Source organism: Rana temporaria, chromosome 1 (assembly GCF_905171775.1).
Source record: "Rana temporaria chromosome 1, aRanTem1.1, whole genome shotgun sequence".
Taxonomy (NCBI): domain Eukaryota; kingdom Metazoa; phylum Chordata; class Amphibia; order Anura; family Ranidae; genus Rana; species Rana temporaria.
This window is the reverse complement of record NC_053489.1, coordinates 91,342,872-91,631,229: the sequence shown is the minus strand read 5'-3', so window position 1 is coordinate 91,631,229 and position 288,358 is coordinate 91,342,872. Positions and strand designations below refer to the sequence as shown.

The 288,358-nt window shown below is 44.1% G+C and overlaps 1 protein-coding gene across 3 annotated transcripts; it reads left to right on the top strand.

The window, feature by feature from the left end:
• Positions 1-141,271: 141,271 nt before the first annotated feature.
• Positions 141,272-271,501, top strand: RNF180 (ring finger protein 180). 3 transcript variants are annotated; one of them, XR_005747343.1, is made up of 8 exons: positions 141,272-141,366; positions 145,415-145,532; positions 172,555-172,650; positions 181,114-182,010; positions 253,636-253,864; positions 256,594-256,719; positions 269,496-269,615; positions 271,227-271,311. XR_005747343.1 is itself a non-coding variant. In XM_040340341.1 (7 exons), the coding sequence occupies exons 2-7, from the start codon at positions 145,428-145,430 to the stop codon at positions 271,418-271,420; spliced, it is 1,647 nt and encodes a 548-aa protein (XP_040196275.1). In that variant the 5' UTR covers positions 141,273-141,366; positions 145,415-145,427; the 3' UTR covers positions 271,421-271,501. The 3 variants fall into 3 exon arrangements, 2 of the variants coding, with proteins under 2 accessions (XP_040196275.1, XP_040196286.1); XM_040340341.1 differs by lacking the exon at positions 269,496-269,615 and having other exon boundaries at positions 141,273-141,366; positions 271,227-271,501; XM_040340352.1 differs by lacking the exon at positions 269,496-269,615 and having other exon boundaries at positions 141,273-141,366; positions 271,234-271,351.
• The last annotated feature ends 16,857 nt before the right edge of the window (positions 271,502-288,358 follow it).

Here is a 288,358-nt window from a genome sequence, read left to right as displayed (position 1 = left end):
ATAGGACAGGTTAAAGTGGTATAGGGCATGTTGGGGTGATATATGGTAGTTTGGGATGGTATAAGACAAGTTAGTGTTGCATAGGGCAGATTGGGGTGGTATAGGGCAAGTTAGGGTGGCACAGGGCAAGTTGGGGTGGTATAGTGCAAGTTAGGGTGGCATAGGGCAAGTTGGGATGGCATGGGAAAGGTTGGGGTGGTACAGGGCAAGTTAAGGTGGCATTGGGCAGGTTGGGGCCAGTATAGGGCAAGTTATGGTGGCATAGGGCAGATTGGGGTGGTACAGGGCAAGTTAGGGTGGCACAGGGCAAGTTGAGGTGGCATGGGAAAGTTTGGGGTGGTACAGGGCAGGCTGGGGTGGTACAGGGCAGGCTGTGGTGGCACAGGGCAGGCTGGGTGGTGCAGGGTAGGCTGGAGTGGTACAGGGCAGGCTGGGATTGCACAGGGCAGGCTGGGTGGTACAGAGTAGGCTGGCATTGCACAAGGAAGGCTGGGTGGTACAGGGCAGGCTAGGGTGGTACAGGGCAGGCTGGGATTGCACAGGGCAGGCTGGGTGGTACAGGGTAGGCTGGGGTGGTACAGGGCAGGCTGGGTGGTACAAGGTAGGCTGTGGTGGCACAGTGCATCTTGGAACTATATGTAGTGACACTGCAGAGTAACTTAGTTACATAGGATGAATGCAGATGAAGACCCGGGCTTGTGGGCGGGGCTGCTGTGTCCTCACCTCTAGCTGCTTGAGCTGCAGCATCATCGATGGTGAAGGAGTCTGTGTGAGGAGAAGAGGAGGCAGCCACACCCACAGCTCCGCCCACCAACTCCGGCTCACACAGGAATAGCCTGACTGAGGAATGTTACAGGCAGCCTCCCCGCACGGCTAGATGCCCTGCTCACACCGCTCCAATCAATACAATATGGTGTTTAGCGGCGCGGCGGCCCCGGTGTCACCCCTCTGGTGGGTGTCACCTGCTGGGCATGTCAGCTAAAAAAAAACAGGATGGTGTCACCCCTCTAGCGGGTGTCACCCGGGTGCGGACCGCACCCCCCGAGCAACGCCTCTGGGAATATGACTCAGATTCAGATATACAAACTTCACAAATTACATCTTTTACAAACCATGCTCATTCTTCTGTTCGGAGGCAATTTGAAAAAATGCTTCACAAAGCCCTTAAAGCGGAGCTCCACCCTACTTTACAACTTTGCTTAAATATTATAATTTTTTTTTCAATTCTTTATTTCAATATTTTTTCCCTTTTCACAGAGATAATCATAATACATCTTTACAGATATACCATCTTATGCATGCATTCTACTTATTGCACTCTTCCACAATGTTAATTACTCCTCTCCCAGGTTCCTACTTAATCTTTAAGCTTATATTGTTTTAAATATTATGTGCTTAAATATTATTGCTGCAATGTGTTAATTACTAAACCGCATTTAAGCAATTTTTTTCTAAATCCTTACTTTTCTGCTGGTCTATTATTTATTTATTTATTTATTTATTTATTACTGATAGCAGCGAGTTGTTTGGTATATTTCTTAAAATTTTTTATATATATATATATATATATATATATATATATATATATATATATATATATATATATATATATATATATATATATATATATATATATATATATATATATATATATATATTTTATTTTTTTAATGCTTTCTGTGATGTTTTTTGTTACTTGTATACACCTTACCCAATCCCTTCCATCCCTCTTCATATGCTTTCCCATGACACATTGATGGGTATGGAACTTTTTGGGACAATGGGAAAATGATATAATTTCTATTTATGTATTACTTTTTATTGTTGGCAGTGTTCCCTTTGGTGGTGTTCTTGCACCTTCAGTTTGATACCCTCGGATCCTCATTATTATGTGGGCTTCTGAGTGAGTGAGTGAGTGAGTGAGTGAGTAACTTGTATAGCGCTGACAAATGCGAACTAAATTGCCCCAAGGCGCTTGTATCCGGAGTCGTCCTTGTCCTATAGAAGAGGTGGGTCTTCATTTTTTTCCTGAAGGCGCGATGGTTATCTTCCATGCGGATGATCGTTGGTAGCGCGTTCCACAGCCGTGGCGCTGGGACTGCAAATTCTAGTTCTCCTTTCGATTTGTAGCCGGTCTTGGGGATGCAGAGCAGGCTTTGATTGGTTGACCGTAGGGCCCGCCCAGGGTTGTAGTGTCGTATTTTCTTGCATACTGTAGGTATTGCGTGGCTTTTCCTTGTGTGCATTTGTGAGTGAGGCAGAGTGTCTTGAATGCCACCCGGTCCTTTATGGTTAGCCAATGGAGGGACTTCAGGGACGGGTTGATGGAATCCTAAGGCTTTTTTCCCATTATCAGTCTGGCGGCTGTATTCTGGATGACTTGTAGACGCGAGATCTGGTATTTGGGTAGTCCTAGGTAGAGGGAGTTAGCGTAATCCAGTTGAGCATTGATGATTGTTCTGACTACTACTGCTGTGTCCTTATCCAGGATGAAGGGGATGCTTCTGATGGTAGTTTTTGGCCACTGGTGGACCGCTTGTCGCTCCCCAGTATGCCGTTTTGTTGAGCTATTAGCTTTCTTTATTATTTTACAAATCTTAGTAATATCTAATGGACGAGAGCTACCGTAATTCCTTTCCTTTTCTTCCAGTCTTTTCTTTTTCCTACCCCCTATACTGAATTGTATGCAATCCTACTGTCAGAATATTCTATTATGCAACTTCTTATATTACCAATATGGCCACCTTAAACATTTTGACCCTAAATGTCTAAGGTCTTAATATATCACAAAAATGCACTAAAGCATACAGTTCATTTGCCGCAGTTAAAATCCACATTCTATGCCTATAGGAGATCCATTTTACTAAACAATCTACTCCTACATTTTTCAGCTCCTCTTATCCACAGTTATATAAAGCCTCGGCAGCTACTAAACAACAAAGTGTTCTTATAGCTATTCACCGTACAACCCGATTTGTACTTTCATCTGAAATAAAAAATCCTAGTTTTCTAGGATTGATCATATCTTCCTAAGTGTTGGCAGGGCCCCAGAGATCCTATCATCAGTTATTACGCCCTTTACTTGACCCGATCATAGTGCAGTTTGTACTACCATCTCCTCCCCTATCCCAAGATCCAAGGATTCGTCTTGGTGCATTAATGATTCCATTCTAACTCACCCGTCCCATTGTCTAGATATTAAACATGCTTTCAACGACAATCTCATTAATAACACTTCTGTAGATATTTCCCCTCTCACTGTTTGGGAAGCCCATAAACCTGTAATTTGAGGTACGCTTATCCGGCAAGCTTCATATCTCAAACACGAGCGTAAGCTTTTTTACCAAAAATTAGTAAATGACTTTAATCTGTGTCACGATGCATTCCAAAATTCTCCCTCCCCTTCTACTAAAGCTAAGCTTGATAGAGCCCGCTTAGAATTCGACCTATTTCTCACTGACTCAGATCAATTAATATGTAAATCACAACACCTTTATTACCTCAAAGCAAACAAACCAGATACCTTATTAGCTCAAACCTTACGCTTACTTCAAAAACCTACGACATCTGTGCGACTCAAACTAAACCGTGATTCATACACAAGTAACTGTCAAAATTTTACACACATTCTGCTCAAATTTAGCTAAATTATATTTGTCCAACCATAATTTTGACCATGCTGCTGCTGATTTACTTTTTTCACAAATGACCCTTCCAACACTCTCACAAACCCACCGTGAACGACTTGAGTCCCATCTTTGCAACAGAAGTCATCGCTGCTATTAAGGTTTTAAAATGTAACAAATGTCCTGGCCCAGATGGATTTTCTGCTTCCCACTACAAGAAATTGTCTGATATATTATCTCTTATCCTAACTGAGGCCTTCAATACATTGTTGAGGGGACACTTTTTTGTTCAGAATCCTTAATGGCCATAATTTCAATGCTTCCCAAATCTAAATCTGACACAACCTCTTTAACAAATTACCATCCTATTTAGCTTCTTAATATTGGCAATAAACGTTTAGCTAAAATACTTGCATCCCGCTTGAATCAAGTAATAGGTGAACTTGTTCATCGAGATCAAGTTGGGTTTATCCCCTCGCACCAAACAAGTGATAATATTCCTGTCAAAAATAAGTTGCGCTAGTGATTAAACATTAAACAAAAAGTCCATCCAATAAAGTGACAACAGTGTGGCATGTATAACAGTACACCAAAGGAAACATGATGTGTAAAGGGATAACTTCCACCTCTAATTTCACTGCCGCGGTGCGGGCCAATTGGAAACCGGAAGTGACGTCTCGTGGATTAGGAACCGAAAATGACGTCAATGCATTTTGCCCTCCCACAGGGCATCTTCAAAAGACCTCGAAGACGCCCTGTGGGAGGGCAAAATTTCAATGACGTAATTTCCGGTTCCTAATCCACGAGATGTCACTTCCGATTTTCGATTGGAATGCACGCCGGCGGCGCTTGCTCGCTGTTTTAAACTGTTGCTGAATCCATGCCTATTTTTAACCTTCAGTTTGTAAGTACTTGTCTACTTGCGCATAAAATTCTTTGTTTAACAGTATTTCACTATGGTGCCTTTTCTTTCATTATTTTGGGAATCATGATCCACATTTGATGGTTATAAATACTGGAGATCTTCTTGGTACACTGATGTGACTCAGCCATAAGTGGTCAACATCTCAAAGCCTGAACTACCCCCAGACTGAAAAGCTAGGGGTCCATTCCATCCGGTGAGTGGGGACACAGGATGGAGCACAGGTTTTGGAGCATGACTGCACTTTAATATTGGAGCACATCCTTCATTACCATTTTTTGTGACTTTCACTAATTGTTTATGAATTGTTTCATTTAATGTCTGCATTTTATTTACTTATTTGCAAGCGCTGTAATTATTTGTTATCAAGATGGCTATATTGCCCAAGTTTTTATATTGTTTTAAAGTCTTGCCTTACCCAGTTCCATCTTTTTTTTACGGCTTATACAGCGCAGAATTATCTCCTTTATCTGGGGTAAAATGAATCCTCAAATCTCTAAATACTCTCTCTGTCTCCCACAATTCTGCAGGGGGTTAGGTCGCCCAAATATTTCTGCTTACTATCATGCTTTGATGATTTACCACAATACCATGCAATCCAAAAAAATTCCCTTATAGGTAGAAATTGAGTCTATTGACTGTGACCCTATTTCAGTATCTAACATGTTATGGTTAAGACCAACTGATCGTACTTTTATTCGCAATCCTATCACAAAACATTCTTTATCTATCTGGGACAGATTGAAAACTTATCTTGGCCTTCAATCTCCTCATTTACTGCTACTTTCTTTTATTAAAAATCCAGCTTTTTACCCTGCCTGGATCGCTCCTTATTCTTTCAAAGCATGGAATACAGCTAATTTATCCTGTCTTTATAATTTGGTATCTGCCTCCTCCATACAGTGTTTTCCAACTTTGTGTGATACATTTGGACTTCCTCAAATGGAACTGTTCCGATATTTGCAAATCCAAAATTTTTGTTCCAACATGGCTCAATTCCATCTCCCAACTATCACAGATGTTGCGTTTTGAACGCATATGTATTTCTGACCCTCATGCTAGAGGACTTTTTTTGGTTTTTTTTGGTCCCCCTTCATATGTCTCCAAATGGGAACTAGACCTTAATCGCTCATTTAATGCTACTGAATTGTCTAGCATACCGTCTGCCACTAAGTCTGCTTCTTCTAATGTTGTTGCTGTGGAAACTACCTTTAAGGTGCTAACCTGTTAGTATTTGTTCCCCACTAGAATATCAAAATATGCTTCTGATTACCCTGTAGCTTGTTTTCGTGGCTGTTCAGAGTCTGGCACTCAACTTCATGTTTGGTAGGATTGCCCAAAAATTCTGGTAGCCTGTTTTTGACATCCAAAATCTTTGATACACCTATACAACCCAATCCTGCTATAACCTTATTAAACCTAATGGTATCACACAGAATCAATTTTGCCTTCTTTTACAGCTCCTAACAGCTGCAAAACAAACCATTGCCAAGGCATGGAAAACTCAATATTTATTTCTAGCTGAAACCATACACAGGACTAATAAAGCTCTTATTCATGCTAAAATGGTCAGTCTGGGATCCCATCTCCACTCGCAACACACACACCTCATTCTCCTTCCCCATTTTTTCTACCCTCTTCTCTCTATCTACTCCTATTTTTTGTTTTCTACCTTTCTTTTAATATTGTGTGGCACTTATAAACAGATTATCTCTTTTGTTTTCAATATATAGCTATTAGATTTCTCTCCCTTTTACTGCTCATGCAAAATGAACCAATAGTCACTAGCTTATTTTTTTCCTTCTGATTGAATTTTATAATGCTTTCGATGTAATAATTTATTGATTTATTTGTTGTTCTACTCGTTAAATGTTTGCATTGTTATGTACTCATCCTTTTTCATAAAGCAATATATTTAGCTTTATTGCTATTTGAATATTGTACCACCATCCTTGTATGTTCTCAATTTGTCAATCTTTGTTTTATTTAAAAAATAATAAACAAGTTTGACAAGAAAATAACAGGTAGCTGCAACCATCTATTGTGTTCCCACAATTGATAGCCTAAATGAATAAAAATATTGATGGTGCGCTCCCCCTACCCTCCATGTAAACAAAATAAATATTTGTAAGCGCAAGTACTTAATAGGTTGCATGAATAAACCAAAAAGTGTAATAAAGCAAAACCAAAATGTTGCAAATAAACATTTAAACATATAAATATCTCTGTGTGAGTTTCTTTTATCACAGGAACTTCTTATTTAAATAATTAGTAGACCAAGGGCCAGATCCACAAAGACGTTACTCTGGCGTATCTATTGATACGCCGCATAACTTCTAGGATGCTCCGGCGTATCTTTTTTCTGTATTCAGAAAACAAGATACGCCGGAATTTAGCTAAGATCCGACTGGCGTAAACCTCTTACGCCGTCGTATCTTAGTTGCATATTTACGCTGGCCACTAGGTGCCGCTTCCGTAGATTTACGCGAGGAATATGCAAATTAGGTAGATACGCCGATTCACAAACGTATGTACGCCCGGCGCATCTTTTTACGTAGTTTACGTAAGGTTTTTTCCGGCGTAAAGTTACCCCTGCTATATGAGGCGTACGCAATGTTAAGTATGGACGTCAGGCCACCGTCAAATTTTTTACGTTTTACGTCGTTTGCGAATAGGGCTGTGCTTAAGTTACGTTCACGTCTAAAGCATTGACGATTTGCGGCGTAATTTGGAGCATGCACACTGGGATTCTTTCACGGATGGCGCATGCGCCGTTCGTAAAAAACGTCAAATATGTGGGGTCACGAATAGTTAGCATAGAACAGGCCCCCAACCATCCTCTTTTGAATTAGGTGGGCTTACGCCACCGTAACTAAAGGCGTAACTTCTTTGTGAATACAGTACTCGCCTTTCTAAGTTACGGTGGCGTAGCGTTTCTGAGATACGATACGCCCGCCTAAAGATAGGCGCATGTACGTGGATCTGGCCCTAAGTGTCCATATACTTCATGTGCTTCCCAATTAACAGTTCATGCATCCATATTTCCTCCACTGTGAATTTGAGAGAGTCCCACCACCTTTCATATCATGCTTTCACCTTCAACTGTGGACCTGCATAAATATCATATAGCTTTTCCTTTAAGAGGTCTATCATATTCCACAATGGTAATGATAAAACAGGTAGGGGCAGATCCTCAAAGAAATTACGCCGGCGTATCTGTTGATACGCCGCGTAATTTCAAATTTTGCGCGTCGCACCTTTGTTTTGGTATCCACCAAACAAGATACAACGGCATCTGTGTTAGATCCGACAGGCGTACGCCTTAGTACGCCGTCGGATCTAAGATGCAATTTTCCGGTGGCCGCTGGGTGGCGTTCACGTCGTAATCCGCGTCGAGTATGCAAGTTAGCTTTTTCCGACGATCCACGAACGTACGAGCGGCCGTCACATTCTTTTACGTCGTTTTCGTTCGGCTTTTTCCGGCGTATAGTTAAAGCTGCTATCTGGTGGCGTACTTAATGTTAAGTATGGCCGTCGTTCCCGCGTATAATTTTGAAAATTTTACGTCGTTTGCGTAAGTCGTCTGTGAATGGGGCTGGACGCCATTTACGTTCACGACGAAAACAATGACGTCCTTGCGACGTCATTTGGAGCAATGCACCCTGGGAGTTTTGACGGACGGGGCATGCACAGTTCGTTCGGCGCGGGGACGCGCTTCATTTAAATGAAACACGCCCCCTACTCGCTGCATTTGAATTCTGCGCCCTTACGCCGTGAGAGAGTCTTAACTTACGGCGCAAATTCTTTCAGGATTCAAAGATTTGCAAAGTAAGTTACAGCGGCGTAGCATATCTCACATACGCTGCGCCCACGCAAATGTATGTGGATCTGCCCCGTAGTCTTCACTTAGATGCACCCTAAGGAAGCTGGTACCTGGTGGTCTGTAATTTCAATGTATGTAGCCATTTAAGGCATCAAATCTTCCCTTCCTTTTTCCTCTGCAATGAAGCTCAAACAGTGAGGGAACTTTGCATAGTGCATCCCTCAGAGGACCATGACAATGCGTGTAGAACGGAGCCAGGTGACGTAGTTTCCGAAACTGGAAGTGAGGTGGTAGTCGCAGTCTTGATGTCTGGATGACAGTTTTACATAGTATTTTTGCTTGCTTTTCCTGCAAATATTGTAAGTGCTATCATTTTAATAAAATAATACATTTTAAACTTACTGAACTATGAGTCACCTCACTGTTTGAACTTCATTGCAGAGGAGAGGTCTAAATGTTTATTTGCTAAATGTTTGTAGTGTGTTAATACACTTTTTGGTTTAGTCAATTAAGTATTAAGCACATACAAATTTTTTTTTGGTTTGCACTTATGTATTGGATTGCAGCGGCAGTGCACTATCAATATTTTTATTAGTTTAGCAGCGTAATAAAGATTCCAGATGCAATGATTAGCACATCACAGGTATTGAAAAATGTATATGTTTTATGATCATATTAAAACTATTGCCATAGCTATTAAACACTAGAATTTTAACCCTTCTGGTTCTTTGTCAGACTATTCTGTCTCCTATTATGGAGAATTTTCTTTACTTAACCACTTAACCCCCGGACCAATATGCTGCTAAATGCCCAAAGGCGTTTTTACAATTCGGCACTGCGTCGCTTTAACAGACAATTTCGCGCTCGTGCGAAGTGGCTCCCAAACAAAATTGGCGTCCTTTTTTCCCCACAAATAGAGCTTTCTTTTGGTGGTATTTGATCACCTCTGCGGTTTTTATTTTTTGCGCTATAAACAAAAATAGAGCGACAATTTTGAAAAAAATTCAATATTTTTAACTTTTTGCTGTAATAAATATCCCCCAAAAACATATATAATTTTTTTTCCCCTCAGTTTAGGCCGATACGTATTCTTCTACCTATTTTTGGTAAAAAAAATCGCAATAAGCGTTTATCGATTGGTTTGCGCAAAATTTATAGCATTTACAAAATAGGGGATATTTTTATTGCATTTTTATAAATTTTTTTTTTTTTACTACTAATGGCGGCGATCAGTGATTTTTTTCGTGACTGCGACATTATGGCGGACACTTCGAACAATTTTGACACATTTTTGGGACCATTGTCATTTTCACAGCAAAAAATGCATTTAAATTGCATTCTTTATTGTGAAAATGACAGTTGCAGTTTGGGAGTAAACCACAGGGGGCGCTGAACGTTTTAGGCTTCACCTAGTGTGTGTTTACAACAGTAGGGGGGTGTGGCTGTAGGTCTGACGTCATCGATTGTGTCTCCCCTATAAAGGGGATGACACGATCGATGCGCCGCCACAGTGAAGCACGGGGAAGCCGTGTTTACATACGGCTCTCCCCGTTCTTCAGCTCCGGGGAGCGACCGCGACAGAGTGGCTATAAACGAATAGCCGCGCCGTCGTCCCGGATCGCTCCCAGAGGGAATCCGCCCGCCGCACGCAGCGGGGGGGTCCCGATCGGACCCCCCACCCGCTAGAAGGCAAGGACGAATATATACGCCCTTCTGCCTGTCCGTGCAATTTTGCGGACGTAAATAGTCGTGCGGCGGGCGTTAAGTGGTTAAAGCGGAGGTTCACCCAAATAACATCTATATCAGACTAAATTCATTATACTTCTAACATGTGCGTATTACGTAGTTGCATCACGAGTGTCATGGAGTTTCCAAAAGAACCCGAACATGCAGAGCTGCGAGTCAGCTCTACACGGTGCCTGCGCACCGACTAGGAGCCGTGTAGAGCTGACTGCGCAGGCGCCATATAGAGCTGACACGCAGCTCTGCATGTTCGGGTTCTTTCGGAAACTCTGTGACACTCGTGACGCAACTACGCAATACGGGGGGCGGGGCCTTATCTGCCAGGGGGAACATTTTCTGATAGACATCAATCATCTGGGAGGACTCCCAGATTACATTGCGGCTCAGCTTGGAAACGCCTACTCCCGCGGGAGAAGTACCCGGAAGCCGGATTGCAAATTGCAACTATGGGGGTAGATCCTCGTACAACGGCGCATTAGTGCGCCGGGCGTAGCGTATCTAAGATACACTACGTCGCTGTAACTTACTTGTTTTTGTTTTGAATCCTCAACGAATTTGCGCCGTAAGTTACGGCGGCGTAGTGCATCTCTTGCGGCGTAAGGGCGCGGAATTCAAATAGATGTAATGGGGGCGTGTTTTATGTAAATACGTTGTGACCCGACGTAAACTACGTTTTTTTTAACTGCGCATGCGCCGTCCCTGTGGGTATCCCAGTGCGCATGCTCAAAATTTAACCGGAACAAGCCAATGCTTAAGACGGTGACGTCATTCGACGTAAATTCCTATTCGCGAACGACTTACGCAAACAACGTAAAAAATTCAAAATTGTACGCAGGAACGACGGCCATACTTAACATTGAGTACGCCACCATATAGCAGCTTTAACTATACGCCGGAAAAAGCCGAACGCAAACAACGGAAAAAAATGCGCCGGGCCGACGTACGTTCGTGGATCGCCGTGAATAGCTAATTTGCATACTCGACGCGGATTTCGACGGAAAAATTGCAGCTTAGATCCGACGGCGTACTAAGACGTATGCCTGTCGGATCGAGCCCAGATGCCGTTGTATCTTGTTTTGTGGATACAAAACAAAGATATGACACGGTAAATTTAAAATTACGCCGGCGTATCAGTAGATACGCTGGCGTAATCCTTTTGTGGATCTGCCCCATAGATTATAAGGTATGTGCAGCCTAAAAAAAAAAAAAATGCCAATTGTACATGTTAGAAGTATAAAGAATTTAGTCTGATATAGATGTTATTTGGGTGAACCTCCGCTTTATATAGCCTTATCACAACAGGAAATCTCTCCTAGGTGAGGAAATTCCTCTCAGAAAATTTTGCCCGAACAAGATAAACCATGGAAAAATATTCCCTTACTATTGTTGTTTTCGAGTAAACCGAGCGTGTGTAAGAGGCATTCAGGTTTCTCGTCTGGAAATCTGGCCAAGATCGCGACAAGAAAAATAGAGATCCTACTCTCTATTTTCTCGTCGAGATTCTTGTCGGCCTGTTTCCCGACGAGAAACCCGAGAGTGTGTTTACTTATCTGTCGCCGTGGAAACCCACGCATGCTCGAAATGACTTTGACGCATGCGCAGTAGCTTTTACGGCATAGGTAGGGTGAAGCAAGATGGCGGCGACGGCATTGAATGTGAAGACAATTCAAACAATACACATATCGTGACAACCTATCAGATCACCGAAATTGCAGTCCCCAAATGGGGAATCCAGGCGACTGTTGGGGTCACGGTACGAGGAGTCTCTCTACTAGTTTCACACAGGGCCGGATTAACAATGGGGCTGATGGAGCTGCAGCTCCAGGCCCCTTTCTCAAGATAGGCCCATTTGCCCAAAAAAAAAAAAAATTTTTTTTTTTTCAAGAATTTTTTTTTTTATAAGATCGAATTTGGGGGGTTGTAGCTCGATGACCAGAGGTCACAGAAACCCCACATTTGGGGGTAGGCATGGGAAGAGCTACCCCACAACTTCTTAAAATATGGGACGGCTATCATTTATGGTTCCGGAGATACGGGCCTGCTTGCACAGCCTGTCAGAAGCTACATTCAGAGCGGCCAATATAAATACAAGCTGACGCACTGCAGCAGACTGATAGGATCACAGTGCTTATAGTAATTATTTGTATATTACTCATGGTAATTAACCCCTTGCCACCCAGGCCAATTCTGACACTTCACTACTACATGTAAAAATCATCATTTGTTTTTTGCTAGAAAATTACTCTATGGTGGTCTTTGCACTTTTTATGTTGCACGGTACAGAGCTGCACGATTCTGGCTAAAATGAGAATTGCAATTTTTTTGCTTAGAAGATAGATCACGATTCTCTCACGATTGTTGCGGCGTAACATCATCTTTCACATTAAAACAAAAAAAAATGGGCTAACTTCACTGTTTTGTTTTTATGGTTTTTATTATTCATTGAAGTGGGAAAATGCAGTGTGAAATAACATATTGCAGCAATAGCCATTCCCTAGAGTCTCTGCTAAAACATATATAATGTTTGGCGGTTCCAAGTAATTTTCTAGCAAATAATATTGCTTTCTAACTTAAGAAACAAGTGTTGGACTTTAAGTGGTTAAATTTAGTTACAATGTTAGTTAGTTACAATGTTTCATTTTGTTTACAAACTTCGCAGACTGCCCAGATTTGTTCTTTACACACAGAAGTGAATCCCTTTGATCTAAGAAGGAAGTGTCAGTTACAATGTTTCCTGTTAAAAACTTGGCAGACTGCCCAGATATTTTCTTTTGACAGCTGAAAGTCTCTCCACTTGTCCACTTGATCGTCAGGGGGGTTGAATCGAGATCACAATTTTTTTAACGATTAATTGTGCAGCTCTAGAACGGTATTTGCGCAGCAATTTTTCAAACATGTTTTTTTGGAAAAAAATGTTTCATTCATTAAAAAAACAGTTAATTAGTTAATTTAGCACAATTTTTTTTGGTATCCTAAGCGATGCTTTACATTTTTTTAGGTTACATGTTTAGAGTTACAGAGGAGGTCTAGTACTAGAATTATTGTTCTCGCTCTAACGATCGTGGCGTATGTAACCTGTGTGTATCTGGCTCTGATACTACCAATGCCTACCCAGCCACTGACTATTATCTCTCCCCAGCCTGTCCCCACACACCCTCTCACCTGCTGACCTGTGGATTGGGGAATCACTCCTGCAGTGTTATTGTGTTCTGCCAGTGCGTACAATGATCAGTGTTGCTAACTATAGCTGGCAGCACTGATTGTTTTGGGAAAAACAGGCTGGTTGTACTCAAGTTGATTAATAGATTGACTTGTGTAAAACCAGCTAGCCCATACATAGATTGACTATGGCTGGTCTCTGCATAATTGGCGTAATTTCAATCCATGTATGACCCGCTTAACCACTACTCAGTCCCTAAATATCCTTCCACTCCTGTACATAGTGCTCACTGTCATACTCTCCACCCTCCTCTCCTGTACATAGTGCCCACTGTCATACTCTCCACACTTCTCTCCTATACATAGTACCCACTGTCATACCCTACACACTCCTCTCCTGTACATAGTGCCCACTGTCATACTCTCCACACTTCTCTCCTATACATAGTACCCACTGTCATACCCTACACACTCCTCTCCTGTACATAGTGCCCACTGTCATACCCTCCACACTCCTCTCCTATACATAGCGCCCACTGTCATACCCTTCACACTCCTCTCCTGTACATAGTGCCTGCTGTCATACACTTCTCTCCTGTACTTAGTGCCCACTGTCGCACCCTCCACACTCCTCTCCTGTACATACTGCTCACTGTCATACCCTCCACACTCCTCTCCTATACATAGTGCCCACTGTCATACCCTCCACACTCCTCTCCTATACATAGTGTTCACTGTCATACCCTCCACACTCCTCTCCTATACATAGAGCCCACTATCATACCGTCTACATTCCTCTCCTGTACATACTGCCCACTGTCATACCCTCCACACTCCTCTCCTGTACATACTGCCCCATCATACCCTCCACACTTCTCTCTGGTACGTACTACCCTCTGTCATACCCCCTCACTCTTCCTGTACATACTGCCCATTGTCATACCCTTCACACTCCTCTCCTGTACATAGTGCTTTTTTCCGTACCCTTTGTACTCCTCTCCTTTGCATAGTGCCCACTGTTAGACCCTCCACATTCCTCTCCCTCACCTGCACATACTTCCCACTTATATACCGTCCATACTCCTCCCCTATGTCGCTTACCCACAAAAACAGTTCTTTAAAATTATACTGAATATCCTCAATGTTACCAGCTCTAGAATGGACACACTTTTGTTAGTTCAACTAAAGGAAATATCAGTTCTCATATTTGTTCTGCCCCATTATTAGTACTCATTTAATTTTGTGATTACTACTATGATGTATAGAGAAACATCGGGGATCTCAGCTACTCTAAATATAGCACTTATATAAAAAAGTGGCCCTGAAAATATTTTTTAAATGTTGGCAACTGTGCACTTAGGCACTGCCCAAGGTCCACCGTCCACCGGGTCAGTAGGGGGCCCCATGAGAGGCTCCTGGGATCCTGTGATAATAAAGCAGTAGTAAACTTTCCTGACATTACTACTTTTTAGAGGCCCTGGGGTAGGTTATGCCACAACGTACAAGTATGCACAGCATATTAGCACATTAGTGTACACTTACATTTTCAGACTGAGCCCTCCAGTGCTGCGATGAATCAGGCGGGGCCTGGACACTTCCATCTTCACCCGGTCTTCCTTCTGGGTTCTGTGCCTTTGGTCACTTGCCTTGGCTGGGCTGCGTTCATGTCATTCCCACGCATTTATTTATTATTTATTACACCCCATTCACACCTCCGCGACAAAACGCCCGACGCCGGCCGCTCGTGCCGCTGGAGGGGAGAATTCCCATTGCTGTCTATGAGATGGTTCACATACCATAGACGCCGTACACCTGCGGCATTAAAAAAAGTCCCGCACCCTTTTTTTCAGGCGGCATTGGCGTTCGGCCATACAAAGCAATAGGAAGGATTTGTAAAAAAAAAGTTACACTATTCGTGGCAAAATACACCGCGTACGCGGCGTTACTTGTCGCGGAGGTGTGAATGCAGCCTAAAAGGCCCCACCAAAATCCTCAGCACCAGGCCCATGATGTTCTTAATCTGGCCCTGGTTTCACAACATTGCATCGCTTTGTCTGGAGAAGTTCTGAAAGTTGATATACAAACACAAGACATAAACAGGTTGAAACACATATAGTTGAGTTCAAGTAGGTCAACCTACCAACAGGAACAGGCATATACAATGATACATATTGGGGACTAGGAACTGTGACCGCGATCTTACCTTTCAAATGAACCGCGGTTCTTTTGAAAGGACTGTGTGTACACTAGGGCGGCATGACGTTTTTTTCCTGATGAGATTCTGGCCCGTGTGTACGAGGCCTCAGTTGCAAGCACAAGCATGAAACAAACAAAACAAACAAAAAAAATAAAAAACTGTTGTTACATTTAAAAACAATACCTATTGCACCCCTCTGCCCCCCGCACCCCCCCCCCCCCCAACTCAGAACTGGCCTCAGCTCATAAATTATTGTTATATGTTAAGGCATTCACATATACATTCATATAGCACATAAAGTAATGTTATTTACAGCCTGCCAAACACACGATCAGACTTTTTGACAACAACGGTTCGACGGACATGTTTGATCGGACAATCTGACCGTGTGTATGCTCCATCGGACAATTGTTTTTGGTTTTTCATTGGACAAATGTTCCCTGTGAATGCTCTCAAACTTTCCGGCAACAAATGTCCGATGGAGGATAATCTGATCGTGTGTACACAAGTCCATTGGACTAAAGTCCAAAGTAAAAACACGCATGCTAAGAACTAATGCAAAAGTTCAGCCAACAATAGCAGAAGTTGCCAAAAGGGTGGGGTAAAAAGGTGAAAAACCATGTGATTTGGTGAAAGTGTTGTGCCGTGTGTATGCAGAAAAAGTTCACGGCCAACACCAATTCGGACCAAAATCCACGGCAAAGTCCGATGGAAGTCCGATCGTGTGAGGCTTTAGAGTTCAGCAAAGAGCATAGGGACATGGCTTTGGGTGTGGGTAAGCAGTGTGCTGTCATTGTAATAAACCCTGGCTGGAGTTGAATGTCCTTGGTATGCAGCCTGTAATTTGGATGGTGGATTGCAGTTGAGAAAGAGTGGACTCCAAGGTATTAATACTGATTGCAGGGAATGGAGGAGGATACAGGCTGGCCTGTGAGTTGGATGAGACATAAAGAGCATGAAATAAAAAAATCAACAAGTGACATATATTTTTACCACTAAAGTGCTAATTCAAAAAAATAATGTACCTCAATACTCTGATTTTGGTAGTCTTCTAATCTAAAACAATTTCAATATTTGGCAATATTTCAATTGGATGACAACCATTTAATCCCACCTGTGGTCTGTCATCCATTATTCTTCAAGCGTTGTTAACTGAGACAAATGAACAGACTGTGTGAAGTATTATCTGTAACACAGGTCAGAAGTGTGTGTAAAATGAATGATGTAGGCACAAGGCTGTAGCCATTTTCCCCAACATTTTGTACATTTATTTGGTCATGCTGGTATACAAGGTTTTCTCTCTGGATAAGCACAATAACGAATTGTTTCCAATAAATATTGAGTAGGGGAGGATGGCAATAGACACTTTTGAGTTTTTGTGCACTAAATATTTGGATTATGGATGTACATACATCTGGAGTGACTAATTCTTCATCCACCAACCGTAGAATACATATTTTGGGTTCTAAGGCTTGCCTGAAATATAGTGTGAATATCTACAGTGTTAATCGCTCTGGTGACTGGCCATATGTGGACAATGCAGCCACTGGATAAATGATCATACAGTTAATTGCTATACAAAGATGCAACTAGTTCTTTTGCCAACTTTCATGTCTGTGACTTTGGAGAAAAGACGTGGGAGTTGCTGCTTTTGGTATGTAAATATAGCCCCAAATGGTGTTCATGGTTAGGCTCCATTCACACCTAGGCGTTTGTACGCCTGAAGCGCGACGCTACAATACGCCGGAGGGTCGAAATTGCATTGTTCTCTATGGAGACTGTTCACATCTCCTAACGCAGAACGCCGTACGTCGATATAACGCCGAACGACGACTTTCAAACAAGTCCCGTACCCTTTTTTGATGCGCATATCGGGCGGCTTCGGCGTTCGGCATAGCCGACAATGACTGTGAAAAAAAATGCGGTTAAATACGACTGGTTTTGTCGCCGCAAATCGCGGGACAAAACGCCTATTTTTTGTCGCCGCAAATACGTCGAAAAACGCCTACGCAAAGGTGTGAATGCAGCCTTAGTGTTTACATCTACTGTTGTGTGTAAAGGCAGCAGTACATGTGTGCAGTAATGTATACAGTGAGTAGGCTCAGGTTCTGTTTAGCTGTCCATTAAAGTGTACCGTATATCAGGGAAAAAAATCATATGTAGTACATCTCTGCAATACATACACATTTCTCAAGTTTTATCTCTTTAAAGACCCTGCAATGAGAAAAATATCTGGTGATTCTGGAAGAAATGCATTCAGCTCCTAAGATGACAACACACTGGGGTTTAATTTAAACTGGAGAGTGCAAAATCTGGTGTAGATCTGCATAGAAACCAATCAGCTTTAGCCCCCATTCACCTCGATGCGATTTGACATGCATGTCATATCAGAGCCTGTTTCAGGCAATAGGAGCGTCCCAATCGGTGCGACGCTGACTTTGCAGTGCCGCACCAATTTCCAAAAGTAGTTCCTGCACTACTTTTGCTGACTTTGGGGTAGGGTGACCACATTTCCAAACTGCCATTCAGGGACACCCCCCCCCCCCCCCATTTTTTTGCAGATTTTTGGGGCAGGGGCGTATGAAATCAGCGGGCCCATGTGCGAGATCAAAAGTGGGCCCTAGGCATCAAGAAAAACAACTGAGTGGTCGGGGCACAGAGTAGTCAGAGGGGCAGTGGGATGGATAGAGGCACACCTCCCAACTTTCTGAGATGGAAATGAAGGACACCTATTAGCAAAAATATGTAGGAGAATTATAAACAAAGAAAAACTGGTTAAACCCACAGGTGCTTTTTTACCACTACTATTCTTTTATATTGGCTCCTTGAGGGACACACAAGGAGGAAAGAGGAACAGAGGGGCAGAGGGACAATGCTCTAAATGAGGGACAGTTCCTCCAAATCAGGAACAGCACAGGAGGGGGGATGAAGAACAGCACAGGTGGGACCAGAGGACAGCACAGGAGGGGGGGACTGATGAACTGCAGGGGGTGGGGGACTGGAGAACAGCACAGGTGGGGGACTGGAGAACAGCACAGGTGGGGGACTGGAGAACAGCACAGGTGGGGGACTGGAGAACAGCACAGGTGGGGGACTGGAGAACAGCACAGGTGGGGGACTGGAGAACAGCACAGGTGGGGGACCAGAGGACTGCACAGGTGGGACCAGAGGACTGCACAGGAGGGGGGCTGAAGAACAGCACAGGAGGGGGGACTGAAGAACAGCACAGGAGGGGGGACTGAAGAACAGCACAGGAGGGGGGACTGAAGAACAGCACAGGAGGGGGGGGGGACTGAAGAACAGCACAGGTGGGACCAGAGGACAGCACAGGAGGGGGGACTGAAGAACAGCACAGGGTGGGACCAGAGGACAGCAGGGGGTTGGCGAATGGGGGGTGAGGTGGGAGAGAGCAGAGAAGTTACTGGGGAAGATCAGCCAGGAGAGTGTTGAGGAACCTGTGGGCAGCAGAAGGAAACTGGATAGGAGGGGTGGCATATAGAGGAACTGATGCCCCCCATGTTCTTCTTGCAGCCACTGAATGCCCGCTTTTCCTCCTTTACCTCCTGCAGGCATTCAGTGGCTGCAAGAAGAACATGGGGGGCATCAGTTCCTCTATATGCCGCCTCTCCTATCCAGGTTTAGAGGGAAGCTGCATGGACCCCCTGGAGTATGAGGCTGGGTTGCAATGGCGCCCCCTGTAGTTACACCGCTGCAGTGGAGTAACTAAAACATTTCTGGCAGTTTGAAGGAGCAATGAATGGAATGCTGGCAGGATTCTGAGGTTGTGATAGTCTCTGATGAGCCACTACTGAGAGGATTGCTTGATATACAGAGGGGGTAACAAGACTAGAAGGTGAAAAGGTGGCAGAACATGAAAGGCTGAGGGTGAAGGAGGAGGGGGGAGGGGGCTGCAGTGAGAGGCAAACAAGTAGTGGGAGAGAAGAGACATTGAGCAGCTGGACAGGACTGGCTGTGAGGAGATATCATGTGTGCAGGAAACATCTTCAGCTCTGAGGGGTTCATGCTGGCACCTGTAGTTCTTCACTTTTGGGGGGGGGGGGTCACATCCCCAAAAGTGAAGGATTACAAGTCCCAGCATGAACCCTGCCCTGATATCTAAGGATGTTTCCTCCTTCCATCCAGGGTGTCATGTGTCAGTGTCCTCTCCTGCCGACCCTTATCTGCCTTATCTTACTCAGCCTGGAGCAAGCCTCTGCGTGTCCTGTGCAGACACTCCAGCTTCTTACAAGTGCTGAACTCTGACTGCTGAGGGAGAGCCGACAGGATTATAACACGGATGGATCTGCTGGTCAGTGCTTTGCAATGTTACTTGCCTTAGTTTGTACCATCTCTCATCTGTACCCTGCAGTCTGTCTCACAGTCCGATGTTTCTTCTGGCTGCCGGCTGGACTCCAGAACATACAGGAGGAGGTGGGTGGAGCTGAACAGAAGGCGCGGAGGAGGAAGTTAAACTCTCCTCCGCTGTGATAGGTCTCTGCCTCTCTTCTGCTCTGACGTCACTGGTTGCTACACGCCAAGCGGGAGGCAGCCAGGTAGCAACCAGTTTGGGCACTGAGCCAGGGGCGGTGAATAAAGAAAAAGGGGTCTCACTCTCTGTCAGCTAGGGGTCCACCATAGGCTGAGACAGAGATGATGTATACAAAGGCTATTTTAGGGGGCATTAGATCTGCCCAGGCCAATTCCGGGACTCTGTATTGTCCCGTAATGAGTGTGTCCGGGACACGGGACACAAGCATTAATTAAGGGACAGTCCCGGGCAATCCGGGACACGTGGTCACCCTACTTTGGGGGCGATTTCAATAGACATCTGTGCATGAACCTGCACAGATGTCTTTTAAGTCACCCCCAAAGTCGGACTGAAATGCGGCTTTGAAATGTTGCGGTTTCAAAGCCATGTTCAGTGTGTCAAAGCTTAATTGAACAAGCTAAAGTTAGAAGCTAATTGGCTACCATGCACAGCTTCACCAGATTTTGCACTCAGTTTTAGTAAATCAAGTCCACTGTCTTAGATGCATTGCGATCACAAAGAATGGGTTCAGCCCTGCTCCACTCTACTTGTCTCCACAACATGGGGGGAAAGTTTGTAGCCCCAAGAAAACACTGGCACGGCTGAATAAACTCTCTGAGATAACACAGGCAAGAATAAAAAAAATGTAAAGAATGTGGTATATTGACAATAAAAAAATAAAAAAAGAATAATAATGCAGTAACAGCATCACTATACATAAAAGTAATAACCCTCTACTAATAATATCAAACTGCAGGGATGCAGGTAGTCATATTGTTCTGGTAAGCGCATCCATTTTCTTCAGCACATTTTTGGGTGTAAGAAGATTCAAGTGTGGTGGTGGCATTTTTCACTTTAATCAAGATAACAGCAGCTAAGAAGGGGACAATTGTGTGAAAAAAACTGTCAAAACATCCGCAAGCTACGAGCTCAACCATCCGCTTGGCCAAACTCTCTATAGAAATCTAAATAGGGGAAGAGAAGGGCGCTAGACCCAGTGGCGTTGTAAACTATGGGGCAGATCCACAAAAGAATTATGCCGGCATATCTATTGATACGCCGGCGTAATTTTAAATTTCCTGCGTTGTATCTTTGTTTTGTATCCTCAAAACATGATACGACGGCATCTCGGGTCGATCCGACAGGCGTACATGTTAGTACGCTGTCGGATCTAAGATGCAATTTTTCGGCGGCTGATAGGTGGCGTTTCCGTCTAATTCCGCGTTGAGTATGCAAATTAGCTAGTTACAGCGATCCACGAACGTACGTCCGGCCGGCGCATTTTTTTACGTCGTTTGCGTTCGGCTTTTTCCGGCATATAGTTAAAGCTACTGTTATGAGGCATACTCAATGTTAAGTATGGCCGTCGTTTGAAATGGCCGTCGTTTGAAATTTTTACGTTGTTTGCGTAAGTCGTTCGCGAATAGGGATTTGCGTAGAATGACGTCACCGTCAGTCACTGGGATACCCCCACGGACGGCGCATGCGCAGTTTAAAAAAAAACGTTGTTTACGTCTGGTCACAACGTATTGGCATAAAACACTCTCCCATCACAGAGATTTGAATGCCGCACCATTACGCCGCCAAAGATACACTTCTGCGCCGTAACTTACGGCGCAAATTCTTTGAGGATTCGAAAAAACAAAAGGTAAGTTACGGCGGCGTAGTGTATCTTAGATACGCTACGCCCGGCGCAATAATGCGCCGCTGTACGTGGATCTACCCCTATGTGTGGACTATAGGAAAGGCATCTTTCTGCGGTAGTGAAGCACAAGTAAAGGCCTGACAGGATAGTTCTGTTGGTGCCACTTTTTCCGATGTACAGTAAGAGAAAGAGGAAAATATGAAGAAGAGTGAAAAAAGAGGAGGGAAAAGATGAGAAAATATGGAAGGGTCAGCCTAGCTCATCCCAACAGCCAAGGTTGAGCACCTATCACCTTAGGAAAGGTAAAAGTTTGAGGGAAACCACAAGTCCCACAAGTCATTGGCTGAGGCCAGTAACTCCTCCATTCTCATAATGTAGTTTAGTTCAGTAACTCATTCTTGAATGGTGGGTATCGTGGAGGACTTTATATGTCTTGGAATCATGAGGAGGAATCTAAAAAGACCTTTTTGATGCTTTTGTTAGAGCCAGGTATCATAGAGAGGAGGGCTACTTCCAGAGTCTCTGGCCATATTCTACCCATATAAGGCAACTTGAAATATTGTAACCAGCATGGTTTCATTTTTAAACCTGGTCACCATGTATAGAGATGTGTACCACCTGGCTCTTCATATCTCTAACACTGGTGGGGTATTGCCAGAATAATCTGTAGTGTAGACAGACAACAATAGCATCTGGTCAGGATCTTATAGTTTCTTTCCTGTGCCTGTGAAGCTATCATTATTTTAAAAGGTGAGACTAAAGGCTTTATCTCAGTCTTCCGGGGATGGATTGCTTCCCAGTTTCCTCTCCCAGTCTTGGATCTAAAAGGGACAACACATAGGTTTTTAGTTAATAAGCAGATATAACAAAATGTTTTCAATGGTATATTTAACAGAACGGAAAGAGACCAAAGAAGAGAAGTTTAATTCTAGGGTTCACTTTAAAGCTACTCCCATGTAAATGTGAGCAATGTGGCGGTGTACACCATTCAGGCCTTGTACACACGATCAGTCCAAACTGATGAAAACGGACTTAGGTTCAGTTTCATCAGTCCAAACCGTGTGTATGGCCCATCAGACATTTGTCCTTCAGTCCAAAGTTTTAGAACTTGCTTTAAAATCGGACTAATGGACTGATGACCGATCGGTCAAAACCGATGGTTAGTACGCAAAAGCATCGGTTCATAACCCGCACATGCTCAGAATCAAGTCGACGCATGCTTGGAAGCATTGAACTTCGTTTTTTTCAGCACGTCATTGTGTTTTACGTCACCGCGTTGGATTCGATCGGATTTGGAACTGATGATGTGTAGGCACATCAGACCATCAGACCATCACACTTCAGCCTTCAGTCCGTTTTCATCAGATGGACTGATCATGTGTACAGGGCCTCACAGTAGAGCTTTACTCTCTTCAATGTGTGAAAGGGTGCTCCAGGTCTTATGCCCCGTACACACGATCGGAATTTTCGATGGAAAAAGTCAGATGGATTTTCCAATCGTGTGTAGCCCCATCTGATTTTTTTCATTGGAAATTCTGATGAATTCCATCGGATTTTAGATATAGAACACGCTCTATTCTTTTTACGGTGGAATTCCGTCGGAAATTCCGATGTGATTTGGCCGGGCAAAAGCCTGATCGTGTGTACGCGGCATTACAGTCCAAGCAACACCCCTGTGCCTGTGCTTAAGAAAGTCCAATTCCTTGGAATAATAGCCAGATCTCTTTTATTTACTGAAAAAGAAAATAAAAGCTTTTCAGAAATCTTAAGGAACAAAAGATATGATGCATATTCTTTTGTACATTAAATCTTAAGAAAACATGCCATATGGCTTGAAGTAAACAGCCAGCATTAAATTATTTGAAAGTAAACTTGCTGTTCATTAAAATTCAGAAAGCACATGGCACAGATATGTCTTTGTGTGCAGGATATAGACTTTAGTACTTGTGTGGAAAATACAAGGAACACTTTCATTATAAATCTGATAAATGTGGATATTGCAAGGAATCTAAAAGACACAGGACATCCACTGACACACTTACCATCAGTAAATATGCAATGTATGCTTCACATGTCAGAATCGCACAAATGTCACATAAAAAATGAAAACATATAATAATAATAAAGCATTATTAAAGAAACTCTATTGTGGAAAACTCAACTTGCCAGTATCTGGCCCCGTACACACGACCAGTTTCCTCGGCAGAATTCAGCTTCCGACCGAGTTTCTGGCTGAATTCTGCCGAGAAACCCGGCCGTGTGTACACTTTCGGCCGAGGAAGCCGACGAGGACCTCGGCGAGGAAATAGAGAACATGTTCTCTATTTCCTCGTTGTTCTATGGGAGCTCTCGGCCCGCCGAGGTCCTCGGCGGCTTCAGGGCTGAACTGGCCGAGGAACTCGATGTGTTTGGCACGTCGAGTTCCTCGGCCGTGTGTACGGGGCCTAAGTGTTTTCTGTAACAAAGTAAGAAAATATTTAAATATAAATTCCATTTTATTTAAGAAAAATCCCTGGCTGAGGATTCCTTATGCCGCTTACACACGGACGTTTTTCGGCATGAAAAAAATGAAGTTTTTAAAAACGTCATTTAAAATCATCGTGTGTGGGCTTCACATCGTTTTTCCGGCTTCTGAAAAATCGAACATGCTGCATTTTTTTAACGTAGTTTTTAAAAATGTTGTTTTTCGGGTTGTAAAAAATGATCGTGTGTGGGCTAAAACAACGTTTTAAACCCGCGGAGGCCCAGAAACGAGTTATGAGACGGGAGCGCTCGTTCTGGTAAAACTACCATTCATAATGGAGTAAGCACATTCATCACGCTGTAATAGACAAAAAAGCGTGAATCATCTTTTACTAACAAGGAATCAGCTAAAAGCAGCCCAAAGGCGAATAGAACTTCCCCTTCAGAGTTCCGTTGTACGTGTTGTACGTCACCGCGCTTTGTTCATCATTTTTTAAAAACTATGGTGTGTGGGCAACATCGTTTTTAATGATGAAGTTGGAAAAACGTTGTTTTTTGGACATGCTGAAAAACAACGTTTTTTTTCATGCCGAAAAACGACCGTGTGTACGCGGCATAAGAAATCGTCACTTTCATGAGTGTTGATTTCCTGGTCCCCCGCAACACTGAGTTGTTCCTGAGTTGTTCCTTCTGCCACCCCTAATGTCACTGCTGTGTTTTATAGCAATGTTGGGGTCAGCGGGAGGAACCAGCGAGTGCAGAAGGGGACCAGAAGATCAACATTACTAAAAGTGTTATTTGCTGAAGAAACTTCAGTTGATGATTTCTTATTAAAGTGGTAGTAAACTCAGTTCTACCATTTGTACCTACAGGCAAGTCCATATCCTTGTGAGGACAGATGAGCACAGCGGTGGATTTTAAATCATTTTTTTCAAATGAACTGTTTTTTATATCATCTATTGAAGTGTATACACATGATGAATATAATTTTTAAGTATATATGGACTGGTTAAGAATTCACAACTAAATTATTTGCACATATATGAATACATTGTAAGAGGTGTTTTATTTATTATTTGTTTTATAATTTGAACAGCGCTGCACCATAAGACCCGGTTCACACTGGGGCGACGCGTCAGGCGGCTGAGCCGCCTGACGAGTCGCGTCCCATTGAATGTATTGGAACCGTTCTAATAGGAGCGACGCAAGTCGCTCCGACTTAGACAAAGGTTCCTGTATGACTTCGGGGGCGGCTCGGGGCGACCTGCATTGACTTCTATACAGAATTCATTTTGCAAATCGCCTCTGAAGTCGTCCTCAGGACGACTTGCAGAGTCGCCCCCAAAGTCGTGCCGCTGCAGTGTGAACCGGCTCTAAGAGATTTATTTGTATATTTTGTTGTGGTGAATCACTGAGAGTATCACAGCAGCTGTGAATATTTAGTATTATTTAAGAACATTGCACTTTAGTAAGTGATTTTTGGCGCTGATTGTTATTTACACATTAAGCCCATAGTAATGCTTACCTGCAGGTACTGTGAATATCTCCTACACTTTCACAGTTTAGGAGATATTCAGAGTGCATGCAGCCGGTGACGTTACTGGCGCAGCGCTCTGAAGGTCCAGCATAAGGTGCCTTACCTTCCGAGCCCATGCCGTAAACGGCGGCTCCCACACTCATGCGTGGAATTGACATCATCACTCCCTGGCCGCTTGTCTAGCTGGAGAACGCAAAACCGGAAGGAAGACTGGGGAAGATGTCAGCCCTCTCATCGGTGACAGTGTGGCGCTGGAGGGCTTTGTTCCAAGGTAAGTCTTGCATAATTGACTAGTATGCCATGCATACTAGCATATTATGACATTGCCTCGCAGTGATTTCTTTAATTTTTTTCCAACAGCTGCAGTTTACTACCACTTTAACTCTGTGACATTCAAGATCATTGGTGGAAGAAGCAGTAAGTATTGGCTATCTTTTCTACATGGAAAACATTTTTCTGGCAAGTTTGGTGTTGGAATCAGTTTAATGAGTATTCCCACATAAAGCCTGATGCATCAAGCTCAAGTGTCTTATAATGCATACTAAAGGGTCATTTTAAGATTTTTTTATTTTTATTTAAATCTTTTCCTTATTTCAAAAAGAAAAAGAAAAAGGAAGGAACAAAAATTGTCTCTGGACAGCGCACTCTGAACAAATTGTAGCCTTTATTAAAAGAAGGACAGCACTACTTTAACTCTGTGACATTCAAGATCATTGGTGGAAGAAGCAGTAAGTATTGGCTATCTTTTCTACAAGGAAAACATTTTTCTGGCAAGTTTGGTGTTGAAATCAGTTTAATGAGTATTCCCACATAAAGCCTGATGCATCAAGCTCAAGTGTCTTATAATGCATACTAAAGGGTCATTTTAAGATTTTTTTATTTTTATTTAAATCTTTTCCTTATTTCAAAAAGAAAAAGAAAAAGGAAGGAACAAAAATTGTCTCTGGACAGCCGCACTCTGAACAAATTGTAGCCTTTATTAAAAGAAGGACAGCACTACAAGTCACAGCAAAATAAAATAAAACCCGACTGCTGATGTGTTTTGCACTGAAACTAGTGCTTAGTCCAGGATCCGTCTGTGTGTGGTGGATCTTGAGGCACTGACTCCAGCCTCAGTCCACTCCTTATGAAAGTCCCCAACACTTTTAAATGGCCTTTTCCTGACAATCCTCTCCAGGATGCAGTCATCCCTGCTGCTTGTGCACCTTTTTCTTCCACACTTTTCCCTTCCACATAACTTTCTATTAATGTGCTTTGATACAGCACTTTGGGAACATTCAACTTCTTTTGCAATTACCTTTTGAGGCCTTCTCTCCTTATGGAGGGTGTCAATGATGGTTTTCTGCACAGCTGTCAGGTCAGCAGTCTTTCCCATGATAGTGATTCCTACTGAACCAGACTGAGAGACCGTTTACAGGCTCAGTAACCCTTTAGTTGATTAGAGTGGGACACTTTGAGCCTAGAATATTGCACCTTTTCACAATATTCTAATTTTCTGAGATTGTGGATTTGGGCTTTTCATGAGCTGTAAGCCATAATCATCACAATTATGACAAATTACGGCTTGAACTATCTGAAATAAATGAACTTTTGCACGATATTCAAATTTTTCGAGTATCACTTGTATATGATTGCATTTATTACATTAACTGGTAGACATGTATTTCAGAGAGAGAAACACACGTCTGCAACACCATTAAACAGCAAGCATTACCTGCATAAGCAATAAACAAATATGGCTTCATCCATGTAAAAAGTGTATATATAATTACAAACTATTTAAAAGGTTTTGTTTTAAATATTTACACACGCACTAAGGCAGTGGCGTAACCAGAGTTATGGGCGCCCGGGGCGGAATTTTTTTTTTCGCCCCCCCCTTATATAACATCCATATATGTGCATAAACGTGGGGGACTTAAATATTTTGGAGCTTTTTTTAAAACACTGACACTGACCCCTACACTGACACCTACACTGACACCTACACTGACACTGACCCCTACACTGACACCTACACTGACACTGACCCCTACACTGACACCTACACTGACACTGACCCCTACACTGACCCCTACACTGACCCCTACACTGACCCCTACACTGACACCTACACTGACCCCTACACTGACACCTACACTGACACCTACACTGACCCCTACACTGACCCCTACACTGACCCCTACACTGACCCCTACACTGACACTGACCCCTACACTGACACCTACACTGACCCCTACACTGACACTGACCCCTACACTGACCCCTACACTGACCCCTACACTGACACCTACACTGACCCCTACACTGACACCTACACTGACACTGACCCCTACACTGACACCTACACTGACACTGACCCCTACACTGACCCCTACACTGACCCCTACACTGACACCTACACTGACCCCTACACTGACACCTACACTGACACCTACACTGACCCCTACACTGACCCCTACACTGACCCCTACACTGACCCCTACACTGACACTGACACCTACACTGACCCCTACACTGACACTGACCTCTACACTGACCCCTACACTGACCCCTACACTGACCCCTACACTGACACCTACACTGACCCCTACACTGACACCTACACTGACACTGACCCCTACACTGACACCTACACTGACCCCTACACTGACCCCTACACTGACACCTACACTGACCCTGACCCCTACACTGACACTGACCCCTGCACTGACACTGACCCCTGCACTGACACTGACCCCTGCACTGACACTGACCCCTGCACTGACCCACCTAACTCCTACAGTAGAAGTCCATCCTCTGAGTCCTCCTTACCTGTGTCTGCTCTTCTCCAGAGACTCCTCCAGGACGGACAGGACCCCAGTACTGGATGTGCAGAACTGCTTCGGACGGAGTTCCGACTGTCTTCCCCGCCGGCCGCCAGCACCATCCACCCGCAGCCCGCTCCATGCTGCAACTCCCCTCCACACAGTGGCAGCGCCGTACCGCAGAGCACCAGAGCGGAGGGGAAGACGGCGGCTCACACTTTCAGTGCCTGACGTCTCCCGCCGACCGCCGCCATTTTCAGACTTTCCCGGCGCTTTGCGATTGGACGTATGGCGGTCATGTGCGGAGGCGGGACTTCCAGCCCCACTCCTCACATGACCCCCATATGCCCAATCACAGGGCGCTGGACAATACACATGGTGGCCGCTGGCCACTCGGGACATCCGTGTCGCGGTGACACGGGAAATTACAATTAGGAGGAGGCACGGAAAGTCGCCCCCCTAAATGGTTCGCCCGGGGCAACAGCACCCCCTGCCCCCCCCCCTTCCTACGCCAGTGCACTAAGGTGGTTTTCATGAATAGTTTCTCAAGTAGGAAAATATATGAAGCAGGGGACAACAGAAACAACATGCACAAATGAAAGTCAGAGGTATGTACAAAATCCTGATGTCTATCTCCAGGTCAAACAAGTACTGAACCAAAGCTTTAGCAGGGATTCCTTCAAAGCAACATGACATTGGAGGTCCTCCAGGATGATAAAAATATATTTTATTTAATCTATTAAAAGCATACAGTAACCATACAGACAGATGTGTTTCTCTATAAGCTTTGGTCCATGACTGTATAGTTACTATATGCTTTTAATGGATTAAAATAAAATAAATAAAATTTAGAGCTGTTTAGTGTTATTGAGACAAAAGCAACAGCATAACAGCCAGGCAACTCATATTTGTAAGAGAGGAGATCAGCAATGGCAGACTATAGATCATTTTTAAAGACAGAGCTCCTTAAACGTGGAACTGAATTCAAACAGTGAAGATTTGCTAAGTTATAGGGGAGATTTGAAAATAATGATTGTATCTAAGCAATACCTTGAAAATTTTAGCTTTTGTCTGGAATTCCTCCTGAAAAAATTAAAGGGGTTGTAAAACTTCATGTTTTTCACCTTAAAGCATCCTATGCGTTAAGGTGAAAAAACACCTTGCACTCACCGAACCCCCAGCCCCCCTGCTTTACTTACCTGAGCCCCGAATCTCCATGGGCGCAATCCCGCGATGCTTTCCCCCAGCTTGAGGTGGCTCTTCATTGGATGATTGATAGCAGTGCAGCCATTGGCTCCCGCTGCTGTCAATCAAATCAATGACGCGCGCAGGGGGGCGGGGACGAGTGATACACTCGGCAGCTATGGACACCGACTGTATCACATGGGAGCGTGCCCACAAGCTAACCCCCTTGGGAGAGTGCTTCCCAGAGGGGAGTTAGCTCTTTTGGGGAGGAGCCAAGACAGCCACCATGGGACCCCAGAACAGGAGGATCGGGGACACTCAGTGGAAAACGAACTGTGCAGTGGAGGTAAGTATAACATGTTTGTTATTTAAAAAAAAAAAAAAACTAACCCATACAACACCTTTAATTAGTAGTGCACTTGGTGTAACGGCACTCCTCTGCCTACAACTTCATTGCTGTATATCTTCAGTTATCTACACTGAAAATCAGTGCCCTGAATATCAATTAAGCTCCACCTAGGGCCCATCAGTGATGCCTGTCAGTGCACATCAGCGCCGCCTGTCAGTGCCCAGTCATGATTAAATACCGCCAAAAGAAAGCTCTATCTGTCTCAAAAAAAATTATAAAAATATGGTTTGAGTAGAGAGTTGTATGAGTGCCCAATTGCCACTCAAAATGCAACAGCACTGAAAGCTGAAAATTGGCATGGGCAGGAAGGGGGTGAAAGTGCCCAGTAGTCAAGTGGTTAACTGAGTATAGTTGTTTGTCATGTGAATCCTTTTAGGGTCAAAGTCCACCTATTTTCCAAAGAATACTACAACAAATACTTCAATGTACTCTAATGTCCTGTAGAGCTGCACGATTAATCGTCAAAAATCTTTATCGCAATTTTTTTCCCGTTGTGATCTTGACAAAGTATTTCAAGAGTTCTCTCTGCTCTGCTGAAGCCGACAGCCATCAAGAGAAAGGTAAAAAAAATCTGGGCAGTCTGCCAAGTATCAGAACATTCTATAGCAGTGGAACTAAGTCTAAACATTGTAACAATTTGTCCTTTAGATCAAAGAAATAGACTTTGATGTGTAAATGAGGAAAGTTTAACCACTTAAACACTGTGGGGCAGATCCTCGTACCATTGCGCCGGGCACAGCGTATCTAAGATACACTACGCCGCCGTAACTTATCTTTTTTTTTAATCCACAAAGAATTTGCGCCGTAAGTTACGGCAGCGTAGTGTATCTCTTGCGGCGTAATGGCGCGGAATTCAAATGGATGTGATGGGGGGGGGGTGTTTTATGTAAATTGTGACCCGACGTAAACAACGTTTTTTTTTTAACTGCGCATGCGCCGTCCGTGGGGGTATCCCAGTGCGCATGCTCGAAATTAAACCGAAACCAGCCAATGCTTACGACAGTGACGTCATTCTACGCAAATTCCTATTCGTGAACGACTTACGCAAACGGCGTAAACAATTCAAAATTGTACGCGGGAACGACGGCCATACTTAACATTGAGTACGCCTCAGAACAGCAGCTTTAACTATACGCCGGAAAAAGCCGAACGCAAACTACGTAAAAAAATGCGCCGGCCGGACGTACGTTCGTGGATCGCCGTAACTAGCTAACTTACTCGACGCGGAATTCGACTGGAACGCCACCTAGCGGCCGCCGAAAAATTGCAGCTTAGATCCGACGGCGTACTAAGACGTATGCCTGTCGGATCTAGCCGAGATGCCGTCGTATCTTGTTTTGTGGATACCAAAATAAAGATACGACACGCACAATTTTAAATTACGCGGCGTATCAAGAGATACGCTGGCGTAATTTCTTTGAGGATCTGCCCCTAAACCTTTTTCTGACATTTGTTGGTTTCGAATTAAAATAATAATCTTTATTTTTTAATAGAAAATTATTTGGAACCCCCAAACATTATATATATTTATTTTAGTAGAGACCCTAGAGAATAAAATGGTGGTTGTTGCAATATTTTGTCACACTGTATTTGCGGTCTTTCAAATGCAATTTTTTGGGAAAAAATTACTTTAATGAATTTAAAAAAAATAACCAGTAAAGTTAGCCCAAATTTTTTTGTATAACGTGAAAGATTTTACGTGGCGAGAATCGTGATCTTTATTGTAAGCTATTCTGAATCCAACAGAAAGTCTGGGACGAAATGGAACACAACATTTCTTTCATAAATGTGCAGACATTTATGCAGTTAAAAGAACTACATTTCGCAATAGAATAAGCATAGAACTTTTCCAGCACCTTGTTGAATTAATATCACGAAGAACTAATCTAAAGGCAAAAGAGGGTCCTATATTGTGTTATATAGATGTACTAAAAGAAGTTGTTAGTTTGATATAGACTATTGAATGAAGGTGGACTTTTCAGGTACCAAATCACAGCATTACTATTGTTCAGATCATTCAGTTTTATTGATATCACTCATGAACAAGTGTAACATACAGGACTACAGATCATTCACTGTTATTGATATCATATTCAAAGTTAAAATATATAAAAAATACATTGCTCACATTATTATTTCCTATGTTAGAATGTCTCAATAATTGTGTCTGCCCCTAGCTCCCACCTATCTACATTCAATATATGTATTCAACTTGTAAGCATTCGTCATAGGAAATGGCATGCCTGTATGTTTATAGTGTGCTAGACAAGTGACAAGGAGGAGTATCTTCTCAACATGTTTCTCAGAACAAAATTCCTTTTCTTTAGGGGGAGTATTGAAAGTCATTTATTATATATATATATATTCTGTACTGGAGCACTCACATTAAAAGATCAATTAGAGTGACTAAAGCCTCGTACACATGATCAGTCCATCCGATGAGAACGGTCTGAAGGACCGTTGTCATCGGTTAACCGATGAAGCTGACTGATGGTCCGTCGTGTCCACACACTATCGGTTAAATAACCGATCGTGTCAGAACGCGGTGACGTAAAACACAACGGCGTGCTGAAAAAAATGAAGTTCAATGCTTCCAAGCATGCGTCGACTTGATTCTGAGCATGCGTGGATTTTTAACCGATGGTCGTGCCTACTAACAATCGGTTTTGACCTATCGGTTAAATTTAAAGCAAGTTGGCTTTTTTTAACCGATGGTTAAATAACCTATGGGGCCCACACACGATCGGTTTTGACCCGATGGAAACGGTCCATCAGACCATTGTCCTCTGTTTAACCTATCGTGTGTACGAGGCCTCAAGCCGCGTACACATGATCAGTCCTTACGATGAGAACGGTCTGAAGGACCGTTGTCATCGGTTAACCGATGAAGCTGACTGATGGTCCGTCGCGCCCACACACCATCGGTTAAATAACCGATCGTGTCAGAACGCGGTGACGTAAAACACAACGACGTGCTGAAAAAAATTAAGTTCAATGCTTCCAAGCATGCGTCGACTTGATTCTGAGCATGCGTGGATTTTTAACCGATGGTCGTGCCTACTAACGATCGGTTTTGACCTATCGGTTAGGAATCCATCAGTTAAAATTTAAAACAAGTTGGCTTTTTTTTAACCGATGGTTAAATAACCTATGGGGCCCACACACGATCGGTTTTGACCAATGAAAACGGTCCATCAGACTGTTGTCCTCTGTTTAACCTATCGTGTGTACGAGGCCTTAGAGAATACTTGCGCTCTGCTATGTGTGAAAATTAGTAATAAGTGAATCGAACAGCTGCTACAATTAATTAGTAACCTCCCTCACTAGCAACTAAAATTGGATAAAAAAATATAAATGGTGCGCTTGTTCAGATAAACATTCATTTTCAATGTATGATCAATCAAACATATATAATCCTCAAACTGCAAATGTATAACATTGTGACTAATTGTAAAAGTCCTCCACTAGTGCAAAATAAATAAATAAAGTTCATATTGTGATATCCAACGTAACCAGTGAATAAAAAATATAATTCCAAGGTATATCCAGTGATTAGAAAGGAGTATTGTATCCACCACCACCAATAGATGAAATGGCCGCTCACCTCAAGGGCTGACCGTAAAGGTCAAACAAAGCGAAATGGCCGCTCACCTCAAGGGCTGACCGTAAAGGTCAAACAAAGCGAAATGGCCGCTCACCTCAAGGGCTGACCGTAAAGGTCAAACAAAGCTTTTATTCCCTAGTCCATGACTGACAGATCGCAGGTACTCAGAGAGAGCATAAAAAACACCATAGTGTAATAAAGCTAATAACAAATAGTACATTTACTAATATTTGCTTACTTTACAGTAAAAAACCTTCTGCGTTGACATGAGAAAAGGACCAATGTCAAGTCAATGCAGAAGGTTTATTACTGTAATGTAAGTAGATATTATTAAATTTACTAATTAATATTAGCTTTATAACGCTATGTTTTTTTTTATGCTCTCTCTGAGTACCTGCAATCTGTCAATCGTAGACTAGGAATGCCATAACCCAATATCATGGAGCTGTTTGTGTGGTGTCCAGCAGTCATTTATTTGGAGAATTAAAGCTTTGTTTGACCTCTACGGTCAGTCATTTCATCTATTGGTGGCGGTGGATGCAATACACCTTTCTAATCACTGGATACACCTTGTAATTATATTTTCACTGGTTACGTTGGATATCACAATATGCATTTATTTCATTATTTGTTTTGCACTAGTGGAGGACTTTTACAATTAGTCACATTTTTTTAATGTTATTTATTTGCATTTTGAGGATTATATATGTTTGATTGATCACTGCGCATACATTGACACTGGGGGGCAGATCCTCAAAGAAATTAGGCGGCGTATCTCTTGATACGCCGCGCAATTTCGAATTTTGCGCGTCGTATCTTTGTTTTGTTATCCACAAAACAAGATACGACGGCATTTGTGTTAGATCCGACAGGCGTACGTCTTCGTACGCCGTCGGATCTTAGATGCAATTTTTCGGCGTCCGCTAGGTGGCGTCCACGTCGTAATCCGAGTCGAGTATGCAAATTAGCTATTTCCGACGATCCCCGAACGTACGACCGGCCGTCGCATTTTTTTACGTTGTTTCTGTTCGGCTTTTTTCGGCGTATAATTAAAGCTGCTATATGGTGGCGTACTCAATGTTAAGTATGGCCGTCGTTCCCGCGTCTAATTTTAAAAATTTTACATAGTTTGTGTAAGTCGTCCGTGAATGGGGCTGGACGCCATTTACGCTCACGTTGAAAACAATGACGTCCTTGCGACGTCATTTGGAGCAATGCACCCTGGGAGTTTTTACGGACGGCACATGCGCAGTTCGTTCGGTGCGGGGACGCGATTCATTTAAATGAAACACGCCCCCTACCCGCCCAATTTGAATTCCGCCGCAAGAGATACACTACGCCGCCGTAACTTACGGCGCAAATTCGTTGAGGATTCAAACCAAAGCCAGGTAAGTGACAGCGGCGTAGTGTATTTTACATCTGCGCCGGGCGCAGTGTATGTATGTAGATCTGCCCCTGAATGTTTATCTGAACAAGCGCACAGTTTATATTCTTTTATCCACATTAAAAGGTCACCTCCCTGGGGCGAGTGTAGGGGAATCTAGGAGGGCAAAAGGATCTTTATAAGAGACAGTGCCATGCTGGTATGGAAATGCAAAGAATCTTAAAGGCTTTTGCTGTTACAAGCATAGTTAAAAAGGGCGATGATCGCCAAATGATCTTAGGGAGAAAACATCTACATCAACTTGGGTTGTCATGTATATATTAAGTTCCCCACCATCTCTTCCATCATTAATGTAAAAACTTTATTATTCTACATCTTATGCCGCGTACACACGACCGTTTTACGGGTTATAAAAAAATTACGTTTTTTTCAACCCGATTATTAAAACGGCCTTGCCTACACACTTCACGATTGTGAAAAAAAAATGCTCTAGCAAAGCGTGGTGACGTACAACACGTATGACTGCAGTATAAAGGGGAAGTTCCATTCGGATGGCGCCACCCTTGGGGCTGCTTTTGCTGATTTCGTGTTAGTAAAAGACGATTCACGCTTTTCAGTCTGTTACAGCGTGATGAATGTGCTTACTCCATTATGAATGCTAGTTTTACCAGAACGAGCGCTCCCGTCTCAAAAACGTCGCGAAAAATTAAAGCATGTTCGAAATTTTTAATGCCCATTTTTTACATCGTGAAACACGCTCTGGAGCCCACACACAATAGTTTTTAATGACATAAAAAAACGTCATTTTTTACAACCCGAAAAACGGTCATGTGTATGGGGCATCAGACCCCTTTCACACTGAGCCGCCCATATTGTCGGTGGTAAAATGCTGCTATTTTTACCACCAATGCTATGGGCGGATTTGCCACACATTTTGACCACTAGTGGGGCGCTTTTAACCCCCGCTAGTGCCCGAGAAACGGTTAAAACCACTGAAACAGCGCATTGCGGGTGGTATAGCTGTGCTGTCCCATTGATTTCAATGGGCAGGAGTGGTAAACACACTTCACCGCTCCAAAGATGTAGCTAGCAGAACTTTTTTTACCGTCCTGCTAGCGCAACGCTCCAGTGTGAAAGCCTTTGGGGTTTCATACTCGAGACAATTGAGCAGCTGTTTGAGGGCGGGTTGCAGGCGCTATTTTTAACTCTATAGCGCCTGCAATACTCCCCTAGTGTGAAAGGAGTCTTAAAGTGTAGGATTATAAGCGATAGTAAACCCCACTTGGTCATTTTTACCTACAGGTACTGTAAGCCTATAATAAAGCTTACATGTAGGTAAAATGAATATCTTCTAAACGTGCACTGTTTAGGAGATATTCACCCTGGATGCAACTAGTTAGGTCACCTACGCATGTTCTCTAAAGGTCCGACATACGTTGCCCGATCTTTATACCTTTGTGTCAGAACCGAGGGCTCCCGCGCACATGCACAGGAATGACTACATCAGCTTCAGCCAATCACATAGCCCGAGCGCACAAACCTGGAGGAAAGACCGGGACGAAATGTCAGCCCTCTCAGCGGTGACAGCACAGTGTTGGAGGGCTTAGTTCCAAGGTGAGAATTTTAAAAAGTGCTAGTATGCAATGCATACTAGCCTATTATGCCATTGCCTTGCAGGTGTTTGTTTTTATACAACAGCCACTGTTTACTACCGCATGGAGGATGCCGATAGGTCAGTCACTTTTCAGATTTGTTCCCTCAGTGGAAACAGAATCAGTCTCTAATCACACAACATTAGCTGTGTTTATAACATATTTTAACATTGAATATGATATCAATGATAAACTGAATAATCTTAACAATATAATTTAATGTGATTTGGTACCGTACAATTTCGCCTCCGTTCAGTCATTTTATCTAAACTATCATTAAATGGATGGGGTACCCTAATTAAACAGCCCATTTTGTCTTTGTAAAAAATAATAAAGGTAATAATAATAATAATAATAATAATAATAATAATATTTCTTATTATTAGTGTGTGTGTGTGTGTTATGTGTTAATATAGTTAATATAGTGCATTTTAATGTTCAGGAAAACCCTCACTTTAAAGCGAACCTTCACCTCTCACCCCTGCCTTTAATACTTTCGATTTTTTTTCTTTATAGGGAGTGGGTAGCTTTTTTGACAGGTACCTGCTCCCAATTTCAATTTTTTTTTGTTGCCTAGGTGGGAATGACGTGCCCAGGCCCAGGACATGTCACATGTCCCAGGAAGCTACAGGACCAGTCCCACAGCTGGCTATGGTTCCTCAGGGAGTCACAATGAGTTCCTGTAACCAAGATGGCCATGCTGGGGACCTGCAGCAGTAAGAAGACCTGGAAAAACAAAATATCTTTAATGTTTTATGCTTTGTATTTCTCTGTCCCATGAGCATGCTGCAGAGTAGGATCTTTGCTCTCTGTGCAGAAGGAGTGATCTCTCTCTGAGTCTGAGCCAGAGCACTCCAACCAGCAGAGAGCATGAGCTTTAGGTCTGACTCAGTAAGGACCAGCCTATCCTCTGCCAAGAGATTACTGTCTCCCCACACTCTTTAGCTGCTGGCAGGAGAGAGGCTTTTATAAAGCCACAGCAACTTTAGAAAGATAAAGAATTATAAAAATAACTCATAATTTAATTATTTTAGTTTTTATGCATCTGGAATCTATTTAGCTGATTAAGGCTGAGAGCTTAATTGGTCATTAAAGTATATATCTTAAATTTTTTTGAAGAATGGGGCTGTGTGTGCCTTATGAATATAAATAAAATCTTGGGATTTCATTTTATAAAGCTAAGTGTCACAAGGACTGTGCTAAATCTTAATAAAACAGATGGTAGAAGGCTATTCCACAGAGAAGTCGTTATACATTCAAGGAGACCTGTAACCTCAAGTTTATTGCAAGAACATATTTAGTACTACACACCAAGTGAATATCACCGAGTACATCTAGTCCAAGGGCTTTATTGTTTACTGATATTGTCATTTCTTTTGTCTCTTATGCGTTTTCTGCAAATCTTCCAAAGACACAAATATTTCCTTCAAATAAATACAGGAGATAAAACATATACCTTTTAAAGATATTCATTTTTTATTGAGGTGATAGAAATTCTAAATTGCAGACTAGTTTTAAACATTTTACTTTTATTGCATTTATGTTTATAGAGTGATTAAGGGATCGTTTTTTATTATCTAAATCTGTAATTTTGCTGCTTTTAAGTTATCTTTTTGTAAACTTCAAATGTTAACGTGCCCTACAGTTTATACGTTTTCTTCTACATTAACTATCAAAATGTACTCAAGCATCTGATAATTTTGTTTGTTAATATGACTTTCCTTAAACAGGCCACACATAGATTGAAATTCGGCTAGTTCAGCAAGCACATGACAGGATGAATTTCGATCCATGTATGGGCACCATGGTTGTACAGAAGTTGATCTACTGATCACCTTCTTCAAAACCAAAAGAAACATGTAAAAATTACACAAAACATCTAGAGCTCCTCTGTACTATGTAACGACAATTATTCCAAGGATAAACACACTGAGAGTCTGTGGTATAACAGCAATTATAGCAATAGTAGATGAATGTTAGAGTAGTGGATGATGAATGGATGATGAATAAATGAAGGGTGGATGGATGGATGGATGGATGAACGGATGCATGGAACGTGGTTCACTTTTGCAGCTAAGATCTGGGCAAAATCCACTCATAAAGCAGGAAATTGCAAAAAGCAAGGCGCTGAGGTTAATACCAAGCAAAAAACACAGTTATTGAAAGCAGCACAGGTACGTGTCAAAAATCATCAATCTGCCAGTGGCTAGTAATAAAGCAGGTTGAGAAACCAAAGCCGATCCGCTAAAGCTACACAGCAGGTTGACATGTAATGCCACGTACACACGATTAGGCTTTTGCCCGGCCAAATCTTATCGGAATTCCGACAGAATTCCATTGGAAAAAAATAGAATATGTTCTATATCTAAACTCCGATGGAATTCATCGGAATTTCCAATGAAAAAACTCAGATGGAAAAAGTCCGTCTGACTTTTTCCATCGGAAATTCCGTTTGTGTGTACAAGGCATGAGTGATTTTTGACATGCAAATAAAGGTGTTTTTTGCTTGGTGTTAACCTCAGTGCCCTGCTTTTTGCTATTTCCTACTTCTGTATAACTGCCCTGTCTGATTTTCCCTGCTCGAGTAGGGCTGCAGGCTATAGCCTGCAGGTCTGATCACTGTATGCTGATGGTGAGGAAGCCTCCCAGCTCCTCGAATGTACGGATGGGGAATCAGGTCAATTTTTTCATTCAACCCGCTGGTTGAGCGAGAAAACTTACTAATGTATGGGCTGCCTTATGCCTAGTACACACGTGCGTTTTTTCTGTCGGATAAAAATCTGACGGTTTTCCCGGCAAAATTCCTCTCAGGCTGCCTTGCATACACACGCTCAGACAAAAGTCCGCCATCCAAAGCACAGTGATGTACAACACGTATGAGGGCACTATAAAGGGGAAGTTCAATTCCAACGGTGCCACCCTTTGGGCTGCTGTTGCTGATCCCCATGTTAGTAAAAATTTGGTGAGAGACGATTTGCGCTTTTCAGTCCGTTACAGCATGATAAATGTGCTATCTCCGTTATAAACGCTTGTTTTACCAGAAAGAGCATTCCCGTCTCATACTTGATTCTGAGCATGTGCGGTCTTCTGCCCGTCGGAAAACCATACAGATGGATGGATTTCTCGCTCGGATTTTTGGTAAAAAAAAGATCCTGGTTTCCTTTTATGTCCGAGAAAACCTGTGATGGAGCATACACACGGCCGGGATTCCAGACCAAAAGCTCTCATAGCAGTTTCCTGTCTGAAAAAACGGTCGTGTGTACGAGGCATTACACAACAGTGGACTACTATTTTAAGGTGTACTCCAGACATTAATCACTCTTAGTAATTTTTTAGTTGTTATTTTTTTAAAACAAGTTTCTTATACCCACATTCACTTACCTTAGTCAATGGCCATGACACCATCTGTGGTGCCCCTTCCTTGAGCTGCTCTCTATGTAGATGAATGCTGTTGCCATTGGCTTTTGTGTCATGACGTCTTCACATCATCATGCCACAACTATAATTAATGCAGTGCTATTTCACTGAGTGATTTTCAAGCAAATAGGCAGCGTTCAAATCATAAGGATATGATGTGGGTATTTCCAGAAATACCCCTCCAAAGTGCAGTGCTGAAGACTGGGAAGCTTGGAAGCTGTCTGTCACATGACTGTAGATAAAGTTAAAGACGTTCAATAATCACATTTTTGAATACATAAATACATTATAATGCCACAAGTATTGGGAAGCCTGCCTTTAGAGGCACATGAACTTTAATGGCATCCCAGTCTTAGTCTGTAGTAATAATAGTAGTAATAGTTCAATATTGAGTTGGCCCACCATTTGTAGCTATAACAGCTTCAACTCTTCTGGGAAGGCTGTCCACAAGGTTTAGACGTGTGTGCACAAAGCAAGGTCCATAAAGACATTGATGAGCAAGTCTGGGATGGAGGAACTTGACTGGCCTGCACTGGTCCTAACCTCAACACGATAGAACACCTTTGAGATCACATAGACACACTCTATGGTGCTGGAGCCATGGTGGTGGATGCATGCATGCAGGTGGACCCCTTTTTATCAGTCCTGGCTCTAATGGGCTGATTGATGGTCTGCTTCCTATTACAACAGTGTATATGCAATCTATAGAGCTACGCTATAGGTGCTAGACAGACACATCTAGATATGTCATGCTGTTAAGTGGGATCCAGCCTCTTGTGATTAGTTCATCTTGGCCAATTGGGGTTCAGCTATAGTCTACCTTATCCACTGCCTATCTATAAGCATTGAATATTGATTTTAAACAAGGATTACTGTGTAACTGCAGTGGCCTTATTATTTTTTCTGTTCCAATGCTCGCCCGGCAATATTTACCTTGATGCCACCATCTTGGCCCTTGGCTAAACCTGGTCTGACTTTGGGTGTTGTATTCCGTCTCTCCCTCCCCTTGAAGAAGCGGTAAACCAAGAAACATGTCGAGATAAGAGATAAGACGGCCTACACATAGTCACATTCTCTCTGAAGTAGCTTCCCAGGTAGAAGTGACCCCATCATTGGGGGTTTAGCAACCGTCAAGAGGGATATCTCTATATACTGTGAAATTGTATGGTCTTTTTTTTGTATTGTGTGACAATGATTAATATATATAAAAATACTTTTTGTATACGATAAAATTGATTGTTTAAAAAAAATCCTTTGTATGTCCTATGACAGTACCGTTAAAATCCCTTATACATTTTTCTCCAAGTTATCATCTTAAACAATTAATAGCAATATCAACAGATATTTTTTGCTCCTATCAAACATGTATAACAAAATGCTTTCCAAAGTATATTTAGCAGATCAGAAGGGACCACATAAGAAGTTTAAGTTCATTATTATAGTTCACACAGTTTTACAATGTTTTTTGCATATTTGTATAGGTACAATGGCCTTAAATAGCTTCTAAGCATTACAGAGCTGTTCTTATGCCGAAAATGGCCAGGCAATAGTTTCATTATTGCGTATATACACAGTATATCTTTTTTTATTAAAAAAGTGGAAAAAGTAGTCAAATAAAATCTTGAGGTGACAGTAGACATATGAAGAACAAATGCACAAACTAGAAAATACAAATAAATAGAATACTACATGGAAAAAAAAATAAACAATGCACTAAAAACAACACTTCCAAAAAAAAAAAGAAGACACACAATAGAATAGAAAAATCACTCCACTTATCCCTACACCTTATCCAGTGGTAAAAGTCAGATTGTGGACTCAGCTTTAATCCCAGTCTGGAAAACCAGCACTGGTAAGATGTGCACACCGTTGTTTCCTGTCTAGTTACTAATAGTGCACTTTTTATCACAGCGAATACACACCTATTTTCAAACAAATACACATCACAGTTTATTTTAGAGGTAGTCAAAGCTCATTTTATACAAGTGATCCCTCTACTGTAAGAGAGCATAGCTAACAAGGCAAGGCACAACCGCTAGTAAGGGGTTAAGCAGTTTCCCCGTAAGTGGGCCATGCTTGAGGGTAATGCAAGTTCCATTTCTTCAGCCTGATTAACATATCCTTTAAAGTAGAAGCATCAGGAAGAGATTAGCAAGAAAAAGAAAACTCTATAAAAGCTTGATTACATCTCCAATGTTCAGTAATCTCTTTAAGAGTGTGCAAATGTAAGATTGTCCAGCTCTGGAATTCTCATTTGCTTCCATGAAAATTGCAGGAGAAAAGGACATACGGGAAACTCTTGAGTTTATAAACAAGCCTCTTCATGCACAGCAATTTTACAGCAAAAATGCCAATCATTTTATCCATTGTAAAAAATGATCTTTTTTGAGGCCAAAGTGTGAATAAATTACAGGCAATAATGGAAGCTAATAAACCATTTTCTTAGACAATCAAAATATTATCATTGGAAATAATTCACTTTTATTTGGGTACAGTGTAATAGCATCTACCCATATTTATGTATTTTATGGTATAGGTTCCCATGCCCCCTGTTTCCCCTAACAATCATATACCCCTCTGTTCCCAATCTAGTGAGCCTTTTGGATGGAGAGTGCACAGTGCATATGCGGGCATAGCTCAGATTTTAAAAAGTAACTGTATGGCCTTGTGAGTGATGTCTCACTGAATAAGGGAGAGTTTGATATAAAAAAAAGGGCCAAAGCTCTTTTACTTATTCTGCACTTCCGTGACCCGTATTCAGCCGACAGAGGGCTAAAGTTATCTGACGTCACTCAACCGGTCAAGAGAACTGGAGAGATCCCAACTTTATTGTTTGGATCCACCCAGATGCCTGTATCAGCAGCTGAGTCAGCCTCTCAGCAAGCCACTTAGAGCATGAGCCAGCTGCTCCCACCTCCTTCACAGCCTGGCACGCCAGTGAACTTTGAAGTGGCAGAGCAGACAGCTGGTAACTGACAGTCACTCTGCTCACTAAAGACAGAAAACTAAGCAATCAGCAGTCTTCGATCACTTGGTTCTCGGTCTTAGAGGCAGCGGGGAACTGCAGCCCCCACGTTCCAGGTAAAAAAAAAGCCCTGTATTTAAGCTACAATGGGCGATACAGGTGATCTCGTAGCACAGCCATTTTTCCATCTGTGGAAGTTTACCTTGTACTTGAAATATGTGGTGTTAGGGCAAATGTCTAGCAAGTAACATACTTAGTCTGGCTTAAGTTGTGTTCTACTGTCAAGAGTCTTATCTTATTTCATATGTTTCCTTAGCCTCAATAACCTCTGCAGTTGGTGTACAAGTACAAATTAATGTCACACACCATTGTCTCTTCTGACACTGTCAGGGCTAGGCTCAGTCCTTCCTTCTCAGAGCAAGCCACTCAGCTGTTGGTTAATTGCCAGCTCCAATCTTTCCACAGTGACTCGTCTGATGATATCCTGCTCGTCAAGTCATGCTGGTTACTAAGGCCCCTTTCAGACGTCCGCTCCGCTCGTCCATGTATTACAAGTCCGTTAACGGACTTGTAATACATCCCTATGGGATCGCGTCCGTTAGCGGATGGAGCATCAGCTAGCGTCCGCGTCCGTCGGGATCCGGTTTTCAGACGGAAGAAAACCCTATTTTTCTTCTGTCCGGCGGAGCGGAACTGATGCAGACGGACAGACGGTCCGTCTGCATCAGGTTCCCCATAGGGCAGAGCGGAGCTGAGACAGGGCGGTCCCTGCACTGTGTGCGGGGACCGCCCTATCCGCCGACAGCTGAGCGGGGATCCCCGCTGAGCCGACGGAGACACACGGAGCGGACCCAGAAACGGTCCGCTCCGTGTGAAAGAGCCCTTAAAGCGGAGGTTCACCCTAAAACAATTATATACCGTTACATCCAGCATACTGCTGACATCTACAGTATGCTGGTATTTTTCCCCCCCCGCTGTACATACAGTAGTTCTTTTCACCCGGCTTCCGGGTTCTCACTGCCCCGGGGAGTAGGCGTTCCTATGAAGATGCGTAGATGATTGACGTGCGGGTAAGGCGCGTCACGCGTTCCAAAAATAGACGAACTAGGACTTGGCTTTATACAGCGCCTGCGCAGTCAGCACTACACGGCAGGCGCAGGCGCCATATAGAGCCGTATAGAACCAAGTCCTAGTTCATCTATTTTCGGAACGCGTGACGCGCCTTACCCGCACGTCAATCAACTACGCCTCTTCATAGGAACGCCTACTCCCCGCGGGAGTGAGAACTCGGAGCCGGGTGAAAAGAACTATAAGACGGTAAGTACATTGAAAAAAAAAATACCAGCATACTGTAGATGTCAGCAGTATGCTGGATGTAATGGTATATAGATGATTTTTAGGGTGAACCTCCGCTTTAAGCTGTTCAGTCCAGATCCTCTCTGCCTTTACCTTGTCAACACATCCAGAGACTCTCTCCTGTGTACCTGTTAAAGACTTGCTTGGCTGACGTTCCTTCTGGTTCCTGATCCTGCTTACTGTTCCACTACGCTGATTCTCTGATTACCTGATGTCCTGGCTTGTCCTGAAGTACACTGATCCCTGTATCCCTGACGTCCTGGCTTGTCTGACTATGTTTACTCTGTTTACCTTTTACTATTATCATTATTAACCACTTGACCACTGGACTGGGCACTTAAACCCCTTTCCTAACCAGACCAATTTTCAGCGTTCGGTGCGCTCACACTTTGAATGACAATTACTCAGTCATGCAACACTGTACCCATATGAAATGTTTGTCCGTTTTTTCACACAAATAGAGCTTTCTTTTGGTGGTATTTAATCACTGCTGTTTTTTTTTTTTTTTTTGCGCTATAAATAAAAAAAAAATGAAAATTCGGTAAAAAAAAAAAAGTATGTGTTTCTGTTAAAATGTAGCAAATTAGTAATTTTTCTTCATACATTTTGTCCAAAATTTATACTGCTACATATCTTTGGTAAAAAAATATTCAAAATTGGTGTATATTGTTTGGTCGGTGAGAAAGTTATAGAGTCCGCAAGCTATGGTGCCAATCTCTGAAAATTTATCACACCTGAAGTACTGATGGCCTATCTCATTTCTTGAGACGCTAAAATGCCAGGAAAGTACAAATACCCCCCAAATGACCCCTTTTTGGAAAGAAGACATCCCAGGGTATTTAAAAAGAGGCACAGTGAGGTTTTTGAAGTTGTAATTTTTTCCCACGATTCTTTGCAAAATCAAGATTTTTATTTCACTAAATTGTCATTATCAGGTTATTTCTCACACACAGCATATGCATACCACAAATTACACCCCAAAATACATTCTGCTATTACTCCTGAGTATGGCGATACCATATTTGTGAGACTTTTACACAGCGTGGCCACATACAGAGGTCCTACAAGCAGGGAGCACCAGCAGGCGTTCTAGGGGCATAATTTTCAAGTCTAATTTGACTATCTATATACACTTTGAGGCACTGTAGTAGCATGGATACGAGCTGATGTGGCATGGATGAGCAGTGGATGAGAATGGCTGGGTATGGATCGGATGGCTGAGTATGGCTGGGTGGTTATGACTGAATGTGGGTGGATATGGCTGAATATGGATGGATGAGTATTGTAGAGTATGGATGGACGGATGAGTATGACTGAGTATTGGCAAAGTATTGGCAGAGTATTAGCAAAGTATTGCAGGGTATTGCAGAGCAGGGTATTGGCAGGGTGTTGCAGAGTATTGGTATTGCAGAGTATTGGCAGGGTATTGCAGAGTATTGGCAAGGTATTGGCAGAGTATTGGTAGGGTATTACAGGGTTTTGCCGGGTATTGCAGGGTATTGGTATGGCAGGGTATTGCAGAGTATTTGTATGGCAGGGTATTGCAGAGTATTGGTATGGCAGGGTATTGCAGAGTATTGGTATGGCAGGGTATTGCAGAGTATTGGTATGGCAGGTGTGACGGTATCGGTATGATATCCCCGTCAAAGATTCCCTTCTTCCATAAGAACGTCACCCAATATTCCACTAGGAGGAATATTCCTGAGATCGCCCATTAAGCCACACATTAGTCCAGGCTTACTGCTAGAACAAGACAGACTTTAATGTTATAACACACAGCTTATATGTCATTTCCAAAACTGTTACAATGACAAATCTCCGCCCCCCTCACACTGGGGCTTCCATACAGATTATAGGCAGACACGACGGAGCCGAGTCTGAAAACACATTTTCTTTAGACAATGACATCAATGACGCTGAGTACTAGTTGTACTGAATATATTAACTAGACAACTCGACCCCGCATATAGAGAGATAATTACCACACTGGAGCAATCAGAATAATTAACACAAGCCACTTAAACACAGATCTCCTTCACACAACACAATAGATCAATTAACCTTTAGAAATAGTGAGGGGACATTAGCACTTCAATAACTGGATGGTAATCACAATGGCAAGCAGGGAGAATTAGACTGAGACATATAGGCAAATGTATCACAATGGCCCCCCTTTTTCTCCCTGCTCCGGCAAACCCGGTTGGACCTTCCCTGGTCCAGTAGGGTTGACGGGTTCAGAGCTTTTAGTCCGAGGTTAACTCCGTTTGGCGTGACTGACCTCCCTTGGCAACTGCTTCAGACTCAGGTATGCCACGGGGTCGTCAGATCACACGCCACTCAGTCCCCAGGTCTTTGTGCGATCTGCAGAGTCACCAGAAGTCAGTGTGAAGACGGCGAATGGGTCTGTGCGCCGCCATCTAGGTGTCCCGCTATGGGAGGGGCAGGTTATGGCTCTGAAGTGACAGTCACAGGAGATTCATAAAAAGAAAAAGTTATATTTGTTGAAATGCTGTAGCACTGGTGCTCAGAGTCCGGGGGGGGGGAGGGGACTCAGAGCCCCATAAGGTCAGCCACCCCCTGCTCCCTCCGCAGCCGCCGGTTCTCCTCTTTGAGCTTCTCCAGCTCCATCTCCAGTTCATGGAGCCTGGGGGGTCAGCCCGCTGTGACCTCAGGTGGTTGTTCTCCTCCTCCATGCGGCTTATGCACTCCTCCAGCTCTATGTACTCACGGATCAGATCCTGCTTGCTCATGTCCTGCAGGCTTTCCACGTGGTCCTTCATCATCAGGAACTGGGTGGTGGTGTAAGGGGCCACCGGTGGGCCCTTGGCGAACATCTCGGCCCGCATCTGGGGCGCCCGCTGCGATTCCATCTCCTCCAGTCGCTTCTTCTCCTCCTAGGTCCGCTGGTTATATGACTTCCAGGACCTCTTCTTCTTGGAGGGTAGCTGGCGGTGCCTCTTTCTGCCCAGCTCCCTCCAAGGCCCCTCCGGCTCATGGCTGTCGCCCATGACCAGCTGACAATGGTGTTCCCTGTTGTCCGTAATAACAGATTGTACCATGAGGGCTTCGTAAGGGGTGCCCAATGGTTCTTCCTGACCCAGCTCCTGGGGATCCCAAGCCGAGTCTACACAATGGGCTGCTGCTGGTGGGCGGTACCCAGGTTGAGACCAATTTGACCTGGTGTTGTCATTCATGGGGCAATTCTGCTTGAAGTGACCCAACTGTTTGCACCGGAAGCAGCGTTGTTCGTTGTCCTCCTGGCATGGATAGCGAGGGCTAGATGTCACCGGTCTGTTAGGCGGTTGGTATCTAGCGGCTGGTGGGTGTGAGGGCGCCGTTGGTCGTGGAGGTTGTACCCGTGGTGTGACCTGGTTTGTCTTGCGAGTATCCGCATATTCATCCGCCAACTTCGCGGCCTCTGGTAGAGTCATGGGCCTGCGATCTCTCACCCAATCTTTGACGTCCGTCTGGATGTGATTGTAAAATTGCTCCAGGAGCATTAGTTGCAAAATGTCCTCTGCGGTGGTGGCCTGGCTGCTGTTAACCCAGTTAGAGGCCGACAGGGACAACTGGCATGCCCATTCCGCGTAAGAGTCTTTCGTGGTTTTGCGTGAGTCCCTGAACTTCTGTCGGTGGGACTCTGGGGTTACTGCATAACGAGCCAGGAGCACTTCTTTAACCCTGGCATAGCTATGGATATCCTGATCTGGCACGGTCCGGAAAGCATCAGAAGCTTTGCCTGACAGTTTGCCTGACAATATTGCAACCCACTCTCTTCTAGCTATTCGGTGCAGGTTACATTGTCGCTCAAAATCCGCCAGGTAGTTATCAATTTCACAGTCCTTTTCATCAAAAGCTTTAAAAGCGCTAAACGGAATCTTCCTTGCGTCTGCTGTGCTGTACTCACTGTTCGGAGAAGGTGCGGCTGCTTGTTGGACTGCTGCCAGTTTTAACTGTAGTTCTGCGTCCCTTATTTCTTTAGCCTCCTGTAGCTCCATCACTCTCAGCACCACATCTGCCGTTGGGTTCGGGCCGAACCATGCTAGCTTCTCTCTCATTAGCTTGTTGGCTGGCGATTCCTCCTCCTGAATCACTGGTGTCTCCATCTCTTGTACCGCTGGCGTTGCTGCAATCCCGTTCTCCTGGTCTATCTCCATTGATTCTGCTATGATGACCCGTTCGGTTTTGTTGCTAGCAATCCTTCCACGAACTTCCAGTAGTTCTTCCAGTGTCTGCTTGGAATCCCGGGTGTAAAGGAGAGTAGAAGGGAAAATCCCGCTGCTGCCAACCAATTTGTGACGGTATCGGTATGATATCCCCGTCAAAGATTCCCTTCTTCCATAAGAACGTCACCCAATATTCCACTAGGAGGAATATTTCTGAGATCGCCCATTAAGCCACACATTAGTCCAGGCTTACTGCTAGAACAAGACAGACTTTAATGTTATAACACACAGCTTATATGTCATTTCCAAAACTGTTACAATGACAAATCTCCGCCCCCCTCACACTGGGGCTTCCATACAGATTATAGGCAGACACGACGGAGCCGAGTCTGAAAACACATTTTCTTTAGACAATGACATCAATGACGCTGAGTACTAGTTGTACTGAATATATTAACTAGACAACTCGACCCCGCATATAGAGAGATAATTACCACACTGGAGCAATCAGAATAATTAACACAAGCCACTTAAACACAGATCTCCTTCACACAACACAATAGATCAATTAACCTTTAGAAATAGTGAGGGGACATTAGCACTTCAATAACCGGATGGTAATCACAATGGCAAGCAGGGAGAATTAGACTGAGACATATAGGCAAATGTATCACAGCAGGGTATTGCAGAGTATTGGTATGGCAGGGTATTGTTATGGCAGGCTATTGCAGAGTTTTGGTATGGCAGGGTATTGCAGAGTTTTGGTATGGCAGGGTATTGCAGAGTATTGGTATGGCAGGGTATTGTAGAGTTTTGGTATGGCAGGGTATTGGTATGGCAGGGTATTGCAGAGTTTTGGTATGTCAGGGTATTGCAGAGTATTGGCACTGAGCAGCTCTGTGGGCACTACACACATCCACCCCACAGCGCTGCTGCTGCAACGATCTCTCCCCCTCTCCCCCTCTCCTCTTACACTGTACCGACAGGTACAGAGAGGGGAGAGAGGAACCGGCGTCACGTCATTTAGCCGGTTTGTTTACAAGTGATCGCTCCATTATTTGACGGAGCGATCACAGGGTAAACGGCCGCTATCAGCAGAGATGACCGGAAGACCAGGCGGTCACTGATATTTCCGGGAGCACGCCCCAGGGGGCGCGCAGGAGCAAGATTCTGGATGTCCTCCCAGAATAACTCGACCGCGCTGTAGCCGTCTTTCGGCTATGGCCCGGTCGGCATGTGGTTAAACAAATGTGATTTTTACTGCACTTCTGTCTCGGCCTGATTCATGGTTTCTGACAGGCACTAACTTCAATTCATGTGCCATGTTGACAAGTTCTTTGGAGTTTTTAATATGGCATACCATGTTGACAACTAATGGTGACATTATAATAGGCAAATGCTTAGTAAAATATACAGTATGTGAGAGTTAATGTTGCTGACTATAGGCATGTGCACAGGGTGTGCCGGGTGTGCCTGGGTACACACTAATCACCCCCCTGCGCAGTGCCAATTCCCCCAGCTTCCTGTCTCCCCTCTGCAGTGCTGCTAGCTTCTCACCTCTCCTCTCAGGAACATATTTCATTAACTGGCCATTTCCTTTTCTGAATGAACACAGTGAGTGATCTTTACCGATCACTCCTGTCTTCGATCTTAACTGAAGCATAGTTTTTTATGTTTACTGCATGCTGCTGAGAACAGGACTGGGAAATCTATGTCCTTAGTTTCCTTTTCTGTCTCAAAGTTAGACATCAGGGGTTTGTTTAGACTTTTGATATTTCATCAAAGCCATATAACAGGGCTCCTAATTTTTTATTTTATTTTTAAAGTCATAAAAAATAATATTGTAAAAACTAATTTTAAAACATTGTTAATAATAAAAAGCTACTGACACTGTCCACTGCCCTACTGACAACAATCTTTGCTCTACTGACACCTTCCACTGCCCTGCTGATGACACATGTGTTTGTGCTCTGAGGTGCACGCCCTAATGAAATAGGCGGCGCACACCAATGCTGCTGACAATTGATCTGAGAGGGACACCTTCCTTGAATCTCAGAAAGTCCATATAGGCATGGTATAACTTCCCAGTAAGAGACAGTGGTACAAGCCTTATCTTTTCCAGATGTTATAAACAGCCTTGCACCTTTTTCTTGTAAGAGCCAGTGGGGATCACTCTTTAGTGACTCATAAGTGTTTTCATTATAGAGAAGAGTGGTAACCTTGAAAATCTGATTCATTAACACTTTGCATCTCTCTCTTTCCGCTGATAATATGGCAATGTTCAGATCCATACTAAATGTATTTTAACCACTTAACCCCCGGACCATATTGCTGGTCAAAGACCAGAGCACTTTTTGCGATTCGGCACTGCGTCGCTTTATAGAAGAAAGAAAGTGGTGGGTCTACGGTCACACACTGTTACAGGATTCCAAGGGTGCTGGCATGCACTAGGCAAGCATAAAAGATAGATGAAGGATGGATGGCCGCACTCCAAAAACCGTAAAGGTTGTCTTTTCTTAAATGAACAGCAGATACATCACCAGATCAAAACAACAGGAACACGGGAACAGCCGACGTTTCGCACAAAATCAGTGCTTATTCATGGATTAAGCACTGATTTTGTGCGAAACGTCGGCTGTTCCCGTGTTCCTGTTGTTTTGATCTGGTGATGTATCTGCTGTTCATTTAATAAAAGACAACCTGTATGGTTTTCGGAGTGCGGCCATCCATCCTTCATCTATCTTTTATGACTGCGTAGCTTTAACTGACAATTGCGTGGTCATGCGACGTGGCTCCCAAACAAAATTGGCGTCCTTTTTTTCCCACAAATAGAGCTTTCTTTTGGTGGTATTTGATCACCTCTGCGGTTTTTAGTTTTTGCGCTATAAACAAAAATAGAGCGACAATTTTGAAAAAAAATAATATTTTTTACTTTTTGCTATAATAAATATCCCCCAAAAATATATTTAAAAAAAATGTCCTCAGTTCAGGCCGATACGTATTCTTCGACATATTTTTCGTAAAAAAAATCGCAATAAACGTTTATTGATTGGTTTGCGCAAAAGTTATAGCGTTTACAATTTTTTTTTACTAGTAATGGCGGCGATCAGCGTTTTTTTTTCGGTACTGCTTCATTATGGCGGACACTTCGGACACTTTTGACACATTTTTGGGACCATTGGCATTTTTATAGCGATCAGTGCTATAAAAATGCATTGGATTACTATAAAAATGTCACTGGCAGGGAAGGGGTTAACATTAGGGGGCAGGGAAGGGGTTAAGTATGTTCCCTGGGTGTGTTATAACTGTAGGGGGGGGGTGGCCTCACTAGGGGAAATGACTGATCACTGTTCATACATTGTATGAACATACGGTCAGGCATTTCTCCCCTCGTCAGAGCTCGAGTCCTGCGGGAACCCGTGGGAACTGCGTCCCTGCACTTTTTCCAAAGCAGGAATGCCGTTCCCGTTGCTGGACTCGAGCCACCCAGACTTCACTAAGCAGCAATGGAGATGCCGCAATGTCTCCTGGGAGCTTTTGCCATTGTTCCCAGGAGACATTGCAAAGGCCTGCCGCGAGTTATCGTGGGATTTAGAAAGAACTTAGGCCCAGATTCACGTAGAATCGCGGCGGCGTAACGTATCGTAGATACGTTACACCGCCGCAAGTTTTCATCGCAAGTGCCTGATTCACAAAGCACTTGCGAGAAAACTTACGCCGGCAGCCTCCAGAGTAAGCCCGCGTAATTCAAAGGGGCGTGTGCCATTTAAATTAGGCGCGCTCCCGCGCCGGACCTACTGCGCATGCTCCATTTTGAAATTCCCGCCGTGCTTTGCGCGAAGTGACATCATTTTTTCGAACAGCGACGTGCGTAGCATACTTTCGTATTCCCGGACGTCTTACGCAAGGACAAAACATTTTTTAATTTTGACGCGGGAACGACGGCCATACTTTATACAGCACATACGTGGGCTGTGTAAAGTTAGGGCACCAAAAACGACGACTAACTTTGCGACGGGAAACTAGACTAGCAGCGACGTAGCGAACATGAAAAACCGTCGTGGATCGCCGTAACTACTAATTTGCATACCCGACGCTGGTTTACGTCGCGAACTCCCCCCAGCGGCGGCAGAGGTATTGCATCCTAAGATCCGACAGTGTAATTCAATTACACCTGTCGGATCTTAGGGCTAACTATGCGTAACTGATTCTATGAATCAGTCGCATAGATACTCTGAGAGATACGACGGAGTATCTCTGCTGTGAATCTGGCCCTTAAAGTTCTTTCTAAATCCCGCGATAACTCGCGGCAGGCCTCCGCAAATGACTTCTGGGAACAATGACAAAAGCTCCCAGGAGACAATGCGACATCGCTGCTTAGTGAAGGCTGGGCGGCATGGAGGAAGTAAGGTGCACCGTGCACTACACTCACTCACTGACACTGAATGAAAAAGGGCTGCATACATAATCATTGATGCACTTGGCATCCTTTCCCATACTACATGCTGCCCCGATACAAACAACCGTGCCCTAGCGCAGCAACGTAACTTATTTTCATATATGATGGATCAAAAACAAAATATTCAATAAAGGAGACACAAATTTAAATGGTGACCTGAGGTAAATTTGTGTCTCCTTTATTGTATATTTTGTTTTTGATCCATCATATAAAAATAAGTTACTTTGCTGTGCTAGGGCAAGGTTGTTTTACATAAGGCGACTTAGGTCCAACTTAGGTCCAACTTTTAAAAGCCACATAAAAAGGCGATGTAGTCTACATAATAATCGCACAGCGACCGGACCGGAGAGAGAGAGCACAGACTGTACTGGGGGGAGAGGTGAGCAGTGCGTGGACCTCCTCCATGTACACACTGCTCACTTCCCCCCCGGTACAGTCTGTGCTCTCTCTCTCTCTGGTCCGGTCACTGTGCGATTTCTTTAGCGCCAATCCAGCGATTAAACTTTTTTTTTTTTGGTGGGGGAGTGGATCTTGGATGGGAGTTCCCACACTTTTTTCCCCAGGACTTGACCCCTGATTACCGTATTTATAATTAACCCATCTCTAGTCTGGTTAAGTTGGATGGAGGTGCTTTGACACTGGACAAAGCTGCCAAAACTTTAGATGGACGATTCTGCAGATGTGATATCCACCACATGGACATTTCAAAGTGCTACATTAATTTTTAGATTTTTGGTTGTGTAAGCTCAAAGCAAAGTCTGAAGGGTTCGTTACCCACTCTGGGGTGTTCTGCTATCATCTTTTCTTTGCCTGACACTCATTGGAACCACTAGCTATGAAAGATCTTTATCATTGTGGAACAAATCCCGTTGAATGTGACCAACTAATAGGCATAACATGATTTGGATAAATGAAAATCATCACAGATATGTTTTGTCACTGGCCAGTTGAATAGAAGTCGGGGGCTTTACTTTTTTTTTCTCGAAAAGTATAAACATTTCTTATAGCTTTTAGATCTGTTGACTGCAAACTGCAGCTGGACATGTGTGAATGCAGCCTTATGCTGCATACAGCTTAAAAACATCTCTCAAGCATTTATTAGAAAGGAATTACGTTTTTTCCATGTCGCCCTTTGAGTTGAATAAAAAAGAGGACCCTCTTACTCAGTGGTGGCCACTCCATTAGGGTCGAGGGGGCGCGGGTCTCCTTAATCCATGTGCCCGTCCCCTAATCTACATGCAGGGTGCCGGATGCATGGACTTTTTTTTAAAAAACCACATGATGAGAGCATGAGGTTCTAACTGGATGCAAAAAGGGTGGGCTCGGGGCACAGAGCACTGTGTCCTGAGCCCACCCAGTTGTGTGACATTAGTGAATTAATATTTGCTAATGTCTTCCTGCTTCTCCTCCCGACCAATCAGAAAACGGGTCCCGAGACCCTATTGGCTGGATGTCCTAAGACCGGATGGCAGCGGGGCCTAAGTCCTGATTGGCCAGGAGGAGAATCAACAGCCAGGACTTGAGAGGAGATGCAAGGGGGAAGCCACCGAAGCTGCGACCTTAGTGGGCTAGTGGGGGGCCTGAAGAATGAGCAAAGCGGTGATTAATCAAGCGACGGAGGGGGGAAGTGTCCTTTAACGATCAAGTGATCGACTAGGGTGGGGGGTGGTTGGCTGGCTGGGGGGGTGGCTGGCTGGATGGGGACCATGGGCCCCCCTCCCCCATGAAAATTGAACACCATTCGCCACTGTTTTTACTGCTAAAAGGGACTTTTATAAATCTATTTTGCTGTGGTACTTGTCCTTCATGCCAAACTCCCAATGCCCTTTTATCATTTCCCAGCTATTAGCCTTGAAAACATCCAGAATTCATTTTCAGGATTCATCCCTCTGTTGAATTTAATTGGGTTCGGAGTAAAACATGCAGTTTATGAATTATACAATGGGGTTTGATGAATGGCCCGCAAAAATCGAACCCAGGTTGATTTTCTCATCGCTAACCCCTAGGTTCCGTTTCTAAAGGCTTCTTTTTCTATACAAAAAAAAAATATTTGTGATAACAAAATTCACTGTGTTATTCCCATTAAGTCAAACTTTTGTGTGCTCAACATATGTCTGTACAATACACCTGAAAGTTTATATGTGTAAAAAAAAATTAAGCCATTCCAGAAAAGTTTCATCTAAAAATCCTACCAAATACATTAAAATGAAATCCTATTAATATGTTTTATCTTCTTACTCATTGTATTATTTGAGTTTTATTATTTAATTTTTTTCACCAAGTTATAATTTTTCTGTTACTCTTCATAGCTAAAATGTCTTTGTCGCTAATAATATCTTCGGCACGCATTGTTCCCCTCTTCAGTCTCTGCTGCCAGAAAGACAATGAAATTCTATCATCCCGCTCAATGATTATTTGTCTTATTGCAATCTCACCTCCATGGGAACTGCAATATCTCATGATCATGAAGTCATGGGTCATGGGCACGGTAACTCTTGCTTAAGCTCTTTATGTACAGTTATATCATTTCATACTTGTCATAATCACACCAAACATATAGAAAGGACAAATAATGCCTAAGCAGGCACTTTGACATCATACATGTTGGAAAATATTAGTGTCTGCTTAAGATTTGTGATTAAAAGGAATTTTCTTCTTTACCTGTAAACCTGTGTACATTGTATTTTTTAAATATAATATTTTTTTAAATAACCTTTTTTTGTTTAGTTTTTCATAGAGTGCTGCATACACACGGTCGGAATTTCCGACAACAAATGTTTGATGGGAGCTTTTTGTCGGAAATTCCGACTGTGTGTAGGCTCCATCAGACATTTGCTGTCGGAATCTCCGACAACAAAAATTTGAGAGCTGATTCTCAAATTTTCCGACAACAAAAGTTCTTGTTGGAAATTCCGATGGTCTGTATGCAATTCCGACGCACAAAAATCCTACGCATGCTCGGAATCAATTTGACGCATGCTCGGAATCATTGAACTTAATTTTTCTCGGTTCGTCGTAGTGTTGTACGTGACAGCATTCTTGACGTTCAGAATTTCCGACAACATTTGTGTGACCATGTGTATGCAACACAAGTTAGAGCCAGCAATCCGTTGGAAAAAAAATCCACGTTTTTTGTTGGAAATTCCGTCAGGTTTAAACTGATGTCTGTGTTGCTGCTGGGGAGGTTTGCCCCGTTCAATTTTTTTTATGACAAAATCCAAAATTTGCCCCCATAAAAGAAATAGAGGGGAAATATTCCAATGGGGACGCTTGTTCAACTGGCAGCTGTCTAAGAGGGGATTTCCTCTCACTTCCTGTTGTATCTACATGCCAGCGCTGTCTAACCACTTGGCGGCTGGCCCATTTAGCTCTGTCTTTATGGCAGGGTTGTGCTGGATTTTGGTTCCCTGAAAAGAAGCACATAGTAAACAAAAAAACACTGGTTAGGCACACATTTAACCCTTTGATCCCCCTAGATGTTTAACCCCTTGTCATTAGGACAGGACAGTGCATATTTTTAGCACTGATCACTGTATTAGTGTCACTGGTTCCCATAAAGTGTCAAAAGTGTCAGTTAATGTCTGTCTCTCTTATTAAAAATAAATAAATACAAATTCCAATATATACACCATAGTTTGCAGACACTACAAAACACTACAAAACCAATCAATATACACTTATTGGGATTTTTTTTACCAAAAAAATTCAGGGCAATACATATTGGCCTAAATTTATGAAAATTTCATTTTTTTTTATTGGATATGTTTTATAGCAGAAAGTGAAAAATATTGTTTTGTTTTTTTTTCCAAAATTGTCGGGGGGTTTTGTTTACATTTTGTTTACATTTACATTCCTTGTAATGGGAATAAAAAAATAGATAAAGGGACAGTGTAAAAAAAAAAGTTAATAAAAATAAAAAAATGTAAGCGTCCCATCCCTCCGTACTCGCATGCAGAAGCTAAAACATACATACGTCACGCAAGCATATTTATATGATATTCAAATCACACATGTGAGGTATCACCACGATCGTTAAAGTGAGGGTAATAATTCTAGCAAGACCTCCTTTATAACTCTAAACAGGTAACCTGTAAAAAATGTTAAAGCGCCCCCTATGGAGATTTTTAATTACTGTAGTTTGTTGCCATCCCACGTGCGTGAGCAATTTTAAAGCATGTTAGGTATCTATTTACTGTCTATCTATTGTACCAAAAAAATTGGGGTAACCATTGTGTTTTTTTGTTAATTCATTAAAGTGTATTTTTCCCCCAAAAATTTGGTTTAAAGACCGCTGCGCAAATACTGTGTGACGTAAAAAATTACAACGATCGCTATTTTGATCTCTAGGGTCTCTGCTAAAAAAAAAAAACAGAATGTTTGAGGGTTTTGGAAATTAATTTTCTCTTTGCTGTTTTGACTTTTCATTATAATGGACATTCTCTGATAGAAAAATGTGACAGAGAAGGCTATCCAGATGGGGCAAAAAATAAATAAAATAATTCTAACAATACAGCCAGCACACTACAAAAACTGTAGTCTATGTGTTGCGCTGTAACATATGTGTTTCCTTTAGTATGTTGGGGTACCATTGATAGTGAATATGCATATATAATGCAATATTGTGCGGTGTACTAGTGTGTTACCACAACGTTAGGCGTGAATGGGTCCTAAGAGATATAAAGCCTGGTACACACGATCGGATTTTCTGCAGGCAAAGCATTGGACTTTTGTCCGAAGGGCATTGGGTATGAACTTGTCTTACATACAAACGGCAAAGAATTGTCGGGCAACAAACACGAAACAACGTGTTTTTTCAGCTCTTTAGCGCCACCCTTTGGGCAACTTCTGCTAATGTCGTGTTATGGTTAGCATTGTTTCTGAGCATTCGTGTTTGTACTTTGGATTTTTATTCCAAAGGACTTCTGTCCACACAATCGGATAATCCGACAACACACATTTGTTGTCGGGAAATTTTAAAGCATGCTACAGTATGCAACATTTGCTGTCCGAAAATCCAACAGCAATTGTCCGATGGAGCAAACGGTCGGATTTTCCAACAACAGCCTGCCATCACACAATTTCTGTCATAAAATCCGATCATGTGTACGGGCCTTAAGAAGCAAACCTGTGATTTAATTTGCCAGCGACTACCCAAAAATCTGAAATATCAGTTTTGGTCATTAAATTGACCTTTAATAACACACAGGTCATAGAGTGGTTGTTTGAGCACATTTGTTTTATTTCAAAACATGGCATAAGCTTGATGCCTAGTACACACCATCGGTTTTCCCGACGGTCAAAAGACCTTTGAAAGAAAAAGAAAAAGAACTTTGGTCGGGAAAACCAGCCGTGTGTATGCTCCCTCGCAGTGTTTCCCATAGGAAAACTGCGGGGGGGGGGGGGAGAACATGTTCTCATTTTTTTAAACCGCAGTTTTCCTGTCGGGAAAACTGCTATGGAGCATACACACGTCCGGTTTTCACGGCCAAAAGAAAACACGGCAGTTTTCCCTACGGGAAAAACGATCATGTGCACTAGACATGAGTTTGAATTAAGCACAGAAGCTGGAGCAGCACTGGTTTTAGGAGAGAAGGAATTTGTCAAAAGGTGCAGTAGATGTAAATCCTATAAAATATTAAAAGCATACGATTATAAAATATTAATTCAATGTATAATCTAGTGCAGATAGCAAAAAGAAGCAGAAGAGGCATTTCTTTACAAGTTCTCAGTACTGCAGTCTATTGTCAAGTCACCTTGATGTCATATGTAAAGCAGACGCCTTCAGCATTATATAAATCAAAGACCATTATCATTCTTACTGAGTTTTAAATGTCAGAAGAACATATTTAAATAAACTATCGCCTTTATTTCCTACAAGCTATTTGGAAGTGCTTTGTTTCACGCAGTCTTGTAATTCAGCATAATGGATATTGATTTGAAACATCAACATTTTAACAAGCTGTTAACCAGTAGTTTATATTCCACGTTTAGGAAAATCAATGCCTAGGCCCAATTAAATGGGAAATTATCCTTTAGCATTCTTTGCTAAGACAATCAAATGTACAGGCTTTTGCTTTTGATACAAAGTTGCAATTGCTGTAAAGGAACATCCTGAGTTTAGCTATTGGCTATTATAGTGTGCTGTTACCAGGATTGTGACATTAACAAAGCTAATATGGGATAACATTGAATTAATGCATTCCTCATTCCACATAACTATGATGTGCAACCGCAGTCTGCATGTGCCAATACATTAATTACTGTCAAATGCAATCAGGCACTGTTGTTATGAGTGCTTGTTCCAGGCTCTCCCCCAGCCATACGCAGATCTTCTGAACTGCAAAGTATGCCAAATTTTACAGCCTAGTGTCTTAATCTTGCTTTGACCGACTATGTACAAAAACTTTACTGTCCCATTTCTTTTTCTTTTTTAATTGTTGTCATGGTTACTCTTTGCCAGTAAAAACGATGGGGGAGTCAGGGAACGGCTGCATCATGTTAGCTCTGGGAAGAGACTGAAATAAAGTATAAGACATGATGATTATATCTTGATTAACACAAACTTGCCACAGCTTTACTACATTGTCTGTTAGTGGGAACACAAAATATGTTTGTAGATACCTCTAGTTACAGGTAAAATCCTTCTATGTTCCTTGAAGACGTATACACTTATGATATATGCTAACTGCTCAATTTCAGCCTAGTCCAGCATTTAGCTTGTCCTCTTCCCATTTCCATTCCTACCATTAGGCAATATGAAACTGCTGCCTGTACCTTTCCAGAAGCGGTAAAGGGTTAATAATGGGTTAAAAAGAGGAGCATTTAATTCATATTTAATTAAAATAAGTAATATTACTTATTATAGACAGTTCTATTTTAAGCATCTTATAAACTTAAAAAAAAAAACATACAGTTAGAACTACAGTAGCTTATTTGGAAGTCTTTTCCACAATTTCACATTTCTTAGTGTAAAGAAGCCTTTCCATATGTAAGTTAACCCCTTTCAGGTGCCAAGAGTACTTTTTTTGTTATTTGCATTGACACTAAAGTAAACAATAATGAAAACATAAGAAACATAAAGAAGACAAAAATAGGCATCTTGCAAAAAGTAAATATACAGTAACCAAAAAAACTGAAAAGAAAAATAATGCAGCACCTCCAAAACAGAATATTACAGGCAGAGAATATAATGTGCAAAAAACATCCGCAATACTCAAAAATAATACTAAATCAGTATAAATAAAGTCTAAAGGGAAAATGTCAAAATATGTAATAAATTTCACCGTAGAAAAGGGGTCTTCCACCAACTAATGGATATCTTCTCCGCAACACGTGAGCAACAAAACTAGAATGCACTTACTGACATTAAAGCTGCCAGAGAAAAGCAGCAACATGCACATTTGTATCAACAGGTGCCTCACACACAGGCCCGTCGGAACAAGAGAGGCAATACAAGCAACTGCTTGGGGCCCCGAGCTGGCCAGGGGCCCCCAAGCAGGAGCTAGGGTGACCACATGTCTCGGGTACATTCCCTTATAGTGAAGCTCTGTCCCGTGTCCTGTGGTGTAGCGAGGGGGGGCAACGTCACGCCAGGCGCAATATTGGGGGGGCGAATTGCCGCACCGTTTGTGTGTCACCGTGTTTAATTTGATTTACTGTGTCACTGGCCAGGTCGCCATGTTGCGCCCTTCGATTGGTCGAATGTGGTCATGTGCTGGCGGGGCTGGCCAATCCGTGAACGCGGGCGGCGCATGGGCGAAGGACCCCCCCCCCCCGCCCACGCTTCTGTAAGCCACCACCATCTTCTCTCCACCCTTCCTCCCTGACCGGATCTGGAACTACGCAGAGTCTTCATCTGTGACCGGCGAGAAGTGGAACTCGATCAATGGACAACAGGTCAGCAGCAGTTAGGGAGAGGAGAGTCACGGCACCACCATGCTATCCCATCCCATCCCACAGCACAGAGACAGTTACATGCCAAAATCCCCATCCAAGCCCCCCCCCTCAGGAATCAGATTAATGATTTATTGAGCTTCATGTACCCCTCAGGGCTTTAAGCATCATGTAAGGGGTTAAATGAGGAATCCTGCTAGGTATTTGGCATGTCGAATGCCCTGAGGGATGAATTATATAGCATAGCAGGATTAATCATTTAACCCCTTACATGCTGAAAGCCCTGAGGAATGCATTATATTTCAGCATGTAAGGGGTTAAATGATTAATCCTGCTATGCTATATAATTCATCCCTCAGGGCATTCGACGTGCCAAATACCTAGCAGGATTCCTCATTTAACCCCTTACATGATGCTTAAAGCCCTGAGGGGTACATGAAGCTCAGTAAATCATTAATCCGATTCCTGAGGGGGGCTTTTGACATGTAATTGAAGTGTTACTCGCGGACATGGAAGGTAAAAAATATTCTCATGGTGCAGTATGTTAACTCAAATACATTTAATATAAGAATTATTGCCCTTACAAGAGCGATGTTGGCATATCAGCGAAACAGCAATCACATATGTGGTCATGTAAGGAGCTGTGGCGTCTCCGTTAACTTCTCTACTCCCTATCGTCAATCCACCGTCTGGAAAGGAAAAACGTGATGTCGGGTGGAGACCTGGTGACATCATCACGCTTTTCCTTTCCAGACGGTTGGGGTTTCTGGGGTTTGGGGGGCCTCCATGTCCATTTTGCTTGGGGCCCCCAAATTCCTTCAAACGGCCCTGCTCACACATGGTCAACTAGCACCATTTTCACAATGGGGACACCCAGCGGTAGGGATGAGCCGAACACCCCCCCGTTCGGGTTCACACCAGAACCTTCGAATGGACCGAACGTTCGCACAAACATTTACAACCCCATTGACGTCAATGGGACTCGGACGTTCGAATTCAAAAGTGCTCATTTTAAAGCCTAATATGCAAGTTATTGTCGGAAAACTGGTTTGAGAACCCGGGTCTTGTCCCAGGGAACATGTATCAATGGAAAAAAAAGTTTTAAAAACGGTAGTTTTTTCCGGAGCAGTTATTTTAATGATGCTTAAAGTGAAAAAAAAAAGAAGAAAAATTCCTTTAAATATTGTACCTGCTGGGTGTCTATAGTATGCCTGTGAACTGTCCCAGCACAAAATGAGATTACTATAAGAAAAAATACATTTAAAACTGCTTGCGGCTTTAATGTAATGTCTGGTCCCTGCAATATGGATGAAAATCATTGAGAAGAATAGCATGGGTTTCCTCCCCCTCCCCCTAGGTCATTACAAGCCCTATATACTTTGAACAGCAGTATACAGGCGGTGCAAACAAGACAGGGACTGTAGGTTTGTTGTTAAGTAGAATCTGTTTGTAATTGTGAACTGGTACTTTTTTAATGTGTAGCTCATGCCATAAAATCTATTTTTAAGCTTTTCTGAAAACATAGAGAAGGGTTGTCACCCCTGTAACATTTGTTTTGCTGTCTGTGTGCATCTGTTCAGAAGATTGCAATTCACTTTCTGTCCCAATGATAAATGATTTTTTGAAAATTAGTTTTTTTTAGTGAAACAAGGATTGGTGATAAAGCATCAGTGGACAGGAGACACCTCTTACAGAAGAGAATTTCCCTTCCTAGGGGTAGATTTCCTCTCACTTCCTGTTGTCTCCTTCCGTTTGCAAGTAGGAGTCGTTTGTAAGTTGGATGTTTGAAAGTAGGGGCCTGCCGTATATACTCTGCAGAAATTGGGCCCTAGGTGTTGGTGTTGCCACAACACTGTAAGCCCTCACAGTTAGTCTTGGTGGGTGGCGGGCACTGGAACGCCCTGCTGTGTGAACTATTATATCAAGAACTATAATTACATGCCATTGTTGAACAGTGGTAGAAAAAATAGGCCTTTGGTGCTGGCGCTGGTGCCACAACACTGTAAATCCTCACAGTTACTCTTGGTGGGTGCAGGAATGGGCCCTGCTGTGAAAAATTAGATCAAGAATTGTAATTACATGCCCCTGTTGAAAGGGGGCAGAAGAATTGGGCCTTTGTTGTCTGATACATATTTTTGGTAAAAAAAATCCCAATATATAGTATATTGATTGGTTTGCACAAAAGTTATAGCGTCTACAAACTATGGGAAATTTTTCTTTAATTATTTTTATTAATAGTAAAGGGACTGCAATATTACGGCAGACAAATCGTGCACTAACTGACACTTTTGACACTTTTTGGGGACTAATGACACTGGCTTGGAAGGGGTTAACATCAGGGACGACCAAAGGGTTAAATGTGTGCCTAGTTGGTGTTTTCTTACTGTAGGGGAGGTGCTTGCACTAGAAGGCATGGATCGTGCCCCTGATTTGCAGAGATACAGGATCCATGCCTTTTGTACTGACAGAATGATGATCTGCTTTGTTTACATAAGCAGATTGCTGTTCTCCCTCTGTACTGAAGGATCAGCGGGTGCTGACGGACATCGTGTTCACCGCACCTGCCAACCAGCTTCCGCTGTGTGTAATCACAGCGAGAGCGGGCCACATGCCCCAGACCTGGAAGTGTTGGATCACTACGTGATCTGGTGCAGAGAGGCCGCCCTGCCACAGTATATCTATGGGGGGGCAGTCCGCAAGTGGTTAATGGACATCCATCACCTTAAGGCCCCTTTCACATCGGGTGAATCCGCTCAGCGGACTCTGCTAGCTCAGTGGGGGATCACTCCATTGAGCAGTCGGATGACAGGTCCTTCTCTGCTCACTGTGCAGGGACGGACCTGTCAGAGCCCCGCTGTTCTCTATGGGAAGATCAGATGAAAATGGACAGCATGACCATTACAAGCGGAACTACACTGCATCTGAGCACAAAAAAACCCTGGGTGCTCCACTTTCTCCCTCCCCCCACTTTGATGACACCCTCCTGCTTCCATGACCTCTCCTTGTGCTTTTCACTCAAACCCCATCTGGCTACCTTACATACAAGACCATGTGCGGAAACTCCAGACCCCTCTACCCCCCACACTTTTTTTATTGTTTGCCTGTTGCCTTGTTTCCCCTTCCCCTCCATCCTTCTTCTACTCTTTAAATCTCTTTTGCTCTTTTACTTTGCCTAACCAAGATTCTGGTCAAGAGACATTCTAATAATATTTCATTAAGATTTTGTTAAGATATTTGAATACAGGGTGTAAGCCACACCTACTTTACCACTAGAAGGTACAATGGCATGTGCTCAATTTCTGGATCCCTTGGCACCTACTAGTGTAGAGTACTTGAAAAACCTTCCGGGAAGGTCCAAGCAATGGGTTCTTGCTTGCTAATCACTGTTTTGTGGGTGATGTGTTACACCCTTAATTTTTCTGTTTACATTTTTGCCTGTTAACCCTTCCCCATGCATTTGTATGGTATTTACACATGCCTTGCAATGGTTTACTAACTTGTCTATTGTCATTTTCACAACAATCAAAAAAGAATTTGAACGAGAATAGATTTCCTCTTACTTCCTGATTGGCTATGTGACAGGAAGTGAAGGGAAATCTCCCTAATGGGACACAGATCGCTGACATGGTTATAACCCACTTTACTCTATTCAAAATGGGTAAAAAATACCTATAGTTCTACTTTAACACTGTTTCCCATGTAACATGATAAATCTGAATTTGGCTGTCTTGGACAAATAAACACAAAAACTGTATTTATTTCCATGTATTATAAGCATTTTGAAGATGTAGATTTGGAGCAGTCATATCATCTCTAAGAATGGTTGATACATCCACATGAAATAGAGTACTATACACATATTTTTGTAGCTTTGCCAAATGTTGTCTGCAACTACAGCAGGTGACATACTCTAGGGCTTATCCCATATTTCCAAACCAGCCGCTAAGCTATGATTCAGACAGATGGAGTAGGGTCATGAGAGCCACAACAGTCATATGCCAACATCGTATTGTACAATAATGGGCTCTCATGCCACATTCAGCTGCTGCTGCTGTGCAACGATAAATTGCCTGCAATAGCCCATTAATATCTTAATATTTAATGTATTTAATTAATATTTGTATTTCATTCAGATTTTTAATTCAAATGTTTATATTTTATTCATATCCAAGAATGTGTCTGTATAGATTGTATAATGTACAATATGTATTCTAACTGGGCCTACTATTCATTTTTTACAACATGTTTCTAAATATGAAGGTTTTAATTTTAGCATAGTATAAATGAATATAGATAACATTTAGGCCCCGTACACACGACCAAACATGTATGCTGAAACTGGTCCGGGGGCCAGTTTCAGCAGACATATTTGGTCGTGTGTGGGCGCGAGCGGGCCGAATTCCAGCAAACATTTGCCCGCCGGGCCTTTTCCCAGCGGACAAATATTCCTGGACGTGTTTTAAAACCGTCCGCTGGAATCCTGCCCGCTCGGACATGTACGGTCGTCAGTACAGACCTACCGTACATGTCCAGGCGCCCGCCGTCCCTCGCATGCGTCGAATGACTTCGACGCATGCGTGGAAGCCTTTAAATGGCAGGCCCGCCCACGTCTCCGCGTCATCGCCGCGTCATCGTCGCGGCGACGACGCGGACACGCCCCGCGTATTGTTTACGCGCGGACTTCTGTACGATGGTGTGTACAACCATCGTACAGAAGCCCTCTGGCAGACATGTACGGTGAAAACGGTCCGACGGACCGCTTTCACCGTACATGTTTGTTCGTGAGTACCCGGCCTAAGGTGAATGGCTCTTTCTGAAAACAAACAAAGTGATACTCTTACTGGAGAGTACATGTGTGCCATAATTAAAGTGTTACTAAACCCAGGACCCTGCATTCATTATATCTGGTCTCCCACAGTACACAGAACATTAAATTGCAATTATGTTAGTAAATATAATTTGCTAAATACCTTTTCTCATCAGCAGTTAGAGCAATCTTGTGACTTCTATCAGTGTCTAGTTAAAGCTTGTAGGAGGAATTTTAATTCTCCCCTGGTTGTCCAATTTGACTGCAGAACCCCTGACCCTCTGTTTGGACAGTGCTGATTGCCCCTGTGCTAATCAAATGCACTCACCCAAGAAAAGAAACTCTAGCAATACACACCAAACTGAGCTTGTGAAGCTTGCCCCCAAGGCTCTGTTCTATCTGGTGATGGTTTTTCGGACAGCGGAAGAAGGGGAAGAACAGAGAAGGCAGGAGCAAACAGCCTTTTCACACAATGCAGAGGATTAACCCCTTAGGTTCTACAGTGGGTATAACAAGCATGTTTTACTACATATACAGATTGGTTTTACTGTTGCGGGTTTAGTAACACTTTAATACCAACTGGAGATTATCTTTCAGCACTTTAGTGAAGAGATTAATTTCAAGGGTTTGTATTTTTTTTTTTTTTTTTTATTGAATGCACACAGCTTTTTGCACATATCACAGAAAAGTAAGGGACCTATTTATAAACCAGTGGTATGACGCAGTGGCAGAACTACCAGGTTCGCAGCAGTCACACTTGCGACGGAGCCCTGGCATTCCGCCGCTGTGGGGGGGCCACCTCTTCTAGGCAATGATCGGGACATTGTGTCCCGGACATAGTGGTACGTTGCCGCTAATTCCAGGCACAATCTTGTCAGTTGGGACAGAATACACTGTGCACTGTGCCTGAGTAGGGAGATCCATATCGGGAAGAGGAAACTGGAGTGGAGGAGAAAGTCAGTCCAGTGAAGGGGGAGGAGCTCTCCCCTTTGTGAGGAGATGTGAAGACAGTGCCCCCATGTTGGGACTGCCGCGACTGGAGGCACTGTGAAGCCAGACTGAGAGCATTGAGCAAGGAGGGAATCACCAGTGCCAGTGTCACCATCCCATCCTCCCCACCATCTCTCTGCCACTGATCCCATCCCCTACCACCATCCCCCTGTCACTGATCCTATCCCCCACCACCATCCCTCTGCCACTGATCCCAACCCCACACAGCCATCCCTCTGCCACTGATCCCACCACCACCACTGATCCCATCCCCCCACCACCGTCATTGATCCCACCCCCGCCACTGATCCCACCCTCCTCCCATCACCACTACTGCCACTGACCCCCCCCCCACAACCGCTACTGTCACTGATCCCAAGGTGGCACTCAGCGTGATGTAAGGGGGCACTAAGCAGGATGTAAGGGGGCACTCTGCAGGTACTGTTTTTGCCCCCTGATATCTTACAGAGTGCTCCCTTACATCCTCCAAAATGCCCCCTAGTAATAGTTAGGTCAGTGGCAAACTACCAGGGTCTCAAAAGTCATGATTGCGACTGGGCCCGACTGGGCCCTGGCATTCCACAACCATGTGGGGGCTTCAAGATGGTAGGAGGAGGTCCAATGCAGAACATGAGAAAGGGCCCTGGGATGGGGTCGGGGGGGGGGCCCTTTGCAGTTTCTTGCACCGGGGCCCTGAAGGTTGAAGTTACGCCTCTGGAATGGCGTAACAGGCCATATCCTATAGCACATGTGCTTTGCTGCTCACTTCCTACAGAGCTCTAAAGTAAGTGAAACCAAGTTCATTTTGAAGTGGAAGACTGGGTTGTTAATAAATCATGTAAATAGTGTGGTCCCCCCAATTCCCCAGCTAATGAAAGATTTTATTTTTTTTGTTGGCAAGGTGATCATCTAACAGGGTAAAACATACTGTATCTTACTCCTAGGTTCCCTTACAGATGGTGCTCAGTTCTTCTTTTCCTGAATGGCTGGAATGCAGACGAGCACTCCTACAATATCATGTAAAACGCAGGATCGGTGGAAGCTGCATGTCCTGCATTGTACATGATGTTATCAGCAATATGGATAGTGATAAAACCTGTTTGGAGACCAGCATGAAGAGCTGCTTTGGGGACCAGACATCACAACCAGAAACAGCAGGGAGGAAGTATGTAGGATTAAAGTGTATTTCCACTTTTGCAGTCAAATTTAAGAAAACCCCACTATATGTTTGTTTTGTGCTCTCATTCACATGGTATACATACAGTACATATATTTTTACCTTTTATGCTTCATTCAGATGAGCGTTGATATCCATTCTGCGTGCAGGCCATGTTTGATATTGTGCCTGTATCTGCCCCAAGCTGCGTGCAAGCTGCCTATAGAGGTAGATGCACAGCGGCGGCACAGACACAGCTCGTCACAGCCACATGCCAAATTTTTACATTCTTGCAGGTGCGGGCGCACACATCGGAATGCACACTGTCTGTGTTTGGATCCGTGAACCTGCTTTTCAGGTATATTCTCCTATCCCAGATTGCTCTTTGCCGTTTTAGGCACCAAATGGCCCCACATTGTGCTCTGAGTTCTATAAATCAATTGCAGGCACAGTGTGCCGTATACAATATAGAATGATGTCCTTGGGACATTTGTTAGATGTTGTCGGAAACAGAAGGACTAAAACGCATAAGGCCTGCTACTTTTTTAAACTGCGACCCTGATGTCACATGCAAAGAAGGGCTAAATTCAGAAGGTTGTCTACATCGATGCATTCACTGCATTAATGTAAGAAACCTTCCAATACCTGTTCCTACTGCCATCCCTAAAACTAACTTATATATCAATCCAGCACTACCCCATCTGCAGAACCACTGTTCTCTCTTCCTGGTTTCACAGGTGACTCTGAAAACAGTGGGAGCCATAGGCTCCTGCTGCTGTTAGTTAAATCATGTGAGAAGGGATCGGGGGGCGTGGTGGAGCCTTGCTGTGAGTGTCTATGGACTCACACAGTCCGGTTCAGTAGCAAGCCTGCACAGGTGCCAACTCAGCACATGGCTTGCTGAGGGGGCACTCCTAAGAAGGAGAGGAGAACGTCGGCAGGGGACTTCAGAAGAGGAGGTAAGAGACTGCTCCGTGCAATACCATTGTACAGAACAGGTAAGTATAACATCATGTTTTATAAATATATATATATATATTTTTTTAATATCTATAACTGTCCTTTAACTGTCCCATGTGGCCTTGAGGTACAACATTTCAACAAAACCACAAAACCAACTACATACAAAGCTTTTGTAAGGAAGGCTGAGAACCTCTAAAAAGGTTTTGTTGCTGTCTGAGTCACTGATGGGAGATTCATCCACAAGTAACTTTTGTATGTGTAGATAACCAAAAACAAGCTTAAAGGAAGAAAAAACAGAAGAATGAGCTCATAAGTCTGCTGCTGCTCCTTCACTGTCCAGTCATGAACTGATAGACAGAGAGGTGATCTGGCTGTATCTCTTAACTGTTGTAGAGCAGAGAGATACTCAGCTCCATTGAAAGTCTACTTTAAGTACTGGTATATGTTTCTTTTTGTTTTATTCCATTTTCAGTACCATTAGAAAATTGGCCTGGGCAGGAAGGGGGTGAAAATGCCCTGTATTGAAGTGGTTAATTAGGATTTTGTTCTCTAAAATTTAGCTTTGCTCCTAAGACTTTCATTGGGGTGTATTCATTTTTGCAACATGGTCTTGAATGAATTTGTTAGGAAAAATACTTTTTTTTGCGTGTGCAAATTAACAAATCTTGGTTGCAATCAATGGCCCGCATTTGTGGGAGTATTTTGTAGTATAGTGTCCCATAGAAAATGTTGATTCTGAAAGGAAAGTAAAGTTTTTCTGAAAAATCTGTTGGGGTGTACTCATTTATACTGAGCACTGTATATACTGTATATATCACACGCTAAGGGGCGTTCTCTAATTGAATAGCAAGTGTTTTAGGGTTTAAAGCGGATTTACACTCAAAAGTGGAACTTTCGCTCATTGGATTCCTCCCTCCCTCCGGTGCTACCATTGGCACCTTTCGGGGGTGAGGGGGGACAGGATACCATTCTTTGACAGGTATCCTTCCCACTTCCGGGAGTCTGGGCCACGTCATGTGACATCAGCGCGGGGGTTCCCTCCTCCTCCCCTGGCTGCCGAGCCAATAGGAGAGAGGAGCAGGCCTTGCGCATGCGCAGTAGGGTTCCCGGCATGAAGCCGAAAGGCTACACTGCCGGGTACCCATACCCGCAATGGTGGCAGCAGCACCCGAAAGCTGATGGAAACATCAGCTGTGGGTGCCGACATCGCTGGACTCCAGGACAGGTAAGCGTCCATTTATTAAAAGCCAACAGTTGCAGTATTTGTAGCTGGTGTTTTTTTATTTTTTTATTTTGTCCCGGCACACGGCTTTAAGCTTTAAAGAGAGATATAGCAAAAAAAGCCTGTGAATAACAATAAATAAATAAATACATACATGTAAATAGAAAAGCTGGGGATAAAAATGACAAACTAGACAAAGTTGTTCTCTGTGTTTTGGAGGTTTAATTATATGTGTGTCACAAAGTGGATTATAAAAATGTATGTAATTCTAAATATAGTGGGCTTCCCTTCTCTGCACATTATCCATTGTGCAGATTCTGAGTCAGGGGAAAGGATTTGAATGAATAAAACCCATATAATTCCTTCTATTATAAATTGCATCGATATACAGATTATCTATTTTGCAGATTGTGAGTCAGAAAACTGGGATTTTTCAGTGTACTTTGCTGACAATGTAGATATAGAGCAGTTGTGCAGTTTATTATTTTATTTTTAAATTTGAAACTTTGTCAGAACATTACAAAGCATTGTGGATTACTCCAGAACCTACTACTTGCTTTTCCTGGACAGCTTGCATATCATATAGGTTTGTATAAATTCAAGTAATAGTATGTTATATTAAAATGCCATTAAATGATTATCTATAGAATATGCAATGACTACATGTAGATATAAGCTAATCATTTATTTTTTCAAAAACCAGTCCAAGCTTTGAACCCTAATGTTGGGTTAGTTATGACGATTGCAATGAGAAACTTCAACTTTGGTTTGTTGTCTGTAGAGATGGCCTGCCTGTTCGCCCGGCGGTCATTTCGCAGCGTACTTTGCGTGTTCGGGGTCCATTAAAGCGGCGGACATCTGGCGATGTTCGCGGTGGTCCGCAATGTTACATGGGTAAGAACTTTGACCTATGACACATCCGGTGGTGCAGGACAGCCAATAGAGACATTTTTAGCACATGGACATACCCCCTACCTTATAAATAGACATGATCTGGCGGCCATCTTACATTCTGCATTTTGTCAGTGTAGGGACAGGGTGCTGTTTGGAGCAGGGACAGGCTGTATTCAATCAAATAGTTTTCTAAAAGGTCCACAAAAGTCATTTTAAGGACTGGTATAGGTGTGCTACTTGCTCTGCAGTATATAGGTGTCTAATATATTCAAATACTTTTTGTCAGTGTAGGGAGAGGTTGGCGTTTCCAGCAGGGACAGGCTGTATTCAATCAAATAGCTATCTAAAAGGTCCACAAAAGTCCTTTTAAGGACTGGTATAGGTGTGCTACTTGCTGTGCAGTATATAGGTGTCAAATACATTCATTCATATACTTTTTGTCAGTGTAGGGAGAGGTTGGCGTTTCCAGCAGGGACAGACTTTAGCGACACAAAATCGCTACCTAACAGGTCCACAAAAGTCCTTTCAAGCACTGGTATAGGTGTGCTACTTGCTCTGCAGTATATAGGTGTAATATACACTTATAATATACTTTCGAATAGAGAAAGCATATTATAGTGGATTTGTATTGTGCAGCATTGTGACTGGCGGTGTATTTGGTTACTGCTGAATTTTTGCCTTTTTCGCTGCGTTACCTCTGCTACACGCAAAAAAAAAAAATCCTGAAAAAAAAGTTTCAGAACTGGTGCGATAAACCAGTGGCCCCCCAAAACGACCGATTTTTTTATATACCTTCTTCCACATATACTGCGCTTCTCTAGAGACTTTTGTTGTCACAGGGTCATTTAAAAAATGACAGGCAGAAGAAGAGGCAGGCCCTTCCACAGGGGTGGTAGGGGTAGGGCTGGAGCACCAGGCCGGAGCCAAAGTGGGAAGTGGCACAATGTTCGTTCGATTACGTCAAAGGACGCACCAAACTTGATTGAGTGGCTCGCTACCAACACCACCACCACCATATACCCTCTGCTTGAGTCACAGGATTTATTTTCCGATCCATCAGAAGACATTTTGGATGCGCAGCCATTCTTAGCATTGAATCAGGAAGAGGAGGTAGCAACAGCCAGGACTCAGCAGTCTGGCGACAATACTCAGATCAGCGAAAGGAGGTTGGTGCCCGCTGTTGCTGCCTACTCCAAGATCTCTACTGTTAGTGATGGGAAAGGTGACATCATTGATGGCGTGTCTACTGACGTCACGTGGGTGCCCACAAGAGAGGAAGAGGAGGGGAGTTCAGAGGGAGAGATGGATCAGCAGATAGGGAGGAGAAGCAGGCAGAACTTACATTGCACAGGAGGGACAAACCAGATTCCTAATGTATCAGGAGCGAGCCATCAACCATGTATTGTGACATCAGTCGCTCCCAGGACGCCGGCCCATGGCTCCGCAGTGTGGGCTTTTTTTAACGTGTCCGCTGCAGACAATAGTGTTGCCATCTGCAGCCTTTGCAGTCAACGCATAAGTCACGGTAAGCCCAACACTCACCTAGGGACGACCGCCTTAAGAAGGCACCTGGCCTCCCATCCCAGTGGGAGCAACACTATCAGAACCCACAAAGCCACACTCCAGGCTCTCACTGTCCAGCCTCTTCTCCTTCTCCTTCCCCTCTATGCTCACAATTGTCCTCCACTCCACCTTCCATCGTGCCTTCCTCAAGTTTTTCTGCAAAAAGGCAGGCTTTCGTGGCCCAAATGTTCAATCGTAACAAAATGATGACGCCGGATAACCCTCTTGCCCAACTGATAGCCCGCCAACTACTGCCATATAAACTGGTGGAGTCGGAGGCCTTTCGAAAATTTGTGGCCATTGGAACACCACAATGGAAGGTCCCAGGAAGGAACTTTTTTTCACAGAAGGGCATCCCAGAGCTATATGGCATTGTGCAGCGGCAAGTGAATCTATCTCCGGCACACAGTGTCGGTGCCAAGATACATATGACCACAGACACGTGGTCTAGCAAACACGGGCAGGGAAGGTATATAACTTTCGCTGCCCACTGGGTAAACCTTCTGACGGACGTCAAGCATGTAACCCGTGGCACCCATGTAGATTTGGTTTTACCGCCACAGATTACATGCAGGCCTGCCTCTTCTTCTCCTCCTCCTCCTACTCCATCCTCTCTCTCCTCCTCGGCTGACTCCTCATTTTCCGATGCTACCGTCTCTTCCGATGCGCCGCTTAAGATCCCCAGAACCTATTCGACATGCCAGGTGAGACGTTGCCATGCTGTGCTGCATCTGTTGTGCCTGGAAGACAAGAGCCGCACTGGTCCTGCACTCCTTTCAGCTTTGCATTCACAGGCAGATCAGTGGCTAACACCGCTCAATTTGACAGTTGGTAAAGTGGTGTGCGACAACGGTGCCAATCTGCTGAGTGCGCTGAAACAGGGCAAAATTACACACGTGCCATGCATTGAAGAAAGGGGAGAGTGTAGCCTCTTTTAGAATAGAGATAGAAGAGGTAAAATGTGCCAACATCCCATTTGGTATATAGAACAATAAGACCAAAGTAATTTCGATAACATCGGCTGCTTGAGACCAATGAATATCAATTGTTAGGTCAAAAGGACAAGGAAAGGGGATTTTGGTAGGGACTTTTCACGGCACTGATAGGAAACGGTATGATAAAAAATAACAATATTTATTCAACATAAAACAAATACAATAAAATGACATTTAGGGACAGGCCCCACATTGCACATCAGAGAGCAAAAAACCAACTGTGTCAAAATGCAGAGAGTCGGTGACCTCGACCGGTTTCGCGGTATTTACCGCTTCTTCAGGAGGAAGTTTCCGGAACGGTCATGTGATCAAGCGCAGAGCCTGGTTTAAGCCTTCTTTGGCGCATGGAGGGGGATTTTTTGTTAGGACGGGCTCATCACTGTAACAGAGGTACACAAATTTACTGGGGCACAGAAGGGCAGATGGTTTCAGCCATATAGATGGTACGCCATAACTACAAGATATGGGTAGTGCTGAGCACTAAATCCAGCGTAGTCGTATAAAGTCGGCGTGTGTCCCCAGGGAGAGCATCCGTGCATGGCACACACCCTGAACTTGGTCGTGCAGCGATTCATTGCCAAATACCCTGGGCTCCAGGACGTCTTGCGGCAGGCCAGGAAAATCTTGGCCGAGAAGATCTTACATGGCCATGGCTCGCCTTGCTGACATTCAGCGGTGACACAACCTGCCCGTCAGACGTCTTTTTTGTGGCTGCCCGACATGATGGAACTCAACATTGTATATGCTTGATAGGCTGCTCCAGCAGAAATGTGCAGTTAACGACTACCTGTATGAACTCTGCGGCAGGACAGGTTCTGGGGAGCTTGTTTTTTTTGCACAGCACCAGTGGCTGCTCATGCGCAACTCATGCAGACTTCTGCGGCCATTTGATGAGATCACCAAACTTGTCAGTCGCAGCCAGGGCGCCATCAGTGACATCGTACCTTACGCCTTCTTTCTGGAGCGTACATTGCGTTGTGTCATTGATCAAGCCGTCGAGGAGCAGGAGCAGGAAGATGAGGAAGTCGCAATGCTGGATGAATTAACAGGGGGGCTACTCCACCTGAGACAAGTCAACAATGGGAGTCTGAAGAGGAGTCAGAGGAGGATGGTCCTGGGGTGGAGGAGGAGGAGGAGCAAAAAGAGCATGCTTTAAACCTTTCTGGGATCCCTGGTGTTGTCCGTGGTTGGGGGGAGGAGAACGAGGACGACATTATCCTGGATGATGAGCAGGAGCCAGGCCAGTACAGCGCTTCCAGTTTAGTGCAAATGGGGGCCTTCATGCACCAGTGTTTTAAGAGGGACCTCCCTATAAAAAGCATAAAGGGCAAGGACCAGTACTGGATGGCAACGTACTTAGGCCCCCGGGACAAACAAAACATGGCGGAAATGTTACCACCATCACAAGAAGAGGACGGTTTGAAGATGTCTTGGTCACTAATGGTATGAGATCATTCTTTCAGCCGACCAATCGACAGCTGTCCTACGGATCCAGCATCAGGGAACGCTTAGACCGACAGGTGTCCGACTACATCGGGTTAACGGCCGATGTGGATGCACTGAGAAGTGATGAACCCCTGGAATACTGGGTGGGCAGGCTTGACCTCTGGCCAGAGCTTGCACAATTTGCAATGGAACTGTTGGCTTGCCCCTCATCCAGTGTCCTGTCTGAAAGGACGTTCAGCACAGCAGGGGGGGTCGTGACCGATAAGGGCACTCGCCTAGGTGACTACCCCCCAGTGTTGACTACCTCACATTTATAAAAATGAATGAAGCATGGATCTCGGAGGAATTCAACACATGTGACCAGTAGACCATGTTTCATTCAAATTCAGGTGAACACCTGTGGTCTAATTTTTTGGGCCTGTACTGGCCGACACTTTTTTCTGTATCCGGTGAATGCCTAATGTACCACCAGCCATAGAATGCAAGGTTGTTTGCTGTCAGGTGAACACCTGTTGCCGTGGGCTAATTTTTGAGGCCTGTAATGGCCGACATTTACTTCTGTATCCGGTGAATGTCTAATGTACCACCAGCCACAGAATACAAAGTTGTTTGCTGTCCGGTAAACGCCTGTGGCCGTGGGCTAATTTTTGGGGCCTGTAATGGCCGACACTTACTTCTGTATCCGTTGAATACCTAATGTACCACCAGCCACAGAATACAAAGTTGTTTGCTGTCCAGTGAACGCCTGTGGCCGTGGGCTAATTTTTGGGGCCTGTAATGGCCGACACTTACTTCTGTATCCGGTGAATGCCTAATGTATCACCAGCCACAGAATACAAAGTTGTTTGCTGTCCGGTGAATGCCTATGGGCTAGTTTTTGGGGCATGTAATGGGCGGTACTTACTTCTGTATCCGGTGAATGCCTATTGTACCACCAGGCACAGAATACAAAGTTGTTTGCTGTCAGGTGAACGCCTGTGGCCGTGGGCTAATACTATATGTACTCTCAAAGTACCTGAGCTATATTGCCTCTCATATGCAATTAATACTTGTTACTACAAATACTATATGTACTCTCAAAGTACCTGAGCTATATTGCCTCTCATATGCAATTAATACTTGTTACTACAAATACTATATGTACTCTCAAAGTACCTGAGCTATATTGCCTCTTTAAACGGAATGACCCGTGACAACCAGAGACTTTTGAAGGATGGGGGGGTACTCCTGTGCCAGCGTCACTAATGACTCTTGGGCCTAGGGTCCTGTGCCCCTTTTGAGCATAGGGTGACTGATAAATGATAATTCATGTTTTGCAGGATATCTTGGAATATTACAAGTTGTTAAAGTCTGACTCCAAATGGAGTGTTTTCATTCAATGGGGGGACACATGCTTTTGAGGTGTTAATTGCGTCTGCTCCTAAGACCTGTTCATTGTGTATGTTAATACTGTTTGTGTCCATTGTACTAATTAAGTCTGAAAGGTCAGATGTCTCCTTTCAGGGGTAGGGAATTAGCATGTCAATTATGTTTAGTAAAGGAATGTGTTTTGTGTAACAGGTGAGGGGAACTTGTTGGAGACAGGACGTCTGGGTGGTCATTATCTAAAATAATCTGATTGAAGCCCCATTGTGTGATGTGTGGGTGGAGTGTGTCTTTGTTCCTTTGATTACTGTAACATATTTGTACTGTATATAAGAAAGCTAAGGAGCCATTAAAAGGGTTCATTCATACATTTTGAAAACAGTAACAGAGCTTGTCGGTCTCATTATTCTGGGGAATGGAATGGATCGGGTCGTGTCTGATGTCTGTCGGACTGTCGGATAAGCTGTCGTGGCTGATGGAATGGGATATCGTAAATGGTGTTGACCGTTACAGTGGTGGCACAGCAGTGGGATAATTCCATCGCCAGAAGAACAGCTACAAGGACACAGGACAATGGAGACACAGTATAAACGGCTGAAGCTCTCTTCCCTCAAGGACTTACTGGAGAGCCGGGGCAGACCGGCCAGCAACCGTAAGAAAAGGGACATTATTGCACAACTTGTCAAAATGGATAGAGCTGAAAGGCCCAGGACACCCGAGGAAGAAAGTTTTGATCAGGCTGTTAAACGAGGACTGGCACAATATGGTCCTAACCCTCCACTGGAGATCATAGACCTGGTTATAGCGGCTGTGGATGCCACTTGGCTACATTAAAGAGGTGCTGCAGCAGCAGAAGTCACAGCAGCACCAACTGAAGAGAGAGGAGAGGTACAGAAACCAGTCTCCATGGAAGAGGAATTCCGAAGGAGGTTACGGGAGATGCGGATGCAGCATAGAGGACCAGTATCAGAGGAGGCCCTGCTGCGATGGTCGGATGTGATTCGTTGCCAACTCTGGAAGGAAGCGCTAGCTCTTGAGCAGCCACACCAGTGGATGGTCCTCCATGTAAGGTACTGGCCGCAGTATGATGCACGAATGCTGTTGTTGGGGGAACAACCGAAGCAGGAGTGGACAGCTGAGTTAAGCAGGCTGATCCGGGCAGAGATGCGGTTGGAGGAAAGCTACAGAGCCTTCCGGTGGTGTGTAGCCCAAGAGTGCCCCTGGTCAGCGGATGACAGCCCCACGGAAGGCTATGACTATGATGGCCTGGGACTATTGTATTGGAGGATGTCCAGTGATCCTGACTTCGGGGATGACCGGGAGTGGTGCTTGGAGGACATAATGGAGCACAGAGAGCAAAAATTGAGTGTCTCTGAAGGGCACTGGTTACAGGAAGATTTGGAGTTTCTGGCCATTCAGGAATGGAAGCTGGAGATCGCCTACAGACAGCTGCTAGACTGCTCAGCAGCAGGGTGGGGCTCCCATTGCCTGGTACTATGAGGAAATTTTAGATGACAACTGTGAAATCCTGGCTGATGAATCAGCAGTGGAAAATCTGAAGATTGCCATTCCCAAAGCTGAAGCGGATGATGTGGAGTTCCAGGGGCCCGGGGCAGTTGGCTCATCTCCCCAGCCACTGATTACAGAACGTATGGACTTAATGGACCGTTCAGAGGATGTTACGGTTTATGCATACCCAGCAGAAGAGCTGGCAACAGAGCAGAGTGCCACGAGCCTCTGCTCTCAACTAGCAGGGGAGGGAGTTCCTGTGGTAGTGGATGGGACTGTGGTCTCAACTCACAGCAACCCAGCAGAAGAACTGGCAACAGAGCAGAGTGCCACAAGCCTCTGTTCTCCACTAACAGAAGAGGGAGTTCCTGGGTTAGTGAATGGGACTTCAGTCTTCACTGACACAACCCCAGAAAATGGTGCGGCACTGAGACAGGAGAATGTCAGCCTTGCTTTGCAAGCACCGGGGGATTTTCACCTACCACCAGTGGATGGGACTTCAGTCTCCACTGGTATACCCCAGGGATGGGGGCCAGTTGGCCCAGATCCCCAACAGCATGATGGACTGAGCCCAGTCACCCTGTCTTCTCTTCAGCGGCTGAAAGGACTCCAGGGAGAAGGGCCAGTCCAGGCCTCTCCCCAGCGGCAGGCATGTTCTCTGAGAGAGGCAGAGGTTGGCTGGGTGAGTAATGCTCTGTTTGGAGCAATTTATTTGGGGTACGGTATGGATACCAGCATTGGAGGACTGGAACTACTGACTAACTTCGGAGTCAACCCGTTTGGGGTTCCCTCCTGTGTCAGTCTCCCACCGAAAGGGGAGAGATGTAACGGAATGACCCGTGACAACCAGAGACTTTTGAAGGATGGGGGGTACTCCTGTGCCAGCGTCACTAATGACTCTTGGGTCTAGGGTCACCCTGCGCCCATTTTGGGCAAAGGGTGACTGATAAATGATAATTCATGTTTTGCAGGATATCTTTGAATATTACAAGTTGTTAAAGTCTGACTCCAAATGGAGTGTTTTCATTCAATGGGGGGACACATGCTTTTGAGGTGTTAATTGCGTCTGCTCCTAAGACCTGTTCCTTGTGTATGTTAATACTGTTTGTGTCCATTGTACTAATTAAGTCTGAAAGGTCAAATGTCTCCTTTCAGGGGTAGGGAATTAACATGTCAATTATGTTTAGTAAAGGAATGTGTTTTGTGTAACAGGTGAGGGGAACTTGTCGGAGACAGGATGTCTGGGGGATAAAATAACTCACCTGAATGTCATTATCTAAAAGAATGTGATTGAAGCCCCATTGTGTGATGTGTGGGTGGAGTGTGTCTTTGTTCCCTTGATTACTGTAACATATTTGTACTGTATGTAAGAAAGCTAAGGAACCATTAAAAGGGTTCATTCATACATTTTGAAACCAATAACAGAGCTTGTTGGTCTCGTTATTCTGGGGAATGGAATGGATCGGGTCGTGTATGATGTCTGTCGGACTGTCGGATAAGCTGTCGTGGCTGATGGAATGGGATATCGTAAACGGTGGTGACCGTTACACCTCTCATATGCAATTAATACTTGTTACTACAAATACTATATGTACTTTCGAAGTACCTGAGCTATATTGCCTCTTATACATTTCTATTAGTTGCCAGTACAACTTGTGTATTATATGTGTATCCTCAAAGTACCTGAGCTACACTATCTCTCGTATACAATTAATACTTGTTACTACAAATACAATTTACTACGTGCTTGACAGAAGTATAAAATACTTATAGGCCTTGTCCTAATTGTTGCTCTAACTTTTCTATGCTAGGGGTTGATGCTATTTCATAGCATCTCCCCTAGTGGCCTAAATACATGCTAAGGTTGATATGATGTAGAGAACCCCCAAACTCCTGTTGCTAGGAGTGACGCCTGGGGTCCCTTACTGATAATCACCTGCATATAGTGGTGTATTGGGATATTGACCTTGAACTATATTTAAACGCTAAGCCTTGGTTGCATTTTGTAATGCGTCCATGCTTAGTAGCTCAACACATTTCTTTATGTGACACAGAGATGATGTACAGTATAGATCCCCCAAACTCCTGTTGCGAGGAGTGACGCCTGGGGCCAAATACTGAGTTGTCGCATAGAGAATCGCATTGAATTCCTTGCTAACCGCAGTTGTGGTTCACTCCGTTCACCAGTGCTGTTACAATGCCTAATGTACCTCCAGCCACAGAATACAAAGTTGTTTGCTGTCAGGTGAAAACCTGACGGCTAATTTTTGGGGCTTGTAATGGCCGGCACCTACTTATGTATCCGGTTTTTCACGTAATACTTCTGGTAGGTCAGTGTCCATGTTGTGGGACTATTTTTGCACAGCTAGTAAGTATTTTGTGGCTGCAAATATGACCTGCAGGTTTTTAATATTCGCCTGCCATTAAAGTCAATGGGGCCCGCCACGAAAATTCACGGTTAGCGTTCGCGAACCATCCCGTCGGATGTTCGTCCATCACTAGTTGTCTGAGCAAGTTGAAGTACGCATGCCTGTTACCTCCAGATGCTCTCTATCATAACCATCAATCTTGTTTTGTACAAATAAATGGCTATAGTGCTACCAAATGTGGAGAAATTTCAAAGGGGAAACAATACTTAAGTGATTTTGTTTTTTGAGCATTGGTCTAAAAGTCTATTCTGCCCTAAATTATTTAATTAATTTCAATAGATGCAAGGCGTCTATTGTTGAGTTTGGTCACGTTGCACTCAAGAAATATAGGGCCAGATTCTCATACATTTACGTTGCTCCGGGACAGCGTAACGTATGTGATTTACGTTACACCACCGCAGGTTTACAGGTTTACAGCCTGATTCTCAGAACACTTACCTGTAAACTTGTGGCGGTGTATCGTTAAATCGCTCGGCGCAAGCCCGCCCTATTCAAATGGGGCAGGCACCATTTAAATTAGGCACGCAAGTTCGGGAATCGCCATAATTTGCTAATTTACATAAGCGACAGGGAAAACGACGTCCGCGACACCTATCGGCGGGAAACAAAATTGCATTTTAGATCTGACAGCGTAAGAGCCTTACGCCTGTCAGATCTAATGGGTATCTATGCGTAACTGATTCTAAGAATCAGTCGCATAGATACCCGGGGCCAGATGAGGAGTTACGATGGCGCAAATGGTGTTGCGCCGTCGTAACGCCTTTGAGAATCTGGGCCTAAGTGTAGCAAAACCATTAAAGTATAACTAAAGGCAAAACTTTTTTTAAGTTTTAGAGGGATTAGAACACTTGTCTGATTTTATTGCTGTCTGTGTCCCTGTTAAGGATATTCATCCTCTTCTATTTGTTCTGTTCACCATTATCATTGAAAGTGAAAGTACGGTAAAAGAAAATCCCACATTTTGAGATGTCCCCAGAAAAGTATCATGCCCTATACACACGATCAGTTCGTCTGATGAAAACGAACCCATGGATTTTTTCATCAGATATCCGATGAAGCTGACTTTCATCAGTCTTGCCTACACACCATCGGTTAAAAATCCGATCGTGTCCAACGCGTTGACGTAAAACACAACGACGTGCTTAAGTTAAATGCTTCCGAGCATGCGTCGACTTGATTCTGAGCATGCGTGGATTTTTGACCGATGGATTTCCCCACAGACGATCGTTTTTTTCTATCGTTTTTTTAACCATAAGAAAATTTGAAAACAGGTTCTAAAACTGATGGGGCCCACACACGATTGGTTCGTCAGATGAAAACGGTTCATCGGTCCGTTTTCATCAGACAAACCGATCGTGTGTACAGGGCATTAGAGGGGAAATCTTCCAATGGGGACACTAGTTTTGAGTTTTGTAGCACCCTAATGTATAGGCAGAGTTGCTAGTAAATGTACCTGCCAAGTGATTGTTGTCTTGGCCAGTTGCTAGGAGGTCAGTTGATTTCACCCTAATTCTGGAATTGATGCACTTCTCTCTTTTATCGCTAGGTGGCCGGGTATCAGGTGACATTAGATATTGCAAGGACAGATTAGGAATATATGGGGTGTCTCAGCCAATGGGCACAGATTTTCTTAAGTCCCTTGGCCTGTTGGCAGAGCCTATTTATTTGGGTGAGGTCAGGTGATCGGGATTCGGTGGCACCTGGACGGCTGTCTGGGTGAATGTGTGTTGTGCTGTCCCGTGCTGCTAGGCCAGAGCCTGAGGCTATCCAGAAGCAAGAGAGCAGCGTAGGGTTGGGATTGCGGCTTGCAGTTCAACAAGAAGTAACGGTTCTGCCGGCCCGAGAACCTGTCATGGTCAGAGATAGAGGGGAAGCTGTCGCCACTAAGGGACCTTCCACCTTATTACCAGGGACCACTGTGATTAGCTGAAGCAAGTACCTGAGCAGTATTCTCACCAACCGGGGATGGTGAAGGATTGGGAAACTTCAGCTGAGCTTGAGCCAGCAGAGGTGAAGCTTGCAGAGCAATTATTGTGTGTCAAGTCAGGGTCCGAGCAGGCAAGTGGGGGTGACACTTGAGGAGTATCTGTGAGTTCCAGGCAAGGGACCAAGCATGGACACACGGGTGACACTTGAGGAAGATACTCAGTGAGAAGATTGGAAGATCTAGGGAGGCGGTGGCAGTGGATCAACAGGTCAAAGTGAAAGAATGGGAGCTCAGTTGAGTGAAGATATAAAAAGGAGTTTGTGGAGAAAGTGAAAGAGTTCATTACAACTTGGTTAGAAACTGTTAAAGATTGTTGCCATAGACAACAAGTCTACATGCAGATGTGGTGACCAGCTGGGTGCCTTTCCCTGCATGGCTATCTACCACTAGAAGTCTCTGAGACTTCTAATTAACATTGCAAATACTAAAGAGTGTCCTGGCCATATCCCTCTTTCCCACAGTTCTGTTCAAGATCAAATAAATCTCTTTGCATTCAAGAAGTGTCTGGTGCCCATTACTCTGGCTTGCATTGCATCCACCATGCCTCGTAACCCACTCTACACAGGAGGATGTCAGCTGTCCCTGACTCTGGAGGTCACCATTAGGCCTGGAGAGGCTTGGGACTTGGCTACAATACTATCAACAACAAAAAGGCATAGCACATACGGTATATGGTGGGCAATTTTAAATTAAATTACTATGAGGGATGTGTGCATGGGCCAGAAATCAAAGTAGAAATACTGGGACAGGCCACATTGAGAAGTACAAAAGCCATATAATATATAGAGACAGATGTTGAAATGTATATGAAGTGTAAAACCTCAACAAGAATGTAATTTTCAAATACCAGAGATTGATAATATCTCACACTCAGGCAGTATCTTGTACTATGAGGACAAACTCAATATTAAAAGGATACCAACATAGAAAGAGTTCCTTTAACGGCAAAGTGAGCAAAAGAGTAATTTGCTGTAGACAGTAAAATTGGTATATCTATGGGTTTTTTCAGATGTATGATCATACATTATAGAACAGTAAATGATTAAAGTTGACCCATACATATGATAGGTTTTCTATCTGCGGTGGCAGTGGATCAACAGGTCAAAGTGAAAGAATGGGAGCTCAGTTGAGTGAAGATATAAAAAGGAGTTTGTGGAGAAAGTGAAAGAGTTCATTACAACTTGGTTAGAAACTGTTAAAGATTGTTGCCATAGACAACGTGTCTACATGCAGATGTGGTGTCCAGCTGGGTGCCTTTCCCTGCATGGCTATCTACCACTAGAAGTCTCTGAGACTTCTAATTAACATTGCAAATACTAAAGAGTGTCCTGGCCATATCCCTCTTTCCCACAGTTCTGTTCAAGATCAAATAAATCTCTTTGCATTCAAGAAGTGTCTGGTGCCCATTAATCTGGCTTGCATTGCATCCACCATGCCTCGTAACCCACTCTACACAGGAGGATGTCAGCTGTCCCTGACTCTGGAGGTCACCATTAGGCCTGGAGAGGCTTGGGACTTGGCTACAATACTATCAACAACAAAAAGGCATAGCACATACGGTATATGGTGGGCAATTTTAAATTAAATTACTGTGAGGGATGTGTGCATGGGCCAGAAATCAAAGTAGAAATACTGGGACAGGCCACATTGAGAAGTACAAAAGCCATATAATATATAGAGACAGATGTTGAAATGTATATGAAGTGTAAAACCTCAACAAGAATGTAATTTTCAAATACCAGAGATTGATAATATCTCACACTCAGGCAGTATCTTGTACTATGAGGACAAACTCAATATTAAAAGGATACCAACATAGAAAGAGTTCCTTTAACGGCAAAGTGAGCAAAAGAGTAATTTGCTGTAGACAGTAAAATTGGTATATCTATGGGTTTTTTCAGATGTATGATCATACATTATAGAACAGTAAATGATTAAAGTTGACCCATACATATGATAGGTTTTCTATTTTGCAGACAGGAGAGAATTTTCATTTCCTGCTGGAGTAAATTGTTGGATCAAATGCTTTAAAACATTTTTCGCTCCCTCTGGATCTGCTGGGGCTTTAGATGCATTTTTCCTAAGTAGCTAACAATGTAACTGTAATTAGACAAGTGTGATGTAACACTGCTGCTCACAGGTGCCTCACATAGTGAGCACTGACAGTTATTAACAGCAGGAAAATTATAGATGCTGATTAATATGACAGTGTGTAGACAAATAGCGAGGGTAGGCATTGCTCGGCCTTGAGGTCATATAAAGGCCAAACCTATTTCATTCTGATTAATTACCGTTGTTTGAATGATGTGATTATTCATGGTGTCCACCATTGTTTTTATCTGCTGCTTAAGATGCAATACATCTTTTTAGTGAGGCTGAAAATGTTGGAACTCAGGGTGAGTGAAATGGAGAGTTTTGTTTCCCCACAATTTCTGAAAAATGTCACCATGTTGGTGAAAAGCATTGAAGTCAATTGAGAAGGTGAATATACGTTTTTTTGGTGGTTTTTGATAGTGCATTGGATTTTATCAGGTGTGTGAGTATTAGGCGCCTTTCACACGGGCGGCTGTTTTGCCGCAGATAAAAGCATCAATATTTTATCTGAAAATCAACACTCCAGGCACAGCGATCAGCTGCATTTGCATACATGCGGTTTCATGCGTTTACATGTGGTTGCGTTTAACGGCGGTTAGAAATGTATAGTTACTCCCACAGCTTTTTTGTCCCTTGTCCCTTGATCTACCCATGATGCATTTCGCTCCTCTGCATGCAAACCTGTGTCTTTGTTCTCTGCCTCAGTGTGCTGTGCAGTTTTGCAGAGAGAGGAGAAATCTGTGTGTTTTTCCTCAATTTATTTGGAAAAATTACTGCTTATAGTTTGCTTCCAATGGCCATATTGCTGATGATGAGGATGAAGAGGAGAAGAGAAATTGAGTTTAGGAGATGTCCTCGTCGTTATTGGGTCCGTCCCTTAACCTCCCAGCGTCTGTCTATCTGGTACTTTCCCCTTATGTACGGTGAGCTGAGGTCTCACGGAGACAAGTTCTTCAATTTCACGAGGATGTCTGTGGCAAGTTTTGATGAGCTCTTGGGACTTGTTGGAGGACGCCTGACCAGAACCAGGACCAATATGAGAAGAGAGATAAGTCCAGAGGAACGGCTGTTACTTACGTTAAGGTAGGCTTTCCATATCTTGAATGGATGAAGCTCATGTACATGCAGGTTACTATTCACATAAGTCTTTATATATATATATATATATATATATATATATATATATATATATATATATATATATATATATATATATATATATATATATATGTGTGTGTGTGTGTGTGTGTATATATATATATATATATATACAATCACAGCAGCAATGTGTCTGGCATCACTGCCCTTAATTAATATCTACAGTTTACTCCTATGTCTATTGATTTTAGTTTTGTTATCTTTTCTGAACTCTTCTCAATTTTGTATTGCAGATACCTTGCCACTGGTGCCAGTTTCACCTCTCCCCATCATCAATTCCTAATGGGAATCTCCACTGTGTCTACCATAGTGCACAGTACCTGCCTTGTTGTTTGGGAAGAGATTAAAACAACAGTGATGCCGGAACTAACATCAAGTCTGTGGGAGGAGATAGCGGAAGAATTTTGGGAAAAGACCAACTTCCCAAATTGCATTGGTGCATTGGATGGGAAACACATACGTCACATCAAACCACCAAAATCCAGTTCCCGCTACTTCAACTACAAAAAATACTTTTCCATTGTCTTGCTGGGACTCAGCGATGCGAACATGAAGTTCATTGCTGTGGATGTTGGTGCTTATGGAAGTTCTGGAGATTCCAGAATTTTCCGTAATTCCGTGATGGGCCAGCGTTTTGAAAATTGAGAATTTGAGGTGCCACAGCCAAGGCCTCTACCTGGTACTGATGGGCAGGATCTCCCCTTGGTAGTGCTCGGTGATGAGGCATTTGTCCTATCCACCCGCCTTCTAAGGCCCTATATGAGGCATGGTCTCACTTCCAGGAAGCGGATTTTTAATTATCGTCTCAGCAGAGCCAGGAGAATGGTGGAGTGTGCATTTGGAATTTTTACAGCGAAATGGCGGGTATTGTTGACCGCGATGCACCTTGAAGTGGATCATGCGGTCAATGTTGTCTTAGCATGTTGTGTGCTACATAATTTTTTGAGGGGTAAGGAGATTGTGCCCACCGAATCCCCGTTAACTGTTTCTGAGGAGACCAGAGGTCGTGTTGGCACTCGTCCCAGCAATCACGCTTTACGAGTGCGTGAAGATTTTACTGACTATTTTCTGTTATTACCCTTATTACCCTTGTTATTACCCTTGTTACTACCCTTGTTACCCATGTTGCATACCTTATTGTAAAAGTTTACATATTTCACTTGAAATAAAGCAGTTGTCAATTTTTTCCAATCAAATCAGATTTATTTTTTATCTTTGCCTTCGCAAAAAAAAGGGTATAAAAATATACAAACATTTCAGAAAAATGTCAAAACATTGATGCTTGCATGTATACAGTATAAAACGTTACCTTAAAATTCTGTAAATTTTTTATTTTCAAGTACAACAGGTAACATAAGTCCCAAAATATTAACATACATTATTCCTAATGTGATCTTACAAAAAATGTTTTCTCATGAGGCACAGCAAGACTATGAAAGCCAATCCACGACACCCAAAAGGCAGAGACATGATGGGACTTGTAGTTGTCACGCAGCTTGAGGACCACTAATTGAATATCACTTACCGTATTTTCCGGCGTATAAGGCCTAGTACTCACGGCAGGACATGTCCGATGAAAACGGTCTGCAGACCGTTTCCATCGGACATGTCTGGCCGGGGACTGCCCGGGGACTTCTGTTCGATGGCTATACACACCATCGAACAGAAGTCCGCGCGTAAACATTACGCGGAGCGTGTCCGCGGTGTCGCCGCGACAATGACGCGGCGACGTGGGCGGCCCGCCTTTAAAATGCTTCCACACATGCGTCGAAGTCATTCGACGCATGCGAGGGATGCGGGCGGCAGGACATGTACGGTAGGTCTGTACAGACGACCGTACATGTCCGGGCGGACAGGTTTCCAGCGGACTGTTTTAAAGCAAGTCCAGGAAACAGTTGTCCGCTGGAAACCTGTCCGCTCCGCCTGAAAATGGTCCGGTCGGGCCAACACACGGCCAAACATGTCTGCTGAAACTGGTCTGCGGACCAGTTTCAGCAGACATGTTTGGTCATGAGTACGGGGCCTAAGACGACTTTTTGGATGCAAAAAAATGCATCCAAAGTCGGGGGTCGTCTTATATGCCGGTGACAGTCTCTGTTTGCTGAGAGCGTCAATGATTTAAAAGCCGCTTCTTCTTCTTCTTCTTCTCAGAGTGTCCTGTGATAGGCGAAACACAAATCTTCCCAGCAGCGCCTCTGTTCTGTGTTCCTCCTATCACAGATGCCTTCTCATCCTCGGACGAGACTAGAAGACGTCCGTGATAGGTGGAACAGAGAACAGAGGCGCTGCTGGGAAAATTTGTGTTCTGCCTATCACAGGACAGTCTGAGGAGAATGCGCGGCTTTCAAATCATTGACGCTCGCAGCAGACGGAGACTGTCACGGCCTGGAAGTCAAATCCGCAAAATGTGAGTGATGGCACTGTTCGCACAGTGGGGGGCAAGTTCAGGCACAGTGGGGGGCAAGTTCAGGCACAGTGGGGAGCAAGTTCAGGCACAGTGGGGGGCAAGTTCAGGCACAGTGGGGGCAAGTGATGGCACAGTGGGGGCAAGTGATGGCACAGTGGGGGCATGTAATGTAATGGCACAGTGAGGCATGTAATGTAATGGCACAGTGAGGCATGTAATGTAATGTAATGGCACAGTGAGATTTGAAAAAGCCTGTTTCTGCCAGCGGTTCTGGCTACCCCTCAGCTTCCAGAAAGACTAGTAGGAAGGGGGTAGTCTTATATGGCGAGTATATCCCAAAACCAACATTTTTCCTGGAAAATTCGGGGGTCGTCTTATACGCCCAGTCGTCTTATACGCCGGCAAATACGGTATTTTAAGGAAAGAATTTAAAGAAGTTTTCTAAGTGCTTCAGATTGTCTCTATTCTGCTTAAAGTGGTTTTAAAGGTAAAAAAAAATCCCTTAATTTGCTTCCTTTTTCTAAGTGTAGTCCTCCATCACTTATCTCATCTTTACATTTTGTTTTTAATGTCCTTATTTCTTCTGAGAAATCCACACTTCCTGTTCTTTTGTCTGTAACTTCCTGTTCTTTTGTCTGTAACTGCACACAGTGATGCCAGGCTTTCTCCCTGGTGTGGAGAAAGCCTCTGGGGAGGGGGCGAGCAGGCAAGTCAGGGCGCTCTCTACTTTACACATAGAGAAAGGATCTGTGTGTTAAGGGGCGTCCCGACATTCCTGCTCGTCCCCTCCCACTCAGGAGGCTTTCTCCACACCAGAGAGAAAGCCTTGCATCACTGTGTGCAGTTACAAACAGAAGAACAGGAAGTTACAGACAAAAGAACAGGAAGTGAGGATTTCTCAGAAGAATAGGACGTTTAATCAAAATCGAAGTATGAGGTAAGTGATGGTGGACCGAGCTATTTAGGGAAAAATAATTATTATTTACAACCCCTGCTTAAAGTGCCATAAACCTAACCTTTTGTTCGCTCAAAAGTATCAAAAACATAACATTAACAAAAACTGAAAAATAAAATATAAATAACATATTAGAAGAAACTACAAGTTTTCATAAACTGTATAGGAACGCTGGGAAGAGTGGCTTGGTTCACTACCAACATCTACTGTTGATCCGGAATGGGAAGAAGAGGGTGAACTACCTTTGCTGTGCCTGAAAATGCATCCTTTGCATACCAGGGTGACATGCGAAAGGTGTATACATTGGCGGGGGTCCTGCGTATGGGTTCAAGGCAGGTGTGGTTTCATGATATTGTTGACTCGGCAATGGTTTATTAAATGACCCACTAGGTGTATTAAAACCTTGACCCCATGGCTGAAATAGAGGATATGGGCGTTGCTCTTTGCACGCATAAATGATGTAGGTTAGATATGTATATATATCACCCCTGACTTCTGTACGCTTTTCTGCTGGAACTTCCCTGAGTACAGAAAGTAACATCTTCAAATACATCACATCAGGGTCAGACATGTTGAGGAATTCATCATTTTTGGAGGTTGGGTTTTGTGACGGATTTCTCATCTCCTCAAGTAAACGATCGAAATACTGTTCAAAAGGGGGTTCTTGCTAAGTATGGCGTGGTCGACGAGTAGTAGCACTAGACTGGACTCTCCTACCAGAAGTTGCCTGCAAATAGATAGAATATACAGATTATGCTTTTGAAGTAGAGGTCACACTTGGTGGACAGCAACTGCCACACCTGATGCTTGCCCAAAATATTTAAAGTAGTGGCAGAGCTTGCAGCACCTGTTTTAAATAGATCAGACACAGGCACTTGATTTTGCCTCCAAAAACACACTTAATTATATTAGCAGAAATCGGAACCAGAAGTCGGATCAAGATGATTTTGTGTGCAGAAAATCTTGAAGGGGAACCCCGCGAAAATGTAAAACGTTTTTTGCATGAGGTTCCCCCCCAGGATCATACCAGACCCTTCGGTCTGGTATAGATCTTAAGGGGAGTCCCCCACACCGAAAAAAAAACGGCGTGGGGTTTCCCCCAGGATCCAGACCCTTATCCGAGCACGCAGCCTGGCAGGTCAGGAAGGGGGGCAAGCGAGCGCCCCCCCCCCTCCTACACCATACCAGGCCACATGCCCTCAACATGGGGGGGGTTGGTGCTTTGGGGTTGATGGGGACAAGGGCCTCTTCCCGACAACCCTGGCCGTTGGTTGTCGGGGTCTGTGGGCGGGGGGCTTATCAGAATCTGGGAGCCCCCTTTAATAAGGAAGCTGCCAGATCCCGGCCCCCCACCCTACATGAATAAGTATGGGGTACATCGTACCCCTACCAATTCACCAGGAGGAAAAGTGTCAAAAAAATAAACACACTACACAGGTTTTTAAAATCAATTATTAGTCAGCTCCGGGGATCTTCTTCCGACTTCTCTGCTCTCCGGGGGTCTTCTTCTGACTTCGGGGGTCTTCTCTGCTCTCTTCTTCTGCTCTCCGCGCTCCCCTGTTCTTCTCCCGCTCTCCGGTGCCTTCTTCGGGGCTGGCCACCGCTATCTTCTTGCAGCTCTTTTACTAGCGGCGGCCAGCCCGGTCTTCCTTGTCGCCTTTTGCCTTCTGCCTTCTTCTTTTCTTCTTTTCTTCCGATGTTGCCACAACGCTCCCTCCCGCTGTAATTTTCGGGTGTGGGGTGCGCACCGATTTATATAGGCCTCTTATGACGTCACAGTCCTAGCATGCTCCGGGTGGTGACGGCATAAGGTAGCGGTGTAATTATGTCGTCACCATCCGGAGCATGCTGAGACTGTGACGTCATAAGAGGCCTATATAAATCGGTGCGCACCGCACACCCGGCATTACAACATCCTTGCTGGAGACGCCCGCACACCGGCACACAATTAGTGACCCATGGTCTCAATTCTGTATGTTTTTCTTTAAGCCTGGGTACAGGGGGTGTGTCCTTTCTCTCCACTTAGCTCTCAGATTACAGGGAACTTTGTGCTCTAGCTCTGCATTGTGTGTGGAGTCAGATCCTCGCCCCCTACCTGCTAGAGCTAAAAACAATTCTTAGATCTGTGTGCTTTAGAGGGCTCCACAAGTTAAATTTTGGTCTCATCTGACCAGAGCACCTTCTTTCTCAAATCTTGCGCAGCATAAAAATTGAAACTACCATAATTTTATTCTGCAGGGCATCTGCTTTCAAAAAATATATAAATGTTTTGGGGGTTTTAAGTAATTTTCCAGCACAAAATGAAGATGTGCAAAGTGTTAAAAAGCAGAACAAGTGACACAGGGCCTGATTCCCAAAAGAGATACGCAGACTTAACTGCTGTTCAGTCTGTGCCTAACTTTGGAAACGATCCTCAAAAGGCTTTTTCCAAAGTTAGGCAGAAAATCTGACATGTGTAAGACACTTACACGGTCAAATCTTAGGATGCAGTACCGCATCCGCCGCTGGGGTCATTTCTCATTGAAATGCAGCTTTGGGTATGCAAATGAGGACTTAAGCAGATCCACAAAGCATTTCATCATTGTGATTTCTGCGTAAGTTCCGAATTTTTAAATTCAAAACCGGCATGGGTTACCCCCCCAGGAGCATACCAGGCCCTTAGGTCTGGTATGGGTTGTAAGGAGACCCCCCCACGCCGAAAATTCGACGTAGGGGGTCCCCCTACAATCCATACCAGACCCGTATCCAAAGCACGCTACCCGGCCGGTCAGGAAAGGGAGTGGGGACGAGCGAGCGCCCCCCCTCCTGAGCCGTGCCAGGCCGCATGCCCTCAACATAAGGGGGTTGGGTGCTCTGGGGCAGGGGGGCGCACTGCGGGCCCCCCCACCCCAGAGCACCCTGTCCCCATGTTGATGAGGACAGGACCTCTTCCCGACAACCCTTGCCGTTGGTTGTCGGGGTCTGCGGGCGGGGGCTTATCGGAATCTGGGAGTCCCCTCAAATAAGGGGGCCCCCAGATACCGGCCCCCCACCCTAAGTGAATGGATATGGGGTACATCGTACCCCTACCCATTCACCTGTAGGCAAAAAGTAAAAGTTATTAAACACACAACACAAGGGTTTTTAAAATAATTTATTATTCTGCTCCGGAGGCCCCCCCTGTCTTCTTTATTAGCTCTATTACCAGGGGGGGCTTCTTCCACTCTCCGGGGGTCTTCTTCCACTCTCCGGGGGTCTTCTTCCACTCTCCGGGGGAGGTTTCTTCTTCCGCTCTCCGGGGGGGGGCTTCTCCGCTCTCCGGGGGTCTTCTTCTATCTTCGCCGCTCTCCGCTGTTGACCGCAGCTGTCCGGTGCCTTCTTCTTCAGCGCTGGCTGCCTGCTATCTTTGTGTGTTAGCTCAATTACTAGCAGGCAGCCATCGCGGTCTTCTGTGACGTCAGGTTCTTCTTCTCCCTTCTTCCGATGTTGACTCGTCGCCTCTTGTCACTGCAATGATGGAAGCGCGCCTTGCATCCCATAAATATAGGCATCACCGTCCCATCATGCTCCGGCAGGTACCCACGTGGTGGGTGCCTACCCACGTGCACCCACCACGTGGGTACCTGCCGGAGCATGATGGGACGGTGATGCCTATATAAAGACCCCCGGAGAGCGGAGAAGCCCCCCCCGGAGAGCGGAAGAAGAAACCCCCCCGGAGAGTGGAAGAAGACCCCCGGAGAGTGGAAGAAGCCCCCCTGGTAATAGAGCTAATAAAGAAGACAGGGGGGGCCTCCGGAGCAGAATAATAAATTATTTTAAAAACCCTTGTGTTGTGTGTTTAATAACTTTTACTTTTTGCCTACAGGTGAATGGGTAGGGGTACGATGTACCCCATATCCATTCACTTAGGGTGGGGGGCCGGTATCTGGGGGCCCCCTTATTTGAGGGGACTCCCAGATTCCGATAAGCCCCCGCCCGCAGACCCCGACAACCAACGGCAAGGGTTGTCGGGAAGAGGTCCTGTCCTCATCAACATGGGGACAGGGTGCTCTGGGGTGGGGGGGCCCGCAGTGCGCCCCCTGCCCCAGAGCACCCAACCCCCCCATGTTGAGGGCATGCGGCCTGGCACGGCTCAGGGGGGGGGGGGGCGCTCGCTCGTCCCCACTCCCTTCCTGACCGGCCGGGTAGCGTGCTTTGGATACGGGTCTGGTATGGATTGTAGGGGGACCCCCTACGTCGAATTTTCGGCGTGGGGGGGTCTCCTTACAACCCATACCAGACCTAAGGGCCTGGTATGCTCCTGGGGGGGGGTAACCCATGCCGGTTTTTTCTTTGAAAATTGGCATGGAGTTCTCCCTCTCAGGAATGCATGCTGAGCGACGCTGTCATTTTTTTTTTATAATTATTTGTTTTCCCGGCGCGTATATTTTTTTTCACCCGTCGCAACTTTAGTGTCCCGTCGCAATCCACAAAGCCGCCCGGCGTCAATTACGTTCGCGCGCTGCACGTCGGGAAAATTACGTCACACGCATGCGCAGTACGGCCGGCGCGGGAGCGCGCCTCATTTAAATTTTTAACGCCCCTCGGAGAGGAGGACCGCCTTGCGACGGCGGCACTTAAGTTACACGGCCTGAAATTTCTAGGTAAGTGCTTTGTGGATCAGGCACTTAGGTAGATATTTTAAGTCAGTGTAACTTAACTGCTGAAAGTTAAGTTAGGCAGCTTTTTTGGGAATCAGGCCCAGAGTTCCTGTGATGAAGAAGTCCAGTACTATTTTGTGAATATGTTTTTCTTAAAGTTCTGCTATGGTAAAAAAATATTGTATTCTGATATCCGTATGTGGTTAATACATGTAACGATGGAACAACCATAACACTGCCAGGGTGCCTGCAACTTTCAACTTTAATTCAGACAATTAATGGGGAAAAAATGAAATAAAATTAAACCACTCAAGCACCCCTGGCAGTGTTATAGTTTGTTGCATCCCCAATTACTGCCACTTTTCTGGGACAGCTTGGTCAGTATGTAAATGTGAAGAAATATATAAAAGCACATGAAAACATATACTTTTAAGTAAAGGAGCATACAATAAAATACTATAATTACATATATTAACAACATGAAGATACCAATACAATATTTGTCATCCAAGTGATCCTTCTACAATATTTAAAGTAAGGTACTAAGCTACTAAAAAAACAAGAATGACAAAAAAAATGGGTATAAAAGTACAACAGTTGCTCATAGTAATCAATTCGGTTTAATCCGTTATTGTCTGGGAAAGTAAAACAATTAAAGTATATCTTTACCCGAGAACAAACATTTATTATATTACAGTTTACCAGTCATTTGATATGGCAGCTGCATTAATTTTCTTTTCCCAAAGCTTTTTTTTCCTGGTTTTACCTGGCGATCATGCCAGTTACACACTTCCTCTCCAGTGAACATGACTATAAAAACGTTCCCCTTTCCTATTCTCTGCAACAGGGGTCTCCAAACTGCAGCCCACAGGCAAAATTCATAATTTTGCAATATTTTATGTGCCCCTTTAATAAAAGAGGGTACTCTGATGGGGACCCAGATGTAAGGGAGGGACAGGAGTTCTCTAATGGGGACCCCCAATTGAGGGAAAACTGATGTAGGAAGAACTCCAATGTAAGGGGGACTATGATAGGGACTCTAATGTAAGGGGACTCTTATTTGGACTCTGATGTAAGGGGGACTCTAATGGGCTCAGGTTTATTTAGTTTTCCTTTGCTTTGTTTTACTGATGTTTTTTTGGTATTCTAAATCGTATGCTGATTGCAGATAAAAATTACACATTTTTCATACATACAGTATTCATACATTTAATTTTGATTTGTTTACTTATTAAAAAAAAAAATTGGCCTGCAAATATTTGTAAATACATGATGTGGCCCTCTTACTGAAATATTTGGAGAGCCCTGCCCTTCAACATAGAAAGAAGTGGTTCTGTAGTCCACAGAGATCTGAGAACAATGTAACTCATTTGAAATTAGCAAAGCAAAGAGCACAGAGGGCTGTCAGCTGGCAAGATTTTCGATATGTTTAACCACAAGACTACTGCCCGCCATCAAATGATGGCGGAACGATAAGCCTCTCGTTCTGGGAGGACGTCATATGACGTCCTTACCTTCCCGGGCCACTAGGGGGCCGCCCGCAGCATCACTGGGAACCCGATGCGTGTGCCCAGTGGCCGCGATGTCTGCCGGGCACCCGCTATTGTCCAGTTACTGAGCAGGACCGTGGATCTCTGTGTGTAAACACAGAGATCCACATCCTGTCAGGGAGAGGAGACCGATGGTGTGTCCCTTGTACATAGGGACACCGATCGGTCACCTCCCCCAGTCAGTCCCCTCCCCCTACAGTTAGACTCACTCACTAGGGTACACATTTAACCCCTTGATCTCCCCCTAGTGTTAACCCCTTCCCTGCTAGTCGCATTTACACAGTAATCAGTGCATATTTATAGCACTGTTCGCTGTATAAATGGTCCCAAAATAGAGTCAAAAGTGTCCGATGTGTCCACCACAATATCGCAGTCACAATAAAAATCACTGATCGCCGACATTACTAGTGAAAAAAAAAATGCTATAAATCTATCCCCTATTTTGTAGCCGCGATAACTTTGCGCAAACCAATTAATATACGCTTATTGCATTTTTTTTACCAAAAATAGGTAGAAGAATAGGTATCGGCCAAAACTGAGGAAAAAATCATTTTTTTTATATATTTTTGGGGATATTTATTATAGCAAAAAGTAAAAAATATTGCTTTTCTTTTCAAAATTGTCGCTGTTCTTTTGATTATAGCGCAAACAATTAAAACAGCAGAGGTGATCAAATACCACCAAAAGAAACTCTATTTGTGGGAGAAAAAAATAATAATTTGGGTACATTGTTGCATGACCGCGCAATTGTCATTCGAAATGTGATATCGCTGAAAGCTGAAAAATGGCTTGGGCAGGAAGTGGGTGAAAGTGCCCAGTATGGAGGTGGTTAATATATGGTATATTTAACAGATCAAAAACTACTAAATTAGTTTAAAAAATATATTACTAGGAATGTCTGCAAAGTAGAAAGACCACAAACAGACTATCACCTGTTGTTCCTTATGTGTATGTTACACTGAAAAGGTAGACAAGCTGTATTTTATCAAGGGGGAAAGTAAAGAATTAAAATGTTTTTTGTCTGTATTTAGATTGCCGCGGGGAGAGGGATTTGTAAAATACCTCTCAGCACTTCTATTCTAGATGAAGTTATTTAAGAGAACGTGGCCACCAGCACTGCAGGCAAAAGGCCGCAAGAGGGTTTTAATGGGTCAAGAATCTCTGGAGATGTGGGTCATATATTGATGATGATCATCTCCTGCTAAGCCTTGAGGCTTGCTGTACAAACAAATAATATCTAGGGATAAGACAAGACTGCCGCCTTTGGTTATAGCATTTAAAATAAGACATTTATTTTTTTTAGCTACTGTATCAGTATCAATATTACAATGGAGGACAAAACAGGATGTTTCTTTTTAAGTTCAGGCATAACACTCTCTGATTACATGACACGTTTTAACCATGTCAATGTGGTTCTAGGCATCTTTGGATAGGAGAGCCCTTTAGGTTGTCATTGCAGAACTATTTCAGTAAATATTACTTATCTGGTTTTAACTGACTGTTAACAGACAGGGGGAAGAAAGTTCTCCCAAGAGGGCCAAACACAGGACACTTGCGATTGATATAATAATTTTATTAAATAGAAAAGTTTAGTACACAACAATTTAAAGCGGAGTTCCACCTAAAAATTGTACTTCTGCTTAATCCACTCCTTGACCCCTTACATGCCACATTTGGCATGTAATTTTTTTTTGGGGGGGGGGGGTGGGGGCTTCAGGAGGAGTGGGACTTCCTGTCCCACTTCCTCCTTCCGCCGAGGGGCTGGTAAGGCGAATAGCTTAATCGCCTTATTGCAGCCCCTCCCTGTAGACGAGCACCTGTCCGATCGGACGGCGCCGTGCTGCTCGCGCATGCGAAGTGCCGCTCACGCATGTGCAGTGGGTGCCCGGCCGTGAAGCCAAAAGCTGTCACTGCCGGGTGCCCACACTAGGAATGAAGACGCCGGCCGGCGAGGGGGGCCGAGGAGCGGAGCCCCGGCCGGCAAGTCGCTGGAACCGTGGAGCAGGTAAGTGTCTTTTTATTAAAAGCCAGCAGCTACACTTTTTGTAGCTGCTGACTTTTAATAAACTTAAAAACAGGCTGGAACACCCCTTTAATGAAAAAAGAGACTAATTAAGTACCTCACAGACGTTAGGGGGGGATTTGCAGCTGTGAATGCATCACACTTACAGTAACCACATTCATGCCATCACACTGACCAATGAATAGCTACAAAAGTTGAAGATCAAAAATAGATATGGTGCTCCTTCCTTATTAAGTAGGGATTATATCAAACACTAGACATGTGCACACTGAAATATTTTGTTTCGTAATTTCGTTTTCATCCGAAAAATACATTTATTTAGTTACTCCTGAAATTTGTTTTTTATTTATTTTGTTTTTCGTAAAAAAAATGCATTTGTCTGAAAATCCAAATTAAGGTCGAATCTGTCATTAAAGGCTTATGGTGTCTGTCGAATGTTCTAAGAAAAAAAAGAAAAAGAAAAGAAGATTCGACAGAATCTTTAAAAAAAATTATAATTTTCGACTCTTCATGTCTCTCTATGTCGAATCTTCATGTCTCTCTTTGTCGAATCTTCATGTCTCTCTATGTCGAATCTTTTTTCTCTATGTCGACTCTTCTTCATGTCTCTATAATGTTGAATCTTTTCTCTCAATGTTGAATCTTTTCTCTTTATGTAGAATAATATTGGACTAATAGAGTTAAGGTTAGGCACATTCGACCACAACGAAAATGAAAATAAAGCATTTGTTTATGTCGGATCTTTCAGTTTTCGTTTTCTGTGCTTTCGTTATCGTTTGTTAAAACGATAACGAAAATACCTGAAATTCGGATGAAAATGCATTCGGACAAAAACATATGCACATGTCTATCAAACACAGCTTCTCGGAACTGTAAATACAGTTGAATCAGGTGGCTCATTTGAATGTGGATGGTGTGGAGCGAATTAGTTAGTATATTGCTATCCTGGAATCATGTGAAAGATATTAAATGGTAGTCCACAGCGGGATGATGTTAGATCCCTAGTTAAAGTTTTATGTCTGTACAGATTCCACTTTAGAAAAGCAAAGGAGTGCTGGTTTTGCTGATACTTGAAGAACGGACTTAGCATAAAGTCAGTAGGTATGTAAATTGCACGGATATGTCTCCATCAATTGCAGAGTGGGGAGGCAACATGGGAGAACAACACATATCACCTGATTAACGATTGAATAGAGATATTCTCACCAAATCCCGTGTGTCCACTGCTTTCGTGTGCCTCTACCCATTGATCCAGGCTTGAGCCATGCTCACTGTATACCAGATTCCAAGAACCTGGAGTATTTCCTGCTATATGTGAGATGCCGTTCGACCAAGTTGGCGGTTCCGACCGAAATACCAGAAGCCGCCATTCAGCTGTCAGCACTGTACTTCGCTTATGCAGCGAACGAACAATCCCCTGTTCGACGTGCTGATGTCACGCTGATGCGTTTCACTAGCCAATCACTGCTAGTTTCCTACTTCAAGTATCCTCTTAGTCTCTTTTTTCATTAAATTGTTGTGTACTAAACTTTTCTATTTAATAAAATTATTATATCAATTGCAAGTGTCCTGTGTTTGGCCCTCTTGGGAGAACTTTCTTCCCCCTTTCTGTTATGCGATTTTAGGGTCGCCAGGACTGCATCTTTTTGGTTATCCATCTTTTTATAATTTAATCTACCAGTAATTGACAGTGATCCAGGCATTCAATATATTTTTTTTATTTTTTTTAACTGACTGTTGACATATACTAAGTAAGATATAAATTCCAAAGATTTTAACATGTTAATGCAATTTCAAAACTTTATTTTTATTACATTTGAAGCTTTAATGAAAAGAATGCTGGGTGAGCCTACCATGAAGGTCCTTGTTCAAGCGCTCTTTGATAAGGGTAACATCTGTCTCTCAGTTGTGCTTCTGCATTGTTACAGCAGTAACAGTTATGCATGGAGCGGGGACAGCAATGGTCTGCATAGTAATCTCGGCGGTATAGAATAGTGAAGCAGCACAGTTGCAGACTGACAGAAGTGTTTAGTCCCAATTCTAAGTCCCAGGATAGAGAAATAGTGGTCCCCACTCTGTCCCTCCTCATCAGGAACCTCTCCCTATCACTAGTACACTGTCTCTAACCAGCAGGGTTACTGTCCCTACACTATCCACTTTGCAACTGTGCACCTAACTCAATAAGTCAATGCTTTTTACAATCACTGCCCTCACTGAAGATGGCCACCAGGGTCATCCAGGGTTGCAGCATCTAATCAAACTGCTGCTACTCTAATGAAATGTATGAAGGCTTCAGAGGAACACATTTTTTGGAAAGCCATAGATGATGTGATTTTCCTTCCTGCAAGCACAGGTTGCAGTGTGATAGATTTCTGTAATAATGCCTATTTTTGAGTTAAGCTAATTTATTATTAGAATCACTTAAATGTTGCCAAATGTTGCTTTCCTCATATTCTTATATATTGTTTTTATTGCTTGATCTATGGAGTTATTATGTATGGATATATATTGCAACACTGTTATTATCCTTACATGAAGAAACAGATAATGCTTTAAAGTTACGACTACAAATCTGTTTGAAATAAAGGCAAAGAAGTTATCAATATGTTTCAAACGTGTTCAAACCTTCTTTCCCTCCTCACTCCTAATTACGGCCCCTCCTTTATGTTGAATTCCTGTACATTTTTCTTTGAGGCTTGTGTGGACTTTTCAAAGGAAGCTAACCCATCCCCCCTGCATTTCCTGTATAGCTTTCCATAGCTTCAAGAAGAAACTGTGACTTTGCCCCCCCCATCTTCTCTTTAACCCCCCACCAAAGGAATTCTATGTAAAATGGCGAATGAGTCTGAAAAAAGACATGAGGGAACTTTATGTCACGTGGATTTTCAAGAAGAACATGGAATAGGAAACCATCCCTTATATGAACTGGCCAATGACAGCCTCACAAGGGGGTGGGTGAAATGGGTGTGAATTGTATGGGTTGACAAATGAGAATGCATTTTTGTGATGTTGTATTTTTAATAAAGCTAAAGTGAGGAGGATTTCTCCTTCCTGTTGTTGGAATCGAGACAGAGGTGAGCATGTGAATATTTTCTTGTCTCTAGATTGCACTGTCTCACTTTATACTTTGAATCAGACGGCAATATGGGTAACCCTGAGATTGGATCAGGAAAATCAATTAATGAGTCTCTATCAGTTGGCCGCCAAACGTTTGTTTTGCTCTATTGGGGAGATACAGCACCCCGGGATGCGGTGGGGTGCGTCTGTGCGGATGGAGACTGATCACCTCCATGGCTGCGTTTTTTGCAGCGATCTGCTTCCGTGCAGACGCACTTCATTCTCTCGGTCGTGCTGTGCCTCACCCAATCAAAGATGGGGGAAAGATTTCTTGAGCAAAAATATTTGACCCATCTATCTCCCTTTCTGCCGCTCTGACGTTTTTGTCTTCTGTTATGTCTTTGTTTTGTGTTTGCCGTCTGTGTTTTTATGTTTGATGTGTTGTGTTAGTTTGAATGTGGCTGTTTCAGGGTGAGCCGGTGACGCACGGTGGCGTGTCTTGGGGTGGAAATGTGTGCATACTGTCCATGATTTGCTGGTGTTGGGTTAAGTGAGGTTGGCAGTATGCACATGTCAATATGTCTGGTCTGAAAGAAGAGGATTTGGGGTTTCCTTGACTAAGGGAGTTCAAGGCGGAGTTTTTTAATGAGTTTTTTTTAAGGGGTACAGGGTGTTGTGTCAGTCGCTAAGAGGAGTTGACTGGAATTAAAATGGTGGGATTGATCAGTCGCTAAGAGGAGTTGACTGGAATTAAAATGGGGGGTTGCTAGTTTTTTTGGGGGGGGATTCAAATTGGGGTGTATCAGTCACTAAGAAGAGAGTCGACTGGGGGGGATACTGGGTTTCCTTGACTAAGGCAGTTCAAGGAGTTTAAGGGATTTATTAAGGGGTACAGGGTGTTGTAACAGTCACTAAGAAGAGAAGTTGACTGGGATTAAAGGGGGGTAGCCCTGGCTGAGAGAGCTAGGATCCTTATTTTGGGGGGGCACTGAGGGTTTATAGGGTTATACATGGGTGTATGGAGACAAGATAGATTTATGTATATTTTTATATATATATATATTTTTTTTTGGGGTTAGGGGTTTAGAATTAGCGCCCAGCAGACAGGGGGGCTGAAAGAGTCGTATTCCGTTTGTCTCTGTTGATGTCTTTGTCTGATATCTGTGTTTTCTGTTATGTCTTATGTTGCTTTGAATGGGGCTGTTTCAGCGATTGTCTGTGTGGGAAGGTGGTGGCACAGTCCCCTTGTCTGGAAGCAGGGTGAGGTGTGAGGGTGACCCGGATGTGTCACAGATGCCAGCCCACTCTGTGTGTGACAGTACAAAAAATAAAAAGTATAGAGTTAATTCACACCCAGATTTATAGAAGGGGCGCAAAATATTGTAAATGCAAACATGTCTCTTTGCACAGAACGATTTAGAGAGAGCGAAAGCAGGTGCCTTGTCGTTTTGTGTGAACAAAGAGAACGTTATGCATGCTTGTGTGTATAATATTTCCCTCCACACTGAAGAAAGGAACATGGAGTGATTAAAGAGGGTGTATTAAACATAGTTGCCTTATCAGATTTGTGCTCCATATCGCTGAAAGAGTCGTATTCCGTGTATTTTGTGTTTTGTGTATTTTTTTCTTGTTATACACTGACATGCATTTTTTTACATGCATTTATTTTTTTATTTTTTTGTATGAGTGTTGTCAGCAGTCTATAAGATGGCTGCGTGGAGAAGCCTACACCCCCCCTCCCTTCACACTCCCCCCCCCTATCCAGCATAGCATAAGCTGGCTGTGGAGTTCCCCCCCCCCTTGGAGTATCAGATTTCTCTCCTGTCTGTCTTTAAAGTTAGCTCCGTGGAAGTTTTTTTTCAAGGACTGCCATGCCCTCCCACCCTCTCCCCCCCCCCTTCACTTCACTCTTTCTCTGCTCAACAGTAATTAATTCGGGAAGATATATGCATGTATTTCTGACACGGTTTAGCTGTTTTATAATCTCTGCAGATACTGATGTGTTTTTTTTTTGATTCACAGTAATTTGAGGTTTTGGGACAGCCCAGGTTATTTGAATGAATGAATGAATGAATGAATGAATGAAAACTTTTATAGCGCAGCACATGCGAATTTAATCGCCTCTGGGCGCTTGTTGTTCCTGTCTCCTTTGGTATCAAAAGAGATGAGTCTTGATCTTTCTCCTGAATGCTAAGTGATTCTCCTCCAACCGAATGCTGGTTGGTAAAGCGTTCCATAGTCTAGGCCCTTGGACCGCGAATCTCCTTTCTCCTTTGGACTTGTATCTGGCTTTGGGTATCTGGAGGAAATTTTGATTGGTGGAACGCAGAACGCGATTGGGTTTATGAGCTTTTATTTTTTTTTCGCATAGATAATGGGGAGCATTCCCATAGATACATCTATGCGTTAGACAGAGTGCTTTAAAAGTGATTCTGTCTTTTACTGGTAACCAGTGAAGGGTTCTCAGTGAAGGTGAGATTGATTCCCAAGGTTTTTTCCCAGTCACAAGTCTAGCGGCCGTATTTTGAACGACTTGTAGACGAGCGATTTGGTACTTGGGGAGTCCGAGGTAAAGGGCATTTGCATAGTCCAATCTTGAGTTTACAATAGCTCCCACCACGACCGCTATGTCTTCCTTGGGAATAAAAGGAGTAAGTCTGCGTAGTAGGCGCAGCAGATGGTGAGATCCGCTGACTACTGACCCTATTTGTGCGTCCAATGTCATGTGAGAGTCAAAGATGACCCCGAGACTTTTGACTTTGGCGCTAGGGGTGATGATTTTGCCCAGAATGGGCGGGGGGGTCCAAGTTGTTGTAGGTTGATTCATACGCTTGGCGTGAAACAGGAGAAGTTCTGTTTTCTCTCCGTTGAGTTTAAGATAACTCTTTGTCATCCAGTCCTCTATCAAAGAGAGGCATGTCTCTAGATTGAGGTGATGATCCTTTTTATTGCAAATGCGGAAATATAGTTGCGTGTCGTCTGCATATGAGTGGTAGAGCAGTTTTTGACTGCTAATAATCTCAAAAAGAGGGCGAAGATAGATGTTGAATAACACCGGCGACAGGGGGGATCCTTGAGGGACTCCGCACGATACCGTGCGTTTCTCAGAAGTGAAAGGTCCTAACTTCACTATTTGCGATCGGTTTTCCAAAAAAGAGGAGAACCAAGATAAATCGCCTTCTGCGACTCTGGCTACTTCAGCTAGTCAATAAAAGCTTGTGGTCTACTGTGTCGAAGGCTGCGCTCAGGTCCAACAGAACCAGAAGACAAGATTCTCCTTCATCTGCGGCCTCGAGAGCGTCATCCCATATTTTCAGCAATGCGGTTTCTGTCCCGTGTCCAGGCCGGAATCCCGATTGAAATGGGTCAAGTAGGTTGTGGGTATCTAGATGATGTTGCAGCTGTTGTACCACTACTTTTTCCATTACCTTTGAGAGTACATTTAGACCTGTTATTGGACGACGGTGGAGTGGGTCCTTGGGGTCCAGGTTGGGTTTCTTCAAGATGGGTCGAATTATACCCTCCTTCAACTGGGAGGGCACTATGCCTTCCCTGAAGGATTGGTTGATAAGCTGCGTGATAGGAGGTGCCAGGATGTTGGCGCATTCCTTCAGCAGTTTAGTGGGGATGATATCATTCGGCGCGGTGCTGTTACGCAGAGTACCGATGATATTTTTAGTGGCATGGATAGAGATAGGTTCCAGCGTGAACTTACCTGGTTGTGGTGAATTACTGCAGGTATTGTGTAAATCATTACGGGGAGAGTTGAGGGGGGAATTATTTTGCTGAATGCTTTGTCGGATCCCCTCGATTTTATTAATGAAGTAATCCGACAATTCACTGCAAAATTCTTGTGAGTCCGAATTGGGGGCTTCAAGACATCTTGGATTCATGGTCTGAGTGACCAATTTAAAGAGTTCGCGTGGGCGATTAAGGGCGCTGTTGATAGCCTCGGAAAAATAGTTTTTCTTGGCTTTGAAGATTTCTTTGTGGTATTTTCTTGTTGTTGCTTTGTAGACGATAAGGTTCTCATCTGAAGAGCTTCTTTTCCAGGCGGCTTCCGCCCTTCTACGCTCTTGCTTCAGTAATGCCAGTTGGTTATTGAACCAGCTGGAGTTATTTTTCCGGATGCGGGTTTTACGTTTCGGCGCTATTAAGTCGGCTGACTGTAATAGGGCTGTGTTTATGGTATCCAGCGTTTCTTCAGCCGTTTGATGCGGCTGAATTGTATTTATTTTTTTCCTTAACGTGGTTTTGAAGAGTTCCGAGTGGAGCTTCTTCTGACATCTAGTCCAGTGTGTTGTCACTAGATTTGATGTTTTAGTTAAGGGTGGGAAATCGGAAATAATGAATTTAATTGCATGGTGATCTGTCCATGGCAATGGTTCATTTTCCAAGATTTTTATTTCCAGATCTTGTCTGAAAATAAGATCGAGTGTGTGACCTGAAGCATGTGTGGGCCCACATACTAGTTGTTGTAGCCCTAATCCTTCGAAGTGATCAATGCAGGCGTCGGCAACGGGGTCTTGCGGGGAGTTGGCCCAGAGATTGAAGTCCCCGAGCAGCAAAAGGTGTTTGCTGTTAAGGCTATAGGTGGAGATAAAGTCCGTCAATGATGGGAGAAACTGCGATTTTGGGCCAGGTGGCCTATAGCAGAGTAGAATCCGGACGGTCTCCTGGGAGTTTGTTTGTAGTTGCAGGGTAAGGGTTTCCATAAATGGAAGAGGGTTTTGAAGGACAGGTTTAGTGATTGCAAGATGAGTCTTATGGATCACCGCCAGTCCTCCTCCTCTTTGCCCTATTCTGTTTTCAGTTATGATACAATAGTTTTCTGGCACCAGTTCTCCGAGAATGGTGTTACAGTCAGCTGTAAGCCAGCTCTCTGTAATAAAGAGGCAGTCTAAATCATATTGTAGAATGAAATCATGGATTTCCAGTCGGTGTTTTACTGCCGATCTTGTGTTGATCAAAGCACACGATATATGCTTAGGCTGGGGTAAACGGCTGAGATTTTTGATAGTCGATCGTCGATCGATTCTCAAAAGTCGCTCAGTTCTTAGGGCTTTTTTAGTGATGGCTGGTAGTATTGCGGCAAATTGTCTCAGATCCCCAATGGTTTCTGCAGAATATTGCAGATTAACCATAGTCGCCAAACACCAGGGGGAGGAGGGAGGGGGGATTAATCAAGGATTAACTTAATCCTCGATCCTGACTTGGTCCAGAGGAAGGCAAAAAAAAACCTGGTTGTGCAACGCCAATATGCTACGACAGGGAAAAAAATTCCTTCCTGGTCCCTTGAGAGGCGATCGGGCGAACCCTGGATCAAGTACAAATGGTATTTGAGAGAGGGGGAGTGGGGCTCGGGTGTTGCAAGATGGCCACCACTCCGGCTGCAAAGAGCCAAGGTGGTGACCTCGAGGGAGGGGGGCAGGGGGGGGGGATAGCCAACTGGTAGTTATTGAGTTAGGAGATGGTGGTAGGTGACCCAATTACAAGGGGGTAGCAGGCTGGTATCTGGAGGGGAAGAGTGGGGAGCCACTCGGTCGCGGCGATGAAGGGAGGGGGAAGGGGCCCTACCTATCTACATCCCGTGGGCCACACGTCCTACTCCTAGGAAGCGTGCGCCGGTAGCTGCCGGGATGCAGTTCTGGCCCTAGGGAAGAGGGGGGTCCTGCTGGTGTCAGGGGGGATTGATATTTGTATATTCGAATCTAGGGGTAAAGTGGGGCTTATTATTTTTGCTGTTTTTTTAATAGTCCTGAGATGCCTCCCTGATCACGTTGATATAATATATACTCCTGCCCCTGTAATGGTGGCACAAACTGGGCGTGTGAGGAATGTGGGAGGTCCGGACCCCCACACCATGACCGCCCTGGGCTCTGCCACGCTTGCAGTTGTAAGTTGGAGGACCTCCCCCAGAAGTCCTGCCCCTTGCAAACAGCCCCCCTCTTTCACCCCCCCCCCCAAGGAAACTAAAAAGCAACCTAGAAGACAGTTTTTTTTTAACAAAAGGTTGAATTGGGGTATTGCAACTGTTTCTTTAGTATTGATGTGTGGGTTTGTGGTACCTCATAATGCTGGGCTTAGTTTAGCGGTTACATGGTGACCAGCCCGTCCTGTTTTTTTATCCTTTTATCGGGTAGATTGTGTGTTCTGTGGGGACCCTGACGATGGTATGCATTGCATGACCTGATACATAGAGGGCTTTTTGCCAGTTTGATTGTTGTAATGTGATACCCAGGGTGTGTTATTGTCCCTTCATTTCCCTCATGTTCTGCCCACGATGCCCCGGCTGGTGGAGACATGGGCCATGCCCGAATGCTGTTCCCTGCTGGAAGCATGGGCCCCGCCCGAATGCTCGAGGCCTTGCCCCTTCCTTCCCCTCACGTTCTGCCCAAATGTATGCCCGGCTGGAGGAAGCATGGGCCTGCCCGGATGCTCTTCCCTGCTGAAGGCTTTGCCCCGTCTTGAACGCAGATGGTGTCACCTCCTGCCCGCTGCCTGCTGCCCATACTGGATTCTGTGCTACAGGCCACCGGGCCTTCTTCTGCGTTCTCTCCTTAGTCTGTCCAGGGGGGGATAGATGACATGTCGCTTTGCTGGACAGACGCGTAAGGATGAGAATCATGCAGGGCCGCAGGCCTACCTGGAGGTAGAATCCGCTCATTTGCTGTCCTGGATGCCCTGACCCCAATGCGTTGATTCCATAAGGTGGTTGAGAGTGTGTAAATCCTTGCGTTCCTTACTATAATCCTTGTGTTCGGTCACAAATGAGGTATGAGGAGATTCTGGGTATCACATTGGAACATTAGAATGTTTTACATAGTACATTTAAACGGTTTTATTCCACATGCCATGCCACCCTCAGGGTTAGTGGGTAAGTGGCCCCAAGGGGGAGCATTCATTATCTTTTTTTGAAATCTTGTTTGAGACGGTCTCTAGATTAGGTTGTTATAAGCTATGATTATGTGACCGCTTTTGGAAAATAGTTAACTAATATCCATGTATGAGTTTCTTCTCGCATTTCTGATGTAGGTACCGATAATTACCAATATCCCCTGGGTGATGATTAAGAGGTTCCTTCGAAAACATTCTCTGGAAATGAGATATAATGGACTGTGCCGCCCACATCTGAATGAAATTATATATCTTTTTTCAAATACATGGGATTGTGACCACTGGGGTTTTTGGGTTGGAATATCTCAAAGGGAGGTCCCGATTACATGGGGTAATTAGTTAATTAGTGTCAGAGTGTAAAGAAGTTCTTTAATGAGATAATTAAGTTTAATTCTGCCTGTAAATGGTTATGAATATGTTATCCCCAACAACTGAAAATATATTATGACATGTCAAAGCATAAACATGGGATTAGAACAAAGGTTTAATAGGAAAATTGTTGATTGAGATTGTGTGAAGAATTGTATACAATTCAGTCAATGGTAAACAACATGGTATTTTGTATTTAACTGAAATCCTACAGATCTGGTTGTAAGAATTAATAAGTTGAGGTTTGAGTAATGTTTACAACAGATTCTAAACTTGGGTTTGGTTTATTATAAGGTTCCCCAGAGAAAAATATTAAGATATGAAAGTTATGTTCAATCTAACAAAAACTTTATAAAAAAAATATTATAAAAATTGCAAAAATAAAATTAAAAAACAAACAAGTGTTAAAAGTTATTATAAAGTGACATTTCTGATAAAATATAAATTATGAGTAATTTTCTCGGAAGAAAACAATGGTCGGTTCATGCGCAGGGACTGGTCAGTGGATTTTGTGGGATTTGTCCTCTAAGCGATCTTTTGTCACTGCTGTAGTTGGGAAATGTCATATTATAATGTAATGTACATGATTTTTGACAGATGTACAAACCAAATATGTTTTAAATTTTTTGAAAAAGAGTTAAAAATGAGAAAAACAATACAATTCGATTGTATTGTATATGGTATAGATTGTGTACAATCTTCTCCAAGCATGGGGGGGAACAGATGTTCCCTCTTAAAAGATAGGAACAGATGTTGGAGATTAGGTTACACGGCCGGACACACAGTGGTAAAATTACCCTTCTGTCTGGAGTGCTAGCGTTGAAACCAGACACCAAGTGTAAACATTCTCAACTGATGTGTTTTTAATGGCTCTTTGCAATGTTTGAAGGCGAAAATATATATATTTGTCTGAAGTAAATATGTTATGAACTATAAAAGCATATTATAGGGTAAATCTTTCTTTAATAATAAAAGGTAATTTGTACACAATCATTTGAAGATCTGAAAGAAAGCCCATATTAATAAAATATTTTTTCTCTTTCTCTCTTTCTTTTTCTCTTTCTTTCTCTTTCTCTCTCTCTTTCTCTCTCTCTCTCTCTCACACACACACACACACTCTCACACACACACTCGCGTACTCGCGCACACGCACACTCTCTCTCTCTTCTGTTAATCTGCATAGCTTAAGTAAGGTCAGATAAAATAGTGAAAAAATGAAGATACAACATGAATACATGATACAGCCATATTTATAGAATAATAAGGTCCTCTTCCAGGTTTTGGAGTGACGAATGTGTTCAGTGGGAAAGGGGTGTTGTGTTTTTGTAGAAGGATCCCTATGGGACACAATGAATCTTTAAGACTGAATCAAAGGCTGCTATGTTTGTTTAAACAGTCATGTGACAAGAGTATTCATGCTGTATGATCAGTTCTGAAAACTAGTGTAATGTAATGAATAAGTTTTTTTTTTAGGAAATAAAATATTTAGGGAAGAGCCCACTATAAAATTAAAATGCTTATGAAGGAAAATATAGTAATTAGGTGGGTACGGATGCTTTTATGAAATTTAACTTAGTAATGGGAATGTAGATTGGATAAATTATGTTTGCTATGGTCAACAGAGGTTTGTTAACTATACCAGGGATGCACTCCAGGGAATAGCTGAACAACTAGAGGCCACTTCACAAACGTCTTTGTTAAAATCGCATGACCCTAAACATATGGCCCTAGGTAACAAGGGGGGTGCATCTGGAATCATACCTGCGGACAGTATTTTGGGTGATAACACATTTGTGCTCAGGTATAGCAATTTTGTTTTTGGTTATATTGGTTGCGGTGATGTTTTATTGTATTCTGCCCTGTATAAAGAAGCTGTTAGGGAAAGCAGCTGAAGAGGTAACTCCTACTTTTTTAAATTTGGGTGAAATAGGAGATTCAATGAATGAAGTAGAAGAGGGACCGTATCCTCTGTTACAGTCCTTGCCTGTTAAGACCACTTACAACATTCTCAAGTAAGAGAAAGGGCAAAGAGAATGTAAGAACGGTACTGATAAAATAGTCATTTTAAGGGGGGATTGTGATAGATTGCTGAATTAATGCCTATTTTTGAGTTAAACTAATTTATTATTAGAATCACTTAAATGTTGCCAAATGTTGCTTTCCTTATATTCTTATATATTGTTTTTTATTGCTTGATCTATGGAGTTATTATGTATGGATATATATTGCAACACTGTTATTATCCTTACATGAAGAAACAGATAATGCTTTAAAGTTACGACTACAAATCTGTTTGAAATAAAGGCAAAGAAGTTATCAATATGTTTCAAACGTGTTCAAACCTTCTTTCCCTCCTCACTCCTAATTACGGCCCCTCCTTTATGTTGAATTCCTGTACATTTTTCTTTGAGGCTTGTGTGGACTTTTCAAAGGAAGCTAACCCATCCCCCCTGCATTTCCTGTATAGCTTTCCATAGCTTCAAGAAGAAACTGTGACTTTGCCCCCCCCCCATCTTCTCTTTAACCCCCACCAAAGGAATTCTATGTAAAATGGCGAATGATTCTGAAAAAAGACACGAGGGAACTTTATGTCACGTGGATTTTCAAGAAGAACATGGAATAGGAAACCATCCCTTATATGAACTGGCCAATGACAGCCTCACAAGGGGGTGAGTGAAATGGGTGTGAATTGTATGGGTTGACGAATGAGAATGCATTTTTGTGATGTTGTATTTTTAATAAAGCTAAAGTGAGGAGGATTTCTCCTTCCTGTTGTTGGAATCGAGACAGAGGTGAGCATGTGAATCTTTTCTTGTCTCTAGATTGCACTGTCTCACTTTATAATTTGAATCAGACGGCAGTATGGGTAACCCTGAGATTGGATCAGGAAAATCAATTAATGAGTCTCTATCAGCAGGACCAAAATCACTTAATTCCCACATCAACACAGTCACAACCACTTTAACCTTCTATTTCTTGTGACATTCGTTTTGCAATGACTGAAGCCCTGTACACACGATCAGTCCATCCAATGAGAATGATAAAGCTGACTGATGGTCTGATGTGCCTACACACCATCAGTTGAAAAACCGATCAAGTTCAACGCGGTGACGTAAAACACAACGACGTGCTGAGAAAAATTAAGTTCAATGCTTCCAAGCATGTGTTGACTTGATTCTAGGCATGCGCGGGTTTTTAACCGATGCTTTTGCATACTAACCGTCGATTTTGACTTATTGGTTAAATTTTAAAGCAAGTTCTAAAAATTTTGACCGAAGGATAACTGACCGATGGGGCCTACACACCATCGGTTTGGACCGATGAAACGGTCCTTCGGTCCGTTTCCATCGATTTTGACCGACTGTGTGTACGCGGCCTAACAGGTTTTAACAAACGTTTCATTTTGAAAGTGGCTCCCTCAAGATTAGGATAATGTTAATGGTATACAGGTATAGGTTTATTTTTATTCCAGGAATGTATTAAAAATTAGGAAGCATTTTTTATTGCATTTCTTTATTTCTGAAAACAGATCCTCAAGACTCCATACAAATAAAAGATAAGATATGATAAATCACATCAAGTAGCCTGTGGGATAGATATTACCCCAAGATATGAAATCTAGTCCCATGTAGCACTGATAGTGAAGTAGAGATTAGCATGGTCATTAATGAATGAATGAGAGGTATATTAGAAAGCACCTGCAGTTAGTAGTAAGACTCAGGGAAGTCAAACTCGAGCTATGTCTTTTAGGAAGATTTTAGTATATCTTAGGGGGATCCCCTAATAACTGGTAGGGAATGAAGGAAATTCAGACTTGAGACTCCATCTGTCTGGTAGGTGGAGGACAAGAATAGGGAAATAGGGAGAAAAGCACATGCAGGAAACGTGGAAGGAATGAGCCAAGAAGTGGAAAGAGTTGAAGATGAAAAGGAGCAGGCTTGGGACAGTGAGGAATGGGAGAATGGTTAGGGAGAAAGAGTAAGGCTGGGTTCACACTTGAGAATGCAGTGGCTCACAGCAGGAGTCCAGTGCGTCTCCATTCACCATTTCAGGTCCGATTTCAGCCCAATTTTGGTCCTGAAAAGGACCAAAAGATGCACAGGGCTCCTGTGCAATTTGCACTGGTGCCGCTGCAGAGATGTGTGAACCGGCTCCATAGAGAGCCAGTCACAATCTCTTGCTATGCACATTGGATGCGGAGAAACCCACATCCAATTTGCAATAATGTGAACCCAGCCTAAATGAGTCTTCCCCAGGCCTACGATGTGAAAGCATATATGTGCGATGTTATGGTATAACACGAGTGCTCACAATCAAGTGAAAATGATTGAATCAAAATAGGTAATAGTATCTAAATATCTAAAGATATGTAATACCAATGAGTGCCTTCAACTGGGGCATAAAAAAAAAGCTTTTTTTATGCCCCAGTTGAAGAGCTCTCAGCTCGAAACATGTCGGGTACATAGCCTATACGCTACCTGCCTACCACACTGCAATCTTTCTTATATTTGTGATCACCTGTATTGGTCTTTCCAAGGACTCATACTTTTTATCTATTTGTTTTTGATAGTTTTTTACTGTTTTTATCCATGCCTAATAAAGGCTTGTTTTATTGGGATTAACCACACCATGTGGAGCTGTTTTTTCTTCATTTTCATGTTTCTATGATCAAACATGCCCACTTGCCTCCATCCATGAGGATTCCTTTAATGACTGACCTCGCATTGGATACATCCGGCTTCTGAAGGTGATTGTTTGCGGTTCCATCAGCTGTCTAACATCATCATTGCCTCAAGGAGTTTGTGCATGCCTGATTGACACCCCGTCGCTGACGAGGGTGTCCACTGCATCCGGTAAGGGTATCCATCCTGTTTTATTTGCCTGTTGGATGTTTCAATTGATCCCGAGAGTGATACCTTGGCATAGTCACCATTTTCTGCCCAAACCATTAAGTGGAGCATGCAACGGATCTTATATCTGTTTTCCACTCTGAGAAGACTTTCTTCATTTGTTGTAGTTCAGTCTACTTCAATGTGGGCCTTTAGTTTCTCACTTTGGATTCACCGTACCAGGACTGATCTCTTGTACTAACATTGTACTTTTGTTTTATTATATATTTTTTTGTGGCTTTCCTTGATATTTTACATTCATTATTTGTGTCATTTATCTCCATGGATGCTCACACATAGGTCTTTTTCCTCTATGAATTGGACTCACTAGAGTGAGAGCAGCCTTGTGGCACTCATTGGTATTACATATCTTTAGATATTTAGATACTATTACCTATTTTGATTTAATAATTTTCACTTGATTGTGAGCACTCGTGTTATACCATAACATTGCACATATATGCTTTCACATCATATATTATTTAGCGCTGCACTTTTTCTTTCTTATTTTTGTACACAACGTTGTTCTATTGTTGATGTCAGCTGCTATACCATACATTGATTCCTTCACGTGATTAGCGCAATTTTTTCCCATATATTTTTTCCAGGCCTACGATGGTCAGGTGATAGACCTAGCTTCAATAGGATTTACCTAACAGGCCATTCCACTCATTTGAGAAGTCCATGCAATAAAACCATAATTTTATATATTTTGTTGTATATATATATATATATATATATATATATATATATATATATATATAATTTTGTGTTTGTCCATTTTCCTGATTTCTTCCTCCATCTTCCTGATTTCTCCCTTTGTTTAGGCACAGCAGTGTGGAGGGAGTTGATGGACCCTCCACTTCAGCTTTAGCCACGTTAGGCACATATTTGTTTTGACTGAACGTTTCTGTTAGTAGAATTGAAAGAGGAAATGTATTTGGTGTGTAGGACCAATTTTCAGTTGCCAAAAACTGTATTTTTTTTCTTTATTACTTTTACTATGAAGAATTTTTTTTTTTTTTACTGTCAAAAAAAATAATTTTCAAGTAATAAGAAATAATATAAAGACAATAAATCATAATACATCTTAGGCCCCATACACACGATAGAATACATCCGCTGAAAAATCCAAGCGAATGGGTTTCAGCGGATAGATCCTATGGTGTGTACACTCCAGCGGATCTGTTTCCGCGGATATTTATCCCTTGGGATGGATTCCAGCAGATAAATATTTGCTGACATGCTAAACAAATCTATCCGCTGGAATCCATCCCAACGGATGGATCCGCTGGTCTGTATAGACTCACCGGATCCATCCGTTTGAAGGGATCCCCCGCATGCGTCGTAATGATTCGACGCATACGTGGAATTCCTTATATGACAGCGTCGCGCACGTCGCCGCGTCATAATCGCGGCGACGGCGCGACACGTGAGTACACGTGAGTACACTCCATCGCATGGAAATCCGCACAAATCCTTGAGAGGATTTATCTGCAGAAACGGTCCGCTGGACCGTATTCGCGGATAAATCCTCTCGTGTGTATGGGGCCTTAGTGTAATCAAGATACCTCCCGGAGAGATATAACAAAAAAGAAAGGATAATCAACAACCAACAAGCGACTATAAACGGAAGAACAGGTAAAAATAAAAAGGAAGGATAAAAAAAGAAAAAGGGAAAAAATAACATCGGAGATACAAGAATATTGGTTAGGGTAGCTTAAGCATTAAATAAGAGGCTAGACTATGCTTAAGAGGCCCCTGAAATGCTAGCCAAATGAGGAATGGATATCCCTATCTCTCCGCGGCACCCCTATAGGGATCAAGCTGTGCCCGAAGAGAGGACCTCCAATTCCCCACATGAACTTAAATTATGGTCTTTTTAGACTCTATTATAACTCATCTGTAATTCTCCAAAAATAGTGCTTATGAATATATTAAAACTAAAGGATAAACCTGTAAATAGGATCCTTAAACATGTATCCGGGAGACTTATAAAAGAGTACTAATAGAAAAAAAAGGTAAAGAAAAGGAAGAAAAGAAAGAAAGAGAGAAATAGGAAGAGCAGAGAGTATATGCCTAGCTCCATAAAGATGAGCCTAGAGAGAATGTAGATACGTCTCAACTAAGGGCCCTTTCACACAAGGCGGATCAGTAATGATCCGTCTCCGTGTGTTCGTCAAGCTCAGCGGGGATCCTCCGTAAAATCCCCGCTGAGCCGTCGGCTGACAGGGTGGTCCCCGCACACTGTGCAGGGACCGCCCTGTCTTTCCTCCGCTCTCCCCTATGGGGGGATCGGATGAACACGAACCGTATGTCAGTGTTCACCTGATCCGCCAGAGGGAAGAAAAATAGGATTTTCTTCCGTTCCCGAAAAATAGGATCTTTGCGGAGGCGGGTGATTACGGGTGTCAGCGGATGGTCATCCGCAATGACATAGGGACCAATGTATGTCCCGTTTTCATCCGCAACGGATGGATGAAAATGCGGACATACGGTCCGCACATGTGAAAGGGGCCTACGTGATATTCCAATATAATTAGCCCATGGTTCCCATATTTTTCCAAATTTCGCGGTGGTGTTATTTAGAATACTGGCCAGTTTCTCTTGAGTCATTTATCCACAAGACTTTCCGAATGACATCAGAAAGAAAGGGTTTTGTTTTTTTCCATGCTTTGGCAACAGTTATTTTGGTACTATGAAGAATTTTATGACCTAAATGGTCCACTTCTACATTCCACATATAACTGAGAAAATTAGAACACATTATATATGGCTGTATTCAAATGTCTTTGAATTTTCCAAAAACAATTTCACAACTTATATATGTTCAGCTAATTGCTTTTAAACTCTCAACCGCTGGAATTTCAAAGGGTGCCCTTTACTATTTTAATAATGAATGTTATGGCAGTCATATTTTTACTGTTGTCCTCATAACAAAATACTCAATATCCTATGGAACTCTGTGTGGCATGAGGTACATATATGAATCAAAGTACCCAATTATATAAGAAAGCTGTAACAAACCGAATACATTATCAGCAGCCTATAAAACAACAAATGTAAATGAAAAGAAGATACATTATCAGACTTGTTTAGAAGAGGCAGACAGATATGACAGATGCATATGATATGTAGTTCAATTATGGGAAATAGGATGAAGTCATTTAACCAATGTTTGTAAGGAAGAAGTTGATTGCATGAGAAATGCTCTCTTAATCATCCCAGCTGTATTTCTACTGTTTATTTTGTATGACTATTACTTTACCTGGGAAAAAAAGCAAGGCTTCATTAAGCTCCGACTGGGAGAAGAAGCGTCATGAGGAACCCTATTTACTAGATGCAATTGCATTTTTTTTATTTTACTATGAGTGTATGTGAGTGTATTTTAATGAAAATAGATTAAAAATTGTATGAACAGTAGCACAATTATTATGTGACATAAAGAATTGCAACTGACACCCTTTTATTATCTAGGGTAGCAGTCACTAAATGGCAAACCGTGGTCTGGAACCAGACTGGAAGACAGTCCTGTCAGGCAGAGGCTTTTCTAGTGAAAATGGCGCCTATGGCAAGCACTGAAACTGTGCCCCGTCAAAACATTTTAGGTGTACAGGGCCGTGTTTTCACTGCATGAGATGCACATAGATATTCAGTACATCCACGGGCATGCAGACCAATTCAAATCAATTGGGATGCAGCAGCTGCATGAACACAGCCCCTGCTCTCACCTTGATATCTGTTTGGGTGCAGGAACATGCCCCTGAGCACAGACAGTGTACATTCAAGGACATCCACCCACACCCAAATGGATGTCAAATGCCGAATGGATGTCAAATTGGGAACAATAACCCTCCCTTACTCCATCCAACAACTCTAGTTCTACTTGAAGTATAAAGGAGACCTGTCCCAGCAAAGGTGCCCTCCATGACAGGTACCTGAGCAGGGTTTTTAGATCTCAAAGAGCACAGTGCCAGTCTCCAGGTCCCGGATCTTGAAGAAAGTGAAGTCAATCCTGAACACATTCTCCTCAGGTCTGCACAGATAATCTGATGACACAGACAAGTGTCAATCACACACAGCGCCTAGCACAGGCCGGTGACAGGTCTCCTGACAGTAACTCACTCTCTGTGACCCGGCTCAGGCCTAGAACATGCTTCTGGTCTCAGCCCCTTTAGGCCTAACAACTCCTGTTTGGTGACCGCAGCCACTCCCCGGAGCTCCCCATCGCCGTCCTCCCTCCCATGCATGCGCCTTTTATGCCAGTCAAAATGAACTGCCAGCAGGATTGCAACAAGGCTGCCAGTTGGTCCCTCTGGAATCACTCCCATCGCTAGTGATCAAGATTCTGTAGTATTCAGAGAGGAAGCAATTCCATAGAGGTAGATGGAAGGTTCTCTGCCACTGAACCTTCTTTACTAGCAGCAGAGTCTCCCACCTGACATCAGCCTGAGAGGAAGGGGCTTCTCTGAAAAATTATACTGTGAATATTGTGAAAAAACAGGAATGCATTTATACAGACTTGGAGATTGGGAGGTAGAATGTAAGCTCTGATGCTCTGCTCTGACCCTATCACTGCCTACATGACTCTCTATCCCTCTCTGTCCTCCTCAGATCAGGACCTTTAGGATCCCGCTATCTTCTTCCTCCTTTAGGAAGCTGAGTTCCAGCTGGTCTATGCCTGGCTCAGTCATATCTATGGGGGGATCTTTCTATGTACACAATTAACTTTAATGCTCATGGATGCACAGAGCAGCCTCAGCCTTGGAGTGATAAGCAGGCACGTCTACAGGGATCCCGGGATGCCAAGCTCCATATTAGCTGGGTAGTGTTATCAATGATTTGTCCCATCCTGTGTGGAGCTCGGCACATACAGCCCTGCTCCCCTCCGGCTGTTCCATGTTAGAAGCACTCCCATCTCAGCACCTGGGGATGGGAGCAGAGCAGAGAATCACTCCACCAGCCGGGACTAATTGAGTAGCAGGGTGGCTTGATGTACATGCGCCCCGAAAATGAAGAAAAAGTCCCTTCTTTATGCTCACTTCTTGTTCCCCCTATTTTGACCTAATGGGACCCATGAAACTGTAATTGCATCCCCCCCATAAGCAAGTAGGAACGGGGAGAAGTTTAAATAGCTAAATTTAAAATTCAGTGAAGAACTTTAATGCTGGCGTCCCTGCTCTTGAGTGCCCCCTTCATTTGGCGCCCATGGCACCTGCCATGGCTGCCCTACCCTAGATACGCCACTGCTGTCAGGACTGCGGCCATGCAACTGCCACGGCTGGGTGTCCTCTCCCAGGCTTCCTGCCCAGTCACTGATGTAATCCTCACAGCAGGCAGGAGTGGAAGGAGATGCAGACCGGGACTGAGGGGCGGGAGCTACCCAAGTTATTATGTTAACAAGAAGGTGATTACTCAGCTTGTTAATATGAAAATACCACTCTATGTCCCGATCTGCAGCTCCTCCCACCCCTACCTTCTGTGAGGCCCACAAGAGGACACTCCAGGATGATTAGTGCCTCTGCCCTGCCAAAGTTACCATAGAACTGTGCAGGGGAGGCTTGCATTAAAAGGGGCTCTGTGTTGTGTTATGGGGCACTGTGTGGTGTAAACGGGCACTGTGTGGTGTAAACGGGCACAACTGCAATGTACTGGAACTGGAACTGTGTGGTGTAAACGGGCACAACTGCAATGTACTGGAACTGGAACTGAGGACAATGAGGGACTGCTTTAAAGAGGGGACTGTGATGTAAAGGGGACTACGATCTGAAAGGTACGCTGAAGACAATGATGTATGGGGGGGCCGTGACGTGTTATAGTGCTAACGAGATTCGGATCTCTGCTGGAAAGGAAATTATGCTGACAGGACCTCCATACATTTTAGTTCAAGACCCCTGACCTAGGGTATCTGTTTTCCAAAAATGACATTGTGCTGACCTTTTTTACTTTCTCGCCGTACATACCGTTTTATCTATATTTTCACTGCGACTTCCGGGGATGTAATCCTGCGGGACTGGGCGTTCCTATTCACATGCTAAATGATTGACATGCTTCCGACCGGTGCATACAGCGCGTCACGAGTTGCCGAAAGAAGCCGGACTGCGAGTCGGCTCTATACGGCGCATGCGCACCGACGTTCGGCTTCTTTCGGCAACTCGTGACGCGCTGTATGTGCCAGTCGGAAGCATGTCAATCATTTAGCATGTGAATAGGAACGCCCAGTCCTGCAGGATTACATACCCGGAAGCCGCGGTGAAAATATAGATAAAACGGTATGTATGGTGAGAAAGTAAAAAAGGTCCGCACAATGTCATTGTCACTACTCGGCTCAATATAATGTTAGAATTTTACATATCAACGTGTACACCAGAGTGAGAGCAATACCTCTAGGTCCATTATTTACTGTTAGCTCTAAACCAGGGATCTCCAAACTACGGCCCTCTAGCTGTTGCGGAATTACACGTCCCATGAGGCATTGTAAAAGTCTGACATTCATAGACATGATTAGGCATGATGGGAATTGTAGTTCCTAAACAACTGGAGGGAGATAGTTTGGAGACCCCTGTTCTAAACTAATAAACTGCAGGAGCTTTTGCGTATTAAAAATTTAGGGTAATGAATGAAGTTTGTGGTCGTTGCGTGGGTGTATGCAAATTTAAAATTTGACATGTCAGCACAACCTCATCTTTAATATTTACCAAAAAATAGGTAATATATTGCATTTTTGAGCCCTAAAATTAACTTAAATGTATTTTTTACAGAAATGTTGTGCTTGATAAACTGCTGCACAAATATTGTGTGACATAAAAATTAGACCTACCATTATTTTATTCTCCACAGTCTCTGCTTTCAGAAAATATAGAATGTTAATCTTCTGGCTTAAAAAAAAAAATTTAAATGTAAAAACAACTCTGGCAGCAAAATGGTTACAAAAAGTCCACATTTCTGAAAGTCCTAAAAATAACATTATTTATAATAAACAGTTTTCCGTTTCCGGTAATGCTTAAACATTTCATTATCGAAGATATATTCCAGGAGACACAATCTATTGCTAATGAATGGTGTACTCAAATATAAATAGACATAAACCAATAAGTTTAAGTGAGATGCTTCATTGTCTTGTCATCTGAAATATATCTTCTTCATATACAGCATCCATTTTAGGTTTTCTAGGACAAAATATTCAATTGCTATGAAGAAAGAAATAATATACTGTATATCCTGGGTATCATTGAAGAATAAGTTAAATCCAATGGACAGATTAATTGATTGCTCATATTCTATAACACAATTTATTTTTATTTTTTTGAAAGAGACATAATACAAAATTTTGCATTGATGCAATTAAGATCTGATAATTTAATTAAAAAAAAGCTTTTAGGCAAGCTTCAAGACAGTACCAATGCTCCGTTTCTGTCTGAAAGGCTTAGCGATCAATCAAGATTCGGACTACTATTATGTAAAACCGAATTATTTAATATGTTTGACATCATGCCTCAATGTATAGAGTTTTCTTAAGCAAATAGTTTGTTTGCTAATTAGTTGCAAAGTTTATTTTCTGGAGATCCTTTCAGTAAAAGTTCTTCCTATTGTAAACTGACAACACTAAGGTAGGCCATACATTAACCAATTTTCTTTCCTTTACCAATGGGTTGAAGGAAAGAAAATTGATCCATTCCCCCATCTGTCTTTGTCTGGCTTCTCGCTCTACCGGTTTCGTCTCTCTGACGTCAGAGAGACGAAACCGGTAGAGCGATCGCATCTCTGAGCTACAGCACTTCGATTTTAAGGCTTTTTACCTATGTTTTAAATGTGAGTACCCTTTTTATGTGAATTAAAGGATTGCATTTTATTTACAAAACGGTATCACGCTATTGGGCGCTTTATTTATTTCTTCTTTGAGCGGCTGAGAATTTTATGCATTGAGAGTCCTGGCAGGATGCAGTATGGATATTTATTGTGAGAGCCTGTTACCCCTGTAGGGGGAATTGGATCCAGTTAGTGCGGGACCATTGGGAGAGAGCACTGAGTGATTCACTGAAGGCTTGCAACATAGTCTGTCTTTGCACGGAGCACGCAGCACTTTATTTTGCATGAATCAACATTGGAAACTGGACTTGTTTTGATATACACTGTTTGCAATATTTTTGTATTTGAGGATAAGCACTAGCACTTTATTGCACATATATTTTTGTGATATACATATTTTTTCATTTTTTATTATTTATTTTATTATTTGTTCTTTTGTTGTTCCTACATAGTAGTAGGCACCATCACTTGAAATTTCATATATATTTTTTTGCACATTAATTTTTTGCACATTACCTAAACCACTCTGGCTATTGTATTGCTTGGGTGGGTGGCCAGGGCGTAGTAAAACTGTGGCTCAGCTGCGAAATGTTTCCATCCTCCGACTTTAGACTGCAATTTATATAGGCTCCTATATCACTTTTTTTTCTTGTTCTTCCATGCGTATGTCTGAGACATGTGATCATAATGTCACTACAATACAGCTGTTGCCTATAGTAAAGGCCAAGAGCTAATCAGTGTAGTTCTTGGCCATGTAATTATTATGACAGCCATGGTGATAAAGCTCTTTGTAAGTAATATTTGCCTCTGTAATTAGAACTAGGCTCCCTCCAGTCACAACGCTTTATCTGTGAAAAAAAATAAGAAATGACTGTTTCATTTGTGTTACCATGAAACAAAAATAGGCCTGGCAGTTGTTATATAATACATGTATATTGGGTGAAAGGAAAATGTATTTTTCATATATTTGGCTAACTCTGATCTGCCATGTAAAAGATTAAATTAGGTTCATTCAAATGAAAACAGCAAATGTCAGACAATTCACATTCCAAACTCAAAACAAGCGGCATCAGGAATGCATGAAAACTTGCATATACAATGAAATGGTTAAAATGTAAAAAAAGATAAATGCAAAGTTTCATTTGCTGCTCATAGCAGGAAACCACATTAGCTTTTGCTTAGGTAAGACAACTGATTGCTTGCTATAGGCAACTCACTTTCAAATTCAACCACTTTAATACATACTGGTATAAGATAAATATAACCAAAAGCTGAAAGCCAAAGTGCATAGGGCCAGATCCACAAAGAGCCGGCGTAACGTAAATATTCCCATTTAAGTTGCACTGCCTTAAAATTTCTACCTAAGTGCCCGATCCACAAAGCACTTACCTAGAAATTTTTGGCTGTGTAACTTAAATTCCGCCGGCGCAAGGCGTTCCTCTTCAAATGGGGGCGATTCCCATTTAAATTAGGTGCGCTCCCGCGCCGGCCGTACTGCGCATGCTCGTGACGTCATTTTCCCGACGTGCATAGCGCGAAATTACGTTACGCCAAGCTTTGTGGATCGCGCCGGGTCAATAAAGTTGCGTCGGGAAAAAAAAGATACGGCGAAAAAAAAAAATTCAAAACAAAGAAAAAAACGCGTCGCTGGACAGAAGGGTCTGCTTTTACAAGGTGTAAACAGTTTACACTTTGTAAAAGCAGCCCTAATTTTACACATGCAACTTAATACTTACGGAGAAAAAACTAAGCAGAAAAGCTTCGTGGATCTCCGTAAGTGCTAAATTGCATACCCGAAGCGGCATTTCGGCGCAAAATGCCCCCAGCGGCGGATGCGGTACTGCATCCTAAGATCCGGCAGTGTAAGTCTCTTACACATGCCGGATCTTCTGTCTATCTCTTGGAAACTGATTCTGTGGATCAGTTCCAAAGATAGAAACAGGGATACGACGGCGTATCAGTAGATACGCCGGTGTATCCCTTTTGAGGATCTGGCCCATAGTTCTTATGTAGGACATTTCATAGCAGCAAATGTATATCTACATTGTAGCCAGTTGTTATTTTTTAAGGTCCTGTTCACAGTTCACTTAGCACAATCGTACAATCCCTCTTGCAATTCTTAACGAATCACACTCGTTTGCGCGTGTCGAACAGCGGGCAGATCATTCACTTGAACGGGTTGCCCTATTTGCATTTGTCATGGCAAAAACCTCCAGCTTTACCCAAGAGTCAATTTCTGAGGATATGGCGCAACTGTTCTAATTTAGATGTTTTTAGGAATCAGTTAGCGGTTATCAAGCAACGTTTTGTTGATAAGGGTTATCCTGCCCGGTCTCTAGATGAGGTTATACAACAGGTCACCTCTCTGAATAGAGGGTACCTGCTTGTGTCCAAAATGAGGGTTGAAAATAATACAGGTTATGAATTGGTCTATTTCTACCACCTATTCTAGTCAGTATAATATCGTTAACAAACTTTTAAAGAGATTCGAAAGGTAGAAGTTTTTTTTTTTTATCTTAATTGGGTATCATCCCCCTAATATTTACTTGAGCCCGATCTTCCTATAGCGATGTGCACGAGTGCCTCAGCCATCCCGGACTCTCCCACTTGATTGGCTGAGACAAAGCAGTGATGCCACTGCCTCCCGCTGCTGTCAATCAAAGTCAGTTAGCCAACCTGGAGAGAGTTTGAATGGACACACATAGCTTCGGCTCGGCTCGGGTGCCCCCATACATAGCAAGCTGCTTGCTGTGGTGGCACTCGACAAAAGGGAGGGGCCAGAACAGCTGGCGGGGACCCAATAAGTGTAGGATCTAAGTTGCTCTGTGCAAAACCTCTACATACAGCAGGTAAGCATGTTTGTTATTTTTAAAGAAGAAAAAAAAAGACTTTAGTATCATTTTAAAGAAATATTGGGGGATCTTGAAAAATGATGGGGTGCTACCTGAAAATCTGAAGGTCATCTTTAAGAAGGCCACAGAGCGACAAACACAGCCCTCATTTTTTGGAAACCTATGGGACTTTGTCCCTTTTCTTGGATGCCCTGTGTAAAGATGTTGCAGTTTGAACACAATTAGAACCAGGGCCGGACTGGCCTACCGGGATAGCGGGAAAATTCCCGGTAGGCCGCCTGCATTCAGTGCCCTGAGGCTGCTTATGCCTGCTGTAAGCCAAATACAAAGCAGCGGCGGGCCGCCGCTGCGGCCACCATCGTCGCAGCCGCCATCGCAATTGCAGGGATTGCCCTGGGGCCGTTTGATGTCAGTAAAGGAAGCGGCGGGCAGGCGGGTTGCGGCCGCCATGATCGCCGCCGCACTTTTCCTCTCATCCGATTCGGCACCTGCGGAGGACTCGGCGTGATCGTGTCATCCTGAGGGGAGGAGCCAAGCAGAACGTCAGAACGCTGTAGTTCTTCTGCTCTATTTCCCCCTTTCAAGTTCCATCGGCCCGTGCGGCGCCAGCACCGCCCACAATGTCTGTCTGCAGGTGAGGGCATAGAAGGAGTGAGCAGCGTCGGCAGCCCTTGGAGTCGGAGCACAAAAATTCAGGTGAACTCATGAATAACAGTATAAAGAATCTCTCTCACCATTGCACGGTGCACCCCCAAGGCCCCCCCTCCTCTCTCTGTCAGTGTCACCTACCTTTGCTGCCCCTGCATTTTGTAATTTGTATAACAATCTCTCTCTTTCTCTCTCCCCAGGCATAGCATGGTGCCCCCCCCCCCCTCTCTGTCACCATTGCTACCCCTGCAAATTGTAATCTGTATAATTATCTCAGGGGGGGGGGACACCATGCTATGGTGAGAGAGAGAGATTATTATACAGATTACAATTTGCAGGGGCAGCAAAGGCGACAGAGAGGGGGGTGCGCACCATGCAATGGTGAGAATCTCTCAGACTCTCTCACCATTGCATGGTGCACCCCCCTCTCTCCGTCACTTTTGCTACCCCCTCTCTCACCGTTGCGCCCTCTCTCACCGTTGCACCCTCTCTCACCGATGCACCCTGTCTCTCTCTCTCTCTCCGATGCACCCCCTCTCTCTCTCTCACCGATGCACCCTGTCTCTCTCTCTCTCTCTCCGATGCACCCTCTCTCTCTCTCTCTCACCGATGCACCCTCTCTCTCTCACCGATGCACCCTCTCTCTCTCTCACCGATGCACCCTCTCTCTCTCTCACCGATGCACCCTCTCTCTCTCTCACCGATGCACTCTCTCTCACCGATGCACCCTCTCTCTCTCTCACCGATGCACTCTCTCTCACCGATGCACCCTCTCTCTCTCTCACCGAGGCAGCCTCTCTCTCTCTCTCTCTCTCTCTCTCACCGATGCACCCTCTCTCTCTCTCACCGTTTCTCTCTCTCTCTCTCTCTCTCTCTCTCTCTCACCGTTTCACCCTCTCTCTCTCTCACCGTTTCACCCTCTCTCTCTCTCTCTCTCTCACCGTTTCACCCTCTCTCTCTCTCTCTCTCTCTCTCTCTCTCACCGTTTCACCCTCTCTCTCTCTCTCTCTCACCGTTTCACCCTCTCTCTCTCTCACCGTTTCACTCTCTCTCTCTCTCTCACCGTTTCACCCTCTCTCTCTCTCACCGTTTCACCCTCTCTCTCTCTCACCGTTTCACCCTCTCTCTCTCACCGTTTCACCCTCTCTCTCTCACCGTTTCACCCTCTCTCTCTCACCGTTTCACCCTCTCTCTCTCACCGTTTCACCCTCTCTCTCACCGTTTCACCCTCTCTCTCTCTCTCTCTCTCTCTCTCACCGTTTCACCCCCCTCTCTCTCTCTCTCTCTCTCTCTCTCACCGTTTCACCCTCTCTCTCTCTCTCTCTCTCACCGTTTCACCCTCTCTCTCTCTCTCTCTCTCTCTCACCGTTTCACCCTCTCTCTCTCTCTCTCTCACCGTTTCACCCTCTCTCTCTCACCGTTTCACCCTCTCTCTCTCACCGTTTCACCCTCTCTCTCACCGTTTCACCCTCTCTCTCTCTCTCTCTCTCTCTCTCACCGTTTCACCCCCTCTCTCTCTCTCTCTCTCTCTCTCTCTCTCTCTCTCACCGTTTCACCCTCTCTCTCTCTCTCTCTCTCTCACCGTTTCACCCTCTCTCTCTCTCTCACCGTTTCACCCTCTCTCTCTCTCTCTCTCACCGTTTCACCCTCTCTCTCTCTCTCTCACCGTTTCACCCTCTCTCTCTCTCTCTCTCACCGTTTCACCCTCTCTCTCTCTCTCTCTCACCGTTTCACCCTCTCTCTCTCTCTCTCTCTCTCTCTCTCTCTCTCTCTCTCTCTCACCGTTTCACCCTCTCTCTCTCTCTCTCACCGTTTCACCCTCTCTCTCTCTCTCTCACCGTTTCACCCTCTCTCTCTCTCACCGTTTCACCCTCTCTCTCTCTCTCTCACCGTTTCACCCTCTCTCTCTCTCTCACCGTTGCTCTCTCTCTCTCTCACCGTTGCACTCCCCTCTTTCTTTCTCTCTCTCTCATGGTTGCACCCTCTTTCTCTCATAATGGCACCCCTCTCTTTCTCTCACCATTGCACCCCCCCTCTCTTACCATTGCACCCCCTCTCTCACCATTGCAGCCCGGCCCCTCTCTGGCTCTCTCATGGATTTCTTTCTTCTTTTTTTTTTTAAAGCAGGTAAAAATAAATGTGCATTTATAATAGTTTTGGCCTGCAGAGCATTGCACCCCCTTTCTCCCTCACCATTGCAGCCCCTCTCTGGCTCTCTCTCGTGGATTTCTTATTTATTTTTACCTCAAAAAACAAAGTTTGAGAGAGGGGGGCTGCAATGGTGTGAGAGAGGGGGGGCTACAATGGTGAGAGAGAGGGGGGCTACAATGGTGAGAAAGAGAGAGAGGGGGGCTACAATGGTGAGAGAGACAGAAAGGGGATGCAATGGTGAGAGAAAGAGGGTGCATTGCTCTGTAGGCCAAAACAATTATAAACACATATTTATTTTTACCTGAAAAAAAAGTTTGATTAAAAAAAAAAAGTGTTTTTAATTGTTTTGGCCTACAGAGCAATGCACCCTCTTTCTCTCACCATTGCATCCCCTTTCTGTCTCTCTCACCATTGTAGCCCCCCTCTCTCACCACTGCAGCCCCCCTCTCTCTCTCACCATTGCAGCCCCTTTCTGTCTCTCTCTCTCTCTCTCTCGTGGATTTTTAATTTTTTTCAGGTAAAAATAAATTCATTTATAATTTTTTTTGGCCTGCAGAGCATTGCATCTCTCTCTCTCTTATCATTGCACCCCCTCTCTCTCTCTGACGTTATGCTGTGGGGCTGGTATAATAATGCTATGGGGCTGGTATGAAATTATTTCCAGGGCTGGTTTTCATTCCCAGTCCGGCCCTGATTAGAACCCAAGTCTGTGGTCACTGGTAGGAGTTACAGGATTAATGGCTTTATAACCTGTTCCACAAAAAATGTAATTTACCTTTTGCAGTGCTCTTGTGGCCTGCAATACATGGGTAGGACCAAAAGGACCCTGAATGTATACATTGGGGAACACCTTGCAAATATTAGAAAAGGGTTCTGTAAGCATAACTTTAAAAACATTTTGCTATGAAACATAATAAGGATCTTTCTTGTTTAAAAGTAATTGGGGTTGAGACCTTAATGCACTCTATGCATTGAAGGGACAGCAATATTGTTCAGGAAAATTCCAGGTGGGAAACCCGCTGTATATATTAACTCAAAACCCATTGTCCTCAGGGGCTAAATATCAAATGGAATATCAATTGTTTCATTAGTAAAAATGAGTACATATGTTTTTTATGGTTTATTATCCCATTGATCCCTGGTAATTTTTCAGTATTTTATTTCAATTAATTTCCCTTTGGTTTGTATTGATACTATTGTGTATGGTTTTAAAATTGGCTGTATTGTCAGTTCATATCGGTATCTATAGATGGCGCTGCTACTTCCATCTTTCAGTCTTTTGGATTTTAACTTTGTTATTTTTTTATTTATTTACATTTTTATTATTAACATTTTTATTATCAATAATCATTAGTCAAAATTAGGGTTGTCCTGATACCGATACTAGTATCGGTATCAGGACCCATACCGAGCATTTGCGCGAGTACTTGTACTCACGCAAATGCTCCCGATACCCGGTCCGATACTTTTATTTTGATGAGAAAGCGGGCAGAGGAGAGGGGGCGGAGAGCAGGGTGGGGGGAGGAGAGCACAGTGGAGAGCAGAGCGAGTCCTCAGGCGGGTAAGTAAAATAGAATTGTGACGTGCAAACAGACTTGTATTCCTTCCTCCCTCGTTAGGATCCAATGGTTCCTTGTCTTTCTCTGCTGGTCACCCTGGTATATTGCTCGATGTGCTCCCCCTGACTCTCATGCCTGTTTGTTTTCGATGTTGGAGGGGAGGGAGTTCAGTTTTGTAAGCTGAGAATGCCCCCTCCTCCCCATACAAATCTTTGCCTCCCATCCCAGAAATCCACCAGCACAAATGCCCCCTCCCCCCCAAAAAAGCCCTCCTAGCACAAATATTCTACCACTAAAATGTCCCCTCCAAATACACAGCCTCACCCCCACTCAAAATCGCCCCTCCCCCTCCTAGCACAAATCCTACCTCCTCCCAAATTTCCCCTCCTAGCACAAATACCCCTTATTCATCTCTAATAGCACAACCCCCTCCCAAAAAATATCTTCCCCCACCCTCCCTCCCAACAGAGATCCCCCCCAAATCACCACTCCTAGCACCCCCCAAATGTTTCCCCTCCTTGAACATGTCACCCCCCAAATTCCCCCTTCCAACACAATTGCCCTTCCACCTCCTTACAGCACCCTCCAACCTCACATGATACCACAGTACCAGGGCAGCTTTCCCTCCTGCCCACCCCTTGTCCTGGCCCTGCTAATGCCATCAAGACCAATAGAGGGTCCATAGACCTCCTTTGAGCATAAGGGCATTGAGGGACAGTCCACCATCAGAGCATAAATGAGCACCATCTCCCAGGGAAGCTGAGTTTCAGGTGAATAAAACTGCTTGTATTACCCCCTAGAACGAAACGATCAGTTAACCCTTGCAGATTTCCCAGAAATTGGCTTTAATTGCATAAAAAAACAGTTGATCCTGCCAGAATGTGAGCGGATACATTCCTGTGCTTTTTACTTGTGCTACAATGTATTAGTTACAGACAAATGCTAATAATATCTGTTTAAAAAAAGATTACTCTCTTTCATTTTTGTTAATGTGTTAATTTACACATGGAACAAACTACATGTAGTACTATGTTCCTTCTTGCTATGTGTTGTCTTTGAGGTCAAACAGATCACCCCTGCTCCCTCCACAGCCTTCTGACAGCGTGACAGTAAAAGTAAAAGGTTGCCAGTAAACAATATGGCTGTGACGCTCAGTTTTGTCCTGAAGCGGCTGGGACCATCCGAGTGCCTGCCACAATGTGATCGGGTGGCTCTGGCGGAGGCAATGCCCGAGCATATCGTGTGATGTCATGGTGCAATGGAGCCAAGCAGAGCAGCCAGAGCCTCGTGTGTGGGCCTGCGGTATGGGAGCAAGGCAGGCTGGGACCAGGACCGTCAGTGCTGTTTAGACTGGAGAGGACTGGAGGGACCACTTGGTTTGGAGAGAGACTGTCACTGTGACTCAAGAGGGGACGTGTTGTGTCAGTGAAGTCTCGTCATCATCTGTGCGGCTGCACACTGCTGTCAGTGTCACTGTGAGAGTCAATTTTATGTGTGTGTTTGCCTCCCATTCTAATTTCTTGCCCCTCCTGAGTCCTGTCCCTGAGTTACTTACCTACTATATCAAAAATAAAATACGAAATAGAAAAAATAAAATAGAAATAACTAATTTTTGCCTAATTATCTACCTTAAATCATATTGCTAATTACCGTATTTATCGGGGTATTGCGCGCTCCGGCGTATAGCGTGCACCCCTAAAGTGGACCCGCATTCCTGTAAAAAAAAACATTTTAGTACTTACAGTTTTGGTGTCTTGCGCGGCGTCCATCGGCGGCCTCGTCGGGTCCGGCGTCCGTCTGCGGCTTTGGTGGTGTCCTCCTCGCCGGGTCCGGCGTCCTTCTGCGGTGTCCTCCCCACTTCCTGCGCTGAGTTTGAACTACTGCGCCGGCATATACCGAGCGCAGTACACTTGTATATAGTCAGGCAGGCTCGGCTCCTCTCGCGGTCACGTCCTGTGCGTCCTGTGCGTCCTGTACGTCCAGGACGTGACCGCGAGAGGAGCCGAGCCTGCCCGACTATACACGAGTGTACTGCACTCGGTATATGCCGACACAGTAGTTCAAACTCGGCGCAGGAAGCGGGTATCGGCGTATATCGCGCACCCACGATTTTGCCCTGAATTTCATATACGATAAATACGGTATATATTGTATTTGTTTGTAGCCTAAATACTCTAATTTGCAAATAAAACTGTAATTTTGTAACTTTTGGAAATGCCAGTAAAAACTTGGCTGTGCCAGTAAGTTTTGGGTGCTGTGTCAGTAAATTTCAATCTGGTAGGTTTGCAACACTGCTAGCAAGGAGAACACTGCTTTGACATATGGGACTTCTCTTCATCTGCAAGTACTTGCCTGCTTGCTTGAAGCATTTTAGCTGACAAGCGCCTGGAGATGGAGAAAATTGGCCATTCGTCAAAGAAGTTGCCTCCTTGCTAGCTGTGTTGTTGAAAAGCTGTCGAAGGTGAATGGTTGGCCTACCTGACCTCACAGCATGCCTTTAATGGCACATAGTAAGATAGGACAAAGTACTACATGGGGAATGAAACACTATAATAAAAATTTAAGTACTTCTTCTTTAAGCAGATAGTGGCCTTTTTCTGTACATAAATATAAAAAAAAATAATGTCTCAATTACAAAACTGATGTACAGGAAACCAAAACTGTGTTTATAATCTAATTTCGAAAGAAAATTTAAGAAAAAAAGTGTTTGCCTGGTGTGTATAGAGCATTGCCTTTTCAAAGAAGTTAGACATTAGAAGCTCAGTGTTTATAGGGGGATGGCATTGGCAGGAGCTTTGCCTTAACTTGAGCTTAAATTTGGTCTAAAATCGTATGAACAGATGTTTGGGAAGATAACAGGATATTTAGTAAGAGAGATTAAGGGCACTATTCTGCTCAAATGTTCCATGGCTTCTGTGTACAGACGCCCACAAACAAGCTTCTGCACCTGGTGGTGACCTATTTTTACTAGAATGCTACAATTGAAGAACCAAGGAGATGGCTTCTTACAGTATTTCAAACTCCAAATTTGTTTCTCTCCATATTCGGCAGAATTGTTCCATGTGGGAAAAAACATCACATAGTAAAAACTTACTTTAATCTTCTCTCAGCCAGATGGTCCAGCAAAACCGTCTCTGATAGCTACCAGAAATGGTTAAAGATACACTGACACGGCAAATCATGCCAGGAACGTATATTATAGTGAGGTAGCCCTGCCAGATGTTGTCAAATATCAAAACAGAAAGCAAAAGCATGGTTAGGATGTCTGACTTTTTTTTATGCAGCTTATCGAGACGTTCAGAGTATTATTATTTTTTCACACTGCAAAGTCTAGCAGATCGTAGCTATCAAATAGGAGTATAAATAGCTGCTTGTATACGAAATACCAATTCCGTCTAAAGCTGAACTCCGGAATAAGCAAATATTGTCTAAATACTAGAGGCATGTGTATTTGTTTATTGAATCTTGGTGTGCTTTGTGTATTTCATTCCGGTGTCTGTGTAGTAATCCATTGTGAAACTTTATCTCTGTGCAGGAGCTTCCTCCAATATAGACCAGTCACTGCTGCTCTCCCTCCTTGTGCAGGGTGACTGGTCTAGTCTCCGCCCCTTCCTGTAGTTTTCTGCAGGCAAACTTTAGTGGGCAGGCCCGCTGGGTTATTCCCACAGCCTTGCACTCTGCACAGCCTATGTACAGTATTTATAGGGGAATAATCTTTGCTTTCCTTTAGGATTTGGTGATATACATCGGGTGGTCTTTTCCTGGAGTAACATTAACAAAGCAATAGGTCTTCAAAAGCTCCATTATATCCATTTTGACAGCTATTTATAAAGTAATTGTCTGGCCATACCAATGTTTAACCACTTGACGTCCGCGCTGTAGCCGAATGACGGCTACAGCGCGGACCTGAATTTCCCAGAGGCCGTCAATAGACATCCACCCCTTTGCACGTACCCCGTGTGCCCCCTGCAGGACACACGGCGCGCGCTGTGATCAACGAGTCACTGAGACGTGATCACAGATCCGAGTAAGGGGCCGGGACAGCTGATCACGTGATGTAAACAAAGCTTGGTAATCGTTTTTTTTCTCCTCACGTTGATCACTGGCTTTTGTGTAAGGGACATCAGTCCCCAGTGGAGGAGGCACATCTGCTTCATCAGTGCCCACCAGTACTGCCTGACAGTGCCCCCTGCCAGTGCCCACCAGTGCAATAAAGTGCCACCTATCATGCCCGCGAGTGCCACCTATCAATGCCAACCAGTGGTGCCAATCAGTGCCACCTAGCAGTGCTGCCTATCAGTCTCACCTAGAAGTGCTGCCTATCAGTGCCCATCACTGCCACCTATCAGTGCCCATCCCTGCCACCTATTAGTGCCCATCACTGCCAGCTATCAGTGCCACCTATCAGTGCCACCTATTAGTGCCAAGTCTCAGTGCCCACCAGTGCCACCTATCAATGCCCTTCAGTGCCACCCATCAGTGCCACCCATCAGTGCCACCTCTCAGTGTCACCTCTCAATGCCGCCTATCAGTACCCACCAGTGCCGCCTATCAGTGCATACTAGTGCCGCCTATCAGTGCCCACCACTGCCGCCTTATCGGTGCCCATCAGTGCAGCCCATCAGTGCAGCCTACCGGTGCCCATCAGTGCAGCCTCATCAGCGTACATCAATGAAGGAGATAAATTACCCATTTGCAAAATTTTATAACAAAATATAAAACTTTTTTTTTTTTTTATTATGTCTTTTTTTTTCTTTTTTTAATAAAAAATAAAATTAGGTCAAATACCACCAAAGAAAGCTCTATTTGTGGGGAAAAAAAAAATAACATCTAAGTACCTTTTTCCTAATAGATATACAGCTGTCACATGACCCAGATCAACTGTTTTAAATCATCATACAAATATATTTTTGAAATATTTTTGTTGGCAATAACATGGTGTGGCTGGATTTCTGCCAGTCACAAGCTGTGCCACGCCACTCCAGCCTGTGTCTTAGAATAACAGGTAGCTGAAGCCACCATTAATCTACATGTAATATCGTCCCCCATTGTGTTTAGCTGGTTGGTGAGCATGGAGGAGGAGGGAGGGAGTGGTCTGTCATTTACCACTGTGTATACACCCACACGTGTGACTGTATAGTCACATGAGTTGCTCAGATGTGATAGGGAGGAAATTCTAAGTATAGAAACTCACTGAAAACTGAGCATGTGCAGAGTTGTCACCACAGCTGCAAAATCCCTAGCTGAATTGGGGACATGGACAGAAGGTGGAGATTGAGAGCAGCAGGATCAAACAAGTTTTTTGCAGAGAACAGAAAACGAATCTCATTGTGACTGAGTGAGTATAAAATGCATGTAATACACTATTTGTTGATAGTTTTTTATGATGTGGGTTTATTGACACTTTAAGAGTAAAATGTACACCCCCTTACTTGTTGTACCTAAAACCCTCAGCCCTCGTGATCGTTCCATGAACCTAACCCTTTCCACCTTGGATTGTTATGCCCCCCATACTCCAGAAGAAGCGATATATCTGCACACTTTCTTAAATAAGTTATAAAGTCTTAGGCCCCGTACACACGATAGAATCCATCCGCAGATAAATCCCAGCAAATGGGTTTCTGCGGATAGATCCTATGGTGTGTACACGCCAGCGGATCTGTTTCCGCGGAGAAATCTCCTCTGGGATGGATTCCAGCAGATCGGATATTTGCTGACATGCACAACAAATCCATCTGCTGGAATCCATTCCAACGGATGGATCCGCTCGTCTGTACAGACTCACCGGATCCATCCGTCCAAAGGGATTCCCCGCACGCGTCGTAATGATTTGACGCATGCGTGGAATTCCTTATATGACAGCGTCGCGCCCGTCGCCGCGTCATAATCGCGGCGACGGCGCGACACGTCATCGCCAGAGGATTTCCGCGCGGATTTCAATGCGATGGTGTGTACATTCCATCGCATAGAAATCTGCGGAAATCTTTGAGAGGATTTATCCGTGGAAACGGTCCGCTGGACCGTATCCGCGGATAAATTCTCTTGTGTGTATGGGGCCTTAAGGTTTTATATTCCTTAAAGTGATATTATAACCTTAGTTTTTAAGCAGTTTCAACAGCTGAACTAATCACCTACTTTGTATTAGCAGCCAAACACAAAGTCTCATGCTGGCAATACATGTATAGATTTTTAGATGAGAATATTACGAACATTCTGTGTATTTTCGATGCGTGGATGATAGTCGTTTGAAAATTTCACTTGCTTTAACATTTGATTATAAAATTAATGAAATTTCTGAACGAAAACCACATGCACTATCCGAAAATTCTGTTGATCCAGAAACGTTTTCTATTCTGCTTCTTCGAATTTTCCCATCACTGTGGTCGACAATGAATGTTGATTTGTAATGATTAGAAAATCGAACGAACGTTCTTAAAACTGATTTTTTTTAACATAAATTCATACGTACATGGCCAGCATCAGTCTTTCTTCTGGCTCAGAGAACAATCTAGGGGTATCTTTTCTTGATGCTTTATTAAAGTTGAGATTGGACAGTGTATAGGGAGGACGTGGGGTACTCCAGTGGTACAAAAAACAGTAACACAAGTCCACTTCTCATGCTTCTTAAAGCTTCTTAGCACAGTCCTTGCAGCAGCAACTAGGGAACTGATGACAAAATAGGAAATGTCCATATTTTGAGCAATTGCTGCCACTAACTAAGGAGGGATAGTAGCAGCACACAGTCACTAGGATCTCTCACACAGGTCTGCATTCACAAATGTCCCAGGATACTTCAGTGCTTTCTTTTGATATCAGCCAGACATACCTCCCTTGAAACCTCCAGACTAGATCCTCAGTAAAATCCCTCAGTCAGTTCCAGCAAAGTTAAGTAGGATAGGCCCCCCAGCTCTAACACAGCAGGGACCTCAATGGACAAGTGTATAAGCAAGCACATCTGGACTTCCCAGAAGGGAAGCAGTCCCTTGGGCTGGGAACTCCTCCTCCTGGACAAAGAACCCTGCTGTTCCCAGCCTCAGGCTATTTATGTCATGGTTATGCAATAAAGTCTGGCAGCTTACCTGTCTCATGTGTCCATTAGAGGCCTGACCCTCTTTATGGCTGTCTTTTATCATCTTCCTCCCTGTATGGCCCCACCCAGGCCATCCCAGGAAGTCTATATTAACTGTTGCACTACAGGTCTGCAGTGCTGTTCAACCTTTGTTTGTAGCTTGTTCCTGTCTGCAGTGTGTTACGTTTACCTTCCTGTGTACCGACTAGGCATGTGCATTTCGTTTCGTTCCGAATTGAAATTCGGACAAATTTTTCATTATTCGGACATTCGGATGCATACGAATTCCCGAATTGCAATATTAATGAATTTACCGAATCCGAACGAACGTTTTCGATTCCGAATCGAAAACCCGTGGACGAAATTCGATCGGAATTCGAATTTTTTTTTTTTTTCGTCCGCGGGTTTTCAATTTGGAATTCGAAAAAAAAAAAAAAAAACATTTTTTTGGGAATTCCGATCGAATTTCGTCCGCGGGTTTTCGATTTGGAATTCGAAAAAAAATTTTTTTTTTTTGGAATTCCGATCGAATTTCGTCCGCGGGTTTTCGATTTGGAATTAGAAAAAAAAATTTTTTTTTGTATTTTTTTTTGGAATTCCGATCGAATTTCGTCCGTGGGTTTTCGATTTGGAATTCGAACATTTATTTTTTTTTTTTTTCGAATTCCGATCGAATTTCGAAATTATATTCGAAGAGAGAATTTTCGAATTCGACCGGATTTTTTGAAATTCGGTCGAAAACGAACGAGTTCCGAAAACGAATTTAACACATGTAACGAACCTAACTTAACGAAATTAATTAAATAACGAATTAAAACGAAACGAAACGAAACGAAATTTTCCCTTTTGCACATGCCTAGTACCGACCTTGGCTCATCTCTGACTTCTCCTGTCTGCCTGTTTCCCTGACCCTTGTTCCTTGATTACCCTTGTCTGCCTGTTGCCCCAACCTCGGCTTACCCATCACTATCGCTTGTTCTGGTTGCTGCTTCCCCTCTCTCCCTGCGGAGTGTGACCTTGGGGACCCCTGGGGTCGCGACCTGGATCCAGCTGCGGCGAAGGCCATCCTCACCACCAGAGGCTCTGGTGAACACAAAGCTGGGTCTTAGACTCCGCGCCCTGGGGAATCTTGGGCTCACGCTTCCTCTCTGATCGCAGCAGTCGGCCATAGGGTTCACTACCCTGTGGTGCATCCCTGACCCCAACGGGGTGCACTTGTCACCAGCCACCTACCAGGCATCCTCCCCAGGGACTGGCTGGAACCACATAAATATTTAGGCTGCTCATTTGACTCTTCTAGCCTGCTTCCTTCCAGAACCCTCCAGAAGTCAGAGGGAAACAGTCAAACCAGTAGACCACTTTACGTATGTAAGAATACAGCATCTGCTAAAGGCATCTCTGCCCCTGGGGTATGCTTTCCCAAGCAACTATAACACTTTTATCTGTCTACACCTGTCAGGTGCAAAGGCAAGTCCCTAATATATAATATGCTACACTGAAAGCTAATATTTCTCATATCCAGGCCCTTCTTACTATGGGAACAAGATATACAATTCACCACCTCCCATTGGATCCAGGCCTTTAAGTCGGTTTACACAGCCTCACATTGCGTCCAGCACTGGGAGCTGACCCAGAAGATCACGCTCTGCTGGTATCTTACTCCTTACTGTATTTACACCTCCCATTCCCTATTATGCTGGCAATGATGTGGCCAAAGTGGCAACCTTGTCCATATTTTCTGGTCCTGTAGAAATATTCAAGAACAAGTCTCCTGCGCTCTGATATTTTATAGGGAGTACTATGAAGTGTAGCTGACGAAACGCGTCAGCTATTACATCAACTGATTGGTTCAAACGATTATTCGTGTTCCACTGACGATGCTGGACATCTGCTGTACTTATTTTTAAAGCCTGATTTTAACTCCAATTTTGTGAGTATAACCATTGATTTTACTATTGGAATAAATATATTTTATCAGTATCACACGAGGTCGGTGCGCCCTCCGCTCTCTTTTTTTCCCTGTAGAAATATTACCTGTTTCTGGAAAGAAATCTTTACTACAATCTCAGGAGTGACGGGTGTAGTAACTTCCTCTTACCCAGCTTTGGCTTTCCTGAACCTTGGAATTGATGGTTTCCCCTGTTCTCTTCGTCAAATTGTTATGCACATCTTAGTTGCAGCCAGGCTCCTGATAGACAAACACTGGAAAGCCCAAGATGCCTCTAACACTCTGAGGTGGTTGCATTGGTCAAACTCCACCATTCTTAGAAACTGACTCTTGTGTTGTGGTCTGGTCAGACGTTAACCTTAGACTCACTGTGCGAACCTTGGTCAACCTGGACCAACAATTGACATTACCCTTTAATTATGCTTTTGCCTTCTTGCTTATCTTACAATGTACAATAGATCTGCTCACGATATATGATGTTGAAACTGTAATGCCGCGTACACATGATCAGTTTGTCTGATGAAAACGGTCTGAAGGACCGTTTTCATCAGACTAACCAATCGTGTGTGGGCCCCATCGGTTATTTATCCATCGGTTAAAAAACGAGGAACTTGTTTTAAAATTATTTGATGGTTAACTAACCGATAGAAAAAAACCATCGTCTGTGGGCACATCCATCGGTTAAAAATCCATGCATGCTCAAATTAGGAGACGGGAGCGCTCGTTCTGGTAAAACTAGCGTTCCTTATGGAGATGGCACATTCTAAATTTTGAAAATTATTGCCTTGTTTATTGCAGCGCATTTTTCTCTTCTTTCTATTGATAGAATAAAGACGTTGTTTTGCTGATGGTATTTAGACAGAGTCCTCACATACTGACTTCTTTTGATCTCATGAAAAATGTTATTTTTAAAAAAAAAAGCCAGATCTCCAAAATAATTTTCTTTACTTCACATCTCCTTTTTTTTGTTTTAATATTTTTTTATATTTTCAGGTGTTATTTTTTATTTTTTTATCAAGTTATCACAACATTTTTTATTTTATTTTTTTTGCCCTCAAGGAGGTTGTGTCCTTTGTTAATTACACATTGTATTTCTGAAATGTTTTATGGCTATTCACCAGAAAAACACATAGACAAGTATTTAACTTAAATTAAATCTCCATTTACTCTGGTTAAATAAATTAAAGATGAAGGGCAACAATTGAACAATCAGCCAAATATATGCAGATTTTGGATCCCAAAGGCAGATTTCACCATGATAAACAACAAAATAAATAACATGAGGAGTCCCTCTAACCGGGATCACAATCTGGTCCCCAAATCACAGAAATCAGGAGCAGCAGCAGATGTCATACATGTCCCCAAGCTGTGATACTTCAACAACAACCTCCGTTTTCTGGCAGATCAGCTTGAAGCCAGGGAATCACTTTCTGGTCTTCCTTAAAGCCTTCCCTCCACGCTTCCCTGCAGCGTTCCTTCCACGGCTCACTCCACGGCCCCTTGCAGGCTGTGGCGCTGGTGGTGAGAATGTGGCAGCAGGAGGAGGAGGAGAAGGCTGGGCCAGGTCACTGAGGTGTGTGGTCTCAGTCAGCAGGCCCCTTCTTCCCCTCTGAATCACAGAGGCAAAAAGATCTTCTGCCAGTGCCCGTTGTCCCTCCTCCATTCTTTGCATTTGGTCTGCGAGGTAGCAGCTGTAGCCCTCTACAGGGTCAAGGGGGGCTTTCATTATTGCAGCTGCCTCCCTAATGACCTGCAGAGACTCCTCCTCCAGCTGGGACATACGCTTAGGCCTTTTTGGTCTCATCTGGAGGGGAGGCACCTGTTATTCAGTGCTCCCACTGGGCCTGGGCACCTGCTGACTGCCACTTGGCCCAGCCTCCTCCTGTCTGCCACTCACCCCTTCCTCCTCCTGGCTGCCACATTTCGGAGCCTTCTCATCTTGGCTGAGCTCTTCCTGTGTATAAAAAAGGGACATGGTTTTATTTTTTGCTTCATCAATCACACACATTTTAAAGCTCATGACTGTTGCAATTAGAATGTTTTTTTTTTTTTAAATTGAACAGACTCTCATTCTGACCCCTGCAGTTGGCATCCCTGTCACACTAATTTCTGCCCACGACTTTTGTTTCAAGCTTTCATTTTGGTTCAAAAAACATCTTGTTAAACCAACAATAATTTGAGGCCAAGAAATATGTTGTAAACTATTATACCTGACTGAAGATGTTCAGATCTGACTCTTTGAGCTCAGCCTGCTCCTTGGCACCCTCTACAGGGGTGGGGGGAACGGTGGAAGGAATGCTGGAGGGAATGGTGGAGGGAAGGATGAAATGAAAAACTGGAAAGTGATTCTCTGGCCTCTATCTGATCGTCCAGAAAACTGAGGTGTTTGTAGTACCACAGCTTTGGCTCCTGAACTTGGTCTGCTGCTGCTCCTGATCTCCGAGAAGCACGGACCTCTTTAAGCATTCCTGATGTTATTTATTTTGTTGTTGATCATGGTGCGGAGTCGCTTGAGGTATGCAAACGCACATTTGGACAAGCCAGCTTCATTTTGGAATAAGGTGGTGTGGACTGATGAAACAAAGATTGAGTTATTTGATCATAACAAGGGGCGTTATGCATGGCGGCAAAAGAACACAGCATTCCAAGAAAACACTTGCTACCCACAGTAAAATTTGGTGGAGGTTTCATCATGCTGTGGAGCTGTGTCGCCAGTGCCGTTACTGGGAATCTGGTTAAAGTTGAGGGTTGCATGGATTCCACTCCATATCAGCAGATTCTTGAGAATAATGTTGAGGAATCAGTCATAAAGTTGAAGTTACCCCGGGGCTGGATATTTCACCAAGACAACGACCCAAAACACTGCTCAAGATCTACAAGTACAATGTTCTGGAATGGCCATCCCAGTCCCCAGACCTGAATATCATTGGACATCTGTGGGGTGATTTGAAGCGGGCTGTCCATGCTCGGCAACCATCAAATCTAACTGAACTGGAGATGTTTTGTAAGGAGGAATGGTCCAAAATACATTCATCCAGAATCCAGACACTCATTATAGGCTATAGGAATATAGGCTGTTATTTCTGCTAAAGGAGGCTCTACTAAATTTTAATGTGATTGTTCTGTTGGGGTGCCCAAATTTATGCACTTGTCTAATTTCTTTTTGATGCATATTTTCTGTTAATCCAATAAACCTCATTTCACTACTGAAATATTACTGTGTTCTTCAGTTATTTGATAGATCAAAATGAAATTGCTGATCCCAACACCCAAATATTTAGACCCCTTTCACACTGAGGAGTTTTTCAGACGGTACAGCGCTAAAAATAGCGCTGCTATACTGCCTGAAAAACTCCTGCCCAGCAACCTCAATGTGAAAGCCGGAGGACTTTCACACTGAGGCGATGCGCTGGCAGGAGAGAAAAAAATCTCCTGTCAGCAGCATCTTTGGAGCGGTAAGAGGAGCGGTATGTATATCGCTCCTTCCCATTTAAAACAATGGGAAACCGCGGCAATACCGCCCGCAATGCGCCTCTGCAGAGGCGCATTGCGGGCGGTATTAATCCTTTATCGGCCGCTAGCGGGGGTTAATACCGCACTGCTAGCGGTCGAATCCTGCGGCAAATCCGGCGGTATAGCGCCGCTATTTTTAGCGCCACTATACTGCCACCGCGGCTCCTGCCACAGTGTGAAAGGGGCCTTAAAAATGACAATCATGGAAATTGTCAGGGTTTCCTAAACTTTTGCATACAACTGTGTGTGTATGTGTATATATGTGTATATATATATATAAATATACACCCACACGCTGTACCAAACGTAATGCAAAAGTAGTCACAACCTTTTTATTAACCACTTAATAACTTCCCTATAGTATTTTTAGTCCCTTTTCACGCTGAGGTGGTGGGTGCGTTGGCTATTCTTAGCGGCGCTTTACCCTCAATTTTGCGGCGCTATTCAGCTGCTAGCGGGGCACTTTTAACCCCCGAAAAAGGGTATAGCCGCGGTTCCCAGTTCATTTCAATGGGCAGGAACGGTGGAGAAGAGGCATACACACCACTCCTTCACCGCTCCAAAGTTGCTGCAGGACTTTTGTTTAGCAATCTGCTTTGAAATAAAGTAAAAAAAAAAGAGCATAGAGCATAATTATCACGAAGGGCTCCATTCACCCCCCCAAAAAAAATAATTAACAAAATTGTAAAAAAATTGTAAAAAGTTTAAAAGCGTAAAAAAAATTAATAAAAAACTAGTGCCACCATTCTCCCCTGCCCTACCAACCTACCAACACTGTCCACTGCCCCAACCCCCTCCCCCCAAAAAGCATTGTGAAAAAAAATTAAGAAACAATTTAAATTGTAAAAAAAAAATCAATTATTAAAAATAAAAAAGCGTCACCTCCCTGAAATGAATTTTCCACCTCCCTGAAAAGAGTTTTTGCATGTTGGGATGTCTATACATATTGGGGGGAACGCGGTGTACAGAACACCTCCAGGTAGACATATTGCATTTTATTTTACAGAGCCGCAGATTGAAAAGCAAAAGTATTTTTTATTAAAGAAAAGGAAAAGTATTTTTTTTTATCAAAGGAAAGGGAAAGTCATTTTTAATAACATTCAATTATAATATGACTTATGTCGCACCTGTATATGCTGTATTAATTTTTTATTTGCTAATTTTTTATTTTCCACGAACGTGGAGTTACGCTTTAAGGATCGTGTGGGGTGAGGGGGTCAGCTTCTATGTGGACTTTCTGAAGTCTGATCCCTCATGCATGTCAGTTTAGTCTGACTGCAGTTTACATTTAAAGCTTTTCCAGCTGTCCGCTATCCCAGCCAGTGTTTATTTGTGTAGAATATGAAATGATATGAGAAGAATGGGTCAGAGGAATCCTTCCTTCCTCCATAGAGGGACAGGCCCTTCATATGACGCACAGCACACACTCATGTAATCCTGCCAATGTTTACTTCCATCATCCCCGCTATGTGATTGGAGGCGGCCGCACCATGTGACCTCCCACCCACACTGTCTTGTTTCTCCAACCAGGAAGTGGTGAGTGTTGTGCAGGCTGATATGTACACATAGTACTCTGCATTACTTCTGTGTGTTCAGGGAAACTGGGGGGGAAAGCTCTGGATTGGAATCATCTGTATACTATGTATATACATTTTATTGCTGAGGGTAGAATGCTCTGCAGTGTATGTACATGTGATTGCAGGAGGTAGAATATTCTGCAGTGTACTGTATATGTGTGATTGCTAGTGGGTAGAATGTTCTGCAGTGTATATGTGTGATTGCTGGGGCGGGGTAGAATGTTCTGCAATGAATATATGTGATTGCTGAGGGAGGTGGAATGTTCTGCAATGTGTATGTGTGATTGCTGGGGGGGTAGAATATTCTGCAGTGTATATGTGATTGCTGTGGGGTAGAATGTTCTGCAGTGTGCTGTATATGTGTGATTGCAGGAGATAGAATACTCTGCAGTGTACCGTATATGTGTAATTGCTGGGACATAGAATGCTCTGCAGTGTATATGTGTAATTGCTAGGGGGTAGAATGCTCTGCAGTGTATATGTGTGATTGCTGGGGGGTAGAATGCTCTGCAATGTATATGTGTGATTACTGGGGCGGGTAGAATGCTCTGCAGTGTATATGTGTGATTGCAGGAGGTAGAATACTCTGCAGTGTATATGTGTGATTGCTGGGGGTAGAATGCTCTGCAGTGTGTGTATATGTTTGATTGCAGGAGATAGAATACTCTGCAGTGTATATGTGTGATTGCAGGAGGTAGAATACTCTGCAGTGTATATGTGTGATTGCAGGAGGTAGAATACTCTGCAGTGTATATGTGTGATTGCTGGGGGTAGAATGCTCTGCAGTGTGTGTATATGTGTGATTGCTGGGGGGGAGGGTAGTGTAGAATGGTCTGCAATGTATACAGACCAATGCTCTGCAATGTATACGTGTGATTGCTAGGGGGATAGAATGTTCTGCAGTGTATATGTGTGATTTCTGGGGGGATGGAATGCTCTGCAATGTATATGTGTGATTGATAAGGGGGTAGAATACTCTGCAATGTGTATGTGTGATTCCTGGGAGCTAGAATACTCTGCGGTGGTGTGTGTGATTGCAGGGGGTAGAATACTCTGCTTTGGTGTGTGTGATTGCTGGGGGTAGAATTCTCTGCGGTGGTGTGTGTGATTGCTGGGGGTAGAATACTCTGCGGTGGTGTGTGTGTGATTGCAGGGGGTAGAATACTCTGCGGTGGTGTGTGTGATTGCTGGGGGTAGAATACTCTGCGGTGGTGTGTGTGATTGCTGGGGGTAGAATACTCTGCGGTGGTGTGTGTGATTGCTGGGGGTAGAATACTCTGCGGTGTACCTCGTGTATTTACCACTCAGAGCAAATCATTTTTAATACCCCCTGCTCTGCATAACAACATTATTATCAGTAATAATCATAAAAACAAATAAAATAGCCAGAAACATAAACATAGTGAAAATTGGCCATGAGGAAGCACCCCCTTATAAAAGGGAGCAGTAGGGGAGGGACCCCAGATTTATAGCCAGTGGGGGAAAGACCCCCTTTTGTTAGTGGCAAGAGGGGGAAGGACCCTATTATATTAGTGGACAGTGGGTAAAGGACCCCCAAATAGAAGTGACCAGTGGGGCTACAGTTATATTTGTGGCCAGATAAGTAGAACCTTCTTATATTAGTGGCCAATGGGGGAAAGACCCCCATTATATTAGTGGCCTATGGGATTATATCAGTAGCCAACTGGAGAAAGACCCCCTTTATTAGCAGCCAGTGGGGGAAGTACACCCCACTAGCTACAGTGATGAAAATAAGTATTTGAACACCCTGCTATTTTGCAAGTTCTCCCACTTGGAAATCATGGAGGGGTCTGAAATTGTTATCGTAGGTGCATGTGAGAGACATAATCAAAAAAAAAAAATCCAGAAATCACAATGTATGATTTTTTTTAACTATTTATTTGTATGATACAGCTGCAAATAAGTATTTGAACACCTGAGAAAATCAATGTTAATATTTGGTACAGTAGCCTTTGTTTGCAATTACAGAGGTCAAACGTTTCTTGTAGTTTTTCACCAGGTTTGCACACACTGGAGGAGGGATTTTGGCCCACTCCTCCACACAGATCTTCTCTAGATCAGTCAGGTTTCTGGGCTGTCGCTGAGAAACACGGAGTTTGAGCTCCCTCCAAAGATTCTCTATTGGGTTTAGGTCTGGAGACTGGCTAGGCCACGCCAGAACTTTGATATGCTTCTTACAGAGCCACTCCTTGGTTATCCTGGCTGTGTGCTTCGGGTCATTGTCATGTTGGAAGACCCAGCCTCGACCCATCTTCAAAGCTCTAACTGAGGGAAGGAGGTTGTTGCCCAAAATCTCGCAATACATGGCCCCGGTCATCCTCTCCTTAATACAGTGCAGTCGCCCTGTCCCATGTGCAGAAAAACACCCCCAAAGCATGATGCTACCACCCCCATGCTTCACAGTAGGGATGGTGTTTGTGATGGACTTTTTACCTATATGCTTCAGTTTAATCCTCCCTGCTTGTTTAAGGCTGTTAATTGTATTTACTCTTCTGCAGCTAGCCCTGTTTCAAATGTTAATTGTTCTAGCCCTGTGTTTACTGGTTACTGTGATTAGATAAGTGGCTCATGTTAATTATGCTGATTGCTTCATTGTGATAATTATCTCTCTATATGCGGTGCCGAACCGGCTAGATACTGACTAGTTCAAAGAAATATCTTTATTTCAAAGGAGCTGTATTGAAGACCCCCCACTGTGTAAGGGGGGGCGGAGATTTGTCATTGTAACAGTTGTAACCACATATAAGCTCTGGTTTCTTACGATTAAAACTCTGTGTTATACCAGCATTAAGCCTTGGCTCATGTATGGATGCTGCTGTGATTTCTTTTATGGGAAGAAGGGACTGTTTGACGGGGATATCATACCGATACCGTCACAGTGTTCTTGGGATGGTACTCATCATTTTTCTTCCTCCAAACACGGTTAGTGGAATTATGACCAAAAAGTTCTATTTTGGTCTCATCTGACCACATGACTTTCTCCCATGACTCCTCTGGATCATCCAAATGGTCATTGGCAAACTTAAGACGGGCCTTGACATGTGCTGGTTTAAGCAGGGGAACCTTCCGTGCCATGCATGATTTCAAACCATGACGTCTTAGTGTATTACCAACAGTAACCTTGGAAACGGTGGTCCCAGCTCTTTTCAGGTCATTGACCAGCTCCTCCCGTGTAGTCCTGGGCTGATTTCTCACCTTTCTTAGGATCATTGAGACCCCACGAGGTGAGATTTTGCATGGAGCCCCAGTCCGAGGGAGATTGACAGTCATGTTTAGCTTCTTCCATTTTCTAATGATTGCTCCAACAGTGGACCTTTTTTCACCAAGCTGCTTGGCAATTTTCCCGTAGCCCTTTCCAGCCTTGTGGAGGTGTACAATTTTGTCTCTAGTGTCTTTGGACAGCTCTTTGGTCTTGGCCATGTTAGTAGTTGGATTCTTACTGATTGAATGGGGTGGACAGGTGTCTTTATGCAGCTAATGACCTCAAACAGGTGCATCTAAATTAGGATAATAAATGGAGTGGAGGTGGACATTTTAAAGGCAGACTAACAGGTCTTTGAGGGTCAGAATTCTAGCTGATAGACAGGTGTTCAAATACTTATTTGCAGCTGTATCATACAAATAAATAGTTAAAAAATCATAAATTGTGATTTCTGGAATTTTTTTTTTTTGATTATGTCTCTCACAGTGGACATGCACCTACGATGACAATTTCAGACCCCTCCATGATTTCCAAGTGGGAGAACTTGCAAAATAGCAGGGTGTTCAAATACTTATTTTCCTCACTGTATATAGATTTTAAAAACAGCTGCACAAATATCAAACATAAATTCAGCTACTACTATTGTATTTGCCCCAGAAGAGGAAGGGTTAAATAGTAGCTTGTATAATAGTCTGGAATATCACCCCTAAATAAGTTGGGAAGTATCTGTACGGGGGTTCCAGTAAACTATGACTTCATTTAGAATGTGATTTTTGTTTTTCAGTAAGAGATCTAAAATGAGCCATAAGGACAATGTCTTCCTTTTGCGCTGCTGGAAATGCCGGAAGTGTGTAGCCAGTTCAGACTGTTTGATCATGGACAGAGAATGTGTACATTGTCAGGTGAGTATAGAAATGACAATAAATAATACTCTGATGAGGTATCAGGACTATCTGCTGCACTTTAGTTCTAAATCCAAAAATAGTTTAAGAAGGGTGACCACACATTGACAAGACTATTTGAATTAAAGCGTATTTAAACCCAAGAATAAAAATGCAATATGATGTTGCGGCTTACTGGTCTTTAAATGTGGTGGCTGCATTTGTTTTTTTTTTAAATGCATTTAATTTGCTTTCTTATTACTTCTTGATCCGGCCAGTAACGCGCCTCATGTCCTTGGCTGACAACATATGTGGAGGAACAACATTTGTCAGTCTAGGACAAGGGTGTCAAATTCAATTTCATTGTGGGCTGTATCAGCATTATGGTTGCCCTCAAGAAGCCAGTTGTATCTGTAAGGCCCCGTACTCACGACCAAACATGTCTGCTGAAACTGGTCCTATATACAGTGAGGAAAATAAGTATTTGAACACCCTGCTATTTTGCAAGTTCTCCCACTTGGAAATCATGGAGGGGTCTGAAATTGTCATCGTAGGTGCATGTCCACTGTGAGAGACATAATCAAAAAAAAAAATTCCAGAAATCACAATTTATGATTTTTTAACTATTTATTTGTATGATACAGCTGCAAATAAGTATTTGAACACCTGTCTATCAGCTAGAATTCTGACCCTCAAAGACCTGTTAGTCTGCCTTTAAAATGTCCACCTCCACTCCATTTATTATCCTAAATTAGATGCACCTGTTTGAGGTCATTAGCTGCATAAAGACACCTGTCCACCCCATACAATCAGTAAGAATCCAACTACTAACATGGCCAAGACCAAAGAGCTGTCCAAAGACACTAGAGACAAAATTGTACACCTCCACAAGGCTGGAAAGGGCTACGGGGAAATTGCCAGAATACGCTTAAATTTAGTTACGATGGCGTATCTACTGATACGCCGGCGAAAACGTCTCTGAATCGTCTCTGAATCTAGCTAATTGTGTTTTGCTTTGCAACTGCCTCCATTCACTTCTATTGGACGGCACCACAACAGCACCTAAAATGCACTGTAAATGGGCCTACTGCGTTTATAGTGCGGGTTAAAGGGGTAAAAGTGATTATTTCCCATTTTAGACTTGTAAAAACAAAAAAGAACACACAAGACACAGGGAGCTTGAGAAGTGTTGCCTGAAGCAGCATGAACGCCTGAGCCTAGGTTCACACTGCTGCGAATGAAACTGGTCCGCGGGCCAGTTTCAGCAGACATGTTTGGTCGTGTGTGGGCGCGAGCGGGCAGAATTCCAGCAAACATTTGCCCGCCGGGCCTTTTCCCAGCGGACAAATATTCCTGGACTTGTTTTAAAACAGTCCGCTGGAATCCTGCCCGCTCGGACATGTACGGTCGTCAGTACAGACCTACCGTACATGTCCAGGCGCCCGCCGTCTCTCGCATGCGTCGAATGACTTAGACGCATGCGTGGAAGCATTTTAAAGGCAGGCCGCCCACGTCGCCGCGTCATTGTCGCGGCGACACCGCGTCATCGGCGCGGCGACACCGCGGACACGCCCCGCGTATTGTTTACGCGCGGACTTCTGTACGATGGTGTGTACAACCATCGTACAGAAGCCCTCTGGCAGACATGTACGGTGAAAACGGTCCGACGGACCGCTTTCACCGTACATGTTTGTCCGTGAGTACCCGGCCTTAGACTATATAAATTTATCCAGGGCGTTTTTTTCTTTTTTTTCTTTTTTTTTCTTCAGAGAATGGGTTCAGGAACTCAACCAAGCCCCCCACTGAGCCACATTGAACAGTGAGAGGATCTTTAACTGGCAATAAGTACAAGGAATGCATTATGTGCAGAGTTTACAGTGAGCTATGTACAGAGTGGAGTTTCAGGGTTGCCCTATGCACAGAGTTTAGGGGTGTGCTGTGTATAGAGTGCAGGGTTGAGCAGTGCGCTACATACAGAGTTTAGGGTTGTGCTGTGTACTGATTGCAGGGTTGAGGAGTGCATTACATACAGAGTGCAGGGTTGAGGAGTGCATTACATACAGAGTGCAGGGTTTAGGGGTGTGCTTTGCATAGTGTTTAGGGCAGGCAGGGATCTGTGAGATCTGCAGAGAGGAAAGCTGTCCTTGTAGCCACAGAAGGCTTCTGTTTTTGCAAGTGACAGTGGTAAGCAGGGAGCGGAGGGTTAAAGCCAGAGATGAAAGCTCCCACGTGAAATGGCCTGGCAGGCAGGATTTGGCTCGCGGGCCCTGTGTTTGACCCATATACTGTAGGACAAAAGCAGAATTTAAGTATATTGCTGCTTAACAGTTCATGTATGTGGGAGCTGTATTACTTTTATTTTTTCGTTGTTTTTTTTTTCCTTTATTGTCAAATGTTGATGTAACCAGTAAGGGCCCTTTAACACGTATGGACCGTATGTCCGCATTTTCATCCGTCCGTTTGCAGATGAAAACGGGACATACATGGGTCCCTATGTGATTACGGGTGTCAGCAGATGAACATCCGCTGACACCCGTAATTTGTCCGCCTCCGCAAAGATCCGCATTTGCAGACGGAAGAAATCCTATTTTTCTTCCGTCTGCCGGATCGGATGAACACGTGGTCGTCCGATCCCCCATAGGGGAGAGCGGAGGAAACACAGGGCGGTCCCTGCACAGTGTGCAGGGACCGCCCTGTCAGCTGCCAGCTCAGCGGGGATTTTACGGAGGATCCCCGCTGAGCTTTGCGGACACACGAAGCGGATCATTACTGATCCGCTCCGTGTGAAAGGGCCCTAAGTCTCTTATTTTTTAACTTTCCGTCAGTATAGCCTATGCTTAACCTCTTGGCGCCAAGTGCACGCAAATATGCGGCCTCTAGGTGGGTGGGTGGGCCTTGGCGTAGAGTGGCCGCATAAGTGCAAATAGAGTTGAGCCGTGAGCATGCGCCTTGCAGGCTCCTTGCACAGTTACTGGCAGCTAATATAAAGCTCTCTTCGCTGCTTGCGATGGGAAGCTTTCTGATTATGTGACTGCGGCGACCGCAAGTCACGGTGGTCACATGACCATAAGCCCCGCCCCCTAGCATTCTAAACCCCCGCTCTTTTTTACTGCCTGCCTTCCGACTGCATGTGTGAACTGCCGTGTGTACAACTCCATGTGAATGGCAATGATAGGCAGTCGGGAAGTGGTAAAAACAGGACCCAATCAGCTATTTTTAACTGTGTGAGCAAAGCCTAATGGGGTGTCAATTACTTTACTAAAACATTGTGTATCAAAAACAATTGCCATGTTTTTGTTTTACTTGAGAAAATACTATTTTCAGCTTTTTTTTCCATCTTCTTTTCATCTCGGTGCTGCTGATCTCTTCCAGCCTTTTTACAGACATGTCCTATGTACACACATGCCTCCATCAGCAGCTGCATGTCATTGCTCAGGCTTGCGAAAGGTAACAGATGTAAGCAAATGCCTGCATATTGAGAGTTGGCACAGCTGGTTGTAGTTTCTCTTTTAAAGTGTAAGCGACAGGGTGACAACACAGGACAGCATTTAGTAGACAGAACTGTTCATCCCATAACAGAAAGGGCTCTTATGCCGCATACACACAATCATTTTTCGAGTTGTAAAAAATAAAGTTTTTAAGGGTCTAGAAAAAACGACGTTTTTGTCAACCCGATCATTAAAACGGTCTTGCCTACACACGATCGTAAAAAAAAAATGCTCTAGCAAAGCGTGGTGACGTACAACACATACAACGGCACTATAAAGGGGAAGTTCCATGCGGATGACGCCACCCTTGGGGCTGCATTAGCTGATTTTGTGTTAGTAAAAGACGATTCACGCTTTTCTGTCTGTTACAGCGTGATGATGTGCTATCTCCATTACGAACGGTAGTTTTACCAGAACAAGCGCTCCCGTCTCATAACTTGCTTCTGAGCATGCGCGGATTTTTCACGCCGTTAAAGCCCACACACGACCATTTTTTACAACCCGAAAAAGGTTGTGAAAAAATAGAGCATGTTCAAATTTTTTTGGGCCGTTTTTCAGAACCCCGAAAAATGCTCTAAAGCCCACCCACGGTCGTTTTTAATGACATTAAAAAAAAACTTTATTTTTTACAACCCGAAAAATGATCATGTGTATGCGGCATTACACTTGTGTTACAGTTTAAATTGCATTGACGCACCTACAGCATTGATGAGCATTTAGGATGTGTTGTTGAGCCCTGGTTCACACTGGGTACGATTTGGAACGATTTGAGATGCGATTTGACATGTCAAATCGCATCTCAAATCGGCGGCAATTGTCGGCAATGGCACTGTCCTAATCAGTGCGACGCCGCATCTGCGATTTCAAAAAGTAGTTCCTGTACTACTTTTTGCGATTTCGGGCCGCGATTTACATTAAATTGCGTCCGAAATCGCGGCAAATCGCGGTAAAATCGTGCATTTTACCGCGATTTTGAATTCGCAGCAGTGTGAACCTAGGCTCAGGCGTTCATGCTGCTTCAGGCAGCACTTCTCAAGCTCCCTGTGTCTTGTGTGTTCTTTTTTGTTTTTACAAGTCTAAAATGGGAAATAATCACTTTTACCCCTTTAACCCGCACTATAAACGCAGTAGGCCCATTTACAGTGCATTTTAGGTGCTGTTGTGGTGCCGTCCAATAGAAGTGAATGGAGGCAGTTGCAAAGCATCCACGCCTGCCAACTTCTGCAGGCAACATTATTTTTGCATCGTAGCAACATAAAGAAAGGCTTATGCTGCATACACACAACCGTTTTTTATGACGAGAAAAAATGCAATTTTTTAAATTGTGTGTAGGCTCCAGAGCATTTTTCTCGACGAGAAAAATGGGCATTAAAAATTTAGAACCTGCTCCTTTTTTTTACTATAGTTTTTCACGTCGTCGTTTTTATCGTCGTAAAAAACGGTCGTGTGTAGGCTTTAACCACTTCCATACAGGGCATTTTCACCCCCTTCCTGCCCAGACCAATTTTTCATTTTCAGCGCTGTTGCATTTTGAATGACAATTGTGATGTCGTGCGATGTTGCTCCCAAACAAAATTGACGCCCTTTTTTTCCCACAAATAGAGCTTTCTTTTGGTGTTATTTGATCACCTCTGCGGTTTTTATTTTTTGCACTATAAACAAAAGAAGAGCGACAATTTAGAAAAAAACACAATTAGCTAGATTCAGAGACGTTTTCGCCGGCGTATCAGTAGATACGCCGTCGTAACTAAATTTAAGCGTATTCTGGAAACCAGATACGCTTAAATTAGGCTAAGATACGAGCGGCATAAGTCTCCTACGCTGTCGTATCTTAGGGTGCATATTTACTCTGGCCGCTAGGTGGCGCTTCCGTTGATTTTGGCGTAGAATATGCAAATGAGCTAGATAAGCCGATTCAGAAACGTACGTGCGCCCGGCGCATTTTTTACGTCGTTTACGTAAGGCTTTTTCCGGCGTAAAGTTAGTCGAACAAAAAGCTGGCCTAGCCAATGTTAAGTATGGACGTCGTTCCCGCGTCAAATTTTGAAATTTTTACGTTGTTTGTGTAAGTCGTCCGTGAATGGGGCTGGACGTAATTTAGGTTCACGTCGAAACCAATACGTCCTTGCGGCGTACTTTGGAGCAATGCACACTGGGATATGTCAACGGACGGCGCATGCGCCGTTCGTTAAAAACATTAATCACGTCAGATCACAAATCATTTACATAAAACACACCCCCCTGTTCCTCTTTTGAATTAGGCGCGCTTAGGCCAGCCCATTTACGCTACGCCGCCGTAACTTAGGAGGCAAATGCTTTGTGAATACAGCACTTGCCTCTCTGACTTACGGCGGCGTAGCGTTAATACGATACGCTACGCCGGGTCAAAATTAGGCCGCCCTACCTGAATCCAGCTAAATATCTTTTACTTTTTCATTTAATAAATATCATAATAAAAAAAAAAAAAAAAAAATTTCCTCAGTTTAGACCGATACGTATTCTTCTACATATTTTTGGTAATAAAAAAATTGCAAAAAGCGTATTTGATCGGTTTGCGCAAAAGTTCTAGTGTCTACAAAATAGGGAATAGAATTATGGCATTTTTATTTTTTTACTAGTAATGGCGGCGATCTACGTTTTTTTTTTATTGTGACCGTGACATTGCGGCGGACATATCGGACACTTTTGACACATTTTTGGGACCATTCACATTTACACAGCGATTAGTGCTATAAAACTCCACTGATTACTGTGTAAATGTGACTGGCACTAGGGGGTGCTGAAGCGGTTAAATATGTTCCCTAAAGTGTGTAGTAACTGTTAGGGGGGAGGGGGACTCGCAAGGGTAGGAGATCGATGTGTGTTCCTCTGTACTGGGAACACACATCAGTCTCCTCACCGCTGAAAGGACATAGATCTGTGAAATAATATACAAATTGCGCTAAAACAACTAATTAATGTGATACCAGGTACATGAGATCAAGTGCAATCAGACATGCTGATTCTAATGATGCATCCGTGGGGCGGATACAAATAAACTAAATATGTGTTAACCACAAACAATACAATAAGTGAAAAATTATATGTAAATTGTTGTGAATATTCGGTCCTTTAAGAGCAATCACCTACACACTGCTTTCCACATATCAGTCCCTGTACTAATAGGATGATACCACCAATGGGTTAAGGTAGGTAATTGACAGCAGAAAGATTGAACGTCAATGTATTCAGACCAAACAGCCTTGATGATAAGCAATACGACAGCTTCAAGCCCGCTCCACACAAATCACGGCAGGATGTGAAAATATGAAGGAGAGAGAAAACACACAATAGTGTAATACTGCAAACTTCAATGCAACATCAATGTAAAGCTGTGCTCCGATACACTCATGATTTTCCCCTCTTTGTGTAAGCCGCTCAGTAACAAAGTAATGAGATCCTCACTCGGGGACTTCCGACAGGTCTCGTACGGCAGGCTCCTCCCCCACGCGTTGCGTCACTTGCCACGTGACTTATTCATGTTTACACACACAGATCCATGGTCCTGCCGTGATTGTGGGCAATCGCGGGTGCCTGGCGGACATTGCGTCCCGCGTCCCGAGCAATGCGGCGGGGGCGCGCGCGCCCCCTAGCGGCTGGGAATGCAAGGATGTCATATGACGTCCACTCTGAAGGAGGAAAGGTTCCAGCCGACGTCATTTTACAATGACTCGGTAGGGAAGTGGTTAACGACGGGGGAAAAAACACGCATGCTCAGAAGCAAGTTATGAGAAGGGAAATTTGCATAATCAGCCTAAAGGGTGGCGCCATTCTAATGGAACTTCCCCTTTATAGTGCCGTCGTACGTGTTGTATGTCACCGCGCTTTGCTCAAGAATTTTTTATCCCGATCGTGTGTATGCAAGGCAGGCTTGAGAGGAATCACGTCGAGGAAAAACTTTGTTTTTTTTCCATGACATGAAAAACGGTCGTGTGTACGTGGCATAACACTGCAGTGTGAACACCTCCATCCGCTCCCTATTGTAACAATTCAGTGAAAATTTTATTTTCACAACCTCTGCCAGTATTTAAAATTCTTAGCGCAGATTCACACACACCTACACAAACAATTCTGTGTGGCATGAATAGGCTCTCAGGACACGTTAAAAACCTGACCCAACCGCCTATTTTCAGAGCCCAAAGTGCCTGAACGTGGATCTTCATGCATAAGTTTATGCTAAAATTAGCAGGTATTCGTTTAATAAAGGCTGTAGTTGAAAATTAAATTTGAAATTACTCTAATGCCGCGTACACACGATCGGTTCGTCTGATGAAAACGGTCTGATAGACCGTTTTTATCAGACAAACCGATTGTGTGTGGGTCCCATCGGTGAAAAAACGTAGAACCTGTTTTAGAATTATCTGATGGTTAAAAAACCGATAGGAAAAAAACAATCGTCTGTGGGGAAATCCATCGGTTAAAAATCAACGCATGCTCAGAATCAAGTCGACGCATGCTCGGAAGCATTGAACTTCATTTTTCTCAGCACGTCGTTGTGTTTTACGTCACCGCGTTCTGACACAATCGGTTTTTTAACTGATGGTGTGTAGGCAAGACTGATTAAAGTCAGCTTCATCGGATATCTGATGAAAAAATCCATCAGACCGCTTTCATCGGATGAACCGATCGTGTGTACAGGGCATTACACGTTAAAGACAATATGATATTTTTGCATCTGGGTCACATTTACTTGTGTTAGATAATTGCAATTTCCCAGATTTCAGGGCAGATGAAGGCTCAAGAAAACATAATTTACTAATTAAAGTTCTTATTTTTTGTTGGACTTGCAGCATCTTAGAGAAAATCTTTTGTCACCCAGTTTACTGAGCAGGGATCTGGAATGTTTGTTTGCATATATCAGATCAGTGACACATTTGCCAATTATTGAAATGAATAATTCAGGTTCCATAACCATTATATTGGCAATCTACTACAATCATTACAAAGTTGCAATATTTGCAAAGCAGATTAAACGTGTGATTTTCTTTTAAATAAATCTCCTAGGCTAGGTTCAGACAGTGTGAAAATCGCATGCATTCCTGCAGCCAAAACCTAGCCTTAGGTGGCAACATTTGTTAGCATTTGTTTATGGCCGCCTACATGTGCAACACACCCTGATGCTTTCCAGCCATATCCAAGACAAACAATGAAAACAATATCACAATTCAGACAGTACAATATAGCAAAAAGTTATTCCCGAGGGCTGAGTGCACTGGCTACAAAATATAATAAAGCAGACCTCCTTGTGAATGTGGTCATGGGGCCCCAAAATATTGGGTTTGTAGGACCACAACTTTCATGTTACCCTCTCCCTGACTATACTTTGGCCACTGCACTCGGCACTTTGGTATGCTATCTTGTAGAGCTGCACTATTAATCGTTAAAAAATTGCTATCTCAATTCAACCCCCATCATGATCTTAATCCAGCATTTCGCCGTTTCATGTAACAAGTGCAGAGCCATTCTCTGCTCACAGCTGTCGGAAAAAAAGAGCAGCCAGCATAGTTTATCACAACATTGCTCAGAAAGAAACATTGTATCGTTTGGTTCTTTTAGATCATAGGGATGAACTTGGGTCTGCAAATGAGCTCAGTTTAACTACTTAAAGAGGAGTCATGCATGGGGAAAGACTAAAGCCCTGTACACACGATCAGTTTGTCTGATGAAAACAGACCGATGGACCGTTTTCATTGGACAAACCGATCGTGTGTGGGCCCCATCAGTTTGTTTTCCATCGGTGAAAAAAAATAGAACATGTTTTAAAATATTCCTATGGATAAAAAAACGATAGAAAAAAACAATCGTCTGTGTGGAAGTCCATCGGTCAAAAATCCATGCATGCTCAGAATCAAGTCGACGCATGCTCGGGAGCATTAAACTTCATTTTTCTCAGCACGTCGTAGTGTTTTACATTACCACGTTGGACACGGTCGGATTTTTGACCGATGGTGTGTAGACAAACCTGATGAAAGTCAGCTTTATCGGATATGCGCCGAAAAAAATCCATCGGTTTAGATTCCATCAGATATCCGATCGTGTGTACAGGGAAAATCACTTATGCTGCGTACACGATCGGTTCGTCTGATGGACCATTTTCATCAGACGAACCGATCGTGTGTGGGCCCCATCGTTTTTTTATCCATCGATGAAAAAACTAGGAACTTGTTTTAAAATTATCTGATGGTTAAAAAAACGATAAAAAAAAAACGATCGTCTGTGGGTACGTCCATCGGTTAAAAATCCACGCCTGCTCAGAATCATGTCAACGCATGCTCGGAAGCATTGAACTTCATTTTTCTCAGCACGTCGTTGTGTTTTACGTCAGCGTGTTCTGAAACGAACGTTTTTTTAATCGATGGTGTGTAGGCATCTGATGAAAAAATCCATTAGACCGTTTTCATCGGATGAACCGATCGTGTGTACAGGGCATAAGAACCCCAAACATTATAATGTGTATGTGTGTGATAGATATATATATAAAATATATATAATTTTTTTTTTTAGCAGAGACCCTAGAAAATAAAATGCGGGTCGTTGCAATATTTTTGGTCACACTGTACTTGCGGAGTGGTTTTTCAAACACAATTTTTTGGGAAAAAATACACTTCAGTGAATTAGAAAAACAAAACCGTAAAGTTAGCCCAGTTTTTTTGTATTATGTGAAAGATGATGTTATGTCAGGAAGCGTGAGAGAATCGTGGTCTTTATTCTAAGCAAAAAAATAGTGATTATCATTTGATCCAGATTCGTGCAGTTCTACTATCATGCTATATTTTAATGTTAGCATTGTGAATGTCATTTCACCTTATGTATTACAGGTATATCTTATGTACCATTCATTTTGCATGCTGTTTACTATTTATTGTATTTCTGTATACTATTACTTTTTAATACAAAATGCAATTATGGCATCTCAGTAGTAGTTGGTGTGCAAACTTTATTTCAAATACCAACTTCAAAAGAAAAAGCTAAGCAGCAGCACACCCCTCCCTTATCTTACTATGTGTCCATAGACTGACCAATAGTGGGGAAGGGGGTGTTTGAACTCAGTGTTGCAAAATGAGGTGTGAACCTTTTAGTGTACCTAGGGCTGCTGAGCTTCTACCTAATAAATAGAATGGCACCAAACGGTGTTTGCTTCTTGTATAAGGTAAGGCCTCGTACACGATAGGTTAACCAGAGGACAATGGTCTGATGGACCGTTTTCATCGGTCAAAACCGATCGTGTGTGGGCCCCATAGGTTATTTAACCATCGGTTAAAAAAAAGCTAACTTGCTTTAAATTTTAACCAATGGATTTCTAACTGATAGGTCAAAACGATCATTAGTAGGCACAACCATTGTTAAAAAATTCACACATGCTCAGAATCAAGTCGACGCATGCATAGCATTGAACTTTGTTTTTTTCAGCACGTCGTTGTGTTTTACGTCACTGCGTTCTGACACGATCGGTTATTTAACCGATAGTGTGTGGGCACGACGGACCATCAGTCAGCTATATCGGTTAACCGATGACAGCGGTCCTTCAGACTGTTCTCATCGGATGGACTGATCGTGTGTACGAGGCTTTAGAGTGCAAGCCATGAAGAATGCCGAGCAGTGACACACAAACACTGTGTAACTACAGGCTGTGAAAACCTACTGTATACTAATCAGTCATAGCACTGTAGAGGAGGTGTTCATTCCTTTATACATTTTTTGAATGGTAAAGCGGTTCCCCTGTATTTTGATGCATATTTCCATTCTTTGGCATTGTTTTAACACGTTCCAGCAGCTATCCTAGGTGATGGATTGACTTCTTTGATCTTGGAATAGAAAAGTATTCAGCAGCATTAAACTACCAGTACCCAACAAAACCTCAGCACCACCAATTATCATTTGTGGTCTGTCTGTCCCTTTTGGCCCCACATCTGTAAAAGACTTGTAGACTTCACCTATGTAACATCTCTAAAATACGCTCCTTTTTACCGAATGAAACCACCAAGCTACTCGTTCATTTCTTTGTTATCTCTCGCTTTGAGTATTGCAACTCCCTCCTCATAGGCCTACCTCGCCATAGACTATCTCCTCTTCAGTCTATCATGAATGCTGCTGAGTCATCTTCCTTAGCAACCACTCAGTGTCCTCCACCCCTCTCTGCCAATCCCTCCTCTGGCTTCCGATTGCCCAGTGAAACATATTAAAAGTAATAACAACAGCATACAAAGCCATCAACAACTCTGTACCCGAGCTACATCGCCAATTTTGTCTCCAAATAACACCCAAGACATCCTCTCCGTTCCTCTCCAGACCTCCTGCACTCTTGTCTTCTCCTGCCATGCTCATCTCCGGGACTACTCCAGAGCCTCTCCCATCCTCTGGAACTCTCGAAATCTGTCAGGCTTTCTCCTACTCTAACCATCTTTAGGCAATCGATGAAAGCTCATCTCTTTAGGGAAGCCTGGTATAACTTGCAGTTCCGATCTAGGCTGAAACAAAGATCTCCCCGCCGGTTGCAGTGAGGGGAGCAGGTGCCCATGCGCCATTCAGGGGTGTGGAAGCATCAACGGATAAAGGAAGGAACACCGCTCACTGACCCAGTGCATGAATTTGTGAATGAGTGTGGCTTCAGCCAGTGCCACTCCAGCCATGCCACATAAAGCGCTGGGCAAACTGTTGCCACTATTTAAATCCTGAATAATAATCTGGATCTCCATTTATCCCTGCTTCCTGTATTGTATTTTTTTGCCTGGGCTGCCCACTTAGTGCTTGACAGTGTATATATCCACCATTGACACGGTTCCTCATCCCAGTCCAATCTACAGACCAAAGTCTCCATTTCCTAATTAGTTGTAATATGTGCGGTGAGTGCTTTCTTTCTGAGAATCCTTTTAACAGGAAACAAAAAAAAGCACAGATTCAAGTGTTTTGTAGCCTTACTTATTACTTAAGATATGCACAGAAAATAAAAAGCTTGTCTTTCTGCGTAAATACATGTCCAGGGAAATCTGGAAAATGGAAAATGATGAGTAATAAAAGACAATGTTAGCGCTGATGCATGAAGTGAAGTGCCTGTAGGAAAAACAGCTCACCCTTAGCAGGTGGGTGAACGTTGAGCTGGAGAGACAAAGAAAGGGAACAGTTCAGTGGTTAGTAGTGTAAATAGCACATTTAAGGGTGCAGGGGTTTCACATTTTAAACACGTTTAATTTGCAGTAATCTAAAATAACACCATGAGGTTGAATTTGCATAACCCTTTGCTCAGTGAAAGTGCATATACATACATTTTGGGTGAAAAAAAATTGCCTAATAGATTAGAGGTCGACCGATATGGGTTTTTCTCTGGCCGATTCAGATATTTAGAAATCGGGGCGGCCGATGGCCGATATATGTGGCTGATTTTTGCGGCCGATATTTTAGGCTCATTTTTTTTTTTTTTTTTTTTTTTTTACACTTCATCTCAGAAAATCTAGGGTGGAGAGGTGGGGAGGAGGTTATTGTTTAGGGTGGAGAGGTGGTGTGCATCCTATTAGTGTCCATCAGTGCAGCCTGTCAGTGCCACATCAGTGCCCACCGGTGCAGCCTATCAGTATCCATTAGTGCCCACCAGTGCAACATCAGTGCAGTCTATCAGTGTCCATTAGTGCCCACCAGCGCAGACCACAGTGCCACCATATCAGTGCCCACCAGTTGAGCCTATCAGTGCCCACCAGTGCATCTCACTAATGCCCACCAGCACAGAGCTCCTTAGTGCCCACCAGTGGAGCCTATCAGTGCCAACAAGTGTATCTCACTAATGCCCACCAGTACAGAGCTCCTCAGTGCCCACCAGTACAGAGCTCCTCAGTGCCCACCAGTACAGAGCTCCTCAGTGCCCACCAGTACAGAGCAGCTCAGTGCCCACCGTATAGCAGCTCAGTGCCCACAGTATAGCAGCTCAGTGCCCACAGTATAGCAGCTCAGTGCCCACAGTATAGCAGTTCAGTGCCCACAGTATAGAAGCTCAGTGCCCACAGTACAGCAGCTCAGTGCCCACAGTTCAGCTCAAGAATGTCATTAATAATGTCAGTGCCCACAAGCAGAGCGCTTCGCTCTGTTCCGTCCCCTCACCTGGCCAAGGAGAGCTCCATCTGTCCCCTGATGTGCTGTGCGCCCCGTCTCTGCCTCCACACTACAAACCCCAGAATGCAGTGTGGCCAGTAACAGCCAATTGGCGGCCGCAGCTGCCGACTTGGGAAAAAAAAATCAGCAAACAGCGGCCGTGATAGCCATTTAGAATAGATGCTCCCTTATCTGATGTTTGCCATAAGAGAGGTTCCCCAATCGTCCACAGGGTTCTCTCCGTTTGAGCTACTGTATGGGAGGCACCCCTGGGGCCTACTGGACATTGCCAGGGAAACATGGGAGAGTGAGAGTTCCCCTCATCGAAGTGTGATTGAACATGTGGCCCAAATGCAAGACAGAATTGCCCAAGTGATGCCGATTGTGAAGGAACATTTAGCCCAAGCCCAATTGGCTCAACAAAGGATTTACAATCGTGGGGCCCAGGTCCGTTACTTTGCACCTGGTGATAGGGTGTTGGTGCTGGTTCCCACGGTTGATCCTAGCCAAATGGCAGGGTCCCTATGAAGTGTTGGAGAAAATGGGGGTGGTGAATTATAAAATTAGCCAACCGGGAAGACGAAAACCCGAGCAGCTCTATCATGTGAACTTGCTGAAACCATGGAAGGATAGAGAGTCCTTGGTCGCTAAGACTACCCGATTTTCTGCTCCGATTTTCTGCTCCATTTAACCGGGCTGTCCCTGAAGTTGGGATAGCGGAGACTCTATCTAAAACTCAGCAACAGGAGGTTAAAGAATTTGTGCTCCGTAATAAGGAGAAGTTTTCAGATCTGCCAGGTTGGGTATCCGGAGTTGAACATGACATTATCACCACACCAGGGGATAAGGTCAAGTTGAAGCCTTATAGAATTCCAGAAGCCCGGCGAAAGGCAATTCGCCAGGAAGTAAAACAAATGCTTGAGCTGGGGATGATAGAAGAGTAAAATAGTGATTGGTCCAGTCCCATTGTCTTAGTGCCCAAACCAGATGGAAGTTGGCGGTTTTGTAATAACTTTCGCCGCCTGAATCAAATCACTATATTTGACACCTATCCTATGCCCCGCATAGATGAACTAATTGATCGCCTAGGCACTGCCCAGTACATGACGACGTTAGACCTGACCAAGGGTTATTGGCAAATTCCTCTCTCAGAGTCGGCCAGGGAAAAAACAGCATTTGTAACTCCAGACGGATCTTTCCAATATCGGAGGATGCCTTTTGGGTTACAGAATGCTCCCGCCACATTTCAACGCACCATGGATAAGACCCTTCGGCCTCATCGAGCCTGTACTGCTGCATACCTCAATGACGTTGTCATCCACAGTGAGGATTGGGAATCACACTTGCCAAAAGTTCAGGCTGTGTTGGATTCCATCTGGAAAGCCAGGTTTACAGCCAATCCAAAAAAATGTACCCTTGGGCTAGAAGAGGCGAAGTATCTGGGGTATACCATTGGAAGAGGTCTAATCAAGCCCCAAATAAACAAAGTTGAGGCTATTCAGGATTGGCCACGTCCCACCAACAAGAAACAGGTTTGTACATTTTTGGGGATCATGGGGTATTATCGCCGCTTCATCCCCCATTTTGCCTCACAGGCTGCTCCCCTGACCAATTTTGACCAAAGTGAAGGAGTCTGTAATGACCAAATGGACTCCCGAAGCAGAAACGGCTTTTCAGGCTTTAAAACAGGCCTTATGTAGTCAGCCAGTTTTAAATTTGCCTGATTTTTCACAGGACTTTGTGGTTCAGACAGATGCGTCAAATGTGGGATTAGGAGCTGTACTGTCCCAGATTATCAAGAGGGAGGAACACCCTGTTATGTACCTCAGCCGAAAGCTGAAGGCCCATGAGGAGAATTATGCCACCATTGAGAAAGAGTGTTTGGCGGTGAAATGGGCTTTGGATTCTCTCCGGTACTACCTTGTAGGTAGACAGTTTGAACTGGTGACGGACCAAGCCCCATTGAAGTGGATGGCACAGAACAAAGAGACCAATAGGAGAATAAATATGTGGTTCCTGGCCCTCCAGGAATTTAGTTTTGTGGTAACGCATCGCCCCGGTGCTAAAATGGGGAATGCAGATGGGTTGTCCCGAGTGCATGCCTGCCTGGCAACCTGTGTCCCAACCCTAGGGTTGAAACAAGAGGGGGGGTATTTGACAGGAAGTCAGGTAAATCTGTGGGTGTTGTCACAGACGGGAGATACATTTCTGCCTTGTTTAGACAATATACCAAATATTATCAGGTGTTGGCTGCAGAAGTAGCCAGAACGATTTAAGGGCGTTGGAAAACTTCAGCTGTTCAGAATGAGGCAATTAAGGCCTCTATAAGTAATCCAGAGGATTACTACTGATTGCTGCATCCTGAGGCTTTTTCAGTTAAGGAGATCAGTGAGCTGAAAAGACTTCTGAAGAGGTGAGGTGGTGTTGATTTTTCTGTGTGATAAAAATCAAAAAGAGACTATTGTTTTTCTGCTGTAGGACTAGGCTGTGCCAGACTCCATAGACAGGTTCCTGTGTGGTGAAGGTAGACGCCCCAAGTGGCCAGGGTTTATGTTATGTTTGATTTTGTTTATGCTGTTTGGATGCTTGCACTTGTTTCCAGCAAGATGGAAGAATAAACCAAAATCTTTGTTTTGAACCGTCTTCGACTGCCTTTCTGTATAAATTCAGTGTGTAGTGAACCCATCCAGGGGGTCACACACCCCGCTACCGAGCTAACCCCTTACAGTACCTACACTTCTGTTTTATCTACTTCAGCAATAAGTACTTACAGGCCTTCAGTGCCCAACTCCCACTAAGCCTGTAGAGCTCAAAGCCTAAAGGGTCAGCTAACCCCTTTGTAAAGTCTTCCGCGTGAAGGTGTGCCCCCATTTATACGAGTCGGGGCCGTTTGTATATATGGACAGATCCTAGAGTAGTTTGTCTCTCAGGTATTTGGGTGATAAAGACACCCCTTTTAGCTCACAGGTCAAATTCCTGTCTGTGAAACATCCTTCAGTCGTCCCTCTCTACTTTTGTTTTGATACTGCACAAAGCAATGCAACTACCCTGGTGTACCTAAGTTCCCTAGCTCTTGGAAACCCATTTTTCCTGTCCAGTTGTGGTTCTGGAGTTGTAACTTATCCAGAAATTAACTATCTTCCCCAGAATAAATATAAACAAGGAAGCCACTGCCCCCATCTATAACTGGCCATTGCAGCAAGCAGCATTGGAAGGCAACAAATGTTAGAAAAAAAGCCATAGGTAAATCCAAGGAAAACTTCAAGCTCACTTGCCGACCAAATCGCAATAAGCGTATATTGAATGGTTTGCGCAAAAGTTATAGCTTCTACAAAATAGGGGATAGTTTTATGGCATTTTTATAAAAAAAATATGTTATTAGTAATAGCGGCGATCAGCGATTTTTATCATTGCGGCGGACACATTGGACACTTTTGACACTATTTTGGGACCATTGTCATTTATACAGCTATCAGTGCTATAAAAATGCACTGATTACTGTGTAAATGACACTGGCAGGGAAGGGGTTAAACACTAGGGGGCGATGAAGGGGTTAAGTGTGTCCTAGGGAGTGATTCTAACTGTGGGGGGGCTGGGCTACGAGTGACACGACAGTAATTACTGCTCCTGATGACAGGGAGCAGTAGATCACTGTCCTGTCACTAGGCAAAACCAGGAAATGCCTTGTTTACATAGGCATCTCCCTGTTCTGCAGCTCTGTGACACGATCGCGGGACACCAGCGGACATCGAGTCTGCGGGTCCCACGGTCACGGAGCATGCGGTGGGCACCCGCATGGTGAAAATTTCAAAGCAACGTACAGGTACGTTGCTTTGGTTCAGCAAGGATTGGCCGAGATTCAATCTATGTATGGGCAAGCTGATTGTACCCAAGTCGATCCAACGATCAACTTGGGTAAAACCAGCCTTCCGGATTTTTCTTCACACAATTACTGACAGTGGCTATAGTTGCTAGCAGTAATCGTATTCTGCTGACCGGTGAAGACTCCCCTTGCCCTCGCCAGAAGAATACAATAGCACTGACTGTGTTGATGGGGGAATCTATTGATTTTCTTTCCTTTCACCCTTAATGGAAGAAACAAAAAATTAAACCATCTATGGCTTGCTTTAGTTCGAACAGAACTATCAATTTCCAATACACACACACACACATTATACAGTTGTGTTCAAAATTATTCAACCCCCCAATGCTGTAAAGGGTTTTAGGGAATTTAGTGTACATTTGTAATTGTATTCAGAATGAAATCCTACAAGGACTTCTTAAAGAACCATATGCAACTAAAATGACATCAATCGGTTTTGTAATACAGTAGTAAATATTTATTTTGTGAATTCTTCATTTACACAATTATTCAACCCCTTAAAGACTACCACTCTGAAGAACAGAGGTTCATTGAAGTGTATTCAATCAGGTATTGAAAACATCTGTGGATGTCAGGGAGCAGTAATAAAGCCCAATAAGCATTAATCAGGCAGCTTTAAAATGACTGTGATACTCAGCTCTTTCTAGACATTCACTGGTGTGGTTACAAACATGGTGAGGTCAAGAGAATGGTCTAGGAAGACAAGAGGAGAGGTGATTACTCTTCACAGGAAGGGCAATGGCTATAAGAAGATTGCAAAGATGTTAAACATACCAAAAGACACCATAGGAAGCATCATTCGCAAATTCAAGGCAAAGGGCACTGTTGAAACGCTACCTGGTCGTGGCAGAAAGAAGATGCTGACTTCGACTGCTGTGCGCTACCTGAAGCGTAGAGTGGAGAAAAGTCCCCGTGTGACTGCTGAGGAACTGAGAAAATATTTGTCAGATGTGGGTACTGAAGTTTCTGCTCAGACAATACGGCGCACACTGCGTAATGAAGGCCTCCATGCCAGAATTCCCAGGCGCACCCCCTTGCTGTCTCTAAAGAATAAGAAGAGTCAACTGCAGTATGCCAAAAGTCATGTGGACAAACCACAGAAGTTTTGGGATTGTGTTCTGTGGACTGATGAAACTGTTTGGGCCCATGGATCAACGCTATGTTTGGAGGAGGAAGAACAAGGCCTATGATGAAAAGAACACCTTGCCTACTGTGAAGCATGGTGGGGAGTCAATCATGCTTTGGGGCTGTTTTGCTTCTGCAGGTACAGGGAAGCTTCAGCCTGTGCAAGGTACCATGAATTCTCTTCAGTACCAGGAGATATTGGATGACAATGTAATGCAGTCCGTCACAAACCTGAGGCTTGGGAGAGGTTGGACCTTTCAACAGGACAATGATCCCAAGCATACCTCCAACTCCACTAGAGCATGGTTGCAGATTAAAGTCTGGAACATTTTGGAGTGGCCATCGCAGTCACCAGACTTAAATCCGATTGAGAACCTCTGGTGGGACTTAAAGAAAGCAGTTGCAGTGCGCAAGCCTAAGAATGTGACTGAACTGGAGGCTTTTGCCCATGACGAATGGGCGAAGATACCCGTAGATCGCTGCAAGACACTTGTGTCAAGCTATGCTTCACTTTTAAAAGCTGTTATAACTGTAAAAGGATGTTGTACTAAGTACTAAGATTGAATGTCACTTGGGGGTTGAATAAAACTGATAATGATGTGAGCACAGAAAAGACATTTGTGGTTATTTTATTATAAATGTTATGTTATATTTGTCTGACCTACACGTGCCTCTTTGATTTAATTGTAAGCAGGATGACTGAATGATCAAAATCAATGTCAAACTGGCCAAAACAATCAATTTCAGTGGGGGTTGAATAATTTTGAATACAACTGTATAAATATATATATATATATATATATATATATATATATATATATATATATATATATATATATATATATATATATATATATATATATATATATATATATATATATATATATATATATATATAAAATGTAAAATGTCCCACAATTGTTCCTACGATGCAGTAGTTCATGTATTGAAAGCCATGACATATTTCTACTGAGGACAGCCTGCCTTTTTATGGTTACACTATTATCTTCCTGTCATGTATTGTGAACTTGAAATGTGTGACCAGATGTCACGCCAACAAATACAACCGGGAGCTAGAAACCCTGCAGAAAACTCATACATTAAAGTTGTCCTTGTCAAATGCTATTAAGCACTGACTAAATTACATTTGTATTAGCTCTGAGAAGTCAATTGAATACAAGCCTAAAACGTGTGAACTCTTAATTGTTCAGGCAGAAAGCCTACTGGAAATACAATGATATGACCAGAAGACTTGTATTACTTTTTGTTAACTTTTTTGTGTATTGTTAAAGAATCTTGTTTTGTGGATTCAGACTTTTTGTAACTATGTTGTCAGGATTCCTGTAAAGGGATCCTGTCCCGAAAGAGAGACAAGATAGTCACTGGATTTACAGTATGAAAGTGTATTTACAAGCAAAATGGACCACGGTGAAGAAGTAGCCCAGCAAACTAGAGCTGGCCACAAACAAAAATCCTTAGAAAAAGTTTTAGGAAAATTTGTACGCAAATTCTCTGAATATTCGAATGTCGTTCAAGAGATTTTTTTGCTTTCAACATTTTGGTTTTGGAATAAATGTATCTTACCAAATGAAAACATACACTGTTTCCACCCTGCAACTTCAAATTTCTCATCACTGTGGTCAAAAACGTATGTTATTTTGACCCACTAATGATTACAGTGAATGAATAACTTGTATAGCGCTACACATGCGAACTAATTCGCCTCAAGGTGCTTTTCCCATCCGGCGTCGTCCTAATCCTTCAGAAGAGGTGGGTCTTGAGTTTTTTCCTGAAGGCCCGATGGTTTTCTTCCATGCGGATGTCCGTTGGTAGAGCGTTCCATAGCCGTGGTCCTTGGACTGCAAATCTTCGTTCTCCCTTTGATTTGTAGTTGTATTTAGGGATGTAGAGGAGGTTTTGGTTAGATGATCGGAGAGTGCGATGGGTGGTGTAGTGTTATATTTTCTCGCACAAGTATTGAGGCGCCTTTCCTTGTGTGCATTTGTGGGTGAGGCAGAGGGTCTTGAATGTGATCCAATCCTTTACTGTTAGCCAATGAAGGGCCCTCAAGGATGGGGTGATGGATTCCCAGGGTTTATTTTCTGTTACCAACCTAGCTGCTGTGTTCTGAACGATTTGTAGGCGTGAGATCAGGTATTTTGGTAGTCTTACGTAGAGGGAGTTTGCATAGTCGAGTCGAGAATTGATGATTGTTCCGACTACTACCGCTCTGTCCTCTTCCGGGATGAAGGGGATGAGTCTGCGCAGTAGGCGGAGAAGGTAGTGGGACCTGGTGACTAGAAAATTAATCATAAAGGGATGGACTTAATCCGCAACAATACTCAGGTGGAATCCGTGGTATTTAAACGATGCTCAGTTGGTACTAAGGTGTGCCAAAAAAATATTCCCCACACTCTCTTACACCACCACCAGCCAGATCCATGCTTTCATGTTGTTTATGCCAAATTCTGACCCTACCATCCAAATGTTGCAGCTGAAATCAAGACTCATCAGACCAGGCAATATTTTTCCAATCTCCTATTGTCCAATTTTGGTGAGTCTGTGCAAATTGTAGCCTCATTTTCCTGTTCTTAGCTGACAGGAGTGGCACCCGGTGCAGTCTTCTGCTGCTGTAGCCCATTTGATTCAAGGTTCGATGTGTTGTGCCTTCAGAGATGGTATTCTGCATACCTTGGTTGTAGCGAGTGGTTATTTGAGTTACTGTTGCCTTTCTATCATCGTCTGCCCATTCTCCTCTGGCATCAACAAGGCATTTTCATTCACACAATTTTATATAGGGCCTTACAGTTATAAACAAACCAATTAGATGTGAAAGCATATATGTTAAGGGTCTTAAGGGGACACTAGGGACCATGTGGCAGGTAGGGTCTGGTTACTTTTAAGGAGTTCTTTTAATGGATGTCAGAAAAACAGGGTGCACAGCCCAGTGACTGCATATTGCCTCAAGAGCATTTCTTGTTCTCAGCTTTAGCTGATAGAGTAGTAAATGATTGCCATCTATTTGCTCCCTGTTGTTCACAGAGGTGGAAATATCAACTGAAGAACATAAACCTGAAACATCTACAGCCAATGTAAATTGCAACTGAGAAATCTAACATTTAACCGTAACAGTAGGTTATGCCACTGTCCGGGCCAGTGGCTCTTATATTTAAAAGACTATCTACTGAATTTTAAATACCCCTTACCAAAAAAAATTACTTCCTTGCCGGAGTGACTGGGTGTTATCAGTTCTCTCAAACTGTACCAATATCTTTCTGTCCTCATTTTCATGATGGTCCTTTCCTGGCTCTTAGCCAGAAGGAAGAATCCTTACTGCTGTGAAATTGCCTATTTGTCTCCCTAAACAGACCCACTAGGCAATGCTGTGCCTTCTGCCAGGATTCTGGTAATTGGGAGTGTCGGCAGAGAATGGGCAATGCTGCACCAACACATCTAGACAAATCTAGGTCAGTGTTTCTTAGCCTTTTTGCATTCAAGGCACCACATAAAATGGACAGTCTTGAGGCACTCCATTCTAAAATGTAAAAACTATTCTGATAGTTTTTACATAATGCCGCAACATCAATACAGGCAGGACACCTAACGTTGGAGGTGATTTATTCTTCCAAATCAAATACACTTTTGCAAACTGGTACTGACTAGTATTCCAATGTTTCTTTTCTCCCTCAGTTTCTCTCCATCACTTAGCTAATGAGAAATTAGGGATGAGCCGAACACCCCCCCCGTTCGGTTCGCACCAGAACCTTCAAACGGACCGAACGTTCGTGCGCACATTTAGAACCCTATTGAAGTCTGTGAGACTCGAACGTTCGAATTCAAAAGTGCTCATTTTAAAGCCTAATATGCAAGTTATTGTCGTAAAACGGGTTTGAGAACCCGGGTCTTGCCCCAGGGAACATGTATCAATGTAAATAAAAGTTTTAAAACAGTCGTTTTTTCTGGAGCAGTGATTTTAATGATGCTTAAAGTGGAAAAAAGAATAATGAAAAATTCCTTTAAATATCGAACTTGCTGGGTGTCTATAGTATGCCTGTGAAGTGGAACATGTTTAGAACTGTCCCTGAACAAAATTACATTACTATAAGAAAAAAGTCATTTAAAACTGCTTGCGGCTTTAATGTAATGTCTGGTCCCTGCAATATGGAAGAAAATCATTGAGAAAAATAGCATGGGTTTCCCCACCCCCCCCCCCCTCCCCCCCAGGTCATTACAAGGGCCTTTGGCCCTATATACTTTGAACAGCAGTATACAGGCGGTGCAAACAAGACAGGGACTTTAGGTTTGTTGTTAAAGCGGTAGTTCACCCCCCCGACACATTTTACCATCGAGACAGGCATTGTAGCGCGAGCTACAGTATGCCTGTCCCGATTTTTTTAACCCCGTACTCACCTTGTAGTCGTCCATCGTAGATTTCGGCTCCCGCGGGGAATGGGCGTGCCTATGGAGAGGGAGGATGATTGACGGCCGGCCCTGGCACGTCACTCTCCCCGAAGACAGCCGGAGTAGGTCTCGGCTCTTCACAGCGCCTGCGCACAGGCTATGCGCACGCGTCGTGAAGACCAAGCCTATTTCGGCTATTTCCAGAGAAGCGTGACGCGCCAGAGCCGGCCGTCAATCATCCTCAGTCTCCATAGGCACGCCCATTCCCCGGTATCTTCGATGGACGACTACAAGGTGAGTACAGGGGTAAAAAATGCGGGACAGGCATACTGTAGCTCGCGCTACAATGCCTGATTTTAAGGTAAAAGAAAACATTTTTTTTTTTCCCGTCGATAGGGTGAACCCCCGCTTTAAGTTGAATCTGTTTGTAATTTTGAACTGGTACTTTTTTAAAGTGTAGCTCCAGCCATAAAATCTATTTTTAAGCTTTTCTGAAAACATAGAGAAGGGTTATCACCCCTGTAACATTTGTTTTGCTGTCTGTGTGCATCTGTTCAGAAGATTTCAATTCACTTTCTGTCCCAATGACAAATGATTTTGTGAAAATTTGGGTTTTTTAGTGAAACAAGGATTGGTGATAAAGCATCAGTGGACAGGAGATACCTCTTACAGAAGAGAATTTCCCTTCCTAGGGGTAAATTTCCTCTCACTTCCTGTTGTCTCCTTCCGTTTGCAAGTAGGAGTCGTTTGTAAGTTGGATGTTTGAAAGTAGGGGCCTGCCGTATATACTCTGCATACATTTGGGCCCTAGGTGTTGGTGTTGCCACAACACTGTAAGCCCTCAGTTAGTCTTGGTGGGCGCTGGAACTCCCTGCTGTGTGAACTATTATATCAAGAATTGTAATTGCATGCCATTGTTGAACAGGGGCAGAAAAATTGGGCCTTAGGCACTGGTGATGGTGCCACAACAATGCAACCCCTCACAGATACTCTTGGCGGGCGCAGGAATGGGCCCTGCTGTGAAATATTAGATCAAGAGTTGTAATTGCATGCCACTGTTGAACAGGGGAAAAAAATTGGGCCTTTGTTGGTGGTGGTGGTGGTGCTGGTGCCACAACTCTGTAAGCCCTCACAGTTACTCTTGGTGGGCACAGGAATGGGCCCTGCTGTGAAATATTAGATCAATAATTGTAATTACATGGGGCAGAAAAATTGAGCCTTTGTTGGTGGTGCTGCTGGTGCCAAAACACTGCAACCCCTCACAGATACTCTAGTTGGGGCGCAGGAATGAGCCCATCCCTTCACTATAGACCAGTTTCATCAATGAGAATGTAGCCTATCCCTTCATTATAGACCAGTGACATCAATGAGAAATTCTCATTGATGTCTAGGGCTAGGGAAGGAGTGACTGATGCCATTGAGTAGAGGGAAGAGGCCGCGTTGGCAGCTGCTTTGCCAGACAAAGTACCCTGAGCCTGGGTGAGAGAGGATGAGGAGAATGAGGACGGCTTGGTCATCCACTCTACCAAGTCTTTGGCATGTTGCGGCTTAACACGGCCAGTTGACGAAAAAAAGGATGAGTGTGTCCCACGACCACGTGCTGATGAGGATGCACCGTGTCCACGACCAGCACTGTTGCCTCTAGACGCAGAGCCTGCTTGCCCTCTTTTATCGGCTTGTGACTCTCTGCCTCTCCTTGTTGTTCTTCCAGACATACTAATGGCCTGCAGAGGACACAGACAGTACACCACATGAAAGTACTTGCAGCAATTTCCCCTGCCTGTAATATGAGCAGATCCCTGCCTCTAGGAGTAAATATGGGAAATGCCAGCTTTACGTTAGGTGCACAATGTGCAGAGGACACAGACAGTACACACACCACGTAGCTTTAGGTACACACTGCAGAGGACACAGACAGTACACCACGTGAGTATACTGCAGCTAGCACAATCACCTGCCTGCCTGTCAGTAAATTAGGAAGAGCGGATCTAGCTAAACTATACAGTGTATAAATATATTTACAACACCTGGGATGCATATATATCCTCTACACACTGTAACTCTAACTGACTAGCCTGCCTGCTCTATCTACCTGCAATAAATGACACTCTCTCTCTGTCTTCTCTTAACCACCGCAACACACTACACAAGGCCGACCTGCAGGCGGCCTTTTATAGTGTGGGGCGTGTACTAAACCCCCTGAGCCATAATTGGCCAAAGCCAACCTGGCTTTGGCCAATTATGGCTCTCAGTTTTTTTACAAGCTGTGATTGGCCAAGCATGCAGGTCTTAGTGCATGCTTGGTCAGTCATCAGCCAGCAATGCACTGCGATGCCGCAGTGAATTATGGGCCATGACACGCCACTCAAATTTGGCGTGAACGGCCCGTAACGTTCGTATTTCGACGAACTGTCGAACATACGATGTTCGAATCGAACGTGAGTTTGACTCGAACACAAAGCTAATCCCTACTCAAAGTTAATGGAGAGAGGCAAGGGAGGGTCAAACAAGGATGATTTGCTGGCAACTGACATCACTCCTCATCAACTGATTATGTAATTGGTCATTAGGAGGTTGGCAGTTAGAAGGTTGTAATGGTGTACAATGAAAACCTGTGGCTTTGCGTAACTAAAAGGCAGGTTTCATCCACCCACCAGCTTGTATACAATTTTGGGGCATTTTTTAGGCATTTTGCCAAGGTACCCTTGAAGAAACCTCAAGGAACCCTGGTTGAAAAAGGTTGATCTAGATACACACCTGGCTAATACAGATACAGAACGGATGTTCTAACCTAAAAATTAACACCTCAAGTATTTTTAAACACTTATAGATAAGTCACTTGTCTACAGCAGAAGCAAAGTTCCCAGTCCTGCAATTTTTGATTTGTCAATATTTTGTGTAATCAGTTTCTGACATATGTGAAAACTGTTTTCTGGAATGTCTTCACCAGCATAATGGATATGGAATATATACAATGTACAATTCTGATAATAAAGAACTCTCCACACACCATTCCACACCTGTTTACTCTACAATGGTACATATGGCTGGTGGAAAAGCCTCAGGAAATTGATGTTGATAACAGAGTTGGTTTTCATGCAACGACTGCATTTTTTTATATAAGTACAGAGGTGACAGCAAAACCAGTGAATCCATTTTAAGCCTGTAAAAGCAGAAACATCTTCTCCTACCACCTGGTGAAATAAACCCGCCTGAAAAGGACTCGCTGGTGGAGCTGTCACCTCTTCTCTTCTAATATGGAATAACAACATATTTTCCTAAGCTGTGAACAGAATGTGTTTGTATGAGTTATAGGGAGGTCAGGCTTCCCTTAAATATGCTTGACCTGGCAATACCCCTGTTCATTGTATGCATTGTGCACAAGAAAATGGGTGATTTCGTGCCTACGCAGCCGCCTGCTAAGTAATATGATCAGAGCAAAGAGAGAGCCTGGATACAGAATGATATTTAAAGGCCTCTGCTAGAGCTGCTTTTCCCATCTTACAACATAAGCAGAACATGTTGTTCATATTCAATCATTTAGATTGACAATGAATCTCAGCACGTTTAACTACGCTGCGTCTCATAATTATACTTGAATGGCAAACTTAATTGGATGTAATAGAGTGATCGAGATTTTATAGTAAATGCCAATAAGTTATCAAATTAAATTAGATTAATTAAAAGCTTTTTTTTTTTTTTTTTTTTATAAATCTCTTTAAATCAGAAAAGTGAACCCTTTCATCTCACTCTAGCTTAGCAGACCTATGCACATCTCATTCGGATTCTTATCCCTTTTTGTTTCATATCTCAAGAAGCACAAATCCATCTCTAATTAGGTTTAAAGTCAAAACTTCAGTAAGAACACAAAGAGAAAATGAGAAAAATAAAGACTTTTAGGATTAGACAGCCTGGAATTCTTATCTGTAAAGTACTTAATTATAAGATCTGTTTTTTTGATAGCATGGTTTACTTTGTTGGTTTTATTTAGCCACATAGGGTTTTTTTTTCTTGTTTTCCGTTGCAGAAAGATGTTGATTCATCCACTTATCAGGCGGCTTGTAATATATGGCACATGGAGGTTGAAGAAAGTCCAGACTGGATAAAGAGAGAGTTTGAAAAGGTAATGTTTTATTCAGTTTGAACGTTCCCAGTAAGGCTGATGAAAGAAAGACGCACAGACAGCTACCATCTTGATCCTGTATTAGGGAACTCATAGTGGTGTAGAATTAGCTGGAGATTCCACCAATACAGGATGTTTTCACTGAAGATGGAGAACAAACTTGAAGGCTCCTTTCACATGGGCGTCATCTATTCAGTCACATTTATGTATAGAAAAAAAAACGGATTCATTTTTCATCAGTTTTTAAATCCGTTTTCACTTCAGTTCAGTGCAGTTTACATCCTCCCGCCAGCATCCTTAAAAGAGAGATATTTTTTTTCCACAGTTTCATACTTGCCTAGGTGGATGCTGCATCTGCCCCGAAGCCCCTGCACTGAGAACCAAACAATCGAACACCGCCGATGGCTTGGTTCTCACAGATCCCCGAGAGGAGAGCTGGTGACTGTCAATCAGCAGCTCTGCTCCTCCACGCTCATTGGATCGCTGAGTTGTGAAACAGTTGAGGAACAGGGAGCTGCCGTCTTAGTCTCTCAGTGGCTCGCTGAGAGGCTGAGACAGACATCAGTCCAGGCACCTGGTGGGTCCAGACTTCATTGTCGTGATGACGCGGTGCCTGGACTGATTCCAGTGACATCAGCAGAGAGCGGACTTAAGACCTCTCTGCTGAAAACAGGTCACAGGAGTGCAAAACAAATTGCACTCCTGTAACCCATAGGAGAAGTACAGCCAAATGAGCCCAGGCTAGACTTCTCCTTTAACAACCATGACTCATCTCTGCTGTCAGCAGGGGATTACCCGCTAACAGCAGATTGTAAACAAAATAACTGATATGATCAATTTTTTCTTTCAAATGGCATGCGGGTACCCCCACAATTCATACTAGGCCTCCTAGGTTTTTCAGGTTATCTATGGATTTTAGGAGGGACCCAACACCAGAATAAAAATATGCATGGGGTCGCCCCAAAATCTATACCAGGCTCTTAGGTCTTTCCTTGCAAAATTGGACCCCGCTGGGGCAAAGCACCTTTTCCCCATGTTATGGATTATAAGGGCCTCATCCCTACAATCCTGGCTCGGTCTGTGGTTTTGGGGGGGTGCAGGGGGAAATTTATTGAAATCTGAAAGCCCCCCTTTAACAAGTGTGCCTCCAGATCCAGCCCCTCCCCCGTGTGAATGAGTATTGGGGTACACAGTACCCAGGGGTGCATGGGCGTGCCCCCCCCCCTATCCTCGCCACACTCTATATGCAGTGGATGATAGACCCCTTTTGGGTCACCGGGCATATAAATTAGAGCGGCCAGGCTCTAATAGGCTTCAAAATGGGGTGCGTCTGGAGCCCACCTAGGTGTGTTGCAACAGCGAATGAAAATTTGCTGATGCAACACTGATCCTTCTCCTGGCCAATCAGGAAGCAGGTATAAAACCTGTTTCCCGATTGGCCAAAATGTCAGGCGATCCCATTGGACGCCTAGCGCTGTAGAAGGAGAGAGGAGACTGGCGGCCTGGGGGGGGGGGGGGTTGTTTGCTGCCCCCCCCCCCCAAAAAAAACTCACAAGCAGTCACTGATAGTACCCCTATTCACTTACCCAAAAAAATGACAAGTGCAATTAAAAACACAAAGACAGTTTTTGACAGGTCCTTTATTAAACAAATGAACGTCCTGATCAGTACAATCAAGATGAATGATGCTGCCAACCCGCAAGGAAAAAAAATAAAAAACTACTGACACACTTGCTCCATTGGTTGCCTCCCAACAACTGTTACTCTGCTTCCCCCTCCACTGAAATAAACTAAGGAGTGGGGTCAGACAGTAACATATTTCCATGTCCATATTTGGTCAATGACTCCATAAGAGGGCGGGGTCACCCATCACTGATTATTTTATTTTTATGTTTGACTAACTTAGACTTTAAATGGGATGTTGCTTCTGCAGGAAAGATACATTCTTTTCAAGTCTATAGGACGTTAGAAGTGAGGAGAACAGAACTAGATTTTTAACAGAGGGGCTACACAGTCACTGGAAAGAGGTAAGTACTCAACTGTGTGGGTGTGGCACAGCTGTATGTATTGAGGGGAACTATATAACAGAACTGGGGAGGGGGTTTGAAAATGGTGAACCTATACTTTACAGCCCATCTTTGGAGAAAAATAAAATGCTTCCTTGTAGTCAGCCTAGGGCAGTGATGGCGAACCTTGGCACCCCAGATGTTTTGGAACTACATTTCCCATGATGCTTATGCACTCTGCGGTGTAGTTGAGCATCATGGGAAATGTAGTTCCAAAACATCTGGGGTGCCAAGGTTCGCCATTAATGCCCTAGGGCATGGGTCTTCAAACTATGGCCCTCCAGTTGTTCAGGAACTACAATTCCCTTCATGCCTAGTCATGTCTGGAATGTCAGAGTTTTACAATGCCTCATGGGATGTGTAGTTCCACAACAGCTGTAGGGCCGTAGTTTGAGGATCCCTGCCCTAGGGGCTGCAAAGAGCAGTTTTATTTACCTCACCCTCCGCTCTCCAGCAGTCGGAGCTCTCCTCTTGCAGTGTACTTTCCCTTAGCTTCTTCACATTCAATGGAATGTCCTTTCTCTTAGTTTTACTTGGTGTTGCAGCCAGTAACACACTTCCTGTTCTGCTCTATGATTAAGCTTGTGGGAGGGTGAAACGCGCTGTAGACGCATGACTGTGGGAGAAGACTAAGCTGAAGCCGGTCTTCTCTTTGATCTATCATTAGGCGGACATTGTGTGCGGCTCTGCTTTTGCTGATGTAAACCTGTCTTAGTGTAAAAAACAAAAGAATAACCCTGTGTTAAGTGAAAGAAAATAATAAATTGGACTGCTGCACCTTTTAAAAATTCATACACATTCCATGATATTCAATGCATCGTATAGAGTGGACAAAATAAAGTGGACAAAATAAATCTTAAACATTTCAAATTCATCAATAATGCATATAAAAAATCATAATAGGTCCCAGCATGCATCAGTCCATGACGTCACAAGGGGGGTGGTGTCACAAGGTGGCCCCTCCCCTACCTATATAAGAACTGTCAAACGGGGGAGGAGCCATTCGGCGGTCAGCCGTCAGAGTGCGGAGCATTCTTTTTTTATTTTTTAGTTTCTGGCTGCGCGGCTGGCATCGTGATAGATGATAGATTTACATCGGGTGCACTTTTTTTTGTTAAAGGAATTGTCATATAGGGGGGCCAGGATCTGGGAGCCCCCTTGTTAAAGGGGGCTTCCAGTTTTTGATAAGCCCTCTGTCTGCAGACCCCCACAGCCACAGCCCAGGGTTGTCGGGAAGAGACCCTTGCCCTTATTAACATGGGGACAAGGTGCTTTGAGATTCGGGGCAGAGCCCCTCAGCCCCAAAGCACCCCCTCCGATGTTGAGGGCATGTGGCCCTGTCTGGTTCAGGAGGGGGCGTGCTCCTCCCTCCTTTCCTGACCTGCTAGGCTGCATGCTCAGATAAGGGGCCTTGTATTGACTGGGGGGGACCCAATGCCTTTTTTTTCAAATAGCCGGGTGCCGGTAATTGCAACCGCGACTCAATTTAAAGTGGAGCTCCACCCAAAAAGGCTTCCTCCCAAGCTCCTGTTTTGACAGGTACCTGCTTTCACTTTTGTTTCGTTGCCTTGGGTGATCGGAAACCGAAGTTCTCCTTCCGCCCTTCCTCATCTTCTGGGACACATGAGGGGTCCCAGAAAACTTTGGGACCAGTCAGAGCACAACACCACTTGCGCATGGGCACCTGTCTGTGAAGCCGCAAGCTGTCACAGCCGGGTACCCATAGTAAAGATGCCGGTGCTGCCAAGGGAGGACACTGGGTGAACACGGCTGGGGTGAATGCATCGCTGGCTTGTGAAACAGGTGAGTGGAATTCCGCTTTAAATGTGATTTGACTAGTTTTTTTTTTTTCTCTAGAAATCAAACTTTTGCTGCAGCATGTTTTATACATGTTACAGATGCGACACTTTTCAGGCAGACTAGGAGGACCCCCCGGGCACTATATTTAAAGGATTTTTTTTTTTTTTATTGTTGCAATTTACCTGCTTGCCGACCTGCCGCCGTCGTTTTACGGCTCCCCTGCGCGAGAGCACGTAGCTCTACGTCGGCTCTCTCGCAGGCCACTAGGGGCGCGCACGCCCCCCGCTCGCCCGCGACTCCCGTGCACATGCCCGGCGGGCGTGATCGCCGCCGGGCACCCGCGATTGCTCGTTACAGAGCGGGGACCGGGAGCTGTGTGCATAAACACACAGCTCCCGGTCCTGTCGGGGGGGAAATGCTGATCCTCTGTTCATACAATGTATGAACAGAAGATCAGTGATTTCCCCTAGTGAGGCCACCCCCCCTACAGTTAGAACACACCCAGGGATCTACTTGACCCCTTCCCGCCCCCTAGTGTTAACCCCTTCACTGCCAGTGGCATTTTTATAGTAATCCAATGCATTTTTATAGCATTGATCGCTATAAAAATGCCAATGGTCCCAAAAATGTGTCAAAAGTGTCCGAAGTGTCCACCATAATGTCGCAGTACTGAAAAAAAATTGCTGATCGCCGCCATTACTAGTAAAAAAAAATATTAATAAAAATGCCATAAAAACCAATCAATACATTTTTTTTACGAAAAATATGTAGAAGAATACGTATCGGCCTAAACTGATGAAAAAAACGTTTTTTAATATATTTTTGGGGAATATTTATTACAGCAAAAAGTAAAAAATATAATTTTTTTTCAAAATTGTCGCTCTATTTTTGTTTATAGCGCAAAAACTAAAAAACACAAAGGTGATCAAATACCACCAAAAGAAAGCTCTACTTGTGGGGAAAAAAGGACGCCAATTTTGTTCGGGAGCCACGTCGCACGACCGTGCAATTGTCAGTTAAAGCGATGCAGTGCCGAATCGCAAAAAGTGCTCTGGTCTTTGGGCAGCAATATGCAAAATTATTTCAAAATTACGTTTTAAAAAAAAAATGTTTTGCATTGATACTTGTCCACTAGGGCAGTATCCGGACCCCCATACCCTTTTATAGCCAATTACTTGCATATAAACCTTCAAAATGGCACTTTTGATTTCTAATGTCTTGGCTCCCATGGACTTCAATGGAGTTTGCTGTTCGGGGCAGAACTTTCCCCTGTTTGGAAGTTCTGCTGCGAGTGTTCTGGTGGAGTGTTCTGCCCATCTCTACATGTCGCAGAGTATGCACTCCCGGGTATCACGCCAGCGTGCACGATTAAGTGACGTGACTGGCCTGTCCAGTGTTTTTCTGCACTCTGGATGAAGTATTAAAGCAGAAAACTTTGGACAGCAGCATTGTCTTGGCTAGCAAATTTAGACTAGTATATTTTGATGAACTAGTTGCAGCAAACCGTTTTTTTTTTTTTTTTGTACTCTTGGGATAAATATTTTACATAAATGATTAAAAGCTAACAATTGTTACATTTTTTGGACAGCTTAAAAAAATGAAAAGCACTGCAGCCACCACATCTAAAAATGATGAGCTGTATTTTTTCAACTAGTTTTTGGGTTCACTACTGCTTTAACTGCATGCTGACCGCCTAACGATCATCTACGGTAGCAGAGCGCTCTGCTGCGTCGAATCATGTTTTTAGTACGTGATCCAGCACTTCTGGGTAGGGGGCATGCGACACCAGCTGTGCTGTGATTAGTCACAGCACAAGACCATCAGCAGGTGCCGACCAATGATAGATTCCTGGCATCCACTGATCGGAGAAGAGGATGACAGGACAGAGTTCTTTCAATGTAAACAATACAGAGCTCTGTCCTGTCTGTGGGTATTCACAAAGCACTTGCGTCCTAAGTTACGGCGGCGTAGCGTAAATCGGCCGACGTAATTCAAAGTAGGCAGGTGGTGGGCGTGTTGTATTTAAATTAAGCGTGACCCCATGTAGATGCATGGCCAAAAGAACGGCGCATGCGCGCGCATGCTCAGTATCACTTCGTATTTACGCCCAAAGATACGCCGGCTCAATGCCTGTGACGTGAACATAACCTACGCACAGCCCCATTCACGTACGACTTACGTAAACGACGTAAAAAGATACGCTCGTTTCCAAAATCCATACCTTGCATGGGCTGCGCCACCTAGAGACCAGCTTTATCTTTACGCCGGCGTATGTCTTACATAAACGGTGTAACTAATTGCGACGGGCGTACGTACGTACGTAAATCGGTTTCTTGCTCATTTACATATTCGACGCGGAAATCAACGGAAGCGCCACCTAGCGGCCAGCGTAAATATGCACTCCAAGATACGACGGCGTAGGAGACTTGCGCCGCTCGTATCTTGGCCAAATCTATGCATAACTGATTCTATGAATCAGGCGCATAGATACGATGGCGGCCATTCGGACTTACGACGGCGTATCTGGAGATACGCCGTCGTAAGTCTTTGAGAATCTGGGCCTATAACTTTTGCGCGAACCAATCAATATACGCTTTTTGTTTTGTTTTTACCAAAAATATGTAGCAGGTTACATATTGGCTTAAATTTATGGCTTATCGGCTTCCAGGTTTTATTGCCAAAGCCTAATTGAACAAGCTGAGGTTAGGGGCTGATTGGCTACCCTGCACAGCTGCACCAGATTCTGAGGGCACCAGCCTTAATAAATCTACCCAATTGTTTTTGTAAAGAAAAAGTCGTTATTTTTTTCGTTTTATTTAGCGAAAAATTTAAAACCTACTAGTGAGATCAAATACCACCAAAAGAAACATCCATTTGTGGGAAAAAAATATCAATTACACAATTGTAATGTAAAGTGCCAAAAAGCAAAAAATGGCCTGGTCAGGAAGAGGCGTAAATCTTTCAGATGTGAGAAAAAAATGTAGCGCTGTGAAACCATGGAGACAGCGATTTCTCTTGGGAAATATTAGTAATCACTGTACTGAGACAGTGATAAAGTACCAAAACCAGTAAATATTGATGAGAAAAGTGAAAAAATGGTGCTGTAATGAAACAAAACCAAAAAATAATAATGAAATAAGATAACACTAGAAAGTCCATCCAAAACAGGTGAGATGAATGGATGATAAAATGACCACGTGGATCCTCAGAGACAAAATATCACTTTCTAAATGAAGATGTTATTGCGCTTACCGGAAAGCGTGGATCTGCCTGTCAGCGACAGCAGATCAGTGAGGCATGAACAATCATGGGGCATACTCTGCTCGGCTTCCTCGGACTGTATCGAAGGTGGAGTAGATCTTCAGTAGAGGGCCTTAGGTATACTGTATCCCGGATAGATGTCCAGATTATCCCAAGATGTCCGCTTTCAAGAGTGGATGTGGGTGGAAACCCTAAAGGGGTATGGTGGAATGGAAATGAAGGCTCCAAGCAACATGCGGGGGGGAGAAGAAAAACGCAGCCCCAATGGTGCAGGTTAAAAAAATATAGGTTTTATTTGAATAAAACCAACAGATACATAAAAAGTGATCACAAAATTTAAAAAGGGGCAATATGAGAAAATTGTAAAAACCAGGCCCTACGCGTTTCGTCCTAGAGGGACTTCAACTGGAGCTGAAATGGTTAAGGCTGGCCATAGGTTATACAAATTTTCTTATTTAATTTCCTTTAGATTTACCTTCGACTATTTAGTAGCAAGGGCCTGCCTGATTGCATACAAATTGAAATTGTTTATGTTTGACCTCATATTATATGGTTTTGATAAAGCCAAGTGAAAATTGTACAAGAAAATTGTATAATGTATGGCCAGCCTTATGCTGTGTACACACGGTTGGAATTTCCGACAACAAATGTTCGATGTGAGCTTGTTGTCGGAAAATCTGACCGTGTGTATGCTCCATTGGACATTTGTTCTTGTCGAAAATTTTGATCGTCTGTAGCTAATTCCAACGCATTAAAATCCTACCCATGCTCGGAATCATTGAACTTCATTTTTCTCGGCTCGTCATAGTGTTGTACGTCACCGCGTTCTTGACGTTCGGAATTTCCAACAACATTTGTGTGACCATGTGTATGCAAGACAAGTTTGAGCGAACAATTCGTCTGACAAAAAAATCTACGGTTTTGATGTCGGAATGTCCGATCATGTGTACGCGGCATTAGTCTTACACTGTGTACAAATATTATTTAATTGGGTACCAGCTGTAAAGTGTGGAGCTGTGCAATGCAAAACATTAGTTGGAATACTACAGAAAAAAGGTTCATACAGTTTGGATGTAAATCTAAAATGAGTGGGTTAAACTGTCTCATTCTACCACAGTAGATAGCTGGTGGCAACATTGTCAGTCTTTTCTAGGGACATCTGTGTTGTTGAGAGTTTCTCTTTCAGAGCTTACAGCAAAGTGTTCTATGTGCTGACAAGCTTGTATTTCACATAAAGCAAGTCAGAAAAAGGGAGTTCTTTTGTAAGCAAACAAATTGTCAGTTCATTTGTATTGTGCCAAGCCACAGAAAAAAATTCCCATCTCCTTATTTTTAGGTTTACTGGACAGCTGGCAAGCTGAACTGTCCTTATTGCAGGTCACGACTCGGGGCCTTCAACTTTATCGACAGCACAAAATGCACCTGTGGCCATCTTGGCATCGTACGTCTTTGTAAAAGCAAAATTGATGTTGGTTTTCCAGTAACGGGACCAAACCTGGCATCTGGTCCTCTGTCCGCCTTCGCACATGAGAAGGCTTCCAGCAGCAAAACCAGATGTGGGATGATGGAGCCATTCAGAAGGAAGCTGGATCAAGCTTGTTTGACTGCAGACACATACAACCCCCTCTCTGGATTATTAATGGAGGCATTATGTCTTGAAGTGCCAGCATCTAGAAATCAAATAAGACGAGCATTTCTAAAAAACGCATCCCTAAAGAAACCTAATTCTGCTATAAGAGAAAGCAGGAGAGACTGTGGTGGATGTTTATTTCACCGTAAATCAAAAAGTTTGGACTCGGACATCAATGAGTTGGCAGAACTGAATGGAAACTTTATGGTGCTACAGATGAGCCAGAGACAATCAAGAGTATCTGTTTTCAGCTCTAGTAGTGAAGCTCAACCTTCTTTTGGTAATAGATCACTAGCAAGGATGACAGAGTTTTTAGGAAGCACATCAACAGTAACAAATGACCTGATTTATAATAGAATAACGCATGAAGAAAGCAACAGTACTACATTATCAACATCCATAACTAATGCCGTACCACCAAGATTAACACCTAGAGATGTTCTCCAGTCAACAGCAGACTCTACCTCAGCTCAGGTCTTACACTCTTCACCCACCAGGTTAGCCGGGACAGACCAAAGGTTAACCAGGAGAGAAATAAACAAGCTTAAAAATTTAAGGCGAAAACAAAGAAAGAGAGAGAAATGGCTGCTGGAACATAGGCAGGTAAGCCCATTCAAATTGTGTTGGTTGTTAAAAACTATCTGAGTATTTTATTGTTGTTTGTGTCCCTGTAGGAAAAATCCCATTCACTTCCTGTCCCTGTGACCTCCCTAGAAATGGGGTCACAGATAGCGCTCCAAAACCTGACAAAGGCTGTAATTCTCCCACTTGACGTGTGAAAAAAAAAACATTTGGTTTGAGCTGGGCTTAAAGGAACACTAAATAACAAACATGTTATACTTACCTCCACTGTGCAGCTCGTTTTGCACAGAGTGTCCCTGAATCCGGTCTTCTGGGGTCCCTCGGTGATTGTCTAGGCTCCTCCTCGCAAAAGCTTTCCACCTTAATGCTAGCAAGCTTGCATGGTGGAAAGCTTTTGCGAGCGCGCTCCGGTGATACAACGGCGGGCATAGCCGCCGACTGTATCACTCGGCCCCACCCCCCGGGTCGCCGCGTCATCCGCTGTGATTGACAGTAGCGCCAGCCAATGGCTGCGCTGCTATCAATCCGTTCAGCCTAGCCAATCAACGGGCAGGCTGGGAACCGAAGAGGATCACGTGGACGCGCGCGGGACTTTCGAGGGGTCAGGTAAGTAAAACGGGGGGGGCGGTACCGTCGGATGTTTTTTCACCTTAATGCATAGGATGCATTAAGGTGAAAAAACATTTACCTTTACAACCCCTTTAAAGCTCAATTCCAGGAATTTGAAAAATCTACATGCAAAAAGGGATTGTTGATCTTGGGAATCCCACTAGTAAACAGAAGTGGCTGTGCTTCCTGCTATGTAGGTGGGTAGGTGTCACCAAAACCAATTAGTAGAGGTGCACCAAATGGAAATTTTGGTGCTGAAACAGAAAATGCAGGATGCACTTGGCCGAAAACCTAAACCGAAAATTACAGTTTAAAAAAAAAAATGTATATTTTTATATATAATTGTATTATATTCAACATTTTAATTAACATCCTTTAAACGAGTTGTAAAGGCAGAATGTTTTTTCTTAATGCATTCTATGCATTAAAGGGGTTGTAAACCCTTGTGTTTTTTCACCTTAATTCTTCCTATACATTAAGGTGAAAAAACACCTGGCAGTGAACTAGAGCTGCACGATTCTCCGGCCCCCGCAATCTCACCTGCTGGATTTGGCGATTCTCAGCGTGCGGAGTGAGGCTGCCTGTGTCCCTGTGTTGGAGCGGAGGGGAATCATCGGCCGCGACGGAGCCAGCGTGAAACGCAAATGGCTCGGAGATATCGGAACTGACGGCAGCTAAGACCAGGAGATACAGAAACTGACGTCAGTTCCGGTAACTCCGAGCCATTTGCGTTTCACGCTGGCTCCGTCGCGGCCGATGGGCAGCAGGACTATTCTTCCCAGGGGACAGTGCAGCTAGTACAAGGCAAGGCAAGCCTGTACATGTCACACAGGCAAGTGTAAGGCTGTAAGCTGCTGCTAGTATATAATTTATGTATGTATTCTCTCTGGCAAATATAAATTTTATATATTCTCTGGCAAATATAAATTTTATATATTCTCTGGCAAATATAAATTTTATATATTCTCTGTCAAAAATTAACTTTATATATTCTCTCTGGCAAATATTTACTTAAATCTCTCTGGCAAATATTTACTTAAATCTCTCTGGCAAATATTAATTTATACTTTCTCTCTGGCAAATATTAATATATCCCTCTCTAAAATAATTAAAGTACCACCGTCACCATGAGTTTGCATGCAGAATGTATACGCAAGTCTCGCCCGCATATTTAAATTATGTTAAGTTTTTGAGAATCGTGAGAGAATCGTGATCTTCATTCTAAGCAAAAGAATCGCGATTCTCATTTTTCCCAGAATCGTGCAGCTCTACAGTGAACCCCGTTTTACTTACCCGATCCCTAAAATTTCCCACGGCGGAGACACGCTGTCCCTCTGCCCGGGGTTCTCGGCTCTCGATTGGATAGATTGATAGTAGCGCAGCCATTGGCTCCTGCTGCTTTCAATCAAATCCAATGACGCGGGCGCCGGGGGGCGGGCCGAGTCCTATATTCAGCGTCTATGGATGCCGAATGATGGACACAAGAGCAAGGTAACCCCCCGAGAGAGCGCTTCTCCTAGCGGGTTATACGATGTGGGGAGGAGCCGCAAGAGCCACCGAGGGACACTAGAAGTCGAGGATCAGGGCCACTCTGTGCAAAACGAACTGCTCAGTGGAGGTAAGTATGACTTGTTTGTTATAAAAAAAAAATTGTTACTTTACAATCACTTTAAGATAAAAAACCTTACTTACCTGAGCCCCATCTCTCTCCAGCAATGTCCACGAATGTCTAAGTTGTCCAGGACTCACCTCCTGATTGGTTGAGACACAGAAGCGGCGCCATTGGCTCCCGCGACTGTAAATCAAAGTCATTTAGTCAATCAGGGGAGAGAGGGGGCGGATCCAGGTTGGGGCTCCGTGTCTGATTGGACACACGGAAATGTAACTTGGCTCCAGTGCCCCCATAGGAAGCTGCTGGCTGTGGGGGCACTCGATAGGAGGGAGGGGCCAGGAACAGCAAAGAGAGACCAGAGAAGAGGAGGATCCTGACTGCTCTGTGCAAAACCAACTGCACAGAGGAGGTAAGTATAACATGTTTGTTATTTTTACTTTATTTTTTAAATGAGACTTTACAATCACATTGGCACCTTTAGCACAAGAAAATCTCAAGAAAAATACATCCCTTTTAAATTCTATGTATGTCTTCACACTGGTCTGTTGCTCTTTGGTTGTGGTGTTAAAAATGTTGCTGCATTTTTGGTCAGTTAAAAAAAAAATGCACCAAAAATGCACCTTCCCATTGAAATGCATATAAAACGCATCAATAAGACGCCTGTGTTATATTTTTTATGTGTTTTTTAGTCACATGACCTATGAAAAACACACCATAAGAACAGTAAAATCGTGTGCTTTTTCGGCACCACTATCGGCACCTTTTTCTCTGATCTGCAGAATGCAGATAACAACATTTTCGGACAAAATTTCGGTGCATCTCCACTAATTCGACAAAGAAAAAAGGAAGAAAAAAGCATGAACACCACACCAGCTACTATCCAAACTATAATTTATTCAAAACAGTTAAACGTCATAGCAAAAATCTATAAATCATAAAAAATAACCAGTGCCTCTCTTGACCCACCAGAACCCCCTGGGAACCCACCTTCACCCACTCCCCAACCCTCCAGCGATGCAATCTTTCTCCCGCAGACTGCTCTCTAAGGAGTTCCTCCTCACGCCCGCATGCTTGCCGCCACCTACTACAGTACAGAGTTATTGGCCCTGCATTGTATTTGATGACATAGAGGGACCACCTACAGACAGGAGCTTCAGGGAGAAGAGAACACCTTCAGAGTAGGGATTAGGATTAGGGTATGTTAGAATGCCTGTTCCTGTTCCCCCTAAGCATTAACAAGCATTTACTACTTGCAGTGTGGTGAAACCCTACTGAAAGGGTAATTTTTTTTCTAATTCCTGCAATTGATCTTTATGGTTTTATTTTTAATTGTATACATGGGTTATCCATCCATTTTGCATTGTGATCTGCATTTACCATTCTCGGGGGTTTGCGAGAGGCCAAATGTAGTCTTGGCATAGACTAAAATAAAATTGGATTAAGAAGAATAAATTCTACCAGGTAAATGAATATCTTAATTTACCAAATGTCAAAAATTATTTTGTTAGTCTTGCTAGATAGAAGGAATATTTCTTCTCACTAAACTCAGCCCTGGTTGTGCACGATTATCACCCATCTATTGTGTCATATTGGCCTTCCTGCAGCAGTAATAGATTTGTCCTGCTCTCCTGCCTTCTAAACCAGTGTTTCCCAACTCCAGTCCTCAAGGCACACCAACAGGTCATGTTTTCAGGCTTTCCATTATTTTGCACAGGTGATTTGATCAGTTTCACTGCCTTAGTAATTACCACAGCCGTTTCATCTGAGGGAAATCCTGAAAACATGACCTGTTGGTGTGCCTTGAGGACTGGAGTTGGGAAACACTGTTCTAAACTATTTAACCACTTCCTACCCGTAGGACATTTCCCCCTCCCACCGCCCTCTGGTGCTTCTCCAGGCTCGCCTGTGCAATTGGCGAGCCAAAGAATGAATCCGGCGGTGGTTTACCATAGAGCAGACTGTAGACCAGATGGTCCCCGGCAATCTCTATGACCATCGAGGTCAGAAGCGACGTCACTAACGGCGCTCGCAGATGTAAACACTGCCATTTTTTTGGGTGGGAAGCCTTATGCCGCGTACACACGATCGGTTTGTCTGATGAAAACGGTCTGATGGACCATTTTCATCAGACCAAACCGATCGTGTGTGGTCCCCATCGGTTATTTATACATCAGTTTAAAAAAAATGGAACTTGCTTTAAAATTATCTGATGGATACCTAACCGATAGATAAAAAACAATCATCTGTAGGCACGTCCATCGGTTAAAAATCCACACATGCTCAGAATCAAGTCGGCGCATGCTTGGAAGCATTGAACTTAATTTTTTTCAGCACGTCGTTGTGTTTTACGTCACCGCGTTCTGACACGATCGTTTTTTTAACTGATGGTGTGTAGGCACGACTGACCATCAGTCAGCTTCATCGGATAACTGATGGAAAAATCCATCAGACCGTTTTCATCGGATTGACCCATCGTGTGTACGCAGCATTAAATTGTTCTTTTATGCCCTATTCCTATTATAAGGGATGTTTACATTCCTTGTAATAGGAATAAAAGTGATCAAATTTTTTTTTTTAAAGGTAAAGTGTAACAATAAAAAAATAAAATAAACAATAAAAACATTTTTATTAACCACTTAAGGACAGAAGGTGTTTTTCAGATTCGGTGTTTACAAGACTAAAACATTTTTTTTTGCTAGAAAATGACTTAAAACCCCCAAACATTATATATATTTTTTTCTAACACCCTAGAGAATAAAATGACGGTCATCGCAATACATTTTGTAACACCGTATTTGCGCAGCGGTCTTACAAGCGCACTTTTTTTGGAAAAAATTCACTTTTTTGAATTAAAAAATAAGACAACAATAAATTTGGCCCAATTTTTTTATATATTGTGAAAGATAATGTTACGCCGAGTAAAATGATACCCAACATGTCACGCTTTAAAATTGCGCACGCTCGTGGCATGGCGTCAATCTTTTACCCTTAAAAATCTTAATAGGCGACGTTTAAAAAATTCTATAGGTTGCATTTTTTGAGCTACAGAGTAGCTCTAGGGCTATAATTATTGCTCTTGCTCTAACGATCGCGGCGATACCTCACTTGTGTGGTTTGAATACCGTTTTCATATGCGGGCGCTACTCGCGTATGCGTTTGCTTCTGCGCGCGAGCTCGTCGGGACGGGGCGCTTTAAAAAAAATCTTTTTTTGTTTTCTTATTTCTTTTTATTGATTTTATTCTTTTTTACACTGAAATAAAAAAATACAAAAAAATTATCACTTTTATTCCTATTACAAGGAATGTAAACATCCCTTGTAATAGAAAAAAGCATGACAGGTCCTCTTAAATATGAGATCTGGGGTCAAAAAGACCTCAGATCTCATATTTAGACTTAAAAGCAAGAAAAAAAAAAAAAAAGGAAAATTTGTCATTTAAAAAAATGACAACAAAAAAATTGTCTCTTTAAGAGGCTGGGCGGGACTGACGTTTTGACGTCACTTCCGCCCAGCAGAGCTATGAGGACGGGTGGGGTCCATCTTGCCCTCACTCAAGTCCTCACACATGAGCTGGCAGCATCCGATCTCCTCCGCCGCTACCGACGGCTCCGGTAAGCGGCGGGAGGGGCCCTCTTCCGCCACCGATAACAGCGATCGCGCAGCGAATACGCCGCGGAGACCGCCGTTATCGTTTACACGGCCGCCCACTGTAAAGATGGATACCTCAGTTGTGGCAGCAGCTGCTGCAGTTACTGAGATATCCATCTTTAAAAACAGGACGTACATATACAGTGGGCGGTCGGTAAGTGGTTAAAGTGCCCCCTCCCTTCGTGCTCGCACATGCAGAGGCAAATGCATACATAGGTCATGCCAGCATATGTAAACCGCGTTCAAACTACACATGTCAGGTATCGCCGCGATCGTTTGAGTGAGCGCAATAATTCTAGTGCAAGACATTCTCTGTAAAGCTTCACTGGTAACCTGTAAAAAAATTGAAAGCGCCACCTATAGAGATTCTAACCAATCCCCGACCGCCTCCTGTACATATACGTCGGTAGAATCTCACTGCTGGGCAAAGTAACGTGTGTGTGTGTGTATATATATATATATACGTCACTTTGAAATTCCTGCTGCAAGCTCCGTGACCGTGCCCACGGGACAGCGGTGGACATCGAGTCCGCGGGTCCTGCGGGCACGGTCACCGAGCTTGCAGCAGGAATTTCAATGATTAAGTGACGTGGTGTCACAATACGCGTGAGGAGGAAGTAGGAGGTTTCGCTGGTGACGTCACCCGCTCGCGGCCACAGAGCGGAGACGAATCTGTCTGTTACACATGCTGATGATTCAGCGCTGTTTGGAAGTGCTACCTTGTCTTTTAATTTAAATAAATTATGTACGTTTTTACGCTATGGAAGCATCCCTGTTTTTATATTTGAGCACCATTGCTGGGACCCTGTGAGCCGGTTCGTGTGTGAGTGAAGCAGCAGGTTGGCTGGGAAATACCTTCTCTGGCAGCATTACAGGCTTTAATATAGCCTCTGTGAGGTAAGGGGCTTGCATGAACGCGGATTCGTACATCTACACTGTGGAAAGCCTGGTGGTTGGTGGAGCACTTATGCACCTTTCAAGTCTATGATTGAAGTATTCAATTGACTTTATTTTCTCTGCACGTCTGTGCACTGGACACATTTATTGGATTTCATCCATTGGTTTCTGCACGTTTGTGCACTGGACACTTTTTGGTATTATAAATAAATATATTTTTTATATATTCATATCATCACATTTTTTTATATATATTTTTTATGACACGTTTTTTGTGTTTTTCACGTTTTTTGAAGTGTATGGGACATTTTCACTTCGGCCTTTATATAGATTGGGTTTGCATGCATGTTATTTATTTCACTTATAAGGACGTTTATTTTCAAGACATATATTGGACTACAGTTTTATTATTGCACTTATGCACTTTCAATGAATTAAGCACTTTATTGGATATTTTTCACTCATTGTTTTTATTTATGGTATTCGAATTTTGAATTTTTATCTATATTTATTATCTATTTAATATTGGCACGGTTGCTCAGTATTAGGAAATTTCACCTTTATTTGCCCCTCACATTATTTATTAAAGCGGGGGTTCACCCTATAAACAAAAAAATAATAAATTTTTTTTTCTTCTAGCATAAAATTCGGCATAGTAGCGCGAGCTACAGTATGCCTGTCTTGATTTTTTTTATCCCCGTACTCACAGTGCACTCGTACATTGAAGATACCGACTCCCCACGGGGAATGGGCGTTCCTATCCAGACGGAGGATGATTGACGGCCGGCTCTGGCACGTCACGCTTCTCCGGAAATAGCCAAAATAGGTTTGGCTCTTCACGGTGCCTGCGCATAGTCTGTGCGCAGGCGCCGTATAGCGCCGTGAAGAGCCGAGACCTACTCCGGCTGTCTTCGGGGAGCGTGACGTGCCAGAGCCGGCCGTCAATCATCCTCCGTCTGGGTAGGAACGCCCATTCCCCGCGGGGAGACGGAATCTTCAATGTAGGATTGCACTGTGAGTACGGGGATAAAAAAATCAAGACAGGCATACTGTAGCTCGCGCTACTATGCCAAATTTTATGCTAAAATGCTGCTATGGAGGGTGAACCACCGCTTTAAGGTCTGGGTGCTTTCCTTGTCCCGGAATTTGAGGATTGATTACATTCATTGTATTTACATTGTGCTTTATATAGGCACGTGTGTATATCAAAATAAGGATACTCGCACGGGCGTAGGAACCGGGGGGGACGGGGGGGACGCATCCCCCCCAGGAAATAATGCGGGGGGGACATGTATGGTAAAATCCCCCCCAGATGTGACTGCGCTCACTATACTGTGTGCCCGCTGGCGCCGACTCACTGGCTGCCGCGTGCGCTCCTGGCTGGCTCCCTTTCCTCCGGTGCATCTCCTCGCCCCCCCCCCATGGAGGATGATTTGGTTCATTCCATTTCCACCGCCGTGCGCCGCGTGACGTCACGCCGGCGGCCGGAGGTGAGAGAGGGAGGAGGGAGGAGGGAGCGAGAGTGACTGTCGGCGCCAGTCAGAGTACAAGCTGTGACTCACGGTCACGAGGAGCCTGCTGCTGCGCCTGGGCCTGGCCTGCCGTACTAATTCTGATTACAGTAAAAACTGTCTGCAAGAAGACAGAACCTTCATTAAAAGTAAGAAAGTATTGGGGAGGGAGGGAGGGGGGGGGGTGTTGGACTGAGCTGAGGACCTCAATGTTTTTTTTTTTTCTTAAGTCAGAGAAGGCAAGCTCAAAATAACAAACATTTTTTTAAACTGCTATATTTAAAAAATTATGGTCACCTTAGCCTGAGGTGACCATAATTTTTTAAATAAAAAATAGCAGTTTAAAAAAATGTTTGTTATTTTGAGCTTGCCTTCTCTGACTAAAGAAAAAAAAAAAACATTAATTGCAGCCTCACTGTGCCACCAAACGCAGTCACTGTGCCATCACATGCAGCCACTGTGCCATCACATGCAGCCACTGTGCCCATCAAACGTAGCCACTGTGCCCATCAATTGTCGCCACTGTGCTCATCACACGCAGCCACTGTGCCATCACACGCAGCCACTGTGCCATCACATGCAGCCACTGTGCCTGTCAATTGTCGCCACTGTGCTCATCACACGCAGCCACTGTGCCATCACATGCAGCCACTGTGCCCATCAAACGTAGCCACTGTGCCCATCAATTGTCGCCACTGTGCTCATCACACGCAGCCACTGTGCCCATCAAACGTAGCCACTGTGCCCATCAAACGTAGCCACTGTGCCCATCACACGCAGCCACTGTGCCATCACATGCAGCCACTGTGCCCATCAAATGTAGCCACTGTGCCCATCAATTGTCGCCACTGTGCTCATCACACGCAGCCACTGTGCCATTACATGCAGCCACTGTGCCCATCAAACGTAGCCACTGTGCCCATCAATTGTCGCCAATGTGCTCATCACACACAGCCACTGTGCCCATCAATTGTCGCCACTGTGCCCATCAATTGTCGCCACTGTGCTCATCACACGCAGCCACTGTGCCCATCAAACGTAGCCACTGTGCCCATCAATTGTCGCCACTGTGCCCATCAATTGTCGCCACTGTGCCCATCAAACGCAGCCACTGTGCCCATCAATTGTCACCACTGTGCTCATCACACGCAGCCACTGTGCCCATCAAATGTAGCCACTGTGCCCATCAATTGTCGCCACTGTGCTCATCACACGCAGCCACTGTGCCATCACATGCAGCCACTGTGCCCATCAAACGTAGCCACTGTGCCCATCAATTGTCGCCACTGTGCCCATCACATGCAGCCACTGTGCCACCATTTTTACTGATGCCATGTGGGTTAATTTTTTAAATAAAAAATAGCAGTTTAAAAAAATGTTTGTTATTTTGAGCTTGCCTTCTCTAAAGAAAAAAAAAACATTAATTGCAGCCTCACTGTGCCACCAAACGCAGTCACTGTGCCATCACATGCAGCCACTGTGCCCATCAAAAGCAGCCACTGTGCCCATCAATTGTCGCCACTGTGCCCAAACGCATCCACTGTGCCAATCACACACAGCCACTGTGCCCATCAAACGCAGCCACTGTGCCCATCAATTGTCGCCACTGTGCCACTGTGCCACCATTTTTACTTATGCCATGTGGGTTGATTTTTAGTAATGCCATGTGGGTTAATTTTTACTGATGCCATGTGGGTTGATTTTTAGTAATGCCACGTGGGTTAATTTTTACTGATGCCATGTGGGTTGATTTTTACTGATGCCATGTGGGTTGGTTTTTACTTATGCCATGTGGGTTGATTTTTAGTAATGCCATGTGGGTTGATTTTTGCTAATGCCATGTGGGTTAATTTTTACTGATGCCATGTGGGTTAATTTTTACTAATGCCATGTGGGTTGATTTTTAGTAATGCCATGTGGGTTAATTTTTACTGATGCCATGTGGGTTGGTTTTTACTGATGCCATGTGGGTTAATTTTTACTGATGCCATGTGGGTTAATTTTTACTGATGCCATGTGGGTTGATTTTTACTGATGCCATGTGGGTTGATTTTTACTAATGCCATGTGGGTTGATTTTTACTAATGCTATACCGGTTGATTTTTACTGATGCCATGTGTTTTACTAATGCTATGATGGTTTATTTTTTTATTGCTGCATATTGCTCTTCGCATTACCCTCTCTGGATTGCTTAAGGGCTCTTTCACGCGTCCATTCCGTTCGTCCGTTTTTTGGACGTCCGTTAACGGACCGCAATGCTTCCCTATGGGCTAGCGTCCGTTAGCGGATGAGCATCCGCTAACGTCCGTTAGCATCCGTCTGCGTTCAGTTCCGTTTTTTTGGACGGAAGAAAACCCTATTTTTCTTCCGTCTAATAAACGGAACGGACGAAAAACGGACGTTAACGGATGATCCGTTTATCATCCGTTCCGCTAACATCCGTTTTTTCTATGTAAAAAGCCACAAAAAAAACAAAAAAAAATGGATGGAAAAACTGATGCAAAAACTGATGAAAAACTGACGAAAAACTGATGGAAAAACGGATCAACTGATGAAAAAAAAACTGATCTGAAAAACTGAACAGACGTGTGAGGCTGGGTTCACACTACGGTTTTCCCGTCCGTCAGCCGCATACGATTTATATGAAAAACCGTATGCGGCTGAAACGGACGGGAACGTATGGAACCGCACATATGTACGTTTTCCATTGACATTAATGTTAAAGGAAAACGTATGCGGTTGCCATACTGTTTTAAAAACGACCGCAAAACCGTGGTTGAACACGGTTTTGCGTACGTTTAAAAAACGTTTTGCCAGCAAATCGTACGCACCCGGATGCATCTGAGTGCATACGATTTGCAATGCATTCTCTATCTATACGTTTTCCCGTCCGGGCCCGTACGTTTTCAATACTGAAATCGTATGCGGCTGACGGACGGGAAAACCGTAGTGTGAACCCAGCCTGAAAGAGCCCTTAATAGTTTGATCTATTGGCTTGAGATACGAATATACCTGGCGAGTAAAAATGCTGTCCCCCCCAGATTTGTAAGGGTTCCTACACCCATGGATACTCGTATTATTATTTTATCACTCATACCACCCTCCACATTATCATATTGATGTTGGATGGTCGTTTAAACTGCATTTGGAGTGGAACACCTCTAGAAATACAGGAAGTGGTGGATTTTTTATTTTGATTGAAATTTTGTTCCATCAACAGGAAGTGTTTTAATATAGTTTTTAGTTATTTTATTGCAAGCGCCATTGCACCCCCCATATTTTCATATCATTGTCAGTGTGTGAACACTATTGGCTGTGGCTGCTGCTTGTTAGTTTTATTTGTTTAGTATTATTTGCCCTTGTCAGGTTGGTGTGCGCATTGGTTCCCCCTCTATTTTAGGAATTTCAAAGTGATGTACAGTATATATACACGTTATTTTGCCCAGCCGTGCCATTCTGCCGATCGGGTCACAGAGCTGCAGAATGGGGAGAGGCAAGTGTAAACAAGCATCTCCCCATTCAGCCTAGTGACGCTGTCACTGATCCTCTGTTCCCTCTTATCGGGAACAGCGATCAGTGACGTGTCACTCGTAACCACGCCCCCTAACAGTTAGAAGCACTCCCTAGGACACCTAACCCCTTCAGCACCACCTAGTGGTTAACCCCTTCACTGCCAGTGTCATTTTCACAGTAATCGGTGCATATTTGTATTTATTTAGTTCATTCTAATTTTATTAAATTATAACATTATAGGATGTAGTATTTATATTTATTTATATGATCGCTGTAAAATGAGAATGGTCCAAAAATGTGACAAAAGTGTCCGATGTGTCTGCCATAAAGTCGCAGTCACGATAAAAATCGATGATTTACTATAAAAAAATAAAAATACCATAAAACTATCCCCTACTTTGTAGATGCTATGACTTTTGCGCAAACCAATCAATATACTCTTATTGCATTTTTTTTTTTACCAAAAATATGTAGAAGAATACGTATTGGCCTAAACTGTGGAAATGTTTTTTATATAGATTTTTGGGGATATTTATTATAGCAAAGTGTAAAAAATATTGAGTTTTTTTCAAAATTGTCGCTCTATTTTTGTTTATAGCGCAAAAAATCTTTTTACCTAATTCCCTACTATTGTCTTTTGTAGTCTAAATTGGTCATTCTCAAGCCGTAGGTCAGGTGGATGTAGTGAACCAGAACTTCTTTAAGAGACAAAATCACCATGTTCTTTTATGCGCAGTTTGTATTTGACCATTTGCCAATACTATGCAACGCTATTACAGATTCTGCTCTTGTAGAAAACCGTGGCTTACAGGAGATAATAAATATTTTAAAAAAAAATGAGTCTGAAAGACTTCCAAGGCAACATGTTGGCTGTTTCAGCACCATACAATTACGCCATTTGTTTATCAAACGTTTTCAAGTCATGGAAGAAGAATAAATCAGATAGGATTGCGTTTTTCTTGCAGTTTGATGATGTAACAACCACTTTGACTCGTTTGGCCCCTTTTGTGATAAAGAGAAACCATACACTGAGCTCTTCTCCTGGACAGAAGAAGGCTGATTGATGACATGAGCTGACTCTGGCTGCTGTGTGACTGTTTTGTAGACAATGATTTACTGTACAGAGTTAGACGATCACATGATTTATATTCTGGGTCAGCTGGTCAGTAAAGAAGTCTGTAAACAGTGTCATAGCAGTCTGACCTTCCCCTGAGCAAGGACACCTTCCTGGGCCGTGTATACGTGCTGTTGTGCAATATTCTCATACCGCAGCATTATGTGTTTGCAGCTATTCCTGATACAAACACAGCACCTCCTAAGCAATGGGAATCTGGATAGTGTTTGTGGGATTAACTAGAGGTGCACCAAATGGAAATTTTGGCAGCAAAACCGAAAATGCAGGATACACTTGGCTGAAAACCGAAACCGATAAAAAAAAAATAATAAAAAAAAAAATTATATATATATATATATATATATATATATATATATATATATATATATATATATATATATATATATTATTGTATTATATTCAACTTTTTTTAATTAATATCGCCAATTTGAATGAATATGAATTTATTGTTGGCCATTATGTGCAAGAAAAATGTATCCCTTTAAATTCCATGTATGTCTTCACACTGATCCGTTGAGCTTCCTTGCTGCATTTTTGGTCAGTTCCAAAAAAATGCACCAAAACGCACCTCCCCGTTGAAATGCATTGAAAATGCAGCAAGAACACATCAATAAGGCCCCTTTTCACACTGGGCGCGGGAGGTGGTGCGGCAGCGGTATACCGCCGTATTTACCGCAATATTCGGCTGCTAGCTGTGCGGTTTTAAACCCCGCTAGCGGCCAAAAAAGGGTTAATACCACCTGCAAACCACGGCTACAGCCACGGTTTTCGGGTGGTATAGCCTCGCTGTCCCATTGATTTAAATGGGAAGAAGTAGTAAAGGAGCGGTATACACACCGCTCCTTTACCGTTTCAAAGATGCTGCTTGCAGGAGATCTTTTTTTCCTCCAGCTATAGAGCATCACCTCAGTGTAAAAGCCCTCGGGCTTTCACATTGAGAATGCTGGGGCAGTATTTTTTTAGGTGTTATTTATGTGCTATTTTTAGCGCTAAAACGCCTGAAATATGCCTCACTGTGAAAGGGTCCTAACAAACCCATGTTACATTTTTTATGTGCTTTGTTTTTTAGTCACATGACCTATAAAAACACACCATAAGCACAGTAAAATGGGGGTAAAATTGCAGCTAAATTGTGTGCATTTACGGTGCCATTGTACCTTTTTTTTCTTATCATCACTAAAGCCCTAAACCGCCCCCACAAACTCTTTAATTTAGTTGCTCAGTCCATGAACCCAGCCTGCCTCGAGGCTCTGAATTCTGAATCACAAGAGTTTTGCAACGAATTATCGGATTATTTCATTAACAAAATTGAAAAAAAATCCGTGAAATTATTCAGCAAAATAGAACCACCACCGACTCCCCTCTAAATCAAAAAGCTAATATCCACACAAATATGCCGCAATCAACTAAATTCACTCTAAAGCCCATCTCCATCGACACCACCAAAAATGTCATCAGTACTCTGCGAGACAGCATAGTGCCTTATGATATCATCCCCACTAAACTGTTGAAAGAATGTGCCGATATTGTGGCACGCACGCACCTCATAAACCAATCTTTCGAGGAATGCATGGTGCCGACCCTGCTGAAACAAGGCATAATCAAACCAATTCTAAAAAAAAACACCCTGGACCCCAAAGACCCAAACCATCGTCGACCCATAACAGGCCTAAACATCTTCTCCAAGATAATGGAGAAAGCAGTTGTACAACAGCTACGACATCATTTAGACACCCACAAACTACTGGATCCTTTTCAATCGGGTTTCCGTCCAGGCTACAGTATGGAAACAGCGCTTCTCAAAATATGGGATGATGCTCTGGAGGCAGCAGACGAAGGAGAATCTTGTCTTCTGGTACTGCTGGATCTAAGCGCAGCTTTTGATACTGTAGACCACAAAATATTGCTGACTCGGCTAACTGAAGTAGCTAGAGTCGCAGACTCGGATTTACCCTGGTTCTCCTCCTTGGAAAACTGATCACATAGATGACATCTATTGTGACACAGAAGTAGAAAAAACAAACTGATCACAGGTGAAGATCTCCCCATGCATTCCTATACAATCTGTCCCCATAGTAGCGATGCCAGCCTGCTGACACACACAGGAGGAGACCTGTCTCACATGTTTCAGTCACCCTGCAGTACTAGTATTACAGGTCACAGACAGACAAGCAACGAACAGATCACTACAGAGGAGCGATGTTAGCGGGGACCCCCGGCCTCCACTGCAAGCTACGGCACCAGCAGATCCGGTCTGTGAGCGGCAATGGGGTGACTCCGGGTGTAGGACACGGCGCACTATTACCTGCCTGGGTGTCAGCAGAGCGGGGGGTGCTGGGATTGGAGGATTTCAGGAAGCAACATCTCGAATAATGCGCAGCCGGCAAAACCGCCCTGTCTGCTATTGGTGAGCACTGCGGAATAACCCGTGCGACGCCGCCACATTCTGCTGTCACATGTGCGGCATGGAATGGTTTGCAGCGTGCGGGTAATATCACAGCTTTCATTTGAATAGCTGTAGTCTTTCCCGCGCGCCGCGTATAGACACTCCCCCTTGCTCGGGATTGGACAGTTCACCCGAGCAAGGGGGAGTGTCTATACGCGGCGCGCGGGAAAGACTACAGCTATTCAAATGAAAGCTGTAATGTTCCCCGCACATAATAACCAAGCGGGGATGCGGCTGCGGCGGTGGTGGCGTTGGCGGGGACGGCGGCGGTGGTGGCGTCGGCGGGGACGGCGGCGGGCGGGAAGTATTCTATTTCGGTATCGGGGGTATTTGCGGGAGTACGAGTACTCCCGCAAATACTCGGAATCGGTCCCGATACCGATACTAGTATCGGTATCGGGACAACCCTAGTCACAACCCCCATTACGTTCTTCGTTCCACCGATCGAAAACTACTCCAGATACCCAAGGCCAGATACAAATCCAAAGGAGAACGAAGATTTGCAGTCCAAGAACCTAGACTGTGGAACGATCTTCCAACCAGTATCCGCATGGAAGTGGATCACCAGGCCTTCAGGAAAAAACTCAAAACCCATCTGTTCTGAAGGCTAATTATACGTAGGAAATGGATACTAAGCGCCCAGAGGCGATTCAGTTCGCATGTGTTGCGCTATACAAGTTTCTCACTCACTCACTCATCAGGAAAATACCACTAACACGATTTTCGGCCGATATGTTTAAAAATTTCGGTACATTTCAAGTATATACTCTATTTAACCACGGACCGCCTCCTGCACATTTACGTTGGCAGAATGGCACGGCTGGGCACAGGCACGTACCTGTACGTCCCCTTTAAGTGCCCAGCCGTGGCCAGGTCCTTTACCTGCATAATGGTCCGGGTCTTAAGTGGTTAATACATCCGTGTCCAGATAAGCAGCCTCCATCTGAGAGACTGCACACACTGGATCTGTCATAGGCACTCTTTAAGGGTGCCGACCATGCCCGTCCTTAAAGTCCCTCTCCTCCATTCATAGAAGCTATACTATAGCTTCCATCTGGGAATGGAGAAGCTGGACCTTTCATTCATTCACCTGTCATCCATTCATAGAGCGCTTTCTTTTTGCTGGAAGCTATAGTTCAGCTTCTATAAATGGAGGATGGGGACAGACAGGGCGGGCATAGTGGGTACTTTTGGGAAATGCCCATGACAGGTCCGCTGCAGCAAAAGAAGATTACCACGGCAGGACTATGGGGGCAGAAGACTGACAATTCGGACTAACCCTAGGTTCACACTTCTGCGTTTTGTTTAAATTAATGGACTGCTGTGCTTTGTGTTTCTGCAAAAAAAAAGTTGCATGCACCTTTTCAAAAAAGTGGCCGCAGGGAAATCACATGGTCTGTTTACTGTGCGATTTCCCTGTGGTTCCCGCACCAGCAAAAGCGCGGTGTGCAGGGATGTGTGTGGGTGCCATTCAGAATAAATGGCAGCCACCCGCATCTCCTAAGAGCAACATGGTTTGGCTGCAAGTGTGGGAACAGATGCGATTCCACGCCCGCAGCCACACGTGGAGGTGCAAACCAAACCTAAGAGAGCAGCCACTATCACATGGGACACTTTTTCTTGAGGCTTGGTTCACACCTCTGGGTGAGCGGGAATCACTTCTGTTTCCGCACCCGCAACCACCCACAGCCAAATCGCACTGCTCTTAGGAAACACATGGGGCTGTCATTTATTCTGAATGGCACCCACACACATCTCAGCACACAACGCGCTTGCGAGTGCTGGAACCGCAGGGATATTCCATGGTCAAAAAAGACCATGGGATTTTCCTGTGGCCGTGTATTTAAAAAGGTGCATGTGTTCCCTTTTTTTCTAGAAACACTGGCACAGCAGCTTATTCATTTCAATGGGCTGCCGTCCCTGTGTAAATGCAGCCCGCACAAACCGCTGATTAAAAGAACAAAAAAAAAACACTAGGCTTTAACGTGAAACTGTTGCATTGTCCAGAAAAAACATTTTTCTTGTGAATATATAGATATAATTGTATATATTTATATTAAAAAATACATTTTGGGTTTTAAATACACTTTTAATATTTTTTCTCACTTCAGCTTTATACATGTGTGTTTTGCCATAAAGTTCATACAACAAAAATCACGGATTCCTTGACATTTCTGCAACACCATCATCCTTTATTAGTGTGATCTTCACACTGTACTAGCCCACAGCATGAATGCTAAATCACCTTTCATTTTCCTGATCACTTTAGACTGAAGAAAGCGTATTGCTTTTTATGGGTAACAGTCTGTATGTAATCATATTAAATAAGCCCACGTGGTTAACTGAGTACATTTTCAGAATAATTGCATTACAAAGCAGTTATTATATTAAAACTCTCCTATAATATTGTTCTAATTAAGAAATGAAAAATACAATTAGAGTTCGCTATTAAATAGTGTACTCTGGAGGTTTGGGATACCAGTCCTGCTGATTTGTGGATTAATGTTGACAGTTTCATTTAAATAACAGTTTATCATGAGTTTATCCAGTTTTCATCCTGGCATATTTATTTATTAACAGCAGAGGGCAGCAGACTTCATGCTACATACATGCTTTACCCCACCAGCACAGTTCAAATCCCTTTTTAAGTGCAGGCAGTACCTAGTTACATACATGCCAATCTTTTCTATTTTTTAGTTTAGCTATACACATAGAATATCTTATATATTAACCTCTTAATGGCTAGAGGACATTGATGGTTTTATCCATTCAGTTGTGTCTGATTCTCTTATTGTGCTGATACCCAGACCAAATTTAGTACCATCGTTGTGCATTAATTAACTTGACAGTAACCCTCTTACTAAATTTCCTACCTAAATATATTTTAGGACATATAAAGGTTAAAAGAAGAAATTATATATATATATATATATATATATATATATATATATATATATATAAACAATATTTTTTTGACACTGTATTGCCCCTCTAACAGCTGCCAGCTTAAAGCGGAGTTCCACCCAAAAGTGGAACTTCCACTTTAAGCACTCCTCGCCCCCTTACATGCCACATTTGGCATGTCATTTTTTTTGGGGGGGGTGGGGGCTTTGGTAGGAGTGGGACTCCCTGTTCCACTTCCTCCTTCTGCCCAGGGACCACCTCGGTGACTTCTCTTCTCGCCTTAGGCAGCCCCTCCCTGTAGGCGATCTCCAGGGACACGTGACGGCTCTCAGGAGATCGCCTGTCCACTCATATGCCGCGTACACACGATCATTTTTCGGCATGAAAAAAACAACGTTTTAAAAAACGTCATTTAAAATGATCGTGTGTGGGCTTCACATCATTTTTCGGCTTCTGAAAAACGACAAATTTTTTCACATCATTTTTTAAAATGTCGTTTTTCATGTTGTTAAAAATGATCGTGTGTGGGCAAAAACAAAGTTTTAAACCCGCGCATGCCCAGAAGCAAGTTATGAGACGGGAGCGCTCATTCTGGTAAAACTACTATTCATAATGGAGTAAGCACATTCATCACGCTGTAACAGACAAAAAAGCGTGAATCCTCTTTTACTAACAAGAAATCAGCTAAAAGCAGCCCAAAGGCGAATAGAACTTCCCCTTTAGAGTGCCGTCGTACGTGTTGTACGTCACCGCGCTTTGTTCATCATTTTTCAAAAACGATGGTGTGTGGGCAACATAGTTTTTAATGATGAAGTTGGAAAAACTTTGTTTTTTGGACATGCTGAAAAACAAAGTTTTTTTTCATGCCGAAAAATGATCGTGTGTACGCGGCAATAGAGCGCAGCGCGACTCACGCATGCGCAGTGAGTGCCCGGCCGTAAAGCCAAAAGCCAGAGAGGAGGGGAGAGGAGCGGACTGTGGAGCAGGTAAGTGTCTGTTTATTAAAAGTCAGCAGCTACACTTTTTGTAGCTGCTGGTTTTTAATAAACGCTAAAAGGCTGGAACTCCGCTTTAAGCTGTCATTTTTTTCTGTGTAAGGCACTCCTAAATGCGTGCATATGGTCAGAAATTTGCGCCGCGATGCACTCAAATGCGCGCGTTTGTGCACAAATGTCCATTAACATAATGTGAAAATAAGTTTGGCGCGAAAATGTGCAAATTTGTGCGAACGCATATACGTGAAAATGTGCGCAAATACATAAAATAAAAAAAATGTCTGAAAAAATAGGAGTATCGTGTACATGAAGCCTTATTTCCTTGGAATCTGTGACATAATTACTATGTGAATAGGTGCTGCAGTGTCACAGAATTCACAGAGTCTACCTTCGGAGGTGCTGAAAGAATGAATTTCGGGTAGCATGCGTACAGAATTCGCCACTTGAGTACTGGTTCACGCTGATGCGTAACAGGAAGCGCACAAGATTCTCTGCATTTCCCCACATCGCACCGCACTGCAAAGCAATCGCACGGCGTCCATGCGATCTACTGCGGATGTCAATTTTCGATTAACGACACCCCAAAACAGATGGCAAAACGCATCTCCCATGTCATGCAATTCAGCTGCAGGGGGAAAAAGGGGGCCTGCACCATTTTGGTGCGGATGTGATGTAATTTGAGCCATACAAAATCCATGGCTCAAATTGCAACGCATATACATCGCATGCGATGTGCACAGGAATGCTGTGCGATTCCTGTGCAGAACAACAAACATGCGGTATTCCACATGCACCAATGTGAACCCAGGCTGAAGGTCGCAAGATACCATGAGATATATATTTGGGGCTAGATTCAGATAGGTGAGCGGATCTTTGAATTCCGCCGGGGGATTTACGATACGCCGCTGCAAGTTTTTGAGGCAAGTGCTTTATTCAGAAAGCACTTGCCTGTAAACTTGCGGCGGCGTATCGTAAATCCCCCGGCGGAATTCAAATTCCGCGGCTAGGGGGTGTGTAAAATTTAAATCAGGCGCATCCCCGCGCCGAACGAACTGCGCATGCGCCGTCTGTAAAATTTCCCAGCGTGCATTGCTCTAAATGACGTCGCTAGGACGTCATTGGTTTCGACGTGAACGTAAATTACATCCATCCGTATTCGCGAACGACTTACGCAAACGACGTAAAAAAATCAAAATTCGACCCGGGAACGACGGCCATACTTAACATAGGATACGCCACATATAGCAGGGGTAACTATACGCCGGAAAAAGCCGAACGCAAACGACGTAAAAAAAAAGCGCCGGGCGGTCGTTCGTTTCTGAATCAGCGTAACTCCTCATTTGCATATTCCTTGTGTATACAAACAGAAGCGCCACCTTGCGGCCAGCGTGAGATTGCAGCCTAAGATCCGACGGTGTAAGTCACTTACACCTGTCGGATCTTAGGGAGATCTATGCGTAACCTGATTCTATGAATCAGGCGCATAGATACGACGGCCGGACGCCGTCGTATCTTCTTTCTGAATCCGGGCCATAGTGCTTAGATATTGAAAGTAAATGGCAGTGGAGAATCTGCAGAGCATGCAAGAATCTAGGAAGCTGTGTATGGCCAGCAGACAGGCAGAACTTTCATGTAAGCTTATACTGGATTGTCAAAAATAACTTTTGTATTGTTATTACAATGCTAATATTATAAAATGTATAAATTGACAGTATGCTTTGATTGTAGATCTCCATTAACGGTGGAGTTTAGGACATCTCCATAACATATGTATTAAGTTCGCAGGCCCTTCTTTACTTAGAGGACAAAGGGGAGCATCTCTACGTTCCCATTTAAATAGCTTCTCGGGTGTGTGGTAAGACCTATGTAAAATGAATAATTGTGTTCGGCCGCGTCGTTCCAAACCGATGAGAATGGTCCGACGGGCCATTTCCATCGGTTCACCGCTGAAGTGGCCTGATGGTCTGATGTGCGTACACACCATCGTTCCAAAAACCGATCGGGTCAGAACGCGGTGACGTCAAACACACGACGTGCTGAATAAAATGAAGTTCAATGCTTCCAAGCATGCGTCGACTTGATTCTGAGCATGCGCATGCTTTCTGTACTAACCATCGGTTTGAACCGATCGGGCAGCGGGCCATCGGTTCGATTTTAAAGCATGTTTTAAAATTTTGGATCGAAGGACAACAGACCGATGGGCTATACACACGGTCGGTTTGGACCGATGAAACTGAACCTCGGTCCATTCTCATCGGTTTTGTCTGACCGTGTGTACGCGGCCTTAGACTTTGCGTGGCGGATAAGGAAACCCTGGGAACTGAAGACAATGCTATTGCCCATTGATCATCTGATATTGGTCCCAGGTCTCGTGCCCATTGCATCCTTGATGGAATAACTACAGATTTTCGGAATTTGTTATGCAATACCCCATATAACTGTGATATAAGACCCTGCTTATGGACCTTCATACCCAGTAAAGAAATGATTTGTAGAGTTTTAAATCCGAGGAATAGGCCTGTATAGCATGTCTAAAGCTGTGGATATAAAAAAAAATCTTTGGTTCGGAATATTGTATTCAATGGTTAATTGACTAACAGTTTTTAGTATATCATTCTGGAATAATTGTGTCATATACGTCAGCCCTGGTTTTCCCCATAGATCAAACCCTCTCAGTTTCCTCAGTTCCCCATAACTAGAATTATTCCATATTGGAGTATGACCGTAACCTTTGTAATCTTTTTCTTTTCTTGCCAAACTTCATCAAATAATTTACCCGTTAAGAACCCCTTATGCTGTAGAAAATGTATTGTCTCCAAAAAGGCGATTAATGAATATTCCCTAAATACCGGAAGTAACAGACCCTGTATAGAGTCAGTGTCCGATACTTTCGTCCAGCCAGAAAAATGCTGTAGCTGTGAAGCTAGGAAAGAACCGTTTGCATGTAGAATAGCAAGCCCTCCTGCATCTTTAGCTAACATTAGGGTAGTGAATGGTATACGGGGTTGTTTTTTCCGCCAGATAAGTTCTCGAAAAAGAGATTCCACCATCCAAACCAATATGATGTAATCCAAATAGGAGAATTAAGGAGAACTGCGGGTTCCAGATAATTTTAATGAGATTCGCTCTACCAATCTAGATAGGAGGTGAGTTGCCATCCAGATAAAGGATGGCCCGTAGACGTGGTGTATCTGGATTTTGCAAAAGAATTTGACACAGTTGCCCATAAATGTTTACTATACAAAATAAAGTCCATTGGCATGGACCATAGGGTGAGTACATGGATTTAAAACTGGCTACAAGGGCAAGTTCAGAGGGTGGTGATAAATAGGGTGTACTCAGAATGGTCAGAGGTGGGTAGTGGGGTCCCCCAGGGTTCTGTGCTGGGACCAATCCTGTTTAATTTGTTCATAAACAACCTGGAGGATGGGGTAAATAGTGCAATCTCTGTGGTTGCAGACCATACTAAGCTAAGCAGGGCAATAACTTCTCAGCAGGATGTGGAAACCTTGCAAAAATATCTGAACAAGTGAATGGGATGGGCAACTACATGGCAAATGAGGTTCAATGTAGAAAAATTAACGGGGATTAACTCCAGGGAAAAAAACGATAATTATCCCACTCGCCCACAAGACTCAGGTCCGGCCCCACCTATAGTATGCGGTCCAGTTCTGGGCACCAGTCCTCAGGAAGGATGTACTGTTAATGGAGCGTGTACAAAGAAGGGCAACAAAGCTAATAAAGGGTCTGGAGGATATTAGTTATGAGGAAAGGTTGCGAGCACTGAACTTATTCTTTCTGGAGAAGAGACGCTTGAGAGGGGATATGATTTAAATTTACAAATACCATAATGGTGACTCCACAATAGGGATAAAACTTTTTTGCAGAAGGGAGTTTAACAAGACTCGTGGCTACTCATTAAAATGAGAAGAAAAGAGGTTTAACTTTAAACTACGTAGAGGGTTCTTTACTGTAAGAGCGGCAAGGATGTGGAATTCCCTTCCACAGGCGGTGGTCTCAGCGGGGGCATTGATGGTTTTAAGAAACTATTAGACCACAACATACAAGGATATACAAGGTAATACTGACATATAATCACACACATAGGTTGGACTTGATAGACTTTTTTCAGCCTCACCTACTATGTAACTGTAATCACTGTCAATGGAAGTTTACACCAGCTCTGGCACTTACTGTATTTATTGGCATATAACACTCACTTTTTTACCCTGAAAATAGAGGGTAAACTGTGCCTGCGTGTTATACCCAGGGGGCTGTGGAAAGTTTTTTCCTGAAACGTCCCTCTTAAAGTTAGGGTGCGTGTTATACGCCTGTTTGTGTTATATGCTGATAAATACAGGTATCTTTAAAGTTAAGCAATAATGGTTTAAGATTCAGCTCAATATAGTCCTTTCCGAGTTATCTCAATCCCCAAATTTTTAACTAAATGCTTAAAGGAGTTGTTAAGGAAAAAACATTTTTTGCCTAAAATTAATGTCTGCAAGGTAGACAGACAGAATAGTGTAATGATTCTGTTAAAAAACGAGTAAATACCTATTAAATTCTTTCATCTATATCACCTCCGGTGTTCTAGTTTCTGTTCTCTCATTTACTTCCTGGTTTGCGGCGCTCGTTCATGTAAGAACTACATTTCCCAGTATGCATTGCGGCATGCCCAGTAATTCACACCTCCTTGAAGTCTCTAACACATAAAGAGCATCCTGCCACACAGATGTAGTTCCCAGGAGAGGGCGAGCACGTTACTGACCACCGCAGTAAAGCCCCCATCACGGTGGTCAGTAAAATCAAACAAGCAGGAAGTGAACAAAACAGAGAAGAAATCGAGCAACTTCTGAGCAAAAACGAACAATGAGGAAGTGAAAAGAGGAATGTCTGCAGGTAAAGGATGCTTATTATGAAAAAAAAATCCTTTACAACCCCTTTAAATTTAGATTTGAGATGCTTGATTTGGCAAAGAGGTTTCCAAATCATCTAAGGGTGTCAGTATTGAGTTCTCCCAATTAATCATAAAGCCCTAGAATTTTCCAAACTATAATAAGTCTCATAAGTTCTACTAATGACCTTGAGGTATCGCCCAAAAAGATAAGAGCATTGTCTCCATATAAAAACGTTGAATTGTTATTATCACTGAAAAATTCTACTAACAATTGCTGTATTCGATTTTCCTTTGGTATTAGAGACAGCCACTGTGGATTAACTTTCCATGGTGGATGGGACATCTGCTCCCCCATATCCAAGTACTTGAGCAGCATGAAAATTATTTTATTAATGGATGTCTCAGGCTCCACACATCTACCAAGTCCATCTCCTGTATTTGATTGGCAAATCTAGTTGTAGCCCCTTTCCTATTAGTTTTTAGAATACTATATCTATCCTCCCCCTTATCTGGTACAATATTAAAATCTCCCATCCCTAATGCCGCGTACACACAATATTTTTTCAGGTTGTAAAAAACGAAGTTTTTCAGGCTCTAGAAAAAAACAAATTTTTTTTCAACTTCATCATTAAAACGGCCTTGCCCACACACGATCGTTAAAAAAAAAATACTCTAGCAAAGCGCGGTGACATACAACACGTATGGCACTATAAAGGGGAATTTCAATGCGGATGATGCCACCCTTTGGGCTGCTTTAGCTGATTTTGTTAGTAAGATGATTCACGCTTATCTGTCTGTTACAGCGTGATGAATGTGCTTACTCCATTACGATCGGTAGTCTTACCAGAACGAGCGCTCCCGTCTCATAACTTGCTTCTGAGCATGCGCGGGTTTTTCACGTTGTTAAAGCCCACACATGATCATGTTTTACAACCCGAAAAACGACATTGTTTAACCCCTTAATGCCTGCCGCACGACTATATACGTCCGCACAATGGCACGGACAGGCAGAAGGACGTATATATACGTCCTTGCCTTTCCGCGGGTCGGGGGTCCGATCGGGACCCCCCCCGCGGCAGGCGGATTACCTCGAGGAGCGATCCGGGACGACGGCGCGGCTATTTGTTTATAGCCGCTCCGTCGCGATCGCTCCCCGGAGCTGAAGAACGGGGAGAGCCGTATGTAAACACGGCTTCCCCGTGCTTCACTGTGGAGGCGCATCGATCGTGTCATCCCCTTTATAGGGGAGACACAATCGATGACGTCAGACCTACAGCCACACCCCCCTACTGTTGTAAACACACACTAGGTCAGGGGTCTGCAACCTTTAAGACATAAAGAGCCACTTGGACTTGTTTCCGAAGAAAAAAAAAAAACTGGGAGCCACAAAACCATTGCGACATTTAAAACAAATATAACACTGCATATATTGTCTCCGCGGGGAAGATGTCGTTCGGCTGAGCAGGCTGAAAGCTCTCGTCGTGACAGGCGGGCGGGATACTTCAGGCGCATGCGCCAGCGCCACCCCGGGCCGCGAGCACAGACAGGCCAGCTCTGTGGCACATGACGCGCCGTGACCGAATCACAGGTAAGCTCAGGCCTGTGGCTACATGACCCCCCCTGCCCCCCCGCAGTAGATGTAATTGCGGTAACGCCGCCAAAGTAATAGGAATGGCATTACCGCGAGGGTAAGAGTAATCAGGTAGATTACTCGTTACCCTCAAAAGGTTTCCCCCGGAGCCGCGGCAAAGGTTCAAAAGAGCCGCATGCGGCTCCGGAGCCGCGGGTTGCAGACACCTGCACTAGGTGAAGCCTAAAACGTTCAGCGCCCCCTGTGGTTAACTCCCAAACTGCAACTGTCATTTTCACAATAAAGAATGCAATTTAAATGCATTTTTTGCTGTGAAAATGACAATGGTCCCAAAAATGTGTCAAAATTGTCCGAAGTGTCCGCCATAATGTCGCAGTCACGAAAAAAATCGCTGATCGCCGCCATTAGTAGTAAAAAAAAAAAAAATTAATAAAAATGCAATAAAAATATCCCCTATTTTGTAAACGCTATAAATTTTGCGCAAACCAATCGATAAACGCTTATTGCGATTTTTTTTACCAAAAATAGGTAGAAGAATACGTATCGGTCTAAACTGAGGAAAAAAATTTATTTTGTATATGTTTTTGGGGGATATTTATTACAGCAAAAAGTAAAAAATATTGAATTTTTTTCAAAATTGTCGCTCTATTTTTGTTTATAGTGCAAAAAATAAAAACCGCAGAGGTGATCAAATACCACCAAAAGAAAGCTCTATTTGTGGGGAAAAAAGGACGTCAATTTTGTTTGGGAGCCACGTCGCACGAGCGCGCAATTGTCTGTTAAAGCGACGCAGTGCCGAATTGTGAAAACGCCTTTGAGCATTTAGCAGCATATTGGTCCGGGGCTTAAGTGGTTAAAACGTTGTGAAAAAATAAAGCATGTTCAGATGCCCACACACAATCATTTTAAATTACATTTTTAAAAAACATTTTTTACAACCCGAAAAATGATCGTGTGTACGCAGCATTATGCTGCGTACACACGGTCGTTTTTCATCATGAAAAAAAAATTAATTTTTCAGCATGTCCAAAAAACAATGTTTTTCCAACTTCATCATTAAAAACGACGTAGCCCACACACCATCGTTTTGAAAAATTATGAACAAAGCGCGGTGACGTACAACACGTTTGACGGCACTCTGAAAGGGAAGCTCTATTCGCCTTTGGGCTGCTTTTAGCTGATTCCGTGTTAGTAAAAGACGATTTGCGCTTTTTTGTCTGTTACAGCGTGATGAATGTGCTTACTCCATTATGAATGGTAGTTTTACCAGAACGAGCGCTCCCGTCTCATAGCTCGCTTCTGGGCATGCGCGGGTTTTAAAACGTCGTTTTAGCCCACACACGATCATTTTTTACAACCCGAAAAACAAAATTTTAAAAAACGACACAAATTTTTTTTGGTCGTTTTTCAGAAGCCGAAAAACGATGTGAAGCCCACACACGATGATTTTAAATGACGTTTTTAAAAATTTTGTTTTTTTTCATGCCGAAAGACGACCGTGTGTACGCGGCATTAGACTAGGAGATCTGACCATTCTGCCATTTTTTTTAAACACTATTTTTAATACATCATCTTTATAAAGAGGGGTGAACATAAACATTCACCAAAAATATGTTTTTATCATTTAATGTGCACAAGAGCATTATATACCGATCCTTCGGCTCTAGAATACTCTGTTTGCATGTAAATCGAATAATCAGGGCACTCACTCCTCGTGAATAGGTAGAATAAGTAGAGTGAAATTGACACTTATATCTAGATGTAACAAACATTATAGTATCTTCACACTCCAAATGAGTCTCCTGCAAAAATGCTATTGCTGGTTGATAAAATACTATTGTTTCCAAAACTGCTTGTCTTTTACCCCTGTCCCCCAATCTTCTCACATTCCAGGACATCATCTTAATGAATTTTAGAGTAAAACCACACTATTTAATACCTGTTTTTAGTTAAAATATAAAAGATGACGTTGCATCGAGTAAATGGATACCAAACATTCTATGTCATAAACTTGCATGTGCCCGCAATATCGGTAAAAACAATGGTGCCCAAAAATCTGCATAGGTGACATTTTAAAAGCCTTTACAGCTCATCAGTTTGGAGTTAGATAGTAGCTATTGTGCTAGAATTATTGTTCTCACTCTGACGTTCGCGGCAATATGTCACATGTGTGGTGCAACCACAGTTTACATGTGCGTGCACACCCTGGACTCGCGTTTGCACAGGTGTGCGGGGCTACAGGAGTTTTCGGCATTTACATTTTTTATTTAATATATTTTAATTACAATTTTTTTTTGCTATCAAACCCTTATGTGATAGCATTCTGAAGGTGACAGGTACTTTTCATGTAGACATTAGAGGTCTAATAGACCCTAATGTCTCCCCTGCCCCTCACACCATCTAACCAAGCACAGATCAGCTTGGTTAGAAGTGTCCCCTGGCTGTGCTGGCCAGGAAAGGGTGCATCTGAGACCGGAAGTGATATCACTTCCAGTTTCACTGTTTGCATGTGACATCGAGGCATAGATTTGTCTCAGTCTTGCTGCAATCTCTCTTCCCCCACCGGCGGATGTGTTCCTGGGCTCTGGCGAGTGCAGGACAGCCCTGGAACTATGGGAGGAGGGGAGCCTCACCGGTGGAGCTGCCGCATCACTTTAACTTTGAAGCCGAGAGCCAGCTCTACAAAACCCACACAGGAGCAGCCATCAGCTTGTGATTAAGGGTTCACTCTTTGGAAAAAAACGATTTTTAAGTTTTGGCTAGTGTAGGGAAGGGTTAAATGGCCATGCAGTGATGTCGAATTGCTGACAGGTCCACCGGACAGTAGGTGGCAGCAAGATGGCCACCGGGCAGTTTCCAGGGCAAGCATGACATCACGCTGCCTCCATTCTTAAAGTGGAGTTCCACCCTCTTTTTCAACTCCTCATCATCCCCTGCTGCTCAGTCCCCTTAAACGAATGTGGCATATATATTTTTTTTTAAAAAAACTCAGTTTTATCAGTTAATTAGATCTCCTCCAGCCGGCCAGAGCCCTGAGCATGTCATCCCCATCTACAATGCCTCCTGGGAGATGTTTGGAATGAATCCCAGAAGGCAGAAGTTTGCTAGGTACAGATTTCCCTAAGCCACGCCCTCCCGTTGTGCTTATTGGCCAGTCATGGCTAGAGTGGCGGCTAATGTCCTCCCTGTCACTATGGAGCAGAACGCCTATGTAGAGGGAGAAAGAAAAAAGTGTTAGAAAACCAACATCTTCTCCACTTCTCACTCTCAGGACTTTATATTTGGTGATCGGCGGCAAGACCGCCCCCCCCCCCCTTATCGCCTTTGACCGGGCAATGTCATTGAATGTAATTTACTTTCAGCGATCTGCGGCATGAAGTTTTATAAGTTGTCATTGCGATGTCATTGTCATATATATGCGATCAATGGCACCCCTCTCCCCCCCTGCTTTTGAACCTTTTAATGGCCAATGGGCGATGTCATTGATTGTCATTTACTTTCAGGGATCGGCAGCAGTACCTCCCCCCCGCTTATGAACTTTTAATGTGCGATGTCCGTGTAATTTATATTCAACGATCGGCGGTTGATTGTCATTTCTCTCCATTTGCTTTCAGCGATCGGCAACCCCTCCCCCCCGAGTTATCAACTTCGTTAATCGTCAACCCCCCCCCCCCCATGCCAGCTTATCAACTTTTAGTGGGTGATGTCATTGTTTTTTTATTAACTTTTAATGTCATTTACTTTCAGTGATCGGCAATCCCTATCCCCCCCGCATATCAACTTTTAATGGGTTATTTCAGAAGAGGTTTGCATAAGGGGCGGCAACTTCGTCTGACACTGCCCTTGCTGTGGAAACCTGACCTAAAACCTATTACACTGCTTGTGCAGCACTGAGCATGTGCAAGATCTGAAATGTGCAAAGCTGAAATCCAGGAAGTAATACAGTCTGGCTTCATTTGCCCACACTTAAGATGGCCACGGTCTAATGCTAGTTTATAAAGTTTCGAAATGCTGTAATAACCTAACAAAACTGACCTTAGTTTACAGACTAACTTTACTAGAATATATTAAGCTTGTGTATTATAGGGGTATTTATATTTAAAAAGTGTAATTTCGGCTAGAACTCCACTTTAAGTACGAGTCGTATGTAAGTCGGATGTTTGTAACTGAGGGGCTGCCTGTATATTGAAACCCATGGGCTGTCTTACCAAAGGGCACTTTTGCACAGGAAAACATGTTATGTTTACTATTAACCCAATGCATAATGTAAAGGGATTCTTTGATCTTATTTCGAATTGCTAAAGCGTATCAAATGAAAATTGCTTGCTATGGCCTTTCTGAAATGAAAGCTACAATGCTGCTGCTGTGATTAGGATGTGAAAGGTACACGCTGTATAAAGTAATTGACACTTTTCCACCTTGGAAGAATTGATGGGAAAAGCCACTCCTTTATGCACTGTTTCAACTGCATTAAAAATGCTGTTATTGATTGTGGCACTTAAAATAGTTTTTAATTATTAATTGTGTTTTCCTTGCCAGAGAAAATGTTCTAACTGAAAGGCTTAATGGAATCTAAGGAAGTTCATTAGATTAGAGTTTATCGGCAATATGACTGATGTCACCTGATCAAGAACAGTATTTGTGACATGTACAGCAGTAATGTATACCTTGTCCCAGGCAAACCTCTATAATCAACCTGTATTTCTACAGGTGTTCTATGTATTTGGAGGAATCCTATGTGTTCACACCTATGTTTACTATGTGTGTGAAAATGGCTGCATTTTTGGACTGTATCAGCTTTGGTCCTGTGTGACAGTCACTTATCAGGCAATGTTTTATTGCCGTCTTGAAGAGTAAGCCACAAAAGTGATGTGATCTATGCGGATAAGGGGCATTTGTAGATAAAAAAACAAAGTGTACAGCTCTGACTTAAGTTGAATAAAGCCCTTGCTATAGGTGTAGGCCAATTACATACCTTTATGAAGCCTACATGGAATAGTCCCAGGACGTTGCTAAGTGAGGCCTAGTCATCACTGCTCACCTCCACCATCACAGGCATGAGCTCTCAAATGCTAAGCTCAGAGCTACTGCATCATGGGAGAAAAAGAGTATGTGAGGGGGTTTAAATCGGGGAAAGAGCTCATGCCTGTGATTGTGGGGGTGAGCAGTGATGACTAGGCCTCACTTAGAAACTTCCTGGAAGTATTCCAGTCAGGCTTCATAAGGTATGTAAATGGCCTACACCTAATATCTTGTAGTATTATTCATCTTTAAACGGAGCTGCACAGTTTGTTTTATTCTACAAACATCCCTACAAACAGAGACTTCTAGCATACCTCTGAAGATGGAGAAAATAGAATCGTGCTGAGTATTTCTCATCCATATAGAAAACTCCTTGTATTTTATCAATTAATATAAGGCTTCCTCTGATTGGCTGAGATGGAAATGGTGACATCATCCACCCACCTCTCCACTTCAGCAAATCAGAGGGGGCTTGTACCAAATAAATTAGTAGAATTGACTTTATTCAATATCTGTGTGTAGGTCAGTGATTCGACCTTGTAAAGGTCCACCTTAAAGGAGAAGTACAGCCAAAGCTAGTTTGGCTGTACTTCTGTAGATCAAAGGCTAAAGGCCACTGTCAGCTAACGTTACAGAGCTGGTCCAGGCTTAGGGAAAGATCACAACCATATGGTCGGGATCCACCCACATGCCTGGACCGACACTCGGCTCAGCTGGCCGCCACGTCCCCTCCACAGCTCAGCGCCAGTAAGCATGGAAGGGAGGTGGAGCAGTGAGCGGTGACTGACAGTCATCAACTCTCTGCTAAGGGAGCTGTGAGAACTGAGAGATCAGTGGTGTTTGATCGCTCGGTTCTAAACCTTAGAGATGGTGGCGGACCAATGCTGCATCCACCTAGGTAAGTATTATTCTAAAATAAAAACAATTCCCAGACTTCTCTTTTAACAAATAAAAGTATTTCACAAAAACTCACTCAACGAAGAATTTGAATGATTGTTATAAATGACACCTGTTTTCTTTTCAATCCTCTGGGATGTTTTATATCAGTATAATTGTATGTAATTTATAATTCATATCAATTCTAAACTCATTTAATTCAATTATGTGTTCATTAAAAGATATTTAAATGTTTTTTTAAAAAAGTACTTTAATTTGATTAAAAATACATGAAAGTAAAAATTTATTTTATGTTGAAGTAGGAGAGATTAAGCTATTGAACTAACTTAATGCTACCAAATTAAAATAAGCACGCTGCTTTTTATCCAAGTTTTTAAAGCATTAGCATACATGGTAATGTTCTAAAAGCTACTTAAAATGAACTCCAGACAAAATAAAATCTATGTAACTTGATGTTCTGAATCTAGGGAAGCAACTGTCAACACTGAGAAGACTCTCCATACTAAAGGAGAGTTGGGATTGTACCCAGCAGTTGCTGACAGGGACCAGCACAGAGGCAGATGGAGACAGAGGTGCATGCACCAGAGCAGAGTAGATGGGTGACACTCAGGAATGGTAGAGAGGAAAGTGTGAGGAAGGCTGGTCCTGGGCTGAAACATCCCAATATGTACGCCCTGTTGCGTGATATTGGGGAAACCAGTCAGGGACCAGGATTGCTGAAGCAGAGTGATGCCCCTAGCTGCCAGGGGAGAAACTCCTCCAGTGAGGACAGGGGGTAAAGCCGAGGGTAAGGAAAGACAGATTCTGGTGGTAGTGGATTCAATTATTAGAAGGACAGAGAGGGCAATATTTCATAAAGACCTGAAGCGCCAAACTGTATGTTGTTTACCAGCGATCGGGTTTGGCACATCACTGATCTGGTGGACAGATTACTTGGAGGGGCTGGGGAAGACCCAGCTGTCATGGTGCACGTTGGCACCAATGACAAAGTTAGAGGTAGATGGAGTGTTCAAAAAAAAAGATTTCAGGGCCTTAGGAGCTAGATTGAGGAATAGGACCGCCAAGGTAGTATTCTCAAAAATACTACTGGTACCTCGAGCACCACCAGAAAGACAGCGGGAGATCAGGGAAGTTAACAAGTAACTGAGAATCTGGTGTAGAAAGGAGGGTTTCGGGTTCCTGGAGAACTGGGCCGACTTCTCAGTCGGTTACCAGCTCTTTAGCAGGGACAAACTGCACCTAAATGGGGAGGGTGCAACTCGGCTGGGAGAGAAAGTGACCGAAAAGTTAGAGGGGCTTTTAAACTAGGCGACGGGGGGAGGGCTTAGATGTAGAGAGAGAGAGAGAGCGTGGAACAAATTTTCAGAGGGTAGTATTGGGGGAATTAGTGGTATGGTGCCTAGAGTACCTGTCAGGGAAGGCAGGTCCTTAGTGCAAACAGAGGTTTTGGTCTCGTGTGTATGCGCACTAGTGCATTGGCACATCAGTGTATGCACTCGCGCATCAATGTGCATGCTCACCACTAATGCTGGTGCCAAGCGGGCTATTTAAACAGGGCCTCTGCATAGACTCATTGCTGTTTGGTCTGCAGCTTCTGTGTGACTTCCTGATTCCATGTGACTGCTGATCCGGCTTACTTCTAACATGTGCTTGTCTGCTTCATACCGGGCTTGTCTTTTGGATTCCGCTTCTGTCTCCTGATTGATCTCCTGGTACCGACCTTGCTTGTGACCTGACTATCCTGCTGTTAACCGTCTATGTCTGATCTGCCCGACTGTTACCAACCCGGCTTGCCAACAAGTCCTCATCTGGCTTTAGGCTTTCAGCTGTCTACTTCAGCCTACCAAGCTCTGTGCCAGCTCTGCTACCATCAGCCTGCCTGCTGTGTCATCCACCTGCCCACTGTGGCCTCAGAATTTACTGGACTGATTACAGGCACTCATACATCACCGTGCTTCTGTGACTGCTGTCTCACTATCAGTAGTCTCCGAGCCGGAGCTGTACGAGAGGTCTACCTCTGCACGTCAGGCTCACTAACCAGGTACGTGACAGTACCTAAACCCTTGGTAAGTAAATTAAGAAATCCATATTCCAGCCTCAGAAAAACAAACAAGGAGATAGCACACAACCAGACAAAACTATGAGGTTTGTTCTCTAATACCAGGAGCCTGGCTGACAAGATGGGAGAACTAGAGCTGTTGTTGTGTGAGAAGGATTTCGATTTTGTGGGAATTTCAGAGATTTGGTTCAGCAGCACAAATGATTGGCTGGCAACCATTCAAGGGTATTCCCTATATTCACTTAAATTCCCTTTAAAGTGAATATGAGGGACAAAATCACTAATGGAGCAGGGGAGGAGGTGAAATGGGTAGAGCTTCAAATGGGGGGAAAGTAATGCTGGGAGGATGCTATAGGCCCCCTAACTAGAGGCAGGAGGGGGAGGCAGACCTCCTATTACAGTTGGTGGCAAGAATGGGAAGTGTCATTTTAATGGGGGATTTTAATTATCCAGACATATACTGGGCGAAATAAACTGCACATTCGACCAAGGCTCACCATTTCCTGAATGTCTTGCAGGACAATTTCATGGGTCAGATGGTGAATGCACTAACAAGAAACCTACTGATTACTAACAATACAGACCCGATTTGCTGATGTGGAAATATGGGGTAATTTAGGAAACAGCGACCACGGGTCAATTAGTTTCGGCATAAATCACACAAATGGGAAACACAAGGGTAATACAAAGACACTGAATTTCAAAAGAGCCAACTTCCCTAAGCTGTGTTCCTTGCTAGAAGATATTAAATGTGATAAAATCCTGGGTACAAAGAACACAGAGGAAAATGGGAGTGCTTTAAGAGCATATTAAATAAAGGTTTTGGCCAGTGCATCCCAATGGGAAATACATTAGAGCTAACAAAAGTCCTGGGTGGCTTAACTCCAATGTAAAAATGCATATAAAAGTAAAGAAGAATGCCTTAAAAAATACAAGGTTGAGGGGTCATTGTTAGCATTCCAACTTTACAAAGAATGCAACAAGAAATGTAAGTACATAAATAGTAAGAAAGGGAGGTCAGAACATATTGGCCCCATAAAGGATGATGAAGGGAATCTTGTTACAAAAGATGGAGAGCTGGTGAAAGTTCTGAATTTATTCTTCTCCTCAGTCTGCACAAGGGAAACCGGTGGATTCCATAACCAAGTCTGCAATGTTATTATCTTCATAACACATCCCAGGAAGCACCCTCATGGCTAACAGAGGATACAATTAGAAGTAGACTTGAAAAACGTAACATTAATAAGTCCCCGGGACCAGATGGCTTGCACCAGAGGGTCCTTTAGGAACTCAGTCAGGTGATAGCCAGACCATTGTTCCTAATTTTTATGCACAGTCTACTGTCTGGAATGGTACCAGCTGATTGGAAAAAAGCCAATGTAGCGACAATATTTAAAAAAGGGCCAAGATATATCCCTGGGAACTACAAGCCAGTTTGCCTAACATCAATAGTTTGTAAGCTCTTGGAGGGGATGTTAAGGGACTCTTACAATATTTTAGTAATAAAAACAGTATCATTAGCAATAATCAGAATGGATTCATGAAGAATCATTCTTGCCAGACCATTCTATTAACCTTCTATGAGGAGGTGAGCTGCCATCTAGATAAAGAAAGGCCTGCAGATGGGGTATATCTGGATTTTGCAAAGGCATTCGATAAAGTTCCCCATAAACATTTAATGCACAAATTAAGGTCTGTCGGCATGGACCAAATGGAGAGTACATGGATTGAAAACTGGCTACGGGGGCGAGTCCAGAGGGTGGTGATAAATGGGGAGTACTTAGAATGGTCAGGTGTGGAAAGTGGAGTCCCTGATGCCGCGTACACACGATCATTTTTCGGCATGTCCAAAAAACGAAGTTTTTCCAACTTCATCATTAAAAACGACATTGCCCACACACCATCGTTTAAAAAAAATTATGAACAAAGCATGGTGACGTACAACACGTACGACGGAACTCTAAAGGGGAAGTTCTATTCGCCTTTGGGCTGCTTTAGCTGATTCCGTGTTAGTAAAAGACGTTTGCGCTTTTCTGTCTGTTACAGCGTGATGAATGTGCTTACTCCATTATGAACAGTAGTTTTACCAGAACGAGCGCTCCCTTCTCATAACTTGCTTCTGAGCATGCGCGGGTTTAAAACGTCGTTTTAGCCCACACACGATAATTTTTTACAACCCGAAAAACAACATTTTTTTAAACAACGTTAAAAAATGCAGCATGTTCGAATTTTTTTTTGGCGTTTTTCAGAAGCCGAAAAATGATGTGTAGCCCACACACGATCATTTTAAATGACGTTTTTAAAAATGTCGTTTTTTTTTCATGCCGAAAAATGATCATGTGTACGCGGCATCAGGGTTCTGTCCTGGGACCAATCCTATTTAATTTATTCATAAATAATCTGGAGGATGGGATAAACAACTCATTCTTAGTATTTGCAGACGATACTAAGCTAAGCAGGGCAATAACTTCTATATAGGATGTAGAAACCTTGCAAGAAGATCAAAACAAATTAATGGGGTAGTCAACTACATGGCAAATGAGGTTTAATGTTGAAAATTTTAAAAAATAATGCATTTGGGTGCCAAAAATATAAATACAATTTACTCGCTAGGGGAGAACCTCTGGGGGAATCTAGCATGGAAAATGACCTGGGGGTCCTAGTGGGTGACAGGCACAGCAATGGCATGCAATTCCAGGGGGGATTAACTTCAGAGATAAAACAATAATTCTCCCACGCTACAAGACTCTGGTCAGGCCGTACCTAGAATATGCCGCACCAGTCCTCAGGAGGGATGTGCTGGAACTGGAGAGGGTCCAGAGAAGGGCAACAAAGCTAATAGGAACTAGAGGATCTCCGCTATGGGGAAAGACTGCAAGCATTGAATTTATTCTCTCTGAAGAAGATATGCTTGAGAGGGGATATGAATTCAACGTACAAATACCGTACTGGTGACCCCACAATAGGGGGAAAAAAATTTGCACAAGGAAATTTAATAAGACATGCAGCCGTTCACTAAAATTAGAAGAGAAGCGGTTTAACCTTAAACTGTGTAGAGGGTTCTTTACTGTAAGGGCGGTAAGGATGTGAAATTCTCTTCCACAGGCTGTGGTTTCAGCAGATAGCCTTGATAATTAAAAAAAATATTAGCTGGGCACCTAAACGACCACAACATACAGGGGTATGCAATGTGCTATTAACATAAAAACACACACACACAGGTTGGACTTGATGGACTTGTGTCTTTTTTCAACCTCACCTACTATGTAAATCAGTTATGTATTTGGTAAAAAAATTAATTAGATGTTAGAAGAGAAGATCTAGCTCCCAATCAGTGTTCAGATTGATCCTAAAGATGTTCATTTAGATTTAGGTCAGGACTCAAAGCTTATAGGTTTTTGCTCAAAAGCAGATAATTTTTCTTCAAATCCTAACAATGGGGGTTATTTACAAAGGGCAAATCCACTTTGCAAATTGAACTGAAAGTACACTTAGAAGTGCAGTCGCTGTAGATCTGAGGGGTAGATCTGAAAGGAAGCTCTGCGTATTTTTTTATCCAATCATGTGCAAGCTAAAATACTTTTTTTTATCTTCCTTGCATGTCCCCCTCGGATCTACAGTGACTGCACTTCCACGTGGACTTTCAGTGCACTTTCAAGTGTACTTTGTACTTGTAGTGCAAAGTGGATTTGCCTTTCGTAAATAACCCCCAATGTCTCTTTTTAACATTTGTAAATCTAATATTTGAAAATAAGTGGTGAATTTATAAAAATGATTTGCAACTAGATGAAGCTGATGATCATATGAAATGTTTACTTTGATGTTGATGGTCAGCCAGAGGCGTATCTAGTGAAAATGGCGCTTATGGCAAGCACTAAAACTGCGCCCCTATTAAAACATTTGAAACCCATTTTTTAGATAATCTTAACAAAAAAGATAACAAAACTACAGGTCAAATTTGTAGTATATTAGTGATGGTGACACCCCCTATTGTAAGTGGAGTTTTTTTATTTCTTGAGGGGGTGTTACCATCACTTATATATTTCAACTTGTTATCAAAAATCTTTTGAGGGGGTGTCAATATCACTAATATGCTGCAATTTTATATTTTGATATTGTTATTTGTTTGAAAGATATAAAGTTGTATATTTGGTTTACAGGACACCACATATACAGTATATGGTATTCGGAGGGAGGGCTCCACCATCACTTAAAGTAAAAGTAAACTTCCTTTACTGCCTTTTACATATAGGTAGGTCTATAATAAAGCTTACCTATAGGTACAGTAAATATCTCCTAAACATGTACAGTTTAGGAGATATTCAGATTACATGGAACCAGTGACATCACTGGCGCATGCGCTCTCAATGAACGGCCACCAGTGCTGTTCCTTTAGAAACCTATGCCATGAACGGTGGCTCCCGTGTTCATGCACGGGAGTGACTTCATCATGGCTCCGGCCAGTCACAGAGCCCGCAAACCTGGAAGCAAGATGAGTAAATTAGATCATCTGCTGTACGTTTACCATAATCTACTAGTAGGCAATACATACTAGGACATTATACTTTTTCCTTGCAGGGTAAAAAAAAAGTCCAGCAGTATACAACTGCTTTAAATTTTGCAGTTACAGTTAAATTGAAACACTAAGGTGAAGAAGGAAGCACACTATTGTATATTTTATTGTAATATTTACAAAGTGTTTATACTGGTTATGGCAAGAGGGGAAAAAGGGAGGGGGCAGAGAAGATGGAAGGGGGAAGAGAGAGAGAGAACTGGAGAGGGGGGGAGAGAGAGAGAGAGAGAGAGAGGGGGGTGGCAGGGGGGGAGAGGGAGAAAGGAGGCATACAGAATACATCAGAAAGTACAAAGAGAGGAGCTCTTGCAGTAAATGTCTCTTCCTGTGCACATTCTCCAGATTACCTGAATGCCTTCTGCTTCTCTTCCTCATTTCTCCCCCTTCTCTGCCCACTCCCCTGTCTCCACGGCAGCTCAGCTCTTTCTCCAGGCTCCAGCATAGCTCCAGTACTCTTTTCTCAATCGAAGGGGGCGGGTTACAGCAGCGCCCATTGGCTCAGTAAGCAGCAGGAGGTGGAGCTGTTAACTCTTTCTTGTCCTGTGGCTTGCTAGCAGCTTTCCTATAATATGAGGCTGCTGGTTCTTTCTGCTGCTTTTAATCTAAAGTGAATGACAGGAGAGGAAGGAGAAAGCTGCAGGGCGCTCCTATACACACAGAGCCACTGGGAGTAAAGAGCTGCAGTTTCTGGACTGTGAAGCTGGAGAGGCACAGCGCACTTCCTGACTCCTTTCCTCTCTCTGGCACGGCAGCCTATTTTGCAAATATCCTAGGGGGACACCACTGCCTAAAAACCTCTCTCCCCTTGTGCACTGCAGTTAGTGCCTGTGCCTCACATGCTTCTTGTGCACTTGAGAAGATGCAGGGAGGTGGGTGGAGCTAAGCAGTGGGCGCGAGGAGGAGGAAGTTAAATCTCCTCGCTCGCTGTGAATGCTGGTCTCTGCCTCTCTCCTCCTCGTGACGTCACTGGTTGCTAGACGCGAGGCGGGCCGTAGCTAGCAACCAGTTTGGGCAGTGAGTCAGGGGACAGTGGTGAACAACCTAAAGCAATCTCCACCAGCCAGGACCTCACCCCAGGCTTACAGTGAGCATTACCAGGGCCATATTAAGAAGAGATATATGTAAGTGCCTTGCTGCTCAGCCACTCAGGAGCCCCCCCCCCCTTCATATAGCGCCCATGGCACTTGCCATATCTGCCATACCCTGGATACGCCACTGTGGTCAGCTCCATCTAGTGGCCCAAATGCCATATTTTTCTGATTTGCACTGTTATGAATAAAGGACATTCAATCTAAATAGAAAATAGCCTAATAACATTTAATTTTGCCAGCATTTACACAAAATGATGGTACGTGCAGTTTCACAGGATGAATAGCTCTGCAAATATTTTAGAAATGTATCCCTAAGTGTAGTCATTCTGATATGGGAAAGTTAGCATAACACTAATCCCATTGTAGATGATGAGAATACGGTATTTATGATTTATTATCTCTCACACAATAATGCTACTGTATTAAATTATTTTCTTGTTTATTAATTGGATATTATACTGGGTTATATTTTTGAACAACGTATAGCCATTTATAATTTAAAGCTTCCAGATTTCTAGAGCAGCTCTGGGCAGTTAGAGAAATAATTTACCCTGGCCACTAAATTTAATTTATTTTAAATTTATTATAAACTAAAACTTTTTTATTTTATTTATTTTTATTTTTAGATAGAGTAGAGAAGGTTTTGCAACCATGCCAGGCATTTATTACTCTCCAAATCCTGGATTTCTCTCAAATTTCTCCCAAATTTCTGAATTACTCTCCAAATCTCTTGCTTCCTGTTGCTTTTAACAGACAGAAAGTGAAGGAAAATCTCCCCAATGGGACACGAGTGACAGGATTGAAACCTTCTCTACTCTAAAAGTGAAAACAAGTTTGGCTTTAAGTATAGTTAACCTTAGCTTTCCCTTTAATTTTGCAAGCATATTCCTCAGGCTTTTCAAAGGACGTGTGGAATGCTTACATGACATCACTAGTTCTAAGTAAAATGATAGAGTTTTTGTCAGAAATACCAGTTTATTATAATCATATTGTAAAGATCACCTTGCCTTTGACCACTGCAAAAAAAGGTAAACCCTTTTCAGCTGACCGTGGGCTAAAGTCCATTTTTGGCTGATGTCGCTTAGCTGATCCAGGCTGCTGGGAAACTGAGCCAGCCGCTCCTACTTCGTCCTCAGCCTGGAGCTCCAGTGAGCGCTGGAGGGGTAGACCAGAGAGCTGGTGACTGACAGTGAAGACAAGAACTGAGTGTTCAGCAGTCTTTGATCGCTCAGTTCTTGGTCTAGAGGAGGTGGTGAACAGCTGCAGCCATCTAGGTGAGTATGTATGTATGTTTGTTTTTGGATTTCTGAACTTTTTTAAACTCTTTTAAAGCTGAATATGCTCATATGAAGAAAAGCAAATTTGAATGCAGTTATGTGTGCAAAAAAAATCATAATATATTTTTAACTCCCTACTGAACACTTGTGCTTAGAGTTAGAATCCTGACAGCACTAGAGAGCAAAATTAGTAACGTGCTCAGTGTCCAATAAGCAAGCCAGGGGTGTGTTTTGTTATATATGGTTCTTGACCAATATTTACTGTTGCTGCAAAAGTGGTCAGAGACTTGATTGTGCTGTCAGGTAGTGGTGCTCGGATCACAAAACTGGCTACAGAAAATGTAATATTCTTTAGCAGGTAAGATGGTTCAAATATACCTTTTTCAGATATGCATTTAGCTGCTTTTCTGAAGTTGAGCTTTAAGTAGGACTGTCACATGCCTGAACACTTTGAACTAAGGGGATAATCCACAAAGATCCGGCGTAACGTAAATTTTCCCATTTAAGTTACACTGCCTTAAAATTTCTACCTAAGTGCCTGATCCACAAAGCACTTACCTAGAAATTTTTGGCAGTGTAACTTAAATTCCGCCGGCGCAAGGCGTTCCTCTTTTCATGGGGGCGATTCCCATTTAAATTAGTCGCCGGCCATACTGCGCATGCTCGTGACGTCATTTTCCCGACGTGCATAGCGCAAAATTACGTTACGCCGAGCTTTGTGGATCGCGACGGGTCAATAAAGTTGCGTCGGAAAAAAAAAAGATACGGCAAAAAAAAAAAATTCAAAACCAAAAAAAAATCGCGTCGCTGGACAGACGGGTCTGCTTTTACATGGTGTAAACAGTTTACACTTTGTAAAAGCAGCCCTAATTTTGCGTTTACAAACTAAAACTTACGGAGAAAAAACGAAGCTGAAAAGCTTAGTGGATCTCCGTAAGTGCTAATTTGCATACCCGAGGCGGCATTTCGACACGAAATGCCCCCAGCGGCGGATGCGGTACTGCATCCTAAGACCCGGCAGTGTAAGTCCCTTACACATGCCGGATCTTCTGCCTAACTATGGAAAACTGATTCTGTTAATCAGTTCCATAGTTAGAAACAGGGATACGACGGCGTAACAGCAGTTACGCCGGCGTATCCCTTTTGAGGATCTGGCCCTAAGCTTCCAGTGGATATAGCAGTTGAATGTAGATGCAAATTGCATAGCCATCTACAAAGTAAAACTCTTCCCACCCTTTCCTCCTGAATCTTATCTCTAGGCAAAGTAAAACCCCTCTTGTCTCTTCCTCCTGAACCCCTCTCACTCATTCACCAAAGTTTTCTTTAAAGCTTTAAAACCTATTATTCAGTCATCTAAATCTGTTGTCATGTAGACAAAAACTCACCCAAGCTCTACTGCATGATTGTAGAATGATAAGCTGAATAACGGTGCTCAGGCTTGTCGTGTCCTATAAACATTAAAATAGCAAGAAACGCCGGCAACTCTATTGTTTCTTCTTAAATCTTTATTGAGCACTAACAGCAGTGTGACATCTAAAATGCTAACATGTTTCAGCTGAAGCCTTCCTCATAGCATACAGGTTTTTAATAAAATCAAGTTTATATAGAAAAGATATCCATTCCTCCAAAAAAGGGGGTGGTACAATCCAATTTAAAATCAATTAACAATCAGAATCATGTGAGGTTGGCAGAACCAGAGACGAAGGGGAGGGAAAACGGAAACACAGACTACAAACTCTAGGGAAAAAATCTGCTGTCATGTTGGCACCTCTTCTAGGAGTAGAGCCTAGTGTTCCAGCACTTCAGTTGTGTCTGCCATTGGCCAGTCCCCATGTTGTGATGTCATTATGCCACACGCTCTTCTGGAGCCTGAAAGGTCCCCATCACAGGCAGCAATGTTTCTATCCAGAAAAGGAAATGTTTCAATCTACAGTCTAAAAGATAGAAGACTCAGGAACTGGCACATCAAGTGACCCTTTGATGTAGGTAAGTAAACAGTGCAGAGCTATTATCTTAATGTTACAGGCAGTGTAATCAGTTAATTTTTCTCAATGAATGAGATCGCAGGACTGTCGCAGTAGGACCCGAGACCCAAAGCTGTTTACCCCCACAGTGCTGGAAGTTAAGAAGCAGGAAGAAGACAGGGCAGCCCTGCAGTGAAGATTTCTTCAGAATCCAGCAGCCCACACATCATGGGTCATACTTCATTACAGATACACTTTGAGAACTTCCCAGTGCCAGAGAAGAGGTGAAAAGTGCCACATGATCAAAAATAGGCTAAAAAGCACAGTCTAATGATCCGTGACCATCCCGGAGGGGCCGTTTTACTCAGAGGGTTTGCTTCCTGGTTTGACTCCTTTACCACTATGGCACATATCCAGTGACAAGTGTGGGTGCACGTGAGGTACTTCAGCTTGGATATTGAAATTGAGTGCATATAGCCACACTTATTAGGGGGTCACACATCCTCTGGTAAGCGCAGTTGCATTAATTTGATTTGGTGACAGCTACTCTATCCTACCTGCATCACTCTCACGGCTGGAGGGACTTTTTTTCACCCTGAGTGCTCGTTTATATGCAATAGCAACAATTGCTCTTGTAATAAAAAGATATTCCCGTGCTGGCCAAGTCTCAAAGGTGGGGTACTGCAGCAAGCACTGAAGGTAATATCAAGACCCAGGTAAGTATAAATGTAGAAGTAGTGCTGCGCTGTGCATAAATAGGTGATAAATTGCAAATGTGCTCACATGACAGGTACACTTGAAAGGCAATAAATGAATGGTCAAAATAGCAACAATAAAATATAAATAATCAGCTGCGACAGTATAAACAATGGACTGATAAAGTGTCCAAATACTGTCAAAAGTGTACTACAAAATAGATGCTAGAATAAACTCATAAAATCTTTAAAATGGCATCATCATGTGACATGTGCAACCATAAATAAATATATTCACCCTAAAATTCCATAAAATGAAATAAAAATGAATTAAAAAAAACAAATAAAAAAGAAAAGCCGTGCAGATAATGTCCATAAGGTGCAAGCTGGATGGATGGCTGTGTGTGCACAGTGATCAGGGTGAAGGTGCTGGTGCTAGTAGTCAATCTCTGGTATGGAGTGCTACCTACAGTAGGTGTTTGTGATATTGTGTTTTTAGCACGACAGCATCGCGCTGATTCTCGGCGACATGGTGCCGAGATCTCGCCGACATCTCGCACTCACTGGAATAGTGACAGCACATCCCAGCAAGCGCGTCATAGAAGCGACGGGAGATCCGACTTGGATTCCCGCCAATTCTACACGTGTGCAGCGTTTGTTATGAATCCTGAGGGGGAAGTCCCCGCCGGATTTTAAATAAAAATCCGGCATGGGTTCCCCCCTCAGGAGCATACCGGGCCCTTAGGTCTGTTATGGGTTGTAAGGAGAGCCCCCCCTACGCCGAAAAAAACGGCGTAGGGGGTCCCCCTACAATCCATACCAGACTCGTATCCAAAGCACGCTACCCGGCCGGCCAGGAAGGGAGTGGGGACGAGCGAGCGCCCCCCCCCCTCCTGAGCCGTACCAGGCTGCATGCCCTCAACATGGGGGGGTTGGGTGCTCTGGGGCATGGGGGCCCACTGCGGCCCCCCCACCTCAGAGCACCCTGTCCCCATGTTGATGAGGACAGGGCCCCTTCCCGACAACCCTGGCCGTTGGTTGTCGGGGTATGCGGGCGGGAGGCTTATCGGAATCTGGGAGCCCCCTTTAATAAGGGGGCCCCCAGATACCGGCCCCCCACCCTAAGTGAATGGATATGGGGTACATCGTACCCCTAACCATTCACCTGGAGGAAAAGTGGTAAAAACACAAATAAAAAACACAGGGTATTAAAATATTTTATTAGTCTGCTCCGGAGGCTCCCCCTGTCTTCTTTAGCTCTTTTACCAGGGGGAGCTTCTTCTTCCGATTTCCGGGGGTCTTCTCCTGCTCTCCGGGGTCTTCACCGCTCTTCTGTGACGTCTTCTCCGCTCCGGGGGGGTCTTCTTCTATGTTCGCCGCTCTCCGCTGTTGACTCGGCGCACCCCGGTTCTTCCTCCCGATGTCCGGTGCCTTCTCCTTCTTCCGCTGTTCTGTGACGTCTTCTCCTCTTCTTCCGCTGTTGTGTGACGACTTCTACTTCTCCCATCAGGCCGCTGTGCTGTGACTTCTTCTCTTCTCCCGATGTTGACACGCCGGCTCTTCTCGCTGAAATGGCAGGTGCGCTGCTTTCATCGGACCTATATAGGCCTCACAGTCCCATCATGCTCTGTACCTACCCATGTGATACCTACCCACGTGGGTAGGTATCACATGGGTAGGTACAGAGCATGATGGGACTGTGAGGCCTATATAGGTCCGATGCAAGGTGCGCACCTGCCATTTCAGCGAGAAGAGCCGGCGTATCAACATCTGGAGAAGTGAAGAAGATGACGTGACAGCCCGGAAGAAGAAGAACACGTCACAGCACGGAAGAAGAAGATAGACGTTCAGCGCTGAAGGAGAAGGCACCGGACAGCTGGAGGAAGAACCGGGGTGCGCCGAGTCAACAGCGGAGAGCGGCAAACATAGAAGGAGACCCCCGGAGAGTTGAGAAGACCCCCCGGATAGCGGAGAAGACCCGTCGGGATAGCGGAAGAAGAAGCCCCCCCGCCGAAGACGCCAGAGGAAACCCGCCGGGGGTGGGGGCTTTTTTAAAAGCGACCCCCCCCGGCGGTGGAAGAGAACCAGACGGCGGCCCCCACCCACCCGAAGACGTCAAAGAAGAAGCCCCCCCTGGTAAACAGAGCTAATAAAGAAGACAGGGGGGGCCTCCGGAGCAGAAAAATAAATTATTTTAAAAACCCTTGTGTGGTGTGTTTATTAACATTGACATTTTTCCTCCAGGTGAATGGTTAGGGGTACGATGTACCCCATATCCATTCACTTAGGGTGGGGGGCCGGTATCTGGGGGCCCCCTTATTAAAGGGGGCTCCCAGATTCCGATAAGCCTCCCGCCCGCATACCCCGACAACCAACGGCCAGGGTTGTCGGGAAGGGGCCCTGTCCTCATCAACATGGGGACAGGGTGCTCTGAGGTGGGGGGGGCCGCAGTGCGCCCCCCTGCCCCAGAGCACCCAACCCCCCCATGTTGAGGGCATGCAGCCTGGTACGGCTCAGGAGGGGGGGGGGGGGGCGCTCGCTCGTCCCCACTCCCTTCCTGGCCGGCCGGGTAGCGTGCTTTGGATACGGGTCTGGTATGGATTGTAGGGGGACCCCCTACGCCGTTTTTTTCGGCGTAGGGGGCTCTCCTTACAACCCATAACAGACCTAAGGGCCCGGTATGCTCCTGAGGGGGGAACCCATGCCGGATTTTTATTTAAAATCCGGCGGGGACTTCCCCCTCAGGATTCATAACAAACGCCGCACACGTGTAGAATTGGCGGGAATCCAAGTCGGATCTCCCGTCGCTTCTATGACGGCTCTGTCTCCAGCTCGGCGCTGGCTCCCGCGATGGGGCTCGTAGGTGCTCAATCTCGCCGAGAAAGAGAGCGAGATTGACACAATATCGGGTTCACCTACTGTATAGGTGGTTGCTAGTTCTCCGCGCAACTTAGGATATAGGTGTCCCCTTACCTTACTGCTGTAAGGTAACAGCGTATGAGTGGTTCTTTCAATCTTCTGGTGGCTCCTGACGTCTCAGGCTCCGCTGGTATGTATCTTTACTTTGGCATCAAAGTCCCCTTTAAGTGCCCCTGGTGTATCTGTGTCAGATAGCCTCACATTGGGGCATGGGGGAATGTAAAGAGGGATGCTCGATAGTGCATTTAAACCATTTATTGGAATCAGTAGCAATAATAAAAACAGGTACTCACAATCAGGCCCGGACTGGGACAAAAAATAGGCCCGGGCATTTTAGCCTGAGCAGCCCGGGGGGAGGGGGGGTGCCGCAGCGGCGCTTCGCGATGGCGATTATTGATGGGATGTGGGGTTCCAGCACCTTGTACCTCTGGACCCCTTTACATTGCACAGCACCCTGCATCTCTGGACCCCTTTACATTACACAGCACCTTGCACCTCTGGACCCCTTTACATTACATAGCCCGGCACCTCTGGACCCTTTTACATTACACAGCACCCTGCACCTCTGGACCCCTTTACATTAAACCGCACTCTGGACCCCTTTACATTACACAGCACCCTGCACCTCTGGACCCCTTTACATTACACAGCACCCTGCACCTCTGGACCCCTTTACATTACATAGCACCACACCTCTGGACCCCTTTACATTACACAGACACCCCCCTAACAGTTCTGGACCCCCTGCATGTTACACTGAGGGGGGGACGTGACATGGGGCCCGCGGGCTACAGCGGGCCGTCGCGGCCCAACGGGCATATGCCCGGTATGCCCTGTGGCCAGTCCGGGCCTGCTCACAATGTGAAGTATCAGACAGGCATATCAAAAGAGTCGCAAACTCGTCCAATATCACTTCCGATGCCCTGCGTTGCCGCACATGTTTGTTACAGTCACAAAACTTCATCAGGGGATCGTCCCCTGATAAAGTTACGTGACTGTAACGAACACGTGCAGGAATGCAGGGCACCGGAAGTGATATTGGACGAGTTTGCGACTCGTTTTTGATATGCCTGTCTGATACTACACATTGTGAGTACCTGTTTTTATTATTGCTGCTGATTGTTACTATTTTGACCATTCATTTATTGCCTTTCAAGTGTACCTGTCACGTGAGCACATTTGCACTTTATCACCTATTTATGCACAGCGCAGCACTACTTCTACATTTATAACAATTGCTCTTGGACACTTATATGGAATCCCACATATGAACTTTGTGCAAATACTGTATATACATTTTGTTTGATGTTAGCACTGCACTGTTTTTTGTATACCTTGTGCACAGTGGACATTGTGCACAGCTGCTGTTTAAATGTAATTATTACCTTTTCATTATTGTTCACCATTTGCAAAGATATATCATTTTTTCTTATATCCTTATTAGAATTAATACATGGAGCTGGAGCATGCTTTGAAAAGCCTCCTTCTGCCTTCTAATTATGACAATTGCTTAATGAGGATGTCTATCACATTGTACCAGGGCGGGGTGGGTGGACAGGAGGGGCAGCTTCCCAGGGCATGGTGAAACAAAGGGGCAAGAAATAGATGCAGGGTGGTACACCCATTCTATGACAAATGCTATAAATTAAGTTGCAATTCAGTGAGTAAAATAAGTATTTGGGGCCTGATCCACAAAAGGGATACGCCGGCGTATCTACTGATACGCCGTCGTATCCCTGTTTCTATCTATGGAACTGATCCACAGAATCAGTTTCCAATAGATAGGCAGAAGATCCAACATGTGTAAGGGACTTACACTGTCGGATCTTAGGATGCAGTACCGCAGCCGCCGCTGGGGGCATTTCTCGTCGAAATCCAGCGTCGGGTATGCAAATTAGAACTTACGGAGATCCACGAAGCTTTTACGCTTCGTTTTTTCTCCGTAAGTATTAGTTTGCCGTCGCAAAATTAGGGCTGCTTTTACAAGGCCTAAACTGTTTACACCTTGTAAAAGTAGACCCTTCTATCCCGCGTCGCTGTCTTTTTATTTTTTTCGCCGCAACTCGATTCTCAAAACCCGGCGCAACGTAAAACCGCTCAAAGCACGTCGGGAAAATGACGTCGGGAGCATGCGCAGTACGTCCGGCACAGGAGCGCGCCTAATTTAAATGGGACTCGCCCCATTAAATTAGGAACGCCTTGCGCCGGACGGATTTAAGTTACAACGCTCAAAATTTCTAGGTAAGTGCTTTGTGGATCGGGCACTTAGGTAGCGATTTTGCGGCGGTGTAACTTAAACAGGAAAAATTAAGTTAGGCAGGGTTTTTGTGGATCAGGCCCTTGATCCCCAAGAAAAACATGACTTAGTGGACAAACCCTTGTTGGCAGGCACAGAAGTAAGAAGTTTCTTGTAGTTGGTTACCAGGTTTGCATAAACATCTGAGGAGGGATTTTGGTCCCCTAATCTTTACAGATCTTCTCTAAATCCTTAAAGTGGAGGTTCCATCAAAAAAACTATTTTGCTTTAAACTGTAGCTTACGACTAAAAAAGAAAAAAAAAAGAAAACATTTTTTTTTACTCATCTGGAAATGCCTGTTGCTATGCGGTCCCACGAAATCTGCCTTTGTAACCACCTAGGATTCTGACATCATCTCCCTCTAATGGTCCTGGGAAATGTGTGTCATCATTTCCCAGGATGCAGTGCGCTGTCCAATTATCACTCCCCATCCAAGACTTCCAGGAAGTAAGGGCCAGATCCACAAAAGGGATACGCAGGCGTATCTACTGATACGCCGTCGTATCCCTGTTTCTATCTATGCGGCTGATTCATAGAATCAGTTACGCATAGATATTCCTAAGATCCGGCAGGTGTAATACCTTTACACTGTCGGATCTTAGGATGCAGTACCTCGGCCGCCGCGGGGGGCATTTCTTGTCGAAATTCCGCGTCGGGTATGCAAATTAGCACTTACGGAGATCCACAAAGCTTTTTCCCTTCGTTTTTTTCCCGTAAGTGTTAGTTTGCCGTCGCAAAATTAGGGCTACTTTTACAAAGTGTAAACTTAGTACACCATGTAAAAGTAGACCCTTCTTTCCCGCGTCGCTGTCAAATTTTTTATTTTTATTTTTAATTTCCCGCCGCAACTCTTTTTTTTTCTTTTACGCCCGTCGCGATTCTCAAAACTCGGTGCAACGTAACTTCGCGCAAAGCACGTCGGGAAAATCGCGTCGGGAGCATGCGCAGTACGTCTGGTGCGGGAGCGCGCCTAATTTAAATGGAACTCTCCCCATTAGATTGGGCACGCCTTGCGCCGGACGGATTTAAGTTACACCGCTGCAAATTTCTAGGTAAGTGCTTTGTGGATCGGGCACTTAGGTAGAGATTTTGCGGCGGTGTAACTTAAATCTGAATATTTAAGTTGCGCCCGCTGTACGTGGATCTGGCCCTAAGTGCCTGTTGGCTTCACAATGCCCACAAGCAAAATGACAACGGTGTAGATATAGTTTTATAAACTATCTTTTTTGAATATCTATGCGGATCGGCGGCGGATTGTAAAATAGTAAGTGACTAGATTTATATTATAAAAACGCAGGATGAAAGGACATACATTTAAAAAATGCTAATTGTGGTTGGAACTCCGCCTTAAGGCTTCTTTGTTGTCTCTTGCCAACAGGAAGTTTCAGCTCCCTCTATACATTTTCTGTTGGATTAAGGTCTGGAAACTGATTAGGCCACTCCATGACCTTAATGTGCGTCTTCTTGAGCCACTAATGTGTTGCCTTGGCAGTATGTTTTGGGTCATTGTCATGCTGGAAGACCCATCCACAACCCATCTTTATTGTTCTGGCTGAGGGAAGAAGGTTCTCATCCAAGATTTTACAATGCATGGCCCCATCCATTGTCCCCTCAATGCTGCAAAGTCAGTCTGTACCTTTAGCAGAGAAACAGCCCCAAAGCATCATGTTTCCACCTCCGTTCTTGACTATAGGGATGTTATTCTTAGGCCCTGTACACACGGTCGGACCAAACCGATGAGACTGGCCCGTCGGACCGTTTTCATCGGTTCACCTCTGAAGTAGCCGTACGGCCTGATATGTGTACACACCGTCAGTCCAAAATCTGATCGGGTCAGAACGCAGTGACGTCAAACACGACGTGCTGAATAAAACAAAGTTCAATGCTTCCAAGCATGCGTCGACTTGATTCTGAGCATGTGCGGGTTTTGAACCGATGCTTTTCTGTACTAACCATCGGTTTGGTCCGATGGGGCAGCGGTCCATCGGTTCGGTTTTGAAGCATGTTTAGAAATTTTGGACCGAAGGAAACCAGACCGATTTAGCCTATACACACGGTCCGTTTGGTCCGATGAAAATTAACTTCGGTTCATTCTCATCGGACCAAACTGACTGTGTATACGGGGCCTTAGGGTCACAGTCAGCATTTTTCTTCCTCCAAACACAATGAAAATGATAGACCCCTCATTTCTTTGTAAGTGGACAAACATACAAAATCTGCAGGGGATCAAATAATTATTTCCCCCACTGTACGCATATACAGCTGCCTATATTTTTGATGCATTGCTTATGTTGAAAAGTAATTTTCAGTGAAAGTAACCTTTGCATGTTATTTTTTTTATTTATTTTTTATCATATGATTCATTATGCACAGTAGAACCAGCCATATCTAGAGCAATTAAACAACAGCCTGCTCAGGTAACATGCATACAAGAAGAGAATAGTCCTAAAGGAACGTAATAGTCCTTTAACACTGTACAGTACTTAAAACTTCAGAAAATAAGCCAATGTGTTACTCATTTGTAGTGTAGCATTGGATAATGTGGGAGGAGATTGCCCCTTTAGGGTCCATGCAATTTCACATGAAACCAAAAAGCGTTTTGTATGATCAAATAAAAAAAACATACTAATAGTCCTTTCACACGGGTGTTCTGTCTGTCCGTTTTTTATCCATCCGTTGACTGATAAAAACGGACAGCAATTCATTCCTATGGGCAAACAGATGTAAATGGGTGATCATCTTTTTACAACTAGCTGCATCCTCGTATGTTCAGGTAAATTTTCTTCAACAGAAAATGGGCCAGATCCTCGTAGCGCGGCGCATTGTTGCGGCAGGCGTAGCGTATCTCTGATGCACTACACCGCCGTAACTTTCAGCGTATTTTCCTTATCCTCAAAGCAGTTGCGCCGTAAGTTACGGCGGCGTAGTGTAATTTTGGCGGCGTAAGGGCGCGCAATTCAAATCGATGTAATGGGGGCGTGTTTTATGTAAATACGTCGTGACCCGACTTAAATGACGTTTTTTTTTTACGGCATGCGCCGTCCGTAAGGGTATCCCAGTGCGCATGCTCAAAATTAAACCGGAACAAGCCAATGCTTATGACGGTTACGTCATTCTACGCAAATCCCTATTCGCGAACGACTTACGCAAACAAAGTAAAAAATTAAAAATTCGACGCGGGAACGATGGCCATACTTAACATAGGATACGCCTCATATAGCAGGGGTAACTATACGCCAGAAAAAGCCGAACGCAAATGACGTAAAAAAATGCGCCGGCCGGACATACGTTCGTGGATCACCGTATCTAGCTAATTTGCATACTCAAAACGTAATTCGACGGAAACCCCACCTAGCGGCCAGCGGAAAAATGCATCTAAGATCCAACGGCGTACTAAGATGTACGCCTGTCGGATCGAGCCCAGATGCAGTCGTATCTTGTTTTGTAGATACAAAACAAAGATACGACGCAGGAACTTTGAAATTACGCGGCGTATCAATAGATACGCCGGCGTAATTCTGCTGTGGATCTGGCCCAAAGTGTCTATTTTTGTTCTATTAAAAAAACCGAAAGCCGGTCTAAACAGATGTAAATGAACAAATGGCCCATTTATGCATTAGTTGTTAGGAACTGGCACCTGCCTGTGACCTAACAACCAGTGACGCATACCAGCTGTCAGCAGCAGGGATGAGTTATTGGTTGGTAAGGTGTCAGCACCTGCCGCCTTCCTAACAACAATGAGTCATTCATCCTGTTAAGACCTGGTATGGATTGGGGGGGGTTGGTACAGTGTCTTGAAAAAGTATTTATACCCCTTATATTTTTCAACATAACTATGTATTTTATTGGGATTTTATGTGATCGACCAACACAAAGTGGCGCAAAAGTGGAAGGAAAATGGTAAATGGTTTTCAATCTTTTTTACAAATAAATATCTGAAAAGTGTGGCGTGCATTTGTATTCAGCCCCCTTTACTCTAATATCCCCAACTAAAATCTAGTGGAACACATTGCCTTTAGAAGTTACTTAGGGCCAGATTCACAGTGGAGATACGACGGCGTATCTACTGATACGCCGTCGTATCTCTGTTTCTATCTATGCGACTGATTCATAGAATCAGTTACGCATAGATAGCCATAAGATCCGACAGGTGTAATTGTTTTACACTGTCGGATCTTAAGATGCAATACCGCGGCCGCCACTGGGCGGAGTTCGAGACGTAAACCAGCGTCGGGTATGCAAATTAGGAGTTACGGCGATTCCCGACGGTTTTTCGCGTTCGCTACGTCGCCGCTAGTCTAGTTTCCCGTCGCAAAGTTAGTCGTTTTTTTTGGTGCCTTAACTTTACACAGCAATCGTATTGCTGTATAAAGTATGGCCGTCGTTCCCGTGTCGAAATTTAAAAAATAACGTCGTTTGCGTAAGCCGTCCGGGAATACGGAATTGACATCACAGTGCACAATGCACGGCGGGAGTTCGGAAACGGAGCATGCGCGGTAGGTCCGGCGCGGGAGCGCGCCTAATTTAAATGGCACACGCCCATTTAAATTGGCCCGCCTTGCGCCGGAGGCCGCCGGCGTAGGTTTTCATCGCAAGTGCTTGGTGAATCAGGCACTTGCGATGAAAAATTGCGGCGGTGTAACGTATCTACGATACATTGCGCCGCCGCTGCCCTACGTGAATCTGGCCCTTAATTAGTAGATAGAGTCCACCTGTGTGTAATTTAATCTCAGTATAAATACAGCTGTTCTGTGTTTGTTAGAGAACCTTAGTCAACAAACAGCATCATGAAGGCCAAAGAACACACCAGACAGGTCAGGGATAAAGTTGTGGAGAAGTTTAAAGCAGGGTTAGGTTATAAACAAATATCCCAAGCTTTGAACATCTCACAGAGCGCTGTTTAATCCATCTTCTGAAAATGTAGAGAGTATTGCACAATTGAAAACCTACCAAGACATGTCCGTCCACCTAAGCTGACAGGCTGTGCAAGGAGAGCATACTTTGGTCAGATGAGACCAGGTCTAATGCCGCGTACACACGATCATTTTTCGGCATGTAAAAAACGACGTTTTAAAAAAATGTCATTTAGAACGATGGTGTGTGGGCTTCACATGATTTTTCAGGTTCTGAAAAACGACAAAAAAAAATTCGAACATGCTGCATTTTTTAACAACATTTTAAACAATGTCGTCTTTCGGGTTGTAAAAAATGATCGTGTGTGTGGGCTAAAATGATGTGAAAAACCCGCACATGCTCAGAAGCAAGTTATGAGACGGGAGCGCTCGTTCTGGTAAAACTAGCGTTCGGAATGGAGTAAGCACATTCATCACGCTGTAACAGACAGAAAAGCGCGAATCGTCTTTTACTAACACGGAATCAGCTAAAGCAGCCCAAAGGGTGGCGCCATCCGAATGGAACTTCCCCTTTATAGTGCCGTCGTACGTGTTGTATGTCACTGCGCTTTGATAGAGCCTTTTTTTTTAACGATCGTGTGTGGGCAACGTTGTTTTAATGATGAAGTTGGAAAAAACGTTGTTTTTTTCTAGAGGCTGAAATTCGTTGTTTTTTACATGCTGAAAAATGATCGTGTGTACGCGGCATAAAAGCAAAATGCTATATGTGGCAGAAAACTAACACTGCACATCAACCTGAACACACCATCCCCACTGTGAAGCATGGTGATGGCAGCATCATGTTTGGGGGGATTAATTTTTTCAGCAGGGACAGGAAACCTGGTCGGAGTTGATAGGAAGATGGATGGGGACAAATACAGGGCAATCTTAGAAGAAAACCTGTTAGAGACTTGAGACTGGGGCAGAGGTTCATCTTCCAGCAGGACAACGACCCTAAACATACAGCCAGAGCTACAATGCAATGGTTTAGATCAAAGCATATTCATGTGTTAGAATGGCCCAGTCAAAGTCCAGACCTAAATCCAATTGATAATCTGTGGCAAGACTTGAAAATTGCTGTTCAGATGCTCTCCATCCAATCTGACTTGAGCTATTTTGGAAAAGAATGGGCAAAAATGTCACTCTCTAGATGTGCAAAGCTCTACATCCCAAAAATGACTTGCAGCTATAATTGCAGCAAAAGGTGGTTTTACAAAGTATTGACTCAGGGAGGCTGAATACAAATGCATGTCACACTTTTTCACATATTTATTTGTAAGATTTCACATAAAATCCCAATAAAATACATTTACATTTTTGGTTGTAACATGACTAAATGTGGAAAATTTCAAGGGGTGTGAATACTTTTTTAAGGCACTGTACTTCATGCCATTTTTTATTTTATTTTTTCAACCTCAGCTCTTTTGTGTACTTCTGCTGTCAGCGGGGCATTCCCCGCTGACAGCATGGATGACTCATCATTTTTATGAAGCCAGTAGGTGCTGGCTCCTTAACCAGCCCCAAAATGCTGCTAAAGGACCGGGCCAGATTTTGCCATTCGGCACTGTGTCGCTTTAACAGACAATTGCGCGGTCGTGCGACGTGGCTCCCAAACAAAATTGGCGTCCTTTTTTCCCCACAAATAGAGCTTTCTTTTGGTGGTATTTTATCACCTCTGCGGTTTTTATTTTTTGAGCTATAAACAAAAATAGAGCGACAATTTTGAAAAAAAATGCAATATTTTTAACTTTTTGCTATAATAAATATCCCCCAAAAATTTAGGCCGATACGTATTCTTCTACCTATTTTTGGTAAAAAAAATCGCAATAAGCGTTTATAGGTTGGTTTGCACAAAATTTATAGCGTTTACAAAATAGGGGATAGTTTTATTGCATTTTTTTTTTTTTTACTACTTATGGCGGCGATCAGCTTTTTCTTTTCGTGACTGCGACATTATGGCGGACACTTTGGACAATTTTGACACATTTTTGGGACCATTGTCATTTTCACAGCAAAAAATGCATTGTTTATTGTGAAAATGACAGTTGCAGTTTGGGAGTTAACCACCGCGACCCACGGCTGGACAATAGCACAGCACGTACCTGTACGTGCATGTGCCCAGCCGTGCTACTCTGCCGACGTATATGTGCAGGAGGCGGTCCTCAAGTGGTTAACAACCAAAGACTTTAAGGGCCAGTTCACACCACATGCAGTCCAGTGCGTTTTATTTCTTTATCAAAACGCATGGAAATTAGATTATATGGTTTTCAATGGCATAGTTCACACCAGTGCTTGCAGTTCCAGTTCCAGAAAAATAAGTAGAACAAGATGCATTTTACCTGCACTGGACTGTACTGGAACGCTGTAAAATGCACTGGAAAGCACGTGTCCTTATTTAAAGTTAAGAAAAAAGAGGGGGGAAAAGAACTAGACTGCATCAAAAACACACTGGAATGCATCAAAAACATGCATTTAGAAAAGCCTCTGGAACGCATCCGGACTGCGTTACTTGTTTAGGATGCCAGTGGGAGCTGGATCCTAACAACCAATGCAAAAACAGACCATTTGTCTGTTTAAGTCTACTTCCTGAACAGATACAGATGTAAACGGATGATCATTCATCAACGGATGGATGAAAAAACAGACCTATGTAATGCCCATGTGAAGGGACCCACGCTGTATAAACATGAACAGCCAATCTCTTATATGACAGGTTCTCTTTCATTTCCATGCAGCCAGATCCTTATCCAGTTATCTTAATTGGTGCTGAGATCCATGTTGCATTGCCTGTGAAATTTAAGCCACCTATGACCTCCCTAAAGCTGGCCACACAACTTATGTTGGCCTTAAAGCGGAGTTCCACCCTATTTTTCAACCTCTTTGCATTTTAATTAACACTGCCCCCTTAAATAGAATTGGCATGTTTTTTTTTTTTTGTTTGACAAACTCACGGTTTTATTCCTGTGAGTTTGTCTTCCCGTTGCGGCGGAATGGCTTCTCCGCCGCATCCAGGGCTGCTATGCCTCCTGGGAGATGTGTGTCATCAATCCCAGGAGGCTGGGCTGAACGAGCGCCGCCGTACAGTAGTTGAATCTCGGGGGGGCGGGAAGGAGGGAGGACAGTGCCGCCCATAGAGGTGGTGTCCTCTTCCTCCTCTCCAACTCCCCCCCTGCTAGTGTCTTGGACCCGAGCCAAGTGCACGGAGTGTCTGATATCTGCTTCCTGAGCCAAATTAGATAAGAAGCGTTTGTACAAACTAACGAACTAAAGTAAATAATCTACACTCAGACTTGTGTCTCAGGGTGAAGACCGTTACTTCTGCTTTTTTATTGCAAGCCGTGTGTTTTTATATGGATTACAAGTGCATTCAAGAGCGCATGACCGAACACACAATCATGCTCATTAATATTCATTAATATTCAACATTCTCATTAATATGTAATATTATTCTTGTGACGTCCTGGCGTCTGGCATCTGTCTGGTTCTGTGGTTCTTAGGGACTTTCCCGCTGTCCTAAAATAGTTGTTTTTTGCAGACTGAGTTCCTGTTCTGATAAACCATGTGATGCATCTCTGAAATACAACATTACAACACCGCCCTCCCCGCCTCCACCACCCGCCCGCCGTCTGTCTCCGGTGCACGGAGATACAGATCATCAGGATGACAGAGCGCATCTCTGATAGATCTGTATCTGAGAACACCGCTCGTAGTACTGCCCCGCCTCCCTGTACATAGAAACAGCGCGCTCTGCACTGTGTGTTACAATTCTAGTGCAGGGAGGCGGGGCTGTACTACGAGCGGGTGTTCTCACATGCAGATCCATCAGAGATGCGCTCCTCTGTCATCCTGATCATCTGTAACTCTCCCCACTCTGCACTGGTGTCACAGAGTTAGTGGGAGAGCGAGCTTGCCATCCACTGTGCCCGTAACTGTGCCCAACGCTGCCCTCACTGTGCCCGTAACTGTGCCCAACGCTGCCCTCACTGTGCCCAACACTGTGACCTCACTGTGCCCGTAACTGTGCCCTGTGCCGTAACTGTGCCCAACGCTGCCCTCACTGTGCCCAACACTGTGCCCGTAACTGTGCCCAACACTGTGCCCAATGCTGCCTCACTGTGCCCTGTGCCATAACTGTGCCCAACGCTGCCCTCACTGTGCCCAACACTGTGCCCATAACTGTGCCCAATGCTGCCTCACTGTGCCCGTAACTGTGCCCTCATTGTGCCCAACACTGTGCCCGTAACTGTGCCCTCACTGTGCCCAACACTGTGCCCAACGCTGCCTCACTGTGCCCGTAACTGTGCCCAACGCTGTCGTAACTGTGCCCTCACTGTGCCCAACGCTGCCTCACTGTGCCCTCACTGTACCCGTAACTGTGCCCTCACTGTGCCGATGCGGGGTGCTATGCCGGGGGCCGATGCGGGGTACATGGGCCGATGCGGGGTGCTGGGCCAGGGCCGATGCGGGGTACAGGTGCCGATGCGGGGTGCCGGGGCCGATGCGGGGTGCTGTGCTGGGGCCGATGCGGGGTACCGAGGCCGATTCGGGGTACAGGGGCCGATGCGGGGTGCTTGGGCCAATGCGGGGTGCCGGAGCCGATGCGGGAGGCCGATGTGGGGTACCGGGGCCGATGCGGGGTGCCGAGGCTGATGTGGGGTGCTGAGGCCGATGCGGGATGCCGAGGCCGATGCGGGGTGCCGAGGTCGATGCGGGGTGCCAGGGCCGATGCGGGGTGCCGAGGCCGATGCGGGGTGCCGAGGTCGATGCGGGAGGCCGATGCGGGGTGCCGGGGCCGATGCGGGGTGCTGTGCCGGAGACGATGCGGTGGGCAATGTTATGGTGGCAATGTGCTGTGCTGGGGGAAGAAGGAAGCAGGAGGAACTCGGCACAGGGATGGTGGGAACTCCTCATAATGGGGCACAGCGGGTGTACAGACCTGGGAACTCAGCACAGGGATGGTGGGAACACCTCATAATGGGGCACAGCGGCGGGTACAGACCTGGGAACTCAGCACAGGGATGGTGGGAACCCCTCATAATGGGCACAGCGGGTGTACAGACCCGGGAACTCAGCACAGGGATGGTGAGAACTCCTCATAATGGGGCACAGCGGGTGTACAGACCTAGGAACTCAGCACAGGGATGGTGGGAACACCTCATAATGGGGCACAGCGGCGGGTACAGACCTGGGAACTCAGCACAGGGATGGTGGGAACCCCTCATAATGGGCACAGCGGGTGTACAGACCCGGGAACTCAGCACAGGGATGGTGAGAACTCCTCATAATGGCGCACAGCGGGTGTACAGACCTGGGAACTCAGCACAGGGATGGTGGGAACACCTCATAATGGGGCACAGCGGCGGGTACAGACCTGGGAACTCAGCACAGGGATGGTGGGAACCCCTCATAATGGGGCACAGCGGGTGTACAGACCCGGGAACTCAGCACAGGGATGGTGGGAACTCCTCATAATGGGGCACAGCGGGGGGTACAGACCCGGGAACTCAGCACAGGGATGGTGGGAACCCCTCATAATTGGGCACAGCGGGTGTGTACAGACCCGGGAACTCAGCACAGGGATGGTGGTAACCCCTCATAATGGGGCACAGCAGGTGTACAGACCCGGGAACTCAGCACAGGGATGGTGGGAAACCCTCATAATGGGCACAGCGGGAGTACAGACCCGGGAACTCAGCACAGGGATGGTGGGAACCCCTCATAATGGGCACAGCGGGGGTACAGACCCGGGAACTCAGCACAGGGATGGTGGGAACTCCTCATAATGGGGCACAGCGGGTGTATAGACCTGGGAACTCAGCACAGGGATGGTGGGAACCCCTCATAATGGGCACAGCGGGTGTACAGACCCGGGAACTCAGCACAGGGATGGTGGGAACTCCTCATAATGGGGCACAGCGGGTGTACAGACCCGGGAACTCAGCACAGGGATGGTGGGAACCCCTCATAATGGGCACAGCAGGTGTACAGACCCGGGAACTCAGCACAGGGATGGTGGGAACTCCTCATAATGGGGCACAGCGGGGGGTACAGACCCGGGAACTTAGCACAGGGATGGTGGGAACCCCTCATAATGGGGCACAGCGGGTGTACAGACCCGGGAACTCAGCACAGGGATGGTGGGAACTCCTCATAATGGGCACAGCGGGGGTACAGACCCGGGAACTCAGCACAGGGATGGTGGGAACCCCTCATAATGGGGCACAGCGGGTGTACAGACCCGGGAACTCAGCACAGGGATGGTGGGAACCCCTCATACTGGGCACAGCAGGTGTAAAGACCCGGGAACTCAGCACAGGGATGGTGGGAACCCCTCATAATGGGCACAGCGGGTGTACAGACCCGGGAACTCGGCACAGGGATGGTGTGAACTCCTCATAATGGGCACAGCGGGTGTACAGACCCGGGAACTCGGCACAGGGATGGTGGGAACCCCTCATAATGGGGCACAGCGGGTGTACAGACCCAGGAACTCAACACAGGGATGGTGGGAAACTGCCATTCCACTCCTTGTCAGTGAGGGTGTGGTTGCTAGTTCCTTAGCTCCTGTGCTCCAGAGACCAGGGGCTAGAGTGGCTTCTCTGCCCCAGGAGGGATGCTGGATCCTGGGGAAGAGCCGGGCGGGGCCCCCCTGGATAGGCCTGTGGAAGATTCTGGGCCTACCCAAAGGAAAGATGAGTCCCTGTCAGCCTTCAGACAGAGGACTGTCAGCAAGCTGAAGCGGATTGAGAAGGAGGAGGAGAAATTGATGGTTTTGATGGCCGAGTTCAGAAAGAAAAAACAGATCTGTGCTAAAGTATACAGTAAGAAAAGACCGGCTCTAAGGCCTGAGCTGAAGGACCTGGAGCAAGCTGTGAGGAAACAGAAGGATTTGCTGTATTCTCTGAAGGAGAAGAGCGGAATATTTAAAAAAATATATAAGAATGAGGAGCGATTTAATCGCATGAGAAGTGGAGCCGCTTCATGCATGGAGGATGGGGAAGCCAGCGAGGAGATGCAGGTGCAGGCACCTCTGACATTCGCTGAGCCCTCTGCCCCCTTCACACCCCAGCAATGTGGCACATCTCAGGAGGGTGAAGGTCCTGCCATGCTGGATTTCATAACCAAGTTGGAATCCCCTCCAGGTGCGGCTTCCCCGGATGGTGATGTCAAGATGGACGCCGTTTCCAATCCTGTGGAGAGAGCAAGATCCACCATGGAGTCTGCAGCAGCTGAGGGAAGCTCTGATCCCAGCCATAAAGTCGCACAGGTGACAACCCAGCAAGCAGGTACAGTGTGTGTGCAGGATGGTGGTGGGAACTTTATTATTGACAATAAGCTTGCTGAGAGTTGTAGTGCTGCAGGCAGTCAGCCCATAGACAATGTACAGCGTACACCTGATAAAAACTGCCAGTCTGCGGAGAGGTCCATGGACAATACAGAGACTTTGCCTGGACCAGGCACAGCGGCTGTACCTGCGAATGATGGAGGAGATGCTGGGTGCAGTGGTGCCACAACTCTGCAGAAGTCTGCATTGGACAGGACTGGAGCTGTGTGTACAGAGCGGGGGGAGGGGGTGGGTCCTGCCTCTGCTAATACAATCCCAGCTGAATCAGACGCTTTGCCGGCAGGTGTGACTGTGTCTAAGGACAGGACTGCAAATGCTGGGGGTGGAAGGAAATCCTATGCTGGTGTTGCTGCTGCAGGATCTGGGAAGGGGGAACAAGCAGGGAAGGAGCATGGGAATGGTTTGTCTTCCTCCATGTTTAAAAGGAGGAATGTTGTGCAGCTGAGGTGGGAAGGCGGTGGAATCCCCCCACATAGGAGGGCGGTGGTAGATAAGATTCTACAGATGGGGTTCACGCCCGCAGATATCTTCGCCCTGATCAGTCCGGCAGGTTCCTATGAGTATGATTTGTCCTTTCTCCGCCCGGAGTCTTTGGACATTTTTTGGGAGAAATATGAACACGTGTGTAGGGGCCTGCCGGACTGGAAGGGGCTCATGCCCAAGCTTGTCTCCCGCCAGCCACTCATTAAAGTGGTCACGATTCTGGTCCGCAATGAGTCCATACCACCGGGGGATCTATGTATATGGCTGAGGAGGTATGGAGACGTCCTAGGCCCCCTAAAGAAGATTCTGGATGATCGGGGAATATGGACGGGGGGATGGTCTGCTCAGTTGAAACTAAAAGTCATTGACCATGTCGTCCAGCATCTGCCATCCTCAGCTTTCCTGGGGAGGGACAGGCTGACCATCTTCTATCCGGGCCAGCCAAAGCTCTGCAATAAATGTGGAGACAAGAGTCACCTTGCGTCCTCCTGTCCAGTGATGAAGTGCTCTCTGTGCCAGGGTATAGGACATCTGGCTAAGGATTGTAACCTCATAAGGTGCAATCTGTGCAATGCGGTGGGGCATCCTTATAGCCAGTGTCCTGAGGCAATGCACAATAAGCCTGAGCTCATGAGGGAGTTCTTCCGCCTGGACATGGAGGATGCTCGGAGCTCAACAGCTGGAGGGCCTGTGAGTCCATCTGAGTCTGTGCCAATTCTCAATGTGTCCGTGGTGCCCCAGACTGTGCCAATTCCCAATGTGTCCGTGGTGCCCCAGTCTGTGCCAATTCCCAATGTGTCAGTGTCTTCCCAGTCTGTAAGTAAGGTGTCAGTTGCAGAGAATGTGTCCAATCCTTCTGTGTCTTCTAAAATTGCAGAGGCAGCAAGAGGTGCTGGTGCATCAGGTGCGGTGCCAGTCCCCCTCCCTCGATGCTGCAGGGTTCCTGTTAAGGATGGTGGGGTGCAGAGGAGTGGGGAGGATGGTGAAGAGGCTGGCCTGGGGGTAGAAAAGGGAAGGGAGTATGGGGGGGGAGGGGGGTGAAGGGTGTGGGGAGGCTGCTGACTCCGGGTTGTCCAAGGATGATATGGAGTGGTTGGAGGATAAAAGGAGGAGAGGCAAAAGGAAGGGGAAAAAAGGAGGTACAGTTACCTTAAGTCCTGAGGTTTTGCCTTTGGCGAATAAATTTACGGTACTGTCTGAGGATGACTATGAATGGGACTCGTTCAGTTCTGCATCCTCTATGGATGAAGAGTGCCAGGGTGCAACGAAGCGCGCTGGTTCTCCAGGGAGAGGGAGTAGCCAGGCTGAGAAACAGCCTCAGCCACCTTAATGGCAGTTCCCACTCACTTTATATAAAAGGTGACATGCATGGTGATGCTCTTTAGTCTGGCTCTCCCGTAGGGATTATGTTGTGCGCAATTTGGTTTGCACCGTTTATTATGTTCTTGTGTTTGTTTCTGTTTTGTATAGTCATATTCAATTGTTTTGTAAATATGTTTTATTTATTATGGTTTTATTGGATATAAGTTGTTGTTTGTAAGATTTTTTCAATAAACAAAATTAACCCCTCATAATGGGCACAGCGGGTGTACAGACCCGGGAACTCGGCACAGGGATGGTGGGAACCCCTCATAATGGGCACAGCGGGTGTACAGACACGGGAGCTCAGCACAGGGATGGTGGGAACCCCTCATAATGGGCACATGGGGTGTACAGACCCGGGAACTCAGCACAGGGATGGTGGGAACTCCTCATAATGGGGCACAGCGGGGGGTACAGACCCGGGAACTTAGCACAGGGATGGTGGGAACCCCTCATAATGGGGCACAGCGGGTGTAGAGACCTGGGAACTTAGCACAGGGATGGTGGGAACTCCTCATAATGGGCACAGCGGGTGTACAGACCCGGGAACTCAGCACAGGGATGGTGAGAATCCCTCATGAAGGGTTCCCACCATCCCTGTTCTGTGCTGACTTCCTGTGGCTGTACTCCTGCTGTGCCCATTATGAGCGTACGAATCCGAATTGAGTTTTGGGCACAAAATACGAAATAACGGCTAATGCGAAACGGAACTAAACAAAATGAATTTATTGACAGTGCACATGACTGGTATATGTATACACACTACATATATAACAAGAGATATATATCATCTTGTTATGTAGATATATCTGCACAGGAACAAATTATTTCGTATATTTACTGGTTCCTGGAAGGAGGAGGGGAGGAGAGGTTTGCATAGATAAGGGGCGGTAACTTCCTCTGACACTCCCGTTGCTATTGAAACCTGATCTGAAACCATTACACTGCTTGTACAGCACTGAGCATGTGCGAGGCTGAAATCCAGGAAGTCATACGGTCTGGCTTCATGATGCCCACACTTAAGATGGCCCCAGTCAATTTCTGTTTTATAAAGTGTCTAAATGCTGTAACAACCTAACAAAACGGACCTTGGTTTACAGACTAACTGTAGTAGAATACATTAAGCTTGTGTATTACAGGGGTATTTATATTTAAAAAGTTTATATTTTTAAAATTGTGGCCGGAACTCCGCTTTAATTGCTTCAAATCCATCAGCAGTGTAAATAAAGGAATGGTGGTTGCCATCTATTGTATTCAGCAGGCATGGCTCCAGTGGCTGCTGAATACTACTTGCATCTGATTGGATACAAGTGCTGTTCAGCTGAGAATTTTCAAGCCAACTGCTTTTGGAAAAAAGTTGAAGGGAGGGCATCATGCCAACAGGGCCATCCACAGCTCAATTTTGTTAGATTCAGCAGGAATTGACTGAAATTTGAGCACTGTATGGACAGCTTAACAGTCCGATTGGAAAAAATGAATAGACTGTTAAATAATGTCTTTGGCCCCTACCAGCCTGCTCCAATTTACGCACCTACTCTCAAGAATTAAAGTATAAATACTTAATTTCATTAAATACAGTATTTATTAGTACTTTAATTGATTTTAAACAGTAAGAAAACATGCCATAAATCAAACACTAATCAACTAAAAAGGGCACAGAAAGAGTGGGGGGAGGGGGTGCAGGAGGGCAGAGTGCAGGGAGTGTCGGGGGGGGGGGGCACAATAAAGGTTCTGGGATGCTGCCCGGGGACAGCTTAGTAAAAAGCACGACTGTCCCGGCAACTCCAAGACAGTTGGCAAGTATGATGTAATGCAAGATTAAGATCCCAAAAGTACAACTATGCAGGGCAACAGGAAAGGTGTGCTTTAATATACTGTATATATTTTTTCCCAGCCATAAATAATCATCTCCACTTTCTTCAGCCACCAGGAGTGAAGAAAATACCTAGGATTTCAGTATATGGAGAAACATGTGACTTACTCTCCAGTGACAACATGGGTGCTTGGTGATTGGCCTAGTGCTGTTACATGGAGCAGTCTTCCGTCTCATGTAGGCAGTGACTAGAACTAGCTTGCACAGGGCTTTCTTTTCTTGCTCCTGGAAGCTGACCAACAGGGGAGTTAAGAAAAAATGACTGGTGCTGCTGGGTTGTGGGGGCATTAAAGAGAACTCGTGGCTTTACTCTACTTGGACAATTTGAAGTGAACTCTGCAACATTCTCTTGAGGACCAGCCTGCTCTGTTCAACCACTGGTAGCAAAGAGAGGACACCCGGTGAAAATTACAAGTCATTATTTGGAGCTCACACGGGGCTAAGGGTTCTCTCCCCACCACTGAGCAATCTATTTTCAAGCATCATTACTACCACATGGAAGGAAGGCAAGCAAGTTGCATTTTTTTCATACCAGGAAGTATGGGTTATTCGCTTCTGATGGCTGAACAGAATAGGGGGAAACCAAAAGAAAGGTGTGTATGCTCAGCTGGTGGGGGTGCCAACAGAGCCTGTTGTTTTGCTCTGAATCACTTTAAAGTGACCCAATGAGGATAGAAATATTTAAGCTGCCGTTGCTGTCTTGCTTTTGAATGATGCAGATTTCAGGGCAGTCATCTAGACCCGGGATTCGTTAATTAATGAGTCACTGACCTGGGATAAGCATGGAGGGACAGGAGTTCAAACTTTACTTCCTCTATTCTTACTTCCTTTAGTCAATCACTAGACAGTGAAGTAGGAATTTAGCTGACCGCCATGAAGCTTTGACCTTTAACCTTCTTTAACAAATTTATTATGAATAGAGATGCCTCTTTTGACTTATTGTAATGACAGAATGTACCAGTGTCTTCTGATGACCGGAAACTCTTCCTATGTACATATGTACAGTTGTGCTCATAAGTTTACATACCCTGGCAGAATTTATGATTTTTTAGCCATTTTTTCAGAGAATATAAATAACACAACACAAAAACATTTCTTTCACTCATGGTTAGTGTTTGGCTGAAGCCATTTGTTATCAATCCACTGTGTTTACTCTTTTTAAATCATAATGACAACAGAAACTACCCAAATTACCCTGATCAAAAGTTTACATACCCTGGTGATTTGGGCCTGATAACATGCAAACAAGTTGACACAAAGGGTTTTGAATAGCTATTAAAGGTTACCATCCTTACCTGTGATCTGTTTGCTTGTAATTATTGTGTGTGTATAAAAAGTCAATTAGGTAGATTCAGGTACATTGGATTAACTTTAGGGCGGCGTAGCCTAGCCTGTTTAGGCTACACCGCTGTAAATTAGCTAGGCTAGTAGTGATTCTCAATCTACTTACCTACTAATCTACGGCGGCGTAGCCTAAAGTGAGCGGGCGTAAGGGCGCCTAATTCAAATTGGTTGGAGGGGGGCGTGTTGTATGGAAATGAGGCTTGACCTCACATTTTTTGATGTTTTTAGCTACTGCGCATGCGCCGGGCGCCTACATTTCCCAGTGCGCATTGCGGCTAAGTACGCCGTACGGGCCTATTGATTTCGACGTGGACGTAAACGACGTAACTCCCGATTCGCGGACGACTTACGCAAACTAGGTAAAAAATTCGAACCTCGCGGCGGGATCGGCGGCCATACTTTAACATTGTTATTCCACTTCATAGGTGGAATAACTTTAGGCCGCCTAAGGCCTTACGGAAACTACGTAATTCGACTGCGGCGGGCGCGCGTACATTCGTGAATCGGCGTACAAGCTCATTTACATAATGTACGCCGGCCGCAATGGAAGCGCCACCTAGTGGCCATCAGAAACATTGCAATCTAAGATAGGACGGCGCAAGCCGTCGTATCTTAGATATGTTTAAGTGTATCTCTGTTAGAGAATACACTTAAACATAGGTGGGTGCAGATTCAGAGTTAGGTCGGCTTATCTGTAGATAAACCGGCCTAACTCTTTCTGAATCTACCTAAATGAGTTTCTGGACTCCTGACAGACCCTTACATCTTTCAGCCAGTGCTGCACTGAGGTTTGTGGATTCTGAGTCATGGGGAAAGCAAAAGAATTGTCAAAGGATCTGCAGGAAAAGGTAGTTGAACTGTATAAAACAGGAAAGGGATATAAAAAGATATCCAAGGATTTGAGAATGCCAATCAGCAGTGTTTAAACTCTAATTAAGAAGTGGAAAATGAGGGGTTCTGTTGAATCCAAACTATGCTTAGGTTGACCAACTAAAATTTCAGCCACAACTGCCAGGAAAACTGTTCGGGATGCAAAGAAAAACCCACAAATAACTTCAGGTGAAATACAGGACCCCCTAAAAACATGTGGTATGGCTGTTTCAAGATGCACAATAAGGAGGCACTTGAAGAAAGATGTGCTGCATGGTCGAGTCACCAGAAGAAAGCCATTACTACTCAAATTCCACAAAGTATCCCGCTTACAATACGCCAAACAGCACAAGCACAGAGACAAGCCTCAAACCTTCTGGCACAAAGTCATTTGGAGTGTAGAGACCAAAATTTTGCTTTTTGGCCACAACCATAAACGCTACATTTGGAGAGGAGTCAACAAGGCCTATGATGAAAGGTACACCATTCCTACTGTGAAACATGGAGGTCTATCGCTGATATTTGGGGATGTGTGAGCTGCAAAGACACAGGAAATTTGGCCAAAATGTATGGCAAGATAAATTCAGTATGTTATCAAAAAATACTGGAGGAATATTTGCATTCATCAGCCAGGAAGCTGTGCAAGGGACGTCCTTGGACACTCCAACATGAGTCATTTGGCTAGTTTCTGCTGTCATTATGGTTTAAAAAGAGTAAACACAGTTGATTGATAATAAATGCTTTCAGCCAAACACCCATGAGTGAAAGAAAAGTTTTTGTGTTATTATCATTCATATTCTCTGAAAAATGGCCAGAAATCGTAAATTCTGCCAGGGTATGTAAACTTATGAGCACAACTGTAAGTTCCCAGGTCACAGTACAAGTGCTCTGCCCAGACTGGTGGTAACTCAGTCTGTGTCTATATTATAATTACTGTTATTTCATCTCTTACGAGTAGAACCTGCACAACGTTATCAATTTTCTTTGTCTTTTACAGACCTAAAAATATGCCGGGGCTAAAAGCATATACCAGAATAATTACAGTTTTCATGTGTAGATCTTTCCTGCTCAGTAAACAGATGGCTCCTCCATGAGTAAATGACAGTGATTAAGGTTTATTAATTCTGACACATTAAAGGGGAATTCCAGTTAATACCATGTTGTTTTCAAACAAATAAATGTGCCAAATTAGCACTGTGTAATATTTATATTGTTAACTACATGTAGGTGTAAGATATTACAGTATACCTTTCATAGCTCACAAAGAGCACCTCCACCCTAAACCCGCTAATCCATGTCTTTATGGACCTTGCTTTGTACATTGGTCAAAATCATTTGGTGGAGGGAGAATTATGATGTGGGGTTGTTTTTCTGGGGTTGGGCTTGGCCCCTTAGTTCCAGTGAATGGAACTCTTAAGGCTTTAGCATACCAAAACATTTTGGACAATTTCATGCTCTCAACTTTGTGGGAACAGTTTGGGGATGGCCGCTTCCTGTTCCAACATGACCGCGTACCAGTGCACAAAGCAAGGTCCATAAAGACAAGGATGAGCAAGTTTGGGGAGGAGAAACTTGACTGGACTGCAAAGAGTCCTGACCTCAACCCGATAGAACACCTTTGGGATGAATTAGAATGGAGACTGCGAGCCAGGCCTTCTCGTCCAACATCAGTGCCTGCCCTCACAAATGTGCTTCTGGAAGAATGGTCAAAAATTCCCATAGACACACTCCTAAACCTTGTGGACAGCCTAAATTTTTAAAATTTTACATCGTTTGCGTAAGTCGCTTGCGAATAGGGCTTTGCATAAATTACGTTCACGTTGAAAGCATTGACTATTTGCAACGTGATTAGGAGCATGCGCACTGGGATACGTTCATGGCCGGCACATGCGCAGTTTGTGAGAAACGTCATTTACGCGGGGTCATGTTTTATTTCCATAAAACACGCCCACCCCCTGACAATTTGAATTGTCCCCCTACCTAAATCAAGCCCTATGTGTGGTGGAAAACTAACACTGCATATCACCCTGAACACACCATACCCACTGTGAAACAAAGTGGTGGAAGCATTATGTTGTGGGGATGCTTTTCTTCAGCAGGGACAGAGAAGCTGGCCAGAGTTAATGGTAAGATGGATGGAGCCAAATACAGGGCAACCGTAGAAAAAAATCTGTTATGCCGAGTACACACGATCGGAAATTCCGACAAGAAAACCGGCTCAAACTTGTGTTGCATACACACAGTCACACAAAATTTCGACCGTCAAGAACGCAGTGACGTACAACACTACGATGAGCCGAGAAAAATTAAGTTCAATGATTCCGAGCATGCGTCGAATTGATTCCGAGCATGCGTGTTTTTTGTGCGTCAAAACTGGTGCGTCAAAAATGATCAGAATTTCCGACGGAACCAGCTCTCAATTTTTTGTTGTCGGAAATTCCGACCAAAAAAGTCTGATGGAGCCGACACAAGGTCGGAATTTCCAACCAAAAGCTTACCTTGAACTTTTCTTGTCAGAATTTCCGATCATGTGTACGTGCCATTAGAGTCTGCAAAAGACTTAAGACTGGGGTGGAGGTTCACCTTCCAGCAGGACAACGACCCTAAACATACAGCCAGAGTTACAATGGAATGGTTTAGATCAAAGCATATTCATGTGTTAGAATGGCCCAGTCAAAGTCCAGACCTAAATCCAATTGAGAATCTGTGGCAAGACTTGAATTTTGCTGTTCGCAGATGCGCTCTATTGTCACAAACTACGGTGAACAAGAGTGAACCACAACTGCGGTTAAGGAAAGAGTTCAATGCACGTCTGTATGCCAAGTGATTATCAGTATTGGACCCCAGGCGTCACTCTAATCAGAGAATAAGAGTTTGAGGGTTCTCTACATTATATCACTCACATACAGGAATGCATTGAGCTACTAAGGGTGGAGGTATTACAACATACCTTCAACCCCTAGCCTAAAAAGGTTACGGTGAGCGAAGCACAACTGCATCAAGGAAAAGGTTTTAATGAACTTCAGTATGCCAAGTGATTATCAGTACTGGACCCCAGGTGTCACTCTAATCAGAGAATAAGAGTTTGGGGGTTGTTCCTACATCATATCACTCACATACAGGAATGCATTGAGCTACTAAGGTAGGAGGTATAACACACCTTCTATCCTTAGCCAAAAAAAGGTATAACGAACATGTTCAGTATTTTAGGGCAGAAACCCGTATACAAGTAACAACGAATGTCAAGCACGTAGCATTTAAAAATACTGTATGCAATTAACAATTTACTTAAGAGAGGTAACTTTAGCTTAATAGATCTGAGAGTGTATGTCGCCTAAGATATTCCACAGCGGTCACCTGAAGGCACACTAAGTCATCCAAAGCAACAGGATAGTATTAAATAAGCCAGATTTAAATACAGTACTTTGTAAAGGCTGTATGTGAAGCGCATAATTCTAGAGCAGTATTTGTAACGTAGTGATGGTACTTATCTGTTTGCAGAGGATGAGTGTTGTCCAGTAAGCAGAGTATCGTAGTAGCAATGGAATTCTGTAGTGCAGGGTCTCCTGGAGGAAGATATCTTAGGGTGTCCCCAGCAATGGCAGCGTGGATTCCGGTAGGGGATTAGCTTGTTTGTTGCAGCGATCCAGCGTGGGATGCTTTCCAGCCCAAGGACACCCAGCACCAGTAGTTTTGTTGCATGGTCCAGCTATGGCTGACAATAATAGAACGCTGTTTGAATGTGAGATGGATGCATTTATAGGCAGCAGACAGGTGCATGGGGAAACAGCGGTGATCATATGGCGCACTTCCGCGTTCCAGGCTGGAACGCATGCGGCGCTGGGCTATGACGTCATCGTGCGGTCGCCGCATGCTTTCCAGCGTGGAACGCAATACGGCGACAGAAGCGCAGATTATATCTATCCAATTTGACAGAGCTTGAGCTATTTTGCAAAAAGAATGGGAAAAATCCCCCCCCCCCCCCCCAGATGTGCAAAGCTGGTAGAAACATCCCCAAAAAGACTTGCAGCTGTAATTGCAACGAAAAGTGGTTCTACAAAGTATTGGGGGGCTGAATACAAATGCACACCACACTTTTCAGATATTTATTTGTAAAAACTTATAAAAAACATTTATCATTTTCCTTCCACTTCACAATTATTTCCCACTTTGTGTTGGTCTATCATATAAATTCCCAATAAAATACATTTACGTTTTTGGTTGTAACATGACAAAATGTGGAGAATTTCAAGGGGTATAAATACTTTTTCAAGGTACTGTATCTTTCCTTACAGTCAGCAACTATCCTTGCTCGATGCTTTCCCAGTTATCCACATAGACTGTTTCTTTCTATTAAACTATACCCATATATCCCTGCCTGTGTCAGGGCTGCGCCATCTCATTTCCCACTGGCACTGCCGCTCCTCTTAGTGAAAGGAGTGGGCATAGACGAGCTAGCCTTTTCTAAGCAGACTGTTGATTGATCCTTTTTAGAAATACAGTAGACTTGGCTCATTATCTCTGTGACAAATGTGCCAGCACTGGTGAAGCATCAATCATTGTGGACTGCATGCAGGGGATCATGTTAGCCATGTCCTCCGCTTTCCACTATGCAGATGTCTGTGACCAATTACTCATTATCTGCTTACTCTCGGTTTGGAAAAGCCTTCTTTCCACTTGTTAATGGCAGCTTTGAGATTCGGCCACAGTGATACATGGTTGCTTTCTTCCTGTGCTTCCCACTCGCTCCCTTCACTGCTGGCATTGGATAATAAGCGCTTTTCACATGTCTTTTTGACATGCCTGTTAATTCTGTGTTAAATTGGCTCACGATGCCGGTTTAGGTTTATGAGTCATTAGACGCTCGTGTGAAATCACTGTGTGTGCAAAAGGCAATATATCATTGCAATGTGTTTTATTTTCCAGATCAATATTTCAAATCTAAGAACAGAGGATGAGGAAAAAGAGGACATCCCAGAGAAGGAAAGCTACACTTGTGCTGTGTGCTTAGATGTGTATTTCAACCCTTACATGTGCTATCCGTGCCGCCATGTCTTTTGCGAGCCGTGTTTACGCACACTGGCAAGAGACAGTCCATCAAGAACACCCTGTCCACTTTGCAGGACAATCATTGCAATAGTGCACTTTCAGACAGGTAAAGCAATTTAAAGGGGATCCACCACTTTTGAAATGTCTTATTTATGGATCCGCTTGATGGGGCTAAGAAGGTTTTGTGCATGACTTATTTGAGGAACATATTTTTTTCTTTAAAAGCTATTGGCCTAATTCTTAACAGATTTCCATTCTATAAAGCCCATCCAAAGCCAAATCTTGCTTTTGATAGAGCAGGTAGGGTTAACATTTTTATTGTTGCCTTTGCCCCTTCAGGGAAGATTTCCCCTCACTTCCTGTCAGGACACAAAGTAATGGGAAGACTCTACAATAAGGACTCAAATTCAAAGCCATTTTTTGTAGGATAGGGAAGCGATATAACTGCTGAAATATATTTATTGGTGTGTCTTTCTTTTCTGGCTATAAATGCTCTCTCTTCCCTTTCATTACAAAAAGTCCCCTAGGGTGGGACTTTTGAAGCACTACCACAACAAGTAAAGGATATATGTAAATTTAACAAATACTTTTTATTCAAAAAACATATAAATATGACATACGAATATGGATACAATTAAAACTGTCAATGAATGATACATTTTGCTGAACCAGACGCGTTTCGGAAAAATCTTTTCCTTCATCAATGTTTTTACAGAAAAAGTTTTGCATTCTGTTCATTGACAATGTATCTCTCATTGACGGTTTTAATTGTATCCATATTTGTATGTCATATTTATATGTTTTATGAATAAAAATGATTTGTTATATTTACATATATCCTTTACTTGTTGTGGTAGTGCTTCAAAAGTCCCACCCTAGGGGTTCCCCCCCCTTTTGTATTGACAATTCATTGGGATGTGGCACACCTATATTAGTTTTCTCTATCAGATCCCTTTCCCTACCCTTTCATGTCCTAGTGTTACAGGGACAAGACGTGAGAATTTTTTTTCCAAAGGAGTCACCAACAAAAAAAAAAATCCTGATAATTCCAGATATTCCCATGTTGACATAGAGTATGAAAATATATGGTTGTACAACCCGGCAAACAGATCGATTTGACGTGTTGTATTACTACATATACTCTATATTCTACATACTACTCCATGAGAGCATCCTGTGGCAGTACGAAGTTTGGGAAATCTGAAATTCTGGCCAGCATCTCATACATCAACACTGCACCACCTAACATACCTATGTGAGTGTGTTTTGTCCCTGCCTGCTGTCAACAAGAGCAACAGCTCATACATCTGTGTGAATATATAGCATCTGTCTTTCAAAGTTTTCATTTATTTAGGTCATGGATAGAACTAGTAGTAGTTACTGGCATTCAACTGGACTTGTTTAGTAATATTGAAGAAGTTTCATTGCTTATCCAAGTGGCTTTTTGAGTGTCGGAAATATACCCCAGCATTTATACTCACATGGGCAGCTCAGTCACCTCAATTCACCATGTTGTCATAAAATGTGTCCAGGGAGATGATGTTCTGAAGCCATGCTAATATAAATGCTGGGTATGTTCCCAACATTGCATTCAACTGAGTAAGCCACTTGAGTGAGTGGTGAATCGTCTTCAACAATACGTAACAAGTCTGGTTAAAGTGGTTGGAAAGGCACAAGGTTTTTTACCTTCATGCATTCAATGCATGAAGGTACAAAATCATCTGTGTGCAGCAGCCCCCCTAATACGTACCTGAGCCCCCTCTTGATCCAACAATGTCCACAAGAGCCTTGCCTCTCCGGGGACTCTCACTCCTGATTGGCTTTTGGCAGGAACCATTGGCGTCTGCTGCTGTTAATCACAGCCAGCGAGCCAATCAAAAGACAGAGGGGGTGGGGCTGAGCCTTCGGCTCTGTGTGTGAAAGGACCCACAGAGCCGTGGCTTGGGAGCTTACCTGCTTGTCTGCCCCCAGAGCAAATGGCACCTGGTAGAAGGGAAGGGCCAGGTGCGCCGGTGTGGAACCTGAGAAGAGGTGGATCTGGGTTGCTCTGTACAAAACCATTGCACAGAGCAGGTAAGCATAACATGCTTGTTATTTTAGAAAAAAAAACACAATACTTTAATATTACTTTAATTATGACTATTGCATGTGAATAAATAACATGTTTTGAAATTCTAAGCTTAGGTGTGTCAAACTCAGCTCAGAGACGTTAAACTCAATTTCATTGTGGGCCGCATCAGCATTATTATTGTCCTCAAAAGGCCAGTTGGATCTTTAAGAATAGATGTCCAGCGCATCCCCTCCCCTTACATTAGATTTTCCCTTCGGAAAAAAAATCGATGGTTTTCCCGATGGAATCCCTCTCAAGCCTGCCTTGCATACACACGGTCACACAAAAGTCCGGTGAACTTTTGACTGCCAAGAACACGGTAACGTAAAAGACTACGTCGAGGCGACAAAATTAAGTTCTATGCTTCTGAGCATGCGTCCAATTGTTTCTGAGCATTCGAAAAGCTCTCATTGCAGTTTTTACGATGCGAAAACCGGACGTGTGTATGGGGCATCAAGGTATAATTGGGCTTTAAGAATACTGTTGGGAAACCTTACTGTTTGCAGAGCTGTAAAAACTTTTTTTTTGCTACGGTTTGTAAATTTGATGGAGGGTCTTGGTGTAAGGTAACTTGTCTCACAAGTTAAATATCACTCTTGCTATTTTAATTTGAAATTCTGAATCATCATACTGTGCAAATATATAATGTATGTGTTCAATGTGGGTTGATTTTATTGTGGTATTGGTTGTGAGCGTGACTTGCTTTTCTATTTGTCAAATTACAGACCTCAGCAAATCTTCTGCGGCTCTTTTTCCAAATGAATATCTGAAAAGGAAGCAGAGTTTCCAGAGAGCAAGTTGTGCAAAATGGCCATTACCTAGCTGCAATCGACTCTTCAGAGTGTTCGGAGGTAAGAGTGTAATGCGTCCATTCAGATGGACTTTTTTATGGGTTAGTGCACTCAGCACAGAGAATTTGGCACTTCATACAATAAGCAAAAGCCAAATCATTGTTTTAATTCATAGTTAAAGAACCACCATGCGCAAACCATCAGCTTTTCATAAACCAATTTATGTAAAAGGGCTTTGATCATCTGTTGGAATGGAAAACCTTAATTACCATAAAAGATTAACTAAATATATTCTTCCTTGAGAAGAGATGGGATTTTATTACCTTGTAAAAAATTGACAAATGGTCCATATACTTCACTTGGTAAAAAAGGTGTTCACTTTAGCCACTTCAGCTCTGGAATATTTTACCCCCTTAATGACCAGAGCATTTTTTGCGATACAGCACTGCGTCGCTTTAATATTTAATATTTTTGACTTTTTGCTATAATAAATATACCCAAAAAATACATAAAAAAAAACAAATTTCCTCAGTTTAGGCCGATATGTATTCTTCAACATATTTTTGTTTAAAAAAATTGCAATAAGTGTATATTGATTGATTTGCGGAGAAGTTATAGTGTCTACAAAATAGGGAATAGATTTATGGCATTTTTATTTTTAATTAGTAATGGCAGTGACCTGTGATTTTTATCGGGACTGCGACGTTTCGGCATACAGATCGGACACTTTTGACACTATTATGGGACCATTGACATTTATACAGCGATCAGAGCTTAAATTGCCACTGATTACTGTAAAAATGTCACTGGCAGGGAAGGAGTCAAACACTTGGGGCAATCAAGGGGTTAAGTATGTTCCCCCAGCATGTTCTAACTGTAGGGGGGATGGGCTACCACTGACATGACAGAGATCACTGTTCCCAATGATAGGAAACTGAAAATCGATGTCATGTCACTAGGCAGAACAGTAAAATGCCTTGTTTACATCGTTCTGCCTCTCCTCGCCGAGATTGCGGGCCACTGGCGGACATCGAGTCCGCGGGCCACCGGCAGTGGGCGCGCGTGTGCACGTTATCCTGCTCTTGGTTCAACAAAGGGCTTGATGTCTTTCTATAACACAGGAAATGTAATTGACAGCTAATATATATAAGAAATACCAATGTAGATTGTTGATTCAGGAAGAATCCTTTTCCTTTTGGAGCAAACTTGACCGCGCTTTTTTATTTAGAAAAATAAGTTCTTCTAAAACTGGTTGCACATACAAAGGTACCAAAACATGGCATAAAACAGTAGTGTAAAATGTGACATGCATCAGTACAATAGAACACAGCAATGCGGGAAAATACATGATCATAAAGATAATACTGTAGTTGTCCATAAATGATAGACCAATACAATTTAGCAGAACACATGTTGCATGCGTAGCACTTGGTGTATAGGGTCACAAAGACAGAAAGGAGTGCAGTAAAAGATACAAAGGTGACAGTGGGTGGAAGGTCATATCAGCAGTTCACAGCTATGACTAGGTTCGAAATAAACGGGCAGAGAACAACACATACACAGGTGGCCGAGTGTTCCAACCATAGATCCCAGATTTTACTAAACTTCGAGGGACAGCCTCTCTGTGTATATGTTAATTTTTTTGTAGGGAGAAGTAGAATTGATATGCACAATCCAGAATTAGAGTGTTGGGGGGAAGTGCCTGCATCCAGTTAAAAACTATAACTTTTCTGGCACTGTAAAGTGTTTCTGGGGTTCAGGTAGTCCCTATGTAGTATATAGAGCTGTGTTAGACAATCCAAAACCCTAGGAGAGACCAATTTACAACTATCTAGTATTTCCTACTATTGCGTGTCGTCCAGGCCCCCTATGTCCACCTCCAAGCGGGTCTTAATTTGATAAGCTATATTAGTGGTGGAGTGTGAGTAGTATATTGTAAAAAGTAGAAATCAGCTTTTTGGGGTCAAAGCCATGTATCACCTTGAAAAGGGGAGTTGTTGACAGCACTGGGTATGCCTTTGAGAACTGAGTATGCAAGGCATGCAGAAGCTGAAGGTATTGAAAGGACATTATTAGGGAGGGATAGCTAATCTTTAAATGTTTGAAAATTTTTAGGGCCATCATTAGATATTACATGATTTAGATAGATCCCCCCCGGAGGCCCAGAGGATTGGGTTTGGCAGAGAGAACTTTGAGTAAATGACTGTGGAACTACAGCTTTATGTGGGAGTGGAATGTGTGAGTACTCAGTTTAGTCATAGCCATTTCCTAGGTAGGTGGTAAGTCAAACTCCTCCAGTCATGAGGCGCAGCCAAGCCCCGTGTCCCACACATGATGGTCTGCAAGGGGGTGAAGACAGGGTGGGTAGACTACCTGCAGACTAGGGTTTGGTTTCATACCATATCCAGTTTGTCAAAATGGTAAAAATGGGAAAGCTGGGCTGCTTGGTAGTAACTATTGAAATCAGGCAAGGCTGCTTCCCAAGGGTCACCTGTTTTTTCAAGGTCTGCCAGGGTAGCTTATGCTGCCCCACACAAAGGTTTAATATGGAGTCAATGATTTTAAAGATTTTCAATGGTAGATACATTAGGGAATGCTATAAGATACATATCACATATATACATAAACTGTGTTAATAAATAAACTGAAAATATATATAATCAGTGGCTGCTCACCTCACCTTATGACCTGTTTCACCAGTGAGTCATAACAAGCTGTTCCCTCTTAAGGGATATATAATCAAAGCCACATAGCGTTTTATCCTTCTGTTTTCCTTGAATCGGCTCCCCACACCATAGGTGCACTCAAGGGATGATGGTATATGAAACAAAATATACAATATCTAGTCCTTTCTGTATGGTAAAAATTCATTCTCATTAAAAACATGTAATTACACTTACAAAAATGGCACTTGAGCCATGCCAGCTGAATAAGGGTCGTAAAGTTTTATCGGCTTACCGCCGTGTAGCTAATGATGGCCACGGAATGACGTAGGACATCTGGGAACGATGCACCAGAGCCCTTTAAATACAAGCATATCATTGGCATAGAGGCCGATAGTTGAAGTCCACGTATAAATAGATTAGATCTAATGGAAATTGTTAATGACTCCGTCGCTAAATCGTAGAGAAGAAGGGCGAGCGGCAATCCTGGCGAGTGCCCCAGTGTTCTGGGGTCAGAGACCCAGCTGTTTACAGATACCCATGCTACCGGTGTTTGGTATAACAGTTGCATCCACTTAATGAATTTGGGACCAAATCCCCAAAATTTTAGACATTCCCAAGGGTAACTCCATGCAACCAAATGGAACGCTTTGGCTGCATCCAATGCCATCACCACCCTAGTACCAACATGGTTATGACAGACCTGGAGATTCATGAATTATCACTGTATGTTGTATGGAACGCTTTGGCTGCATCCAATGCCATCACCACCCTAGTACCAACATGGTTATGACAGACCTGGAGATTCATGAATTATCACTGTATGTTGTATGGAACGCTTTGGCTGCATCCAATGCCATCACCACCCTAGTACCAACATGGTTATGACAGACCTGGAGATTCATGAATTATCACTGTACGTTGATTGCCATGCTTTTGCTGAGCATGAAGCCCATCTGATCCATGTGGATTCAGGATAGAATCACCTGGTTGAGACAGGAGGTCAGCACTTTTGCCAGAATTTTAATGTCCACCTGCAACAAGAAAAAAGGCCTGTACGTTCTGTACGATTCTAGGAATATTTTTTTTTTCCTGGTTTTGGAATTAAGATTGTAAGAGCATCTCTCATAGAAGCTGGGAGGACGATGGAATCGAAAATGTACCATAATTGAATAGGTCCAATAATTTGAGTAACAACATATTGGTGTTTGTGGCATAAAATAAAGGGGCAACCCATCGGAGCTCGGGGATTTGACTCATTTGGATTGGACTATGCTATATGAGTGTTTTTTGCCTTCCTCCTGATTAGCTGTGGTTTTGGGGTTCTGTGGTTGCAGGTTTTCATTTATTTTTGTTTTTTGATTAAACTTTCTGTCTGATCCCCACCTGTTAAAAAAAAATTCTATCCTTTTCCACAACTACTGTAAAGAGCTTAAAGGGGTTGTATGGCTTAGTTTTTTTTTTTTTTTTTTAAATAACAAACATGTTCTACTTACATCCACTGTGCAGTTTGATTTGTACAGAGTGGCCTCGATCCTGGTCTTCTGGGGTCCTTCGTGGCTGTCTCGGCTCCTCCTGTGATAGGCCGCCGACTGTATCACTCGGCCCCGCCCCCCAGAGTGCTGCGTCATTGGATGTGATTGACAGCAGCGTGAGCCAATGGCTGCGCTGCTATCAATCTCCAATGACGAGCCACCTCAAGCAGGGGGAAACCATTGTGGGAACAAGCCCACGGAGTTTCATGGCTTAGGTAAGTTAAACGGGGGGCTGGAGGTCCGAGAGTGCAAGGTGTTTTTTCACCTTAATGCATAGGATGCATTAAGGTGAAAAAACGCAAAGCTTTACAACACCTTTAAGATGAAAGATACATACAGGGTCAGAGCAATGATTTATCCATTGTGATTCATTATTTTATATGTGATTACTTTCTTAGAACAAAACCTAAAACCAGGCTGCTTTTGCTGATTTCTCTTTCGATCCTTTGCCATGTAATAGTTTATATGTAAACACTGGGGTAGATTCAGGTACAGCTGCGCGCTCCTTACGGAGGCGCAGTGTACCCTTTTTACCCTGCGCCTACGCAAATTATTTGCGCTACGCTTGATTCATGAAGCAGTAGCCACGTAATTTGCGTGGGCGCTCCTCAAAAATGCCCTGCGTAAGGGCGCCTAATGTAAATGATCCCGTAGGGGGCGGGAATCATTTAAATTAGGCACGTTCCCGCGCCGAGCGTAGAGCGCATGCTAAGTCGGGAAACTTTCCCGACGTGCATTGTGGTAAATGACGTCGCAAGGACGTCATTTGCTTCAAAGTGAACGTGAATGGCGTCCAGCGCCATTCACGATTCACTTACGCAAACGACGTAAAATATAAACCTCGCGACGCGGGAATGACGGGTATCCTTAGCATTGGCTGCCCCTGCTTTTAGCATGTGCAGCCTTACACGAAACCCGACGTACGCAAACGATGTAAACTGGGTACGCAGGGCTCGCGTAACGTTGTGAATCGGCGTTAGTATGCAATTTGCATACTATACGCTGACCACAACGGGAACGCCACCTAGCGGCCCGCGTAAGAATGCAGCCTAAGATATGAGGGCATAAGAGCCTTATGCCACGCATATCTTAGGCTGCAGTCGGCGTAACAAGCTCTCTGAATCAGGAGAAGTCGTTACGCCGGCGCAAGTAAGCAATTGCGCTGCGTAACTATGGCTACGCAGACGCAATTGCTTCTTGAATCTGGGCCAAAGATTGTATACAAACACGCATAAAAAAAGGAAATAAAAATACATGTTTCACTTACAGTACATTATGTTGTAGAGTACAGCAAGATGAGTGAGATTGTTCATTAATGTGAATCAACAATTAATAAAATAAACAGTTAATAAAATAAACATTTTTTTTATATTTTTCCAGCTAGCCAAGTAATAGGATGGGTAGATGAATATTTACGCTTTGTCTTGTTTATTTTTATGAATTTGTTCATCAACTTTCAATAAAATTCTGAATAATCAGAGATACACCAATACAGTATACCCCTTGTTAAAGCTAAAGCTCCAGCAAACAGCAAATTATACAGTTAAAATACATATATGGGAGCTGTTTTACCTTTAAAAGATTTGACATTCTTTTTATCCTTTTTTTATTTTTACACAGCCGTGTAATGCCCTGTACACACAATCGGTTCGCCTGATGAAAACGGACCGATGGACCGTTTTCATCGGACGTACCGATCGTGCGTGGGCCCCATCGTTTTTTTTATCCATCTGTGAAAAAAAATAGAACCTGTTTTAAATTTTTCTTATGGTTAAAAAATCGATTAAAAAAAACAATTGTCTGTGGGGAAATCCATCGGTCAAAAATTCACGCATGCTCAGAATCAAGTCGACGCATGCTTGGAAGCATTGAAATTAATTTTTCTCAGCACGTCGCAGTGTTTTACGTCACCGCTTTGGATGTGATCGGATTTTTAACCGATAGTGTGTAGGCAAGACTGATGAAATTCAGTTTAATCGGATATCCGATGAAAAAATCCATCGGATTAGATTCCATCAGATATCCGATCGTGTGTACAGGGCTTTAGACAACAGAGCCAACCTGGTGACCTATTGTTCCTCTGCTGTCAGCATATCACTTGTTAGCTCTTGTGCACTGGAACTGATTGTCATGGTCTTACCTCTCTCCTGTCTCCTTCGTTTGACATGTGCTGGCGGCCATCTTGGTTTCTAGGTCTCTTGTAGCCTCCCACCCTGCGGCTCCTCCTTCCCACTGGGAGGAGCTGGATGCCTGGCTCACATATATAGGAGTTCTGTGACTTCAGTTCCTTGCTTGGTCCTCCTGTGTGCACATGCTTCTAAGACTGCTGATGCTTCTGGTTCTGATCCTGGCTTCGTCTGACTTCTCTGCTGGTTCCTGATCCTGGCCTCGTCTGACTTCCCTGCTGGTTCCTGATCCTGGCTTCGTCTGACTTCCCTGCTGGTTCCTGATCCTGGCTTCGTCTGACTTCCCTGCTGGTTCCTGATCCTGGCTTCGTCTGACTACCCTTCTGGTTCCTGACCTCTGGTTTCACCATCCGTTGGACTTTTGCTTTACAGCTTGATTTTCAATAAAGCCTTCTTATTTTCACTTATCTCTTGTTGTACGTCTGGTTCATGGTTCCGTAACATTAGGACCAAGCCATGAATTTTGACGGTACAGAGCCATCCTCGCTACCCACGCTGGTTGCCAGACTTGATCAGCTGGAGTCCCTGTTGGGTCAGTTCGCCGTGGCGTTGCAAACCCTGCTTGAACGCACGGCTCATGTCGCTCCCGTTGCCGATGGGTCGGTTGTCGCTCCTGGGCCCGCTCCTACTGCCGCTCCGGTTGTTGCGCCAGAGTCTACCCCGACACCTGATGTTGCGCCTGCGGTGTTTCGGGGTATGTCCGGTTCTGCCCCCCTTCCACAACGATTTGGGGGAGAGCCAACTCAGTGCCGAGGTTTCCTTAACCAAGTGGGCATTTATTTCGAGTTGCTGCCACATGCCTTTCCCACTGAGAGATCAAAGGTGGGCTTCTTGATCTCGCTGCTCTCGGACAAGGCCTTGGCCTGGGCCAGCCCTTTATGGGAGAACAACAATCCGGTGGTTGCCGAGTTTTCCGGTTTTGTTGCTTCTCTTCGGAAGGTATTCGATGTGCCGGCTCGCGCCGCCTCTGCTGCGAAGCTCCTTATGTCCGTCAGACAGGGTTCACGATCCGTAGCCGAATACGCCATTGAGTTTCGTACCCTGGCAGCAGAGGTAGGTTGGAATAATGAGGCTCTGGTCGCTGCTTTCTCTCATGGTCTCTCGGATGCCTTGAAGGATGAGGTTGCAGCTAAGGACCTACCAGTGGAGCTCGAGGCTCTTATTTCTTTCCTGATTTTGATTGACACCAGACTCAGGGAGAGACCTTCCTTTAAGGAGCGCCTGCGGAGGCCTCCTAACAGTTTGGCGCCTACTTTTGCTGTCCCACCCGTGCCTCCCTCTCCTCCCACGCCTCCTGGTGTTGACTTGTCTGGGGGTGAACCCATGCAGCTGGGGTTTGCTCGCCTGTCCGAGGGGGAGAGGGTACTCCGGAGACGCGAGGGCCGATGCATGTACTGTGGTCTCGGTGGGCATTTTCGGTTGGCATGTCCGAACCGTCCGGGAAACGCTCGCACCTGAGATCCTGTCGGGGGCAGATCTTGGGTGGAGTCTCCTCGTCCCCGGTTTCCCGTGTTGATAAACCACTGATCACTGTTGTCCTCTCCTGGGTCGGGGGCTCGGTGACGACCCAGGCGTTGGTGGACTCTGGTGCTGGTGGTTTTTTCATTGATAGTGAGTTCGCTGCCGCCAATTCCATTCCTCTACAGGCTCGAGGTTCCCCGCTGGCTCTAGAGGCGATAGACGGCAGACCCCTCCAACCGTCACACGTGACTCATGAGACCCTTCCAGTGGGGATAGCCATTGGTGTCGCTCACAGAGAGTCGGTCTGCTTCCAAGTTATTTCGTCTCCACACTACTCGGTGGTCTTGGGGTACCCCTGGCTCCAGAAGCATAATCCGACTTTCGACTGGAGATCGGCCGAGATCCTCTCATGGTCACCACAGTGTGGGGCTAAGTGCATCCATGGGCCTGTCAAGTTGCTGTGTACTTCCTCGGACTCTCTGTTGCCTCCTGAATACGAGGAGTACCGGGATGTATTCGATAAGGTACGCGCAGTTGCCCTACCTCCGCACCGCCCCTATGATTGTGCCATAGAGTTACAACCTGGTGCCGTTCCTCCTCGTGGCAGGGTCTATCCACTGTCGGTTGCGGAGAATGAGGCCATGGAGGAGTACGTGATGGAGGCGCTGTCCCGTGGTCACATTCGCAAATCCTCGTCCCCGGCAGGGGCTGGATTTTTCTTTGTGAAAAAGAAGGGCGATGAGTTGAGGCCTTGCATCGATTACAGGGGTCTCAATCGCATCACGATCAAGAACGCTTACCCGATACCCTTGATTTCTGAGCTGTTCGATCGCCTGAAAGGGGCCACGGTCTTTACCAAACTCGACCTGAGGGCGGCATATAACCTGGTAAGGATCAAGGCGGGCGATGAGTGGAAGACCGCGTTTAACACCAGGACCGGTCATTATGAATCCTTGGTTATGCCCTTTGGGTTGTGCAATGCGCCCGCAGTCTTTCAGGAATTCATCAACGATGTTTTCCGTGACCTGTTGCAGCAGTGTGTGGTGGTCTATTTGGATGACATCTTGGTATATTCTGAATCCATGGAGGCCCACATTCTGGATGTCAAACGAGTGTTGCAACGGTTACGAGAGAACAAGCTGTTCGGTAAGCTTGAGAAATGCGAATTTCACCGATCCCAGGTAACCTTCCTAGGTTACATCATTTCTGCTGAGGGGTTCTCCATGGATCCTGAGAAGGTCTCGGCTGTCTTACAGTGGTCCCAGCCCAGTGGTCTTCGTTCCCTGCAGCGCTTTTTGGGCTTCGCCAATTATTATCGGAAGTTCATCAGGGACTTTTCCATGCTGGCCAAGCCTCTCACGGATCTGACCAGGAAGGGCAGTAATTCCCAGGTCTGGCCGCTCGAGGCCATCCGAGCTTTTGAGGCCCTAAAGTCCGCCTTTGTGTCGGCTCCGATTCTGTCGCATCCCAACCCTGGGTTGCCCTTTGTCCTCGAGGTGGATGCGTCTGAGACGGGAGTAGGCGCTCTTCTGTCTCAGCGTAGAACACCAGAGGGTCCTCTGCTTCCTTGTGGGTTTTACTCCCGGAAACTGTCTCCCGCGGAATGCAACTATCAGATTGGTGACAGGGAGTTATTGGCCATCGTGCAGGCCCTTAAAGAATGGAGGCACTTGCTCGAGGGCTCGGTGGTTCCGGTTCTCATCCTGACGGACCACAAGAATCTGACCTACCTTTCTGAGGCCAAGAGATTGACACCACGTCAGGCCAGATGGGCTCTGTTCCTGTCACGTTTTAATTACGTGGTCTCCTACCTACCCGGTTCCAAGAACATCAGGGCGGATGCCTTATCACGGCAGTACTCCGAGCTGTCCAGGGAGGAATCGATTCCGACTTCGGTCATACCTCCGAATCAGATCCTAGCCGCCATTCGCACCAGCCTGACCTCTCCCCTGGGTGAGCAGATTTTGGCGGCTCAATCTGGTGCTCCCTCTGGGAGACCCAACGGCAGATGTTTTGTGCCTGAGGAGTTGCGCACTCGGTTGTTGCGAACCTACCATAACTCCAAGACTGCGGGGCATCCTGGAAAGAATCAGCTGTCCTGGGCTGTTTCACGTCTGTTCTGGTGGCCTTCCCTACGTTCCGACATCGCCGCATATGTAGCGGCATGCTCTGTTTGTGCCCAGAGTAAGTCCCCTCGGCACCTTCCGTTGGGCCTTCTGCAACCCATAGCCACCGGGGACCGCCCATGGTCACACCTGGGGATGGATTTCATCGTGGACCTCCCTGCATCCCGAGGCCATACGGTCATTCTCATGATTGTGGATCGGTTTTCCAAAATGTGCCACTGTGTTCCTCTCAAGAAGTTACCCTCTGCACAAGAGTTGGCCACGATTTTTGCCAGGGAGGTCTTCCGGTTGCACGGTTTGCCCAAGGAGATTGTGTCGGATCGGGGGAGTCAGTTTGTGTCCAGGTTCTGGCGCGCCTTTTGCTCCCAGTTGGGGATTCATCTCTCCTTCTCCTCGGCCTACCACCCTCAGTCCAATGGGGCTGCAGAACGATCCAATCAGGCCTTGGAGCAATTCCTTCGTTGCTATGTCTCCGATCACCAAGACAACTGGGTTGACCTCCTGCCTTGGGCTGAGTTTGCCAGGAACACGGCGGTGAACTCTTCCTCTGGGACGTCTCCCTTCATGGCCAATTATGGGTTCCAACCTGCCGTGTTACCGGAGGCATTCTCTCCCCAGGATATTCCGGCTGTGGAGGATCACCTTTCCGTCCTACGTGCTTCTTGGGTACAGATCCAGAAGTCCCTTGAGGTCTCTGCGCAACGCCAGAAACTCCAGGCTGATCGCAGACGAGCTCCTGCTCCTTCCTACCAGGTCGGAGACCGTGTATGGTTGTCCACCCGCAACCTCAACCTTCGAGTGCCCACTCCCAAGCTGGCTCCTCGCTTTGTTGGTCCCTTCCGAGTGCTTCGCAGGGTAAACCCGGTAGCCTATGCCCTTGCGCTTCCACCTGGCATGCGGATCTCCAACGTGTTTCATGTCTCCCTGTTGAAGCCACTGGTGTGCAATCGCTTCACTTCCTCGGTTCCTCGGCCTCGTCCGGTCCAAGTGGGCAATCACGAGGAGTATGAGGTGAGCAATATCCTGGACTCACGCCTGGTCCGCGGTCGGGTGCAGTTTTTGGTCCACTGGCGTGGTTATGGCCCTGAGGAGCGTTCCTGGGTTCCCTCCGCAGATGTCCATGCTCCTGCCTTGCTCCGAGCCTTCCACGCACGCTTCCCTCAGAAACCGTTTTTTGCACCGCGGAGGAGGGGCCCTTGAGGGGGAGGTACTGTCATGGTCTTACCTCTCTCCTGTCTCCTTCGTTTGACATGTGCTGGCGGCCATCTTGGTTTCTAGGTCTCTTGTAGCCTCCCACCCTGCGGCTCCTCCTTCCCACTGGGAGGAGCTGGATGCCTGGCTCACATATATAGGAGTTCTGTGACTTCAGTTCCTTGCTTGGTCCTCCTGTGTGCACATGCTTCTAAGACTGCTGATGCTTCTGGTTCTGATCCTGGCTTCGTCTGACTTCTCTGCTGGTTCCTGATCCTGGCCTCGTCTGACTTCCCTGCTGGTTCCTGATCCTGGCTTCGTCTGACTTCCCTGCTGGTTCCTGATCCTGGCTTCGTCTGACTTCCCTGCTGGTTCCTGATCCTGGCTTCGTCTGACTACCCTTCTGGTTCCTGACCTCTGGTTTCACCATCCGTTGGACTTTTGCTTTACAGCTTGATTTTCAATAAAGCCTTCTTATTTTCACTTATCTCTTGTTGTACGTCTGGTTCATGGTTCCGTAACACTGATTGGCTCCTTGTAATGCACCAGCCTCTCCCAGTCTGAGCTCTATTGTATAGGGCATTAGAAGAAAGGCTTCCCAAGTCATATTTATGTGCTTATACTACTTGTATTTAAAAATATATGGATTTTAAGTAAATGTAAAAGATCACCTTGTAAAACAATCCATTCAGTTTAAAATAGAGATTAAAGGCAAAACATTTTGGTATAGATATAAAAATACATTATAAATGGCCTTTTTCCCTTTTTCTACGTGATCCCATTCCCTCTGTTCTTAGCTGCATAAGACCTGGGGGAGGAGAAGCACTAGCACACTGAGCTTCCCAGTGAATGGCTGTGTGGGTGTTGTGTCAGGACAAGTCTGATCATTGGAGGAGAGTTCCCAGCATAGCTCGAGAATTGACCACGATGTGCTCTTATGATTAGTGTTGTCAGTATTTAATAGGAAAGCAGAGGGACTGGCAAAAACACCAGGGATTTTACATAAAAGAAACAATACAAAGAGAACAGGATACTTTCTTATACAAGTACATGATACAGCAGGTGCATATCAGGAATATGAAGTGTTGGGGTTACAAACGCTTTAATCTGCTTTTTTTTCTTATTTTTTTATACATATAAATACACAACTGCATTGTTTTCTTTACATCTGCCTGTTGTTTATTTTTAAATGCTGTGCAATGTCTGATTATCCTTGTGGTGCCCTTTTGGGACAACCTTCATTGCAAATATAATATTATTTCTGAACAAATAAAAAAATGTAAAAAAAAAAAAGACTTAAAACTGAACTCCAGGAATTATATTTTTGCATACTTACGTTGGGCCAGATATCATGACATTACACCCCTCCTCTCCACCTCGTCCAGTCAGTGAACACATTGCATTCCTTTGAAAAAAGAACAAGGCGTTTTATGTATGGTGAAGGTGCCGATCAAGTGGCCCTCTGTGGTCAGTTTGCAGAGGGGAAGCCACATGCATGGAACCCAGAAGCTCACTATATGTAGCGAATGCGAACAGTGGTTTCAGCATCACCAGTGGCCCCTGATATCACATATGCATACTTATATTGAACCAAGTTGGCCCAATCTAAGTTTATAAAAAATATCTTTCCTGGAGTTCAGCTTTTAAACTAGAATGTATTACCTTTAATTCTAGGCCAGGCAGCAGGTAAAGCACATTCATGTGTATAAAGAAAGAAGAAATGGCGGCACTTCCAGGATAAAAGTCCAAGTCTTTATTGAAGATCCTGTGATGGAATCCGGACACCCTGACTGGGTATCTCCGCCAAGAAGCTGCTTCCCAAAGCTCTGGAACACAAGACCAGCAAATCTGGCTATAGTTATCCCAAGAACTAGGCAACACCAGTTTTAGAGTAAACCAGAATAAGAACTGTTTATTTGAACAAGAATACAGGCTTTTATAAACTTGAGAAGGAGGTCACTCACCACATTAGAAATGACCCAAATATTTACCCAAAACATCACACAATGATTTAGCTAACGAGGTACAGCTTACTCATGGCTAATCCCATCACAGAGTATCCTTAATTAACCACCTGGATGACTCAGATGTCACATTGCATGTCGGAATTGCTGACTCCAAGCTCACGCAGCGCAATACACATTATCATAAGTATAAACCCAGAACTCCTTCGCACAATAGCAGACCTACTTACAATAAACACAATATGGCAGGGGGCCCCAGACAGGTGGCTTGCTGATGACATCAGCATCTGCTATAAGTCCTACACTGGCAGAGACCATCATGGTCTTTTGAATGATGTCCTTTAGCATTACATAACAGAGCATTTTTCTAAATGCTTGTAGTTCCCTCAAATGCCAGGGCCCATAGTCGGTAGGCAAGAGGCTAGCATTCAGTCCCCTCCAAAAGCCTCTGTCCCGGGTGAGTCTATCACAGATCCATTAAAAATAGGTACAGGACATCCACGTACAGCTCTAGGCAAGTCAGCAAATGTGTTTCACTCTCCTGTGTTTAATCATTGCGTAAAGCATATGCATGAGCACCCCCATACTCAGAAGTAACACTCTAAATGTGGGCAGTGCCTAGTTGTTTGTGTAAAAAGAAATACTGTGGAAGTGTTTGCTTTGATATAAAAATGGTTGGGATGTTTATCAAAGCTCTTGACTGCAAACATTTTATATGTTACTGATTACCAATAAATTAATGTATTAAAGGGGTTGTAAACCCTCATGGTTTTTCACCTTAATGCTTTCTATACATTAAGGTAAAAAACCTTCTGTAGTGCTGCAGCCCCCCCCCCCCCCCCGTTTTACTTACCTGAACGCTGTCTTCCTCCAGCAGGAACGAGCACACCAATGCTAGCTGGTGTCTCGTGTCATGATTGGATAGATTAATAGCAGCGCAGCCATTGGCTCCCGTTGCTGTCAATCAATCCAATGACACGGGCGCTAGGGGGTGTGGCCGTGTCCTGCTTTGTGTGTGAATATACGCAAAAGCAGGACTCAGGAATGTGCCCGCATGGTTGTCCACCAAGGAGAGCGCTTCTCCAACATGGACACCCGATGCGGGGCGGAGCTACCAGCGATGCGGGGTGACCCCAGAAGAGGTAGATTGGGGCCACTTTGTGCAAAATGAACTGCACAGTGCAGGTAAGTATACCATGTTTGTTATTAAAAAAAAAAAAAACATGGGTTTACAACCCCTTTAACTGGTGCATTCTATAAGTGTTTGCATGTTTCTTATGAAATGTGGTGTTTTTGTAATCGTTTGTGACTTTGTTGTTGTGGTCTCTGTTAATAGACTAGGAGAACAAGGTTAAAACTCTGACTTATTCATGTTTAACTTCTGTGATCTATGTAACTCTGCTTCAATGTGTCACATACTTAATTACGGTCTTTGTGTTAGATTTCAGAAGACACATGGACCGTATAGGAAGAAGGCAGTTTCCACATGCTGGTTACAGATTTGACTTTGAAGATGAAAGCCATGGATGGAGATTCAACCTTGACATGATTATGATATATTTTTACTCTATGAACTGGGTCATTGGATTTATTGTATTCTGTCTTCTCATTTATTACTTCTTTCTCTCAGTGTAACAAAAATATATATTGATCATAAATAACACAGCAGTTGTTAAACACCATGTTCATTTAATAAACTTTTATTTTGAAGTGTGTTGCAATGGGAGAGTACGTTTAAAATATAAGCCACTATATAACCAGAGAGTTGTCAGTCAGTCTGTTTAGAAATCATTTTGTGTCATCACTCCCTAACATAACTAAGCTACATACAGTGCATCCGGAAAGTATTCAAAGCGCTTCACTTTTTTCACATTTTGTTAAGTTACAGCTAGACATGTGCGTTCCCGTTCGTAACGAATGAATTTTCATACAAATTTGTTAGTATTCGTACATTCGGATCAATTCGAACATCCGAAAAGCTGAAAGAACCAAAATACGAAAATTGCGGAATTACGAATAAGCAAAATAACGAACAAGCGAAAATACGAACATATGATTGGACAATCTTACTAAAATACGAAACACCGAAAAAGCAAAAGAACGAAAATTACATCTATAACGAACGATTTGCATTCCGTATTTTCATTTGTGTGTTTTGTAAATCCGTTTCTTTGTCTGTTCGTAAATTTGTGTACTTGTATCGTTCTTTCGAATGGGCACTGGGCAGTGTAGTTAGTGAGTGATGTATCTTACTTAATATCTTAGCTTATTGTACAGTGTAAAGCCTTGTACACACGATCGGACTTCTCCGTGGATTTTTGTCTGAAGTGAGTTGGTCAGACATTTGAAACCGAAAAAGTTTGTCTGATAGAGCGTACAGATAGAGCGTACACACGGTCGGATTTTTTGGAAAACGCTCATTTTGACGTTTGTTGGCAAAAAGTCTGACAGTCTCTCTGTTAAGAGAAAGTATATCTTAATATGGATTAGCCGCGTGTTGCTATGTATTTATGAAAGTACAAAATTAAGAATCCGTTAAACGAAAATTATTATCTAACAAAATTACGAATCTCGAATCAACGAAAATAAATTAGACAGAATTACGAATCATTTAGTATAAACGAAACTAAAACTGTTACGAAAATACGAACGGGTCCGAATAGGAAAACTTGCGTCTTTCGATTTTTTTTTTCGAAATTACGAATCTACGGAACGAGACGAAATGGAACAAAATAATACGACAATTTTTGTTGCGCACATGTCTAGTTACAGCCTTATTTCAAAAGGAATTAAATTCATTATTTTTTTCACAATTCTTCAAACAATACCCCATAATGACAATGTGAAAAAGGTTTGTTTGAAATCTTTGCAAATTTATTAAAAATAAATTTTCACAAAAATGTACATAAGTATTTACAGCCTTTGCTCAATACTTTGCTGAAGCATCTTTGGCACCAATTACAGCCTCTTTTATTTTGAGTATGATGCTACAAGCTTGGCACACCTATTTTTGGCCAGTTTCTCCCATTCTTTGCAGGACCTCTCAAGCTCCATCAGGTTGGATGGGGAGCGTCGGTGCAAAGCCATTTTCAGATCTCTCCAGAGATGTTCAATTGGGTTCAAATGTGGGCTCTGACTGTGCCACTCAAGGGCATTCGCAGAGTTTTCCTATAGCCACTCCTGTGTGCTTAGGGTCGTTTTTCTGTTGGAAGATGAACTTTAGACCTAGTCTGAGGTCCAGAGCACTTATGAGCAGGTTTTCATCAAGGATATCTCTGTACATTGCTGCATTCATCTTTCCCTCTATCTTGACACGTTTCCCAGTTCCTGCCGCTGATAAACATCCTCACAGCATGATGCTGCCACCACCATGCTTCACTCTAGGGATGGTATTGGCCAGGTGATGAGCGGTGCCTGGTTTTCTCCAGACATGACGCTTTCCATTCAGGCCAAAGAGTTCCATCTTTGTTTCATCAGAGTTTGCTTTAAGGCCCCCATTCACCCCTGAAGCTCCAAAACACTCAACACCCAAAATCCTATGGTCTAATATTGTGCCTGTTTACACCTGAGCGTAGTATCGATTGAAGCTTGTAGCTCGAAAAAGTATGTAAGCTTTTTTTTGAGCTACAAGCTTCAAGTGTTTTTTGGCGTAAATAGTCTTTATTAAGAGTGCCTGAAAAACGGGTGAACATTGTGCGTTTTTTTGCCTAGCTAAAAAAATGAATAAACAAAATACTTAAGTTTCACACATCCTCAAAAACGCCTGTACAAACACACAAAAAAGGCTGCAAAATGATTATTGAAAACAATGCTCAGCTGAAGTGTCAATGCAGCCTAATGCCGCGTACACATGATTGGAATTTACGACAACAAATGTTCGATGTGAGCTTTTGTTCGGATATTCCGACCGCGTGTAGGCTCCATCGGACATTTGCTGTCGGAATTTCCAACAACAAATGTTTGAGAACTGGTTCTCAATTTTTCCAACAACAAAAGTTCTTGTCGGAAATTCCGATCGTGTATATCCAATTCCGACGCACAATAATTCTACACATGCTCGGAATCAATTTGACGCATACTCGGAATCATTTATTTTATTTTTCTCGGTTCGTCATAGTGTTGTACGTCACCTGCTGGGCGCTCGCTGTTCACTCAGCGTTGTGTTAGGAAAGCAAATCAATCGCTTTCCTAACACTGACCTGCCTCTCAGCCAATCAGGTGCTTGGGTCTGTTACCTGTCACCTGATTGGCTGAAACAACAGGCGCTGTGATTGGATGCCTGATAGAGAGGATGGGAGAAGACATCGAGGACCGTGACCCGCTGCGAGACAGGTAAGTGCCGGGCAATGCACACTGGCAGCATTTTTTGGGGCACATTAGCGGCAATTGATGGGCACATCCGTCTGTTTTTGGAGGACAGTATCAGATCAGATTGCAATGGGTGTCAGCAGACATGTGCCTGCTGACATCTGCTGCTCCATAGAGAAGACTGGAGGGTCCCATCAAATCTACCTGAAACACTTACAGGCGGACCTGATCGAACAGACAGTATGAAAGGGGCCTTCGGTTGTGTGGCTGTGGCATGACAGGCAGGCCCGGATTTACTTCCTGTGCCGCCCCAAGGCCGGGTCCTTCAATGCCGCCCCCCCCCCACACACACACACACACACAGGGGCCAAGTGATACAGTCGGCGGCTATAGCTGCCACCTTTATCACGGGAGCGCGCCCGCAAGAACTAACCCATATGTGAGAGAGCTCGCATGAAGGAGGAGCCGAGACAGCTGCCAATCTCCCATCACAGATTCCCCCTTCAAAAAGCCCCCATATAAGGTCATCCATCACAAAGCCCCCCATAAAAGATCCCCCATCACAGACTCATCTATTATTACAATGTAATATAAAATTAAAATAGTTCAACTCACCATAATGCAGAATGAGTGGGAGCCCTGATGTCACTGTCCCCAGCCAGCGGAGTGCTTCCTTACATCTCAGGTGTCACTGTCCCCAGCCAGCGGAGTGCTTCCTTACATCTCAGGTGTCACTGTCCCCAGCCAGCGGAGTGCTTCCTTACATCTCAGGTGTCACTGTCCCCAGCCAGCGGAGTGCTTCCTTACATCTCAGGTGTCACTGTCCCCAGCGGAGTGTTTCCTTACATCTCAGGTGTCAATGTCCCCAGCGGAGTGCTTCCTTACATCTCAGGTGTCACTGTCCCCAGCAGAGTGCTTCCTTACATCTCAGGTGTCAATGTCCCCAGCGGAGTGCTTCCTTACATCTCAGGTGTCAATGTCCCCAGCGGAGTGCTTCCTTACGTCTCAGGTGTCAATGTCCCCAGCGGAGTGCTTCCTTACATCTCAGGTGTCAATGTCCCCAGCGGAGTGCTTCCTTACGTCTCAGGTGTCACTGTCCCCAGCGGAGTGCTTCCTTACATCTCAGGTGTCAATGTCCCCAGCGGAGTGCTTCCTTACATCTCAGGTGTCACTGTAACCCAGCGGAGTGTTTCCTTACATCTCAGATGTCGCTGTCCCCAGCGGGATGCTTCCTTACATCTCAGGTGTCACTGTCCCCAGCGGAGTGCTTCCTTACATCTCAGGTGTCAATGTCCCTCTTCTTCTCCTCTCTCACATCATAACCTCCACATTTCTCTCCTCCTCTCCTCTCTGTCATCATAACCTTCACAGTGCTCTCCTCCTCTTCTCCTCTCTCACATCATACCCTCCACAGTTCTCACCTCTTCCCCTCTCTCTCATCATAACCTCCACATTGTAGCCACTCGGCAGGCTCCCTTCTCGTTTGTGGTCTTCTGGAAAATGGCTGCCGGTGGAGACATTATCTCCGCCGACCGCGGACCTCCAGCGGGGGTGGCGAAAAATAGTACATTACACTGTGCCGCCGCCCGCGGGGGGGGGGCTATGTTAGTGCGGGGGGGGCCCGCGAATACCGTGAAGTCGCCACGGGAGCTGCGCCGCCCCTTCACCCACTGCCACCCCGAGGCCTGGCCTCGGTGGCCTTGTGGGAAATCTGGCCCTGATGACAGGGAGAGAGTGCAAAACTGAAGAGAATGAAAAACGAATAAAAATGTATTTTATAAAAAAAAAGTAGGTAAGCAAAGGGCTCAAGGGATGAAGCCTGCAACACCGTCTTCCCTCTTGCGAAGGAGATGTCAGTGGTGGGTGGCCCATGAGAACAGTAAGGGCAAACCCTCAGTGCTGTCAGTGATCGTTTGTCACAGACCCCGGCTACCAGAAGAGGGCGCCAGTTTCCTGGCCAATGCAAGCATCTCGCTCCATCAGGCCGCAAAGCCACAGCCTCAATTACTGGCCGGCGTGGCATCTTAGTCCGTGCACCTACGGGGGGAATTCTAGTCGCCAATGCGACCTGGCACCTGGGTTTTGTCAAGCCCTGCCATACCATACAGGAAACAGAAATAGACAATAGACAGAAATAGACTCATAGACCGTAAGTTATATGCCACTACTTTCAGGTGATTGATCACTTGCAAAAATCTTCTCTGGATTTTTCCCCAGTACACCCATATAACCCCACCTACTCAATGAAAGTCCATTTTTTTTACCAGTGTCTTTAGATGATGGAAGCCTTCGACTCTTTGAAATTAATTTCCTTTTTTTCATATCTTTCGACTGACACTTCTATCAAGGTTAGATCGCCTATGGCCTTAATGGCTTACTATCAAATTTTGATTAACTTAGGGCCAGATTCTCATAGAATGCGCGTTGGCATAGTGTAAGCCATTTACACTACGCCGCCACAACTTCCTGGACAAGTGCCGTATTCTCCAAGCACTTGCTCCGTAATTTGCGGCGGCGTAGTGTAAATGGCCCGGCGCATGGCCGCGTAATTCAAAGGGGGCGGCTTGTATTCAAATTAAGCGCGCCCCCGCGCCGATCGAACTGCGCATTGCGCCGGGCGGAAAAATAGCCCAGTGCTCATGCTCCAGCTCACGACGGAAAACGTCTTTTTCCGTGGGTTACGTCGTTTTACTAACTCGTTCGCGAATACGACTTTACGTCAATGATGCTCACGTCGGCGTCATTGACGTAAAGTCGTATTCGCGAACGAGTTAGTAAAACGACATAACCGACGGAAAAAGACGATGCTGACCCGACGCCATACTTAACATGGCATACGGCGAACTGGCGTAAGGTTACCCCTCATATAGCAGGGGTAACCTTACGCTTACGGAAACGACGTAAACGACGGCGACGCGGCGCAAATTTGTTCGGGAATCTGCGTATCAGGCTCATTTGCATAGTCAAATGAGAACTGAACGTAAACGCCACCTAGCGGCCAGCGTCGAATTACATCTAAGATCCGACGGTGTAAGTGACTTACACCTGTCGGATCTACGCCGTATCTATGCGAAAATGATTCTAGGAATCATACGCATATCTCCGGATACGCCTTCGTATCTCTGAGTGCGGGCCGTCGTATCTATGCGGCTGATTCATAGAATCAGTTACGCATAGATTTCCCTAAGATCCGACCGGTGTAAGTGTCTTACACCATCGTATCTTAGGCTGCACATTTACGCTGGCCGCTAGGTGGCGCTTCCGTATAGTTACGCAATGAATATGCTAATTAGGTAGATACGCCGATTCAGAAACCTACGTCCGACCGCGCATTTTTTTACGTTGTTTACGTTAGGCTTTTTTCGGCGTAAAGTTCCCCCTTGCTATATGAGGCGTAGGTAATGTTAAGTATGGACGTCGTTCCTGTGTCGAGTTTTAAATTTTAATTGTATACTTATGTGTGGCTTCTCAATATCAGCTTGTTTGAACCAGTTCCCGTTAACCAGCCAGTGCTTTACCAGGCTGGTGGACAATGTGTGTGTTATGGGTGGTTGCAGACACCTAAGTAGCTATTAAAAAAGAAAAAAGAACTGGGATAAATAAAGTGAACGCAAAAGCAGAGTTGGTGCTCATAGTTATCAGTAGAGTTCGGCGAACGGTTCGGGCCGAGTAGAAGTTTGGTCGAACATCCAAATTTACAGGGCGTTTCAGCGTGTTTTCTCTGTTTGGGAGTTCTGGTGCGAACTGAGCAAGAGGGTTGTTGGGCCCATCTCTAGTTAGTTTCCAGTCAGGATCATTGTTTCATTGTCCCAGAAAATAAAAGATGAAAAAAGATTGGTCACCATTAGGGATGAGCTTCGTGTTCGAGTCGAACTCACGTTCGACTTGAACATTTAGTCGAAATACAAACGTTACGGGTCTTTCCTGTCAAATTCGAGTGGCCCATAATTCACTGCGGCATTGCAGTGCATTGCTGGCTGATGATTGGCCAAGCATGCACTATGACCCGCGTGCTTGGCCAATCACAGCTTGCAAAAAACGGAGAGCCATAATTGGCCAAAGCCCGGGTGGCTTTGGCCAATTATGGCTCAGGGGGTTTAGTACACGCCCCACACTATATAAGGCCGCCTGGAAGTCGGACTTGTGTAGTGTGTTGCGGTGGTTTACAGAGAGAGACAGAGAGAGAGAGAGTGTAATTTTTTAGAGTTAGATAGAGCAGGTAGGCAGGCTAGTCAGTTAGAGTTACAGTGTGTAAAGGATATATATGCATCCCAGGTGTTGTATATATATTTATACACTGTATTGAGTTTAGCTAGATCCGCTCTTCCTAATATACTGACAGGCAGGCAGGTGATTGTGCTAGCTGCAGTATTTTCACGTGGTGTACTGTCTGTGTCCTCTGCACAGTGTGCACCTAAAGCTACGTGGTGTGTGTACTGTCTGTGTCCTCTGCACAGTGTGCACCTAAAGCTACGTAAAGCTGGTGTTCTCATAATAATTCCTACAGGCAGAGATCTGCTCATATTATTACCACAGGCAGGGATCAGCAGGTATTGCCAGTATTTGTGCAGCTACATCTCCCTGCAGGCCATTAGTATGTCTGGAAGGACAACAAGGAGAGGCAGAGAGTCACAAGCCGATAAGAGGGCAAGCAGGCTCTGCGTCTAGAGGCAGCAGTGCTGGTCGTGGACACGGTGCATCCTCATCAGCACGTGCCCGTGGGACACGCTCGTCCTTTTTTTCGGCAGCTGGCCGTGTTGAGCCGCAACATGCCGAAGACTTGGTAGAGTGGATGACCAAGCCGTCCTCATCCTCTCTCACCCAGGCTCAGGGTATTTTGTCTGGCAAAGCAGCTGCCAAGTTGCCCTCTTCCCTCTGCTCAATGGCATCAGTCACTCCTTCCCTAGCCCCACCATGTCCTCCTGAGGAGTCCCCCGAACTGTTTGACCACAGTGTTGGGTACATGCTGCAGGAGGATGCGCAAGAATTTTGAAGGCTCCGATGATGGTACACAGCTAGAGGAAGGCAGTAACGTGAGCCCAGAGAGAGGGGGTGCCCAAGAAGGACAGCAATCTGGCAGTTTCCCCAGCTGCAGCATACTGCCAGGTTTTCTACAGTAATGAGGAGGGAGGGGATGATGTCGCTGACTCCACGTGGGTGCCTGATAGGAGGAGGCACATCTCCAACAAGGCAGGATGCCCTCCAGGGGCCAGCTTAAGGGCAGCACACCGACTGCATCACAACACAGAGCTCCGCATGTGCAGGGTGCTGCTGTCTCTCAGCGTTATTCCAAATGTTCTTTGGTGTGGGCCTTTTTCGAGACGAGTGCATCAAAATGCACCGCTGCTATTTGCAACATATGTCGCAAGCGTATCTCGCGTGGCCAAAACATCACCCACTTGGGCACCACATGCTTGACCAGACATATGTCGACCTGCCATGCAGTTCGTTGGCAAGTGTACCTCAAAGACCCACACCAAAGAACAAAGTGGACCTCTCCTTGCTCCTCATCAGCTGGGATCTCCAACCCCACTATACCCTCAGTCCTCTCTGAAGCCTGTACTAATAGTACGTGGCTGGGACGAGGTGGCTGCTGATCCTGTCGTCCTCAGTGACCCAGAGGACTCCGCACCGAATGCTTGATCCACGTTACAAGAGAAACATCTTCGGGAGGCCTTGCAGAAAGGTCTGTGCAATGCGTTCCCAGAGACTGGGAGGTTACAAAATCCTGGTCCTGGACAACGTGTTGCTAAAGCTTCGGTCAGTCACAGAAGGAGCGGTGGAGAAGGTGGCTGTCTGACCGATTCGTTCAGACAATTTTTTAGACGGCAGCCCCAAGGTATGACCGGTTCCAGCAACCAGGTGTAGAATTAGGTGTGTCGCAGCCAAGTACTTTCGGGCAATCTACTATCGGCACACCAACATCAGATTGTACCAGGCAAATTTCCCTGCCCCAGCTGCTGCAGCGCCGAAAGAAGTTCTCTACCAGCCATCCACATGCCCAGCGGTTGAATGCTAGCTTAGCTAAATTGCTAGCACTTCAACTGTTGCCTTTTCAGTTGGTAGATTCTGCCCCCTTCCGTGAGTTTGTGGAATGTGCGGTACCTCAGTGGCAAGTTCCCAAACGCCACTTTTTCTCACTGAAGGAGATTCCGGCTCTCTACCGGCATGTGGAAGGCAATGTCCATGCCTCGCTGGACAGGCTGGTCAGTGGTAAGGTGCATATAACCGCTGACTCATGGTCCAGCAGGCATGGACAGGGACGTTACCTATCTTTCACGGTGCATTGGGTTACTCTACTGGCAGGATGCAGGACAAGGTACAGTAGTGTTGGAGGTTGTTCCGCCACCACGCCTGAAAAATGCTAATACCGGTTGTGACACACCTCTCTCCTCCACCCCCTCCTCTTCTTCTTCCTCTGTGGCCTTTTCCTGTGCTGATGTGTCCTCGGAACCAACGGTGCTCCGTAGGCGTTCAAGGGGCTACGCAGGTATGCAGGCAAAGAGATGCCATGCAGTGCTTGAACTGGTGTGCTTGGGGGACAGGAGCCGCAATGGGGCAGAGGTTCTGTCAGCTCTGCAGGAGCAGGCTCAGAGGTGGTTGATGCCACGCCAGCTTAAGCTAGGAATGGTGGTTTGCGACAATGGCATCAACCTCCTCTCTGCCCTGCGACAGGAACAACTGACCCATGTGCCCTGTTTTGCTCATATCCTTAACTTGGGGGTGCAGCGGTTCTTGGGCAGGTACCCGGGCTTACCGGATGTCCTGAAGCAGGCCAGGAAACTCTGTGTGCATTTCCAATGGTCATATAATGCCAGTGCTTGGCTGGCGAACCTCCAAAAGGAATACAACCTGCCCAAGAACCTCCTAATCTGTGACATGCCCACCAGGTGGAACTCTACGTTGGCCATGCTGCAGCGGCTGCACACGCAGCAGAGGGCCATCAATGAGTATCTGTGCCAATATGGCAGCAGGACAGGGTCAGGGGAGCTTGGGTTTTTTCCCTATGCCAGTGGGCCATGATCAGGCATGCATGCACTGTCCGGTCACCATTTGAGGAGGCCACAAGGATGGTGAGCAGTGACAGTGCATGCATCAGTGACACTGTCCCTCTTATCCACCTGTTGGAGCACACGCTGCGTGGAATAATGGACAGAGCCCTTGAGAAAGAACAGAGGGAGGAAGAGGAGGACTTCCTTACCTCTCAAGGCCCCCTTTATCCAGACAGTGTTCCTGCTTGCCCGCCTATCACACAGGAAGAGGAGGAGGAGTGTGTCAGCATGGAGGTGGAGCCTAGCACTCAGCATCAGCAGCAGTCTTCAAGGGATCAATTACAGTCTCAAGAAACCCATGGACTTGTACGTGGCTGGGACGAGGTGGCTGCTGATCCTGTCGTCCTCAGTGACCCAGAAGACTCCGCACCGAATGCTTGATCCACGTTACAAGAGTAAGGTTGCAGACCTTATCTTGCCGGCGCAGAGGGAGCAGAAGATGAAACATCTTCGGGAGGCCTTGCAGAAAGGTCTGTGCAATGCGTTCCCAGAGACTGGGAGGTTACAAAATCCTGGTCCTGGACAACGTGTTGCTGAAGCTTCGGTCAGTCACAGAAGGAGCGGTGGAGAAGGTGGCCATCTGACCGATTCGTTCAGACAATTTTTTAGTCCGCAGCCCCAAGGTATGACCGGTTCCAGCAACCATCGCCAGCGTCTGTTTTACATGGTGCGGGAATACCTAGGGGCAAGATCAGACTTGGACACCTTTACCATCGAAAATCCTCTGGGTTACTGGGTCTTGAGGATGGATCACTAGCCAGAGCTTGCACAGTATGCAATTGAGCTACTGGCCTGTCCTGCATCCAGCGTTCTTTCGGTGTGTATCCAATACCGAAAAGATTTCCGGAAAGAAAATAGACAACGGTGTAAACTGGCTTTATTTAATGTTTTCTGGAAACTCATTTTGAAGCAGTGTTTGTATCAGAATTAAACCACTAATGTTCTGTAATTGAATACGTTAATGAGTATTTGAACAAATGGATTAACACTTTAAATACTTTTTCATTACATAAATGAAATCCATTTTCCAGGCAAGGTATCAGTGTAAATGGTATTATTGTTACTTCATCCTTTGCCAAACACCGGTACACTGAGTGTCTGCAGTATAGTACAAACAGATGTCTACACACAGTAATCTTACAGCTACATCTACTGGATGCTGAAAAACAGCTCAAGCATTAAAAAAAATCTATTCTAATTCCCGTTCTAACAAACTCGTATTTCATAGCTGTGTTTGCACTGTGGTGTTGTAGAAATTCTGCATAATAATGATATTTAAAACATACAACAGATTTTGGTTTAGAAAATGAACGGAAACGTCTTACAAATGAATTGCAAGCAAACCTTTAATCCGGTTTTAAATTAATAGAAAACTATATTTGTACATTTTCCTACTATACCTAAAATCTCACTTTATACTAGCTTGCCATCCTCTCCTACACACTAGGGGGCTCAATTTTCTATAACGATCATCATTTTCCATAATAATAATTATCTCAGTAATCAGAGCTGAAAATAACAATCATGTTTGTTTAAATGATGATCATTAGTGCAAAAAATACATGAGTTATAGCTGATAGAAGTCAGTCATAGGACTGAAAGAGGGGGCCAGCAGTATTTTTATCATTATTATTGAGCTTCGTACTTTATTTGGCATTGCCGTCTATTGTTGTTTTGTATTAGTATTACAATTAGGGGTGAGTGGGGTGATTTCTGTGAAATTGATTTCACAACAAAATGTATCAGACTGGTGAATACTCTTAATTTTCTTCATTGAGGTGCTTTCAAATTTCTTTTAAGAAAAAATATTTACAACATAATACAGTACTGTGCACCTTGTCAGACAAAATTATAACTGTGCATTGTATTTGTCCATTTTGGTGAGTAGGCAGAAGCATTTATTTGATTGGGCCCCCCTTCAGGCTTTTTATCGCTAAAAATAGCACCCGTAAAGCACCTGAACACTGCCTCCTTTTGCCACCACAGTGTAAAAGCCTGAGTGCTTTCACACTGGGGTGGTGCGCTTACGAGTGGTTACAAAAAGTCCTGCAAGCAGCATCTTTGGCGCTGTATACAGCGCTCCCAAACCACCCCTGCCCATTGGAATGCATGGGCAGCGCTTCCGAAGTGCCTGAAAAGCGATTCAGAAGCGCCGCAACACGGGTGGTTTTAACCCTTTCTTCGGGCCGATAGCAGGGGTTAAAATCATCGCTAAAAGGACAGTAAAGTGCCGCTAAAACGAGAGGCGCTTTACCGCTAATGCAGCCACAGCTACAGTGTGAAAGTAGCCTTCAGCACTGTGCTACTTTAAAGTGGATGTAAACCCAATTCATGAAATTTGAGCTGAGCACATATATCTGCAGTATTTTGTTATCTCTCTTCAAAGAGCTAAGTCCCATAGCTCTCTCCTGACCCGTTCCTCTGTTATCAGTCTGATAACTCCTGATAAATTCTTGGATACATCAGATAAAAGCAGCCTGACATTTCTGTCAGGGGAGTATGCTATAAATAGATTAGCAGGGAGCTGATCCTGTTACAAAACACCTCTGAGAGTCTCCGCCTATGATGAGAGGGGGTGTGTGCCTTTTCTTCCAATCAGCAATTTAAAAAGATTATATTGGGGTCCATTCAAGCAAGTATTCAAGTAGCAGTCAGTCACATTTACCTGTTCTAATAACAAACTGTGGAACCCAAAAGATGAACAACCTTCCCAGATGTGGATGAGTGATTAATTTTGGACATTTGTAGGGCAGCAAACTATTGTCAAACAAAACTCATGGCGCTGCCATGAAGAGACATGTACCAATGACAAAATAAATATAGATACAAAAAAATAGATCTCATTATCACAGAACTGTCAGCTCTCTCTAACAACTCCAGCACACACTGACAATATGGCTGCCCTAAGCCTACCCTTTATAGAAAGGAGCTTGGTTATCCATTTCATCAGATTACTGGTTATTGTGCTATGCACTGCATCATAGATTGTTCCTTATTTCTAGCTGAAAATCTGCTGTCAAAGTTCGTACTTTGTAAACTTTGTGAACCCCCAGGATTTAACACGAAAATTTGATAGCAGTGAACCCTAACCTCAATCCCTATTCCTAGGCTTCATGGCACTATAGGATTATATTAAGTAATTGGAACATGCTGGTTTCACAAACTTTCCCAACTTCCATCCTGTTCTTGGACAATCAACATCAGCCTTAAACAAGTTCTTGCTTATTGGATAAATGTGATTCAATGTTGCTACCAGTGTAGATATACATGCTGGGATATGTCCCCGGCTCTCATTAGAAATGGATAAGCAGTGAAAAAAGTCCAGTTGAATATGGTTAACTAGCTATGCCATGACCTGGATAAATAAGAAACCTTCCTAACTATTATGTTCTACCTAACGCTACAGCAACAGCTATATTTAAGGGATAGTTACCCCAAATTTAGAGAAAGTGCAAAATTTTACAGAAACTGGATAGTAGTATTAAACCTTCAATTTCCAAATAATGTTTGCATGTCCATTTGCTATGTCATTCTTTCTCATTTAAGTCACTTGATAAGGTGTTTATTACTTTTTTTTTTTGCCCCCCACTCTGTGCATTGGGTGCAGCACCCCCCAAATCTTGCAGTTGGGCAGCATGCACACATAGGCACCAACATTTTTTACTATTGGTGGGACTACATGTCCCATAAGTACTTGTGGTTGCATTAAAATTTTAATGCGTGTGGCGGTTAAATTGTCCTCTTCATTTCCAGCCTCTCTGTCAAGGCCGGTGCTACTACTAGGTAAACTAGGCAGCCACCTAGGGTGCAATACTGCCTAGGGTGCCTGGCCACTGCTGTTCCTACTCTCTTCTCTCTGCAGCAAGCAACTAAGTCGCAGCATAAGCAGGCAGCCGCCGCTCCATTCGCACATAGTATCAGAGGTGCAGCAGCGACGGAAGACTGTGTCTGTGTCCCGACTCCCGAATGAATGGAAGTAAGCAAACATTCATTGATGGGCAATGGTAGGCTGCAATGATTGGTGCTGGTAGGCTGCATTTGATGGACACTGGTAGGCTGCATTTGATGGACTCTGGTGAGGCTGCATTTTATGGGCACTGGTGAAGCTGCATTTGATGGGCGCTGGAGAGGCTGCATTGATGGGCGCTGGTAGGCTGCATTAGATGGGCACTGGTGAAGCTGCAATGATGGATGCTGGTAGGCTGCATTTGTTGGGCGATGGTAGGCTGTATTTGATGGGTGCTGGTGAAGCTGCATTTGATGGGCACTGGAGAGGTTGCAATGATGGGCGGGAGCCGGAGGTCAGCTAACAGATCCTGCACCTCCATGCTCCCATCTCCACTGAGCCCCGCCCCACCCCTCCGCTCGCTGTACACACAGCACCGCACCAGAGGGACAGGCAGAGGAGAAGCCCCGGCGGCTCACACTTTGCCTGAGTCCCGCCGCCATGTTCAGTGTTTCCTGGCGCACTGTGATTGGGCGTATAGGGGTCATGTGTGGAGGCAGGACTTCAAGAGCAATCGTGATAGTGGACAGGCCAGCCCCATGCCGCACATGACCCCCATACACCCAATCACAGGTTGCCGGACAGTAAACATGGCGGCCAGAGATCGGGGACACAGAAATGAAAATTAGGAGAAGGCAGCCAGTAGTGACACTACAGGCATGAAATTTCGCACCCCCCTAAATGTCGCGCCCGGGGCCATGGCACCCCCCACACTACACCACTGGGGGGCGTTCTCTCGTCCACCCCTCTTTTCCTGCGGCCTGCCAGGTTATGTGCTCGGATAAAGGGTCTGGTATGGATTTTTGGGGGTAACTCCACACCATTTTTTTTATTTGGGGTGGAGTTCCCCTTAAAGGGGTTGTAAAGGTAAAAAAAATCCCTAAATAGCTTCCTTTACCTTAGTGCAGTCCTCCTTCACTTACCTCATCCTTTGATTTTGCTTTTAAATTTCTTCTGAGAAATACTCACTTTCTGTTCTTCTGTCTGTAACTACACACAGTAATGCAACACTTTCTCCCTGGTGTGAATAAAGCCTCTTGAGGGGGGAGGGGGCTAGCAGGAGGGTCAGGATGCCCACTAACACACAGCTCCTTTCTTTATCTGCAAAGTAGAGTGGGTCCTGACCCTCCTGCTTCCCCCCTCCCCCCTCAAGAGGCTTTCTCCACACCAGGAAGAAAGTGTTGCATTACTGTGTGTAGTTACAGACAGAAGAACAGCAAGTGAGGATTTCATAGAAGAAATAAGGACATTTATTTTTTTTTTTTTTTTTTTCTTTTTTTTTTTTTTTTTTTTTTTTTTTTTCTTTTTTCACGTCAGACTCTGCTCACATTTAGCAGCGAGACTAGCTCACGGTTCGACCGCCCATAACGTCTCTCTTGTGGCTTCGCATCATTCGTGGTATTTTTCTTTCTTTTTTTTTTTTTTTTTTTTTTTTTTTCCCCCTTTTTCTTTTATATGTTTTGGGTTCCTTTTCTTTAGTACAATTACAAATTTGACATTTTTAAACCATTAATTATTCTTTTACCGATTAACAAGTCTAGCTGCATTACTTACATTATAACATAACTAGCCCCTTTTTTTTTCCCCCTTTATCCTCCCCCCCTTCCCCTCCCTCCCTAGATCTGTGTGCCATGCAGTCTTCTCTTTGGTTTCTCACCTGTCTGCTTCTGTCATTCCCTGGACAAACTTTTCTGTAGATTTAAACACTTTCCATTTTTCCCAGACCACCCTGTATTTGTCCTCTCCGCCTGTCTCTCCACAGGCAAGGTACTCCATCTCTTCTATATATTCCACCCTTTCTATCCACTCTTTAATTGATGGCCTCTTTGGATGAAGCCAGTTTTTTGGGATCAGAGCCTTTGCTGCGTTTAGCAGCACTGGGACCAGCGTTGTTCCATATTGTTTTTTTGTTTTTTCAGTTCCGTGAAACAAACAGGGCAGAGGGCTGCAGAGAATCCTCTCCCCTGTTATCTCTACAATATATTCCAAGATTTCTTTCCAGTATTCCTGTATTCTCGGGCAGTCCCACCATATGTGCAGAGTTGTTCCTTTTTGCTTACAGTTTCTCCAACATAGCTCTGAGTTATTTGGGTGGATCTTACTCATTCTCGATGGGGTCAAGTGCCATCGAACCATACATTTGTAGTTTGCTTCAATGGTGGTATTGTCCGAAGCATGGTTGTATACTGCACCTATCATTTGTGATTTATCAATCCTTTTACCCAAATCGTTTTCCCATTTTTCTAAAAAGGGGAGAGTTTCCTGGGTCTCGAGCTCCGTTAATATCCCGTATGCCTTTGATATACCATGTATCAGGGGCTTGTCCGTATTGCATATTTTTTCTATTGGGTGTAGTGTCTTGTCTTCCCTAATCGGTTGTGGTAGTGTGCTCACAAAGTGTTTTAACTGCAAGTACTCCCATTCACTCATCCTTTGTTCCCCTTCTCCTATCTTTATATCTTGTCTTAATTTAATTTTTCCCCGTGTGACAATATCTTTTAATTTTTTCTCCCCCAGTAGCTTTCCAAAACGTGTTCCATTACCTGGTGGAAAAAAATTTGTGCCTACTAATGGGATTAATGGAGAGTTATACTCCCATTTTTCCCGTCTAAATATTGTGTCCCATATTCTAAATACGTTCCTTGTTATACTATGTGTATTTGTGCCCAATTCCCTCATTTTTGGTGGTATCCATACATTTCTATTTAATTGTGTGCTACTTAATATTTCTTCCATTCGTACCCATTTTTTTTTTGTGTGTGTATTTGACCATTCTACCAGCCTAGCTAGATTAACAGCAAAGTAATATCTTTTTATATCAGGAAGCCCCAACCCCCCTCCTTTTTTTTTCATGCTCAACAATGAATAGCTTAGTCTAGCCTTTTTACCTGCCCATATATATTTCAAAATTACTGTTTTGATTACTTTAAAAAAACTTTGCGGTATTTTTATTGGGAGCATTTGAAGTTTGTATGTAATCTTCGGTAATATCATCATTTTAAACGCATTGATCTTACCTATCCAAGAAATGTGTTTTTTTGCAAGATTTTTCAGGTCTTGATTAATGTCGTTAATTAAGGGGACAAAATTAACCGAGTAAAGTTTTTCAAATGTTGATGTAATTTTTATTCCTAAATACGTTATAGCTTCTTTTTCCCATGTAAATGGGAACTCTTTCTGTAGTTCTTCTGCTTCTTTTTTATCTAT

Excerpts from the sequence above, each read along its gene's own strand:
- RNF180 (XM_040340341.1), top strand. The coding sequence starts at position 145,428 with ATGAGCCATAAGGACAATGTCTTCCTTTTGCGCTGCTGGAAATGCCGG. Across the intron at positions 172,651-181,113 it reads TAAAGAGAGAGTTTGAAAAG|GTTTACTGGACAGCTGGCAA; the intron begins GTAATGTTTTAT and ends CCTTATTTTTAG. Across the intron at positions 256,720-271,226 it reads ACTCTTCAGAGTGTTCGGAG|ATTTCAGAAGACACATGGAC; the intron begins GTAAGAGTGTAA and ends TCTTTGTGTTAG.